The following is a 288,358-nucleotide window of genomic DNA, read 5'->3' as shown; positions in this document are numbered from 1 at the left end:
TCAAGTACTGGAGGCCAGACCCTGGGGACATTTACCAGTTGGAAACCGCCCACACGGCCCTCAACCCTGCAGCTGAGTGTCAAGACAGGTGCAAAGAAGATTGTAGCAAACCTCACAAGTCCTCGTCACCATACAAGGTGCTAAGGACAAAAATCCAGATGTGGGGACTGGTGCTCTACCATGTACTTGAGTGGTAGAAAGGCCCTAAGGATGCATAGGCACTGACTGAACTGTGGGATCTGGTCTGCAGGTAGCTATCCTGGAGTGAAGAATGAGACAGGAATAGCTGATGTCAAAGCTATGTTCACACAAGATGGACTAATCGGAAGGAACATCAGCGTCACGTGATCCAGGTAAAAACGGGCAAAGCAGAGGTTCTATCACAATAAGTAATGTGCATGTAGATGGAGAAAACCCTTGGGCCCGTAGGCTATGAGTGCTCTATGCATACAAGGGTGTGCATAGACACCTAATACCTTCAGAGTTGCAAGACGTTGTAGTTTACCACTCGCTGAATAACAGGACAAAGTGAAATTATGACATCCTGCCAGGGTACCCCTGCACCTGTCAACCAGAGAAGGAGAGTAAGGCTGGCATGAGATAGACGGTTCAAATGTGAACCTAGCAAGTTTCCTCTCCCAGTTTTAAATGGGATACCTGGCAGGGACTTGAACAGTGTGTTATTCCCCTTTTGTAGTGAAGGACTATGAGTAACATTCTTATGGTTTTAAATGCCGGCATGGAATGTGTTTTAGCTGACCAACGCGGCCCTAAACTTTGTACTTTCAATTTTATTGTCCATATATGCTTTTATGATCAATGTTCTTGGGCGAAATAAGACTTTATTTGATTTTTGATTGACTATGAGTTCCTAACAACAGCACTGCAAGCTAGAAAGGAGTGCTCAGAGTTGTGGGCCCACACGGAGATTCGGATAATTTTTTATTAGATGTGTCCTCCGGCAGGCTTACGGCTATGGACTTGGCCACACTGGCAGCAGAAGAAGCCAGAAGAGATATTCACCGGATGGTTTGGAAAGGCAGCCTCCTGTGTCACTGAAAAATCAAAAGCTTTTATTGGGATCATCTGCGTGACGCACTGTGAAAACCCTTCAAAAGTCAGCAGTACATGCAATATTTCAAAGACAGGTGTAGGGTTCTTGTCAAGGGATATCACAGGTATCAGACAAGGCATTATTGCGCGCTAGCCAAAACATGACAGTTCATGGTGTGTAACTTTAAAAAGAATTATGGGATCACTCCATTTGGCCGTTTATCACAGTAGTAGTCATGATTCTGTTGATTATATTGTCCTCCTGGCACATGGCTGCTATGAGGGGTAGGAGATGCTTGACCTCTGGTAGGCCTGGAAGGAATTGGTGGCAAATACCAGCAGTCTCGATATTACCAGCAACTTCTACCCAATACAATTTGAGGTTGCGGGAAATTGGGTTACTGATTGATGGGGGTGAGACCCTTCTTAAACAAAAACCACAAATCTCGCCAGGGTAAACCAGAAAAAGTCACTAAATTAACCTGTGCTTAACCCTCTGATAGCTTGGTACAAAAGCAGTCAGGCTTAACCTAGAGGCATTGTGTAAAGTGTTAATGCAGCACTCAAGCAGTAACACAATAAAAAACCCATAAGAAAAATCCCAACTAATTTAGAAAAATAAAGTACATTTTAATAAATAAAATGAATACCAGAACAACAAAAATCCAATCAGTAGAACCGGCGATATGCAATTTCAAGCTTTTATGTTGGAATAGCACCTAAAAGCACAAAGCACCATTTAATGTCACCAGGTCATGCAAGACCGGGGGAAAGTTAAAAGTTCAGGCCGACCGTAATGCTGCAGAAGGTACTAGGTTAGTCCAGTTGAAAAAGTTACCATCTCAAAGTCTGGCATGAAGAGTTTGGTTCGTAGTGGAGGAGGCCACGAATAGGAGGGAAAGTGTCACTGATGGTTGTCACTGTAGCTCGAACAGTAGGTGTGTCACCGCGGATGGTTGTTGCTGCAGTGCAAAGATTCAGTTGGGCCTCATGGACGGTCATTGCTTGAGCTCGGCGTTTGCGGTCACCACGGGCTGTTGTTGCTATAGCAGAAGTGCAAATCTTGCATTGTTAGCGGTCGCTGTAGCGCAAAAAGTAATGCTCACCACAGCTTTGCATTGGCGGGTTGTCAGTAGTGGCAGAGTTTCAGCGCAAATGGGCATGTTCGGGGTCGCGAAGAGCCCTAAACTTCAGGATTTCTCCCTTTCTTTAAGAGGAGTGCACTATGATGCCAGTGAAGGGTCCATGGCCTGGGGATGCACCTTTCAAAAATCAGGGACTCACTCTAGCAAAGGTCAGTAGGGCTGAGGCAGGTGCTGTTGCAGGTCCAGATGCAGCAGATCAGCTGGTCAGCTGTAGGTAGGACTCTGGAGCTTGTTGTGTCCCTATAGCTCAGAACAGGAGGCCAGCTAGCCCTTGCAATCACTCTGGTGGTAGTTGGTTCAAGGAACAGGTCGAGGCAGCAGGGCAGTTTTTCAGAGTCTTCGACAGGTCCAGAAGTGATCTGATGAGTGGAATTATACCTGGTGCCTGCCTTTAAAGTGGGGGTGACTCCCTATACTATGCCCATTTATGGTTCTGGAAAGTTTTCCCTTCCCCTGCCAAGGCTCCAAGTAGCCTAGGATGATAGAAGACTGGTATCAAGATACTTTGTATGTGTGCTGGAGGTAGCTCTTTCAAAAGTAAGTGAGGCAGAGAACAGCACTGCACCAACAATCCTGGCAGGGTAGTCCATCCTGCCCACAGCTACCCCCCCCTTGTCCTCCTCTGGGAGGAATACACAAAGGCCAACAGCTCAGATAATTCCAGTCATGTGACCTATGATACTGGCTGAAGAACAAGAAAATGCTGACTTTCTACAAGTAGCGTTTTCAGAATTGTGATTTAAAGTCGAACTTTACCATTAAAGGTGGTTATAACTTATTGAGTTTAATAAGGTAGCCCTATACTATCTTGTGTGGGAGATAAACCTTGCAATACTGAAAAACAACTTTAGCTGTTTTTAACTGCTATGGCATGTAAAATTTAAAACCACATATCCCACTTTTTAAATACAATCCAGCCTGTCCTACGATCCTTTAAAGCCTACCTTAGGTGTGGCTCATATGTATTAAACAGGATGGTTTAGGCCTGGCAAAGGTTTATTATGCCAGGTCGATTCTGCAGTTTAAAACTGCACTACAGGCTGCAGGGGCAGACATGTTTTAATAGGCTACTTTGGTGGGTGGCACAATGCTGCAGTCCCACTAGTAGCATTTAATTTACCGGCCCTGAGTACATGGAGTACAATTTACTAGGAAGCTACATGTAAATTAAATGTGCCAAATAGGTGTAGATCAATTGTACCATGTTTAAGCGAGAGAGCACAAGTGTTTTAACATTAATTAGCAGTGATAAAGTGCATAGAGTCGTAAAGCCCATCAAAAACAAATTCATCAACACAGTAGAGGTGAAGGCAAAAGGGTTGGGAGACTACCATCCACGAGTGTCAGGTCAAATAGAGGTGCTGTACCGGACTCAGGTTGGCTTAAAATACACTGCCCTCCCCAAGCCTTGCCAAGAACCTGTCTTTGTTGAAGGAGCTATTGGAGCTGGCCCACAAAGTGATAACCGTAGCCCCAGGGGAGCATAAGAGATTGGGAGATTTATTTGACAATATTCAAGCACAATAAACCACAATTTGTTCCTAATATTGAGCCAATACTTTGGGTGATTATTACCTCAACGTTAAGTTGGGCATCAACTGAAATGCCCCTAGGATATTAGAAATGACATCAAGACATTTTATGACCTCCATATTGCTGAATGATGCGTATTTCTGTGTTCCTGTCACATTTCTTTGGTACTGTGTTCCGGCTATGCATGACCACTTCTAAGTTCATTCCTCTGGTTTGAAAATATCCTTCAGAATATTTAACCACTTAATTGCAGAAGCTTTTTCATCCCTCTGCTGAGCCCTTTTTTGGCTATGTGGGGTACCTTACCCTATGCCTCCAAAACCTTTTTTCCACACAAGTTATCTATGCCAATTTGTTTCGTTTTTCCTCAACATTATGGGGATCCTAACAGTACCCAGAGTTTGTGGATTCCCACGGAGGGGACTGAGAAAATTGTCAAAATACAGCTCAATTTTGGGGGGTTTAGGAATCAATGGGAAAAGAGTGCTGCACAAGAAATTGTCTATTTGTTCCTAAAAATGGCATCAAAGAAAGGTTTCCTGTGCTAAATTCAATACCTTCCAAGCTTTCAGGGACAAGCAGAGCTGAATCAAAAAAGCAATTTTTGTTACCACAGTTTCAGCATTTTTTAAGACGTAGCTCTTTTTCCCTAATGTTTGTATTTCAAACTACTAATTTGTGGTTGGAACAAGTAACTATACATGTCTGTAAGCAAGCACCAGGAGTTTCTATAAACCTCTCCCAAGCATCGACCAATGGCCGTTGGACGAACTGAGGAGGAAGTGTGGTCCTCAACTGGTGGCCGACACTTGCACTTAAGAATTTAACAAGGTCTGGGCTCCACTGCTAAGTGTGTCTCACTAAAGGGATAGCCTACTGTCATCCTCCCTAGAGTGATAATACATGTTCCATCTAAACTAAAACAGCACCTGATCGGGCATTGGTCTGTTGGATTCTTACAACGCACACCTTAGTCTCTTCAAGTTCTATTGGCCAACCTGGTGTTGTCAATATGGTTAGTTCAAGATGCAAATGGACCAAGTGTTGCTTTTAGTCCATTTTATGTGTATTTGTAAAGCGCACTATCACCAGCGAGTATATCCTGGAGCTGAGCAGGTGTGTGTGCATAGCCCTTACTATGGTAGGCTGGTTATCAAAAGCCAGGTCTTCAGCTTCTTGTGGAATTCTACAAGAGAGGAGGTAGCTCTGATGTGAAGTGGGAGGCCATTTAATGCTTTAGGAGTGATATACATGCATGCCTGTCCTCCTAATCTGTGTACGAGTGGAATGTGTACGGAGCAAAAATGTCTGGGTGTTTGGTGTAAGAAGATGCAACCGTTCAGGTAAGTGGGGCCTAAGTTGTGTAGTGTCTTTAATTTGTAGGTGAGGCGGTTTAAAGGAGCTCATTAGTGCATTGGGAGCCAGTGGAGCTCCCTGAAGTGTGGTGTGATTTGCGTTCTGTGTGGGAAATTGAGGATGAGTCTGCCTGCTGATTTCGGGACAGTTTGTAGCCTTCTAGTGAGCTGCTTGGTGATTCCAGCATTGCTGGTGACTAGGGTACATGTGGCAGTATTTCTTGTGTTGATTGGGAGCCCTTTGAAGATTTTTCTCAACATATTCAGGGTGTGGAAGCAGGATGTAGTGGCAGTGCTGACTTGTGCGGTTATGTCCACTTTGCTGTCGATGATTATTCATAGATTCCTGGTGTGGGTGCTGGATGTGGGTCTGAGTTTGGCCTGCCACCAGTTGGAGTAGCCTGGCGAGGGATCATGTGTGCATTAAAGCACTTGTCGCTGAGCGATGAACCTTGAGGCACTCTGCGGATGAGGTAGTGGGCTTCTGAGGACCAAGCTAGCAGTCTGGATAGCTTGTGTTTTATCTGTCAGGAAGGACCAGATCCAGAGGAGAGTGGGTCTATGTATGCTAATCTCATGCACAAGGATGGGGTGTGAGACTGTGGCAAATGCTACAGAGAGGTCCTGGAGAATGGGAGGTGCCTTGTCTCCTCTGTCAAGGATCATGCGGATGTCATCTGTTGTGCCAATGAGTGTTGTTTTTGTACTGTGGTTGGACCTGAATCCGGACTGTGTGTGGTTTGTGAGAGGGTCGGTGCGGCCTCGGTTGATTGCGGGTATGGTAGGAGGGAGATGGGTCTGGAGTTAGAAAGTGTGGCTGGGTCAGTGGAAGGTTTCATCACAACAGCTTGACGGACGCATGTTTCCAGCTATTGGGGAATGTGGCTAAGTGGTTGGAGGTAATGTGGATGGGTGTTAGTGCTTCACTGATTGGTCAGAGTCCTTTGGTGAAGGTGTGGTGGGGACCTAGGGTCAGATGAGGCCCCCAAGCAGATGGTCGTCATTGTGACAGCAGTTTGGACAGAAGGTCACGAGGCCAGGTTCAGTCTTTGGCCATGATGGGAAGTTAAGTTGCTACAGAGACAAGGTTTGGTTGAGGTTGTTGAATATGGAGGTGATTTTGTTATAGAAGAATTTCAAGAGCTTGCTCTAAAGGTATTGTGAAGGGGTTGATGCAGCTGGCGTGGGTCAAGAGTGCGATAAAATCTTTGATGATGCAAAGATTTATTTGCTCCCATGGTGGCTTCGATGTAATCTGCAAGCGGTGCGCTTAGTGTTCTGTATTTGCTGGTGGTAGCAGGTTATGGCTGATTTGAAGATGTCTGCATCAGTGCTGTCCTGACATTCTCCATTTGTGCTTCGGTTGCTTGAAATGACATTTCGTCAGTTTTTGGTTTGAGGGACCAATAGCTAGAGAATGGATTTAGGTGCAAAGTGGTGGGATAAAGGAGAAATAGGGCCACATGCTGTATATACAAAAAGGGATTTGTCCTTCTTTTGTGAACATTCTCCTACTCTATAGTGATGTCACCAAGTAAGGTTCATTGGTTTTATTCCACTGCAGTTTGAAGGCAACCTTTTGGTACTATTAGTAGGGATCCACTTGGGGGGACACATGAGGCATATTCTATGTCACATGAGACTGGTTTCCAATAACTATGATGTGGTGATTATGGTGTCAAGGGAGTTTCAAGAGGCCATTTACCCCAAATATTACTGAATTGAGTTTCTCCGCCTCATGCAATTTTTAGATATTTATGAGATGCCAGTGGCCTTGGTATCTGTGTCCCAAATCTGCTCTAGGATGATAGTTTCTTGCACTGGTTTTCACATTGTTGAAATGGAAAGGAAATGGAGCCAGGCCACCATGCACTTTAGATATTCCATTTAGTGCCAAATAGTGGTGATATTAACAACATTACTGTCTGCACCCCGAAAAGAGTGGGGCACATGCAAAGCGCTCACATGCCCTAGAAGCATATGTGTGCTTTATTGCTAATTTTCAGGTGTTCTATTTAAATTGCACATGGTTACCATCAACTTGAAGTCAATATTAATTGCATTTCCTAAATGCTCATTTGGCATTTAGGAAATGCTTTGTACATGTGCCAAGAAATTGCAAATAGGAAATCCCAATTTGCAATTTCCTATTTAGGGTAGAAATCACATTTGGTGATTCCCTAAAGGCCTTTGTACATAGAAAAAGGCTGTTTTGCATTTCTTAATGGGCCGTAATTGTGATTCTGCCCGTTAAGAAATGCAAAAGGCCTTTGTACATTTGGCCCTAAGAACCAGCCTCTTTCTTGGGCTTCAAAAGGTTGTGAATGGTAAGACGCTTGCAGGCTAAATGTATTTATTTCATCTATTTGTAATTTCATGTAGTATAAAAAAGGCCCAGCTATCTAGCATTGCACTTTACAGGTAGCAACAATACACATAAGTACAAAATTAGAAAGTCAAGACTTTCAACCAGAGATGTGAGCCTCATACAAAAATCCAAGGTAATAATTTTTCTCAACCTCACGTTCCCTAATAGGAGAGGAGATCAGTTTCTGTCAGGTCCATGATTACAGCATCAAAGTGGTGCAATATATGAAATCACAAAGAATATGTCTAGATAACTCAAGTACGTTATCCTTCAGGATCAGCCTGGCGTGTCTTTGGAAGAGTAGTATTTTTAGACTTCTTTTGAAGATGATAAATGGAGGGATTGTCCTCCTAGAAGCAGGTACTGCGTTTCACGCTTTGTGTCCACTTCTTGAAAAAGCTTGATTTAGAGTTCTTGTTTTTTTAGAGGCTGGTGTCTGGGAGCCTTTCAGATTATCAATTTACCCGTTAGGAGTGTCCTTGCCTACAGCCTAATGTATAATGCAAGCTAGTTTAATTAGACTTCTCACCTCTATGGAAAGCCATTTGAGCAAGAGTAGTATTGGAATCAAATGGTAATATTTTCCGGCACAAGTAATCAGACCAGATGTGGTACCGAGTACTGCCTTTAGGAGACAAAGTGGTGCCAAGTAACTCTTTATCTAACAAAAGCAGAAGGAGCACAGGTCCCAACACCTTTTGTTTTTAAATCTGAAACTTTAAATGCTGGCTTCTGAGCTTGCGTGTGATGAATGGAAAATGCCCAAAGCCAGGTAAGTATTGCTTGATCTCCAAACCATGGCAGCTTCCTCAAAGATGATCACAGTTGCATTGCACACTAATGCAAGTGAGTAGAGTTGAAGGAGAGGACTTTGTACAGTTCCCCAAGTCATTGTTTTGATAAGGAACATCGGTTTGTAGGACATGTGCCTAACGGTCTCTTTGTGATGCAATGCTGGCAAAAACCCTTGTGTAGCTAGACATGGAGTGGAAAAACAGTCAGATGTCCATGCTCCCAGATTGTTGAAGACGTTCTACCATTGTCATCCAAGCAAACCAAATCTAGCTGACGAGCCACTGGAAAGGGATAATGTTAAGAATGTGAGTCTCAACCACCCTAGCCTGCCTGCTCCGAAGTCACATCTGGTCATGAAATGTGTCACTCCTTCTCTAGTTAGTCTATCGAGTTGACAAGATAGAAAAGTATTCCTCATACCATTTGGTGTCCACAATATATTGGACTTCATACTCTTCTTGGCTTGAGTGTATGTTGCCTTTAATCAGACTCAGCAGAATTATAATCCAGCTTGTGGAATGGGTGGAAGAGCGCAGAGTAACTGCCAAATTCCGCTAGTCATCACATGGAAGAATGCAAGACTTCACAAGGCGGGTTTGCGAGTCAGAGCGAGATTTATCAGCCCTGTTGCTGTGCCTTCCAGTCCTATTTTATAACTCTGGTGGAGGCAAACAGTCCATCAGTGGGTCAACGTGTGCTTGCGAATGTGAGCGAGATTTGTTAGCCCCTGGTGTGATTTCAGGTCGCCACAGCACCTTCCAGCACCATTTTGTAACGCTGGTGGATGCAAGCGGTCAGGGCTGCTTCTTGAGTAGGCTTTCTACAGAAGATAGTTTTTAGTGTGAAAAGCATTTTGTACTTTACTTTTTTTCCACAGAGACTTCAACTTCCTCTTAAGAAGACTCCTTCCAGTGCTATGTTCATTTTCTGGTCACTTTTCATTTGGATTTTGAGGTGAAAAAATCACTCTCTTTTTCTGCAATTCCTGCTGCCATTGGACTTTAGCACTTTCTTATGTGTCATCTCAATAAGTAAGTTAAAAAACCTTTGGTTTAAGGTATTGTTTGATAGAGGGCATGCACCAGTACACATCTGTACCTTTTATTCAATTTTAAAATTTGCTTGTGGTTGTGGTGGGTGATCTGGAGTTGCAGAAGGGACCTATTTTTTGCATTCAACTTTTTAGATTTTATAAGGAAAAAAGGTTCTACTGCTAAGTATATTTTCTAAAATAAATATATATTGATATATATTTATATATGTAAACTTTGCACTATTTATTTTACCATGTGGTCTAGTCTACCTGCAGGCGATCCAGCCAGTGATAGGCAGTGGGTACATGAAACAACTGTTTCTGTGGCTTATCTTGGTTTAAAACATCTATGATTTAGTCCAGGCATGGCATTGGAGGAAATGTGGAACGTGTTTTGTTTTTGTATTCCATGTGTTTTTCTGCAAAATGTGTCTTTTGGCGGGGTAATAATATTTTAATGCACTGGGAAGATCTGTGTTGTTGGAAATCTTTTATAGCTGACCTAATTTTCATTTTTGGCAATGCTGAATTAAGGGTAGTTTCTTCATTGTTTACTGTGCCTCTTTTGTCTGGCCAGTGTGTGAGTGTATTTGTCATCAGCCACTATTTTGTTTTTGTTCTCCATGCCATGTGGCCGACAACCATTTTGTGTAGTCAGTTTCCATAGGCCAGCATGTGTTCTTTGTTGTCCACGCCTTCTTGCTTGTTGTTTTTTTTTAACATGTGGCCAGTGGCCATTTTGTGTAGCCAGCCAGTGTGCTTTTGCCCCAGGCTTGCATGTGTTCTTTATTGTTTGTGTCTTCTTGCTGGTTGTTGTTTGAAAATGTGTCCAGTGGCCATTTTGTACAGCCAGCCAGTGTGCTTTTGCCACAGGCTTGCATGTATTCTGTATTGTCTGTGTCTTCTTGTTGGTTGTTGTTTGAAAATGTGTCCAGCGGCCATTTTTTATAGCTAGCCAGTGTGTTCAATCTTTTTTTTCCCATTTTTCAAATCCATTTTGTAGGGACATTGCTAGAAGTGGGCTATACTTTTTTGTTTTTTGTTCAATTTTTCCCTTTTTTTCCTGTTATCAGTTTAATGTGTTTGAGGAGAATTGTAGTCTGTATGTGCAGTACTTATATAATACTATATGCATTTTCCCAATTTCTCCAGCACCTCAGTGCCTCCCAAAGGGTATCTCTTATTGCCCCAGTGAAATATCATCAATTACTTTTTTTTTACAATATTTGTTTTTTTCCTGCACCCATGCTTCCCTAGGTTCTTAGGCCATAGGCGCAAACCAGCATTCACTTTTTTTAAGGATTATTCCATTTTGCCTGCACCTCATGTCTGCCATGGGTCTCTTAGGCCATAGGCGCATAGCAGCATTAATTTTTTTAGGATAATGCCATTTTCCCCCTACACCTCCTGCCTGCCAAAGGCACACACCTGCATTCATTATTTTAAGGATTATTCTGTTTCCCCCGCTTTGCCTGCCATAGATCTTTTAGGCCATAGGCACACACCAGCATTAATTTTATAAGGATTATGGGGCCAGAAGATCGCCCGCCGGCCCAGCGGGAAAGCCCCTGCAACGAGGAAGCCGGCTCCGAATGGAGCCGGCGGAGTTGCAGGGGTGCGACGGGTGCAGTAGCACCCGACGCGATTTTCACTGTCTGCATAGCAGACAGTGAAAATCTTTGTGGGGCCCTGTTAGGGGGTCCCTGCACTGCCCATGCCAGTGGCATGGGCAGTGCAGGGGCCCCCAGGGGCCCCATGACACCCGTTCCCGCCATCCTGTTCCTGGCAGGTTTTACCGCCAGGAACAGGATGGCGGGAAGGGGGTCGGAATCCCCATGCAGCGCCGCCATGGAGGATTTTCTGGCCCAGGGGAAATCCGGCGGGAAACCGCCTGATACCCTGTTCTGACCGCGGCTTTACTGCCGCGGTCAGAATGGGCGCTGAAGCACCGCCAGCCTGTTGGCGGTGCTTCCGTGGCCCGTGGCCCTGTCGGTTTAGGACCGCCAGGGTCAGAATGAGGGCCTATGTAATTTTCCCTAGCACCTCCTGCCTGCAATATGCACAGTCCAGAATTCAGTTTTTAAATGATTATTCCATTTCCTCCTACATCCCTTGCCTGACATAGGTCTCTTAGACTATAGGTGCACACCAGCATTCCTTTTTTAAAGATTATTAAATTTTTCTCTGCAACCGCCTGCCTGTCACAGATGTCTCACCTTAGAGGCACATAAAGAAAACTTCTAAAATATTATGTTATGGTTTGGATACACTATAGTTTTTAATTATTTGGGATTACTTCACTAAATTATGTTGTCTGTATGAATAATTCAAACTGAAAAAATGCCATATTTCATTGAATGTTTTTCTTGTTTGTTTGCTTTTAGGTCACAAGAGATATCACGTGCAGTACTGCTTGAAAGAAGACTAGTACAAAGTGACACCACACCACCTGAGTCCTCTTCTGCTTGTGCTGCTAAGTGCATACTGACAGAGCTTGAAGATGGCCCCAAAGAAAGAAGTTCTTGCCAGGAAAATGGCAAGTGAGAAGGAGGAAAAGAAGCAGATTGCCACCACTCGCATGCCACCCTCTGCCATTTTCAGGAACGATAGTGTGACAACTGTACTGTCCTCCAGGCAGCAAACTGGGAGTAGAACTCTCACATCAACAGCACCACCCCACCCTAAGCCCAAGGCCATGACTCTCAGCGAGACAGCCACTGCAAACATGGTGACGAGCAGTGAGCCTGAATTTGATTTTCATCAGCTGCAAAGTACCCAATCGTCGCAAGAAACTGAGCAAAGTGGGCAACAGGCGCTACAGCCAGCAACAGTTCCTCCTGAAGTAAGAGCAGAACAGGAGGTTGAGCTTCCTGCTGAGCAAGATGTAGCTCTTGAACCATTGCCTTCCCGATCTCCAGCAAGAAAAAGAAAGGGTACTCCACCATTTTCTCCAAGCCCCCCCTTCTGATGATCTGCACACGGAATGGACCCCATCTAAGGCTGAGACCTGCCACGAGAGACAAGGGGAAAAGGAAAGTTCCTGAAAGCCTTAGAATTATGGAAAGTGACAGTGAGGAGGATGAGCCAGTGATTCATAGTATAGAAGGTGGCTCAGAGTATACCGAGATTACCCCTCCCATCTACCCTGCTCAGAAGAATGTGACACTGGTTCTACCACCTCCAGCTTCCATATTTGTAAGGGTCCAGCTGAGACCTGCATCCACCATAACCTCAGTCGAAGTACGCACTGCAGAGAGGCAAATGACACACCCACCTACCTCCAGTTCTTCAGCCATTGGAAGAGGCACACTAAAAATGTTCTCCTGCCCAGTTTGGGACTTCTTTACAATTAGCAAGCAGGCGGATAACATTGCAATATGCTTCATTTACCACATAAGTGTTTTCTTCAAGGTAAGCCTGGTTCACAATATGGTACTGGAGGCCAAATGTCTAATATGAAAAAATATTACGCAATCTGGTAGGAGCTGCTCCTTAAAATGGTAGCTGGTGGTGGTGGTGGTGAGATAGGGGAAGCAGCTCCGATCACAATGGTAGAAGGAGGTGATGAGGAAGAAGAGGATGACAGCTTTATACCTGCATCTGCAACCTCCAAAGGGCACAAGACTGAGATGCAGACACCACTGTATACAGTGATTACCCAATATGCACAATGAGTCTAGCATCTCCTGGTTGTCTCTGAAAGTCCCTTGTGTCCCTTGAAACTCACCCAGTGTTTCAGTTACTTAATGCTGAGTGATCAAGGTTGCTGTGGGATGAGACCAGGTGTCCCTTATGTGATTTCGGTCTCTCAAATTGTGACTTGTTGAGGGAATGTACTTTTTCCCCCCCACAACAGAGATAAAAGTAGCGGATATGTGGCCTTGCATTGCTACGTATAATGTACATTTTGAAAGGCTGAGCAGACTGCAAGCTGTTTGGTTTCAAAAACACATGACTCTCACATCAGCCCGTGAAACCTATGACCTGTAAGTGATAAAGTTGTCCTCACAGATACGGTCCCTTTTAAACACTAACTTCCCAAAACATTTCGGTGAATTAATAAATCACATCTTTAATGTGTCCAACACCCCTGGGATTGTAGAGTTTTTTAAAGCTCTAGGTTCTGGTTTTGTCAGCACTTTCCAGACTGTGTTTGGAGTTATACCTTCAGCCATCCAGTCACTTTTTTCGAGTGTTTTTGTAGGATTGTCAATAACATTGGCATTAATTGGCGGTATCTTGCTGTTGCTATTTTTCATCCGCAATGGCTGCCCCATCTCAACAAAGAGAAATAATGGAGTTCCCGCCAGCCCAACTATGTCATGAACACATGATGCAGTACTTTGGAGTATCACTCTTTGAAGAAGTAAACTGGTCACTGTCATTCCGACTGGTCCTTAACTGTGTGCAGCCCGTCTTTCACTGCTTGGGGTGCCCCTTCGAAAGTGCACTAGAGGTGTGTCTTGCCTTACAACATGTACCTTCTTCGGATGTAAATCTGATGACGTTCTCAATTACGTTTTATTGCCAGACTTGTTCATTGAGATTGTGGTTGTTGTGGGATGTCTTCTATGAGCCGCCCTTCATGGATTTAGTGGCTCTTGGTGCATCAACATGTGGCACTGTGCAAAACGCTGCCCCGTCGGGCAGAACAGTGGCTAAAGCGACAGATTATGTCTGCTCCTTCCACCTTTTGACTGACAAGCTGGTGATTTTATCACCTGCCGAAGTGGGATGTACATGGATTCAATCTCCATTGATGTGCTTGGAGATTTCCTGTGGGATAATGATTATTGTTAATTTGCCATTTGGATATTTTTCAAAAGAATTCTTAAATTGTCCTGTTTTGAATTTGGCCACATAATTCAGCCTGGTCTTCTTGTCAACTTGGACATTTTTTATCTCCTTTATGTATATTTTCAGCCTCCTTATAGGTAGTTAGGATTAGTGAAGTACAGTTTAGGTTTTGGACCCTGCACTTCTGTACCGAAAATGGGTTGTACAGGAAATGTCTTGGGTTTCTTTTAGTACCTAGATTGAGCACCCTTATTTTAGCTCTAGGTCTGCAACCTGTGGCCTTTTACACACATAGACAATGTACTAGCTCTATTAATTTTATTACATTTTAGCACAGCTTTCCTTTTCATCTTGGCTGTAGTGTATTTTAATCAGCTGCTTCTAAGAAAGCATTTTTGTTTGTGTTTTAAGTTTATCGGTCCTTTGCATGCATTTTACTGTGTGCCCTGCTCAAGGCTGTCATGTTTGTACACTATAATTTACCCATTATTGTCACTCCAAGAGTTATGGAGTCAAACCTCAAACCCTAGACATATCATCATGCCAGGCCTGTTCTTAGAACACAACATGTTTTGTTAAATAAACACCGCATAGGGCAAAGAAGTGTAGAGGGCATTCCAGGCATCGCCGTTTGGGAATGTACATCAATCTATTGATAGCTCCGCTTATCCTGGCCTTGTCTTTCCAGCCATAGGCCACAGGAGGGTAGATGGCATCCTCGCCATCGCAGTTTGGCAATTTACATCCGTTTTTTGACAGCTCCACTGATTTTGGCCTTGTCTTTCCAGCCATCTGTGAGGATAGCCAGCAGACAACACTAAACCCCTTGCCCACCTTTCAGATATGGGGCCAGGGTTCCTTTCACAGACCGGGATGGGCAGAAGGGCTAACACCACTATGCTCTTAGGTTTAGACATTAGGGTTTAGGTAGGGAATACTACAGTCAGTTGGAAATACTATAGTACTAGATTTTATGATTAAATCAGGATGGTGGGACATTTTGCATATGTTTTACTCTGATGGTCACAATCACCACTGTATTATGTTTCATCTTCCTAATAATCATAGCTCATGCTTTTTATCATCGGATGCAATTGCTTCAAAGAATATTGAAACTTACTCTTCATCTCTTTGTCTGCCTTATCATGCGTGAGACTTTGTGCAATGAGAGAAAGGCGTGTTATCTGTTCCACCAAAACTTCCCAGAGGAGTTAGAGTGTCTTGTTTCTAGGCCTCCACATATAACCTTTACTTTCTAGGTTTGGGTTAGGTGCTACTAGCTAGCCGACCGAGTCAGGCTGACAGCTTCCAGTTGGTGTGGTGCCGCTACCCTAAACTTACCAGTCTTACCCCCATGGTAGGAGTCCTACGACAAAGGTATTTGGTTTGTTGCCGTGGGCAATAGCAGTTATATAGTCAAGGCTATGGCAGTTGGTGGATATTTGAAGGACTTGTGTTTGGTGCATTGCATCAACCTGATTTTGCAGGATCTCAAAAAAGAGGAGATAGTCAGCAACACACTGGCCACCTTCAGAAGAATCTGTACTAACTTCAGTCATTCGTATGAAGGCCAAAAGCAGTTGAGGATCATTCAGCATGCTAAAAGAGTATTGATTAAAGTCTTATACAGGAGATGTCAACACGCTGGAACTCAACCTACTACATGTTGCAACATCTGTTTGAGCAGTACAGACTGATCACCGACTATGCCCGTCAAGGAGGAGGGAATGCAACTGGGAAAAACATGACCATGGAGATGGACAAATGGGGGCTAGCCAAGTGCCTGACACAAATCGTACTTACTTTTGAGGTTTTCATATTGGAAGTCAGTAAGGAGGACAGTACGATGAGGGAAGCAATTCTGTTGCTGAATTTACCACAGGACAAGGTAAAGATGGTGTCCCAAAGGTTCACCGGTGTGAATAAATAAAGAAGCGTATGACTTGGTTCAGAGCATAATCCTTCACTTGGCTATTAATACAAGGCTGCAAAGAGAGATTGTGTCCTCCAAAGAGTACATCTGTACCACAGGAACTTTCATTCCTTTTTTCAGAAGGGGATATTTCACAATACAAGACGTGGATTGTTGAGCAAGCGAGAGACCTGGAAGAAGAACGGCTGGCAGTTAGAGTCCAGGCAGAGGTTCTAGAGTGATGCCTTCAACAGCCAGACAACGCAGGGATATTGTCTCGCAGCAGCCAACACCAGCAACAACACCAGCAACAGAAGAATTGGACCCAACATCTGCAGTGGTTTGGTTTCAAGTGACAGGGTTTAAGTCAAGTGCAGTGGTGAAGGCAACAGAGGGTGAGTAAGTAGCAGCACCTATGACCATTCAGAGGATAGTCCATGACTATCTGGATGACCCAAAAGAGGTCTACCAGGATCAAAACCCATTGGTCTATTAGTACGAGAAAATGTGCCAATGGCTAGAGTTCAGCAGCTGGCAATCAAGCTTGTTTGGTAGCCAGTGTGTCCACCTAGTGTGTGGTCAGCACAGCTGGTACAGTTGTCACATTCAAAAGAAAATGTGGAGAGATTGACCATGAGTAAAATGAACCAATACTTCAACCCACAAGATTACTCTGCTCCTGAAACAGCACAGGAGGAGGATCAGGGTGATTGGTTGGACTCAAGAGAGTTAACTTACCAACATCTTGACGAACCCCCTGAGTTTGAGGACTTTTAGACCTGATAGCCATAGGGTGGTCTTCCCCCAACCATTTTGCCGGTTTGCCTCATATTTTGCTGATTTCTTTTTCTTGGCCTTAGGACTCATAGCACTTTACCACTGCTGACCAGGGCTAAAGTACATAGGCTCTCCCCTAAACATGGTTTAATTGGCACATCCACAATTGGCATACTTAATTTAGTTATAGGTCCCTAGTAAAGTGCACCACATGTGCCCAGGGCCTGTAAATTAAGTGCTACTAGTGTAACTGCAGCACTGCTTGTGCCACCCACTCCAGAAGCCCTTAAGACATGTCTCAGGCCTGTCATTGCAGAGCCTGTATATGCAGTTACACTGCCATGTCAAATCGGCATTTAATACCTCTTTTCAAGCCTTAAACTTCCATTTTATTACACATAAGGCACCTCTAAGGTACACCCTAGGTAGCCCATAGAACAGGGTGCTATGTAATTAAAAAGCAGGACATATACTTTTAAGTTTTACATGTCCTGGTAGTTAAAAACTCCAAAATTCATTTTTCACTACTGTGAGGCCTACGCCTCTCATAGGTTAACATTGAGAATTCCTAATTACATTTAATAAGCTGTAATTCCGAACTGAGAAGGAGTAAATTAGTCATGTTTAGTACCTGTAGAATAAATACTATAATCCTAATATTAATAAGTACCTAATAATAAATCCTTGATAATGGTAATGTCAGATTTATTGTTCCAATTTTGAAAATGCCACTTTTAGGAAGTTGCCATTTTCCTGCTCTTAGATGTGTGTGCCTGTAGCCTGTCTCCAATACATATTTGGCATGGGGTGACAGATGAGCTCGGGCATTTCCCCTAGACAGCAACACACAAAGGGAGCTTGAGTGTGACTGATGGGGCATCAATATCCTGATGTACCGTCCTGGGAAGGATGGAGGGAGGAGATAGGAACCACCTCACACTTACACCTTCGTGGTCTAAGTCTCAAGGACATCAAAGACTTCTCATCATCCTGCAACAGCACTTGGACTTTACTTGCTACATGTCTTTCCCTGCCAAGTGGTGCCAATTCTGTCTTGTAAGTAGGCATAATGTGCTGCAACTACCAGAACCTTTGCATCAATTCCATTGTGTGGATCACAATCGGCATATCTCTCTTAACATTGATGCATTGACACTGCTATGACGATGTCAGCCACTGCATCGCTGACTGCCCCTCACAACGTCTTCAGTTTCTGACACACCTCCAACTTTGTGTGGCTCGGAACCTACAGATAGACTATTTCCTGTGATGTGAGGCAGTGTGCTCCCATAACCCTTCTATTTAAAAAGATACAGCACTACCTGAACCAACTCTGGTGAAAAAGTGAAGCTAATATTCAAGTAAGCGCAACCTTTGTACTGCATTTACCACAATGCAAAGGGGCGAACTGTGCTGTGATGTGAAGCAGTGTGCTCCCATCCCCCTTTTGTTTTAAAAGGCTCCCTTGAGCCAACAAGCTGATGGGCTTTTGGAGATGTACCTGTACACCAATGAGAGTTACTGAGACTTAAGGGGACTGCGGCAGCATTCCTTGCAACCCCTGATGAAATTTGTGTTTTGATCTCTACTGATGAAGGATAAAATCCACAAACACGTGTTTAGAGACACCAAGCACTATCTGCACCAACTCTGGTGAAAAACTACAGCTAATATTCAAGTAAGTGCAAACTTTGCACTGTATTTACTACAATGCAAAGGGGTGAACTGTGCTATGATGTGAGGCAGTGTACTGCCATCTCCCTTCTGTTTAAAATGGCTCCCTTGAGCCGACATGCTGACAAGCTTTTGGAGATGCACCTGTGCACCAGTGAGAGGTACTGAGACCTGAGAGGACTGTTGCAGCATTCTCAGCAACCAATGATGATATTTATTTTTTGACCTATGCTGATGGAGGATAAAATCCAGAGACATGCCTAGAGATGTACAGCACTATCTGCACTAACTCTATTGAAAAACTACAGCTAATATTTAAGCCAGCTCAAACTTTGTACTGCATTAACTACAATGCAAAGGGGCGAACCGTGCTGTGATGTTAGGCAGTGTGCTCCCATCTTCCTTCTGTTTAAAGAGGCTCAGTTGAGCTAACAGGCTGACGGGCCTTTGGAGATGCACCTGTGCACCTGTGAGAGGTACTGAGACCTGAGAGGACTGTGGCAGCATTCTCAGCAACCTCTCATGAAAATCATGTTTTGATCTCTTCTGATAAATAATAAAATCCAGAAACACATGTCTAGAGATGTACAGCACTATCTGAGAGGACTGTGGCAGCATTCTCAGCAAACCTGATGCACAAACTTTGCACTGCATTTACCACAATGCAAGGGGCAAACTTTGATGTGATGTGAGGGAGTGTGCTCCCTTCTTCCTTCTGTTTAAAAAGGCTCCCTAGAGCCAATAAGCCTGCAAATATTTGGAGATGGACTTGTGTGCCAGTGAGAGGTACAGAGACCTGAGAGGACTGTGGCGGCATTCTCAGCAAACCCTGATAAAATGTGTTTTTTGATCTCTACTGATGAAGGATATTATCCAGAATCACATGTCCAGAGATGTACAGCACTATCTGCACTAACTTTGGTGAAAACTATAGCTGATATTCAAGGAAGCGCAAACTTTTTATATGGATTTACCGTAATGCATAGGGGCCAACTGTGTTGTGATGTGAGGCATTGTGCTCCCATCCCCCTCCTATATCCGAAGGTTCGGCAATGTTGCATCACCTCCCTTGTTTCCCACATCTCAACTTTGACATAGACGTATCAAAGAACCAAGGTATTGGTTCAGTCTGCCAAGGCTGGTTCCTGTATCTGACCCGTGCTCCATCATGGTTGGCCTGAACCATAAGATTTACCCCAGTCTAGTGCAACCAGATAGCCCTGGTTGGCATTTTAAGCTTTTAAGTACTACAATTTCATTTAATCTTTAAAAGTTCATATCGGAAGTTCTACTTATTGGAATTTTGTTGTTTGGTCTTGTTTTGTTCATAACTATGTAATCTATTCTTCTAAACTGGAGTCTTGTGGTCTTTTCACTGTGTTACTATTTGAAGTGTTGCACAAATACTTTACACGTTGCCTCTTGAGTTAAGCATGCCTGATATGTGCCAAGCTACTTGAGGGTTAATTTATGGTGTGTATCTGATTTACCATGATTAGGATTGTGGTTCCTGCTGGGACAGGGAACCCAATTTCTAACAAGGACGAACTCTGCTTTCTTGATTGAGTAGACCACAATAGAACTTTGACATTATCGGTGAACTGTTTTGCAAAATAAAATGGATATAGATTAAGGAGCATTTGTATATTTGGTGTCTGACTTATGCAGCCCCACCATTTATTCACATTGATGGACTGGATTGGAGTTGGACAAGTATGAACAGAAAACGTTTCCCCATTCCCTTAAAGGACATGATGGCAATGCCTTCCATCCCTAACCTGTTTTTTTCATCCCCTACCTAGGCTGCACCTGTAAAGATTGTTAATTTACAAGACTGCCACTGTTTGTTGTTTCCAGAGGGAAAGAGGTGGTACAGTAGACAAATGTGTACCACCATGCTCGAAACAGGTAACTGTTGCACCAATGAGTGATACAGATTGAGTGGGTTTGAGTGATGATGATTCATGTGGTGACAGACAGTAGGAGTGTTCAACTAACTTCTAAACTTGATTTTGACAATTTGCAATGTTTGGAGCGTGATGGGTGATTCTTCCTGAATGTGATTGCCCCTTTCACACTTAGCTAGATTTACTTGCATGGTCTACCCCTTAGTATACTTTGTTTTGATGCTTCAGAGATCAGACCTGTCAGTTTAGTTAACAAATCCACACAAAAGGCTCAAATTAATTTGCTCTTCTAGTTCATCAACAGCAGTCTCCCAATCTCACTTGGGTCGGGACAGAGATGGGATTTGGAGTCAGAACTCAGGACAGGACTACCTCAACAGCCAGAAGAATGAAATATGAACAATGCCTATCTACTTCAAAGAGAAACCAACATGACTCAAATCGGCCTAGTTAGCCCTTTGGACTGGAGAGAGGCATGTTAATTTGGAAAATGCTGAGTTGTGTGATGGCTCAAATACCAAACTCCTCTAATTAAGTGGTTGCGGTTGAGGGTGTGGGGGCTGTAACTTGAGACATGTCACATGATTGATCCACTCAGCTAGATGTTATGACAGTTGTGAGATTGATCAGCCAGGTATATGCAGCTACTTGTCTGGGCATGGTTGTAAAACTGTTCAAAAGTCTCAGTCAATCACACGATCATGATTGCAGCAGTCTATCCCCTTGCTCTGCCTTTTCTTCCTCATGAAGATTACCTTCTCCTTGACTCTATGATATTGACATTTACTGTTTTGCAATTCACAGGCCTTCTCTTCTCCTGCATAAATGCTCCATAACGCTGCTCTTAACTTACTCGACTGGTTTAGCCATGCACCCAAGATGGACATTCCGAGAAAAAGAATGCATATGCACTGCCCAATTCGGAATTTATATACAGTATCATTTATCTTTTAAGAATCATCATTTTCAGAACTGCCAGGTTTACTCTTCCCTAATTTATATTTTTCAAACATGGGTGACAGAACAAGTAGATAATAACTTGGGTCTCTGGAGCTGAAGGACTATTTGCAATTCTTTTATTAGCTGAACTGTGTCATTCCTTCATTTCCATACACAACAGATTTGATGATGATGATGTGCTGCTCATTGACCTGATGAATATTGTTGTGCTTGTTTCCTTTGTCACACCTTTCCCCAACTCCCTGTTCCCATCCATTCATCAAACTCCTAGCCCTCTTCCACCAGGCTGTGAGTTATATTGAGGTGTGGCCTACAAATTTACACCATATATGGATCACACACTTGGTGCGGCGGATGTCATATAAAGCAACATCTACTGACTGCAAGATCTTCTTATCTGCAAAATATCAAACGCCAGCCACACTTACTCACCCAGAATATGTCTGTTTCACAATAGGTAGTACTACTGTGTACTATCTGCCCGTTTCACAAAGGTAAAGATGCATATTTGGTGTAAGTTCACTCTTTTCAGTTTAACTGAACTACCAAACTGTACCATTATGAGCAGTAACCTTATGAGTAGTAACTAACTAGTGGTAGGAACTCCTTTTAAAGTGATAGGGATTACTCACAAAGATCTCACTCATAAAGTTAGTGATGGAAAAGTTACTAGTCGTTAAACCTACCTTGCAAAACACAGTAAACCAACAACAAAAGTGTAACTTTACCTTTGTGAATCAGGAGTGTTACTTACAAAATCAATGCAACATGGAGTAACCAAACTTTCTCCTCCTGAGTCCTGATAGGGTGATTTTGTAAGTTTCGTTTTATTCTTTGTAATCAATTAGAGCCCGATTGCTTTGAAGTTACTACTGCTAGTTTTTGTAATATTGTTTTTTTGTGATGGTGGTCTTTTCTCTGTCTTTGATAACCCGCTAACTGTGTGTTTTCTTTCAGTGTAGTTGCCTGTGGTAATCTTTCTGAATAATCTTAGTGTTGGAATTCACCTCATTTGGAATAGGTGGGAGGGGTACCTCGTTTTATGATGTCTTCTCCGTTAGCCCAAGAACACTAAGACCACCACCATTAAGACGGCCCTTTTGTGAAACACAGCAATAAGGTTTTGGAAAATAGCGAGTGGAACAATTGTGTAATCTATTCAGGTAAGAATTTAAAGAACTAGTTAATAACTAAGTAGTGAAGTTGTCCTTTGGAAGGAGAGATAATATTACATTTTTATCTATGTTTTTGGCCAATCCCATTAGTGGTCAATAATAGCTACCATGTTTTTAGCCAATCCCATTAGTGATCAATAATATTAGAAGGGCAGTAACTATACTAACGAATATACCATACAGTATAAATGGTAGGAGCCCTGGTGCTGCAAATCCTCATCAAGTTAAACAGAAATAACCAGTTTTCTGTTCCCCACAGTGTGATTTTGGTGATGGGGTATAATTAATTACTTGACTGCAGGAAGAGGTAAATAAACTACTGAAAAATACATACATGGCAAGGAACTTCAGGTAGGGAAAGTCAAAGTTGATGAATAATGTGTGACAATTTCAGAGGACAGCTTCTTGTTGTATCTTGTGTCAAAATCACAATGCTATACTATGCCAACTAGCAATGGAAAGACAGATAATGACAAACAAAAAAAGTAAAGCCAGTTTATTTTCTTACACTTTTCAAACCCACCTTTTCCACCCACAACAGCCCCATACTTCTCTCCAAGCAAGAAATGTCCCTTCCATCCTTTCCCCAACTTCCCACCCTCTCAACCCACAACAGGCCCTCCCACCAAAACAAAACAAAATAAATCAATGAAAAAAGAGCTTTGAGGGCACCTAGTTCGGGAAGATGTTGGCCTCTCCTGGGCCAAGTACTGCTGTCTGTACTGGAGAAGTGCTGTCTCGTGCCTCAGATGTGCTAGCTCGCGAAGGAAACAGAGGAAGAGGCGTGATGATGAGTCCGACAAGGAGGGGAGGCTGGTGGTAGGGGCAGCAATGGACCCCGACTGTAGTTGGCAGCTGTGGTGGCATAGCCTGGTTGGAGGTGGGACTGGCTGGAGGTGCAAGAAACTTGAGGCCTGTGCCTCCTTGTCTTCTTCCTCCAAGGCCACCAGCCTTTCTACAGTCATGGCTTCCAAATTTTACTGCCGTAGCCGGGTGGCTATCTCCTGCCTTGATGGTGCTGGTGGTTACTGCTTGTTGCCCATTCCACCAGCAGGAGTAGGGATATCAAAACACAAATTGTGATGCTCAGCTCAAACACTTGTTTATACTGTCTATAGTGGCACAGTACAGTAGCAGAACATTGGTGGTCCCCTAAGGCCATTGGAATTCAATTTGGATGTGGTGATCGATGATTAGTCACACAGCCTGGGCCAAGTTTTTCCCGCCCATGCATCACATCATAGCACTGACTGAAAGGAATTAAGCCAGAACACCAACATAATCAAAATGTGATTTTTGTTTAAAGTATTTCATAGTAAACAAAAACAGTGTGTTAATAAACAAATTACCTTCCATTAATGAGCAAGGTATATATAGATCTCTCTCTCACTCTCTCTCTCTCTCTCTCTCTCTCTCTCTCTCTCTTATGCTGTATAATTAATACTTAACTATGCAACATTAATGGGACCATGCTGGTGGGTCTGCTTACTCTCCAGCATGTGTTTGGGGCAGCACAGCTGTAGCATGTTATGTTTTAACTCATAATTCCAATGGCCCTGCTCTTCTCCAACTCCCTCTTTAAATCTACTACCAAACCTAGGTTATAGGCTTAGGGTGATAGAGTCTGGCAGGTAGGACACACTTGGCAGATAATGGACAAACCATCTGCTGAATTACAGTAGACAGTGCACAGAATATCAATGATGAACTGTAGTATGAGATATATTATTTGTCACAATGTAAATCCCATCCACCAAACTCAAAATCAGGCCTTAGTCCCACATTACACCCAGGCCTCCAACACAGATTATTCTCAATAAATGCCTTAACTTGGCAGTGGGGAAAATTAGTCCACAGAGAGGTAAGGTATAGGGATTGGGATAGGTATAGGTTTAGCTATGGAATGGTTGGGTGTCACTGATCATATAGTACTCTTGTGTTTAGTCACATTGATTGATGGGAGGAAAAATATTGGAATTGTGCATCCACAATGGAGGCCATGAAATATACCTTCACTTGGGCAGAGAATTGTGGCACAGACATCACATGCCGAGATAGAATTTACTTTTTTAGGCAGTTTGGGACAGAAAGGCAGAATGATGAAATGAAGCACTAGTAAGCAACTTAGGGGGCCTGAGAAACACACCTTATCTTTGGTTTGTGCATTGTAGACTTAGTTATGTTGTGCCACTGTGCCTCAGCAGATGCTCCTGATTTTGTTGAGTACACTGCAGCACCAAGTTACAGAACGCTGCAGTTTTTCCTGCCACCACTGGGACTCCCTCTCCTTTGAAGGGCTGGGCCTCCTCGACATCCCTGCACTTTGGATGGCACTGCTCGTGGTCTGTGCACCAGGAGAAAAATATAATGCACCCATTTTAAATAACAGATAGCCACCTAAGTATTTACTTTGCACAAGTTACAAGAGCAATACCTCACTACAGTTAGGTTAGCTATCCATCAATTTCTTCTAGCGAAAGTAATCACTTTGGGAGGTTTGTGTTACGTTGTTTGTTGCTTGACAGCATTTTGAAAACCAGTTATTTATTGAGTCAACCAAACATTTTTTTCTCTACATGGAGGGATAATAAGGAAAGGGCACAAGGTAAGGCTACGAATGTATAAGGAGTAGAAGAGAATGCAACAGACATATGTTATTTGTTGTGGTATCTCATTCCTGCCATGCTGCACTGTCTTAGAAAGTGCTGGTATAAATAACTAAGATGACCACTCTATCTCTGTGCTTGTACATTTTGACTGCTTGATCAAGAAAATCACCATATGTGGTGACAAAAGTACTTATGCCTGGCTGTGCGAACCTCTTTATGTTACCAGAAATCTTTTCCCCACTTGGCACTACGCAAACAAGACATGTAGAAGAGGGGCAAGGGGAAGCTTACGAAAAGATGGGGGAAGAAAGGCACAGACAGGAGAAAGTCTCCGGAAACAGGAAATATAGAAAAAGCAGGGAAGTGCAGGGATAACAAACAACATCCCCTCAGAGTTGAAAAATATAGTAACTATGCACAAGGGTACAATTTTAGTAGTGGGGAATAGAAATGACTTGCCGGGGGCAGCTGAACCATCTACCACAGCTACGGTGCTGGTGGTGGTAATGCACTGGTCACACCCACCGCGGCGCTGGTGATGGTAGCAGCAGGCCCAGGTGCCCTTTTGCCTTTGGGTGCTTATCAAGGAAGATAAAAAACAATGATTGGTGGTATTCTGTACAAAAACATTTTGACAGGCAGAATATTGTACTTTTTAAATAGCCTATTTCTTGTTTCATAATACTAAACCTCACAAAAAATAACATTATGAACTATTCATGCATTCCAAAGAATTATATTTGCTTCTCTGCCCACTTTTGATGAGTCAAGTCGGTCCCCCTTTGTGTACTACACATCCAGGAGACTGAGATTATGAGCCACATAAAGCCACAAAGAAGAATGATAGCTATGCTGCACCCCTGATATACAATCATTGATATACTATCATTGTAAGAGTGAGTGGCATGATGAGTTGACAATCATGCCTTAAATCAGCCCAAGCGAGCATATGCCTAGCTCACACTGGATGAGAATCCTGTCAGTTACATTGAATTGACTTCCACTCTCCTCCTAAGTTCCTAACTTCCTACATCCTCCCCGTCATGCTCCAAAGCATTGTGTTGCACTACCTCTAAGAGTTGTTGTTGTGCACAAAGGTGTCCCTTCCTGCACTAAGAAATCCAGGGTCCTGTGCCATGCAACATGGCACTCCGCATCCTCATGGCATAAAGGTGCCTGCATTAGTGCGCTAGGCAGGAACTGTGAGGCAGCTCAGGGAGAGAGCATGAATGAGACATTCCTGTCCTCTCCTTTTGATGCAGCGCAGCAAGTTGTCTTGCTGCCCTACACAAAATATTGATAATTCTGGATCCTGACCTTTGATGCCCTCAGCCCCCTGTAAATAAAACCTGGCATATTATTATTATTACATCATTCCCACATTCCTTTTGAAACAATGACAGTAGACACAACAGCAAACACTCTCTGATGCTAAAAGTGATTTTATTTAAGTGAGTGGCACACACTGACATTTAAAAACTTCTTGCATGAACAAGGTACACCATTTATATAAAAAATATATTTTTGGGCTTTGCACCACAGAGCACATGTGGCACATGTATATATTCACTGAAAAAAACAAAGGTACCGGGACGTTATAGTTAGAAAATAGAATTTTAAAAAACAAATGTTAGAAGGACGTTATAGTTATGTTCAGATTTTACATGCACATAACTATAGAAATTCAACAGTTATAGTTAAACTTATTTCAAGAAACTATAACTCATGCCCTAAGGTAACTATAACTCGCTCCCCCATCATCCACAGTTTTCTCATCAAGAATTTTATTGTAAATGTTGTAGTTAAATTATAAATGAGTTCATAAAAGCTGTCATTACTGAAATAATGTGTGGGGTAAGTAGCAGTGCATGGCGAGAGCGCTAGTTATGGTTATCTTGGGCAAAGAGTTATAGTTTCTTGAGCTAAGTATAACTAGAACTGTTGAATTTCTATGGTTTCGTGCATGTTAAATCTGAACCTAACTATAATGTCTCTCTAGCCTTTGGTGTTTTAGTGAATTTCTGAGGTTTTTTAATTCTATTTCCTAATTATAACGTCACTGTGTCCTTTGGTTTTTCAGTGAACTTCTAGGTTTTTAAGAATTTTACGCTAATCCAACCTTGCGGGCTTTGGACGCAGGACCTGGCCTACGGCCAAGCCCTGCGGCCAACCCCCCCCGTAGGCACCCTCTGAGCCATGCATGGCCTTTGGCCCTGCGCAGAAGGCGTTAGCCTCAGACCCTGCGCTCAGTTCCTGCTATGAACACCCCACAGGCACCCATCCCTGCACCTCACATGGCCTTTGCCCATGTTCAGCACTGGGTCAGATGCAGGACCTGACCTGTGGCCAGGCCCTATGACCCACCCCCCATATGCAGGCAACACAGAGGGGGATCCCCAGGGAATAGGGTCAATTACAGCCTTGGGGACCCTATTCCCTGGTGTCCACCCAATTACTAAAGGGGAGGGGGACAACACGGCCATCGGACCGGGCTGATTTTGGTACCAGGGACCCCATCTACTTGGCCCGGCCAATTAGTAAAAGAAGAGGGGGACTGTGCGGCCCTCTCCCCCAGCCTGAATGCCCCGGGGTCCCTGGTGGCTCCGGCGCTCTCCAGCTTAAGCCAGAATTGCTCCCGCATGCAGGGAGCAGGAAACAATGCTGCTCTCTGCATGTGGGATTTTTGAAACTGTTTTAAGTTCCCTCCCAGCGTGTGGGAGCAATTTTCCTGCTCCCTCCGCTGGGAGCAGAATTACTGTTTGCTCTCACTAGGCAGGAGCTGTCAAAGCTCCTGCCAAGGGAAAGCAAACATCTAGGCCTGAGGGTGGGCTCCTTGGGACATAGGGACCCAGCCTTGGGGTTGGTGATCCCCAGGGCCATTAATGGCTCCAGGAGAGGTCCCCCTCCTTTAAAGTTACCTGGGCTGGCACCATGTGGGTGGGGGTCACTGGGGCCGACAACAGCCCAGGAGGTGGGGTTGCGAGGTTCCCCCACCAGTTGGCAACATAGGCCTACCCTTGGGAGGTGGGGGTCCCCAAGGCAGAAAAGGGCCTGGGACGGTGGGAGGTCTGCATGGCTCCCCTCCCTTCCTAAAGACACACCTTGTCCCAGGGAGGTGGTGGTCCCTGGAACTGTAAACAGTCTGGGGAGGGAGGCTGTGTGCACCTCCCCCCCCTAATATAGCTATTTCAATATACCCCTGGACCTGGGCCAGCCGGGGGCCGAGGTTTCAACAAGCACAGGAGAGCATACTTGGATTAATTTTTTTGCTGACATTTGCAGATCCTCTGCAATTATCTGAATCTGATTTTTTTTTTTTTTTTATGCTTTTGGGCCAAAGTGGAGTCCCTAGGGGACCCCACCACCAGGTTTAGGGAGTCAGGGTATTCCTACACTCCCCTCTCCCCTTCTCTTTTTAAAAAAAAGTTTTGGGGGAGTCGGCTGAGTCCGAGTCCCAAAATAGCTGGTAACACTTTCAGGTGTAGGTGTTGGCATCCAACAGATTTACATGAAATCGCAAAAAAGAGATCTTTCTGGGCCAGGGCCAACCTTTCTGCCAGATTTGGTGGAATTCCGTTGAACATTTCTGGCTGTAGTCATGTTCAAAATCCACATGGGAACTTGCATGAGGAAAACACATTTTGGGACCCCACTGTTTCTCCGCCCCAGCTTGATGGATCACCCCAACACTTTCAAGACAGCAGCTGAAGTGAGTGGCAAGCTACTGTGGAACATTTCGTGAAGATTCCTCAAATTGTGCTAACTACATTGGCAAAGTGAAAAGTGTTTCATCTATGGTAATTAGGTTCCAACTATAAATCCCAACTGGCGGTTGCCACAGAAATTCAGCAGTTATAGTTAGAGTTATTTCAAGTAACTATCACCTGCGCCCAATGTCCCCTGTAAGGTGCGTGCACGCGCGCACCCTTCCTTCTCCCATTGCGCTGGCCTCTTTGCCAAGCGAGCACATTTCTGCAACGTCACGTCGCTGCCTGCATCACGGGAGAGAGTGAAACCGTATGTCAGCGCTGCGTTTCAAAAAAGAAAGCGCAAAAACACGGTCACTCTCTTTGTGGCAGAGCAGGACAAGAAACGGCAGTGCAGCCACCCGAGGAGAAAACACTGCACAAGGAGAGCACCAGATGAAAGCAGGTACCTGTGCTTAGAGGGCATCAGGGGCGCACCAGTCGTCTCCTCTGCAGTGAGCGTGTTTTCTGCACTGCTCGATCTGCAAATAAAAACGTGCTGGTGCCCAAAGCCCTCGACTTAACCACGTATTTCTTCTGAATATTATTTAGCCAAGGAATATTTTCTTGCAGCGCACCTTATTTCACCTTATTTCACATTTCACGTGTAATATGTACAACCACCAACCTGGTTGGGTCCTTACATTTAAGGAAAATGACAGCTCGCTGCATTGTATTTCGGTAAGGCAATAAAATAACGCGAGCCTATTGTGGATAAATTGTCCGCTTCGCTTCATGCATGCTGATGTCTGTTGTGATTTCATTAGTAATTTCTCTCTAATTGAGGAGGATAAGTGCTATGAAATTCTCTACAATAAGCTGTTTCATTCAGCATTGTTCCTGCATTTGATGCAAACAAGGTATACGTTGTGCTGTATGTTATGTGCATCAGCTTGCGTGCAGTAATGGCTTAGAAGGGTGACGCCGCAGGCATATACCTCCCAAAAGGCACATTGCCCATGCTGTGTCTTTTGACAATGCAGGTATTGAGCACAAATAATCTGAGTGAATGTTTCCCATTCTATATCCCTGGAAAATTACTATTACATACACAGGTAACCTTCTTAAGTTGTGTTTGTCTGATCTGGAGGGTTACTGTTGTGAGTGCTAGGACAACCCCCCTCTTCTGTCCCCCCCCCCCCATATGAAGCAAGACTTGCAGTCCTCTAGCCCCAGACGGTGCTATTAATCTGATAAAATTTTGGTTTTTGGATTTTTCTTTTACTTAGCGCTACTTTGTCCTAATTCCTCTTAAGAGGACCCTGAAACTGTGCTTATCCAGAAATCAGTAATTGTCAGCAAGCCAACTCTCTGGCATCCACCATTGGTCTGCCTTATTAAGTAAAAATGTACCCCCATGCTAATTCTAGGTCTGCTTATATTTATTAACAAAGAAAAACGAATCTGTTAATCATAGAATCGGGCGACAAGTCATCCATTGACACACCAATAAGCGTGAAGCTATTCAAGCAGAGTAAAGACACACATTTACTCATTTGCATAGCTGGGGCTCCTTAGAATATTATGTGATGAAACTGAAACAAAGGTCTGTCACAGGTGCAGGACCTGAAGTCATGGAAGTGTGTGCAATCAAGCTTCAGATACAGAAATGTAAACACTCAGGGCTGAGCAATCTATTCAGAAGTGTCTCACCTGCAGTCCCAGACATGAGACGAGGCTTTGCACAACTTGAAGTCATGTTTAGTACTGAGCAGAGGTGGCTGTAGCAGTTCGGCAAGGCAATATTTTACAATTCCACAGCCTTCTGTAGCATGAGATATAGAAAATAAGTCCTCTGGCAATCAAAACTCCATGCTACTGTGTTCCAGTGGCCAAAATTCCTTGTACTCACTCAAGCACCACAAAGCTCACTTAGGGGTCTGGATAAGGATGCGGGTCCATTGTGTGAGTGCAGTGTCCCATATCTGGTTGCCAGCTCTTGTGTCCTGCCAGCATACTGTGTGGATGGTTGGGGCTTGATGAAGACTGGGACCATCTATGACCAATGCTGGGCTCCCCTGATAATCATTTTCACAGGATGTGCCATTCTACCTTCACTTTCTAGAGTGCAGTTGCATTCGGCTGCTAGAGAGGTTGAGGTTAGCAATGTTTGTCTGCCCCCGACCCCGTGTGCCGCCCCGCCCCTTCCGTGAGCCACTCCTGAATTAAATGTATCAGTTTACTGATAGATTTGTTTGAATTACCTCTCTGCCGTTTTGTAAGGAAGTGGTGAAGGGATGAGATGACACAATGTGAAGGGTGAGTACTCTTGGTCAAGGAAGGGGGGTTGCATACTGTACTGAACTGCCAAAAATGAAAGGAACACCACTTTTTAACATGTTCACGGTCAGTTTTGGAACAATATGAAAATTACATTTGTAGTGGCTTCAGTGCCACTGATACATGTGAGATATTTGGGTTAGTTGTAAAAATAACTGTGGGCTGTGGGGTTGAAAAGGTGGATCATCCCCCCCACTCTGCCACACCTACCAGGTGTGTAACTCAGGACCCTGCAGCCCCTGAAGTGCAGGGGGGCAACCTTCAAAGGGGTCCCTATTCAGCCAAAGGCCTTATGAATATCTGTGGGATATGGGAAATGGATGGGTCCCTCACTACATTATGTAGTTGATTTGAGACTATAGGGAGACAGGAGACACAGATCCAGTCCCTCAAGACGGGTCCCTCACCACATTCTTCAACGGGGCTGATCTTTTTGTGTTTCCGCACTGGCATCTACTCATTCCAAGTTTGTGGTCTGCTCCTTTGCTGGTACCATGATGAACAGATTTGAGACTAATGGGGGACAGGAGTCACAGATCCAGTCCCTCAGGCTCTACGCTGAACACCCATGGCCCATATAATTACCTTGCAAAGGATGCTTGGGAGATCTGTTTGTGTTCTGAAGGTAGAAGGCATGCATGATTGTGCTTTCATTTTGGCATTTCAAATAGTTAGAATGCATCCTCACATCTAATTCAGAGCACTACAGACTGCTGTATTCTTGCAGAAACACAAAACAAAGTAGGATTCAGGCAGTCACACTAAGTAAGGTGAACATTCCGCTTCAATGAGGATATGCATGGAGGTGTCAGATGAATAGTTTATGTTGGATTTCTCCATTGAATCATTTTGCAGAGTAACAATATTTAGCCTAAAAGCCCAATTAGCACAAAAATGTATATGTTAAACCCAACACTTGCCATTACCTTATAAAGCCTCATTACTTCCCGTCCCTCCCTCGCCTTCCTTAAGTAACCAATGAGGCCCCTTGCCTCCCCTAGACTCCTCCCATCCCCTTTTGTAAAGTCCCCCCCACCCTAGGCCCCTCCTGTTTCTTTTTGTCTCACTAAACTTACCTTTCTTTCTCCTCCATGGCGGGGCCTAGGAGAGCTTCGGTCTTTGTTGCAGCGAGTTGTGAGGCTCCTGACGGCGATTTTCTGGCTGGGCTGCATCTGGTGGAGGTGTGCGTGACCACCTCTGATGGTGCGGCTTCCGAGTCGTCTGATGAAGATGGACAGCTCTGTTGCAGCTGGGGCTGTGCTTCCGGGTCACCGCCTCACGGTGCAGGATGTGTTCCCGGCAATGTTCTCTGTAAAGTGCGTGCACGGGTGTGCGCACACCCTTCCTTCCCCCACCACTCAGGCCTCTGCCAAGTGTGCAGTGCTAAAGTTCATATGCTCTCTCCCTTAAACATGGTATCTTTGGTTCATTTCCAATTGGCATATTTGAATTACCTATAAGTCCTTAGTAAAGTGCACTACATGTTCCCAGGGTCTGAAAATTACATGCTACTAGTGGACCTGCAGCACTGATTGTGCCACCCACATAAGTAGCCCCTTAACAACGTCCCAGGCCCCCCACTGCAATGCCTGTGTGCGCAGTTTCACTGCATTTCAACTTGGCATTTAAAGGTACTTGCCAAGCCATAAACTCCCCCTTTTCTACACGTCACCCCTAAGGTAAGCCCTAGGTATCCCATAGGCTAGGGCGCTGTGTAGGTAAAAGGCAGGACTCTGTTTGCGCTGAATCAGTGTTTTTTTTTTTTACGCTAATACGTCGCAAACTTAACTCCACGGCACACTTTACTAAATCCTCTAACTTTGCAGTCAGAGCAGAAAAATAACCATTAATCTCCACGATAAAATAAACAGCAAATTGTAAGACTGTGACTTCTGCAGAGAGCAGTGTTTCACCACAAAGGACGGAATGCTGTCTTGTGTTCAAAGAAGAATGGCTGAAAGAAATGGTGGAGACTGAGACACAGAAGTCATGGAGCAAGGTTCGCGTCCAACTGGGAGAGCTATTTCTATACAATCCAGACGTAGGCCTGATTTGCAAAGTATGTGCAGAAGCAAAGATCGCAGGGGACTTTTCTACTGGGAAGAAATGGAGTGATGGCTGGAAGCTGGACTACTTGAAACACCATCTCCGTAGCAAAGTTCATGAATCTGCTTTGGTGACCCTAACAAAAAAAAAAGTGCTGCTGCCAGGCTGGGTTTTGGAATGCGCATCATGCTGACGGAAACCGGCAGTGACAGAGCAAACAGACTAGAAGTGGTTGAATGGCAAGGATCCCTGACTGAGGAGATAAAGATTCTCATCAACAATGTGTTGGTAACAGTCAAAATGAACACTTCCGTATTATCTTATCAAGACATCCATGACCACGTGCATTGTATGTAAAGATACCAGACAGCTGGAGGAGCAAGAACTATGCCTTTGAGTTTTTGGAGGCCATCAACAGCGTGATACGCTCTGACTTCATGGCAGAACTTTGCAGTGCTCGATATCACACACTGATAATTGAGAGCACAGATATTTCAGTTACAAAAATGGTCATCCTCTACTTCAAAATCCAATCTGTAACATCAACAGATCACAAAACAGTGTTTGGGGGAATTGTAACTCTGAGTCCATGCAATGCGGACCTATCACTATGGCTGTAAAAGGCTTCTACACTGCCAATAAACTGGACCTTATGAAAATGGTTATTTATACATCAGATGGTGTTTCAGTGATGTTGGGAAAGAACAATGGTGTTGCTACCCACCACAAACAATCAATTCCCCATCTAATTGAGCAGCACTGTGTTGCGCACAGAAAATATTTGAGACTTGATGATGCCTGGAAAAAAGTGCAGATGATCAGGGAAATGGAAACATTACTGAAGACTGTCTACACTGTGTTCTCCCACTCACCTGTAAGGAAGTCCAAGCTGGACGAACTTGCTTTGGTCACAGAATGTGAAGTGGTCTCCTTTCGGCCACTCAATTAAGTGCAATGGCTTTCAAGGCATTTTGCTATTGGTGCACTCTTGCAAAATTATGAGGTTGCTCTGAAATACTTCGATCATGAAAGAGTAGAGGAGAATGACCCAATTGCTAAATATTGCTACAAAAAAACTATCTGACTCAAACTACCCTATTTCCTTTTCAGCACTGAATGAAATTCTGGGTGAACTTGCATCTTTGTGCAAGTTGTTTCAGAAAAGCTCTTTGACCACTGTTGAAGCTGTATATTATGCAAGAGCAAAAATTGGCCAAATAAAGGAACAGTACTTAGGCGACACTGTCTTTTGGAGCAACACAGTAAGAGATCTGATGGATTTGTACAGAGAAGACAGAGTATGATAGTGAGCTGATGTTATCTTTCATTAAACCTCTTTGTGAGCACATGGAAAGAAGGCTCCCAGAAGATGAATTGAAGGAATGGACAAACTTTGATTTCCATGCAGTAACAACATAATCAAAGTTTGATTCTGGGACGGAGAATGTACAAAGACTTGTTGAAAAGTATAAGAAGGTCTTGATCCTGGGTGATTGTGACACCCCTGATGATGTTGTTCATCAGTACAGAGATTATAAATATGTGGTGGCAGAACATATAAAAAGCAGATTGTTTAGGACCTTTCAAGACATGGTGAATTTCACTTTGCGGAATGCTGCACAGTATAGCATGGTATCTCAGCTTGTTGATGCCTGTGCAACTTTTCAGGCTTCAAGTGCAGACTGCGTATGAGGATTCAGCCTCATGAACTCAATCAAGTTCAGATTAGGAAACAGGCTCGAGGAGAGTCACCTAGATACGCTGATGAGGACAAAGGCCTACCATTCAAATGGGAAAGTTGACTTAGACCGAGTTTATCAGCAATGGAAGAATGGCAAGGACTGGTGAGAAAAACAAACATGTCACACATCTAATGTTGGCACCTGACTTGTCTAAACTCTGATGCGGCTCCTCCTACAGTCCATGTGTGGGTTGGGTAACAACATTTCTCAACCTGTCTCTTGGCATGGGCATTATGGCATTTATCAGTAGTGTGTTCAACAAACTGTAAATGTTAACTAATTGTACAGCTTGCTCTATTTGATGTGCATGGCCCTCTGCAGCACTCTTAGAGTATTCATTAAAGTATCATAATGGTTCAACCTCCTGATTTCTGTCTTCTCTAACTGGGGTGTAAGTGGTACTTAACAGGTTATGTCCTTGGGGTGTGTCACTATGTCACAAAACTGCCTTAATGCCCTATTACATGTCGCAATGATTATAAAAATATCCCTTTTTTGCTTTAGTGGTAAAACTAAGCTATGGAGAGGCAAATGCCAAAGATCTTGGTAGTTATGTGCTCCGTTCGCGTGAATGGTCAACTTTTTGGTGCACATATTCTTGGCTGCAGCGCACAGAGACCTTACAATGTCGCACACAGTGGAAAGAAATTAGAGGGAACATTGCCTGCGCCCCTGCCAAGCACAGTCTTTTCCTCAATAATTTGACTTCTAATGTTTCATTGGTATTTTTATAGACGTTATAAAAGTTGTCATGAGTGTTGTAATATCTGGGGTAATTAGCAGTGGATGGCGAGGGAAAGAGTTATAGTTACCTTAGGCAGTGAGTTATAGTTACTTGAAATAACTCTAACTGCTGAATTTCAGTGGTTTAGTACGAGTGAAATCTGAGCCTAACTATAACGTCCCTTATTTACTGAGAAAAACAAAGTAAAAAAAAAAAATATATATATATATATATATATATATATATATATATATATATATATATATATATATTACATAAGACTATATAGATATATATCTTAGTTGCAATGATTGTGGCCAGTGGCCACATGTGCCCTCTGGTGCAGAGCCAAAAAGGACATTTTATTTATTAACATGGTAACGTGTTCATGGAGGAAGGAGAGTGTTGCAAAGTATATTGTCATATAGTGTAGTATTGAGATTGGACTACATTGGAGAAGAGTAGAGTGTAGTAGTGTATTGTACAGTGCAGTAAAGTGTTATATAGTGTACTGACATGGTGTCTCATATAGTGGAGTCAAGTATTATAGACTAGAGCAGCAAGTTGTACAGCGGAATGGCGTGTTAATTAGAAGAGTAGGGTGTTGTAGACTGTTATAGAGTGGGGTAGAATGTTTTAGAGTGGAGTACGGTGAAGTATAATGTCAGAGTGGAATATCGTACAGTGGAGTTTCATAGAGTACAGTGGAAAGTGTCACTGAGTGGAGTGCTGTGTCATGTAGTGGAGTGACGTATCGTAAAGAGAAGTTGAGTGGCATTTTGTCAAGTGTCATACAGTGTAGTACAGAGGCTTAGGGTTTATGGGTACAAAGTGGAGTAGAGTAGCATAGTGTTGTACAGTGTTGCAGAGTGAAGTTGAATACAGTGGAGTAAAGAGTTGGACAGTGAAGTGGCATAGAGAGGAATATAATACAGTGTCATAAAGTGTAGTACAGTGGAATATAATGGAGGGAAGTACACTGGAGGTGGGTAGTATAGAGTGGAGTAAAGTGTCACAGTGGAGTGGCATGTCGTAGACTGTAGTGGCATGGAGTGCAGTAGAGTGGATTGGCGTACCATACCGTCGAGTAAAGCATAAATTGGAGTGTTGTACAGTAGAGTGTAGTGCGGTGCTGTACAGAATTGTGAAGTGATGTAGAGTAGAGAAGAGTGGCATACAATCTAGTTGATTTTTTATAGAGTGTGTTGGAGTGGATTGGCATACGGTGTTATAGAGTAGAATGGCATAGAGTGGCGTAGAGTGGAGTGTGTAATAGTATAGAGTGGAGTAAAGTGGGGTGCAGAGGCATACAAAGAGCTCCATACACTGTTGTATGATGGAGTAGAGTATCATATAGTGAAGTACTGTAGTACAGTGGCATACAATATAGTACAGTGGATTTAAGGGGTATATAGAAAGGAGTGAAATGGCAGAACATGGCATACAGTGTAGTAGAGTTTTATAGAGCGAAGTTGCATAGAGTACAGTAGTGTGTGATACAGTGGAGCTGCATGTAGTGGATTGTTATATAATAGCATAGAGTGAGGTAAAAACTCCTACAATGGAGTAGTCTGGAGTGTGATGGCATAACGTGGTGTGGTACACTTTTTAAAGAGATGAGTTTAGTAGAGTGGAGTTTAGAAGAGTGGAGGAGTGTGTCATACAATGTAACAATGTAGAGTAGAGTGGCGTACACTGTAGTGGGATAGAGTGGATTACCATAAAGAGAACTAGCGAACAGTGGAATACTGTACAGTGGAGTATAGAAGAGTGGAGTGGCATAGGGTGGAATCGCGTAGAGAGGAGTGGTGTAGAGTGGATTAGAGTAAAGTGGATTCATTTAGAATGGGGTGACACATTTAAGTGGCATACCCTAGCGCTGAGGAAACTGTTTTAAACTGGGCTTGCATATCATACAGTAGAGTGGAGTGCTGTGTTGTACAGTGTTGGAAACTGTCAACTGTAGAGCGAAGTATAGTGTTGTACAGTAGAGTGTAGGGGCATAGAGTCATGTGCAAATTTGGACAGTGGAGTGTACAGGGATAGACTGGAGTAAAATCTAGTAGAGTGGCATAGAGTGTAGTAAAGTTTGTAGAGGTGAGTTATATAGAGTGCAAGAGAATACACTGGTGCGGTGGAGAGAAGAGTAGAATGGAGTGGCATAGAGTGGAGTAGGGTAGACTGGAGTGACACACAGTGGGGCGGCGTAGAGTGTACTAGCATATAGGGTAGTGGCATACAGTAGAGTGGCGTAAATATAATATCATATAGTATAGTAGAATACAGTGGAGTGACGTACAGTGAAGTGGTGTAAATTAGAGTGGTCTACTGTGTGGTGGGGTAGAGTGTAATAGCATACAGTGCAGTAGCATACAGTGAAGTCGGGTAGAGTGGAATACCATACAGTAGAGGGGCAAAGACTGAAGTTGCATGCAGTGTAATAGCGTAGAATGGAGTGGCCTACAGTGGAATAGCAAAGAGTGGAGTACAGTGAAGTGGCATAGAATAGAATAGCACAGAGTAGAATAGTGTAGAGTGGAGTGGCATACAGTGGGGTGGCACAAATTTAATATTATATAGTGTAGTAGAATACAGTAGAGTGGCGTGGAGCGGAGTCGGGTAGAGCTGAATTCCATACAGTACAGGGTCAAAGATTGAAGTTGCATACAGTGTAATAGCGTAGAGTGGAGTGGCGCACAGTGGAATCACATAGAGTGGAGTACAGTGAAGTGGCATAGATTAGAACAGCACAGAGTAGAATATTGTAAAGTAGAATAGTGTAGAGTGGAGTTGTGTACAGTGGAGTGGTGTACAGTGGAGTGGGGTAGAGTGAAATAGCATTTAGTGGAGTGGCCTAAAGTGGAGTGGTGTCCAACGGACTAGCACAGAATGGAGTAGCGTAGAGTGAAGTGGTATGTAGTGGAATAGAGTAGAGTGAAGAGGTGTACAGTAGAGTGGTGTAGACTGGATTAGCATATGGTGGAGAAGAGTACAGTGGAATGATATACAATAAAGTGGTGTAGACTAGAGAAGCACACACTGGAATGGGATAGTTCGTAATAGCGTGCAGTGCAGTGGTGTACGGTGGAGTTGCATGCAATGGAATAGCGTAGAATTGAGTGGCGTAGAGTGGAGTGGCATTAACTAGAGTGGAGTGGCATACAGTGGAATATCATAGAGTGGAGTGACATACAGTGGAATGATGTGGAGCAGTGGTTCTTAATGTTTGACTCCTGAGGACCCCAACTGAATCATTACTGGAAGCTGGAGACCCACAAACAATTTGTACGTTTTAAACATTAAAGCAGTAATTCGCCAAAAATTCATAAACAAATACACATCAAACACTTAAATTACTAAAGATTTATTATGTTTTATTGAAAAAATATACAAAAATCTAAGTTTGAATGGGAAGGTTGGTGCACCATCTCAGCGATTAACCTTTCCATTGTTTGGTTTTATTTCGGAAAGTTAAATCTTCTGGTCACATTTTAAATTTCTCAAGGGATTTCTGTATTTATTGTTTAGGAACATAAGATCTGAGAAAGATTTTTCACATAAATATGTGGTGGGGAAAGAAAGTAAAACCTTAAGTGATTTGTATGATAATTCAGGATAATCTGTTGAAACATGCAGCCAGAAATGTGCCAGAGAATTTTCCTTGAATTAAATTTTAAGTGCACTATCTGTATGGATTTCACGAAACCATTTTCTTCAGATGCTGCCAGCCCTGTCAGATTGTCAATATGTACATTAAAAGAATCTTTAATCTAGTTTTTGCTTTCATCTGCAAGTGGAAAGTACTAAAAAAAAAATACATTGCATGTCTTAGAGATGCTGGATAAAGAACAATTACAAGACTGTTTGATAATTCATCAGCAGCAGATTCCAAGACTGTCTTCAGGTTTTGGAAAGAATCAAAATTTATTTTTTGATAAGCGACGAGCCTACAAATCTATTTCTTTTCATTGTTACCTTAATCTTGTCTTCGAGATTAAAAATGATGATACGTACTCCTTGCATACTAATTAAGTACATTTAAATGAGTGAAGATGTCTGCCAGCATTGCTAACCAAGTAAAGTCATTTAAGTGCTCATCAAGTACAAATGAAGATTCCAGTTCAGTGAAGAATACTCTGATTTCATCTCACAGTTCAAAAGCTGAGACAAAACTTTACAACAAGACAGCCATCGGATCTCTGGATGCAGCAAAAGATTTTGATGATCACTATTCAAAGACTGACAAAGCTGCCCAAAATGGGTTGAATTTTGTGATCTAGTTTTGATAAAATTTACATTTTTTACTGACTCATTCAAGATCTTTTCTAATTTCTCTGGCATCTTCTTTGTGGCTAATGATTCTTGATGAATGCAACAATGATGCCAGGGAACTGAAGGTTTTTTTTTCTCTTAGTCGTGCACCAAGAGCAATTAGTCTTGTATACATGGCATGTGCTCCATCTGTGCTGATTCCTTTGCATTTGGACCACTGAATTCCATTTGATATCAGAAATTCATTCAGCAGTGGTTATGTATCAAATAGTGGCAGAACAGTAAATCTTCAAAAATGTTCCCCTCAAACTTGTATCTAACGTAACACAGGAGATGAGACTGTTTTACCATGTTCGTACTTTCATCTACTTGTAGGCTATATTGCTGATTTTTACAAATTCGTTCAATCAACTGCACTTTTATGTTTGACATTTTGTCAATTCACTTTTGTACAAAACTGTTACATAATGCCACCAAATTTAAATATCTTGCTGCTTTTTCTTCAACCATTGCACTCACCAGGACTTTAGCCGCAGTTCATATAAGTGCTAAGCAACTGTATGAGGTTTTCCAGTGTTTGCCATGAGCAGGGACACCTCACATGAAGCTTTAAGAGCATTTTCATTTCAAGATCCTGTTGCAGTTTTTTAAAATTATATTTCTACTTTGTTGGAGCTGTTGCGCTTTATTTTTGAAGAATTCTGTAGACTTGGTAGCATTTTCTTTATGCTTAGATTCCATGTGTTTTTGTAATTGAGAAGGTTTCTTGGCTTTGTTTGCCAAGACTTCCTAAAATAGCATGCATTCTGGTTGATGTTTATGTTCTGAACCTGAGAGACCCATTGATAAATATTTAACATCGTATTTGCGACACAGACATTTCTTTTGAGTTAAATCCCTTTTTTGGGGGCATGATGAACCATCATTGATGTCTTCAGTGGCTTTCTGCTTAAGTGTAATCCAGGGATCCATCATCCTTATGTTTTTTAGGGTACCCACAAATGACAAGTCTATTGAATCACAACATTAAGCTGTGATACCAACTACAAGTTTCCCTCATCAGATGCTTTCAGTCTACACATGCTCTGACATTTAGAGATGAAACAGCATTTGTAAGAAGATTTTAACACTGCATCAGCACTGGTTTTGTCAAAAAGATAGAGTACACTAGCAAATCATATGAATGGATATGACAATCTTAAGAACGCTGCATGCCGATGGCCATATAGGAATGTGCCAGAGCATCCACCCTCCAAAACACCCTAACTCTCCCTGACTGATGAAGCTCTGAATGTGTGCTGCAACACTGTAACTACAAATGATACATAGTAATTAGACTTCCTGGGACACTACACGGAGAGAGAACTGATCTACCTGTGAAAAGAAGCTAAGCTATTAGGGTGACACAAGATGCGTATGCCAAGATGGAAGCACCAGAAGATGAGTATGGCTATAATTTGACCCAGAGGAATAAATTGAGGCAAAGTACTAGGATGAACTCACATGAAAGAACTGGTTAAACACATCAGGGAATGGAGTGAGTTGGATAAGTTCAGGAAACGGTGGTCAGAGAAGGAGATGTCCAACATGAGACAAACAGAAGGAGGAATCAGATGGGGCCACAAGGGAGTACCTCCTAGAGGAAGTACAGGGAGGAGTTTTTGTGCCTGCTCCGTGGTCTTGAGACATTTTGTTCCACTTTAAAAATACTCTCCAAAAACCAAGAGACCTCCCAGATTAAAGGTATAGTAATATAGAAAGGATTGTGACCATCTCCAAGGTATTGTGTGAAGACCTTGATGTATTGATTGAAGTAGCAGTCCCAAAGGATTTATGGGCAGAATGCAAAGAGGCCGTAAAGTCAGACTCAGGAGCCCCCGAGAATAGCACACATGAACGCCCCAAGTAAAAGACAAATTGGCTCAAGATATTTAGAACTCCACAGGACCCCAAAGAGTCAGCCCGTGCCTCTTTACAGGGCCTGATACAGGTATATAGAGAACACAGTGGCATGAATGATCCCCTTGGTGAGATTCTTGGAGGATATATTACAACCGTTGTAATTAGGCTACAACCTGAGAGCAGTTCCCACAGTTTTCAGAATGTGATATGTTGGCAGTCAAACACTTTAGATGAGATTCCGTACTATTGAAAGTTCTCCAGTGACAGGTTAGAGGCCAAGCAGCAGAATCTGAAGGAACGATTCATGCTTACCCAAACTAAGCTGGCACCGAGTGGAGGAATGAGGTGTGTGAGCAGGACAAATATGGATTTTGACTTTGATCATTCAAGTGGATCGAACATATTAGGAGTTGCCATGTCCTATGTAGGAAACATGCCAGTACAAGGGAGAGGTCAAGGGAATGTAAATGCTGCAAACATTAATGCTTCAAAGAAAGTTATCCCTTGTCACATTTGTAACAAGGTTGGTCATTGGAAGAGGGAGTGCTGTTTTATTCCTGAACAGATGCAGGCTGATGCTCAGGTACCAAACCCTATGGCACCAGAGAGAATCCCTCAGATGCCAAGGCCCCCAGTGAACACCAAATTCCCCAAGTTGCCCCGACCTCCTATGATGCATGCAAGAGTGGAAACTCTTGCTTTCAGCCCAAACCACGAAAGCAATATGTCCCGTTTCAGAAGCTTCCCAGATTCCCCTCATGTTTGAGCACTCATACAAACTCGAATAGGCCAACTGACTAAGCCTGGTGGGGAAGGAAGACTGCATATTTGGCACAGTTCTGGAAGTGGATCAAAGTGGCCCTTATATTGAGGGAGAGGTCAATGGCCATCCATTGTCCTTCTTGATTGATACTGGTTTCACTTGTTCAAACGTACGAACGATTAAGGTCCGGAACCTAACACAAGAGGTCCAAGTTGCAAGCATTTCAAATCAGCAGTAAACTAATAACGTCTCATCCCTGGTGCCTGTGAAGGTAGTCTATTAGGGATCAACATCAATTTGTCATTTGCGACTCAAGCCTGGAATACCTCCTCAAACACAATTGTGTGATCGTTTGCACGCCTGAGGGTTTCTAATTGGAAACTCATGCAGTAGATGCTGATTTCAAACTAAAATTGCAAGGATCTGAAGTTCGATTATTTGCCCGTTTTCACTATAGAAGAATTACTTACTGGGCTAAAGAGAAGTCAAAGAGTAATTATGGGATTTCAAAGGCAGAAAGAAAGAGAGACTGGCCTGATCAAGAATGCTATACCATTAAAGATCACACTTGGGTCAGACTCTGTATGTTCCCCGACTTGCCCTTACAAATTGTCACCTGAAGCAATGGCAGGGATAATGCCCATTACTGAGGATATGACAGAACAGGGTGTTTTGAAGGAGATAATTGAGAGTCCATGTAGCTTTCCAATTACGGCCTTGCAAAAAAAAAAAAAGAACAATAGAGGATTGTCCAAGACCTTAGGAATATTAACCAAAAAGTTGTTCCATGCCATCCTGTGGTATTGAGCCCCGCCGTAATCCTGTTCCGAATTCCCCCAGAAGCTGAGTGGTTCACAGCATTGACTTATGTCAGGTTTACTTTTCCATTCCTCTGCACAGAATCACTATCTCTTCGAGTATTGGTTCCAAGAAAATAAATTGTGTGGTGTTGCCCTCCTTAAGGGTTTACTGAGAGGCCTTCCTATTTTAAACTGGTCCTGAAAAGGAACCTAGAGACAATGCAGCTACCATGCAGTTTTGCCCTAGTTCAGTACATCAATGACCTGCTTGCGGCATCAACAACAAAGGAAGCTTACAGACAGGACATGATCACCCTACTCAACCATCTCACTGAGAATGGGCTCAAGGTTTCCCTTGAGAAATTACAGTACTTCCGAAATGAAGTTAAATATTTGGGACACCAAATTGAGAAAAGATCAAGAAGAGTGTCTCATGAGGGTCTTGAGGTAGTCCTCAAAATGAAATACCCATCCACACAAAGAGAGGTGCGCATGTTTTTGGGCATGGTTAGCTAATGCAGACAATGGTTCCTCAACTTTTCTCTTTGGGCAAGGCCCTCCTAGCGGCCGATTCACACAGATGTCAATGACCAGGTACCAAAGGATGATGAAAGCGGAAGCTTTCCACGAGCTCAAAAGTTACTTTGTCATGCACTCACTCAGAATGCCGGACTACACCAAAGATTGTATGTTGTTCTGCATGAACAGCATGGATGTGCATCTTTCTATGTTGACATATATTTTACCTGTTTCCTACTTTCCTGCAACTCTTGACCCTGTAGCTGCAGCTTTACCAAGTTTTCTCAAAGCGGTTGCAGCAGTTAAAGTATCCAGCAAACTGAGGGCATTGTGTCTTAATTGCCCACACCATCGACATTCTCCTGACTCACACACATACAGTCAAACACAAGTAGCCCTCTACTTAGCTGAAAACAATGTGTTCTTACAACATTGCAATGTTCTCAACCCTGCCTCCCTGTTGCCAATGGTGTCGACGTTCAAGGGTTATTACTATAAACCTCATTTCCAAAACAAGGCTGAACGTTTATGCCAGAGATGTGCTGTGTGCCAGAAACAAAAGAGTTGTGGTGGACATGAGTCACATAAGCAAACCTAATGACCTTTCAATCAACTTCAAGTCGATTTCATTGAAAGGCCTCACTAATCAGCTGATGTACGTGTTAGTTCTTGCTCGTTTGTTCTGTTGCTGGGTAGAGGCATACCCCACCAGGAGATGTGACAGTCGCCAAGCTACAATTAAGGGAATTAATTCATCGATTGAGCATGCCAGTACAGCTTGAATCAGATCAAGGAAGTCAGTTCAAGAATGAAGTGATCCAGTTGTAAAGAGCTACACTTGGGATTGAACAGAGATTTCATTGCAGTTGCCTACCAGAAGCATCAGGGATTGTATAAAGGGTGAATGGGGCGATCCAAGCAAAACTGGCTAAGGCATATTCTTCAAAGTCTCTCAAACAGCCTGACATCATTCTTCTTGTACTCATAAGCATCAGAAGTACTCTGTGTAGGAGAACGGGACTCTCCCCCATGAGGTTCTGATGGGGAAAGCCATGAGAATTATTTTTGTTTCAGCGGCAGCCCTTGTGAACATCACAGATGACTCAGTACTTGAATATTGGAAAGGACTGGCTAATATTGTAGTGTTTATCACCAGGTCAACGTTGCCACCCCATTTGGGAGTGCTGCCCCATTCATGCTTTGAACCCTGGAGACTGAATTCCCATAAAGCAACATGTTTGGAAGTCATTTCTAAAAGAATATTGGACAGGACCATACCAGATCATCCTCACAACTAACAGTGCTGTGAAATGTGCCAGTCTGTTGAATGGGGTGAACGCTTCGCACCTCAAGAGACCACTACTCCCCCCACAACAACCTTGCTGTGAAGTACCCAACACCTCAAAGGAGGAAGAAGATGAGGGCCAATCAATAAATTCATGATCTCAAGAACAGCAACAATCCCACGAGCAGAGCGACAGCTCAAGTTCTACAGACAACAAAGGATGAGTCCCTGCTCGGAGACTACTTATCTGCAAAAAAAGTGGAGACTTGGATAACTGATACTGACCAGCCTGGAGTAAGTGGTTCAGAACCCGAGTTGAGCTGGAAAAACTGCCTGAAGAATGCAGTGTGGGAGTTGAGACCTAGGTATTGCATTGACCATTACCCCTCCCCCATGAAAGGGGGCTAGAGAGTGTAGGGCGGGAAGATCCTGTCAGGGTATGGTGAGGTTCATTGCGTAAGATTTGGTCATGTTAACTTTGAGGCGGATACTGCCTCAAAGGTTGTGAGCAGTGGACAACCGTGGGCAGGGAAGTAGCAGGTTGTGTGAGAGTATGTAGCAGGTCAACCACAAAGAGTGATTTTATTGGACCAAAAGGGATACCTATGAAGGCCACAGTATGTCGGATAGTGATGGCTAAGGGTTCGGCTGCAAAGATGAGGGGCAATAACAGGCAACCCTGGTGGGTACCCTTCGTGAGAACGATAGGGCTCCTATGTTGTCCATCAAGATGAATGGAAGCAGTCAGGGCAATGAAGGACGCCATGATTTTGGCAATGGTTCCTGGCCTATGTCTAATTTTGCCCAGGACAGCTCAGAGAAATGTCCAGCTTACCCTGTCAAAAGCCTTCTCCGCGTCTAGCAAGAGAAGGCAGGTTGGAATATTGTGGTGGTGGGACTTATCGACCAGGTAGACAATCATATGTATATTGTCCGACCTTGCCGACTGCAAATGAATCAAACCTGATCCAGGCCTATGAGTCCGGGAGATGCAGTTCAAGACTTTTAGCTAGGATCTTCTTGAAGATCTTGACAATAAACTTTAGGAGGTCTATGGAGCGATATTAGGAGCATAGTGTATGATCTTTGCCCGCTTGGGAATAAGGGTGATTTCAGCAGCGGCCCTGGTAGGAGTGAAGCCAGTGTCCTGGTTAAATGAATTAAACACTGTCAGCATGAGATTGTGGAAGCTGGAGAGAAATGTTCAATAGAAGATGGCAGGGAGCCCATCACGGCCTGGAGTTTTTGTATCGGGCAGCTCCCAGAGTGTCTGGTGGAGCACTACAAGAGTGATGGGGGCGTTTAGGAGTTTAGCATGACAAGGGTCAATGTGAGCCAGTAGCAGTCACGCAGATAAGTTTCAATCAGATCCTGAAGGATCTCATCCTGTGCATAAAGGGTTTGGCAGGTTGTGTCCCCCCATCCATATTTTAGAGATGTGGATCTTGGAGCATTGGCAGCGCAATTTACAGCACAAGGAGTGTGCCAACCTTGTCCCCTCCTCAGAGTTTCTGCATCAAGTCTAATGGGGAACTTTCTGCTTTGTTAGTCCTCAGGACTCATAGCTGCCCTGCAGGATTGCAAGCTGCCATTTTTTGTGTCCGGTAGGCGTGATCTGATCTAGTTGTTCAAGGGTTCTAATCTCTGCCGGGAGGCCAGTCTCTACCAATCAGGATTCCCATGCTCTTGCAATGGCCAAAATTTCACCGCTGATCGAAGACTTAAATCCAGGTCCTGTTGGAGGAGATATTGCTTACGCTTGTTAGACAAGTTCAGAGCCCGAACAATGAATGAGAGTAGTTTAGTGTATTGTGCAACTCCCATAGCTGGTGTGTGTGGATTTAGTTGCAACACAAATGGGGCAGCTAAATCTAGTATGCAGCAGGACATAAGCAGCACAGCCTGGGAAGAAGGTCCTGACACCCAAGAGGTGCTGGAGGCAACGAGTGATGGGAAAGCAGTCGGCAGGATAGCTAGGTGCATGTTGTCATAGCCCCTCATGTGTTAACCTGGTGCTCATATGGTGTCTCTTATGGGGACCAGCCCCCCCATGGGACACATGACTGAGACAAAACGTGAATATATTTTTTAACCAAAGAATGATAAAGTTGTTTTATTTGGATTATGAATGTCCCTTAGAAGATATACCTTTTGACAAAGAGGCTAACCTATTTCTGCGGGCCACAAGGCATGACAAAGCTTTCAAGCAAATGCATAGATGTGATTATATCATGAAATTCCTTATCCCTCTAACAAATGCCAACCTCACTAACTCTGATGCACATGAACAAATCTGCAAAATTAGCCCAGATACAAGGATCTGAACTGAATGCCAGGATTAGAAAGGAAAATTAGAAGGTAAGTGAGGGGAAAGAAGGCAAGACAACTGTGGGTAGATAGAAGGGTGAAATGAAGAATGCTGGTTCAAAGTTAAGTTTAGATATGGAGGAAAAAAGGAGCATTATGTCTATTTCTCAACCAGGAAGTGTTAGACCTGGCAGCTTTTTGGCATGTCTCCCCTGTCTTTTTGCTTCTGACCTCCTGTTTTTCTGATACACTGGACTCTGCACACTTTACCACTTCTAATCAGTGCTAAGGTGCAAGTGCTCCCTATGTAAATGGTATTGGTGATTAGGTTAGCCATGATTGGCATATTTAATTTACTGGTAAGTCCCTAGTAAAGTGCACCAGGGGTGCCCAGGGCCTGTAAATCAAAAGCTAGTAGTGGGCCTGCAGCACTGACTGCGCCACCCAAATGAGTAGCCTTGTGAACATGTCTCAGACCTGCCGAGGGAGAGTGTGTGTGAGTGGGGGGGGGGGGGGGTGGGAAAGAGAGAGAGAGAGAGAGAGAGAGAGAGAGAGAGAGAGAGAGAGAGAGAGAGAGAGAGAGAGAGAGAGAGAGAGAGAGAGAGAGAGAGAGAGAGTGTGTGTGTGTGTGTGTGTGTGTGTGAGGGAGGGAGAGGGAGTGGGAGTGTGTGTGAGAGAGAGAGACACAGAGGGAGTGACTGTGTGTGTGTGTAGTTTTAAACTGCCAATTCGACCTGGAAAGTATACCCACTTGCCAGTCCTAAACCATTTTTTTTACTACATGTAAGGCACCCCTATGGTAGGCCATAGGTAGCCCCATGGGTACGGTGCAGTGTATTTAGAAGGTAGGACATGTACTGGTGTGTTTTACATGTCTTAACAGTGAAATACTGCCAAATTCGTTTTTCACTGTTGCAAGGCCTATCTCTCTCATAGGTTAACATGGGGACTGCCTTTAAATAACCCTAAAGTGCAGTTTCTCTTTGAGAGCAGATGGAAATGTGGAGTTTGGGGTCTCTGAACTCACAATTTTAAAATACATCTTTTAGTGAAGTTGGTTTTTAGATTGTTAGTTTGAAAATGCCACTTTTAGAAAGTGGGCATTTTCCTGCTTAAACCATCCTGTGCCTCTGCCTGCTTGTGTATTCCACGTCTGGGTCAGACTGACGGTTGGGCTGGTGTGAATTCCCTCTAGACAGTGACACAAAGAGAGCTGGAGTGTAGCCTGCATATCCTGATGAGCCATCTGAGCTAGAGTGGTCACTTACAGACTGTGCCTGCCCTCACACAGTGTAGTCTTTAACCTCCTGGTGTGTGTCTGGGGCCTGGCCTGGGTAAGGCAGGATCCTGTAAACAAGAGACGTCTCTTTGAAGTTGGGCAACTTCAAAGGCAGAAAGGGGTATAAATAGTGGACCCAAAACCCCAGACTTTTAGAATCTTTCTGGTTCGAGAGGAACCTCTGCTAAGGAGGAAGATAGCTGAAGAGCTGGCGAAGTACTGCCCCTTTGCTGTGTTGCTTTGCTGGGCTAGCCTGCAGTTGCTGTTTCTGCCTTATAAGAGAGCAAAGGGTGAACTTTGCTGTGTATCCTGCTTGATAAAGTTCTCCAAGGGCTTGGAGTAGAGCTTGCCTCCTGTTGAAAGTCTCAGGGACACCAAAGACTTCAATTTCATCTGCCTACAGCACTGGGGACTGCATGTTTTGTGCTGTTCAGGAAGGAAAACTACTGCACTGCTGCCGACTCCTCCACTGGCCTGCACCGTGACCTGATGACGCCGCATGGCCCCGCTTCGCACCGCAACCCTGGTCTCACAGACGCCGCCATCTGACGCTGCCACTGAGCCGCTGCTTGCGCCGTGACCTGTGGGCCTCACACTCTGGCAGTGCCTTGCTCACACCGCAGCCTGCGCATCCCCGATGCTACCGCTCCTGCTGACACCGGCGCCGTTGCCTGCACTGTGGCCATCCACGCCAGCGCTCCTGACTTAATAAGCCCGAAGTTTGATCTGCAACACGTGTGACTTCAAGGGCAGACGACCCCTGCACCAACACTGGCAACGTCACTCTCCAGATCTCATTGTGAGGATCACAACGCCCTGCAATTCCAAGGTACTGTTTTGCTGGTCTTCCAGACACCATAGCTGGCCTGTGACGCCACAGCCGGCCTGAACTGTTGGTTTTGTTGATCACAACGCCATGATAGACCCAGGTGGAGCTATTGACATCAAGGAACTGTATTTGTAAGTTAATTCTTGCAAAATTCATATATTGATTACTGTATGTTCGATTTCTCTCGTTTTGGTCTTGTTTCATATAGATAAATATTGCCCTCTCGTTTTGGTATTGTTTTATATAGATACATTTTGCCCATTTTTCTAAAACTGGTGTGGTGTCCTTTTGTAGTGTTTTCACTGTATTACTTTATGCTATGTGCAAATGCTTTACACATTGCTTCTGAGATAAGCCCAACTGCTCGTGTGAAGCTGCCAATAGGGTGAGCAGGGGTTATCTTAGCGGGTATCTCCCTCATCTTGACTAAAGAGAGGGTCCCTACTTGGACAGGGTGCAAACCGACTGCCAATTAGAGAGCACATTTCTAACAAGAAGGAAATGAGACACAGGATGTGGGATGGAATGAGCATGACCATTGTTATTTAGTTGCAAATACAACCTTTGCTGAGTTAGAAGCAGGTTTTAAGGGTATACACTAATTGTGTGATAAGTCAGCTGATTTTCAGCTGCCTCACTATTTGGTGGATTATACTACTTTAGATTCTCAGGCATTTTTAACACTAGCAATCTAAATGTGAGACGTGTCACCTACCTGAAAGGAAGTAAGCCTAGTTTTGGACAGATAATGAGCAACAGTTTTGGTCCATTAGTACCTCTTATTGGAGTAGCTCAATGTAAAAATTTGAAAATTGTCCACTTTAGTACACTGATTGGCAAATAATTCAGCAGGTGCCCTCACCATAATTAACAAAAAAATGCTTGCAATGAGAGCGATGATCTTACAACATCTGCTTGACCTTGACATGATTTTAGCAAAGTAGGGTGGTGTGTGTAATGCCACTCATGTAAGGAAATGCTGCATGTATATCCCTAAAATAGATAGCAAGCGTCAAAGCTATATCACTAACATTACCAATGAGCTGCACAAATTGGAAGAGACTGGTGCTTGGGAAGGAGTAAGTTCAGTACTTAGCTCCACTGGAAAGGGATATGTTAAAGTAGGACAAAGGTTAGGTGGTGTAGGAGGAGAAATATTAACATTGTTTTGAAGCCTCTGCTAGTAATAATAGGCACTGAATATGTTCTTTTCTATAAACTTTGCGGAAGAATTTCATCAACTGGTAAACTAAGCTATGGGAGAAGGAGCCTCAGGTCAATGAATGCAAAAAACAGGAAAAGGACTGATATTGAATTTGAAGTGTTGCAAAGTGACTTCTAAGATTGAAGGAAGGAACCTGAAAGGTCTAAAGCAAATAGTCCGAGACTGATGACAGCAGTTCTGTGAGGACTAGAAGAACAGAAGTGTGATGATTTCAGACATCATTGGGTGTAGGTGGGATGTTGTGAACGTGAATCATCAATAATTTTTTGAAGTTTCATGAAATAACCTGTGTTTTGCTAGCTCAGAACACCTTAAGCCTTCACAGACATATTTATCATGACATTTCAGTCTAACACATGATCAGAGCTTCTGTTCATTCTGTGTCATTATAAAGACTCGCAGATCTCCCTAACTGATGAACTAAAGTGTGGTAGTTTTGTAAGCAGAATGTACCCATCAAAGTACGAGATAAACTGTCCCACACTGAGATTTACTATGAAACATTTCCTTCGTATAGAACAAATGCTGAGGACACCAGAGCGCCATGTATTTGAATCATGAGAATACCTTTTAATATATTTTGTTGCACCTGTTGCTTCTTGCTTAATTCCTATTGGTTATAAGCATGAGAACTGTTTATTAATGCAGTAGATGTGTTAAGTCTGTATAAAATGTGTAAGAGTGGGATCTCTCCACATGAGGAGAACCTTTCCCCATGAAGGCAAATCTATGCTACATTTATATTTGAATTTTACTAAGCCACATGCTTGATTTTAATGCTTACTGATGATAACATTAATGGTCCAGTTTTCTGTACTTTTTATTTGAATTTAATGAGTAAAGTTTTAAACTAAGATTTGTGTGTGCCACCCTTCAAGAAATCCTTTGCTCTCGCTTGTCAGTTATCCGAGAGGTACTGATGCAGCAGGGAGCACCAAAGTCAGATTGGTACTACACCGCTCTAAAATCGGTGCCAGCACGCCACTGAGAAACAATAAATGTATGGGTTTTTACACTGACAATGGTACCCTGAGGGATGCAAAGTACCTATTCTGAAGTGCTCAGATAAAGGGTGCTAAAACTGGGATGTAACCTGCGATCCCGCCTCTGCCCCATCAGAAATCCCTATTGTGGTTATGTCAAATTGACTTACTATTTACTGTAGGACTGCCTTTGCTGTTAGCAATAGGTAGTCCTTTCAGAATAATAAGATAATATGTAGTAAACATGTCTTCTACCAAAAAGATGCTTGAGTGTACATGGCTCGCAGGAAGGCAGACCTATAAAATCTGTGGTGACGATTGATTTTTGCTGCTCTTAGTGTTGTCAAATATAGAAACTGAGGAACAAAACTCATCAACTCTCACTTTCCATCATCCAGTGGTCAAGTTGCAATGCAAAGTCTATGAGATACGTCAATTCATTTGGTGGATTGGCAATCTGAGACCATGTGCTTCATTTCCTATCAAAACCCTCTATAAAATAATGAAGCTCTAATATACTATGTCCACGTGGCCTTTATTTTCAATTTTGTTGAACTGGGATGGATAACTAAAGAAAATCCTATTATCTTGCTTTAATTCCAAACGCTAAATAAATGGATCAAAAATGGTTGTAGGTACATAAGATATAGTTGTTTTGTAGAACCAAAGGATTAACTAGGCTTCTATAATGCCTGTCAAGAAAACTAAGACTGGGTATAAGGGACAATTGCAGGCTTGCATAAGAAATGCAATGCACATTGATTTAAAAAATAGTTGCATCTTCTGAGCGTTGCCTGACAACCTCTCTGGGTTGGAGACAAGAACTTAAGCATACTACAGTCTGGCTGTAAAATGGGGTTTATCTAAAGGCAACAGCGCAGCTCGATCCCCTACCCCTTCTACGCTGGATGCTAAGAAGGCGGTTTCTAACGCAGAGGCTGAAATTCCAAGCCTTATTTCTCCAGTTTCAATTGAGAGGCGAACAGAACATGCAACTTACACTCAGATTTCAGGGCAAGGAAGTGCCAGAAAAATAAAATATTCCTCACTTTGACCAACAACACACTACACAAGTGAGTAAAGAAATCAATCCCAAAGCTTTCTGGGAAGGTCCATTACAACTATTACCAATAGTAAAGTTTCCTTCTTCCTTTCTTTCCTTCTCTTTTTTTTTCCTTTTCACATTTTTCCTGTTCTTCCAATGCTTCCAACTTCTATCTGGTTTTCCTTTTTTCCACCCAGTTCTTCAATCCTTCTTTGCTCTCTTCTTTCTTTAGCACTTTAAATCCTCTGCCTCTCACATATTTTTTCTTTGCAATTGTTATTTCCTGTATTCTCGTAAGCTTGTTTGGTTCTTCACCACCCACCCCTTGATTACCCACCCAAAGCTGTACTATACTGTCTTCTTTATTTCAGCATTATTTATAAGGTGCTGCTTCTGTTGTATGAACTTAAGGATGGATCAGCAAAAAAAAAGAAAAAAAAAAAAAAAAAAAGACAAAAACCATAAAAATAATTTAATATATCTAGCGGTGCTGCCGCAGAAGCTGGAGCTTCGCTACACACTTGTTTCAGGGCACCAGTTCAGGATCCAGTTCTGGCCCAAAAACAAGTACCAGAACCCAAATACAGCTGGTTCCTTTTTATTTTACCATTGTACTAAACTTCTATTGCATCAGATGAACATCTGCAGCCTAGCATCCACTAAAATTTACTGAGACAAGAAGAAAATATTAGACCTGTTCAATTCATCTTCATTACCTTCAGAAACTCCAAATGACACGGAAAGGATAGTACACATTTGATCTGATGCACTCACCAACAGCATAAATAAATTTTGGAGACAAATAGAAACAAGCAGCAAACTGTCAAAAGTTTTATATTTTGTTGAAATAGTTGTCAGGTAACCAACATTATAATGGTTCATGCGATGTATAAGAAAACTATATTTAGTATTTGACTGTACAACTGTAAAAATAATACACTGCACAGTACTGTAGAAAACAAATATGATAGAGTGTCCCAATTTGCTTACTCAACTTACATCTTTGCTAATCAAATACTGGCAAATATAAATGATCATCTAACTATTTCACTAAGTCACAAACAAATGCAGACAGGTTAACTGTCACATATTACAGTAGGCTGATGGCTAAACAAATAGACTGTAGACAACATGTAATGACGAATATAAATATCAGTCCGAATTTCTCAGTCCATAGCCAGATACATCTAAACCTGTCACAGACCATATGTTACAAAAATATTTGTTCAAGTTTAAAATATAAACACCATTGAACTATGATAAACAAACAAGGACGAATCAACCATAAAAATATGATGAAAAAAAGCAATTCCATTTGGTATTATCAAACTGGCGCACAAGTGTAAAAGCAAAAAAAAAACAAAAAAAAAAATACACATATGCCATCAATAGAAAAAGAGAATAATTCTAGCCCTGGTTATATTTCAATTATAATATTTAACTGGCCCAATATCTGTCTTGGACAAACAATTAAAAATGTTTGCATTAAAAAAATGTCCTTACAATTTCTGTATGATTGGCACACTTGCACTGCAATGAACATGCAGTTATAGTTGGTTTTAAGTCAAGATCGCCCACATGATTCCTAATACTAAGGCAGACAATTCCAGGTTTAAGTCTATTTATAGTGTGTTTACCATTTTTATAGAACCACAACAATACTCTGTGCTTGTGCAGGCTGTAAGAGACGGTAGTAGCACGAATTATTAAAGTCCACTACTGTATGATTTTTAATAGGAAATTGAGATACTACAGTGCTTGTTCGAAACAGCAACATTTGTAAAACTATACATCATAATGAAAAGACTATACACACAGAAAGGCAGTGGGTGAAAAAAACACATTCTCTCTGAAAGGTATGTAGACATATGCTCCACCTATAATGGAAGGGTTCACCCACCATATGGGAAGGATTCCTTAAACTGCAGTTTCTTAAAATACAGTTTTTCTACAATATTTTGAATGAGAAAACCTACATTTTCGTACTGCAATGGTTTATAATATCCAATTTTCTTGTAGTGAACATATTTTAATTTGACTCCTGACACTTTGTTTTGTACAATAATAGACAACTGTCAGCATTCACGTTAGATCGTATTGAGGTGCTTCTTCCCCAAATGTCATCATGCTGTTTGATTCTTCTTCTTTATGCATAGTTTTTTTATGCGCTATACTTTCCATCTGCGAAATCCGAGGACCATACTGCAACCATAACATAAAGTAACCGCAAATGCAAAAATCTGAAAGAAAAAAAATGAAACTTCTAAGCAACTGATGTGTTTGAGTTATCAAGCATATTGAGTTGGTAATGCATTATTTTGTAGCACAAGATTTTTAAACACCAGCAAGAAAAAGATGCTTACTTTCAAAACTGGTTATCTAACGTTTGTACATGATGGAATTGCAAGTTTTCTGAATGGCTCACGTGTCAAACATGGAGTTTATATATCGCCCTGTACTACTATGACATCTGCTTTTTTTAATGGTGGTGCAGTAAAATAAATAAAAAGACGCTGTTATAGAATGAAACATTTTGGAACCAAGCATTTTATGTAAAACTCTTTGTGTAACTCACTGTATTTGCCCAACTAAAACAAGTCAACAACTTCTAAATGAATTAGAAGGTCCGAACATCCTCATCCCATAGTGTGGTGAGTTATTGTAAAGGACTCTATATCTAACAGAATGGATCTAACAGCCACAAAATAAAGTTTAAGACCCAAATACAGTAAAAGACTTTATGCAATATTCCTTTGCAGTGCAGATTGACCACAGACACACCCTGCATCCCATCTACACTAAAGGCCACTTTCTCATCTTTTACATGTTTCTTTATTTATAAAAGCATAGTTCAATTAAAAGTTATTGTATACATCTTTATATAAAATGATGTTTATGATTCTAAGACTATCCCTACATTAAATTTTTTCCAGAGGGCAAACCTAAATTTATAAGACTAACAAAAAAAATACAGCACAATATGCTCTTTTATAAATATCGGGTATAACCCAAATCATCCACAGCTTAACCTGAGGGTCTGTGTGAATAATTTAAACTACGGGAATCTTTTTTTGTTTTAATTTTGAGCCCAATATGAAGCTTTAAACTACATTTGCATGAGGCCAGATCCAACATATCAAAAGGTTATAGGTTTGGAAGGCAAATGTCAGAGCCTAAGTCATCATAATGCATATTTCGGAGTCCATTTTATTTAAACAAATGGCAGTCACTTGATTATGGTATGGGACAAAACCTACGAACTTTCTCTGTGATCTCAAATATCGGAGTCAAAAGATACTAACCAAACCTTCTTTGTTGTTTTAATGTGTGTATAAAATACAAGACTAACTAAGCTTCTCTGACATTAGTCTAGTGTGATGCAGCAGTACTTGTCAAACATTCTACTTTCAAGTCCTGTTAATGACCATGTAGTGTCCTGTTAAAGATTCTTCATAGGCAAGCAAGAATCTTCAACTCAATCTACCCACCCCCCACTCTTAAATTGAATCAAAGCATGAAAAAGTCCCTCTGTTCTCTGTAACACTTTCTAAATGTTCCTAAAATTAATTCAATACATTTCCTTTTTTTGAGGTAGGGATGGCCAAATAAATACCTCAGCTTCTGACATACAGATTTCAAGAGATGTTTAAAAAAGCACTGTTCTTGGGGGAGGGACAGGGATGGGATCAGGCTTCTGTGTCATGTAAACACTCTCCCCGGAAAAGCTGTTCACTTGTCACAATGCTCCCCAGCTTTCAACTCTGACTTCTTGCGTACGCTGGTACAGTCCTCCTTTTGTATGCCCATAAACAAAGTAGCTTTCAATAATTTAACATCAACTTTAAATCTAAACAATTTGGCATGTGTTACAGACAAAACGTGTAATCCCTTGAACTCAAGAAACTACTTCTGAAGTCGATGTCCAGCAATGCTGTGGGTTACTACGGGTTCAACATTCCAGGTCCGGCTATAGTAAAGACTTTTTGAAAATATGTTTTTTTTTTTTTAAAGGTTGTGCAAAAATGTGGTTGTGTTTTGTTAAAGTATGTGTGGGTTATTCAACCTACTGGCAGTTCACCACTTTCCTCTACATTATGCTTACTATCACTTAAAAGTCAGCACAATATTAAGATAGGTTTAGCATATGTATGCATACCACAATTAATGACAATTTGAGATTTAGTGTTAACATCTTAAAACTACCCAATTACAGAGTATATACACACAAAACAAATACTTACTGTGGCAGCTACATTTAGACCAATTTGGTTGTCACTTAAGTGTATAACAGAAGAATTCTCTCTTCTCGTAAGGCTGGCCAATGAGGAGGTCGCAGCTTCCAGTACAAAAGCTCCAAAGTAAAAAACGAAGGCAAAAAAATGGAAAGCAAAATCCTGAAAGAAGATTAGAAGTAGGTTACATTTTTGCATTTACATCAATTACCTTACCTTTACCCCCCCAGTCTCTCAAGCAATACCCATAAAACTGATTCAAAACAATATATAAAACATTAAAATGTAAATTAAACAACCAAGATACAACTGGACCTCTGGGCACACTGACATCATCAGTCCTAAAGCACTGTTTGAATGCCTTACACTACAATTGTTAGAACAGAAGGAGCTCACCAAATTGGCACACATCTGCAAATTTGGGATCCATTCAGTCCAGAATCTTCTTTCCTGTCTCCTTTAGCCTACACCCCTGAAGCTTACAATAGCTTCTAAGGGTATGCATACAATCCCCACATTCATCACCATCAGTAAGGGAATATCTGGAGAGCACCACTAAGTGGCTAAGTGTATGAAACAAGGGACAATGCTGTGCTGCCCTAGATAAGAAAGGTCTGGAGCATGGGTGCTGGAATGGCGTTGCCCATATCCAGGCCTAAGCAAAGTGTCCCCATCAAGCTCTTCCAAATCAACACAGGCTATTATACAAATACTGAGTAGAGTTAGTGGATGGGTAAGAGAGAAGTGTAGTGCCGTGAGAGTATAAATGAAGGAACCCATTTGGCTCCTGAAAGGCTCTGTACAGCTGTGGCATAAGTGTTCGAATGTGGTGGAGTGAATGTGGGTTTAGAATGCAGAGATTGCGGTTACAAGCAGACGAATAAAGACGTGTAAATCATAGCTCCATGTGTGGTGTATTCTTTAGCGGGTACCCAGCTTGACGAGGATGCTACAACTGACAACGTGATGGGGATAAGTAACCCAGGGATTGGCAGTGCTCTCCCAGAGAGTTTGCCGTGGTCCGAGCAAACTTCTCATGCGTGCCACTTGTGCCTTTGCCGAACTGCAGAACCGACATTTGGCATATGTGGAGTCAAAGCGCAACTCTAGCTCGTGTGAAGCGTTTGTAGATAAAATCAGCTTCACTAAACTAGGTACAGTGCGCTTCTACGCAATATACAGCTACACAGTACCCAGAGCACTACTGCTAAAGGTGACCACAAACAGATACAGACAAGAAGCTCTAAGAACTACCACGGTCAATTATAAGTAAAATACACAAAAGCGCTTGCTGATGGAATAATGATGATAAAGTATACTGTTGTTGCACTTACCAGAGCCTAGATAAGAAGAGCTCTGTGACCTCAGTGCAGGCGAAGAGACCCAAGAAAAAGCACAGGGTTGTACTTACTGAGAAGTCCAATACCTGAAGCGGCACACCACAAAAGCAGCTGGGTGGCGGCTCAGCACACTTCCAGAAGTCTCCAGAAAGTGAGGGACTTCAATGGAAACCAAGAAAGAGGTCAGAGTTCCACCATATGTCCAAGATGACCCAGAAGCCAGCACGTCACAGAGCCTCGGAAATGGTGTTCATGAACAAAATCACCAAAACTGCCAAGAGAAGTTGGAAGGAACTCCAGTTGCAGTGACAGCCAATCCTGTGAACAGTTATAATACTGCGGCCATCTTGAAACCATCACCACTATTTGATACCACCAAAAAGCAAAATATTGGCGATAGATGGACTGCTTGAATAGAGACATTTGATGATTTCATTGATGCACCAGAAGAAACAGATAACAAAATAATGATCAAGTACCTGAAGAATCTTGTTGGCGACGGTGTACAAAGTTACTAAGAACATGCCGCGAGCTGATGAAGTTACATACTGCCAAATTGAAGAAGCTTTGAATCTCAAATTCAATCCAATACCGAATGTAGATTACGGAAGGTATATTTTCGGTCAATAATGACAAAGTGTTGGTGAAACCATAGACAAATTTGTTGAGAGACTAGATAAGCTCAAACACTGTATATTCAATGAATTCAATGATGAAGAAACAGAATGTCTCAGAAGTATTGATAGATGCCTGTCATTCATTCAGATGCCAAATGCTGAGAGAAACTTAGTCTGGAGTGAATTCTCAAAGCTGCCAAAGTTGAAGAGCATGTCGATCAACAGGCTGCGGACAATGAGCTCAAAGTGAGTCAGTCATGAACATGAAAGGCAAGCAGGAACACAAAGCGGAAGGACACAAGGTGATGTCTCCAAAGAAAAAAGTTGTGCTTCTTGTGCCCATACACAAAGGTAAATGTCCTGCTATTGGGCAGATTTGCGAAGGCTGTAGATAGGAGAACCATTTTGTAATGGTTTGCAAGGTGAAGGAAAAAGCAAGTGTGTCATGATGAGACAACAAAATGGCTGACCAAATGTTCAAGAAGCGAAGTTCGACGTACGTCAAGCGACTTCACGTGAGGCAAATCAGTCGATCGCCATCTAAATTGTTGGAAAAACGTTTGTCGTGTCAAGCGAAAGTGAAGAAGAAGATTGTATAATGTCTATTTTTAGACTCAGAATAGTGCACATGTTGGACTGGCTGCATGTGAAGAAAAATACCAGTTAAAGAAAAATCGACATGACAAAGCACCAGTCATTCAAACATTGTTCAAAGACTACACTGAAAATAAACAATTGCTCCATGCCTTTCATCATCGACAGTGGTGTGCCTGAGGAGAAATATAATAATGAATTATCTCCATTGCCAAAACTGTCCCCATCGATGACTGACGTGCACACATGGGCTGCATCGACACCTTTGAAAAGTAAAGGTTCGTTCGTAGTAACTATGAAACATAAGAAAACAAATGTGCAAGCCCCATGCTTCATGGTATGGAGTCAAGTGCTTGCTTACTCAGTTTCAGCATGGTTGCTGAAATAGGACTATTCTCAGTGAACTACAAAATGAATGCTCATCATGCGATAGAAAGTCAGTTCCCTTTGTTGTTTCATGAGTTAGGAAAACCTAAAACTATGAAAGTACAATTGCAGATTAATGAAGATGCCCGTCCTGTTTCTCAAAGACACAGACAAATTGCATTTCATTTACAATAAGCTGTTGAAAAGGAACGTGAGTCGCTACTTAAGCATATCACATCAGTAAAAGTTCTACTGGTCCGACGCCATGGGTTTCTCTCATCGTTGTAGTGCCCAAAAAGGACAGTGAAGGATCTGTATGCATATGCGTGGATATGTGTTAAGTGAACAAGGTAAATGAAAGAGAACGACACCTAGGTCCGCATATTGCTGATATGGTAACGCAATTGAAAGGTGCAAAAACCTTCTCTTGCCTTGATCTAAATTAAGGATATAAACAGTTGGAACTCGAGGAGAATTGCAGTTACATTACAACCTTTTCTACACAGATTGTTCTGTTTTGATACAAAAAAAAAAAAAATTAGTTTTGGCGTTATATCAGTTGCAGAGATTTTTCAAAAGGTTATTAGACCTATCATGCAGCCCGTCATGATTACAGCAATTCTGCCAGCCATGGATAAAGGGAGCACAATCCACCTATTGATCTGCTTTGCAAGTTTGTCTATCTCAGGGCTGTAGTTCAACAGCACAACCTCAGCACTGTCTTTATGGAGAAAAATACCAAGGTATTTTGGTGGGTCCACACACCACCGGAGGGGATACTCCAAGGAGCAGGATGCTGTGGCATCAGTCAATGGGTGTAGCTCAGACGTGCTCCAGTTAATAGATAAACCAGAGTAGGCTCCAAAGTGCACAACCTCCTAAATGAGGGGAGGGAGGTTTATAGCAGAGTTCTGGGCGAATAGCAGGACATCATCTTCGTAGAGGGAGGCCAGCAGCGGGCCCCGAGAAAAACTCAGTCCTCTAGATGACGCCCACTAAAGGATCCATAGCTATTAGAAATAGCAGAGGGGACAGAGAGCGGCCCTGAGTGCCGCGGGTAAGGGGGGAAGGTCTCTGATAGTGTGCCATTCACCCGGACACTGGCGAGTGGCGACGCGTAAAGCTGGCGATCAGCTATCTGAAACCTTTGGGGAGCCCCAGCTTCACCAGAGTAGCATGAAGAAAGGACCATTCAAGAGAATCAAATGCCTTTTCGGGGTCCAGCAGCACTGCCACAGCTGGCAAAGTCAGAGATATTTGGTTGATCACAGCAAAAATTGTACGAAGGTTTATCGCTGTCAAGCGGTGCGGTACAAATGCGATTGCATAGGAAATGTAATTTGGTCCATCAGAAGAGCCAGCTGAGTGGCTACAACCTTTGCCAATATCTTGTTCTCACGGTTTAGCAATGGTAGCAGCCTATACGATGCACATGAATGTGGGGGCTTGCCGGGTTTCAAGAGTAATACTATCACCGCCTCCCTCAGAGTAGGGAGGAGGGTGCCCACCTGCAAAGACTCAGCATAAACCTCAAGTAAGTGTGGGGTTAGAATCTTTGTAAGTTTTATAAAAGTCCCCCGTAAAAACAGCGACTCCTGGGGTCTTTGAGCCACAGATAATCGATGGCCTGGGAGATCTCTTCACAGGTTATAGGGGCAGCAAGGTAGTACTGCTGACTGCTCTCAAACCACACTATGGCAACCTCTGATAAATGCTCTGCCAGAGCCTCGGGAGAGGCACGGCCACGTGAGGTGTATAATTCATGATAATAAGTAGTGAATTTGGAAACCATGTCAGAGGTGGACGTATGTTCTGTGCCATCTGAACAACTCAATCTAGTGATATATGCAGCCTGGTATTGGGAGCGCAGGAGGCAGGCCTCCATATTGGTGGGCTCTGGCATACTTACTAAGGTGGGCCACCTCACGCAATGCCAAGGTGTGAAATTCATGCAGCAGTTCCGCCCTTGCGTGCGCAGCCACATGGTCTCTATGCGCTAGGAGCTGGCTGTCAATGTTGACCAGCTGTTTCTCCAACCTGGCCAGGTCCCCCCTAATAGCGCAAAGGAGACCAGAGTGCTTTGCTATACAAACACCCCTTATGTAGGCCTTAAATGTTTCCCATAGCGTGGAATAATGTTGGACTGAGACAATATTCAAGGCAAAATATTCAGTAAAGGCTGCGCATATCTCAGACAAATACTTCATCATGCAGCGAGTTTACAGTTAGCTGTCATGTTCTAACCGTGGGGTTGGCACAGGGCATCTGTAAATGGGAAACCACAGGGGCATGGTCAGATAGAGTATGGGGAAAATGGGAAATATCCGCAAGGCATAACAGGACTGAAGGGGGGAAAAATACTAGTGATCGATACGTGTCCATGTGCCGTGCAGAGTAAAAAGTAAAGCCTGGCGTGTTAGGATGCCAGATACACCAAGCATCTGAAAGATTAAACATGTTTAATACGTCTGTAAAGATGTGTAAAGCATGAGGTTTGGTGGCTCCGGAGTGCCCTGTTGAGTAACAGTGGGTCATGGGTTATATTGAAGTCGCCACCTAGCAGGATCTGCTCAGCGGCCACAGAAGTCATTCGGGTACAGAGAATTTTAAAAATTTCAGGGATTCAACATCTGGAGCATAGACTTTAGCTAGCAGCACAGTAATCCCTGCCAACACCCCATGAAGCTGCAAGTACCACCCATCTGGGTCCCGTCCATAGCATGGCACACAAAGGGGACACTCTTATGAATGAATATGCAAACTCCGCGTGAGTAAGAACTGTTTATCGATTAGTGCCCCACTGTGCAGCATAGGAATGTTTGGTCCAAGGTGGTAGATAAGTCTCTTGAAGAAATGCCATTTTTATCTCATGTCTGCTGAGGTAAGATAGAACCTTTTTACCTTTCTTCGGATTGTTCAGGCCCCTCATTTTCTAAGTCATACACGCTATCCTAGTTATGTGCGCGGCACTAGCTTGTAGGGATGTATCAGAGCGTGGGTATATGAACCGATCAGCGGGTAAGAATACCAGTAAAACAAGAATTCAGAAAAAGCATCAGCCTCCGCGGTATTAAGCATGCAATACAACTGAACCCAACTTCCCCCTCCCACACAGATGGGTAGAAAACCCCCAGTGAATCCCAACACACAGTACAACTCATGAACATTGAATGTTCAGGTGTTCACCATTGGGGTGGAACAACGCTCTCGGAAAGGGAGAATGCCAGTGCCTGAAATAGTATGAAATGAAGCAGGTATTGTGCCATCAAATACAGTACGTAAGATAGGACAGTGTCAAATACGCTGTTAGCTCTTCCATGTCCGGATCATGGGCGTCCCCTCAGCGATTGTGCTGTATCCGGGATATTGGTGGGGATGACGAGCCCGAGCCACCTTCGCCACAAGGGTATTGTGGCTGCACTCCCAGTTGAAGTAGTTTGCAAAAGAATGTGGCCTCAGCAGGGGCGGAACAAGATGTGGTGCTTACCGTCAAAATCTATGCACAAACGTGCAGGATACAACATTGCATACTTCATATTACGGTTTTGGAGCAGTGACTTTGTATCTGCACATTTGCGCCATAACTCTTTCACCAGCTGGGTGGAGTCAGGGTAATAGAAATGGACATGTCTTGATACTTTAGTGGGCCCTTTACACACACCAGGAGCAGTGCAGGGTCTCGATCTCTGAAATTCAAAAAGCGACCAATAATAGGGTGCAGAAGGGGCCTGGGCGCGGGCCCAGCTATCTGTGCACCCTCTCCACAACAAAAGTGCCTGTAAAGTGCTCCTGCCAAATAGCTCATCCATTAGCTTCTCAACAAAGCTGTCAATGCACCCGGTGTTGGTAGACTCCGCCACTCCTGTGAGTGCCTCTAGATCTTCATTCTTGTATGTCACAGTTTTCAACAGGTGTTCCAACCTATCCAGACTTTTTTGAGTGCCAACACATCCATCTTCAATCTCAGATATGAGTCTTTCGGCCCCATCCATTCTGATGGCCCATGTGCTCAGTCATCCGACCCAGCAGCGTTGTGAGGGAATCGAAGAGAGAGTCTATAGACTGAAATCCAGCACGCAGCTCGGCCATCATCGCCACTGTACCATTTGGTGGGAGATTTACCACAGTGCAAGTTGCAGGGTTATCAGAGGTGTGCTGATCCATAATGGAAAGCCTGGGGGTTTTGTGTTATCAAACGTCAGCTGACGTTGTTGCGGGTCTCCATGGCCCATTTGGTCATCCAGCAATGGAGAAGCGTAGTAAGGGCGCAGAGGACAATTTCCACATGTAGTGTAGCAGATCAGGGACTTTGCCTAGGCTCGCTGAGCAGGGTGTGGCCAAGTTTGCCAGCAAAACCGGGGTTCCAAAAGGTAATTTTGTCAGGGGGTGAGCGCGCATCTGTATTCAGGCCTTTACTGAGGTATAGCGACGACCCGTGTTCCAAGTGTTAGCTCTTCGTGCTCAGCTTTATACTGGATTTATCTAGGATGGGGAGCATCTGTAGGGCATGCAGGACTCACCCTCCAGGCAAGCAAACCGGGGTGCTGTAGGTTGGATAAGCGGGCCGTCGCCGGGGTCCAATGCCACCAAGCCCAAGTGGTGCCAAATGTAGGCCCCCGCGGCCCAGGATAGTCCGGTCCCCCGACTCAGCCGCTGCAGATCAGAGCAGCCCGGCCTCCAGCGCCGCCGAAGAAAGCTGCATGGGTCGGCGACGCCATCACCCCCAGACACAAGGGCGTCTTGGCAGCAGGAGGAGGGGAGGTGGCCCGCCACTCTTCAGTCCTCCCGGGGCACACACCAGCAGGCGGCCCGGGCGTTCCCCCGGCAAGCCGCCAGGATCAGCACCAGCAGCAGGCCAGTGGGCCCAGACAGGACCCAGGAAGGGCCGGCCAGGACCCAGTACGGGCACGCAACGGAGCCCAGGCACACCGCTGGCCTGCCTTGGCCCCCGCCCTCAGGCTCTCCCTCAGCCCCTGTAGCTGTGGGGCTTCTGAGGGCCTGTCAGGCCTCAGCGGCCGGCTCGTAGCCGCACGGAACTCGAGGCGCAGGCATCAGGGTAAGTGGGCATCAGACCCCAGGCAGGTAAGTATTCACATGGGGTACGTCCCGGCCATCAGGGCAGGCATTTGAGGCAGCAAGTTCCAGGATTTGGGGCAATACTCCCCGGAGCTTCAGTGGCGAGCACCCATGTTGGTCGATGGCCAGGTGCCGCCCCCCCCCCACCCAAAAGAGGTGCAGGTTTTTAAAGAACAAAAACCTAGTGGTCGGAGACTGTAGCATGACTGACCACCAGAGATGTGACCTGGGAGAACACTACCCTTACCGCCTTCCACCTTGCACACAGACACAGCTATGAAGTTTTGATTAACGCTTTGTGATTAATTGGTTGGCCAGCGCTACACCAAACCATGAAGATGGAGCCAAAAACTGAACACACATTTTGAGGGTGTCAACTTCAGTTAGTGCTCCTCGACTACAGGAATATCACCCAACATGTTAAAAATCCCTAGTCATTTCCATTTAGCGCCATAAGGTCCCGGCCTATGTCAGTTTATGGCCTATGTCAGCTTATGGCAGAAAACACAATGAGTACGTTATTTACATTTAGATATTTTAGTAATAAGTAGGGCTACTGGAATTTTGCAAAACTGTGTCAGCATCCTTTTCCGTCTAATTATGCATCTGTCACATTTACCAGATAATTCATCATATGCTTCAAAATCTGCAAATTTTAACAAAATTCTAAACCAAAAGTTACAAAAGACATCGCAACATGTGCTTGTACACTGTGCACGACCCTTTGGAAAGGTTAACTGGTCATTTTTCTGCTGCTTATTTCTGCATTTGGTTGTTAAACTGTCACTAATAAGATGAAATCTTTTCCTAGACAGTGTTACCAAGGGTAAACAAAATTACAAAGTAATACTATGCCGCATTGCACCATACAGTTTGCGGTTTCTTGATGCAAAATTCAGTCAACACTGCTGCCTAATTTGGTCCTCCCGTGCAACATAACTCCAGTGTCCCTGGCAATAAGTAATCAGATTAAACCTAGAAACGTTTTGATAAATGTCCATTAAAAGGACACAGTCAATAACTCTGCTGGTGACATCCTCAAGAAGGGAGTCTTTGCCACTGTGGAGCTCCAAATGACTCCATCAGTTAAAGAGTATACTGGCTTCTAAGCAGTAGCCATTCACAACCATTAGTGTAGTAGGTGCTGGGGCTCTTGGGTTAGGGATGTAAGTGGCCACTGCACCACAATTATGGCAGTGATACTACAGAAAAAGGGAGCTGGGGTCTATTTGCTAGTATTAGGGCCTAAGTCACGAATGTTATGCAAGGAACAGGGCCCAAACAATTCAGGGGGTGGGGGGACTGATGTGGTTTATGATGGTCCAGTTAAGTGGACAGAGCAGACAGCCTGCTTCACAGACCTGTGGGTATGATTGGTGCTACAGGTGCAGTGGCATCAGGGCCCTGCACTATGAGGGGACAACTTAAAGCCAATTAGGACTTTCATACTATCCTCCATTAATTGGGTTGGGGCCCAGTGCACATTTGCAGTGACAGTCTGGTGGACAATGCTGCAATGGCGCCAGTGGAGGGGAAAATTAGAGCAGAGGAGACACCCTTGTTTTGGTGTCAGAGCAATAGTAGGGAAGGAGATGAGAACAATGGGAGTCCATGTTGTTAAAAGACACAGGAGTCAGCCTGCTTTGCAAGGCAGTAGCTATCACTAGTGAAGTGTGGTCTGAGAGGTCCATTGTATCAGAATTAGGACTGTTTTTCCTTTGGTATGGGGGTTCTTTTCCTTGCTAACATTAGAGCCAATGGTTCCTTTGCTACAAATAGGAAGAGTAACTTGTGGGAGCTCTTTTTTTCTTGAAAGAGAGGAGATGTGGCTTGATGGTGAGAGTTACGGACTTTGGAACTGGGGGGGAACCCTGTTCAAATCCCAGCATTGGACTTGACAAATCAAGTAATATCCCAGTGCCTAAAACAGAAAATTGAATCTGACCTTGTGTAATAAAACTAGTTCTTGTGTAAAGCCCTGGTTGTCATTGAGACTTTCCAAGTTAAGGTAAATGTTACAGGATAATATGGAAACTGGGAGTTGGGTATGGATTGAGAAGGACTTCAAGTGGATTTGTGGATTTACACACTACAGACAAAGTACAGTCTGAATTGTTTACGCTCACTTGAACATGCTTCACACGGATCACAGCAAATTACATGCAGACAGGAGTACACAAAGGGGCATCATTGTGGTGCAATCGAAGCATTCTTATTGAAAACAAGGAAACCAAGTGGTTGGATTTTGAAAACCAAGGCATTGCTAGTATAGATCATATTAATCACTGAAGGGCATCTTAAAATATTTCTAGAAATACAGCAAGAATAGGATTTTGAGAACTCACAATTTTGGGAATGCCACCAACTGATGCACTGCCTGAAGAAAGGGACACAATCTATTGATCTATCGGAATCCAACATTTTAAGTACCTACGATCTTAAGACATACACAAGGGGGAAATGTCTGGACTATACAAGGTTACTGCAGATCATGCTTTTGAATCCTAGAAGCCTAAGAAGTGAAAAGCTGGTGACCATGTATGTTGCAAATAAATTACTCTGAAGAGTGGTATGAATTAGTGCAGTCTCACTAGAAGCATCTACCAGAACTGAAGTTGAAAACGGTTATTATAAGATATTACAAAGGTGGTATTGGGCTCCCAAATGAATGAGAACAGCAAACCTGCGTCACACAGCAGTCTTCTAGGGGCGTAACCGCTGTGAAAGTGATACAATTCATGTGGTGTGAGAATGCCAAATAGAGCAATATAATGGTTGACTATATGGAATGTTTTGAATGACATCCCTCGAGGTAGTGTTTTATTACATAGCATATCCATGTTATCGCAAATTACCCATCAACAGAAAAGGTGTCTCTCAACCACACTGGCAGTAACAAAACTCAGCATGTGAGTTTACTGAGGTCAAACAGGACGCTGATGAGCGTGTCATGGCTCCAAGATAGGTTACAGATGGCAGCTTAAGAGAAAATCATCTGCCAACTAAATAACCAAATTTTTAAATCTGAAAACATTCAGGGCGATATCTTTAAAAAAATAAAAAAAAATAGACAATGACTTTGGGGTAGGGGCAAAACAAACTGACAGGGGTTTGCGTAAACAGGAATTTATTTAATGTGTTTAATACATAATAGAAGAAAAAAAAACATTGGGTGGGTCTTGCTCCAAAATTGAAAGATAAGGGTCTAAGACAAACCAGATAGAGTGTAGTTGAAGCCCTCATTTGTTTGAGGCCCATTTTTCTTCTCCCTTTATTTACCTTCTTTACCTCCCTTCTCCAGTTATCGCCCCTTCTTATAACACGGGTATACTGTGGGTACCAATATATGGAAAAATATGTCAATATTTAAATTAACACTCATGCGGGAATTTGAATGGATTTGCAAAATATGCCAATAACGAAATATTAAACCTAAGCCATGGCGTTCACCAGAGGTTTTTAAGTACAGACGAGTGTTGTGGTATCATCAGTGTATATCATCGTCATCCTGAACGGGTTGTATGTGATTTCAGAGAAAAACATCTGGAGAAACCAATAAATGGCATTCCCTACGTTTAGAAACCAATTAAATACATTTTTTATTATAAATAAAAATGCCTTTTTAAAACGTTTATTACTTGTTTTAATATTCAAAGCCACTACATTACACACACGCACACAAACTATAACCCGTGCCATAAAGTAACTAACACGTGCCCAAGCTATGCACAGTTTTCTCATTAATAATTTTATTGCAAATGTTGCAGTGATATCACTGATGTCACAGAGACGTTATGAGTACTGTAATATGTGAGTAATTAGCAGTGCATGGCAAGGGCACAGGTTACAGTTATTTTACGATAACTGTAACTGGTGAATATCTATGGTTTTGAGCGAGTAAATTCAGAACCTAACTATAATGTCCCTGTAACCGTTGTTTTTTATAAAGTACATTTTCAAGTTGAAAAAAATTTTTATTTCCCAACTATAACGTCCTTGTAACCTTAGTTTTTTTCAGTGATTTAATTTTTTTTCAATTTTTTTTTACGCTAGTTAATATTTAATTACCATACATTAATCCAACCTCCACCGTACATGGGCTTCGGCTGAGCACGGCAGAGGGTTGGCAGAGGGTTGGCCGAAGGCCCTGCAACCAACCCTCTGCATGCAGCTAAGCCCACACCGTGCACAGCTGAAGGCTGTGCATGGCGGATGGTTGGCCCCAGGGCTTGCAGCCACTCTCCGCATGCAGCCAATACCAGGCCGCACACTGCGGCTTCCAGCCAGGCCCTGAAGCCAACCACGCATGCAGCCAACCCTCACCCCTTCCTGGGCTGAATTCGGCCCTGGGCACTCCCTACACCGGGGCCTGGATAATTTCTTAAAGTGTAGTGGGGGGGGGTTGTGTCTCCCCCCACCTCTGCTTGCCAGGACTAATTTCAGCCTATGGGACCCTATCCCCCAGTGCCTGGCAAATAAAGAGGGGGTGCCCTGAAATCCACCCAGGGCACCCATTTTACCACTGTCTGGGTGGGTGGGTCAAAGGCTGGACGGGTATGTGAGTGGGTTTGTTAAAGGCTGGATGGGTGTGTGAGTGTCCATGGTTATGTGAGTGCTGGTGTCGGTATGTAATTGAGTTTGTGAGTGGCTGTATGGGTGTGTGAGTGGCTCTAGGACGGTCAACGTGTTTCGCTGCCTCAAGTGTCTTTGTCACAACTGTGGCTGTGACTGTGCTGTGGTTTCATTATTGAAGGTGCGGACATATATGTATATGATCAACAATGTACTCCGCACCTTCAGTAACGAAGCCACAGCACAGTCACAGCCACAGTTGTGACAAAGGCAATTGAGGTGCCAAAACGCGTTGACAGTCTTCTTGCTGAATAAAACGTTACTGCAACAAGACATGTGGAGTGCTGTGGCTTCATTACTGAAGGTGCGGAGTCAATTGGTGAACTGTAAGACGCTAAGGGTGCCTCGCTGCGGAAGGCACCGCCGGCAGTCTGCAGCTCGCTGACAAGTGCGCTATCAAAAGGAGATATATATATATATATATATATACATATATACACACACACATATATACTGGAAGATGCAGGATCACAAGAAAACAACAGGACGGCGGAAGCTGAAACGTTGTAGTAGAAATATATATTTTGTTCTTTAGTGAGATCATCTGTTTGAGTCACTTCTTTCTTGGATATAGATATATATGATCAAGACCTTGTTGGTTGAAACGCGTTAGTGGTGTTTGGGTTACTCGTTTTCTGATGAAAGATTAAAAATCAAACAAAAGGATTCCTGTGAGTGCCTGTATGACAGTCATTTGGTGGAGGATTGATTACAGGGTTGGCCCGTCCCTGACATGAACACCAACTTTATGGAGCGTGCCCAGACAGGGGCCATTTGGAGGAATATATATATCCGTGATCAAGGAAATTTCATTTTCCGAAAAGCATTGGGTTACCTCGCCTAAAAAATCCTATTTCAGCTTTCCAGAGTGACGGAGACTCTTCTTTTTACGCTCGGGCGAAGTATTTTCAGTCCCCGAGTGTTTTGGATGTTCGTTTTGTGAATTATTGGGGGTCGCGACCCCGTCTCCGTCTGCCGCGTGTCAGCTAAGACATTGTGATTTTTACTTATATATATATATACACACACACATACACACACACACACACACACACCATACACATACACACACACTCTTTACAAGGGTGTATAGACCCTCTAAATCTGTGAAATATATTGTTGATGATGGGTGTCTGGAAAAGGATCGGTTGGGTTCTGATTAGGAATAAGCTCACGTTATTAGTGTCAATGTCATGGCAGTTAGTGGACCTACAAAGAGTAAACCCATGGGTGATACTGTGGTGGGCAGAGTAAAAGTAAAATTGGTAGCAGAATTCGGTTCGCCCTATTCTATTGTTGGCAAAAGGGTCTGGTCGGAATTTTTTTGTCTCCAGGCTAGGAGCTTATATACCACAACTGATTTTCTTAATTAATTGAGCTACCTTACCCTGTACAGGTTTTGATTTTCACTTCCATCCTCTCCTACGACCATCTTTATATATATATATATATATATATATATATATATATATAAAAATAAATAAATAAATAAATAATCACAAGTGTACTTTTTTATTTTATTTTTATTTTTACTGTTTGTGTCAACTGAAAAAAGGACTTTGCAAAGCCTCATATTATCGTCTGGACCCTGGACCAGTCCTATTTCTTGTTGCGTTATAGAGTTGTTAACTATCATGAGATCTTAGAACTTTGGATGTAGAGAGTATGTGTGGGGTGGAATGTAGAGCCAATGAGATAGTTGGTGTTGGCATGAAAGGTTGTGACCTATACTGTTGGATGGCTTGGGTACTGTGAAAAAAAAAGTCAAGGAAGAAACTAAAGGTGAAGCCTAATTTTTGCTGTATTACAACATAACAAGATTGGCGACGGGTTACATAAGCCCTGAACCCACGCCGCAGTGCACACTAGCAGTTCGCTTAATTCAATGGTGGACGTTTTATGATATCTGGAGGATTTCTGGAGTTGGAGAAGGGAGAAATCACAGGCTAGTGAGTGTAAGTAGACACACATCTCTTAAGGCTGAACAAATTCATGTATGAGATGTCCTGCCTGTGAACCTTCAGCTCCGTTGCGCATCTGCCTACCAACAACTTACCAGGGTTGGGCTTTGAGTGATCACTGCATGCTTGAAACCTCTTACCTCTTTTTTAAGTGCACTGCATATCAGGGCGAAGAATACCTGTATTCTAGAGTTTGCATGAGCATCTGTAAGGAGTTCTGAGTGGATTGCATTTTTCTACCGCTGGCATTCGTGCACACGTGCCCGCTGGCCATGTCATATTTTCGGATTAGACTCAAGTGCCATGTCACTTCCAATTGGTTCACCGTTGATCTGAAGTAAGGGAACTGCTATATGTTGAAATTTAAACCTTTGGTTTACCATGGCTACACTGAACTTGCCATTTATGGTATCTGAGGTTGAACTGAAGCTCAAATGGGAAGAACAGAAGGAGTACTTTATTATCTATATTTTTACCTTTTACTGTGATGAATTCACACTGGAAAAGAAAACAAGTGCTTCTACATTGTTTATGTCCTTGGGGGAGGCGGTTTAAGGGTGTACAATTCTATACAAAAAGAAAACCCAGTTCAGGGGATGAGGGATATGTTTATATACTCACACTTGGGTACCTGGATGCATATTTTTCTTCTAATGTGTGTACAGCAATTGACAGCTATATTTCTTTCACAGGAAATAGGGTGATGCAGAGAAAACAGGTTGTATAGCAAACCTGCTACCTGTAGATCTGGTTTGTTACATGACAAACTAATTAGGAACCAGATCATACTGCACTGTAACAACTCTGGTCTACAAGATAGGTTGTGAATTCACAGAGAGTAATTTCAACAGAAGAGTGGATAATCTGAACGGCAGATGTTACTGATGTGTAAACTGTAATCAATTAGTGCATGCTATGGAGTGTGTGGTGGTAAACCAAACATGTTCAAAATGTGAATTTAATGGACATTTTGCAAGGGTGTGTCGAACCTATAAATCTGTAAAATGTGTGGTTGATGATGAGTGTCTGGAAAAGGATCAGTCAGTTTCTGATAAGGAATAACCAAGTTATTAGTATCAATGTCATGGCAGTTAGTGGGCCTACAAGGAGTATACCCATGGGTGATATTGTGGTGGGTTAGTAAATGTAAAATTGATTGCAGATTCAGGTTCGCCATCTGGTCATAATGTTTTGTCTGTAAGCTAGTAACTGAGTTGCATAAACCACATTTTGACCCACAACAGTTTTATTAACTTATTAGTGTTCTGGAAATTGAAAGTTGAGTTCAAAGGCAGGTTGGCAGAGTGCAAACTGTATGTTGCAGAAAGTGGTCCTCCTGTATGGAAGGGGGGGGGGGGGGGGCAGGAGTGCAAACAGCCCAGGTCCGGTGTTGATTGTGGATGATGAGATGCACGCTAGGAAGGTTTTTATTGATTAATTTCGTCTTTGTTTTCAGGTGAGCCTGGAAAATTGAAAGGGTTTCAGCATAAAATGTTTTTTTTTTTTAAAGATAACGCACATCCTTGCATCCAGAAAGGGAGGAATATTCCTCTTAGTATAAAGGAGGATGTAACTGGGGAATTAGGAGTTATTGAACAAAATTATTCTTCTGATTTGGTTACCCCTTGTCATGGAACTTAAGGCGAATGGATGTATCAGGCGTTGTGCGTACCTGAAGGAGCTAAACAAAAACACTTTTGTTGATCGGTTTCCTTTGCACCTTGTTAATATGTTATTGGCAGTGACTAAATGTATGAATGGGTTCTCCACCACAGATCTTACTTCTGCATGTAATCCGGTACCATTGCATCATGAGGCAAAACGCCTGATAATTTAGTACACCAGTGGGTTGTTATCAATTTAGAAGAGTACCACGTGGCTTGGCTTCAGCTGCTGCAATGTTCCAACGTCTTATGCATCAATTACTCAAGGGTAGAAACAGAGTTACTTTTTCTCTGGATGATTATCTGGTAATGGGTAAAAACAGGGATGAACATGACAAATTAAAAAATTTGGTAGGAATTTTGAATGACTATGAACTGACTGAAAAAGCAACCAAATCTAAGTTTGTGAGAAATGAGGTGTGATATTTAGGCCATGAAATTAGTTCCAGAGCTATTAATCAGAATGCAGAGCTAGTTGAGGTGATTAAGCTTGTTCCTGCACTACGAAATAAGGAAGAAGTGCGTGCTCTCTCATGTCTAACGGAATCCTATTCCAAATTTGTACTAATTCGTTCCAGAAAAATTTATTCTAGACAGTTATTGTAGAAGTGGTGTAAGTTTGTGTGGACAAGAAAGTGCCCGGAAGCTTTTGAAAATGTAAAGAGAAACATTTGCGAAGCTAGGGCTTTACAGGGGTTTGATCCTGGTTTCAAAAGTTTCATTACAACCAATTGGGGGCACTTTTGTCTCAGCTGGATAACAAGAGGATGGAACATGGCACTGCTTTCGCCTCATGTGTCTTGACACCCACTCTGTTATAGAAAGAGCAACTTTAGGGTGTGTATGGAGCCTCAAGCATTTTTGACAGTTTATTTGGGGGGCTAAAGTAATTTTAAGGTGTGATCACAAGCCTTTAACCAAAGTATTCACTTCACAAGGTCTCAGAGTTTCATCTAGAACAACCAGGCTTTCTATGCAACTTCTGGATTAGGTTTGAGGTCCAGTATGTTATTGGTGTTCATAATAAATTTGGAGATTTCATCAGCCAATGACCTTCACCTAATAATGAAGATACTGGAGGTGAGAGGGGTGACTGCTTAGTGACAGCTCTAGTTAGTGGAAATATACAAGACAAACAGATAGAGGTATGGAATACAGAGTTGGAACAAGGTTAAATGTTGCCCAAGGCGAAGGGCTGCGTCATTGATGGATGGCCAAAGAAAGGAAACCTCGAAAAAAAGCTATCTGCAGTATGTGAAGTAAGGAATGAATTGTCAGTGGGCAAAGGGTTTAAACTGAGGACTGGGAATTTAGTTCCACCAGGTGGTTTAAGGAGTAAGATTATAAATGTGTCATGAAAGCCATCTTGGCATGGTGAAGCTGAAAGGTAGGGTCAAACAAGCATACAGGTGCCCTTGTTTTGGCAAATAAATTGACAGTGTGTTGAGAGATTGTGTGAAGTGTGTCAATTCTGATACGTTGCTGGCAACATTCAGTCCCCCATTTTAAACCACTGAAACAATGCAGATGCCTTGGGAAAGAATTATTGTGGATATTTTTGTTTCTGTGCAAGGGAGAGGGGGTATGCCCAAGTTTGTTTTGGAGGTCACTGATCACTTCTCGAATGGCCAGAGGTTAAAGTTGCAAGTAACGTGAACGCTAAGAGTGTTGGGGGCTAAGCCACTGAAGATGGTGGTCGCCTTCTAGCCGAGCTACTGTGCTGCGGGCCTTGCAATCTGCCATGATCCTGAATATTAACAGGGATCTGCCCACTGAAGCTCGGAGACAGAGACTGCAACCCCCAGGGAGTGTGGCGTAAACTTGTGGACACACCCCGGCCCGCCTTGCTGATGGCAAAAACCATCTCTGCCTGCGGCAGTACAGACTGCGCGGGTATAGTTCCCGGATATAACTGAGCCCGGTGCTGGCAGTCGTCCCTCTCTTCCTATGGCCGGCGTTCACAACTCACAAAGAGGAGAACAGCTGACCGTGCCAGAGAGAAGACTAGGTGGCCGGCTTCCTGCAGCAGCGAACCCAGAGTCAATAGCCGATGGCCTAGAGGCCTGGCCGTTGCCCACTCCAGCTGCAAGAACAGTAAGGGGGCCCATTGGAGCCCAGACTCGCCCACCAAAGCCCCATCTATAGAGAACACTATGCATTGGGGTGAAACACCCCCAGAGCAGCAACGATCAGGCCCACACCAACAGTGAGTACCACTGGGTCCTACGGCCCACCAGCTCCACACTGCGCCAGGTGCCTAATCGGCATGCAGTCGGCACGCATCCAGCCTCTGGGCATAAAGTGGACCAACCGTGGCCCCACAAACCCCACCTGTTACGTGCCAGGGGGGCTAACTCAGCACCCTCTCTAAGAAGGACGCAACCGCTCTCCCTCCATCGCCTCACACACAACTTATTAAGACATAGACAGAGGGGCAGGGGAGACCCTCCTGCTGGCATCCCCTACCTGCAGAGGCTGCATTATGATAGGGAAGCACAGTGCCCCTGGACACGCTAAGCTGGCCCCGTCAATAGGCACCAACCAGCACTTCACTGGCCAGCTGGTGTGGTCATGCCGGTCAAACAGCAAAGCTACCCTCCGATACATGCGCACATTTTACGCAGCCCTGCACAGACGCACAACAGTAGAAGGCAGGTAGAAGACCACTGGTTTGCTGTGCACTTTTTCTGCCAGAGACCTGATGCCCCAGCTGTCACTCGCATCATACACCCTGGGGGGATAACCCACCAGCACACTAGACAAACAGTACCAAGGGGGAGAACACCGACCTGTCCTCTGCCCCACTCTGGACTCTTGTGGTGCCAACCTAGCAACACTAACTACACAGGCACAACTCCACCCACCCAGTATCAACAATAAACCTCAACCACCATAACCCCAACTGACAACCAAGAAGGTGCCTGGAGCAGCTCTTTGCTACTACAAAGGGGCAGCAGAAGACAATAGAGACCTCCCCCCACCATACGCCCTCCTTCATCAAGGCACTCATCACCCCAGGGTGGGAAACTTATGACTAGAGACCGCTAGCTCCCCCTGTTCCAATGCCCAAATTAGATGCCAACTTGCAAGCAATCGAATCCTTGAACACATCTGTCGAGGTGTATCACAGAAATTCATGACAAATTTGGACTCCTTTGGGATGACCACAGAAAGCTCACTATAAGGGTTTCAGAAACTGAACACATCAGTGCTGAGCTACAACCTCAAATCGCAACTCAGGAACGGACAATTTGAGTGTTATGTGTGCAACACAGAGCAGAGGATGTGGAGGGTTGAGCCCGCCATAACATCCACGTGGTGGGCTTGCCTGAAGGAGCTGAGGAGACTGGTTCCTTGATCGAATTCCTGGAGGAATTAGTGCACTTCTTCACACTGGCCCCTTCCCTTTCTCCCCACTTCACCATGGAATGTACCCACCGCGTCCCAGCCCGCAGACCGCCCTCGAGAGGCTCTCCATATCCCATTGTTGCAAAACTCTTAACATTATAAATACAGAGACGCTATCCTGCAAGCTGCACAAGCAGCCCCCTCATGCATGGCAACAGCTGGGTCTCAGTATTTCCAGACTTCACAATGCAAACAGCACTCCTCATTCCCATCAGTAAAGCAGCGTCTGCGAGAGATCAACATCCTGTGCACTCCACTATTCCCAGCTAAATTGAAGGGCATGCATGACTAATGAACCTATCTCTTTACCGAAACAGAAGCAGCCTGGGAATGGGTGGAAGCTCACTGTGAAGGAACCCGGCGACCACCTCCCTGGAATGGTGACACCCGACGCTCCAGGGAATGAGGGAACCCACAGGGCCCGTGGCGTGACCATCCCTTGGGGGAGCAACGCTATGCCATCTAATCCTCCATTAAAAGACAGAGGTCCCAAATCAGCTTCCTCCAAGAAACACATGTATCTCCTTGTGAGCTAGATCACCTTCATAGATGCTGGAGATTCACAATACATGATACACCCTACTCAGCCTATGCCCAAGGTGCATAGTTATAGATAAGTCATGATACCCACTTCCACACCCTCAATACAGTGATAGACAAAGATGGTTGATATGTCTTTGTGGAAAGGCGACTGAATGAAGACCCCCTACTACTGGGCTGCATTTATGCCCCAAACACTAACCAATCACCTTTCTGGGGCAACCCTTGCACAACTACTCTCCCGTTGGGTGGGCATCCCCGGCTCTTGGGAGGAGTCTACAACAACGTCCTAGATGCCCACCTGGACTGTTCCCATCCACCTCAACTACATCTACCAATACACCCGCACTCTCACCACTTGCCCAAATAGACTCAACATTCGTCCCTATAAGATATATGGCGGGCACGCAATCCATTCATCTGTCTGTACTCCCACTACTCCGCCCCCCACAAGTTATAAATCTGCCTGGATTGTTTCCTATGCTGCGCATTTTATTATCACAGTGGACCCATTCAGACTATCTGGGCTTGGTTCTCTCCGAACACGCTGCCCATATAGCAGACCTTTCCTGGGGTGCCCCTCACCCACCTGTCACCACCTGGCATCTCTCCAAGATACTCTAGATGACTCAGTATTTTGCGATGCTGAACGCACCCTGAGAGGCCAATACTTTGAGGTGAACCACGATATGGCTACCATGCCAGCTTTTCAATGAGACGCATTCAAAGTCACCCGAGGCATCCTGAACATCGCAAGGGTGCGGAAGGAGTTATCAGAAACCCTCAGAGCGGCCAATGACACGGTCACTTCTCAAGACAATCGTCTAATCGCAGACAACACAGCATGGCAGGCCCTCACAGATGCCACAAATCACCGAGCACAGACACTGTAAAGACTCCGATGTTTCAAATTTGCTGCCTATACAGCCCGTATACATGCCACTGGTGACAAACCAGGCCGCCTCATCACCTGGCTGGTCCGAAAAGAAATGCAGAGTACCACAATCACAGAAATTCGGACCACGACAGTCCTTATAGTACAGTCCCAATCCGCTATAGTACAAGCCTTTAGTTCCTATTACGTGGAATTATACAAAGCACTGTCCATCTCCACTCCTGAAGAGACCCAACAATTACTGTGCCCTTTACACTTGCCCGCCATAAGTGCACTCGAACAGGATGAGCTTGATGAACTAATCACTCCAGATGAAGTAAAACAGGCTATTCACATTCCTGTCAAATACTATGACCGATTCTCGACTCTCCTGGTACCACGCCTAATGGCTATGTTTAACGAGACCATCACTATTGGCACACTTCCGCCCTCTCTTAGGGAATCGTCATGGTCTTCCTTCTCAAACCAGACCACAATCACCACCCTACTTTTGTCATACTGACCAACAGCGATCTTGGGAGCGGTTTATAAAATATTAGGTAAACTTCTAGGTGAACGCTATTTGGGAGTCCTCCCCTCTCTGGTCCATCCTGACCAGAATGGGTTTATCTCCTAACGGAGCACCTCCAATAATAGATGCCTCTGTGACTGGGGGTGAGTGTTTGCATTGTCAGCACTCCATCCATCATCCTTTTGTGTTGGTAAAGTTGCCCCAGGTGGGAAGGGTATGCCCAGACGTGGGTCCCTTGCTCACTGTGCCACTGGAATCAAGCTCGCCTGGCTGAAGAAGGGTGATTCCCTGAAACCGGTCCCAGGATGCTTGTTTCCGGTCCAAGGAGGACCTGGCCTGGCAGTTCGGGCTGGACTGTTCCCATGAGGAACAGGGTCAAGACTGATTTGCATATGGCTGGGTCCAAACTGGGGTGGCATGGTGAGCAAAAGAACGATGGATTAAACCCAGATCTGGGACTGCGGGTGAGTGTTTGCATTGTCAGCACTCCATCCATTATCCTTTTGTCTTCCATATAATGGACCAGGCCTCTGTGGTACCCCCGGGTTCTTTCCTTAACTCCAGAATTAGAGAAAGCCTTTGATTCCCTGTCCTGGGATTACATCTTTGAAGTACTCAAGATAGTAGGCACAGGCCCCAGACTTCTTGCATACACCAGGTTACTATACATCTGTCCTGCCTCTAAGGCCCGCACAGCCCGCTTAATCTCACCCGCATTCCCAGTTGAGCCCGGAACCAGACAGGGTTGCCCACTCTCACCCATTTATTCACCATAGCCATGGAGCCTCTAGCTCCAAGGCCAAACCTCAGGTATTCACTTAGATGACACCACCCACGCCATGTCACTATATGGTAAGGAACAAGATAAAAAATGCACTGGAGAAGTATAAAGTTAGGTATAATTCCTAACATCAAATGACAAAAGTTGAACTCCAAGTAGGAGATTGTCAAAATGTAAAAAGTAATACTGGGAGCAAATTATTTAAACCACCTTGCGTTAGAAAGATTTTGTGCAATACTGCTTTGTTGAGTGATGGTAAGGTCTGGAATACTAGTAGGTCTATCTCCGGTTCACCACCCTTCCTTCCTTTGAACAGAGAAGTATGGTTGGTTGGATGAGGAAGATCTGGCAGGTAAGCAAGGTATCCATACAGACAGCACAACACAGTGTAGGATTCCGGAAATTCAACCTGGAAAAGTGGCTCAGTTTAATAAGAAAGTTGTGCAAGATGGTTCCATAGTTTAAGCGAGGGGGCAGTAGATTCTGCTATGAGGTCTTTTATTACGAAATCTGGAGGAACAGTTGTTGGGCCTAGTCGATACAATGATTTTGTAGCGTGCGTGTATGTTATTAACTTTGGTTATATTTTGTATGCTTATGGTTTTGTATAATATTTACTTGGGTAGTCTCCGTTAATGGTTTTGTATTTATTCAGGGTTACTATTTGCATTGTATGCATGGCTTACTTTATTCTGTTTATTTTCTTTATTGTTTACTCTCCCATAACTGGGCTGTTTCGTAAAAGTTTTTTCCTCACGCAATGTTCTTCTCTGTTATTCTGTCCCATTTTCTGTATTTTCATTCTTGTATTTTCTATTCAGTTACATATTCAACTTTGAATGTGACAGATTAATGCACCATTAAGGCTAAGGACTGCTTTCCAATCCAACATTTTTATATGCAGAGTGACGTGCTGAAACCTTCCCATAAAAAGAATGCAGGCAGGTCTCTGCAGTTAACTTTGCAATCAGTCATCAGAACAACCGGTTGTGAGGGATATGTGGCATCTTGGAAGGAAGGAACCCAATACCATTGAGAACCCCAAACTAACAACTAAGGGATCGAGCCGAGACTGAGCAATCTGGACAGGCTTGTACTGACTGTCCTACAGGGCTATGCTAGATGCAGCTGCAAGTATCACACATGCAGCCAATGCAAGGCCTTAGATTTCTGCCGCTAATCCTAACATTTCCTTCTCACACAATTTATGTCAGACTCTTTCCATTTTACCCTGAAGATGCATGGTTTGGAATGGTCCAAAGCACTATGCAAAATAGTAACACTCTTAAAATAGGTCAGTAATGCCTGTTCTCCAGCGATGAGGTGTATAAAGGCTGCAGCTAACCCACTCCCACTACCCATCTCCTATTTCTCTTTCGGATGAGCAGATAGCACTCACAAACTGAAATAAGAGGGATTCGGGGAAAACTACAGTATCGGATATTTCAACCAACATGTGACCAGCAAAGAGCCATCTCTAAACAAGTCATAAGGTGGCATCAGTCATGTGTGCTTACTTTTTTGAAGTATGGCTACATTTTTGCCCACTGTTTAGATTTTCTACTGAATGCACACATTAAATAAAGCATCAGGGTGCGTATTAGAGGTTAATGACAGGTATTTTTTATACAGTGCTACATTTAAAATGATAATACCTGGTGGCACAATTAATTGTCCATTTAATTTTGATTAAAGTTCCAAGGCTCGTTCCATGTCATGGACTGGTCACCAGCAGGTAGAGCTACATTACTTTGCATAGTCATGAGTGTACTGATAGGCACTCCTATTATTGGTTGGACTACTATTAAGTAATCTTCATTACTCAGACGGGCAGTAATCCTACAAAATGTTAAAAAGAAACGAGAGAAGCACAATCTCAGTGCAGAGTTGACCTACCCATGACCCAATCCAGAAGCAAGGAAGGTGAATTGGGCAGACATAAGCTAACAGAAAAAGGGACACAGAACATGACCCTATTCAGAAGGGAGATGGATTAGACCGGATTTAACTAATATATAGTACCGAAGCCAGAAACTCCAACTGATAAAAAAGGCCAAAAGGTGGCCCAGCAAACTTGCACTCGGGAGACCGCAGCATAACCCCCAGGTTCAATTTTGTCTAATCTTCGCCCCCAAAAGATCAAAATAATTGTTAAATAAAGACTTATAGCAGGCATTGTTGGCTTGTACACCTTTCCATACCTTGAATTTTAAGGACATCAAATTGTTAATCTTTACAAAGGATTCAATCATAGTTATTCACTGTACTAAAGTAATGCACTTCTCAGAAAAAAAGTTTTTTTTAATTTTAAAATCGTTTTTATTGGTTTTTGCAGAGGATGTGAGATCTTATGCCGGGGTTGGGTCACTGTGGCCCACTCCCAGGTCGCCTCAGGGATTTCAAAGAAAAAGGATTTGACTGCATAAATCACCCTGACCAGGCCTGTATAATCAGGACCTGGGATGACAAAGTGTGTAGGGCCCAGGTTGCATGCTGAGTGGCGGACCACATCTCTATTTTTGAAGTTCAGTATCTTAGCAATAATTAGACTAGGAGGAGTCATAGGGGGTTGGGTGGTTGGGTGCGGTCAACAACCTATGCGCCTGCTGAACCACAGAGTAAGTCGAAAGGCAACCCTCCGGGACCCAGGAAGTCCTCAGGCACTGCTACTTCGACCCCCTCATGGTAGCCCACAAAGTGGAGATTGTTCCCTCAGGGCGGGTTCTCCATTTCCTGGGCCCGGATCTGCAGGGGGAGGTGATCAGATGTACCCCACCAGAGTCACGAGGCAGAGCACCCACAGTGGCCATCCAGCACACTGAGGCCAGTCAACATGGCCACAAGAACTGTGATTGGCTGATAAGAGTCAATGCGAAGGGCCCTGGGGGAGGGGTGAACAAGGAAGGAGCCCTACCTGGCCCAGTATAGATATAGCCTCCAGGGCGTGGCTCGATGTGGCTCATGGCCTCCCAGGGCCAACCGAAACACCAGCAGAGACCGGCAAGGGTCCCTCAGGCCCACCCAATCAAGCTGCAGCCCCTCATGCTCCCCGTCAGCCATGTTATTGCCCAGTCAGAGGCCCCAAATTTGAATTCTCCAATCAGGCTCCAGGTGCACCCCAGCTACACCAATGCCTATTGCCTCTTATTGGGCATAGACAACCAGGTCTGTCAGCTCTGGAGCCCCCACGCCAACAACCAGAGTAGCAATGCGGGGTAGAGAGCAGTGTTCAAAGCCTCCAAGCCCCGCTGCAAGTCTCCTTCGCAAAGCAGGTGGGCAAGGGGGGCTCAGGTGCTGGGTGGGGAGGCCGCACTCGACAGCACCGAGACGGCAATCCAGGCCGCGGCTCCCCTACAGTGCCACTTGCTCAGGGGCCAGCAAAGACAGGATCCTCAGATCTCCTGGTGACCGCAAAGTCAAAGCGGTCTTACTTGGTGGGGTCACTTCGACAGTGCCAGCAGGATAGCTGAGGAGTATCCTTCGGAGAGCTGGGACTCACAGAGACATCCCCCATCTTGGCCAATAAGGCCATGCCTCTCAACTAGTGTTTTAATGCTGCAGAACAGGAACACCATTCAACTCTTTCAAATGCCTTATTCACATGACGTTATCCCTGCAGACCTTTTTCGTCTCTCTGTGCCCAGCGCATCAGTCTAGTAATAATCTAAATTTTTACTACTTTGTCTCCTCTGTATAAAACTAGCCTAACATTTAGGAACAACGCTCTTTATTACTATTTAATTTAGCTGTAACTGATGATTACCTCATTTATCAAATGGTTCTATAAATTTCATATAAAGACAAATCTATACACTTTTATGAAATTAATATGGTCAAGGTAAATTTCATTGACGCCAGAAGAGACTGAAAAAATATTTGAAAGAGCTCAATTAAGATAGGGAATATTTTGTGTATGATTGCCCAGGTTACCAATCGAGACAATTCTAATTTCAGATTCTTCACTAGGTCTATTCATTCTTGACAATTAATTTCGGAATCTAAGCAAGCAATCTAACATGGATGTTTGGTCATGTGTATGGGATGTCAGTGAAAAATTTAGCTTCCTGTATTACAGGACTACTGGAGGTTTGTGTAGGAGCATGCAGCAGAAATGATCATCCAACATACACACTCACGGATCTCTAACTCGCACACAAAAATGTATCTGCTGGGAGTCCATTCACTTGAGCATGCACATGTAGGCTACGTGTATGGAGAAGGACAGTTCTACAGAGCTATAGATTTGTCACTTCTAAATAAACAAACCCCTTTTTAAGGAAGGTGTCTCATGCTCTTCATTCTCTCTCCGATCAAATCCCTAGTCCTCCAGACACCAATGCATCTACTGTTCAATGCCATGCCATTTCCTGGCTCGCAACTATGCTTTGTGCATAGCTCGACCCCCAATGCATCTCCCACTACTTGCTATATTTATTCCCTGTCCACCCCTTCCACGATACACTGCCTCTACTATGCCCTCTGCTTCTACACCATGAGCCTGAGCCTTTCTTTGCAATTAACTGAGCTTTCCGTTCTCAGTCCTGCTTTTACTTTGCTCTTACTCACTCTTTAATTGCAGCCTTGCTCCCAGTTTAGTTCAATGCTCTCTGTTCTGTCCTCATCAGTCATTTATCGATTTCTTGCTCTCTGTTCGCTCCCAGACATCCCCTACTATACAGTCTACTCCCTGCTCAATCGCTTGGTTAATTAGTTCCCTTATCATGGAATTATTTGTGATCCTTCCCTTTGCTCCATAATTTTTTCTCCACTGTCCCAAATCTACTTCTCCTCCATACTGGAACTCTAATAAGTCCCAGGCTCTGCTCTGCGTTTCCTGCTCCTTATTTTGTTTTGGACTCTAGCCCAGATTTACGGGTCTCTCTGTTCTTCATCCTTTATCTATTACCAACTGGGTTGCTCGCACCAGCCCATTTTGTACCAGTTGTCCAGTAGCTCTGTCTCTTTCGCCCCGACTGCTATTCTCCCACTCTCTCGCTGCTCTTTTTGTGATTATATCTCATTACCAGGTCGCAATCAGCCTTCTGAGTCCTCCTCCGTTTTCCAATCCATTCCCTTTCTAAAGGTGTCACAGTTCTTCTGCTTACTTCTGTGCCCATGTTCTATTTAGATAGACCCCTGCTCAGTGATCCTGATTCTCTGAGACTGCAACCTATTAACAAGGTGTCCATGTCACACTAAGACTCACATGCCCATAGCAGGTTCCAAAACATGTGTATCACGAGATTAACACTGAAAATCTTCTCACACAATCCTCATACCTCTGTCAGAAACGTTGTCACCAGAGGCCTTGTTCAGATTGTTTTACTGCATTCACCATTAAATGCTTTCAGCATTACAAAAACGTAAAAGGCAGCAAAAGTAATATAGATACATTCGTTTTAAATTGATGCAAAATATCTTACCATAAAGTTCCAGTTGGCATTAATTTTACTGGCGAATCCACAAAGAAATACGGTAAGGTAGCAGGCAGAGATGAAAAATGAGGTCACTGATACAAACATCACCCATCCCTGTAAAACAGGAACTGGAACGTGCGAGGCAGCTACCAAGATCCACACAAGCCCTCCAAATATCTAAAAAGATAGTAAATGCAATCAATTTAAGGTATTGTTGGCACATAAATGTAAGTCCTAATATATTAGACAAATTGCACATACAAGTGACTGAACACCAGTTCCCTAGGGAAGGCTTGTGGAAAGGCGTGTGTGGTTCTGCATACATACCATGCTCATCACCTACTGGATGCGAAAGTATATTGTGTGTAACGAAAAGACCAATGTCTACATTTGACACCTTTGATTAAAATACGTGAAAATTAAAAAGCAACATTCATACAATGCAAAAGCTGCTACAAAGTCTCTTTAAGAGGCCAGTGTGAACTGGCTTTACAAAATGTAACACTAATTTCAATTAGTGCAATTTAAAAAATGCAGAGTAAATAATAAACAATATTTGGGTTTTTAAACGTATATGTAAAGAGGTTCTAATCTGGCCGTGCCTCGGTTGTACATACCGCCACTCCAAAAGCAGGCTATGGCTTTGGAGATCTGCATAAATACACCACGATGCACTTTAAAAGTCCTCAACATATTATCAACAACTAAAATGTTTGTTATATTATTGACAATATTCCAGTTTATGCAATCTCTTCCCTAGATGGTAGAGCTTCATTCAAAGTAATTTTTCACTTTGCAACCCATTTCCTTTAATCATCTCAGAACAGAAAGACATCAATGTTGTCTAACATATAGCAGAAAACACTTTATTTAAGAATCAGTTAAGTTGAATTAAACTGTTGCCAAACAAGGTAACAGAAAGCAATGACACTTGTGTGATGCAGGCTACCTTCTCATGTTGACAGTCTTTCTGCAATGCAAAAGAATGCGCAGTCTGCAAGAAATAAGTTTTTATATACAGACAATTTACTATGCTCACAGCGGCCTATTTGCTAAATCTTGAATTCCTACTCAACTTTGGACTATGCATTAAAGGCGAGGTGAACCCAACAATTTAATTACATAAACTAGTGGACAGTGCTGAAAAGGAGCAACCCGATGTGTTGAAATAGAAAGTGTATCTGGGTGTGATACTGTCATATAACCGCATTGCCAAAGGATGGTGTTTGCATGAAGTCTTAGAGAAATGTCTTCATATGTGCTTGACCGAGACATTAAAGTTCTTTAAAAAGTAAACAAGAGAACAGCATATATGGAGGTGAAAGGCCTTATGAAAGATAGATATGTTACAACTCCTTGAACAATTCCAGACCGAATAGTTTGGAGACCTGAGACATCACACTGGAGAAAGAAAGCCGTCAGGTTGAGGACTACTTGCGCCATTGTCAAAAACAAGAGCTTTCCCAGTAAGACGAAGAAGATCACTAGCAAGAGTAATCACCTCCTTTAACTGATTTTAAATTCAGGATCTTAGGAACAACAAGTGACTGTTTAAGCTTCTTGCTCAATTTCGGTGAGAGACACTTGGCTATTGCACCAGTATGTAGTAAGAAAGTTCAAAGTTCAAATTACATTGCGACATATGTTAAGATATTTAAATGGCTGGTCACTGCTCAATAACAATCAAAATCGTTCCCATTAGTTAATCTATAGAGCTGTACATCTTAGGAACTACGTAGGCACCTCACTGCGTTTAAAAAAAAAAATGTCTTTATCCGTTTTTTTAATCATATAGCAAGAGCTCTTCATTTCACATTAACACATTGTCCGAGGGATAGTATTGCACAAGCATCGAGTATTAATAAGCCACAAAGTAGACACACACAACTCCTCCCCTTACCCCTTGAGGTGAAGAGGCACTTTGTTCCAGCTCTTTGCTGCAAGGTAGGCAAAGGATCTTCCTTTAGCCGAAGTCTTCTGTATGTGGGGTACGGTGGCTAGTGTCTGTTGAGGGGAGAGTTCTGGCGAGGAGTAGAAGGTGATGCAGTGGTTGAGGTAGGTAGGTCCTAGGTCGTGAAGAGCCTTGTATGCATAAACGAGGAGATTGAAGTTGATCCTTTTCTCGATGGGGAGTCATTAGAGCTCTCTTAGGTGTTTTGGTGATGTGTTCACAGCGGGGGATATTCAGGACGAGTCTGGTGGAGGTTTTCTGGATGTGCTTTGTTTCTTTAGATTCTTCTGGGTGGGGTCGGCACAGAGAGCGTTGCCATATTTGAGCCTACTGGTGACCAGGGCACGGGTTACGGTCATGTGGCAGTCGTTTGGGATCCATTTGAAGATTTTCCGGAGAAATCGAAGTGTGTGGAAACAGGAGGATGTGACAGAGTAAGAATAAGAAGTTATTTTGTATAGTATACAATGAAGCGAAAGTAGATAGAAGCATCTTTTATGAGCACATTTGGTTTCCACTGTGAAAAATATTTAGCTTGGAGATTTAACATCTGCGTGCATAAGGCTGAAGGGAAATATGAAATTAAATGCTTGTGGTGGAGTGTACTAGGACAGACCAGACGGTGGAACCTGGAAAGTAAAGGCAAAAAATCAGTAGATGCCTAACGGACCTCATCATAAGGGTGCCATTTTCTATGGAAAAGATGCCAGGCACCATAGCTCGACAGCCATATGAGCTTCTCCTTTTTGCCTGCCAAATTGTATATTACTAGGTATTTAGCTAAATATGTGGTTATTTCTGAGCAATGTAAAACTTTAATAAAGAATTAATTATTGCAGTTTTCTTTTACCTTTGAAGATTGAGAAATAGCAATCGAAGCACTGACAACCCCTTCAGTTTTGGAATGCTTATGAGATATCAATAAATAGGAGTAGTTATCGGGGAATTGGACGGTACCTACCCACCCGCTATCCCTTGAAAGAAATACAGCAGCCACAGAAATTTCCTTTCCACAAGTCTTCTCTGTTCTCACCTGTTTGCACATAAACATCACATGAGCACTGTATTGTTGCTTATTAACTTTTATAGCACCCTTTTCAGAAGTAATATTAAATTAAATTATCCACTTCTAAATTACATATTGAGGATCTACTGTTGGTGTGTTTGTGTGCTATATGCTTTTAGGTTTGATTAATTCTTTTGGACAGGATTTTTTGAAGCAACGGACAGAGGTTGTAGTAGTGCAAAGCGCTTTACACTCAAGGCTCACAATATGGCTCCAGCTAGAGGATCAACCTGCTTCCCTACAGTATTTAAGGCCATTCTAGGCTTCATATTATAGAAGTTAATTATAAACCACCAGTTAATCTTCATATCACATTGGTATGACTGGAAAAGCACAAACAGCACATATGACACACATTAACCTCAAGAAAGCATTAATATTCTTCAAGAATCAATTATTTTCTAGTCAGCTCTACTTATGTGGAGTAAGTCAGGGACACAGCAGGTCAGCTGACATTTCTATGATCATGTGCACATTCTCCAGATTATAAAATTAAAAAAGGAGACATTCCAATATAGTAATTTGATGTGACCGATGTTGGATTCGTACTTACTTTACTAATTTAATATTTGTGAATTCATGAAAATAAATCAGAGGCGCAGGGACTAATTTAAGGTTTTTATTCATGTTTGGCATTACAAGTACATCAGGCAACAGAAAAAAAGCTAATTTGCTAAACAGGGTTACTCTGGGAAATGGTCTATGCGAATAAGTAGAGAAATAAGCTAAGTATCTAAAGAAAGGTCAGGGTTTGTGTAAAAAAATGCTAAAGTATGATCTAAGGGATCACCTTCAGAGTACAATCTCCACGAGTCTGAAAGCATTTAAATCATATTTCTTAAAATGTGGAACACACTGGCTCTATTGAAGCTTAATTTGAATAAGCAAGCCAATAGAAAATGCTATGTTCAACTTGCAGAAATCAAGAGATTTGTAAGTGAAAGAATTTGATGAGGTACAAGCAAAAAAAGGATTGAAGAATGTCTTTTCAATACAATACAAAGAACTTCAAAAGATAAGAGTTGGTATAGAGCAAGGGATATCTGAGGAACTGAAAACTGCTCGAATAATGTGATTAGTAATGCAAAGATAATCTGTATCAAACCTGGTAGACCTATTCCTGGGACTATTTCAAAGGTTCACTAAACAATGTTCACAAAAAATACAGAAAGTTGGCGAGGAGGCTTGATCATTGACATCTTAACAAAAGAGAGAGAATCCCGAGTATGTTTTACGTTCTGCTAAAAAGCCTCATTGACCTTTATCGAATCCAGCGGCTTGATCATGCTCAGTTTGGATTCAGAAGTCAGCACAGCACCGAGACAGCAGTGGAAGAACTGAGGGCCATATGAGATAAGGGGTGTGCTGCAGCACGATCATGCTGGATCTGTTGGCCACATTTGACACAGTCAATCGTAAGGTTTTGATAGACCATGCTCAATCCCTGGGTATCAGAGGTTCGGCTTTAGATCTGCGCAAGTCTTTTCTCTGGAAAAAAAAGCAATCTGTAGCCTTTACCTCTAGTTCCTTCCCCTTTCCGTGTGTCTCCTCTTTAAGCCCCATCCTTTTCAATTTATGACACTGCTGGCCTTTTTGATCAAAGCATACCAGTTTTCTGTAGTTAGTTACACGGACAACACCCTGTCTCTGTCTCAGGGAACCAGCGTTCAAACCATCAACAAGATTCAGCAGCTACGATTTTTAGTTGCATGAACCAGATCAGTCATTGGATGTCAAATAATTGTCTAAAATTGAATTCAAGCGGAAAAAAAAAAGTGTTGCTCCTAGGTAACACTTCCTTCTCGTTTCCAGATTGGTGGCCTTCAGACTTGGGTATCTCCCAGTCCCAGTTTCTGAAGTTAAAAATCTGGGCTTGGTTTGTCAGAGGAGAGCTGCTCAACCAAGACAAACTGATGCAGTTGCCTTCTCTTGCTTTCTTGCTCTGAAAATGTTGAGAATCACTGCACTTATTCTTGGAAAATTAGATTACCGCAATACCTTGTACAGGGAGTGCAGAATTATTAGGCAAATGAGTATTTTGACCACATCATCCTCTTTATGCATGTTGTCTTACTCCAAGCTGTATAGGCTCGAAAGCCTACTACCAATTAAGCATATTAGGTGATGTGCATCTCTGTAATGAGAAGGGGTGTGGTCTAATGACATCAACACCCTATATCAGGTGTGCATAATTATTAGGCAACTTCCTTTCCTTTGGCAAAATGGGTCAAAAGAAGGACTTGACAGGCTCAGAAAAGTCAAAAATAGTGAGATATCTTGCAGAGGGATGCAGCACTCTTAAAATTGCAAAGCTTCTGAAGCGTGATCATCGAACAATCAAGCGTTTCATTCAAAATAGTCAACAGGGTCGCAAGAAGCGTGTGGAAAAACCAAGGCGCAAATTAACTGCCCATGAACTGAGAAAAGTCAAGCGTGCAGCTGCCACGATGCCACTTGCCACCAGTTTGGCCATATTTCAGAGCTGCAACATCACTGGAGTGCCCAAAAGCACAAGGTGTGCAATACTCAGAGACATGGCCAAGGTAAGAAAGGCTGAAAGACGACCACCACTGAACAAGACACACAAGCTGAAACGTCAAGACTGGGCCAAGAAATATCTCAAGACTGATTTTCCTAAGGTTTTATGGACTGATGAAATGAGAGTGAGTCTTGATGGGCCAGATGGATGGGCCCGTGGCTGGATTGGTAAAGGGCAGAGAGCTCCAGTCCGACTCAGACGCCAGCAAGGTGGAGGTGGAGTACTGGTTTGGGCTGGTATCATCAAAGATGAGCTTGTGGGGCCTTTTCGGGTTGAGGATGGAGTCAAGCTCAACTCCCAGTCCTACTGCCAGTTCCTGGAAGACACCTTCTTCAAGCAGTGGTACAGGAAGAAGTCTGCATCCTTCAAGAAAAAGATGATTTTCATGCAGGACAATGCTCCATCACACGCGTCCAAGTACTCCACAGCGTGGCTGGCAAGAAAGGGTATAAAAGAAGGAAATCTAATGACATGGCCTCCTTGTTCACCTGATCTGAACCCCATTGAGAACCTGTGGTCCATCATCAAATGTGAGATTTACAAGGAGGGAAAACAGTACACCTCTCTGAACAGTGTCTGGGAGGCTGTGGTTGCTGCTGCACGCAATGTTGATGGTGAACAGATCAAAACACTGACAGAATCCATGGATGGCAGGCTTTTGAGTGTCCTTGCAAAGAAAGGTGGCTATATTGGTCACTGATTTGTTTTTGTTTTGTTTTTGAATGTCAGAAATGTATATTTGTGAATGTTGAGATGTTATATTGGTTTCACTGGTAATAATAAATAATTGAAATGGGTATATATATTTTTTTGTTAAGTTGCCTAATAATTATGCACAGTAATAGTCACCTGCACACACAGATATCCCCCTAACATAGCTAAAACTAAAAACAAACTAAAAACTACTTCCAAAAAGTTCAGCTTTGATATTAATGAGTTTTTTGGGTTCATTGAGAACATGGTTGTTGTTCAATAATAAAATTAATCCTCAAAAATACAACTTGCCTAATAATTCTGCACTCCCTGTATATGAATCTACCGAAGCAGCTACCGAACAAATGAAAGATTCTGTAAAACAGCTCGCTCCTTTTTGGAAACCCGAAATATCAGTCAGTCTGTAAGGCTCTGGTCCAACTGCACTGGCTTTCTGTGCACAAGCGCACTGATTTGCCACAATATCTGAGAGATACCTTTCTTTGGTATGTTCCTATTCTGAATAGGGCAGCTTTTGCTTTCTAGCAACCATTAAAGCACTAGATAAAGGGCTTAAACCAGCAGTCTTGGTGGATGGTCACAATTTTGTGAAAGATGAAAAAAAGGCACTAGGCAATGCTGTCCCTTTCACAGAAGATATTCAATCTATAGAAGGAACAAAACACAAACAGCTTCAGGCAAGATATCTAAATCTATGCTTTTAGGATTAAAGAGGGCATCATTAATATAACAATCCATGTTGGTGAACCCCTTATCTATATATCAGACCTAATTAAGTGGTATATACAAACACATTTATCTCCAACATATCTAGGTATTACTTCTAAGATAGTAGTCAGAATTGTGAGCATATAATGAATGCAGATATACATAAAGGGATCTACAGCTGGAAATATCAAAAGTACGAAACAATTATTATTGGAGTTCAAGCACCAACATTTCTCAACACTCTTGGTTGAACACTGAGTTGAATTCAGAGGGGCATATCCGATCACCTCACTTCAGGAAACTCCTCAAAACACAGTAGTACAGAGCAGCCTTTGAATTAGGACTGACCCAAACAGGGGTAGTGAGTGATGGATACTAGATAGGTGTCACTTTTCACATCCAGTTGGACTCTCACAAGCCCCTTCTCCTAGCCATGTGAACTTATGGTATAGACAATATCAATACTATCACTTTTTTATGTGTTGAAACTCTGCTACCCTTGGGGTGACGTGTGCAGTTTATAAGTACTTCACTAAACAAAATTTGGTTGTGTGTTTGGAGGAAACTCAGTGCACATATTCAAAAGTAAAAAATTACACTTTGCTCATCAGGAAATAGCAATGATACTAACAGGACACCCTTACACCTAAATGGATTCAACTTACATAAAATATTTAAAGCACTTTGTTTGTTAGGAGGGATTGGGTAACTAAATTTAAATAGTATACAACATTCATCATCTTTATTAAATTAAACAGTAAAGTAGGTGTGAAAACGTTACTGGTCTTTCACGAAGCAAATACGAAGCTTGACATAAAATATGTACACATGATTTAATCTTTCAGATGCTGTGAACTGGTTGACCAAGAAGGATAACCTTGATATCAAGACAGCTGAAAGGAAAAAAAAAAAAAAAAAAACAGCCAGAAAATTATAACAACCCCTTCACTTTGGTCTATACCTTCAATGGGAGCAAAACGATTGTCCCCACTTAGAAACCCTACTTCCATCCATTCCTGCCTGCATGCATTCAACCGTCAATCCATCTAAAATACAATCTATTCATCTTTTCACATTTACATTCACCCATTTTTAGTGAGTCAATCCTTTCACTCTCCCTTTCATCATTCCTTCTACTCAACCTTTCATCCATCTACTAATCAAGCATTAATTCATCACTCCTTCATATAGCTTTCCATCTCTTCATCCATCTATCTATCCATCCATCCATCCATCCATCCATCTTTCCCTCCACTAATCACCCCATCCATTTCAACCATTCAGTACCCATTTATTAACCAATCCACCCTTCTATCTATTAATTCATCCATCCATTACAGACCCAATCTAACTTTTTCATCCACCCATCTTTCTCCCTTCTACCCATCATTTCACACATTCACCCTTTTACTCTTCTATCCATCCAGCCTTTGACCCAATCATTTTACCCTCATATCAATCTTTTCACCCGTTTTTTTTAACATTCATTTCTAGTTTCTGTCCTTTCAAGCTACCTTTCCTTATTCTCTTTCTCCTTTCTATATACTTATAAATATTTTCATGAATTCCTCCTTTCTTTCCTTTCGCTCTCCTGATATCTTTTTGCATTTGGAATTCTGAGATTTTCACCCATTTTCATTATTTCTCTGTCTCTGGCACAGCACTTGGCAGTCCTCCAAGTATATTTACAGTCTTTTTCTGTATCTCTATGGACTACAAAAGCCCATGAGTAATTTAGTGGGGCCTAGCTTACCAGTTCAGAGAGCATAATAGCCCCCCCAACCCAAGGTCAGGCACGTGATCTATCTGTAACTTCAGTGCTCTACCAAAGGACATCAGTTAGGGGCCGCAACTGAAATCCCTGGTTTGCCCCCTGAGCTGCCTGGCCTCATTGATGGGAAAAGCAAGGCCAAAAACAGAAGTTAAACAGTGCCCAGAACACTGCTTACTTACTGCAACTCTCACAGGAACCTGAGGCATAACACTTTACGTTCTATAAAACAAATATGTTCAGAGATGCATCGAATCAGAAAAACAAACTAAAATAATACACATTTTAAACAACATGTGACTGGTCTTCATTATTGTTAAAGCAAGGTAAAGCATGTGTTTGAATTTGTTTGGATAAAAACCTCTATGACTTGCAGGAGTGATAATGCTTTACAAGTGATCACAATCAAACTGCATTAACAATGATAAGGAATACATTAATGCCATAGTATAAATTCAATATATGGCCAACATAAAGAAAAGCAGGTGGACGAAGCTATTATTGTTTTTAAAATGTCTTTGTGCACCTCCCTGTAATTTATCATACATTTTCATTCTTGAGTCAACACTAGGGGAGCCATTAATTCAATGTAATTTGTAGTATAAATAACTTGGGTTGCCTGTGTTCTTCTGAGTTTTTTGTGGCACTATACTCGAACACATAATTTTTGATGCAATAAAAACGTCTGATGTTCGTACCATGTCGGTACCCTATTTAAAATGCATGTGGTACATAAAATAGACATTTATCTGCGTTTTAACTGTTGTGTTATTAACGAATTGTTCACTTAAGGAGCTCTTATACTACTGCGAGGTCATCAGGGTCATGTGCATTCACTTCCTGGGATTATTCAGTGTCAAAGAACAGATGATATTATTTCCTCTGAGCTCAGTGAGTAGATAATGTAACTTTTACCACCCGTAGCATTTTGGATAATATATCCACTCCTCCAGCTTCTTAAATTACTGCAAATGTTTCTCTTGTATGCCACGACCTTCTCCGGTGCCTATATTACAGGTTCTTCTTCTATGGTTTACTTATCATAGTATGGCAGATGTCTTAAAGCTAATTTAAAAAGCTACCTCAGTCCTGTGTAACTGAAAGCATACGACATTCCTACTACTCATTTTGTGCAAGACGGTTTATTAAAAAAGATAAATACTACTCTGTCGATCTATTTCGACATGAGCATGTCTCTAGGGTATTTCCGGGTGAAAGTGATTAGTTAGACATTGAAAACGTACAGGCATCAAGTTTCCTGAAGAAATGGCTAGAACCGATGAGCAGTTACGAGGACAGCAGCAATGCAATATTCTGATGCAAGATGATTTTGCTTAGCTGTTCTTTGAAGTGGCTCAAGTAGTTCTTGAGCACAGGGTCTTGAACCCTTCCCTGAAATGAAGCATTGAGGGTCCAATCTTATTTAGAGAGCTCCTGTTCCACAGAAGCGAAATATAGACTGGTTTGTTTCCAAGAGTAGTTGCGGGTGGTGGTGAGGGTGTTGGCATGGATTGCAAAGGGGTGCGGCTTCTACTGTGAAGTAAGCTTTTGGATGACACACGCCACCTCTTTGCTGAGCTTTCCCTGGGGATGAAAGGACCCTGAATTGCCAGGGTTACTGCTGGAGCTGAATATATGAGTAAAAACATACTTCCAGGGGAGTTTGTAGAACTAAGGCTCCCCACACTAGGGTATACACAGGGAGGCCAGATGGGTGAGGAGGTGGTGGGGCACGTGGAGAGCAGCTTTGGGTAGGTATATGCAAGACCGAAGGATCACACTTGCCCCTAGAACCATCCATAACAAACAATGCACGAACATATAGAAACGTATGTTACCTGGAAAAAGTGCCACTCCGTAGAGGAGATAAAGAATGGCTATTTATTACACCACAAAGAAACAAAATTAGGTGTTCAAAATGCTATGCACAATACGTGAATATAAAGAAATATATAAGTTCTTGCATATCCATAAAAAGGAACCTTTTAAGAAATTAAGTGCAGTTCCTGCAATTTGTCCTAACGTTCCTAGTCCCCAGAATGTTCCCAGTATATACAGGGAGTGCAGAATTATTAGGCAAATTAGTATTTTGACCACATCATCCTCTTTATGCATGTTGTCTTACTCCAAGCTGTATAGGCTCGAAAGCCTACTACCAATTAAGCATATTAGGTGATGTGCATCTCAGTAATGAGAAGGGGTGTGGTCTAATGACATCAACACCCTATATCAGGTGTGCATAATTATTAGGCAACTTCCTTTCCTTTGGCAAAATGGGTCAAAAGAAGGACTTGACAGGCTCAGAAAAGTCAAAAATAGTGAGATATCTTGCAGAGGGATGCAGCACTCTTAAAATTGCAAAGCTTCTGAAGCGTGATCATCGAACAATCAAGCGTTTCATTCAAAATAGTCAACAGGGTCGCAAGAAGCGTGTGGAAAAACCAAGGCGCAAAATAACTGCCCATGAACTGAGAAAAGTCAAGCATGCAGCTGCCACGATGCCACTTGCCACCAGTTTGGCCATATTTCAGAGCTGCAACATCACTGGAGTGCCCAAAAGCACAAGGTGTGCAATACTCAGAGACATGGCCAAGGTAAGAAAGGCTGAAAGACGACCACCACTGAACAAGACACACAAGCTGAAACGTCAAGACTGGGCCAATAAATATCTCAAGACTGATTTTTCTAAGGTTTTATGGACTGATGAAATGAGAGTGAGTCTTGATGGGCCAGATGGATGGGCCCGTGGCTGGATTGGTAAAGGGCAGAGAGCTCCAGTCCGACTCAGACGCCAGCAAGGTGGAGGTGGAGTACTGGTTTGGGCTGGTATCATCAAAGATGAGCTTGTGGGGCCTTTTCGGGTTGAGGATGGAGTCAAGCTCAACTCCCAGTTCCTGGAAGACACCTTCTTCAAGCAGTGGTACAGGAAGAAGTCTGCATCCTTCAAGAAAAACATGATTTTCATGCAGGACAATGCTCCATCACACGCGTCCAAGTACTCCACAGCGTGGCTGGCAAGAAAGGGTATAAAAGAAGGAAATCTAATGACATGGCCTCCTTTTTCACCTGATCTGAACCCCATTGAGAACCTGTGGTCCATCACCAAATGTGAGATTTACAAGGAGGGAAAACAGTACACCTCTCTGAACAGTGTCTGGGAGGCTGTGGTTGCTGCTGCACACAATGTTGATGGTGAACAGATCAAAACACTGACAGAATCCATGGATGGCAGGCTTTTGAGTGTCCTTGCAAAGAAAGGTGGCTATTTTGGTCACTGATTTGGTTTTGTTTTGTTTTTGAATGTCAGAAATGTATATTTGTGAATGTTGAGATGTTCTATTGGTTTCACTGGTAATAATAAATAATTGAAATGGGTATATATTTTTTTTTGTTAAGTTGCCTAATAATTATGCACAGTAATAGTCACCTGCACACACAGATATCCCCCTAACATAGCTAAAACTAAAAACAAACTAAAAACTACTTCCAAAAATATTCAGCTTTGATATTAATGAGTTTTTTGGGTTCATTGAGAACATGGTTGTTGTTCAATAATAAAATGAATCCTCAAAAATACAACTTGCCTAATAATTCTGCACTCCCTGTATGTACCCTGAATGTTGTAGCACTAGTGGTGGTGTACACAGTATGTGGTCACAGGTTGCAGCAGGAGAGCTGTGTGCAATGCAAGGTGAGCTGATAAAAAAAGCAGCCATACAGTACTGACATATGTTTGATTTACAACAGGTGCCTTAGAGAGAGATGAGGTAATGTCACGGGCAGGAAATGGGCATACTAGTGGCAGCAAAGATATCCTGAGGTCAGCAGCCAATACGCCTTGGATGATGGCGACTTGGGATCTGAGATCCAGGATGATAAAAGGACAAAGTTCAATGAGCTGCTTGTAATAAACACAGTCTTGGGGCCATAAACAATAGCTAGCCTGCCTGTAAGCTTGGGTTGTTTGCTGGATATCAGTTCAGGGATTAAGAGGCAGTTTGCAGATCACAAAATATAACTCCTTCTTGCAACAAGTGACCCTCAAAAAGTTCCCAGCAAACAAAAGGTTAAACTAAAAAATCTATTATATATATATATATATATATCTTTAGTGGTCAGCTTCTCTGTAGGCCTAGTGCCTTATTTGAATTGTCAACCGACACACTTGTACCCCCAAAATCACCAAACATCTTCACCCATTGAGAGATCCCTTCAAACATGGTAAGTGGGGACTCTTTTGCCCTGAAAAAAAGAAAACACTTCTTGTTGATGTGTCAGGAGTAGATTTTAAGTCTTCTGAGACCGCCCAAGAGTCATCCACATCAGGTGAGTGGGTGATTAAAAAAAAAAATGGATGGTCCTAAAGTATCTAGGCAGTTGGATCAAAAGATGCAGCCTGGCAGTACAGATCCAGTAGACTGTCGGAGAGGCAGATCAGTCTGTAGCCTCTATAGATGCCCTAACAGGAAGAAGTGGCAAGCATCCAATTACAGGCTGTAGATGCACCAGTTCATGCTTGGGCCACCTCCAGTACAGTGGCAACAAGCTGAGATAACCTCTGCAGCTTCTCTCCTCATGAGACTCATCAGGAGGGGCTTCTAGTAGACCTTCTTTCTCAGAACTATAGAAAGGCCCACCCAGCCATCCCAGACAGCAAAATAAACATCCAATCAACAGCAGCCCTGCCTGTCATGATGAGGTCACTAACATTAATTGACTCGGGGTAACTAATGGGATATACCCTCTATGCCTATCCATAACAATGCTTAATTACACAACAAACTTAACACCTTGATTCAGCTTGCATTGAGCCAGGAACAAAATTAGCTAGGCTGCCTACACTAGTTTCTAGGTTCTTCTTCTCCCAAGACAACAAACTAAGCTCTCTGTAGTCATTAGCAACATTACTGGAGAAGCGCCTATAAACGTGCCACAGCAAGACACTGAGCCTCCTAGCCTGTAAGGGATGCCAAATAAATTAAATGCAGGCAAATGTCTGTCGTGTCTGGCTCTCACATACTCAAGCATAAATAAACACCTAAAGATGTACCCAGCATGCAATTCTAGGGGCCTCTGGTTTCAAGGCAGACTAGGCAGGTCTCGGTGACCAGGGGCAGACTCACAGCCAACTGGGATTATAGGAGAGTGCAGGGCTCGACCATCTGTATGTACTAAGGCCATGTTAGGGCCTAGTAAAAAAGAAAAAAGAAAAATCGACAGGTAGGCACTATTGTTCAGTGGTGCCAAAATCCATGTACAAAAACAAGCAGAGAATGCCATGGGTTGCTAGCTGCACTAAGCCCATTCCCTCTTCTTCAGCTAAAGTGGGCTGTTCTGCTCGCCTGTCTGAATGGAGCAGTAATGTGGGCAGCCTGGCACACCACTACCATTGCAGTCTTGGAGACTGATGAAGAGGAGGTAGAGGTTCCTGGCTGTACGACAGCAGGGATAAAGTAAGAGCTAACCTTTGGACACCCAACCATTGTAAGATGAAGCTGAATTGTCAATGCAAACCGTTTCACTACAATACAACAATGAATTCCCTAAATCAAAAAGACATACAATGAAACACAATGTTGTAACTACTCTTGGTAATTTCCCACCCATGGGGAATTCTCTACTGCTCCAAAAACCACTACATTTCTGCATCCCGGGGCACAGCTGTCAGGAAATAAATCAGATGCCACTGTTTCTACAGTCTCTGTTGGGTCAACGGATAGCATACCAGCATGATGTATAGTGCTCTGATGTTGGTCCACCGGCCAAACTGGTGGAGGCAGAGATGCAATAGGTGCAGGTCCACCTTTATGAAATACTACTCAACTATCATAGTAACAGATTGATTCAGACACTCCTTGAGTCAGATTACTCTTCCTACTTAGAAAGATCCATGTTCTGCTACGAGAAGTACGTTGCTTCCCTTGCAGTCACAATGATGGTTTGGGAAAATGAATTAGCTGTCGTACAGGCATTAGACTGTTCCTGTGGAGCACCTTGACAATCTAACACCCGATCCCTTGCAGATGTCATATACAAGGATGCTGTGTAATTTTCCCTTTGTGTCCAAAGCTGCCAAGTATTACTGTCTATTGGAAGGATTCCCTCTTCCATTGTTACAGCAAAACTTGTTATGTGCAGCATTCTTCTGAAGAGTTTATGTGACTTTTTAAGCTGCCACTGGACAACCACAATCATGGGAGGGTTACACAGCCAAACATGGCGGTTACTCTGTGATAGAGCTCCACCACCCGTGCAGGCCATCTGATTAATATTGGCGCTCCCCCAGTGCTCTGAGCCAGGTTGAGCACTGGCGATCGACATCCAAAGGCGGGTCCACCCATGGAGCCCAAATCGGTCAATGGTCAGTCGGCGGGCCAGACTGTACCGCTCTTTGTGCTGGCTGCGGCCACACAGAAAGGCCGCGCAGCAGTCAGTGAAGTGGAAAATCGGTTCTCAGAAAAAGAGGACACTGTCAAGACCCATACAGAGCGCCAGGTGACACTGCAACATATGGTGAACCAACTGGAAGCCAGGGCTGAAGATGTGAAGGAGAGGCCAAGGCAGCATTAACATGAAAGTGGTGGACATTCCTGAAGGAGCGGAGGGAGCTACACCTACCAAGTTCATTTGGGACTGGCGGGTGAGCTGGGTTTCCAAAGATGAGATATCAGCGTGTTTCATTATTGAACTGGCCCATTGGGCCCTGACTGCGAAGCAACTAGTGGGGGCCCAACCTAGACTATTCATCGTGCAGGTGCTTAATTACGCTGACAGGCACGGAAGATGAGTCATATGATCCCCGGTCTAACCAGTGCTGATTTTCCCTTGACTATACCTTGAAGGTGCAACAACAACATCGTTCTTTCCAGGAGGTCAAATGCAAGCTCAAGGACATGAGCCTCACATACATGCTTTTATTTCCAGCCTGCCTAAAGGTAATTTTTCAGGGTAAATCCTATTTTTCATAATCCTAATAATGGGTGATATAATAAGAGTAAATGGCGCTGCTTGTCATGTGTCCAATGTATTCCCAAAACACCTGATGGTGCACTTAGAAGAAGATCACCCTCTGCTTCTTTAGTTTCAGTGACAAGTCACTGATAATCACTTGTATATATATATATAAAGGCACACATCCAACATTCAGTCCATTAAATCAATGTCCATATTTTGATTCCAACCGCAACTACGCGTTTCTTTATTCTTTAGATCTTAATTTTTCAATCACATGGTATTCACTCATTGACCAAAATCCAAGCCAACACGTGTTTCGTCAGGGGTGTACCCCATGACTTCCTCAGGGCTGTAATCAATACATATATAGTACGTTTTTTGTATACAATATCATATAAACCACAACAACCATCAATACATTTCTTATTTGTGTTCATCCCTCATGCAAAGAGTGGGTACATATATATTTAAACAATCCATACCAGTCTTTCAAATTACAATTTACAGTGTGGTCCCCAACGTGCAAGCATACAGAAGTGTAAGTTGTAATTAATATTAACTGAATAATTAACTAAATAAACTAACGTGAAAATTAATTAAGAAATGATACAAGATAAAGAGCTATCTAAATAATAAAATACTAAATATAAATGAGAAGACAACCCTCCACCTTATAATTACAGATCAAGCAGGTATTGATTGTAACTCTCTTGAGTTTCTTGTAACTATCAAATCGATGGCTCCTAAAATAAAATCCATACAATTAAGTCATCCCATATATTTCCAAAATTAAGGAGTCACAGCCTTAATATATACAATATTAATATATAAAAGTCTCCATCCAAAAATGTGCCGCCTCCATTTATTCACAAACAGCCTTCTGTCACTGAAAATCCTTATATTATTCTGTCCTCATATCGTGCCTCCCATGTTCAGTAGATCAGAAAAGCGATGCGGCTCTCGTCGTAATACACTTTTCCGAGAGCCTACATCAAAACAACAGCGCGTGTAGGCTGTTAATTAAACCGAGCCACTTTTAAATTACTAAACTCCCCGCACGCATGTTTCACAGGATTTAGTAAAACTTGATTTGCCCAGTACCGATACCCGCAAAACCGCTCATGTATCTTTATTCTTAATAGCGCTGTCCTCCAAAGAATAAATTTAACTAGGAAAACATACAAACTTCAAGAAACCATAAATTGCTTATCACATTACCGCTATTGTTGCGATGTTATTATTTTCAGTAGTGTGGACTGTTAATTAAACCAGACAGCTTTCCAATTTCAGAGCTCCCCGCAACTATGTTGTACGGGAAACTGCAGAGCCCTTAAACTGCCTGATGCCGATAGTCGGGAACCTTTCGTATATCTTCATTGTTAGACGCGCTAACATAAGAAACAAAATAAAACTAGAGAAACATATATTTTCATGGAACCATAGATTACTTACCACATTGCCACTACCGTCGCGAGTACGCCAATGTTGTCATTTTCAGTCCATTGTCTAATCTCCCTTTTTATCTTCTAGTTCAGAGGTCTTCAAACTGTTTGATGCCGGGACCCCCTCTCAAAGATTTTTAGGTCTAAGGACCCCCTCCTGACAAAAATTTCTAGAACCTGGTACTCCTCATCATCGTCAATAATAAATGTCCCCATTTCCCACAGCAAATAATATTAATATTATTTCCTCACCGTAAAAATTAAGCAGTGTTTAGCAAACCAAAGGTCAGTGAGTGTGGGTGCGTAGCCAAAGGTGTAGCTAAAAACAAAGGTCCTCATTTATGAGGATTTGGTGTGGGACAGTGCCACAGGTCTTCTTGCTACACTGACATACACCAATACAAAAGGGCAGGAATTGACCGTATTCATGAAATACAATGCATTTCTGTCCTTTCCTCTTGCACTGGCACACAAATTGCCGCCTAGCACCACAGTGGCCAGGATTGTTTTTGTGCAGGAAGGGGCACCTTTCTGCACAAAAACAATCCAGAGAGGCATTGCACCTCTTTCTATATGTGCGGCAGATAGCAACACATGAAAAGAGGAAAAACAAGTAGACATTAAAACATGTCTCCTCATTATGCCTGCTCTGGAAAGGACTAAGTTTTTGGCACTGCTCCAGTTTACGTGATTTTGGAAATCTTGGGCAGCGTCAAAACCCATGGCAGTTGCGTGGGAACACCCACCACAAAGCCCACGGAACCTCTCCTTGACGCAAAGTAAGGCAATGCAGTGGCTTGCACTGCCTTGCCTTACTCCATATCTATGAGGCGATTCAAAGCCATGTAGGGTGGCTTTGTGTCACCTTATACGTATGATTTAGAGGCTTGTGCCGCTGGAACGTCAAAAAAATGATGCTCCAACAGCTCAAGCCTCTCATAAATAAACCCCAAAATATTCTAAGTTGTTTTTAAGTCTTTCACCATCAGGTAGCTACATATAGAATAAACAGCCAGCTTTAATGAAAAATAAATAAAACAAAGTTGTTACTTATTGGGAAATGCACTGTAGTGCATTAGGAAACTTCTATTAGTGAATGCACACGCAGTATAAGATTGGGGCTCTTGGGGCAAAGCTATTCTGGTCACGAGGCCTACTCTCCTGGTGATCTCCATGGTGTAGCAGGACTGGTTGGGTTGCTATGTGGCGATAACAGGGGCATTACAGGGTCTCCCATTGCCCTTAATATGTGTTCATGCCCTGCCTCCACTTACAGTAGGCTTTCTATCTACACTGGGAGACTTAGTGAGGCCCTGTGAATTCTGGGTGGTGACCTTAATTGGGTATGTGATTTTGGTCTAGATCGCTTTGTGGGCAAGTTGAAGGCTGGACAGATGGTATCTTTAACAAGATGACTTTAAAGATGAGTGTGAGAATCAGACTCAGCAGTTTTTCACTAAAAAAATCAGGGCTCAGTGTCCTCGTTGGGAATGTTATGGGAGGCCCAGAAAGAAACACTTTGGTGCCATAGTTTTAGTTACATTAAAGGCCATAAGGGAAAGGCTAGGCAGAAGATCAAGAATCTTGAGGAGTGTTATCTGAGATTTGGAGCTTCTGCTGGACTTGTTGCATGCACAGACCTTACTTAAGCAGGAGCTGACACAAGAGGCTCGAGAAGCGGGGACAGCCACCTGTAGCAGAATCCATCAGTGTGGAGATAAGGCCAGCAAGACTTTGCACAGGCTCTGCACTCCCAGATTGGTCACAGCCCCTGTGGTGTACTTACAAGTGAGTGATGAATAGAGGGTGGTGGGGAGAAAGCCAATAGCTATGGCCTTTGGCAACTACTAGAAGACCCGATGAGTCTGCAAGAGGATTTATACCAGTTTGAGCAGAACCTGCGATGCCCACCCTGTGTTTGGAAGATAGGGATGCCTTTGAAACTGAGGTAACTAGTGAAGAGCTGAGGGCGGCCTTGGCACAGCTGCAAATCAGGCAAGGGACCGAGGCCAGATGACTTCCCGTCCGAATATTGGCACTTAGTGTGGCCTCAGGCAGGTCAGTTAATGCTAGGAATGTTTCAGGAGGTGCTAGAGAGGGGCAAACTGCCTCCTGATCTCAGGACGGCTGCCATTGTGGTGTTACTGAAGCCCTATACTGAGGGCAAGCGATGTGAAGCCTTTCTGCCCATTTTGCTCTTAAATGAGGTGGTGAAAGTAAGGGCTAAAGTGTTGGCTAATCGGCTGGGGAAAGTCATCAAGCATCTGGTTCACCCTGATCAGTCAGGGTTTATGCGGCAGAGGGCCACGCATCATAATTAGAGTTGGGACCCACACGTCATAATTTGAGATGGGTGCATAACGCAATTGCCTTGAGTGGGTTGGTGGAGGAACATACAGTCTTAATATCAATTGATTTTCAGAAGGCATTTGACTGTTAGCTGAGCCTATATTTTTGCGCTCTTTGCCAGAGTGGGCTGTGGTCCTAAGTTCATCAGGTATATGTGTCTTTTGTACAGCAATCACCAAGCCAGGATGTGTGTCTGTGTAGGGGTGGGAGGGGTTGGTCTCAGACTGGTTTCCATTGATGAGGGGTTGCTGTCAGGAATGCCCTTTGTTCACCTTATTATTTGCAGTAGTAATTGAATCTTTGGCAGCTTGGGCACAATAGATGCATTGTATAGAAGCGTTGAGTTTGGAGACGTGTTGAGTGACCGAATCTCTTTGTATGCAGATGATGTGCTAGTGTATTTGGGGGACCTAGCCGGATGTAGATGATACATATCTTTGGCACATTCTCAGGCCTATATATTAAACCCAGGAAATCTGTGATCTAACCCATAGCTCCATGCCCAGCTGACATGCCATGGGCACAGGAGATGCTGATCTAATCCTAAGGGTTCTGTTATTTGGCAGTCTTCGTTACTAGGAGCGTGTAGTTCATTTGATGGCAACCTGGTACCACAGATGGAACAGCTGTTAGGGGTGTTAAGTTTTGGAATGCACTTCCATTGTCCTTGATGGGACGCTTGGCCATCTTTAGGACGGTTCTGCTGCTGCAGCTTTTATACCAGTTGCAGAATGACCCCTTCCCTCTTTGTGAAAATCAATGCAGTGCTGCGGATGCTGCTCTAGGGGGGTGGAATACCACGAATCCCATTAGAAAACTGTTGCAGGATGGTATTTGAGGCAGATGTGGCCACACCGTACGTTGGCTTGTATTACTGGGGAGCTCATCTTCTTATTATCAATAAATGGTGATTTGGGGGGGGGGGGGGCTTCGGGACCCAACCTATGCCCTTGAGTGGAGAGTTATGGGCATGCAGGACCTCCCACATCTGCTAAAAAGGGGGCGGTGTGTGCCAGAGTCTCTTCCACCGGCTACCAGGTTGGTGCTCGGGGTATGGGCGGCAGCTAAAAAGGCCACCAGCTGGTCTGGCAGGCGAACATTAGAAACGCAGCTATAAGGAGGGGCATAACTTCCACAGGTTGTGGCCTTGCGAGGCTTCATGGTGTGGGACAATATCGGAATCTCAACTTTGGGGGCTGTTCTACGCAATGGTGTGTTGAAATTTGTTCAAGAGTTACAGGAGGAATATTATCTACAACGCTTGCAGTTCTTCAGGTACCTGCAACTCCGGATTTGCGCTGCTGCTGGCAGGTTGAAGTGGCAGAGTTCTCATCTATTGAGGTTAAGCTCCTCCTCATCAACGTAAAAGAACATAACCTATCACAGGCATATGAGATGCTGTTGAGGAATGCCCCAGACCCTATGGTGGTGGTGGGTCGCAGGGCGTGGTAACAAGAGATAGGAGAACTTGATGATGATTGGAGAAATGCTCAAGACGCTCCCTGAGAGGAAGTTATAGTTTCACAGTTTAGACAGATACAGTTGAAACTGCTTCACTGGGTATACTACACTAGGGCCAGACTGGTAAATGGGATTGATATCCGATGGAGGGTGCTTAAGGTGCGGATGATCCCCGGGGATCTTGTCCCATATGTTTTGGCACTGCCCTCTCTTTTCTCCTCTCTGGGAGAGGGTTTTGGGGAAATTAGAGAGTGCTGGGCCTGAACATCCCGGGATATTCCAGATTGATATTACTTCATGTAACAGACAAGTTGGGTGGCACACAATACCAGAGGGCACTCCTATGGCTAGGCCTCATAGTAGCCAAAAGAGATTTTGCAAAGGCCTGGAAAGACGTGGCTGCTCCATCTGTTGAGTTTGGGCCAAAGGCATGAACTTTTGTATGGGCATGGAATGCCCCATATACAAGGCGAGAGGCTGTCCAAAGAAACACTACAAGATATGGAAGGAGTGGGCTGAAGCCAGGGGTATACATCTGGAACCCTGCCCTGACACCCCATGATCTAACAAAGGTAAAGGAAGTTGACAAATAAGGGAGAAGCTGCATGAGAGAGCGAGTGGGGAGGGGGCAACGTGGGCATGGACTGTACATATATTTTACGGATAATTATGGTCCAAATGTCAATATGCTGTGCTAATGTTATAAGTTATGCCTGTATTGAGTGCTATCGACTCACCTTGGTTAAAAATTCAATAAAATGTTTGTCAAAAAAACACAGAAAGCAACCGGATGGTTAACAGTTGACTCCAATATGACTTAAATTAGGCCTTAGGCTACCAAGCTGTCCTGCTGAGAACTGCTGAAGCGTTCATCTGTGCATCACACTTTGGGGTACTAGCTAGTGGAATGATTCTCTTCAAACTGACCGTTTACTTAATTAGCTCTCATTCAACATCTGTGCCCGGATCTGAACACATTCGTGCTTGTCAGACAGATTAAAAAATGTCTTTAAACAATGCCTTTTTACAAGGTCACACACTTTCTATTCCTGATTGGGGTAGGTATGGCAAGTGATCTCTGTGGAGCATGTTCTTGTGGTCTATGCTGATAGAAGCAAATGAGAAAATCCTCCTGTGCTCTGAAGATAGGGTGCATTCCTTGGTTGACCCTGGTAACGCAGAGTACACAACTCTTGCAAAGCATCTCATCATACGTTGCCAGAGAAACAGGAGAACCAACTTCGGAGCAACTACGTTTTTTTTTCTCCAAAACCCAGACACACAGAGTCAATGTATAACGGACACCATTTCATAGTATTTTCAGCAGAAAAACAGACATTAGTAGGTGTGGTAAAATGGCTGATCTAGGGTGTTTGAGTCATGTGCCTCCTCCCCATAGTGCGTGCCCATGGTGTCTGCCAAAAGAAAGAGTCATGTCAACGCCGAATTACATCAATGCAGTTATACCTTCCCGTCACTGGAAGCGTATTGCTCAATCTCACTAAGAAACTAGAACGCAATAAATTGATGTCTTTCATAATGAAAGGACGATCATCTTTAGGTAATGCTTCATGGTATACAGTGCCTTGAAGTAGAATATTAATCAGGAGTTAGCGAGTTTCCCGGAGCTGCGAAGAAATGTGGGCAAAATTTACAATTCACCGACAGCATCAAAGACTGACCAACATCCTTGTTAAAGGCCAAGTGTCCGACAACAGGAGGGGAGTCAATGCGAGAACGTATTCATCTATAAGACATAAAGGGTGCTTGATACTTCTGTCAATTAACAAAAGCTTGGGTTCCTTTCTGTTAAGTGTCGACCATTTAGAGCCATCCTGTTGGGACTGAGATTAGTAATCTGCTTTCTTTTCCATCCTGTCGAGCTACTGGTCAGGATAGAGTTGTTGACAGTGTTGAGTGATGCTGACAATGTTTTATGTAAGATACATCAGAACTGCGAGTCTGACAAGGGAAAGGTCTGAAGTAAAGGAAGTTGGGGAAAGATGCACCGAGGAGCGACTTGCATGCGGCAATTTGAAACTATACCCATTTGCAGAGGTCTTGGCACCTGTCACGTGCTATACTACAAGTCTTGCGCTAAACTGCAGTACAGTCCGCATTTATAGCAAAGATGATGAGAAGCAAAGATGACAGTGTTCTGCCATGGTACATGCAATCCACACCAGCACAGAAAGGTCCTATCTGCTGGTGAATCAAGGAGTGCTGGGCTACATTGCAAGTTGTGCTTGTAGAATTAAGTGTACTGCGGTTTAGAGGGATGGAGAAGCTCGATAGCGTGACGACAATTACAGCAAACTTTATACAGTACATGTTAGACGCTGTCTTTTCGGCAGACATTTTGCACACCTCGTTTTGAAAGAGGTCTGTGGGTGTGTGGGAAGAGTAGTGGCACTCCAGAGACCGTTCAACAGTTAAGCATGTAACACATATTTGCTTATACGACAAAAAAAAACCATGGTTAAAATATTACTTTAAACAAAGAAGTTGTGATCTACAACGTAATAGATTACAGTATTGACTCAACAGGGGTGCCATTTTGAGGACACTTTTTAGGTATGGCCTAGAGGCAGCTTTAACTAGATCACCAGTCATGTTTTACAAAACGTTCATAATGAATATATGTACATAGATACATTAACAGTGCTTGAAATGAAAAAATAGAAGTGCAATAGAGTACCTGCTTGTTTCGGAGAAGTGCCCGTACTCTACAATTAAAAGTCTTACGTTTTTTTTCTAGAGAAGCGCACGTACTCTCCCTCTCAAAATAAATAAGTACCGGTCCTCAGTACAGGACAGTACCGGCCCATTTAAAGCACTGTATACATACCTATCTACATAGAGGAGCTTTCTGTCAGCGCTCTTCATCCACTGGTCTGTTCAAGAGTCATTCACATTTTCCTTGCACACACCAGAACACAAACCATGGGGCACAAGGTCAACCCACTTCAGCCATTGGCTCTCTTCACGGGAAGCGACGGTGCTTTGCTTCTGCATATTGGCACATCTGCCTAAAAAGTATTCCACTTCAGTTCAAAGGCTGGTGAGCATATCTCTGCTTTAATTTGGCTGTGAATCATGTTTTTTTTAAAAATAGGATTAATTTTTTTACTTTATTTTGCAAAAATATGCAGATCACGTTTCAACGACTGCATTTTTACTTCTAACTACTTTTACAACGTTAACGGCTACTGCATATTATACGCTTGTCAAAAGGGGAGAAAAATATATGCTTTGAAATGGTTTATATACCTCCCTGCTCCAGTCACACATTCTGCAAACAAGGAGCGAGGGGGTGGTGTGAAAGTGGGTGAGTGCAGACAAGGGAATGGGCGAAAGGTAAGAGGGTGATGCGAGGAGGGGCAGGCCCAGAGTGCAGAATTTCCAAGCTTATGTAACTGCAACTTTTCACTAGACGAAATATTACACTCAATTGCATAAATAACGCATCCTAAATTTCAGATTAAATAGTAATGAATACTGAAACAAGTTCAGAACGATTTTTCCTAAATTCCAATAAATACGAACTATGTTATCTCTACTCCAATTCAAAATATATTGTATATTGGATGAGGATACAGCGAAGTAATTATTTTGAAATGTTTGTGGCAACATTTGAACCAAACATCCATCCTGAGCATGATCAGTTTGAACCTGTGGATGGAAATTTTGGAATGGAGATTGTTAAAGTTCTCATTGTTCAGTGCATGATTCTTTAGTCTCGAAAGTGGCGTTTCTGTGGGAGAGTTGGTATGCCATCGCCCTGACCTGCTGGAAAGGTGTCATATTTGCTGAGTGAACGGAGACGAAAACACTAACAACAAGCATTTGCAATGCAACGGGTCTAGCGTTTGCTCATGTTATAGCTGATAGCGGTGTAAACTCCGAACCCGACTTTTCACCTATCGGCAAAAGTGCATTTATGTACGTAATCCAGAAAAGTGCAATTAACTGTGTAAAGCGCTCGACTTCTGCCAAGCGAAATCGCACTAGGAAAATAGAGAAAAACTAGTCCACGAGCCGGACAGAAAACAGCGAGCCTCGCATGTTTTCTGTACTTGGTCGATGCGCTCGAGGAGGTCTAGCCACCGGAAAAGGCATGACATATGCATGCCTTCGACTAATGAAAGCAAGCAGATTTTAATAGGCAAGCCCACAAACCAATGAAAAACACTGACGTGACGTCGACAGGGCTCCGAGCCCTTTTCTAATACCTAAAGCGTCTCGCAGCGATACGAATGCGCGAGCGCATGCGTCGCACGCTCAACCCTTAAAAAACAAGTTGGGAATTAGTAACAGACGAGGGAATAGAAGAAATACTAGCAGATGCCTGGAAAGAAATCTTCTATTACAGTTCCCATTTCATTCCAAAACCTAATTTAACACAATGCATTGCATTTTCTGAGTTCAGATTTCTATCTCCGCGAGATACTGCAACCTGCGCGAGAACACCCTTTACCTAGCTATGGCGATCCTGACAAGGTAAACTTAAACATAGTATTTGCTTCCTGTATAATATTTGCCATCACAACCCTCAAATTAATCAGTTACAGAATATCTGTTTATTTATTTTACATTTTTCTACAGCACCACTGTACCCGAGGGAGCTGGTGTGCTTTGGAGAGAAACACCACCATAGAGCGCCCAGTCTCAGAATGACATTCACCAAACTGAAGGCAGTGAAGTCATTACAATGAGTGGAGCCCCATCAAAACCCAGAGCTGGTGTGGGGAGGAGGCGTGGCAGAGAAGGAAATGGTTGCACATAATTGGGACCAGAGAGCAAAACATTAGAAGCGGACACCAAATATCGCGTGGAAGGGAGGTGGAGGCTGGAAGGGGTGGAAAGGGAGACTAGGCTGATGGTGATTGGTACGGGGGAAGCAGTTTGAGGGGAAAAGGGAGGAAAGATGGAAGTTAGGGGAATGCCGGGAGCTTAAGACAGGGGAAGAGGCAGGTAACGATGGAAAGCAACGGAAGATCACAAGGCTCGTGAGGTTTAGGAAGGAGATGGAAAGGGTGTACCGGACGGGAGGGGCAAGAGGCAGAGAGTAGTAAAGAGACATTAAGGTAGAAAGAGGAGGGGGCAGAAAGGAGAGGGCAGGCGTGGGAGGCCTGGGTATTAAGGAGGAAGGGGAGGCTGACGTGAGAGGCAAGAAAAACAGTAAGGTGAGGGGGGTGTGGGGTGGAGGGAGGCAAGGGTGGTCAAATACAGTAGGGGGAAGGAGGAGATCGAGGGCCGGGCTCTCAGGTGGGTGGCTACCAGGGGTAAGAATGGAGAAAGAAGAGGGCGAGAGGAGCAGGTAATATAGGTGCTGAGGGGGTTGTAGGAAACGTTTAACTGCAGGGGTGCGTTTGAAGCCGGAGATAAAATTAGTGCAGGAATTGATCTGTCGTTCAGAAATAAATCTATTGTTTGTGACATTATTTGGTAATCCTAATGAAAATTATGCAGTATATGTGCCTAGTTTTCACGCTGCTAACCATTCGTGTATGGGTACGGTTATTTTGCGTTTGCTAAGCCAGTCAAGTCCTTTGCAGCACCTGATTTGAAAGGCGCCCGCATTAAAACGTAGTTAATAGTTAAACAGGACAAATACAGCTGCCATCACAACTATATTGATTTCTTACATTTACCCAACCATTTTAGGTTCTGAAAAAAATCAAGTACTGTAACGTCCACAGAAAAATAAAAGGCAACTGGATCACTGTGTGAGCTACAGATATGTTTGAGACGTCACGCCTATTTCGAAAAAAAATACATCAACAATAGATGAAAGACGTTAGTTGACAGTACGCTATGGAGGAAATAATAAAGCTGCATAGCTTTTTGTTTACTTAAAAAGCGTGACTGATAAAAAACGCAGCAGGATTTCGATAAATTCCAACCCGAGACAGTAACATGCAGAGGCCAAGAAGAAACTGTTGGAGTATTAAAATGTTTTGGTTAGACCTAGTGAGTAAAGTCAGGAGCATGATTTATAACTGAAGGACTTTTAAAGTTGGAAATTAGCACGTGTGGGAATAACCCAAACTAAACAACCTTGTCAATGATTCACAATGAAACCCTAGAAAGCTAAAACAGTCAAATATTTGCATAAGAACTCGAATAAATAAAATGTATGCATGGAAATCTTCAACTAAGAACAAAAATATAAATGAGATGCAAAGACGCAATTGGACATTTTCGTTCCAAAGAGAAAAATGTATTTTCCAGAGGACAAACATTTACCTATACTTCATTAAACATGAGTGTGCTCTACACATTCTAACCAAAGAAATGCACCTAAATTTGCTTGTGATACGAATAAACGCGGGTACAGTTTCCTGAAATAGGTATGTGACCACCCTAACCAGGAATGTCCACCTACCCCAACTTCCAATTTATGAATAGATAAATGTAACTATCCCGGTGAAATGTGCACATTTGCAAATGTACTTTGTGAACAGAGAATTCCATCAATCCCAATTATAATGTGTAAAACTAAGCCAAGGTGGTTAGGGCACGGGAACACGTGCAGCAACTTGACTGCCATCTTCTCCTTGACATGAATATGCATTGCCTGTGAACTTTTACTGTTTACATGACACTTCTGATAGTCTCGGAGAAAGATAAAAAAAATGAAATTTCAGCATTCTATTATATCAGCATGATTGTGAATTAAAACGCAACATTCTTCACCACCTACTGCTCAATCCACAATAAATTCAGATCATGAAGTACATGGCCTCAAATATTCAAGAATCTGAAAGTTGACACTATTTTACTGAACAGGCAAATATAATGTTTGCCACTGCTCTGCTTAAAAACACAATGCCTCCTTCTAACTGCTTCAAACAAGATTGTGCCGTATGAGCTTGGCATATGGCACAGCAAAGTATGTAGCATGACATAATAGCAGAGTAACTCATCATCATAGTCGATGCAGGCCATATTATCCCACACCACAACACACACTATGGAAGGAGTGTTCATATGCGCCTCCTGCAAGTTCCCATGCACTCTCCCACACTCCACACCAGCAACACCAAGTGCACTCACAAACCCGCCACCCACTTAGGCTCACACAGACCAAAAATCACTAAAACAACACGCCACACTCCCATGTATCCTCAACACCCACTCACTCACTAAATAAACAATAAGAGATATGGGACCTACTGTACAACCACTCTTTTTCACAGAAACATGGCTAAACCCAACCTTGGCACCTGACATCGCTACAGTCATCCTCGCTGGCTACAAGATCATTAGGCAAGATTAGCAGCACAAGCCCATCATATTCAAATATAACATCAGCTGCACTACCTACAGAGACACTCAGCCAGCTAAATGGAACACCTCCCTTTCAAGATATGCATCTTTTAAATGCTCCCTTTGTGGAACCCTAGTATACAGACCACCGGGACCTGCATCAATTTCGCCTGTGACATCAAGGACTTGATCATACACCTCATCAAAGCCAGCAATTTCATCCTCCCGAGACCTTAACTTTCACCTGGAAGATTGCACTGACAAAATCTATAGCCCTTCTAGAAAGCCTTGGCAATCTTGGCCTCACCCACCACGTTCTGGAAACCACTCACACCGCCAGACACTTATTGTACCCGATTTTCTTCTTAATCAGCAACATCAGTCGACAAGTCAGCAACTATGGCCCAGACAGAGCACTCACTTGTCAGTTTCAGGATACCCATCCCACACCATTACAGGTCTATCATCACTGAAACTGCCCACCGCAGCTAGAAAAGTATCTCAGAAGAAGGGTGAGCTTTCGCCCACTCCAAGCACCAGCCTCGGCACACCAGCAACTTGTTGAAAGCCATCAAGAATTTAAACAGCTGGATCACTGCATGCGCTGACAACCTGGCTCCCCTCAAGCATAGCCCAATGACAAGAGCCAGACCACAGGCCAACTGGTATACAGAGGAACTCAGGCTGAGGAAACATTACTGAAAGCAACTGAAGCGCAAATAGACAACAAGATACTGCAGATAAGGACATCTTCAAATCAGCCCAAAGATGCTACCAGCAGCAAATACAAAACACCAAGAGCACTGCTCTTGTAGATCACATTGACGCCAACATCAGCAATAAAATCTTTGCCAGCAGAGATTTCACTATGCCTCCTGCTGCCTCCAGCAACATTGACCCCTTATAAGACCTTTGCAACAAGCTCTCAGATTTCTTCTGTAACAAAATCACATCGATATACAGCACGTTTGACCCTCAACCAGACCTCAGCACAACTGTAACTCAACTTCCCAGTGAACCCTGACCTTGAGGCCTGCCGTTACCACTGTTGAAATTGCTGCCACCATGAAGACCATCCACTCTAGGGCTCCCTCCAACTCTTGACCCCACTACACCTTCACCAAAGTACTCCTACAGATCAACAAAGTGCTAACACCCATCCTCAATTCCTCCATTGACTCAGCCGCATTCCTGGACACATGCCACCATCATGTCCCTGCTCATGAAACCATCTGCTGACCCAGCCACGCTTTCAACTATAGATCTATCTAACTCCTAAAATACCAGGCAAAGGTTTTAGAGAACCTAATGAAATGACGTCTTACTGACCACCTCAACAACCACAAGCTCCTTGATGACACACAATTCGGATTCAGGCCCAACCACAGTACAGTTACAGCACTCATCGCTGCCACAGATGGCATCCGTATGATCCTTGGCAGAGGAGACACTGAAGCCCTCATTCTCCGGGACCTCTCTGCAGCATTTGACATGGTCTCACACTCCATCCTCATCAGTCGCCTCCCAAGATTTGCATACAAGGAACCGCTCTCCACTGGATCTGTTCATTAATAAATTCAACACAAGCTATCAGTCTGACACCTTCCTACTTGGAAGTCTGTAAACTCATCTGTGGCGTGCCTCAAGGGTCATCATTCACCCCACCTTCTTTAAAGCATACATGATCCCTTTGGCCAGCGCCATCTGTGCACAGAACATCAACATAATCTCCTATGCAGATGACACACAGTTCATACTCTCCCTCTCGGACAACACCCCCCAAAACAAGAAACAAGTTCACCGCCTGCATGACCGAAGTTGAATAATGGATGAAAGCCAACTGTCTCAAGCTCAACACCAACCAGACAAAAGTAATGATCTCTGGCAAGAACACCTCACCATGGGACCCAAACTAGTGGCCAACTGAACTCAAACCCATACATGAACCCAGAACTCAATAATAATCATCAACAGCAAACTGGACAAGAGTGCACAAGTAAACACCATCACCGCATCCTGCTTCCGCACCCTGAAGATGGTGAGGAAGATCTTCAAATGGCTCCCAAGCAACAGTGGAAAAAATGAAACTCCCGCTCTAGTCACCAGCAAGTTGGACTATTGGAACACCCTCTATGCCAGGATGACCAAGCAACTCACGAGAACACTAAAACCATCCAAAACTTGGCAGATAAACCAATCCTCGACTCCTCACACAGAACTACACTGGCTCTCGATACACAAATATGCTCAATTATTATTTGTTTCTCTCTTTCTCTCTCGTCTTTCTCTCTATAAATCACCCAGACACCTGCGCTCTGAAGGACTCCTGCACGCGCACATCCCATGCACACAGAGAAGGAGGGCGAGAGTTCTGTCACATCACTCCTAAACGAGTGAATTATCTCCCACTCAAGATCAGAGCCATCCCCTCCCATCTTGAATTCCGCAGGAAGCTGAAGACTTGGCTTTTCAATTAACCAAACTTCCACAGGCAGGGCTAGGCACACACTTCTGATCATCACCAGGATACCCTTGCGGGTGACAGTGCAATTTACAAATACACATAACTGTTCTAATGTAAGACTGTGGCTGGTGTATTCACTCACTCAGTGCTTTCCTAATGTTATCCCTACAACCATCCTTGCTTTTCTCCTAGGAGGCAGTGATTTGGGCTATTTAAAAGCCTTAGGTTACTAACTGCATATTACAAAGTGAGGTTGGGGTGGAGTACTATATAATCCAGTCTTAGGGCCTAATCTAGATATTGACAGACTAGTTACTCTGTCACAACGGTAACAGATATCCCATCCACCAAAATCTAAATCCCATTATATCTTATGGGACTTAGATCTTGGCATCTTTGTCATTTTTGTGATGAAATAACCCATCCGCCAACATCTAAATCAGGCCCCAAGTCTTACTATAGGACTAGTTGAACAGATACAGTGATGCGTGAAAGACACATCCGTTTATTCATAACAACCTGTAGTGAGAGAGCGTGACACATTGGGTATTTGCAACATTTTATAGAGGATAAACTATCAGTGTCCTTATGTGTACCATTACTGCTTATTATGGTACAAAAGGTATGGCATAGATCAAAATAACGAACACAAAGTTTAAAGATTCTTATAAGTCAGATATACTGAATTAAGGGGTGTTTTTTTCAGTAAGAGAAAGGAAATTACAACCACAACCAAGCATAAAACGAATGAGAAACATTTAAAAGATTACTTGCATTGTTGGTCATTTTAAAAATAGTTCAATAGTGTCTTTGTAAGGGGTAGTTTTCTATTTTTAATAAGGCTCTCTAGCCTCTATTAAACTAAAAAGGACACGTAGGACGTTGGTGGAATTGATTTTACTCCTGAAATCTACTGTGCCAAGAAGACCATCTTTAAGTGACAGCATCCACAATGCTATACTTCATTAAGGATAGCGCAACACAACATAATGTATCCAAGCGTGTGATGGCCTAGCTACAGTGTTGTACTTCTTAACACTATAACCTAAACGAACTGGAAGAGCTACTCGATTGTCAAGGTGCACAAATATGTCTATATTTATTATTGTTGGAAAATACCCATTGATGTTTGATCGAGATATTCTTTGTCCATGCCAAACAACAAAATAGATGGTATTAAGGAACCCTGGTACCATAGAACTATTTAGGTAGCCAGCTTTGGGCTATTTTCCTGTAAGGAAAGATTACAGGAGACCCTTATTCCAGCTGTCTCATTATAGAAGACCCTAAGTGTCAGTTTCTGCAGCATTTGCTTCTCCGAGCGTTATGGGTAAAGAGAACCATTAAAAACGTCTTATGAAACAAACAATCAAACTACAACTTCAGTCTAAACAGCGTGACAAAGTGAGGGCCTTGAAACTTCAGCCACACCAGAAACTTACCAACTGGGAAACGACATACTGTAGAGAAGCACTATATGTACCCAAAGAAATAGAATCCTCTGGGTTTGGCAGCACTCTTCCATTATTCGTAAGACATGAAATAACTCTTTGCCACGTTACTTTATACTCTGTCCATGTAACGATTAGAAATACCATTTAAGTAAGTGATGTGAAAAAAAACTAAAAAATGAACGTCCTTATTTTGCCTGCAAATCCAGCTCTCGAAGATCGATGACAGTTCAGCTGGCTAACCAAACTGCGATATACATTACAGGTACAATGGGGAGACACATGGGGTTTGGGAATAAAGCAACGACAATGTTGTTTTAAAATTAAACAAATGACGCAGATGTTATGTGCCTAAAGTTGCTATTCGAGCTGCTCATTTTCTATACAAGAGGGCCTGGGGTAGAGGCCTAGTGAAAGATGAGCCATTTATATATTTAATGATATTATACATTCCAAACAGCAGCGATAAACATCCAATTCGTTACTTTTTATGCCAATAGACAATGCTGCTGTTACCGCCACTTCAATGCAAAATTACCCACATCACAATTTTGAAGAGGAGAATCGAGCGTCGAATTAAATAAAAAATATTTTGACTTAAAAACAAACCAATACGACTGTGATTTAAAAGAACAGCACCTGCATGTTTTCACATAGTGTATCAATTGGGAGACTTACCACAATGCATCCAGCTCTACCTGTTCTCGCTGTGCATGGATATTTGAATGTGTGTAACAATACCAAGAACAGAATGCACCAGAGGTAAAGAGCGAGACAGTTAAAGATTGTCCATGGCTGTGGCGCCTTCTGCCACTCCCCAAGGAACCTGTTCCAGGACTACGACAGACTCACCAGCTCAAGGCAGATAAAAGCTCCCGAGTACGTTCTCAGCACCTCTGGTCCGTAGGGTAGGGTCACTGGGACGGTGCCATAATTGAGGGCAGCTGCAGGAATGGGAGTCGGGGGTGCTCCCAATTCAGCCATGCTCAATAGTTCTGCAGACCGGGCGCGTCCTGAGCCTACCTGGTACCTGGCTCGGATTGCAGCAACAACAGCTACAGGTGAGCGGGGGCGGGACCAGAGAATAGTGACAGCTACTCTACTATTGCCATCGACAGGGAGAAAGGACAAGTACTCGAGGTTGGCAGCAGAACGACCATCTTTAAATGGTGTATTTGTTTCTCATGTATATTACTAGATGTTTAACTGAACTAAATTTTGAAGAAACTCAATAAGGACATTCATATAGGCGTAAAGAACTGAGGTTTACTCACTAACGCGCCTTTAACGTTTTAAGAAATGTGTTAATTGAATTGACTGCTAGAACTTTGGGTAATATATATGCCTTACTACTCCAACTGAAACCTCAACAGCATAAAATGTGTTATTGTTAAAGGATGACGTTCAGGTGAAATGTATAGCGATATACTGAACTTTTGCTCCTTTCCAACATGGCCGCCTAATTCTGTTGCCGTTGGTGCAACGCTTTCATTCTCGTGCGGTTTTAGCATCTGTGACCTCGGCTCAGGTGGGTCTTGCCCAGGTGAGGAGTGCGACATGGTGCTTGGAGCACGGTTACATAGTGTGTACTAGGCGCACCCTTTAATCGAGAACAGCGTTGCCTGTTCCCAGTAGCAGGGTGGGGTGAGTTGGCAGCAGACAGCCGTAACCAACCGGTTCGCTGCACCTATTGCGAGGCGGGAGCGTCGTTGCTGCATAAAAAGCTTGAATTCCGGTGGTGCCTCTGCTGTTTCGTTTTAGTTTGTTTTTTTACATTGCCGTGCAGCACTCAAATTTGTGATTGTTCCCGCTCGAGTGTTGTGCAGTAATTCAAACACCCACACCGCTGCTCACGACACTAGCATGCTTAGACAAGGTGTACCGTGCTGTACCTGATTATCAGGTTGATTCCGACGGACAGGCTGAACCAGTGAAAGGGCATTTGGAGCTGGCATTCCCCAGATGCAATTGACTGTGTAAGCTGTTCATTAACTTCGAAGCTGGCTGGGAACGAAAGGCCCACGTTGCCTTTGGGTGTTTCCTAAGGGCGTAAAATGGAGAGCATCGTTTATATTAGGTATGTCACACAACAACAAAAAACCTTTATTCAAATATACAATATAGTCGTACAAGTACCTAGCTTATTATGCAATAAAGCCACAACAAATTCATACATTAAAAGAGCATTGATCGGGCGAAACAGTGCAAAGACCACAACGCTCTCTTTTAGGGGTAAAAGGCTGCTTTAATAGAACAGGTTTGGCAATAAACCATAACCTTGGCATAAAAGCCTCACAAAACGACATAAATCCTCACTAATACCAAAGTTGACCTCCTAGCCCCTCCCCCGCCGTCTAAACTTACCCCTCAGCACTACCCCTTATCCCATCCCCACCTTGACCCGACCAACCCATTACCCATCTGTCCTGCTGTCCACCTTCTGCAGTTACCCTTGCCTGTGAAAACTCCCTGCCCTCTCATCTTTTATCATCCATCCCCTTCCCCCCGAAAGGCTTTCTGTGAACAAACCCCCGCCACACAGAAAAACCCGCTAAGCGTTTTCCTGCCCCACCCAACCAGACCTGCCGATCCCAAAGTTTCTCACCAAACAACTGTGCAATCATCATCCGAAGCTCCAACAGATAATGCTCATTGCCCAGGAAAGATAAATGTACCCCATCCTGCCGAAATAACTCCACATCTGAACCAATGATGTTCTCATGAGTCAAAACCGAAAAACCCTGCAACCTACAAAAATTCCTCATCTCCCTATTCACCTTCCTACGCTGTTTCTCTATTCCCACAAAATAATTTGCACCCCTCCAAACTCTCCTAGGCACCAAACTAGTCCACACAATATGTGTACCTGCCCAACGTTCTTTAATCCTCCCCAAGTCCAATTTCATAGCCTTCAAGAGGCCAATACCCGATAGCGGCACCAAATCATTCTCTCCCAAATGAATAACCAACAAATCTGGGCAAACCCCTTGTTCTAGTCTTTTAGAAAGTACATATAATAATTCTCCCCACCTAATGGCACTCTTACCCACCCAACTCATTTTGATCCTTGCCCCATCCAAACCCAATTGCCAACCAAAATGCCGTGATGAAGTTTGTTTCTCAGCCCAACGAACTAATGAATGCCCAACAATCCACACAGAACAGGCTCTGTGCGGGCCCCCGACGCAACCTACAAGAGAACATATCTTAAGTAATGTGCATAACAAAATTATCAACAGCACAAAAAACGGGGAAAAGGGGGGAGGTGGGATGGGGAGAAAGTGGAAGGAGAAAATTAAAAGGACCTCATCCTTATTTATACAACCTCACCTAAAGCTGAAAACATTGTGATCTCCACCTCCCCAAATCCTTAATGGCTTCATCTGGTTTACCCAACCTTCTTGCCTCTGTGGCAGCGCCAATCCTAAATGAATGTGTGCCATAACAATTTGGATCCAAACCCAACCTTCAAATTGCCATCTTCAAAACTGCAAGCAATTGCGAAGCCGATAAACAGGAACCATCCTGGTGAACATATACCAACCTGGAAGATTCTGGCAACAATCCGGCGAAAGAAATCCAAAGCCTAAGGGGACAATCACAAGAGTCCTCACCTTTTAAAATGACCTCCTGGCCCCTTCCCAACTGATCCACCTTAGATGAACGCAACCAAATACAAATATCCCCACCTCTTACCTGAACTTCCACACGTGAAATGCCTTCTTTTCCCCTCACTCCCAGTAGCTCAGAAACCCGAAATGCACCATGAAATAACCAAAACATGCAAAGTGATATCAACCGAACTTCCCACACCGAAAAACAAACCTCCACCAGAGCTCCCAATAATGCCCTTAATAGCTGAGATGTAATCGGGCGCCTGCGATCCCCTCGCGCACCCCCCATCCTTGCCCAGCCCATAAAAATTCTCCTACAAATCCACCCTCCGCCGGATCATAACCCCCAAAATACTTATCGTGAAATGAAACCCCTGATAACTTACCCGCTATTGTCACTGCGGACAACCCAGTCTCAATCTGTTGCATAATAAAACAAACGGCATCATCTCGCCTTCTTGCACAAACGTCGAACCCACCCACCCGTTGTACAGCACCTGAATTCAGAAACTCCAACCAGGCCTGAAAATAACTCCTCTTCGTGGACGGAGCTATGGACTGTTGTACCAGCTATAACATCCTCACTCTCCTATCTCCCACAACTCCCCAGGTACTGCAGTATTCTGCACATCCGCTCCCGGTACCAAACCACAGAATCTCTGCCACTGAAAACGAGATAGTGCATCAGCAGTATCATTATTAATGCCAGGTACGTATGTAGCCTTGAACATTATATTGAATCTCAAACAATTGAAGAAGAACATTCTCAACAGCCTGAGCACCCTCTCATCCTTTGCTCTTTGCGAATTTACCAAATAAACCACAGTCTGATTGTCCACATTGAAAACCACATTCCTATTAGCCAAGTAGGGACCCCAAATAGCCAGAGCAACCACCGGGGGAAAAAATTCCAAAAAGGCAATACTATGCTGCACTTCCAACTCAATGGCCAGGCTTCTGCCGCCCAATGCCCGTCCAAAAAAAGGCCAAAACCATTAGCTCCCGATGCATCTGAAAAAATTTGAATTTGCCAAAACCAATCAGAGTCCTCCACCAACATTGTCACTCCGTTGAACTCCTGAAGAAACCCAATCCACATCCTCAAGTCGTCTTTGACACCAGCTCGAAGCCGAATATGATGATGCGGCAGAACCGCACCACGCATGGCAAAACCCAACCTTCTGCAAAACTCCCTGCCCACTCTCACCACTTTGCAGGCAAAATTCAAATGACCAAGCATGGACTGAGCATGTCGCAATTCCATCTTAGGTTTACTCACAGCCTCCTCCAACATCGAAATCAACTGTTGCACTTTATCCTGTGGTAATCTCACCTCCATTTCGAGAGAATCAAGCTCGATGCCCAAAAAATTGATACATGTTGACGGCCCTTCCGTCTTCTCCTGCGCCAATGGAACTCCAAAGTGGGACATCATTTGCTCGATCACCAACAGGGACCTACCGCACTCACCAGAATTAGTCCTTCCAACGAAGAAAAAATCGTCCAAGTAATGTGTCACTAACTTGAAGCCACAGTGAAACTGAAAAAACCACTGCAAAAAAGTGCTGAACATCTCAAACAGGGAACAAGACACCGAACAACCCATCGGTAACATCCGATCCACATATATTGCATCCTCAAACTGCATGCCCAACAAGGAAAAATCCTCTGGATTAACCGGCAAAAGTCTAAAAGCTGACTGTATATCAGATTCGCCATTTCTGCACCCCGACCACACCTCCGCACCAATGAAATCGCCTCATCCACCGAAGCATAATGCACAACCGTATCCTCAGGTGCAATGAAATCATTAACCGAAGCCCCAGCCAGCCATGACAAGTGATGAATCAAACAAAACTCTCCTGGCTGCTTCTTAGGCACCACACCTAGAGGTGAGATAGTCAAATTCGGCAAAGGCCACTCGGAAAATGGGCTCACAATTCTGCCTAACTCCAATTCCTTCCTCAATTTAGCCCTCACCACTTCAGGATATTCCTTCGCAGACTTCAAGTTATTGGCCCATCTATGCAGCCTAGGGCCCTGATAACACAACCTGAAACCTTCCAAAAACCATTAAACAGAATTTTCGCCTCATCCACACATGGATAAAACCGCAACCAATAAGAAACCACCTCCAACTTAATAGGTGTAGGGCCCTTTACTTGCCAACTGTTGCATCTGCCCCCTACCTCTGTCAACACCCCTTGCCCGTGGCCCATGCCAGCCCCATTGGAGCCCACCATAACATTAATATGCTGGGTGTCTGCCTCCACAGTTGGAGCAGTCATGTCGAAACTTACATTGCAGCCTGTTGCAAAGTCCACCATTGAACGACCAACACGCCCCATTATGCGGAAACTGTCTTTGATGTCCAAAACCCACCCCAAAGTGGGTGGGACGCCCCTGAAAGGGCTTATACTGCACGGGTAAACCACTCCCTGTATGCGTCGTAAGCGCATTCCTCGCCGTCCTTAACTATTGCATCCAAAGTTCGTTGTCAATTTCACCCCAAGCCTTATTTGGATCCATGGCCTTCCTTGCTCTAAATTCCTCATCGTACCTAAACCAACCATAACCTCCATAGTCCATCTGAGCCCGACGCACAATATCTATGTATTTAAACAGAGCCACACAAGAATCTTGATATCGCTCACAATAAACACTAGCATAAATTAAAAAGCTGACGTCCAATTTTCAATTGTAGTTGGAACTCTAGGTCTCCGCGCTAGCTCCCACTCTTCTTCCTTCGAACCCTCCTTCGCCTGGACCTCCCTGTGTAACAACTTAAAAACATCAACTCCCCTTTCCATATTTTCTCCTTTAAACTCTGAGTGAGATGTGCCCCAAAGGCATCGACACTCCCATATAGGGTAACTTCTTGGCTTTAGAAGTGCCCCCTGAACCCTCACTCCCTGCAGTACTTGGGGTAACCTGCACCTCACCTGCCTTAACCAAATCTGGTTTTCTTACAACCTCAGGACCTGCCCCCAAACTCACCTCCGACTTACCTGCCCCATTATCCGAGACCAGACCTACCTGGATGGAAGCATCTACACTACGCTTCCTTTGCTCCTTGGCCACCCCACATATGCCCTTACCAACCTTTTGTATGGCATCCCCAAAGCCCACCCTCCCACCCCCAAAATCAACCGAAAACAATTCCACCTCCTCACCTCTCGGCAAATTGCCGGCAACCAGCTCCTGACGATGACCCCCAAGGTGATTGCGCTGGACCACCTTCCGGACAACTCTGGGCGTCTCCATCCAATCACCCCTCGGCACTGACGCTACATGTTCTTCCACCTCTTCGTCATAGTCGAGCAATTCCTCCTCTACGCGTTCCAAACTGGCACTAGCGCCCCGGCTAGTAGATGGCCGCACATCAAAAACAGGATCATCACCCTAACCCAGAGCTCCATGCCCAGCTGCCTCCCGCGATGTCGGGTAAACCGCTCCGGATTTAACCCTCCCTTCAGCCCCGTGTCTGATAGGTGCCCTGACCTTCACCGGCAAACTCTACACCAGCCAGCCACCCAAACTCCTAATGCACCGTCTGATCCCCATGTCCACCCGAAACATGGGGGCTGTCACACCCAGCAAGACCCTCACCTTGGTCCGACTGCCAAAAATCCAGCATGACCTGAGTCCTACTTACCTTCCCATCACCACTAGCTTCCCCAGACACAGTACCTTTAAGCACTAAACCACTCCTGTCTACAAACTCCACCTGCTCACTTAACTTAAATACTGCCTGGTTATCCACCTCCCAAGCCAGTACCTTATACAGCATTGGGCTAACAGCTCTAGGTACCCACTGAATGATCTTACCTGCTTTATGTCTGAAAACACCTTCACTATTACCTTTACCTCTACACTCCACACTATTCTGGCCCCATTGCTCCTCCATCTCATCCTCAGAACTTATAACTACAGTGTCATCGGGATTAAACACGGGCGCAGCCATCTTGTGCGCCCCCCCCAACGATCTTTCCTCTTATGAGCTCCCTCTCTGCCTGGAAGAATCGGAGGTCGCCGCCCCCTCTTGGGCGCGCCTCCTGATGTACTTTCTTCTAAGGGGCATTCCATAAGCTCACCACCGCTTTCAAGCGGCGATCAAGCTTGTTTTTTAAATTTACGTGCGCGTCGGCTTGACAGCGCATGCTATCTACAGGCCTGCTCCCCCATGCGGCTGCCTACACTCACCGCACACGAGGAGCCAGACCCTCTCCCTCCAGCAGCCACACGCTGACTAATCAAAGCGCCGGAACGCCTCAAAAACCTACTACCGCCCGCCGCTGAAGCCTGGCAGCCGGTAAGCTCACAACATCAACCCCAACAACCTCTGATAACTTTTCAGTCGAGTGCGTCACCTTCCGACCCAGAACACTCTTAGTTTTGAATTTTTTATTTGCTCTCTCTGGTGACGTGCATGCAATAATTGTAGCCGTCATGCCCTCAGCTGAAAGAATTTTAGGCCTTCGAAGCCCCACGCAGGCTTCTTCCAACACTCCTTCTTTAATAAGGTCCTCCCTCCCCTCATCCTGAAACACTTTAAGAGCCTGCACCACCTTATTGGGCTCCATTATCCACCTACCAAAACTACAATCACAACCAAACACTATGAAAAAACTCCTCCCACACTTTAAAACCGCCTCTAAACCTGCTCTAAACGCCACTAAAACTCCTACCAACAAAATCAGTAACGCCTACTCGGTGTGACAACGGCCAAAGAGGCCGCCCACACCCTCCCCCTGCCTTATAAGCCCACACTATAATCACCGCCCCATCCGGACACCTCAACCAATCCCCCGCTCGCTATGTGGACCATTCCACCGCCGCCCGATAAGCCCGGGAGGAGACCGGGCAAGCCCTCTGCTCCCCCAAGCCCTCATTCTCGACGTTTGATAAAACCTTTAAAAAGGATGCAAGTGCCAAACAAAATACTTCTCCAGACAACTTCTGTAAAAGAAACAAGGCGGGGTATACAACATCGTGTAACGTCAACAGTTTTTAAAGTAGTTTTAATAAGTACTACAAAACCTACAGAAGAAGACAGTGTAGTAATGTTTGGTCCAAATGGCCATCGCAGGGACATATACAAATGCTGGTACAATGATATTGCCCCAAGGGAAAACAAATCTGAGAAGGTATAACCCCCAGGCTACATCGTGCCTAGAGAGCCCTAAGCCAGTGACCTACTACAAGCAAGGCTCAATACCACTGTTTGTTTGTAACGTATCATAATCCCTAAATGTATTTCTTCAATGCATCCCATTCCTTATCCGTACATCTTTTGTTCATAAACAAAAGCTTCACTCTTGTCAGTTTTGTGGATAGAAGGATTGCTAAAAAGGTGAGGCAACAGAAAGCTCTCAAGAGTGCCTTTAATATTTAAGAGCCATGATATGTTAAGGCCCTTATCACAAGCTAAACAGACTATGATAATAAATAGATTAAGATTTGCTTCAGGATTTAACCAGACAGAAAGCCAGAGAATGAGTGCTGTAAGTTTAATGCCATCCTCGATAAAAAATAAATAAAAAGATCGCAGTTCCGTGTGTCATGCAAAGCTAGGGCACTAGGTAGGCAAGCACAGACGATGGCCAAGACGTCTATTCTCCCATTGCAGAGCATGGTGTTGGCGTACCCCTAAGCTACAGCACCATACATAGCTACTGGCACACATTGTCTCATATATTTTAGTATGGGTGTGAGCGGCTTGCTAACTATCACGGAGGAAATATTGAATAAGGTACCCACTGGCTGTCTTAATTTTTGACTCCTAATGGAAGAATTTGTGGAATCAAAAACTATCCCAAGATAGGGAAACTGATGGACCTTCAGCAGTTTACTAACCTTACTGAAAGGGGCTCTCAAAGGGGATCTTTGCAGCCCACATGCCATAACGTGGGATTTTTTAAAGTTAGTCTCAAGATCTAACTCACCAATAGAGTCCAGGAATGCAGCCAGCAGCCACTCCAAGCTCCTCGGGGTGCTCACCAATAAAACAGCCTCACCCACGTATAAAAGGGCTGGGATCGATTTTGAATTGATTTTGGGCACGTCCAAATCTCACTGAATCAGTCGCTTGTTCAAATTGTTTATATAAAGACTAAACAAAATAGCACCAAGGCACAGCCATACCCTACACTGTGTTCAGGTTTGAAAGAAGGTGCGTACTTTCCATCTAGGCCAGTGATCACCCCTGTGTCCCTTGGTTTAAGTTTGAGGCCGCCCACAAGTGCCTACTGGCTAACGAACAGGGAGCATCAAACCATTTAGTACAGTGGCCCTCAAACTTTTTAACGCCCCCTGTGGAAGAAAAATTATTAGGGCCCCTGCGAATTTTTCATAATGATTCTATTAAATTGGCAATATTTAAATAATAATAGACCTATTTAAACATTACAGTTATGTTCCTTTTCTGTTTAAAAAATGCAGTCAAATACATGATGCCAAACATACTATTCTGGTCAGGCAGGCCTTACTAACTTTGAAAAGTATTCATAGTGTGATTATTAGAAAGGGAGGAGGGGGTTTGAAGAGTCTTTGGAGTCCCTTCCCTTTTGCCACACACTGCCTGCTTGGATACACATGACAGAACTTGTTAGTGATTGCTCATTACAGTGGTTTACTGCTGCTAATGTTTTTCATCTTAAAACAAGGCCCTGTTATCAGCATAATGCTTCTTTAGGCCAGAACCTGGCACCCCCTCCTGAAGGATCGCTTCAGGCCCCCGAGTCTCACTAGCTTCACCAGATAAACAAGAAGTAAAAAGACCAAGGTTCTTATAAGCGAGTAACTTTAAAAAAAGCATTGGGTCCTTTAACCTCTAAATCAGCCTAAACCCTGGAGGCTAGATTATAATTGTTCTCCGGTTGGTGCCATAAGTTAGATAAAGGAAGGAGAATTTCTGTGATAATGTGCTAGCGGTTGCTATGGAGATTCTTAACAACATTGCAAGAAGATAAATAATTTAAAAAGCCCTGGGAGAGAAAAATAAAGTCAATTTCCGAGTAGCTCCCATGACCAGAATAACTAGGGAAGAGAGTTACTTTCGCGGTGATAGAAAATATTAAATAAATCACGCTGACAGATGTAGTTATAGAGCTCCTGGCCCCTAGGGTCCTGTGAGTCCCCAAATCTGGCCTTCAACCCCATGTGCTCCATACCGGTTGAAAATGGAGGTCATAGCCTGGAGTCTGGTGATACGATCTCCCCACATGGCTAAATGCATCCTACTGTAATTTACCCACTGATATTTAAACAGTTTGTACACAAATTTAAACAAAAAAAAACAATTCAGTTGACCCAGATCCTTGGATAAAATGACAGTGGGTGTCTAAAGGTGTAACCATCACATTCAGTGATAACTTGCATCATGTAATTAGACCATCCTGTACCCTATCTGAGCAAGAGGGAAGAGGTGAAATAAAGTGACAGTTATAACCACAGCATGGCAAGTTTGTGACAGCACATTTTCTTGGAATAAGACAATGTCATACATGCCTATAACCAATAGTCACTTTTCAGAATTCATTTCGAATTTCAATCCTGCAGTGTTCCATCTAAGGATATTTAAAGCGAAGGGGGACTTCATCAGCCCATGGTGCATGTTTGAGAGCCCATTCTCCATTGCCTCAGTCAGAATCATTGTCTGATCTCACTGGTTCTGGATAGTCCTGGCTATCTAGACTCTGGAGACGAAGAAATCTATTTTGTGTGGCAATGGCGCACTCAAGTAAATTAATTCGCTCACTATTGGGAAACACTTCCCTCGCATAATGCAGGTCTCTTGAGGGGCCTGTAAATATACCAGTATATCACAGAAAAGAGGGTGTGAGAGGTTATATACGCCTTTTACATATCCCCCCTTACAACACAAACTGTTTCCCCTCAAAATGCGAAACCCCTGGAACTAATTGATGCCTGTGTGTGCTACCTGATCCTACAGAGACAATCATAATATTAAGAGCAAACACCTCACCCTCCAAATGGTGGCATGCATCATCATTGGTGTTGTCTCTCACCTGCTAAGTCAGTGCTAGCCGGGTGGGATCAACCAAGACCGAAGCTCTTATTTATTCACTTTTATGGACAATTACAGGGGTTCCAGTTAAGGGTAAACATGGCTATCGGTGTGCCATAAGTATCTTTGTTCAGTGGGGACCCGTACTGTGATTAAAAACCCAGAACCTGGATGCCACGTGGAAATCAAATGGTTCCAGCATCCTCATTCTTCCGAACATGTTTCAATCGATTTCAAAATGCCTGATCTGTCACCCTGCCTTTTTCAAGGCACCTAGATCTCCTTGTGTGCCCTTATCCAGTTCTAAAAGGGAAAGTGAGCAAGAGGAGGCGCATGCCTCTCCTATCTGAATACTCTACAGAACCTGTAGGATGCCAAAATAGTACTCTTTGCCTATATAATAACGTCATTATTTATTCAACCAACTAAGGAATCCCTGAGGTGGAGACGACTTACCAAATCATTCTGTGCTCTCAGCAAAGCATGCACACTCAGTGTGTATAAGTGAGACCCCACACCATGGTAACAGCACACTGCACTCAATGAAAGCCACTCACTGCTCATATATGCAGCAGCATGATTACATAGTTTTTTGTTTCTTAAGGTTTTTTATCCACGCGCAAATATTACTCAGAAAAAACGGTTCCAGCGAAACATCTTGACAATATGTTCTGCCCAGCCATTGGCTAGCTTTTGCTGCAACATAACAATACAACTACAAAAACAAAATCCCCAACTGTTCTCATCCCCCAATCCCCTGTAACCTCCTCCTCCATGCGGGACCCTTCTCTCCTGAAAGCACGATTACATAGTTGATGTGATATATGGCTTAAAATATATGTGTGGATTTCAATATAACTCACCTAATTTAGGTTTTTAAGTAGGCCTCAACAAGAGGGAGTTGACGCTTCCCTGTACTCACACTCTTGAGCGTTATAAAAACTGGTATTAGTCCTGTCATATTTACAGTGCCTCTATTTTTTATAAACGTTTAAAGTTTTTTTTGTTTTAAATGTACTCATATTCAACCTTTAATACAGCTTCATACTACTTGTAGTGGGGGTTTCCCCTAAACACGATATAATCATTACTGAGCTTTTTTGGTTTTGTTTAAACACGAAGTTACCATCAGATACTCAGACATTTCATAGAACACACAGATTGCAAATAACACGTATTGGCCACAATACACAGTCCTATTGTCATACATCATACCCTCTTGGTTATTCGAATAATGAGTGCTTCAGTTTAGCCAAAATTAAGGTACTACTCCTGGAACTGAAAATCAAGATAGTCAGTGCCGTTGCTGGATGAGGAAGTCTTGTGCCGCTTACTACTCCAAGGGTACAGTATCACTTGTCATAACCTATATTGTCCCGCCTCGGACGCGTCGGCTTACGACACATCATAGGTGGATGATTTATAGTTGTGTAACTTCCCGCATCTCCAGCGCTGGTTCTGTTCCTTTGCTTGTGGTCACATGACGTACTAACCTCCATGTAAGGGGATAACAGAAAAAGTAGTCCTGTTGTGTAATGGGAAATGTAGTCCCATTGTGTCGGTTATGTTTGCCTTACTGCGGATTCATGTCTTCTCAGGCTGTACCCGCCTCTCTTGAGATAGGTCAATAATCATCATAAGTGAGGGTTATGGTACCAATATCTTCATTGTGTGCATGCATTATTCTTTTTTCGGTAATTATATATTTTTTATTTGGAAGAATTTTCATAAACACCCTCAGTTCATCATATTAGACAATAGCAGCAATCCTTTACAGTACCAAGTTTTCAAGATTTTACAGACCAATTTAAAAACACTACATCAAGCTGTTACCCTTTCATAAAGTAGTAATAGTTGTGTGCAAAATCAAAGTTTTTCCAGTTTTACATGCAAATGTAGCTATTCTGCATAATGCAACAGCCCCATATAGGCCTTTTTACCCAGTTGTGCCATGTCTATTCATCTATAGCAGTAATGTTATGCAAAATAAAGCGTTTTGCAAATTATACATGCAAATCTTGCCACTTCAACATAATACTATAGTCTCATAAAGGTATTTTGCTCAGTTTATCTATACAAAGATTTCTGATAACTTCAAAAAATTACTATTTGAGCCTGACCTTAGCACATAGCATCTCTCTAATCTCTTTATTCTCAACATTTTAGTTCACCATTGCTCAAACATAAGTATTAACTTTGTTTTCCAGTTTTGCAGAGTTATACATTTCGCAATGAGAGTGACCAAAAATAGTTTTTTTCCTATATTGTGCAATGAAATTGACATACAATAGGTAAATCAATAGTATCAGCTGTGGGTCATTCGGCATTTGAGGATTCATTTTATTCAGAAATGCCAGTACGCTTTATAGCAGTCATTTGGTATAGAATTTCATACGATGAAGATTTGCACCTGTCAACACACCGAAATTATATATATTTATCCTATGCTATGACTTGCTGAAATGGGTAATTCTTTCTCTCGGCCTGCCATTTCTGTTTACCTGTAATACAAACATCAGTCTAATTATATTTAGAAAGCCTAGCTTTCCAGTATTTCATACATCTACGTGTACCTATTTCTATCAGATCCTCCACTAGATTCAATCTATTTGTAATGCTTTTAGGATCTACATCTTTTAAATAATGTGCAACTTGAATGAAGTGATGTTCCTCTGCGGACTGACTTCTTTTCGCAGCCTTGGAGTGTGGGAAAATAAGTGAGTCCAGGTTTTGACTGTCCTTGTCTGCCAAAGGTAGGGGGCAACCCCTTCTGGTAGCCACAATGCTGCAGACAATGGAACGTCCAAGTAGATAGTACCCTCTAGAAGGAGCCCACAAGAGGAAAAACCCCAAAGGGAAAAAACAAAACTCTACTTGGTGGTGACCCAGCACAGCGATGTGAGGAAAATGTGATTTCTTAGCTAAATTTGAGGTTTGCAGGGGATTCTGAGTGTGAAAACAGAGGTGGATCAAAGCAGGCCACATCTCCCTGGACTCCCTCAGGTGTCTAGTTTTCAGAAATGTCTGGGTTTGCTAGGTTTCCCTAGATGGTGGCCGAGCCCGGGACCAAAAATGCCCTATAATGAAATGACCTATTTTTGCAAAGGATTACCTGTGTTTTTTGTCCCAGGCTTGGTGACTATCTAAGGAAACCTACTAAATGTGGAAGTTTGTGAAAATTAGACAGCTAGGGGAGTCCAGGTAGATGTGGTTTGCGTGGATCCACCTTTGTTTTCATACTTAGAATCCCCTGCAAACCTCAAATGTAGCTAAGAAATCACATTTTCCTCACATTTCTGTGCGAAATCACCACGCCAGCACAAATTTCCTACCACCCAATATTCCCCTCTCTCTCCTGATAAAAATTATACTTTACTTGGGTGAGTCAGCCTAAAAACTTATGAAAAAAACTACGCCCATGAACATCGTTTGATGGCCCTTCAATCTCTACATGTTTTTGGCCCTTCCCTTTCGCAGGCACTTGGCCCACCCACACAAGTGAGGTGTCATTTTTATTGAGAGCCTGAGGGGAAATTTGTGCCGGCATGGTAATTCCACACAGAAATGTTAGGAAAATTTGATTTTTTTAGCTAAATACCAAGCCTGGGACCAAAAACACACAGTTGTTTGGTGATAGATAATTTTGATATCCCCACAATATGTTTTGGGCCACTTCCTGTTGCAAGCACTAGGTCTAAGGACACATGTGAGGTACCATTTTTATTGGGAGACTTGGGGGAATGCTGCGTGGAAGGATGTTTGTGGCTCCCTGCAGATTCCAGAACTTTCCATCACAGAAACGTGAGAAAAATGTTTTTTTAGATACATTTTGAGGTTTGCAAAGGATTCTGGGTAACAGAACCTGATGAGAACCACACAAACCACCCCATCCTGGATTCCCTTGGGTGGCTAGTTTTAAAAAAATGTACAGGTTTGCTAGATTTTCCTGGGTGCTGGCTCAGCTAGGGCCCAAACTCCACAGCTAGGCACATTGCAAATAAAGGGTCAGGTTTGGGTAGAAAAATGTGTTGTGTCCATGTTGCGTTTTGGGCCGTTTCTTGTCGGGGACACTAGGCCTACCCACTCAAGTTAGGTGCTATTTTTATTGCGAGACTCAAAGGAACACAGAATAGTAGAAGAAGTGTTATTGCCAATTGTCTTACTCTTCATTTGCGCCTTCCAAATGTGAGACAGTGTGTTAAAAAGAAGTCATTTTGAGAAATGCCTGCTAATTTACATGCTAGTATGGGTACCCACAAATTCAGAGATGTGCAAATAACCACTGCTTCTAAACTCCATAACTCGTGCCCATTTTGGAAATACATAGGTTTCCTTGACGCCTATTTTTCACTCTTTATATTTTACCAAATAAATTGCTGTATACCCGGGACATAATGAAAAACCTTTGCAAGATGCAGCTCAGTTATTGGCTCTGGGTACCTCGAGTTCTTGGTGAACCTACAAGCCATACATAGCCCCGCAACTAGAAGGGTTCGGCGGACGTAATGGTATATTGCTTTTAAAAATCTGCCATAGTTAGAAGAAGTTACAGATGAAAAAGTAGACACAAATTGCTGTTTTTTTCATCTCAATTTCTATATATATTCATTTCCACTGTTACTTTCTATAGGAAAATCTTAAAGGATCTACACAAATAACCCCTTGCTGAATTCAAAATTTTGTCTACTTTTCTGAAATGTATAGGTTTCCGGGATCCACCATAGTTTTTACAACCATTTCTACCACTAACTGTAAGGAGATTGAAATTTCAAAAAATAAGAACTAGCATTTGCAATGCAATAGGTCTCGTATTTTCTTGAGTTAGAGCTACTGGCATTGTAATTTCATAACCAGACTTTTCTTGCCACATAAATTGGTCAACCCTGCCTCATAATTTTGTCTTTTTCTGCATATGATTCCAGTGGTCTTGCATAAAACTAAAGCACTTCCATGAACCTTATTCCTCTATCTGCAGCAAAAAATTAAAATGTTGCTATTTAGCAGTGTTTAATTGGGCAAAGCTTAATTGAAGCATGCTAACGTTGTGTTTACTGAGGGCAAATATGCGCTTACAAAATACACAATTTTCACTTAAAAACTATGGTTGAACCACGGAACACATTGGCCACACGGAAAATAAATATTTTTTAAAAGCTAATGACTGCATATTAATACCAATTGTGTCTTTTAATATTTATGTTTACATGTTGTTTTACTGGTGTGTCTCATATGGTGTTTGGCTGCAATTTACACTGTTTGGATGTGAGTCACTCCACAAAGTTTTATAGCATCTGATAACATCGCTGCTGTCTACAGAGCAAGCCAGCCAGTCATCCATTTTCACGTTAATTTGCTGTATTTCACAGTGTTTAGGAGTAAAGAGTGATTCATGTCCTTGTGTTCAAAAATGTTTTCTACAACATGATAACATCTTGCTGTTTAAACTTCCAGCCTGGCAGCTTGTTTATAGTTTGGAGCGGAAGGACATTTTCATTTGTTAGAGTTTGCATTTCTAATAACTTATTCTTTATTTTGCCCACAGTAAATCAGTGAGGCAGAAAAATAACTGATGGCCCTGTAACAAAAATTGTTTGTGCCCTGCATTGAAACACACCAGCTCAAATTAAGGACTGCAAACATAATAAGTGTGCCTTCTTTAGATCTAGCTGTTACTGTACACAGAAGGCTGATTTATTTTTTCTTGATAGCGAAGCCATAAGCTTTATGTTTTTAGCTTACGAGACCCACAATTGCGTTGCTACCATACACAAAAAGTATGTTTTTTCTAGGTTCAGCTGTCACTTTACACAGCACGCTAATAACTGCTGTATATACTTTTATGAGTACTGAATACTAAAGAAGGCTAATTTGAAATTGCAAAGAAGCAAATTTTCCATTGTTTGTGTTAAACTTTCATTTTGGTTTTGTTATGACTTCCCCACATGTCTCTTCTGGTCATACTAAATGCAGTGCTCTAAGCAAGAGATGAAGCTTGGAATTATTTTAAGGCAGTGCAGAGGGTTAATGTGGCTGCTGCAAGGAACGTGTTGTAGGCAGGTCACAGACTGCATTCAGTCTTCAAATGTTAAAATAACTCTGGGGATTAATGTTATTTCTGGAGAGAGAACGTACTTTTCTCTAGTGGAAGATTGGACAAATTATAAGGTAGCGCAGAAGGTTAATATGCCTGCTGCGAGGAACATGAACTAGGCAGATCAGAACTAGAAACTAATATAACAAGCTCACACGAAAGGCGATATTTACGGGCTGCTGACAAGCAGCGGAAACTTCACTGGGAGGGCAGATGGGGATTGTTTTTGTTAAAGCTCTTTTCCCCTTCAGAGGTGTTTCTGAAAGCAATTGAAACCAGGGGCCAGCTCAGCCCCTTTGCTCCTGATAGCCGGGAAGGATTTTGGTTTGCGCGCTGTTTCTAGGCAGTACTGTAGTACCCCCATAGTGAAAAAAAAACATGAGCTGCTCAGAATGAAATATTCCAAAAATGCAGGCTGATAGGCCCGTGCCCTTAAAACCGAGACTGTTGTGAGAGGAATAAAGGGCATAATAGAGAAATAAGTACCAAACACACCGAATAAATAAGTACTACAGTTTCACATAAGTGAGCCAACAGTTGCCATGAGCATCAGTGAAGGAACACAAAAGGAAAAAGAAGTTTGCTCGCAGTATCAGCAAAAGTGCAATTAGCCATGTAACAAGGGCGATGGCCAAGGCGGTAACAAAACCGCCCTAAGGAGGGACAAACGTAAAGCATTTACCAACAAAAAGAAAGGATTTTTGAAAGGGAAGCCCATGAACGAGTGATAGTGATGGGTGTGAGGTGGCCTGGTTAAAAGCCCAGATACATGCCAACATGTTGTAAAAAAGCAGCGCTTGCGCGCTGCTATGCTCCACTTAAAAATGGGCTATGTCCCAGTAAAATGCCAAAACTATGTTGAAAAATTAGCTTTGTTTATTCAAGTCTGCCTGTTCCTGAAAGCTGGGAAGATGGTGATTTTACCAATGCAAACCCTTTGTTGATGACATTTGCAGGGAAAAAAACAGACACTTTCTTCTGCAGCACTTTTTTCCCATTTTACCCTGAAAAAAACAAAATTTTGCTGTATTTTGGCTAATTTCTTGGTCCCCTGCAATGGAATCCACAGACCCTGGGTACGTTTAAAATCCCCAGGATGTTGAGAAAAAAGGTCGCAAATTTGGCATGGATACCACATGTGGGCAAAAAGTAATGGAGGCCATGGCATGAACTACCCCATATAGCCAAAAAAAAGGCTTAGCTTGGTAGACGGGTGGAGGGAGAGAGGGGCACATAGCAGCGAAGGGGTTAAAATGAGTCTCTTGAATTAAGACTATGGGCCTGAATTAGATATTGGTGGATGAGTTACTCCATCACAACATTGATGGATATCCCATCTGCCGAAATCTAAATCCCATTTTATCCTATGGGATTTAGGTATTCACGGACGGGATATCCGTCACCGTTTTGACAGCGTAATTTGTTCACGAATATCTAAATCAAGCTCTATATCTGGAGAATGGCCTATTACCCAGTCTTCACCTGCTTTGGGTTTTTGTCTATTAATTTAAGCCATTAACGTTGAATGAGGTAACCTTCAGGTTTTCAGTCTGGATCTTCATCTCTCTTAATCTTTATGACTTTGCTTACCCTTCTAAGACGACCCTGCCTATCTAAATTATCTAGTGTTCTAAAAAGTAAAAACCCAAGAATACCAGCCAGTCCATAAACTACAACATTTTTTTCTTTAAAAAGAGTGGACATAGTTTCCTATCATTGCATAAATCAACAAAAGGACACCAAAACCAGTAGCAGCTGTTCTAAAGGTGGAAATAAAAAGTTCCCATTAGTGCAAAAAAGCTAAAGGGTCCTATACCATTTGTTATATATTGTACCGAAATGTGGTAAGTACCTGTTAAACCTGGCCCTTTTTGCAGGGTCATCCCCAAACTTTTTGTCTTCCTCCTCCTATTTTTCTGACCGCTTTGTGTGCGGGGGCCTTTTTGGGGGAGGGTGAACCCTTTGTTGTACCTTTTTGGCAGCACAGTTATATGGCTGGCAGGATGGGAAAGAAACACTTAACAGAGGTACCATGCCTGCCCAGTCTACTGGGGCTCTGCTGTGAACCTTATCAAGAAAACGCCAAGACGCTGTAATCTCCGTGGGGGAGGTGTCTTGGAGGAAATGCTTTAGGTGCAGCATATTTGTTTGTTTCTCTAACATGATGCCCGCCCTCTGTCATTATGCTGCAGTTTCTGCCCTGAATCCTTATATTGTTTTCGCCAGTCTGTGGTAATCAGTGTAATTTCAGGATGTTCATTTCCTGCAAAAGGAGGGACAGTAATGTTAGTTTATGACATATGCCCTAAGGAAATGTTTTAATGATATGTGCTTTTATCTTGGTGACAAAGCTGATCTGCCTTTGGGGAATGTTTCTTGCTATGTGCATTTATTCTAGTAATATTACTTACCTGACTACTGCTTGTGTTGCAGAATACCAGTAACCTATATGTTTACTTGACTACTGCTTGCTTTCGCAGAGTACTAGTAACCTGTGTGAAGTTCTGACAACTGCTTGTGTAGCAGGGTACTACTGATCCATGTTGTGTTTGGTCTAATAGTGTTTTTTTGCATTAAAGTATATTTTTATATAATTGTAGTGGAGTTTTCTTTGCGGTGTATTTATTATGTCACAGGTTGTGGTTGTTGGGCAGACGTTTTATACATTGCCTCTGGGGTAAACCTGACTGTGGCGTATACTCTAGCCACCTAGAGACCCCATTGCTTACATTGGTGATCAGCGGTGAGGATAGGACTTGCGCTTGCACAATACCATAGTGGCTTATTAGTGCACTACAAACTGTACTTAGACCATTACTTGTTCTTAATTTAGATTCTCCTGATTCTCTCATTTAGTCATTTTTTTCTGTGTCAGCTCTTACACCTGGGAATCTGTTGTTGCACTTGTATTTGTTTACCTTGTCGAAATGGAATCTACCTTTGCCCCTGACAACCCGTTATGCTAAGATTTGGGGAAGATAAAGGGGTTCTGCAGGGAAAGGGGCATTACTGTAAGTGAGGAAGCCCATATAGTGGACCTTCGTAGAGCCCTGCACTATTTTGAAAGAGACTGTGAAAGAATGTCAACAGAGAAATAGGGGGGTAGTGGTTTTGAGGAAGACCCTGAGGAGGACCCTGAGATTTGTGAGGACTCTGAGTGGGAGCAGGGGGGCAGTGACCCCAAAGAGTTTGAAGTGGAGGGAGAAGATGATTGGGAGGGACGCCAGTAGAGAGAGAGGACCCCATAGATGGGGAGTCCCTTGCTGGGCCCAGTCCTAGGAGCAATGTCATCTCTCATTCCTTGTCGCCTGAGGAGCTCCAAACTGGGCGGGAAGAGAGGGACCAAGGTTGCAGCTAGCGTGGCTGGCTGTGGAGGACAGAAGGGCTGAGGGAGAGAAGGCCTTAGTCCAGGAGAGGATGGCAGAGGCTGAAAGGGCATTTGCCAGGGAAAGGCTCGCCCTATAGCGCGGTCTGAACTCTCCAGCACTGCAGGTGGAGTCCAGTGGTGGCAGCAATTTTGAATGTAGTGTCAGGGACAATCCCTGCTTCCCACAGACTTGGTGCCTTTGTTCAAAAAGGGGGGCATACATCTGTGCTTGAGGGAATATGAGGAGGCCCTGGGAGCATGGAGGATACCTGAGAAGGATTGGGGAAATTACCTGGGGAGTTATATTCCTGAGAAGGGGAGGGATGCCCTACTGGCCCTTGAAGGGAGTGACAGACAGGAGTACCTCCCCCCCTCCATGAAGGAGGCACAGATAAAGAAGTAGGCTTCACCCCAGAAGAGTACAGGTTGAGGTTAAGGGGCAGTAGGAAACTGCAGAGTTTGTGGAGGATTGGTGCATTACACTGGAAGGATGGGTGAAGGGCAGCACAGCAAACAATTTTGAAGGGTTGTTCAATCTGATTGGCAGAGAGAACATGTTCCATTGTTGTTTTCCAGGGCTATGCCGACACCTGTTGGAGTGTAAGTTATCTGACCCCAGGAAACTTGCAAAGGAGGCAGACCTCTGGGTGAGTGCCAGAGGGTCTGATAAGGTACTTGGGAGTAATCCTAAAGAGAGTGGCTCAGCTTCCCCCCAACCAAGGGTGGGGGAGATTCAGAGTAGCCCAGACAGGTCCCGTTGTAGTGTGGGGAGGGTGCAGGTCCGAGATTACCCTTTACCCAGCCCCAGAGCTGGAAAGTACCCCGAGGGGAGCCCAGAAAGGGAGCTTATGGCCAGATGTACGTATTTACTGAATTGTGACTGGCAAATTGCGAGTCAGAGAGACTCACAATTTGCAAGTCGCAATTCAGTATGCAGGATGGTGTCCCTGACACCATCTGCGACTCGCAAAGGGGTCGCAAAGGTCCACCTCATTATTATTAATGAGGTGGGTCCCAATTTGCGACTCCCTTGCGACTCGCAGCACTGACAGGGATGGTGACCTGCTGGAGACAGCAGACCACCATGTCTGTGACTGCTTTTGAATAAAGCAGTTTTTTTTTTTTTGTAATGCAGCCCGGTTTCCTTAAAGGAAAAGGAGATGCATTACAAAATGAAAAAATGAAACGTTTCAGTTTCATTTTTTCAGAGCAGGCAGTGGTCAATAGGATCACTGCCTGCTCTGAAAAAATGTTTTCCAGGTCATTCACAAAGGGGAAGGGGTCCCATGGGGACCCCTTCCCTTTTGCGAATGGGTTACCACCAGTGTGACACTGGTGGTAACTGCGATTGCTTTGCGACCGCGTTCACGGTCACAAAGCAATGCAGCATTGCGCTGCGACTCGCAAATAGGAGGGGGAACACCCCTTCCTATTTGCGACTTGCAGTCCCGTTGAATGACTTGTGATGTGCTGACCTGGGGTCGCTAAGCCCAGAGGGACTGCCACATAGTCATCAAGGACCCTGATGAGCTGGTCTGCTGTCTGCCATGTGTTCCCCCAGTAAAATCCAGCAGCTGGGTGGAGTGCCCCCCTGCATCTCTGTGGCTGGGTGTTGCTTCCTCTAGTTGGGTACGAGTGGAGTCCCCTGTGTCCATGGGAAGCATATGGACAGCGCCCTGGGGCATCAACGCGTGAAGAGTGCTTGCATCTTTGCCCTGATCGCCCCCTCCTTTACACCAAGCACGGAGAGAGTGCTTTGTTTTATTTGCAGCACACAAAGAGCGCTGTATTTTTTCAATAGTTGCAGCCGGCGTGAGGGGCGCCTACATTTTACATTTGGTTGGGGTGGCAGCGCAAAACGGGAGTTGGGCATCGCAATGTGGGTTTTGCATGTTGCAAACAGCGAAATTCGCTGTTTGCGACGTTCAAAACCTTTGCTACATCTGGCCCTTAGTCTGTATAGGGAGACTATCGACTGAGGGGGACCCCATAGTGTCAGGAGAACTTAGGGGTGTGGTGGGGGCGGACTGAAACCAGCATCCAACCAGTTCGGTGTCTGGCAGTACCACTCTGCAGAGGGGGTGCAGAAGCACAGATTGAGGGGTTTGAGAGAGAGAGAGAGGACTCTCCCCTAAACCCCTGTCCAGCAAAGGGTTGGGGTTACCAGGTCCAAGGTATTCCCCTTGACCTGCGGAGTAGAGACAGCAGTCACCAGCGTCCCTATCATTTTGTCTTCTAGGGGTACCACTCCTGGTGGGAGGGTGTGAAACTCTAGAAGGAGGAGTTTGAGGGAGAGGGAGGACACTCTTCCCAATCTCCTCCAGCCTAAGGGTATAGTCCCTGGGTTGGGGAACCAGTCCAGGGCATCCCCCTTGACCTTGGTGTAGAGACAGCTGTCACCAGCATCACTTCCGTTTTGTCTTCTAGGGGTACCACTCCTGGTAGGAGGGTGCCGAACTCTAGAAGGAGGGGCTGGGGGAGAAATGACTCTCCCCTGACCCCAGTTCAGCCCCAGGGTGCAAATCCTGGGTTGGGAGACCAGTTACAGGGTAGCTCCCTTGATCTGGTAGGAGAGCTTAGCAGGACGACTGACTCCAGTGCCCTGACAGGTCTGGATTCTGGGGGTACCACTCCCAAAAGGAGGATACTGAACCCCAGAAGGAGGGGTAGGGTGAGGAAAGTCTCACCACTACCCCTTGTCCAGTCTATAGGTGCAGACCCTTGGTTGGAAGACCAGTGGCAAGGTAGAACCCCTGAGCTGGTCGTGTTAGACCTGGCCCTTTTTGCAGGGTCATCCCCAAACCTTTTGCCTTCCTCCTCCTATTTTTCTTAACTCTTTTTGTTGTCTCTAGGCCTCTGAACACTTTATCAATGCTGATCCGTGCTAAAGTGCATGTGCTCTCCCTTCTAAACTTGGTATGATTGGCTTGCACCTCATTGGAACATTTAATTACCTGTAATTCCCTTGTAAAGAGGTATCCCCTATATCTAGGGCCTGTAAAGTAAATGCTAATAGTGGGCCTGTAATGCAGCTTGTGCCAGCAACTGAAGTAGCCTTTCAAACCTGTGTCAGGCCTGCCGCTGCAGAGCCTGCGAGCACAGTTTACTGCCACATTGACTTGGCAAGTCCAACTAATTGCCAAGGCTGAACTCCCTTTTTACTACACCTAAGTCACTCCTAAGGTAGGCCCTAGATAGCCCTATGGTCAGAGTGTTGTGTATGTAAAAGGTAGGACATGTACTACATGTCCAAGTTGTGACAAACAGCCTATTTAGTTTCTCACTACTGTGGGCACTGCACCTCTCATAGGATTGCATTGGAAATACCCTAACATATGTCTAAGGGTATTGTCTGATCTATGAGGGGTGGCGTAGGCATGTTTAGAATTATTGGAATGGTAGTGCAAAATGCTGCTTACTAGTGTAGGTAGATGTTTTTTTACCATTGTGGAAATACCACTTTTAGAAAGTGGGCATTTCTCTGTGCTTATAACTCTGGTGCTTTTGCAGCTTGACTCCAATCAACGTCTGGGACAAAGTGGCAGCTAGACTTTGTGAATACTTTTCAGACAGCCAGTACACAAGGATGGTAGATGTGTAACAGGAGTACATCTGCATACTGAATGGTCTTCCTGGGCTGGAAGAGGCAGGGCACACTTACATTTGTATAGGATGTGCCTTGGCCTCACGCAAATGGCTTGTTTACCCCCTACTCATGACTGGAGCCAGTGCTGGAGGAGAAGGGGGACATTCCTTGTACCGGTTAGTACTGGTTGGACCCGCTCTCCCCCTTTGTTGAGGCCGTGCAAAATGAGTTTAAGTACAGGGGGTTGTCCCCTACATTTTCAGACACTGATGGACACTGTATGGACTTGGAACCAGATGCTGCTGGAGGGGGAATGTGACGCTGCAAGGAACCGCCACTTGGGATGTGCTGACGTGGGGTCGCTAAGCCCCAGAGGGACTGCCACATAGTCATCAAGGACCCTGATGAGCTGGTCTGCTGTCTGCCCTGAGTTCCCCCAGTAAAATCCAGCAGTTGGGTGGAGTGCCCCTCTGCATCTCTGTGGCTGGGTGTTGCTTCCTCTAGTTGGGCAAGAGTGGAGTGCCCCATGTCCATGGGAAGCATGTGGACAGCGGCCCTGGGGCATCAACGCGTGAAGAGTGCTTGCATCTTTGCCCTGATCACCCCCTCGTTTACACCAAGCACGGAGAGAGTGCTTTGTTATATTTGCAGCACACAAAGAGCGCTGTATTTTTTCAATAGTTGCATCCGGCGTGAGGGGCGCCTACATTTTACATTTGGTTGGGGTGGCAGCGCAAGTGAAGAGCACCCGACCCCCCTTTGTGCTGATGTGGCCCCCTGGCACAGGAGAAGTGAAGAGGAGCCCATCGGCAGCCTCTTGGGATTGCAGACGAAGCACCGTTTGGTTGGTGCTCCCGGGGCACCCGAGGGCACTTACTTTTGTGTGGAGTCACCGCTGCGGCCCGAGTTGCAAGATAGAGACTGCAGGGGCCGAGGAGAGCAGCTGGTCCTTCCAGCCAGGCAGGTGAGGAGTCCTCCTGGCCCCTGAGAGGTCTAGGAACCCTGGCTCCGTGTGAGGTGGGGTCATGAGCCAAGAGGCTTGACCCTCCTGTCTGCATTGTTGGGGTTGGAGATACGTGGCCTCCAAGGGTGCGGGAAGCCACATGCACCTCTGTGCCTCGCCGCAGGGGAGGAAAGCCTTGATGGAGGCCCGCCCAGTTGAGGGTTGCTTGTTGGAGGCTGCCCCCGTGTGAGGAGTGGGGTCGCCTCCCGCCAAGGAAGGCTGCCTTCCTTTCTGTTCCGCCTGCCCCCGCAGTGGAAGTACCAGCGGCCCCAGGGGCTTTGCTGGGTGAGGGTAAGCCCCTCGTTGTACCTTTTTGGCAGCACAATGCTGTTATGTGCAATACAGTATATTTTTATATAACTTGTTGTTGAGTTTTGTTTGTGGTGTATTTATTGTATCACTTGTGTTGTGGGTGCTGTGCAAATGCTTTATACATTGCCTGTGGGATAACTCTGACTGTTCATGCCAAACTACCAAGGGGGTGAGCAGGGGTCATCTTGAGTATGTAGCTTCCTTGTCCTGACTAGAGTGGTGGGTTCTGTCCAGCTAAGGTGCATACCATAGCCAGCCAGAGACCCCATTGTTAACCATACCAAAGTGTCCAACAATACTACAATTGTTACAAATTATCCCATAGTCCTGGGCACTACTGTACCAGATACCTCTTGCTCCTAGTAAACCACCAGGCCTGAAATTATAAATAAGGATAAGCGAAAGAATCTAAAAGAAAAAATAGTAACCCCTAGAATGTATTGTGCTAATTTCACGGCAGGATTTTCAATACCTATAAAACTAATTGTATAATTCAGCAAAGACACCACTTAATGAACCAACAACCCATTATCTTATCTATAATACATATACTTTCCAACAATAATTAAAAATCATTAGAAATAAACCTGTACCAAATCTAAAGTGCATGATATTTATAATAGCAACCTATAGTGCAGAGCACTGCCGTGCCTTGTGCTTTCTAAAATTTGTGGACCATGATCACTAACGGCTTTCAAATACATGAACATTTGTGGTGTGTCTGATACGTATCCATACTTGTAATATTGATAAAGTCATCTATGATGGTGGTTATTAACCTCATACTGCAAACACCATTTTATATCTGCTGTTTCCCCCACAGCACCCCTGACCCCCCCACCCAAAGCTTCCAGGGTCCAATCCGGTGTGACTTCAGAATTCCTAGTTTGATTTAACAATTGGCACTATGGTTTTGGGCTCTCCACCTCACCCTCCGTGGTGCCTCCTTTCTCAGTTAGAATGTTTTTCTTCTGCACCTCAAGGCCTTGTGTCTCCTTCAGGAAGCCTTGTGCTTCATCCCTTATTGTGAATACATTGAACCAACATTTATGCAGAACTTTAAGCCATTCCGGCTGGATAATGGTTGCCCTTGCCCCGCTCAAGCAAAAGGTTGAAAGCACAGTCTCCTCCTTCTGCCGGCGAGTGGTGTCAACTGTCATATCAGAGAAAATTTTGATAGAAACTTTCTTATTGACTTTAAAAGTTTTTTAATGAATTGCTATTCCTAACTTTAATTTTGATGCAGAAATCTGCAAAAGTAACTAAAATGGTCCGAAGAAATTTTGCATTTGTGGGGGCATGGAAAGGCACTCTGTTCCCATGAGTAATAGTTAAATCATGCGTGTGCTCTGGGAGGATGAATTTTTTAATCAGATCACTCACGTAGGCGATAGGTTCCTCTGCATCTTTGTTATGTTCAAAAATTCCTATTATTCTTAGATTGGATTTACTGGAATGATTTTTTAGCTCCTCCTTGTTATTCCGTAATGTCCTCAGTTCCTTTTCCAAGTAGTCTGGGAAAGTTTGGCCTCACAGTCTGATATTCGTTGCTCCATTTCTTCCATTTTATCAAGTGCCACGCTACTTTTCTCCTCAAGACTGGATAGACAGTCTGACATCTTCTTTGCTATTTCTTGTTGTGTATTTTAAACTGCTTTTTAATCTGCTTCATCTCCCCAATAACAAAAATGGTTTTGGTCTCAAAACCTTTTTCCTTACCCTGTGGGGTGCGTCTGGGTTCGCCATTGTCCCTCACATTATACAACATTTACCTCACCCCTCTGTCTAAACTTATCAGATCTTACAGCTTTGTTGCTGTGGCCTATGCAGACAACACACAAATAGTGTTGTCTATTTCATCTGAAGTTGATGTTGTCACCAGTAAATTTTGAAATTGCCTGGCGAACATTGTTCTATGGATGCAAGAGAATTGCTTAAAGTTAAACTCTAAAAAGACAGAGTTTATCTTATTTGGATAACGTCTTTGAGGACCTCTAACATTGGACCTCTTCCATGTCCAGTTCAGAAAGTCAAAAATCTGGGGTGTTGTTTGATGGACAGCTTTGCTTCTCCAATAAAAAAAAAGCAGATTACATGCGCCTGCTTCCATCTTCCAAGAGGGCTAAGTATTTCCATTAATCCCTCAGGTAATGTAAAAAAAGGTCAGTGTTGCATTACTACTATCTAGGAGAGACTATTGCAACATGCTCTATTTGGGGATCCGGGAATTACTACAATTGAAGCTCCAATCAATTCAAAATGCAGCTGCTCATCTGTTGCTTAAAATACCTAAATATAATTCTATCTCCAAAAGTATTCAGGACTTACATTGGCTGCCAACAAGTGAAATTCAAGGCCCTTTGCATGCCCATAAGGCGCCTGTCTTACTGCCAGAAAGTCTTTTCTTGGAATGTACCCTCTCGTAAACTGAGATCAAGCAGTGGTTGTTCCCAAAATAAAGAGAGTTAGATGGGGAGGGAGAAATTTTTCATTCTTAGCATGTAGACTCTGGAACACCATGCCCCTGGCCCTCAGATCTCAATGTAACAGAGCATCCTTCAGAACAATGCTTAAAACATGGCTCTTTTCTATTCATATCAACTAGTTAAACTGCTCTTTACTTAGAGACACCTCGGCAATTGTTCACTTTACAGAAGTTTTGCTTACTTAATATCTTGCACGGTGTTTACTGCAAGACACCAGAGATTTCATTTCTTAATGGGTTCCTTTGCTTATTCGCCTTCTTCAACTTATTAACTAACTCATTAGCTACTTCATAGTTTTTCTCGACTTCCAAGGTTTTACTTGCCGAGGCTGTGTTTCTCAGCGTAGTGTCAAGGCCCATTTTCATAACTGGCGTTTCTTCAGGTCTGAAGTCTTCCACACTGTAAATAGTACTTAGCTTATTCACAAAGAGGGGGAATCATTCTGTGAATTTAGTATTTTCCAGTCCACCCAATGCCCCTTGAGGCATATTTTGCACTGCCATGAACTCACTAGCATTGAGAGATTGAGGGGGAACCCCTTGCACTTCCTTCTTCTTCAGGCGTTTACAGCCACTTCTTCAGGGGGGTTCTTCACCCTTCTTTCCCGATATTACCACTTTTACCGCCGTGCATGCTGCACTGCTCATGGTCTCTTCCTGTGCTACATAGTCTTGGGTTGCAAAACTTCTCTTTCTGCACAGCCCTGTATTGTAAGTGAGAGAATGATCCCACATCTGGCCCTTACATATTTTCTTGTGCAGTCTCTTGCAAACTTTCCGTACACCTCTCTTTTAGGTAGCTTTGGCACCACCGTCGCTTAAATTAATCATAGATACATGGGATTTCATTCCAGCTAAACCAGCCTTACATATCTTGATACCCCCTTTAAACCACTTTGTAGGCGTGGTTCATCTCTGTTTTGAATGTGAATCAGCACATTATTTGTATATATTTGATGGCTGCAGTGTCTATTGCCGTGCTTTTCACTTCTTTCCCCCGGTTGAAGTGCGGCTTGAAGAGGCACTAACAGTCGAATGCCATTAGGTCAAACTGCAATCTGGTTATCAGTGAGCACTCGATGCATTCATTAGTTCAGCCCACTCGTCTCCCGTTTACTGTCCTAAGTACCGCTGTCTCCGTGATACGACCTGCGAGGGGTACTTCAATCTGGAGTAAAAGCAGAGGCTGGGCTGCTTAATGGAACTGAGGGGCAAGTTTGAGCGTCCAATCTTCTGTGCCGAGTCCCACTGAATCAACCTCAGCTTTCTGCTTCTATACGGAATCTTTCCGACTTCAACTGAGAGTCAGAGCAGTGGCTGTGATACTTAATAAAGTCAGACTGGGGGGCAGTTTGCGTGTTCAATCTGCCGCCCTGATGTTACCGCGTCTTCCTGGCATGCCAGCGTGCCGCGCCTCAGCGGCCTCCTCTCTAAGACGCAGGAGACATCAGGGCGGGGGCTAAGGAAACTAATTGCGATACGTTATGGGAGCGTCCCCCCATCTAGCCCTGTGCAGGCATTATTCTGTCTAAAATTGTGCCTGCTAATAATGAGATTTGTAGTCTCACCTTAATGTTTGTGATTCATTTTGCACTTGCCCTTCAAAAAATCACATGGTGTCTGGAACATTTTGGGGATTATAGTTTTATTATGTCAGGCGCCCTTTCATTGCTGATCTTCTACTAAGGTCAGACCTCCCCTTTTATCACATGGATCAAGGACACTTATGGACAAGATGCCCTTGTTTTTAAATCCACTCTGTTATACAGTTTTTTTTATGCAAGCAGTTTTGGTAGTAGTGTCCAACAGCAGAACTTTGTATTTTTGTTTGTACACTATCTTGTTTTATCAGTAAAACGTCAGGTATTTGCAAATTTTGGGGCCATTTCAATGGAAATTGTGCTGCCTGTAAGTGGCAGTGCAGTATTACACCATGTTTTAGTAATATAATTGCAACACTGTACTCCAAAAGAGGCCACTGGTTACTTGCCTCATCCTTATGACTCTCCTGCTGAATAGACTGGATCTTTTGCTGTATTTGTACTTTGTGAAATTCTTGGATTTTTCCCACCCCCTATGTCTTCAGTGACATAACACTGATAGAACCAACCCCACAATGAAAATTGTTTTAGCACCACTGGATTTTGAACCTTGTCATATGAAGCATTCCATTGTCTTCTGAGGGTGCTCTGTATTCGGAATTGAATGTAATACTTGAGTGCATTTGTGTGTTTTAAATCAAGGTTACAGTGAAGCTGCACTTTACATTTAACAAGCGCTTTTTGGATCACTAATATTTGGCCCTGTTTGATGAATGCAAACAAAACTTGCCCAAGAAAATATTCACCCACTAGATTGGTTGGGGAGAGTTTTTGCCCTTCGCTCCCAAAAAAGAAAATCACTGTACAGAGTGACACAAAGCTTGGCATGGAGATAGAGCCTGAATAATTTAATGAGTTTGGTATAAATCAGTTTACCCCTTTTTCTAAAACTAGGACACTAATGAAAACACATTTTAGGAAAGGCAGTCAGAATTTATGAATATATGTAAAGCTACAAGTTCACTGACTGGTTCTCAAACCACTTTTTGAACAAAATATTAAATGTATTAGTTGATTAGTCAGTCATAAAACTTTATTCGATTTTGCTAAATCATAAAAGCATAACATCAATACACAAACATTGGAGTAGCAAAACGTGTGTTATCCCGTGCACAATAAATAACAGAAACACATCTTAAAAAGCATTGTGCTACTCACATAACTAAAATTCTTTTAGAATTAAAACCCTAAACCAATTGCGGGTTTACGTGCAACATAAATAGTCTTAGAAAACTCACTATTTACAGATTTTAAAAAATAAATGCATTATACCATTTTACGAAAGTGCATTCACAGCAGCACAATGATTAATTCCCTCATCAATCTCAAAAACAGCAATGATCCATAGCGCTTCCTAATAGAAAGAGCCCCCCTTATAAAATTAGGAACAGTTTCAGAAAGTTGGTGAGAGCTGTGGGATCCCCGGTTTCCTTCCTTGGCTGAAAACCGCAGACTGCATTCTGCTAGGTTTGCGGCTAGGCTGTACCGGTTGGTCGGTCCTGGGTTTCCACCGGTCCTGACTTTCCACTCGCTCCAGGATTTTTTCTATTTGGGCCAGTTCTTTCCATGGCTGATTAAGAAGTATTGATGAGGATATATTATAGGAAATGAAACGATAGCAGATACATTTGGACACGTTATTTATCACTTTGATGGAGGATACAGGCAGCTGGTATAGGATATTAATTGCTGAGAAAAATAAGGCACTGATTCCGGGACACCTTCAATCTATAGTGTAAAGAAATGGCTCCCTGTTGCAGTTACCCCCCACTTTTTGCCTGATACTGATGCTGACTTGACTGAGAAGTGTGCTGGGACCCTGCTAACCAGGCCCCAGCACCAGTGTTCTTTCACCTAAAATGTGCTTTTGATTCCACAATTGGCACACCCTGGCATCCAGGTAAGTCCCTTGTAACTGGTACCCATGGTACCAAGGGCCCTCATGCCAGGGAAGTTCTCTAAGGGCTGCAGCATATCTTATGCCACCCTGGGGACCCCTCACTCAGCACAGACACACTGCTTGCCAGCTTGTGTGTGCTGATGAGAACAAAACGAGTAAGTCGACATGGCACTCCCCTCAGGGTGCCATGCCAACCTCACACTGCCTATGCAGTATAGATAAGTCACCCCTCTAGTAGGCCTTACAGCCCTAAGGCAGGGTGCACTATACCATAGGTGAGGGCATATGTGCATGAGCACTATGCCCCTACAGTGTCTAAGCAAAACCTTAGACATTGTAAGTGCAGGGTAGCCATAAGAGTATATGGTCTGGGAGTCTGTCAAAAACGAACTCCACAGCTCCATAATGGCTACACTGAATACTGGGAAGTTTAGTATCAAACTTCTCAGAATAATAAACCCACACTGATGCCAGTGTTGGATTTATTAAAAAATGCACACAGAGAGCATCTTAGAGATGCCCCCTGTATTTTACCCAATTGTTCAGTGTAGGCTGACTGGTTCCAGCAGCCTGCCACAACCGAGACATGTTGCTGGCCCCATGGGGAGAGTGCCTTTGTCACTCTGAGGCCAGTAACAAAGCCTGCACTGGGTGGAGATGCTAACACCTCCCCCAGGCAGGAGCTGTAACACCTGGCGGTGAGCCTCAAAGGCTCACCCCTTTGTTCCAGCACCGCAGGACACTCCAGCTAGTGGAGTTGCCCGCCCCCTCCGGCCACGGCCCCCACTTTTGGCGGCAAGGCCGGGGGAAATAATGAGAAAAACAAGGAGGAGTCACTGGCCAGTCAGGACAGCCCCTAAGGTGTCCTGAGCTGAGGTGACTCTAACTTTTAGAAATCCTCCATCTTGTAGAAGGAGGATTCCCCCAATAGGGATAGGAATGTGACCCCCTCCCCTTGGGAGGAGGCACAAAGAGGGTGTACCCACCCTCAGGGCTAGTAGCCATTGGCTACTAACCCCCAGACCTAAACACGCCCTTAAATTTAGTATTTAAGGGCTCCCCTGAACCTAAGAATTTAGATTCCTGCAACTTACCGAAGAAGAAGACTGCTGAGCTGAAAACCCCTGCAGAAGAAGAAAGAAGACACCAACTGCTTTGGCCCCAGTCCTACCGGCCTGTCTCCTGCCTTCTAAAGAACCCTGCTCCAGCGACGCTTTCTCCAGGACCAGCGACCTCTGAATCCTCAGAGGACTGCCCTACTTCCAAGAGACCAAGAAACTCCCGAGGACAGCGGCACTGTTCCAAAAGAACTGCAACTTTGTTTCAAGGAGCAGCTTTAAAGACCCCTGCAACTCCCCGCAAGAAGCGTGAGACTTGCAACACTGCACCCGGCGACCCCGACTCGACTGGTGGAGAAACAACGCTTCAGGGAGGACCCTCCGGCGACTCTACGACTGTGAGTAACCAAAGTTGTCCCCCCTGAGCCCCCACAGCGACGCCTGCAGAGGGAATCCCGAGGCTCCCCCTAACCGCGACTGCCTGAACTCCATTTCCCGACAGCTGGAAAAGACTCTGCACCCGCAGCCCCCAGCACCTAAAGAAACGGAACTCCTGTGCAGGAGTGACCCCCAGGAGGCCCTCTCCCTTGCCCAGGTGGTGGCTACCTCGAGGAGCCCCCCCCTTGCCTGCGACGCTGAAGAGATCCCTTGATCTCTCATTGATTTACATTGCAAACCCGACGCTCGTTTCTACACTGCACCCAGCCGCCCCAGTGCCGCTGAGGGTGTACTTTTTGTGTGAACTCGTGTCCCCCCCGGTGCCCTACAAAACCCCCCTGGTCTGCCCTCCGAAGATGCGGGTACTTACCTGCAGGCAGACCGGAACCGGGGCACCCCCTTCTCTCCATTGCAGCCTATGCGTTTTGGGCACCTCTTTGACCTCTGCACCTGACCGGCCCTGAGCTGCTGGTGTGGTAACTTTGGGGTTGCTCTGAACCCCCAACGGTGGGCTACCTTGGACCAAAAACTGAAACCTGTAAGTGACTTACTTACCTGTGAAAACTAACATTACTTTACCTCCCCCAGGAACTGTGAAAATTGCACTGTGTCCACTTTTAAAACAGCTTATTGTGTTTTATGTCAAAAGTATACATGCTAATGTAATGATTCAAAGTTCCTAAAATACTTACCTGCAATACCTTTCAAATGAGATATTACATGTAAAATTTGAACCTGTGGTTCTTAAAATAAACTAAGAAAATATATTTTTCTATAACAAACCTATTGGCTGGATTTGTCTCTGAGTGTGTGTTCCTCATTTATTGCCTGTGTGTATGTACAACAAATGCTTAACACTACTCCTTTGATAAGCCTACTGCTCGACCACACTACCACAAAATAGAGCATTAGTATTATCTCTTTTTGCCACTATCTTACCTCTAAGGGGAACCCTTGGACTCTGTGCATACTATTCCTTACTTTGAAATAGTGCATACAGAGCCAACTTCCTACATTGGTGGATCAGCGGTGGGGTACAAGACTTTGCATTTGCTGGACTACTCAGCCAATACCTGATCACACGACAAATTCCAAAAATTGTCATTAGAAATTGATTTTTGCAAATTGAAATTTTTCTAAATTCTTAAAAGTCCTGCTAGGGCCTTGTGTTAGTCCCTGTTAGAATTTCTTTTAGAGTTTAAAAGTTTGGTAAAAGTTTGAATTAGATTCTAGAACTAGTTTAAGTTTCTTAAAAAGTATTCCAACTTTTAGAAGCATAATGTCTAGTACAGAGATGAATGTGGTGGAACTCGACACCACACCTTACCTCCATCTTAAGATGAGGGAGCTAAGGTCACTCTGTAAAATAAAGAAAATAGTAATGGGCCCCAGACCTTCCAAACTACAGCTCCAGGAGCTGTTGGCAGAGTTTGAAAAGGCCAACCCCTCTGAGGATGGCAACACAGAGGATGATGATAGTGACTTGGAGGGTGATTCCCCCCTACCAGTCCTATCTAGGGAAGACAGGGCCTCTCAAGCCCTGACTCCACAAATCATAGTCAGAGATGCTGGTTCCCTCACAGGAGGGACCAACCTCTCTGAAATCACTGAGGATAACTCCAGTGAAGAGGACATCCAGTTAGCCAGGATGGCCAAAAGATTGGCTTTGGAAAGACAGATCCTAGCCATAGAAAGGGAAAGACAAGAGATGGGCCTAGGACCCATCAATGGTGGCAGCAACATAAATAGGGTCAGAGACTCTCCTGACATGTTGAAAATCCCTAAAGGGATTGTAACTAATTATGAAGATGGTGATGACATCACCAAATGGTTCACAGCTTTTGAGAGGGCTTGTGCAACCAGAAAAGTAAACAGATCTCACTGGGGTGCTCTCCTTTGGGAAATGTTCACTGGAAAGTGTAGGGATAGACTCCTCACACTCTCTGGAAAAGATGCAGAATCCTATGACCTCATGAAGGGTACCCTGATTGAGGGCTTTGGATTCTCCACTGAGGAGTATAGAATTAGATTCAGGGGGGCTCAAAAATCCTCGAGCCAGACCTGGGTTGATTTTGTAGACTACTCAGTGAAAACACTGGATGGTTGGGTAACTGGAAATGAAGTGCATGACTATGTTGGGCTTTATAATTTGTTTATGAAAGAACACATTTTAAGTAACTGCTTCAATGTGAAAATAAATTCAGTTGCACACGTGACAATAAAATAAGAAGAAACCTAGTTTCAAAGCAGTAAACAGATTATATTATATATACAAGTTAAATAAATCAAATTATACAAATTAAATGTCCATCAGATGATGTCCTATTATCTAAGTTTCCCGAAGTCCAAAACAAATATATAGTTCCCTTGTTGTCCTATCCACAGTCTCAAAGTCCATCAATCCAAATTATATATCTTTATTTGGTTTGGTTCCAAAGTTGCCGATTTATATCCTTGTGTGAATTGTTTCAAAATTACCAGTTCCATCCAACAGCTTCCTCTTTTCTCCCTTAGTCTTTTAGTCTCTTTGTCTTGTCTTTAGTCCCTTTGTCAACACGTGTTTCATCCAGGGAGTACCCCCAGGACTTCGTCAGGACTTCCTATAATGGTATTATGTAAGTGATTTTATATAATGAAATATTTAAATAATTAAAATATTTCACAAATTATTTTATATGGAGCGCTCATTACTCATCATTCACCCTCCTATTTTATGTATTTTGTTTGGAGAGGGCTGATCCGTACTCTATAGTAATAATATATGGATGAAAGATTGAAGGAAGCGGAAGAACTGTTCAGCAATTTAGATAAAGGTAATACGGTACGACAGGCCGTAGGTGGTGGGAGTCATAGGATGAAAGAAGGACTTAGAGATAAATTTATTAGGTTGGAGAAATTAAAAAGGAGTGAAATGTCGAGGTGGTGGGATGCAACAACACTGAAACAATATAGAAAATTGGACAGGATACCAAGGGGCTTACGCTCACACATATTCCCTACATATGATGATTTAGAGATTGACTTATTGAAAAGATGGGAGGAAGAGCTAAAGATGAATTCCATGAAGTTGATGGATATTTTGATTGAGAATGCAGAAAGAAGGGTTGGGAAATTACAATTAGAGATAGATATATTAGAGAAAGATATAAAAGAAATGGGACTAAAAGAAGCCACAGATAAAAATTATGCCATTTTAAATGATGTGATCATGAAATTTCAAAATGAAATTAAACAGAGGAAAGCCAGGAAACTTAAAAGAGATGAACTAGACTATAAGAATGGGAGAGTCTTTACTTTCTCTCGAAAATATGATCATTTGATACAAATGGGTATGACAACAGGGGAATCTAGTATTTCAACAGAATCTCCATGTACGTCTAGGAGTAGCTCAGCTACAAACATGAGTGACATAGGATTGAGTGAAATACAGGTAGAATCAATTTCACAAGGAGTAGGTTTTTTACAAGAAATAAAGAGGATAAAACAGGGAAATTGGGAACTGAATCAAAAAAGAAATCGAGTCGGAAGACTAGAAGAGGGAAAAGAGGAGGAAAAAAGCAAAATTTACTCAGGGGTGAGAACAAGATCACGGAACAAAATGACATAGGCTCATGTTTGGAGGTTGAAAACAATATAATTAATTTGTCTAATAAAAAGCTATCTTCAGATATGTTATCTCTTTTAAACAAAGGTCTTGGTTTCTGTCCATCATCAAAGGGAGATATTTGTAACTCCAAAATAGATTTATATAAATTTATAAGAAAATTGAAATTGAAGAGATATTTTTATTCAAGAATGAGAGATGAGGATATAACCCAACAAGTGGAAACATTACATGAGGGTTTATCTATTCAGGACATTTACGATACAGCTACACTAATGTCTATTACAGACTATGAAGAATATCCGATTACCGTTGCTACTATTTTACAAGATTTAAATGTAGCGTCGAACAGACATGTCACAAGTGGTCTTAAACAAAGATCTACCTGGGTACCTAGATCCCAAATGGAAGGTAATTTAGAATTTTTTTTTAGAATGGTTTGGACTGATCTTAATAAAGAGATGAAGAAAAATAGGATCATAAGAAACCCAAATCTGACAGGTCGGGAATTCAATGCACTAAAAGCTCTTAGAATAGATAAAGACATAGTCATAAAAAGAGCGGATAAAGGTGGGAATATAGTGATTATGAATCGTGAGGATTATGAGCATGAAATATACACACAACTAAATGACACAAATTGTTATGAAAAGGTGGACTGTAACCCCATTATGACTCTAACTAGAGAAATCAATGATTTGTTGAAATGGTACAGAGAAAGAGAGTTATTGGATGAAAATGAATTTCTATATTTACGTGTACATCGTTCGAAGTTTCCATGTATATACACACTACCCAAAATACATAAACAGTCACCTTTTCCTCCTGGGAGACCCATTGTCTCTGGAATAGGGGGTCCTACAGAGAGACTCTCTGAATTCGTTGATATTTTTCTACAACCCTTTGTTTTTAATTTACCGTCTTTTATTAAAGATACGAAACACATACTTAGTATATTATCAGATATACAATGGGAACCAGGCATGCTTATGGTCACTCTGGATGTAGTGGCGTTATACACTTCTATAAAACATGATATTGGATTAAGAGCGGTAGAACACTTTCTGAATAAAAGAGCAGCACAGTATTTGGAACACACTAAGATGATTCTTAACATGATTGAATTTATACTACATAATAACTACTTTCTATTTAAGAATGATTGGTTCAAACAAAAACAGGGAGTAGCAATGGGATCCAAATGTTCCCCCTCGTTTGCTAACCTGTTTATGGGGTGGCTAGAGGAAACATGGCTATGGGGTCCGGGTGCAGCAAAATGGCATACATATATCTTATACTGGGGACGGTATATTGATGATTGTTTTATGTTATGGACAGGTGATGAGTTAACATTACGAGAGTTTTGCGAGTATTTAAATGCAAATGAAGTGAACATTAAGTTTACATATAAGTTTAGTGAGACTCACTTGGATTTTCTAGATGTAGAATTGTTCATAGAGGGTGATAAAATTGAGAGCAGATTATATCGCAAACCAACCGCTTGCAATACTTTGTTGCACGCCACCAGTGCTCACCCTCGACATCAGATTGAGGCTATACCTCTCGGAGAGATGATAAGAGCGAGGAGGAACTGTAGCAAGAATGTGGAGTTCAATGAGCAAATTAAAGATATGGGACAAAGATTTTTAGCTAGAGGGTATTCAGAGACACTTATACGTAAATCGCTTCATAAGGTGCGGAATATACCCCGTAGACAGACACTGGATCAAGACATATGCCGTAAAAATGCAAAATACAATAAGGATCATAAGATTAGAATTATTTTAGACTATACAGAAAATTCTCTAAAATTAATTCAAATTATGAACAAGCATTGGTCCCTATTAAGACAGGATGAGTTACTTCGGAAACATATTGGAAAGAGACCAGATGTGGTATATAGAAGGGGGAATACCCTCAATAATATTCTTTGTCCAAGCTATTTGGCAGATACAACCACAAAAGACTGGCTTACTAAACGAAATTTGGGTTTTTTCAAATGTGGATCATGCACAGCATGTAAGTGGGCATGGCAACCCAAAAAGGATTTGGAGGATTTTAGAGGTGAGAAAATATTAATAAAATCACACATAGACTGCAATACAAAATATGTTATTTATATGCTTATATGTGCTTGTAAAAAAATATACATAGGTAGTACGATACGGTCATTAAAAATTAGAATTTTAGAACATTTAAGGGCAATAAATCAAGGGGATGAACGCTATCCCATAGCATCTCATATGAAAATTTGTAATGCACAGGGCACTCATAAGACGTTTAAATTCATAGGTTTTGATTACTGTGAAATAAATCCACGGGGAGGTAATAGAGAATTGGAGTTACGTAGGAGAGAATCAAAATGGATCATGAGAATGGGAGCAGTAGAATATGGTCTCAATACGGACCATGAAATGGAATATTTTCTGGGGAATTAGTATTGTAGCAGAGACTTGGGTGGTAAATCCATCCTCAAAACTACTTTTTGGATTTATGAGATAGATTTTGTGTATCATAAACTTCAAAATATAAACAGTTAGTTCTAGAATATTAGATTTTGATATTTTTGATATTAAATAGGGACATATATTTATGAGATTATGTAAATTTGACTATAAACCAACAATATTTATTTATATTAGTATGTATTATATCTAACATGTCATTATGAAACAACTCATAACAATGGATTTATTGAGTAGACTTAAAAATGCTCAGTGTAAGAAATAAATCACTCGTTTTGTAACATCAAGGGAGGCCAAATAGTTTAGAATATGGCATAGGATATATTGAACCAAAAGTGGAGAGAAGGGGCATAATTAATATAATTCTGATGAATAATAATAAACTCTAAGAAGTCTAGAACGTTTGGAGCATGACAGCTCCACCTATTACTTGTTATTTAAAATCGTAACACTGTAGAAAGAAAGAAAGTCCTTCGTCAGTTTCTAATATTTTGAGGTCGGAGTATTAGAGTGTGTATAGTCCGTCTTTTATCTTTACTATGTTAGAGAGACGTACAAATAACTGTGAGTCATGGCGGCTTCGGTTTAAAATACTGGAGCGGCAAAACACGTGCGATCGGCGTCCAAGCGTACTCGCATCCTAAATAGAATATAATTAATCGGTAAGGATTCTTTACAAACAGTATGGAGATAGTCATCGTCTGAACTGCACTAGTTGTTTATATCATGTTCGAAGTTTCTAAACACTGTACTGTTAATACGAATTTACAGGGTCTCATGCCGCAGATATACCAATTACTGACATATGAGATATAGAATTACATTAGGTGAGTGTCATGTACCTTTACATTATAATTAGATGGGTAAAATTTGGAATTGGTTTTTGATATAAATTATTTATCTTCACTAATAACTTATGAGCACTAGGTGATATTTGTACAGGATGTATATTTCCCCGACATATTATATCAGGGGATGCATTTATAGTATGGGAGACTAATCACTGCCTGCACATATTTGAATTGGGAATTTGATGTGCAACAAGAAATTACTAACATGTCACAAGTAGTGTTATGGTGCACAAAAGGACTCTCACCACCAAGCACACTATGTTACTTGAATATAAAATAATTTGTGAAATATTTTAATTATTTAAATATTTCATTATATAAAATCACTTACATAATACCATTATAGGAAGTCCTGACGAAGTCCTGGGGGTACTCCCTGGATGAAACACGTGTTGACAAAGGGACTAAAGACAAGACAAAGAGACTAAAAGACTAAGGGAGAAAAGAGGAAGCTGTTGGATGGAACTGGTAATTTTGAAACAATTCACACAAGGATATAAATCGGCAACTTTGGAACCAAACCAAATAAAGATATATAATTTGGATTGATGGACTTTGAGACTGTGGTTAGGACAACAAGGGAACTATATATTTGTTTTGGACTTCGGGAAACTTAGATAATAGGACATCATCTGATGGACATTTAATTTGTATAATTTGATTTATTTAACTTGTATATATAATATAATCTGTTTACTGCTTTGAAACTAGGTTTCTTCTTATTTTATTGTCACGTGTGCAACTGAATTTATTTTCATGTTTTGACAATAGGCATTTGTCGTTTAGGGTTTTTTGAGGGTGTGACCCTAGTCAGCTGCACCGTGAGACATAGTAGGATTTTTGAGTATAGCAATAGAGTAGGGAGCGCTCATTACTCATCATTCACCCTCCTATTTTATGTAACTGCTTCAATGAAAAGTTGCATCAGTATCTGGTGGACCTAGGTCCAATTTCTCCCCAAGAATTGGGAAAGAAGGCAGACCACTGGGTCAAGACTAGGGTAACCAAAACTTCCACTGGGGGTGACCAAAAGAAAGGGGTTACAAAACCTCCTCAGGAGAAAGTAGGTGACACTAGAAACAAAGAAAAAGAGTCCTCTGTAGGCCCCCAAAAACCAGACCAGGTGGGTGGGCCCCAAGACACAAACCAAAGGTGGGTACCAGGGTAAGAACTGGGATGCCACTAAAGTATGGTGCCATAACTGTAAACAGACAGGGCACCACACCAAGGACACTTCTTGTCCCAAAAACAAACCCCCTAGCAAAATCCCAGGGGTGACCAGTGTAGCCATTGGAGATGACTCCTCAGATGAGGAGGTCTTCATAGCCTTCAACTGGAAAAAGGGCCCAACAGGTGAGTTGGAGATTCCAGAGGGAAGTAGACACTTCCACCACCTACTGGTGAATGGAATCCCAGCCACTGCCCTGAGAGACACTTGTGCCAGTCACACTATTGTGCATGACAAGCTGGTGTTCTCAAACCAGTACATCCCAGGTGAGATGACCAGAGTAAGAGTTAGCCCAGACAGGGTCACTGATAGGCCTGTGGCTTTGGTGCCCATAGAAGTGGGTGGGACTTTTAGCTGGAGAAGGGTGGTAGTCAGTACAGACCTCCCCCTTGATTGTCTCCTTGGAAATGACTACCCAGAGGTTAGTCAGAGCCCAAGAGAGGAACTGGTCCAGTGCCAGTCCTCTCCCAAGGATTCTGGAGTTCCTGCCTCTGCAGTAAATGCAAGTAGGCCCCAGAAGAAAAAGAAAAGGAAACAGAGTAGGAAAGGTGGACAACCTTTAGCCAAGGTTCCAGCAAGCCAAGGAGATTCTGCTCCAGTAGGGGAGAACTCCAAAAGTGGCTCTGATAAAGTCCAACCTGACCCACAAGAAGTCCTGGCTAGGCAGGCAACTGTTAAGTCTGAGTGGGTGGCCCCTCAGCTAACAGAAGAAAGAGTGGAAGAAGGGTGTTTACTACAAGATGTGGTAACCCCCCACTCTAATACAGCAGACAGGCACCCTGAACCCAAAGAAGCCTGTAACTTAGCCCCTTCCCTTGTAGGTGAAGAGCTTAAGGTGTGGTTCTGGGCACTGACAGCTGTCAGTGGCCTCTGCTGGGTGTTAGCCTTTATGGCTGCACTATCCTTGGCATGGTGGTCTGACCCCATGCCAAATAGCAAGTTAGGCCCCCTGACCCTGTTGGTCATGGTGGGGTTACTCCAGCTCTGGGTAACCTCTTTGGGTAAGCTAGGGGTGACCCTGGCTAAGATAAGATTAGCAGAGGTGGATACCTCTAACCCCAAAATAGAGAGAATGGGTGAAGACATAAAAAGCACAGACAAGAGGCAGTTCAGATTAGGTCCTATCACTGTGGAAGTGGGTCAGTTCCCCAGAGGGAATGGCCTGGACAGGAGGATATAAGGCAGAGTAGGCCCTGCAACAAACCAGCCTATTTCCTCTACTCTTCCTCGCCTGACAGACTAGGAAGACTCTCCCAGCTTTGGCTGAGTCTCCTGGCCTGTGGGCGGGCTTGTGTAAAGAAATGGCTCCCTGTTGCAGTTACCCCCCACTTTTTGCCTGATACTGATGCTGACTTGACTGAGAAGTGTGCTGGGACCCTGCTAACCAGGCCCCAGCACCAGTGTTCTTTCACCTAAAATGTGCTTTTGATTCCACAATTGGCACACCCTGGCATCCAGGTAAGTCCCTTGTAACTGGTACCCCTGGTACCAAGGGCCCTGATGCCAGGGAAGGTCTCTAAGGGCTGCAGCATATCTTATGCCACCCTGGGGACCCCTCACTCAGCACAGACACACTGCTTGCCAGCTTGTGTGTGCTGATGAGAACAAAACAAGTAAGTCGACATGGCACTCCCCTCAGGGTGCCATGCCAACCTCACACTGCCTATGCAGTATAGATAAGTCACCCCTCTAGTAGGCCTTACAGCCCTAAGGCAGGGTGCACTATACCATAGGTGAGGGCATATGTGCATGAGCACTATGCCCCTACAGTGTCTAAGCAAAACCTTAGACATTTTAAGTGCAGGGTAGCCTTAAGAGTATATGGTCTGGGAGTCTGTCAAAAACGAACTCCACAGCTCCATAATGGCTACACTGAATACTGGGAAGTTTAGTATCAAACTTCTCAGAATAATAAACCCACACTGATGCCAGTGTTGGATTTATTAAAAAATGCACACAGAGAGCATCTTAGAGATGCCCCCTGTATTTTACCCAATTGTTCAGTGTAGGCTGACTGGTTCCAGCAGCCTGCCACAACCGAGACAAGTTGCTGGCCCCATGGGGAGAGTGCCTTTGTCACTCTGAGGCCAGTAACAAAGCCTGCACTGGGTGGAGATGCTAACACCTCCCCCAGGCAGGAGCTGTAACACCTGGCGGTGAGCCTCAAAGGCTCACCCCTTTGTTCCAGCACCGCAGGACACTCCAGCTAGTGGAGTTGTCCGCCCCCTCCGGCCACGGCCCCCACTTTTGGCGGCAAGGCCGGGGGAAATAATGAGAAAAACAAGGAGGAGTCACTGGCCAGTCAGGACAGCCCCTAAGGTGTCCTGAGCTGAGGTGACTCTAACTTTAAGAAATCCTCCATCTTGTAGAAGGAGGATTCCCCCAATAGGGATAGGAATGTGACCCCCTCCCCTTGGGAGGAGGCACAAAGAGGGTGTACCCACCCTCAGGGCTAGTAGCCATTGGCTACTAACCCCCCAGACCTAAACACGCCCTTAAATTTAGTATTTAAGGGCTCCCCTGAGCCTAAGAATTTAGATTCCTGCAACTTACCGAAGAAGAAGACTGCTGAGCTGAAAACCCCTGCAGAAGAAGAAAGAAGACACCAACTGCTTTGGCCCCAGTCCTACCGGCCTGTCTCCTGCCTTCTAAAGAACCCTGCTCCAGCGACGCTTTCTCCAGGACCAGCGACCTCTGAATCCTCAGAGGACTGCCCTACTTCCAAGAGACCAAGAAACTCCCGAGGACAGCGGCACTGTTCCAAAAGAACTGCAACTTTGTTTCAAGGAGCAGCTTTAAAGACCCCTGCAACTCCCCGCAAGAAGCGTGAGACTTGCAACACTGCACCCGGCGACCCCGACTCGACTGGTGGAGAAACAACGCTTCAGGGAGGACCCTCCGGCAACTCTACGACTGTGAGTAACCAAAGTTGTCCCCCCTGAGCCCCCACAGCGACGCCTGCAGAGGGAATCCCGAGGCTCCCCCTGACCGCGACTGCCTGAACTCCATTTCCCGACGGCTGGAAAAGACTCTGCACCCGCAGCCCCCAGCACCTAAAGAAACGGAACTCCTGTGCAGGAGTGACCCCCAGGAGGCCCTCTCCCTTGCCCAGGTGGTGGCTACCCCGAGGAGCCCCCCCCTTGCCTGCCTGCGACGCTGAAGAGATCCCTTGATCTCTCATTGATTTACATTGCAAACCCGACGCTCGTTTCTACACTGCACCCGGCCGCCCCAGTGTCGCTGAGGGTGTACTTTTTGTGTGAACTCGTGTCCCCCCCGGTGCCCTACAAAACCCCCCTGGTCTGCCCTCCGAAGACGCGGGTACTTACCTGCAGGCAGACCGGAACCGGGGCACCCCCTTCTCTCCATTGCAGCCTATGCGTTTTGGGCACCTCTTTGACCTCTGCACCTGACCGGCCCTGAGCTGCTGGTGTGGTAACTTTGGGGTTGCTCTGAACCCCCAACGGTGGGCTACCTTGGACCAAAAACTGAAACCTGTAAGTGACTTACTTACCTGTGAAAACTAACATTACTTTACCTCCCCCAGGAACTGTGAAAATTGCACTGTGTCCACTTTTAAAACAGCTTATTGTGTTTTATGTCAAAAGTATACATGCTAATGTAATGATTCAAAGTTCCTAAAATACTTACCTGCAATACCTTTCAAATGAGATATTACATGTAAAATTTGAACCTGTGGTTCTTAAAATAAACTAAGAAAAGATATTTTTCTATAACAAACCTATTGGCTGGATTTGTCTCTGAGTGTGTGTTCCTCATTTATTGCCTGTGTGTATGTACAACAAATGCTTAACACTACTCCTTTGATAAGCCTACTGCTCGACCACACTACCACAAAATAGAGCATTAGTATTATCTCTTTTTGCCACTATCTTACCTCTAAGGGGAACCCTTGGACTCTGTGCATACTATTCCTTACTTTGAAATAGTGCATACAGAGCCAACTTCCTACATATAGCTAACTCTACAGGGTGGCATTTAGATGTCAAGTAGTGGCAATTTTATAATCAAATCAGCCAAAAGGATGTCAAAGCCGCTAATTTGAGGAGGATGGCCCTTTTTAGTAAATGGATGTTATATCATACTCCAGCTAAACTAGACAGAATGTATCCCAGAGTTTCATCTGGTTGCTTTAAGTGCAAACAGGTCAACAGGGAATATCTGCATACAATTTTTACATGTCCATACTTGAAAAAGTTTTGGCTAGGTGTTTGTTGGGGATGGGTCAAAAACTGCACCTTCATCTTTTTCCCAATGCACAGATTGCATTATTTGGTTCTACGGAGGTATTGTTTGAGCTTACTATTGGGCAACAACAACTGCTATTTATTTGTGCATTAATAGCTAGATCTCTAATTTTAGTGAACTGGAGGGTGGCAAAAATTTCATTAGTATCAGAATGAGCTTACCAAATGAATAGAGTTTTTTCTTGGGAAACATTATATGCAAAAATATTGGGTTCCACAATCAAACTAAAAAGAATTTGGAAAGATTGGGAGAAGTAGACTAGTTCTCGGCTGTGTAAATGGAGGGGTGTACTCATTATTAATTTTGTATTTTAGGTGTGTACGTAAGGGTCAATAGTGGCATATGAATTCACACCTCGACTTATCGGTGTATTGTTAGTGGATGTAAACACATTTTCTGACATCTTAATTTGCTTCTGTTACATCATGAAAAAGAAAAAGAAAAAAGAAATTAAGAACAGCATAGCTAATTTCATGCAATTCCAATGAATACAAAAATCTGAGTCCATCTTGATATGAACTATGCCTAAATGATCTTAATAGGGGTAGCAAAAAGTTGATCTGAGAGAATGATAAAGTGAACAGAAAAGTAAAAAGTGTGCAGTAGATTGCTTCCATATATTGTCACAAGGGCAGGGAGGAAGATATTCCAGCCATCCTCCTTGTGTAGGAAATGCCACTGAAAAATGCATTGTACCCAGACGAAATCTGGTTACATAAAATCTATGCTGCAAATTTAAAATAAGCGACAGGAATTACAGGGCAGCATCACTTAAGTGGTAAGTGTCAGTAGAATTATTCAGGGGTTATTGCCAGGGAGATAATCGCCAGTGGATGATCGATTCCCTTTCCACATACGCTACCTTTAATTGGGCTTTGGCGAGAGGTGAACTAAGTGTTGGGTCATCAAAGAAATCAGTAAGGCCCAATTCGCCAAAAGCACATTTGATATAACTTAGCCACAGGCCTTTCTCATAATTGCACAAAGACATGCAGTCAGATACATTTTGTCAGGAGAATTGTAATTCAGATGTGGACCATATCTTATCCCATAACAATAAGGCGGTGACTCCTATGGAGTCTTCCAGATAGTTCAAGCCCACTTTAGTGTGGCAAAAAGAGGTTGAGGACCAATAGCCTCCTAAGAAAGGCATTCTCTACAACCTGGAGTTTAGAAGAATCACAGTACCCTCACACACCGGCCCCATAGATGGCAATAGACATACATTTCGCTTTACGCAAAGTCAGCATTTCTCTGACTGGCTTCTGACCAAGCTCAGCTGCAAAGCGAAAAAGTGCTTCCACTGTTCTGTTAACTTGCTGCACCCATAGGGTTAAAAGGGGATCCCGCTTCAATTGATTATTGAAAAGCATCCCTAAATAGCAGAAGTCTGAGACTTTGTCCACATGGTTTCCTTGAAGATAAAAAGTTTTAGTTTTAGCTGTTTTCAGTCTCAAACCATTATATATGATTTTTTACGATTCACCTTCAAGTCCAAGGAGGGCATAAACTGAACAAAAGCATCAATAACTTTCAGTAGACTATTTGCTGTCCTTGCTAGGAGGGCAGCATTGTCTGCAGAGGGAAGCCACAAGATGAAATAATTACCAACCCTTGGTAATCTAATTTTTTCTACAACAAGAAAGTCTCCAAGCCATTTATGTAAACAAGGAACAAAAAAAGGGGCCAGGATGCACCCCTGGCGATAACCCTCAGTTGAAATTAAGGGATCAGTACTATAACCTCCAGGGCCATAACATATTTTCACTGTAGTATTCCAATGAAGCCTCTGGAGGAGGATAACCAGGGGTTCCTCCAAGCCCATATCCCCCATGATACTCCAAACTTTATCACAGTTTACAGTGTGAAAAGTGCTCAACAGGTCCATGAATGCCAGGTGTGATGAGCTCTTAATGAACTTAGGGGGTCATTCTGACCGCTCCGTGGTCAAATGACCGCTGGCGGCATTCCAACCTTCCCGCTGGGCCGGCGGGCGCTAACAATGTTAGCGCCCGCCGGCCCAGCGGGAAGGGGGCCTGCAACATTGAAGCCGGCTCCGAATGGAGTGCGACGGGTGCAGTTGCTAGGCAGACAGTGAAAAGCAGGCTGGGGCCCTGTTAGGTGCATGGGCAGTGCAGGGGCCCCCAGGGGCCCCAGGACACCCGTTCCCGCCAGCCTCTTCCTGGCGGTGTAAACCGCCAGAAACAGGCTGGCGGGAAGGGGGTCAGAATCCCCTGGGCAGCGCTGCTTGCAGCGCTGCCCTTGCGGATTTGCCCAGCCGGGGGAAATCCGGCGGGAAACCACCGGACCCGGTTTTCTGACCGCGGCTTTACCGCCGCGGTCAGAATGGGCAGGGAAGCACCGCCAGCCTGTTGGCGGTGCTTCCTCCATTCGCGGCCCTGGCGGTCTTTGACCGCCAGGGTCGGAATGACCCCCTTAGTGTACTTGCTGACAATTAGTGCTAAATTAAGACACTGCTCAACTGTCCCACTTCCTTGTGTAAAGCCATTACTGGGTGTTAGAAATGGGGTTTTTGGTTGGCAGTCAGGTAAGGCAAGAACCCTTACTCTAGTCAGGGTAAGTTACACACAATCCAAATTATCCTGTGCCCACCCTCTGGTAGCTTGGCACTGAGCAGTCAGGCTTAACTGAGAAGGCAATGTGTAAAGTATTTGTGCAATAAATCATACAATAACACAATATAGCACCACAAAAATACACCACACAGTGTTTAGAAAAATATATAATATTTATCTGGATATTTTCAGGTCAAAACAATAAAAGATGCAATATGAATTCGTACAGATATCACTGAAAAGTGATATAAAGTGTCTTAAGTCTTTAAAAAGCAAACAAAGTCTCTTTCAAGCACAAAGTACCTGGTTTGGAGTGGAAAATCTCCGCAGAGGCCCGCTGAGGAGGAGATGCGTGGAAAAATGGGGTGTGCGTCGGTTTCGCCCCTTCACACTTGGACTTGCGTCGTTATTTTCCACGCGGGGAGACGTGCGTTGTTCTCTGGTAAGAAAAATGGTGTGTGCGTCGGTTTCGCCCCTTCACACACGGACTTGCGTCGTTATTTTTCACTCGGGGAAGACGTGCGTCGTTTTCCGGCTCGCGAACCGTCTACTTCTGTGGGTTGCGGGATTACCAGATGTCCCAGGGTCTGTGCGTGGAATCCTCGGCTTGTTATCCGGCTGCGCGTCGTTCCGATGGGTTGTGCATGGAATTTTCTTCCTCACGGCAGGCGTCGCATCGATTTCCTCTCTGGAAGTCGGGCGGCGTTGTCCAGGCGGGCCGTGCGGCGAAGTTCCGGTCACACCGAAGGCGTCGCGTCGAGCGGCGTCTTTCTGGATCTGCGTGCAGTGAATTTTTCACTGCGGAGCAAGCTGTATGTCTAATTTTTCGGCGCGCAAGGAGTCCAGTTGAAAAAGAGAAGTTTTTTTGGTCCTGAGACTTCAGGGAACAGGAGGCAAGCTCTATCCAAGCCCTTGGAGAGCACTTTTGCAGCAAGACAAGAGTTCAGCAAGGCAGCAGGCCAACAGCAAGGCAGCAGTCCTTTGTAGAAAGCAGTCAGGTGAGTCCTTTGAGCAACCAGGCAGTTTGTCTTGGCAGGATGCAGGTTCAGGTTCAGGTTTCTTCTCCAGCAAGTGTCTGATGTGGTAGGGCAGAGGCCCTGTTTTATACCCAAATGTGCCTTTGAATTGGGGGAGACTTCAAAGAGTGGCTTAGAAGTGCACCAGGTCCCCTTTCAGTTCAATCCTGTCTGCCAGGGTCCCAGTAGGGGGTGTGGCAGTCCTTTGTGTCAGAGCAGGCCCTCCACCCTCCTAGCCCAGGAAGACCCATTCAAAATGCAGATGTATGCAATTGAGGCTGAGTACCCTGTGTTTGGGGTGTGTTTGAGTGAATGCACAAGGAGATGTCAACTAAACCCAGACAGACGTGGATTGTAAGGCACAGAGAGATTTAAGTGCAAAGAAATGCTCACTTTCTAAAAGTGGCATTTCTAGAATAGTAATATTAAATCCAACTTCACCAGTCAGCAGGATTTTGTATTACCATTCTGGCCATACTAAATATGACCTTCCTGCTCCTTTCTGATCAGCAGCTACCACTTCAATAATGTATGAGGACAGCCCCAATGTTAGCCTATGAAGGGAGCAGGCCTCACAGTAGTGTAAAAACGAATTTAGGAGTTTTACACTACCAGGACATGTAGACTACACAGGTACATGTCCTGCCTTTTACCCACACAGCACCCTGCTCTAGGGGTTACCTAGGGCACACATTAGAGGTGACTTATGTGTAGAAAAAGGGGAGTTTTAGGCTTGGCAAGTACTTTTAAATGCCGAATTGGCAGTGAAACTGCACACACAGGCCTTGCAATGGCAGGTCTGGGCCAAGGTAGAGGGGCTACTTGAGTGGGTGGCACAACCAGTGCTGCAGGTCCACTAGTAGCATTTAATCTACAGGCCATAGGCACATACAGTGCACATTACTAGGGACTTATAAGTAGATTAAATAGTCCAATTGGGTATAATCCAAAATTACCATGTTTAAAGGGAGAGAGCATATGCACTTTAGCACTGGTTAGCAGTGGTAAAGTGCGCAGAGCCTAAAAGCCAGCAAAAACAGAGTCCAAAAAGTTAGGGGTGACCACCCTAAGGCATGTCAGGTCTAACACTGGGTCTTTGAGATTATATTATTTTCACTGGCTCACACTTCCAGAGGAGCTAAGAGCTCCCTGCCCAAAACCTTGGCCGTTGTGCCAACCAAGGAAATTGGCCTACAGCACACCGGGTTATTTATATCCCCTTTATTGAAAATTGGGACAACGGTGGCCTCTTTCCAAGAAGCTGTAAGTGGACTGAGGACAGCAGCCCTAAAAATATTAGTGAGGACTGGACCCCAAAGGGCAGGGTTATTTTTCAAAAGATGAAGGGGGCCCCCAACTGGGTCTGGCACTTTTCTACAGATGCCCTGGTTAATGGCTGACGCCACCTCCTTCACAGAGAATGATTGGCTAAAATATCTGACCTGTTCCAACTCTTTGATTGCAGTGGTACTCTTTCCCTCGTTAACCATCACCTTATCCATGGGATTAAAATGCAAGAAAAATGCTCGACCCACTCTGTTCCGGTAATCAAACAGTCAATTTTAGATTCAGGTCCCTCAGCGATTAATGATGTCCCAAAACGTCTGTGAGTCCTTAAGATGACCAGCGGCCAGTAAGCCAGACCAGGCTTTACTTCTAAGCTCTTCCTTTCTCGCTTTCAGTACAGCCTTGTAATTCTTTCTGTGCTGCACTAACTGTATTCTTATTTCTTGGGACCGTATGAAGAACCTCCTTTAACTGATTATGGGCTTTTGTGCATGCAAACCAACGACAAGGCTGATCAGATAGGGTAGAATGTCTAACTATTAACTCAGATGATATGGCTCGACACTGTGACTCAAAAACAACTAATCAGAACACCAGGTTTAGCCTCAACTGAGAGATAACTATTTATTAAACACAAATTTTCCCTGATTATTTTAATTTCAAAAGCTTATGGATCTATCAGCTCCCATTTTAATCTAAGGGCCTGGTTTGAGCTATACTTAATGGCGATTGAGGGGGTTACCTGGACCCTTCGCCCATATTTTATGTTTTAACTGGCTACTAAAGGGTTGTGATCGCTGGTGCAATCCGGAATGACTCTAAAAGCCATAACCAAGCAGCTATGGATGCTAGATATTAACATCAAATCAATTGTGCTTGATTTAATCCCTCCCGAAAAGGTAGGGTTAGGTGTAGAATTTTCTTTTACACAGTCAGTCAAAAGATTAAATCATTAGTTATAACAGTGTTATTTAAATAATCTCCATATTGAGAGTGTCTAAAATGAGTTAGTGCCTGACTGACCTTATAGTCCACGCCACACACCATTGTGTTACTAAAATCGCAAACAAAACAATTAAAATCACCTACCCACAAAGTGCACAATGGGCGACTTGAAAAATTGACCCTCACAATTGCCTCATTTAACATTTCTGCAACATGGGTGTTTCATTTTTCAAATACATTATGATAAGAATTAACCACCAGGATAGCCAGAGCGCCCAATCCCATTATCAGTAACAGTTGAAACCAGGGTGAGGAATTTAGGGACTTAACATTCACACTCTTACATTTATGGGAAATCAAAACGGCCAAACCACCTCTCGCTCTCCCTGAGGAAGCGGATATGGCAGGATTACAAAAAGGGCGATACCCGTTAATGTAAAAATCTGTTAGAGACCATGTCTCCTGTAAACAAATCAACTCATAACCTATAACAGAGCCCAACCAGTCCTCATTTCCCAATTTTGTATGTATCTCTGCACTATTTCAAGACAGCACATCAAGGAGAGAATCACTGTCACAAGAGTGTAAGGCAGCTCCTTTCCTTGATCCTGGGATCACTGGAACATCAAAGATTGTAGAGTGTGGTAAGGCATTGCCCAAAACAGGATCATGGTCCAAGGGTAAATAAACTCTGTACTATAGGGCCTGGAGACACATGAGGCAATGGCAGTCAGTCAATCTCCTCAAAGTTAGCTAAAACAGAAAAGCGATTGTTGAAACAAAACTGAAGAGAAGGTGAAAGGGTTACCGGGTAAACAGGAGCTCTATGGTTAGGAGGTGGGCCTCCATGTGAGCCCCTTCATGGCGGATAAAAATATCCCAATGGCAACGCTTTCATTTGACTATGAGAATCTGCCAGGCAGCTTAGTGTGAATAAAAGCTTCCTCACCAGCCTAGGTTATCTAAAGCTGACAACCACACAGTCACTGTCCGGTAATGCTGAGCGATGATCAATGCTTGACACTCGCCTGACTGTAAAAATCTCATATGGAAGATCCATTATCCTCCTCACATTGGATCTGAGCAAGGTGTGAAACTTTGTGTTTCTGGGCTTCTTCCGATTCAATCTCCACTCTAGGTAAAGTAGGAACACAGTCCAAAATAATAACATAAGGGGTTGAATCAGAAGGAAGATGTAAATGTGAATGAGGTGAATGATTAATCATTGGCCTTACAGAAGACACCTTTGCACTTGCGGAATGAACTGCGCTTGACTGGGACACTGTGTGATTTAAATTGGCATTTCAGAATCAGCCACGGACCATGTCTCGGCCTTCCCATTTTGCTGCGTTTAGCTACATGTGGGTTTGGGGTGAATAGACCCTGGTGTTGTTAAGGCTCTAGAATTGATCTCAGCACAGCGCTCCCCCTGAAGATTAGGCGGCTGTTGGCCATTCAGAGCTGCTATTTTTTTCAAACCTTGTTCTGATTTGGCAAACAGATCCTTTCTGAGAGCATGGACTAATATTTCTATTCTATTGAAAAGGTCATCGTGACAGGACTTTACTAGAGCACCTAAATGGGAAAGAATTCCTCCTTGGCAACCAGCATTTAAAGAAGGATCACATCAATCGCCCAAGTTCAAAGGCTGATGGCAAGACTTCCTCTTCGTAGTCGGCTGCTTGTTACGTCTGCTTCATTTAGATGGCGTGAACCAGAACAGAAATGGGGGGCAACAGCAGCAGCTTTGGACGAAATACCACTAGGGTTAACAGCTTATTCAGGTCTGCCCACCAAATTGCCAGCGCTAGGGTCGCCTCCACTAATATGCATAACAAGCCTAGCACCATGATTTGGGCTTATACAAATGATATCCTGCTAATACTCGGCGGCGGATCACTAAACAGTGGTGTCACACCTTCATTAGGTGCTATTTGGACATAAGGTTCTTGCGAGATGGTCAGGGGCAAAGAACGCCTCCTTACGGCATTAACTCTTTCTTCAACCTGTCCAGTTTCAGTATTCAAAGCACCCATAACTGTCGGCAAATAATTAGTGATGGGAGGTGTATTAGATCAAGTGGATGCTACCGTCGAAGTCACCTTCAAGGGCCCTGAGCCTTGCAATTTCCTTTTACCCACGATCTTGGTTCTTGTAGATGAAAATAATCCAAGCTAACCAATGGACTTTAAAACTAATTCAGATTTCTCAGATTAGTTGTCGCATGAGGCTTGCCTCCAGTGCACGTTGATGAGCCAGATGAAAGGGGGCGGCACAGCCCAGCATTGTCCGGGCACAGATGCACCCAATCTTGGCCCTGGCGCGTCCTGTGCTGCGGGAACCAGCAACACGCTTTATAGCACTGTAGCCCTTCCGGGTGCGGTGAACAGAAAGGTCCGCCTCCAGGGGCTTGTTGGATGTATTAGTCCTCTCCACAACAGTGACACAACCAAACAGACAGCAACCAGCGCAGCGGAAACTCGTGCATGCTTTATAGCGCTGTAGCCTCTCCAGGTGCATTGAATTCAAAGAGCCGCCTCCAGGTCCCAGGGGCTTGTTGGATGTTGTAGTCCTCCCCAAGACAGGGGCATGAGCAAACAGACAGCAACCCGCGCAGCGGGAACTCTCAACGTGCATTGCAGCACTGTAGCCCCTCCAGGTGCAGTGAATTCAAAGGGCTGCCTCCAGGGGCATGTTGGATGTTATAGTCCTCCCCACAGCAGTGGCATGGGCAAACAGACAGCAAGTCTGTTTGCCCGTGCCACTGCTGTGGGGCATCTACTTCTGATTAACTGAAAAAGTATGAAGATTACACTGTTTGTGAACCTAGTTTTTTTTTTTTTTTAAACGTCTCTATGTAGGTGCAAGGGAGGAGATACAACTCATGTGGAGTAGCGGTCACACCCTACACCAGTGGTTCCCAACCTGTGGTCCAGGGCCCCCTGCGGTTCCGCGAAGCCTCCTCAGGATGTCCGTGACTGCTTAGAAAATTAACTAATAGTAACAGAGTAATAAGGTGTATATAAACAAAGTGGCTAAATGCACAATTGAAAATTGTAAAACATACTGTAAATGTCAAGGAATTTGAAATTGGGGGATGAAAATGGAATTAGTATCCTCAGATTGATTTGTGGGAGCAGTGCAGGTGCATCAAATAGAATATAGTATTAATGTTGTATGGCTTCAACTGAATTTAGAAGAGCTCCAACCTTCCTATTGATTTTTTTTTTTATTGTATTTGTTTTCAAATTAAAATATAATGGGTTATCATTTGTGTGTTTGATGAATGCTTGTTTCAATATTTTTTGTGTATTGTTTTGTGGTTCAAATCATCAACAGTGTTTAGGCAGGTGTCTTCTGCTTCCGGTAATGACTCAGTGAGGGTTCTTGCATTCCAGTAATGATTCAGTGGGGGTCTCTGGGTTCCAATAATGATAGAGTGGGGGTCCACTGAAGTCAAAATCTTAAGAACCACTGCCCTAGACAGTTGGAAAATACTCTTATTTAATTCTTTCCAAAGAAGGGCCACTTGGGCCACAGAACAGTGGTATAACAAATGCCCCCGCAGGCCCCATGCTACTGAGAGTCCCCTGAGCTCCAAGGCCCCCCCTCAGCACAGCACCTGGCCCCCCTCCAAGTTCCTTGCAGGGTATGCCACTGCCACAGAGTCAAGATATCAAGAAGAAGCACTAAATGTTCAAAAACCAGAAACAACCTAAAAGTTCTTGAATAAGTAAAAAAACAATTATATAAGGGACATTATGGTTAGTTTATAAAAAAAATGAAACAACCTTTGAACTTGGTCATTTCCAGTAAAAACACAACTTTATAACACCACATGTTTTAGTTGCCTCCCAGTTGACAACTGAGGCATGATGAAAAGGAGCATTTTGGTTGCATTCGTAACTGACCAATTTCAAAAGTTTTTATTTATATACTGTATATACCACAATGGTACATAATATATTTTAGTGACAGAGCATATTTACGTTTGCGTATTCGTTTTTTTCTCCTGAAAATGGACATTAATTGAGTGCACCGAATACTAGCAGTTTCCTTGTCGAGCTCCTCCATCTTCTGCACTCATTAAATGACTGTTTCAGGGTTCTATCATTCTATTTAGCTGGAAGCATTAAAATTGATGGTTAGACTTACCTAAATAGCATCCCTCATTTATATTGCTCATACCAGCTACTGAACAGCCATTTGGCACTTAGATTACGAATTTCAGCACCCATTTAATGGTTCTTGTTTTATGGGCCTTGGGCTGATGAATGGCTGAGAAGAACGTGTTAGGATAGGAATCTGTTGCGTAGGACGTGTTAGGATAGGAATCTTTTGCAAAGGGTAGCTACCCAGAAATTTGCTGCGAGAGCTTGACCTGCTCTTTTATCTAATCGGAAACTAATTTTAAACATGTTTGTAATGCCTTTCAAATAATAGGATGTAAAATGAACAAATTTCTCGAAATGTTTAGTCAGGACCGCAAGTTTTCAAAATTTTCAAATGGGATCTTATTTCCACATTTTATATTGCTGTTTTGAAAATGTGTCTGTTTCATTTTAATAAAGAAAACAAACATTAAAATAGTGAATATGGGGAGGCGTGGCCAAGATGGCCGCCGAGTAGGAGCGTTTTTCCGGAGCTCTGCCACCAGAAAGCGCAGCAGACAGGATCGGACACCCAAACATGCCATCCGAGGGTGTCGCGGCAATGTCAGTGTCCCCTGAAGGCCCCTGAGCTCGGCTGAGGGCGGCGGGCCCTGCGCTGGGATGCGCAGTGACAGGAGGTGCGGGCCGTGCGGAGCAGCTGCTGGAGCGGTGGACAGATGGCGGTCATGCCATGCGGAGGCGGTGAGTGCAGCAGCCCGGAGTGCAGACCCCACTAAACTGTGGGCCTGGACGTCTCCAGGTGGACAGCAAAGCAGAGTAGAGCAGAGACTGGGCCGACAGAGGCCGGCGGTGAGGCCCGGGCAGACCCTGGAGGGGCGTGCAGAGAAAGGGCCTGTAGCGTCATACGTAGAGAAACACCAATGGCTTGAGGCGGTTGTTAAGATATATGTTCTTTCAATATTCGTATGCAGGACAGCACACAGTGTACACACCGTACGTCGTCCGGTCCGGCAATAACTGCCGTCACTCGAACGTCGTCGGTGAAACGCTGTGCGCATTCTATAAACAATAAAACGTTCGACATAACACATTTCCCCCCCCCAATAAAAACGAAACAAAGCATACTGTAAGAGAAATAAAGGCAAAACATAAATAGAAGAACCTAAACTATTAATTAACAGAATACAAAACAACTAAAACTAAAAACTAAAATACTTTCAACCATGCTTCAAACACGTACAAATATGTTAATTAATCATATAATCATTGAAACGTTTTGGCAACCTGATGTTTCTTCTACTTGATAATTTGCAATCATCATGAAGTGAAATTTTGTCATTCTTAGTTTGTGACAATTGTGCAGAGTCTGATCTTTCAAAAACTCTGCTGCATGTTTCATTATCAAGATTACCATCAACAACATCTAGATTCTCGGAGTCATTCACAACATTCCCTGAACCATTTTCCAAACCACCCTCACCCAACCACCAATTGAAAACCTGATGAGACTGACACAGAGACAACGTGTTATCCCTGCTGTTCTTGATCATGTCTGGAGCATTAACTAGTGCTGCGCTCCTTTTGCTCCACCATTTTCCGTTTTCTACCATAACAGCATGTCTGGAAACCTTAACAACTCTAGTGGTAGGGACAAAATTAGAATTACCTTTCTTCACATCTCTGGGCCTTTTTATCTTCCCTAGATCGCCAATTTTGAATGAGATATCTTTTGTTTTATGCTCCGCATCATAACTGATCTTACTCTTAATTTGATGCTGCAATACCGCGTTCCTTATTACACTTGCATCAGGTAACCTGCTAACAGCTCCAGTTTTGTCTAATACCCACTTAGGAGAAAGATCACAAGATGAATGCCTGCCCCTCAACAAAATAAATGGAGGTGCGCCTGTGGTGGTATGTGGATTGTTATGGTAACACTATAATCTATCATCTACCATTTCCACAATTCCTTTTTTAGCAGCAGTCACCAGCTGAATGGTCTCTTTGATCATTCTATTCACTCTCTCAACCATGCCATTCCCTTGTGGACTGTATAATGCCACAGTAAGATGTTTGATTCCATGCAAATTCAGAAATTTCTGCATATCACCCGATTTAAATTGTACACCGTTGTCAGTGACTATCGTTTGAGGATAACCTTCCCTATAAAACAAAGATGAGAGCAATTTAATGACAACCTCCGTATTAGGTTCTCGCAGGAATTTGCACTCCACCCATTTAGAATAATAGTCAACCACAACAAGGGCATATCTCATCGTTTCAGGTAGCTCCAACATGGACCCCGACAAAATCCCATCCTAACTTCTCCCAAGGACCCTTTGGCAACTCAACCAGACATAAAGGAGTGTTAAAGACCCTAAGAGATTTGTCAGCCTGATTACAATCTGGACAGGCACCAACCCACACATTGATTTCATCATCCATCCCTGGCCACCAATCCTTTTCCTCGTTCTTGTCATACCTGTATGACCTTGGTGAGCAATGTTGATTAACCTGTTTCTGAGACCACTTGGAGGAATTAACATGCAACCACGTAACACTAAGCCATCCTCTAAGGACAACTCATCTTTAACTTTGTGAAACAACTTGACATCCCCAGCAACATGCCTTTCTTGTGGCCACCCCTTAACAATATATGTCTTTAATTTGTTTAAAACAGTGTCCATGTCCATACTCTTTTGCCACTCAAGTAAGGAAATCATTTTGTTAGTTACCACAACTCTGTCCACCATCCTGACCACACATTCAAACTCCTCCGTCAAAACATTTTCAATACCATTTAAAGGACATCTGGATAAAAAAATCTGCCCTGGTGTTCCTCGTTCCTGAGACGTGTTTCACCTCAAAATTGTAGTCATACATTCTGGCTAATAGTCTGACTAATCTAGGGCTAGCTTTTCCCAAGTCGTTATCTGTAAGTAAGGATGCCAAAGGTTTATGATCTGTTATCAGAGTAAACTTACGACCCCATAAATAAGTGAAAAAATGCCTAGTTGCCCACACACACGCCAAAGCTTCACGCTCAATCGTACTATAATTACGTTCATTCTCAGACAAACACGTAGAAGCAAATGCTATAGTCCATTCTCCTCCATCAATCACCTGTGATAACACAGCCCCCAACCCAATTCCACTCGCATCCACTGTGACAATAGGCATAACACCGTCCATAAATGAATGTAACCCAGGCGTCTCAACAATGAGATGTTTCATGGTAACAAATGCCTCACTTTCCTCATCCCCCCCAGACAAACTCAGCACCTTTTCTCAGCAGTTTTCTAAGTGGTTCAGTTTGTAATGCAAAATGCGGAATAAACCTAGAATAATATTCACACATGCCAAGAAACAACCTGAGTTGATCTTTATCACGGGGTTCAGGTCTTAACTAGATTGCATCGACCAGTTGTAACTTTTGTCTGATACCAGTTACAGACAGCACATGGCCTAGATATTCTACTTCAGACTTCATGAAACTGCATTTTTCCCTCTTAATCGTCATACCATGACTCTCCAACACACCCAAAAATCCAATTCTTCTGTATGTCTTTGTTCATCTTTTGTAAAAACAAGAATGCCATCCTGATATGCCAGAACATGCTTATTCTCTCCAAACAATTGAAATATAAGTCTCTGAAATACTGATGCAGCCAAAGCTAGACCAAACGGTAATCGTAAAAATTCAAACGCCCCAAACGGAGTATTGAATGTGCACAATTCTATTTGATGGTATGCTGCACGTAAGTCTAGAATGGAAAAAACTTTTGCATCACCTAACTGTGCCAACATCCTGTATTTTTGGAAGGGGAAAACAATCCACCAAAATATTCTTATTCAATGACCTCAAGTCCACACAAAGTCTTAACTCTCCATCGTTCTTCTTGGCCACGACTATAGGAGAGACCCACTATGCAGAATTAACATGCTCAATAACCTTCTCCAAACACAATTTGTCCAAATGTTCCTTTATCTGATCCCTCAGACTCAAGGGTATGTTCCTCACTTTATGAACTACGGGAACAAAAAAATCTCATGTTTGAATCCCTTCACTAAGCCCAACCTATTTTTGAAAAGACTCTTGTGCTTGTCCAACAGTGCACCCGAAGTGCTTGGAGTGGAATGTGACTCCACTGAAACAGATTCCACGGAAATTGGGTGATCAGTACCAGGTCTTAAAATCATTCCTAGAGCACCTTGGTCTCTCCAACCCAAAATGTTGTATCCTTTCCTTGTACATAAATCTTTGTAGAGACTGATTTTGTCTGAAATTGAATCACATTATTGAAAAATCCAACTAAATCAATATTGTGACCCCCAAACGCCACAGTGCGAATGTCTGGTGGTAGAAGTGGGTTATTAACCCATTCAGAATCATACAAAGTCTTCTTCACAACTGAAATAGGTGACTCAGAGTCAACTTTAATCGCAACCTTGACATTGTCAATAAGAATATGACATATTGGGCCACCAATATGACTTTGATCTATCTCCACCATGTTGACTGACAACACCACGCGGCTGTCCTCATCATTGGAAAAGTTAAGGGTGCTAATTGAGTTCTCTTCTTTTTGCAAATTTGACTTCCGGTTACTCCTGCACACTTTCGCAAAATGACCAATTCTTTTACATTTAAGGCAGGTTTGTTCAGTGCAGGACAATTTCTAGAATTGGCCATGTGATTCTGTGACCCACACAGAAAAAAAAACCCAAAGGAACTTATTTTCCCATCTTTCTTTGAACCTTTTACAGCCGAACCAGACTGTTTATTTCTAAGTGTAAGGGCATTAATATGCTCTGCTGTAGACGAGTCTTGCTCTGCATGTAGCTACTTCGATGCACGGATAGACCTTTCAATTCCTCTTGCAGTTTCCAGCATCTCTTGTAAATCTGGATCTCGACAACATAAGAGGTTCTCCTGAATACGTCTGTCACAACAGTTTACCACAATCTGATCTCTAAAATAGTTATTCAAATCACCATCAAATCTGCAAGTTGCTGCTAGTACTCGGAGTTCTGCTAGAAATGTATCTATAGACTTGTGTGGTAATTGTTTCCTTGTAAAAAAATCTATGTCGATTCACTATAATTCTCGTTTCATCTTTGAAGTGATTCTCCAATCTAGTGACTGCTTCCATGTATATGTCCCATTTTGTATTAGGGAGTTTGTAAAACAGTAGGTAAATGATCAAAAATGCGTTGACCCTCCGCTCCTAAGCAATTGTAAAGTAAAGCAAATTTTCTTTTGGTTGTAAATTTCTCACCATCAATAGCTGCTAAATAACTGTCAAAGTTTTTGAACCATTGTAACCATTTATATTTCCTCATGCCTGGTTCTGATAAAAATGGTGGTGGTAAATTAGCGTTTTGCCTGCTGAATGGGTTGGGGATAAATTAAAACGAAAATTGCAAGGAGGAGTAGAAGAGAAAAAAAAAATATGTATGTATTTTTTTTTTTAATATGGCCACCAAATAGGTTATAATGTATTTGCAGGCAATTGGGCTTGTTTATACTGTTTTCTTCCCAAAATATGGCCTCCTAAAACCTTTCATCCATTTACTAGAGGAATTTGAGCTTGTTGTTTGCAAAGTTCCCAAAATATGGCTGCCAAAACAAAATCCATAATTATCTGAGGGAATTTGGGCTTGTAGTGAAGCAATTACCTCGTTGATGTCACTGCATCTAAAACAAGGCTTCCATCGCAGAGCAGCAGAAAATCTCCAAGGAAAATCAACAAATATTGATACTTCACCGCTGTCTGACCATGAGACTTGCTTAAAGTCTAATCTTCCGAAGAATTAATGAGGCGTCTTCCTGGTGCTGTTCCTGCTAGCGCGGTAAGTCCAACCGTCGCCAAAAATAGGTGCAGCGTCATACGTAGAGAAACACTGATGGCTTGAGGCAGTTGTTAAGATATATGTTCTTTTAATATTCATATGCAGGAAAGAACACGGTGTACACACCGTATGTCGTCCGGTCCGGCAATGTCTGCTGTCAATCGAACGTTGTCGGTGAAACGCCGTGCGCATTCTATAAACAATAAAACGTTCAACATAACAGGGCTCCAACAGTGAAGACCTTCGTGGGGAAGAGAAGGAGAGGACCCACACTGTGCACGCGCGTAAAACACCAGCATCGGATGGGGCGAGGTGCGCTGTGAGCCCGGGCAGTGGAGCAGGATGAGCGCGGAAGAAAGGGGACAGGTGCTTACAACATGGAGGCCCCTGAGGGGTAGCGGTCCCCGCCGGAGCGCGTGTAACGTGGACAATCAGGAACAGGTGAGGAACCGCAGCAGAGGTCTTGGAGTGCGGCTGCCCGCCACGGTTAAACAAAATGGAGATGCTTGGGGCCCGCTGAACCAGGGCGCAGGACCACCTTAGGAAGGAAGACGAGGTCATTACGGGAGCAGGACTCCGGGTGGAACGAGACTGGAGCCGGCTGGAGGGGACCGCTGCAAACTTGAAAGAGCACGTTTATTCGCGGGATTGCAAAGCCCTCAGTGATATCAGCTTAAACGGGGTCACCGGAGCAGGCAAATGGGCTGAGACAGCAACAGGAGGACAGTGGACTGGATAGAGGCCTCGATAAGACACGGGCAGCAAAGAATGACATCTCAGAGGCACAGCAAAAAGGAGGTCTCTCTTAAAGACCTCTTCAATAAAACCCCTGCCAAAAAAGCGGCACAGTCTGGGACCTCGGAGTTGGAGGGCAGAGAGGCGGCTGGGCCGGGCCCTCTGAAGACGATGGAGCACCACTGACGAGAGCATTCATGGAACAACTCTTCAGGTTCCTACGTGAAGACTTTGCAACACTAAAGCAGGAAATAGCGGCTGACATTAAAGACCTTAAGAGAGAAATAGTTGATCTGGGACAGCGTGTGGACATGATAGAACAGATGCATGACACACGAGAGGAAGAACTGGAGAGAACTCCTCGCCTTACAAGACAAGAACCAAGAATTGCAGTACCAAATAGAGGACTTAGAGAACAGATCATGTTGCTCTAACATTCGAATAAAAGGAGTACCTGCGCAGGCAGTGACGGGGGCCTTGGAGGATTTTGTGGTGCGTCTTTTTCACCACGTGGCACCGGCCTTGAAGGAACAGAACATTGTGCTTGACAGAACGCATAGAGCTGGCCGTCCTGCTCGCATCCCGGGCCAGGCTCAGGACATACTAACCTGTCTGCATCCCTATAAACAGCGAGAGGTCATAATGGTAGCGGTCCTTGACACAGCATCTATTGAGTTTGAGGGCCATCGGATCGGCCTGTATCAGGACTTATTGATGATAACACTGCAGAGGCGTAGATCGCTCCGGCCTGTGACAGACCTCCTCAGGGAGGAAGGTATCAGATACAAATGAGGCCACCCCTTTTGGCTACACTTCACCTGGCAAAATGAACTTCGTAGCATCCGTACACTAGAGGAGATGCAAGGACTGGATGGGATGCCACCGAACCTCAGAGATCAGGCCCAGAAAGCAGCATTACAGGCACAACTGCTGGGCGCAGTCAGGGGACCCCCGAAGACACACAACCGGCGACATAAAGCCCCGCAAACCTTCAATGGTTGAGAGCCAAAAGGAGATGGCAGCACTGATCAGAAGTGTACGCAGTCAGGATAGCATATCAGAAGCGGACTCCCATCACTGAGACAAACTGACTTGCTATGTGAGATCTCCCCCGGTAACCAAGCTGATGGCTCCTGGATAATTTCAGCGGGTAGTCCGTGCAACAATTCAGGCAAGGAGACAATAGACTGGGACATCTGGCTGACGGAGCTCTGGTCTACTGGAGTAGTGGTTGAACTCCCGACTGACTGATGAACAGGCACGGATCCCCAGCTTTGCTGACGACTGTTCCCAGGCGGGGAACGCTGTTAATAGTTTATCCCATGTTGAATGTTCATTTCTTATTACCTCTCCACACTATCCCAGAGGGTGCGGAACCCTCTTACCATATCACTCCTGAGCATATGCATGGGGACACTCACACACTGCGCCAACCATACGATGTACAGCACAACACCACTTATCAACCTTCCCACTGATAACCATACTTAGTCTTAATGTAAGAGACCTTAAGGCCCCAGTGAAGAGGCAGGCCCTTCTGCTGCAGCTTAGAGACCTGAAGAGCACTATATGTCTACTACAGGAGACACACCTACTCCACCAGGACTAGAAAAAAATGAGGACGCGCTGGTTTGACCGTCAGTTTCATTCATCAGGTCCTGGACGGCGGGCGGGGCTGGCGATCTTGCTGGCCACAGATTTCCAAGGGAAAGTGTTTCGGGTGCAGGCTGAGATCCCGGGGAGGCTTCTTTCACTACAAATTGACATGCAAGGGCTCAGACTGACGATAGCTAACATCTACGGACCAAATGAGCACCAAGAATGCTTCCTAAAAGATGCATTGGGTAGAGTCCTAGCGACGTCCGACGAAGATATTGTAGTGGGCGTAGACTTTTATATAGCCCCAGATCCTCACCTAGACAGGTCCATCCAGAGATATGGCCAGACAGGCGCCTTCTCACAGGGTTTTCAGGAATAGCTTGAGAGGGCTGTATTGACTGACATCTGGCGTCGACACCACCCAGCAGATAGAACGTACTCCTTGTTCTCGGCCGCCCATCAGACCTATGCCCATATTGACCTCTTCCTCACCTCTCTACATGTTACCACCCTGTCCAGCAGTTCTGCCATTGGAATGGCCTCAATCTCAGACCATTCCCCGCTCACGCTGTCCCTTACTCTACCCGCCTACACACCAAATAGACAACACCGGTGCCTTAACACAAGACTTCTAGCATATGAGGACATTCTGGCTGAAATCAGGGCCACAGTAAGCCACTTTCTGGCTGTAAATGATACTCCCACAACAAACATCACAACCCTCTGGGAAACCTTGAAAGCAGTCGTTAGAGGTCAATTCATAGCGATAGATAGAATGCCGCGCGTCGTAACAAGTGTCAACAGCTAGAAGACGACATAAGGGCCCTGGAGGTGACACATAGGCAGACTGGGTCCCTGGCTGTAAGGAGGCAACTCATCACACAACGAAAGCAGCTACGGGCCTTGGATGAGGATAAGGCGGAGTATGCCCTACTCCGAACCAAGCAAAAGTTCTACACTAGGGGGAACAAGGCGGGTTGTCTATTGGCCCACAGACTCCGTATGCAGGCCACGGAGCAACGGATGGCAGAATTAAGGTTACCCGATGGTACACTGATATGTCAGGAAGAACTTATCCGTCAACAGTTCGAAAGGTTCTATTTGAACCTATACTCCATGGAGGGGATTGACTATAAGGGTGTGGAGGACTATTTGGTTTCCGCACCAGTGGCCCAACTTCCACCCGTAGATAGTGCCATTTTGGAGAGCGATATTGCACCCACAGAAGTCCTCGCGAGCATACACCGGCTGCAGCCGGGTAAAGCTCCAGGCACGGCTGGATATGGAGCGGAATTTTATAAATCTTTTGGCATTCAGCCAACCCCGGTGCTGGCCAGGCTTTACAACACACTGGGCTCATCTCACCCCCTTCCGCCTACGATGAAACTGGGTATAGTGACGGTCATCCCTAAACCAGGGAAACATCCACAGCTCTGCTCCTCCTACCGACCCATCACGCTACTAAATGTGGACGCGAAGATCTTCACGGGTTTCCTAGCACACAGGTTGAACCCGTACATGCAGCATATTGTATACTCTGAACAAACTGGGTTCGTACCTGAATGGTCCTGTAGCGATAACACTAAGAGACACTGCCAATTGCTAGACAAGGTCCATCGTTCTAAAATTCCCGCTTTTCTTCTCTCCATTGATGCAGAAAAGGCCTTTGACCGAGTACACTGGCAGTATCTCCACACAGTCTTAAGGAAGATTGGGCTTGGCCCCAGGTTCTGTGAGTGGATCCGATACAATTATGACAAACCTAGAGCCATGGTCGCTGTGAATGGGGGACTATCCCAGCAATTCCCCATTTTGAGGGGAGTTAGACAAGGATGTCCCCTCTCGCCTCTGTTATTTTCTATATATATAGAGCCTTTTGCTGAGCACATACAGCAACATCCGGATATTTCTGGAGTGCCATGGGTGATAGATCGCATAAATTGGCTCTCTACGCAGACGATATGCTCCTCCACCTGACCCGGCCTTGGACCTCTCTCCCCAGGGTCATGGCGGAGCTGACAGCCTTTGGTAGGGTATCAGGTTTTAAAACCAACCTTGCTAAATCGTCCATATTGAATCTCACCACTTGACAGGACATCCCTGGAGGTAACTCTGCCCTTTTCATGGGCTGCACAGGGGATTACATACTTGGGACTACGGATACACCCCACAATAGAGGCCACAATAGACAGTAACTACAGCAAGATACTCAACATTACATGCTCAGACTTAGCAAAGTTAAAGACACATGGCCTCTCCTGGCTGGGACGCCTAGCCACGGTCAAGATGACACTCCTGCCTAAGATACTCTATCTTATGCAGACCCTGCAATTGCAACTGCCCCTTAACCTCTTAGACAAAATGCAAATGCTCATTTGGGCATTCATTTGGGGTGGACAGAAGGCCAGAATGTCCAGAGCCCAGGCATACCTTCCTCAGACTGTGGGAGGGTTGGGAGTCCCACACCTATTGAGCTGCTACCATGCAGAGCAGCTGCGCTACATGGTTGAATGGAACTGACCCCTGACGGAGAAATACTGGTGTTTTATTGACCAGGCAGTGGCAGGAGTCCACATATGAAATGTATCATGGTTGCCCAAGAAACACCGACCACCAGGGATGTATGTTTCACCGATTCTGAGGGCCACGATGAGTGCATGGGACAAAGTACAGGTTCTGAAAGGGCTCTCCACACCGGTCTCCCCACAGACACCGATTATTGAGAACCCAGACTTCCCATGGCACTTGACGACCCTGCCTTCATACCCTGGCAGGAAGCAAACTGCAAGAGGATAGGCGACCTTTTTGACGAAGATGGGGTCATGGACTTCCACAGCCTCCAAGCGGGGTACGGTCTACCGACATCTACCTATTGGCAATTCATGGCCGTTCATCACTGGGCGACCTCGCCCGAGATACGTCCGCATGCGAGTCGACCTCTTACGAGATTTGAACAATGGTTACTGACCAAAAATACAGACAAACAACTCTTGTCTGACATTTGTACCCTACTGACCACACCAACTACTCTCTCTATAACCCCAGCAAGACGCAGATGGGAGAGGGAATGTGAGCGTACATTTACAGACAGAAAAGGGCGCGATGTTCTTCACCGGGCGCGGGTCACAGCGCAAGCCAAGAACACCAAAGAAATGTTCTTGAAAATAGCCCACTACATGTACTATACACCTGCACGGGTGGCCAAGTGGAGGTCGCACGGCTACGGCAAATGCTGGCGTCAGGGCGGACTGGAAGGTACACTTACATATTATGGCACTGTCCAAAGATCGCCTCTTTCTGGCAGTCCACCTTCCAAGCAATAGAGGACATATATGAAACAACCATACTGCCCTTCCCAATCTACGTGCCACTAGGCCTCCCCAACCCTTAAACATATCCTCTCCGCACACCTAAGGGTAGGGCTTTTACCTTGGCGCTGGGGGCTGTTAAACTACTGCTGCTTTCACATTGGTATACCAAAACCATTCCCACCCACAATGACTGGCTGCATAGGTTATGGGCTCTTATGGGTATGGAAAAATTGACTGCGGCAGCAACTGGCTCCCTGCCCCTCTTCGATAAAACATGGGGACCATGTATCCAATACTTGTCGGATGAATTTAGGGAACCAACTTGCCCATCCTACTTACGCATCCTTCGACTGACGAGTCCTGCCCAGACTTTCCTTTGAACAGGCTGACCGATGGGATCCTAAGGTTTTCCCGCTTGTAATGTACACTCTGAGTATGCATGTTGAGTGTGGTAATTACTACACTGTGGGTGCTGCGCCCCCCTCTCCTCCTTCCCCCACCCCACCTTCCCCTTCTTCTATGTTACCTGTCTCCCCACCGGCCGGTGGTTGTAGGTCGGACAAACTGTATCGTTCTTGCCTTTACTAAATCAATAAAAGGGATTTTAAAACAATAAAACAGTGAATATGGTCCACTTTGGAATGTCACTCTTCCTGACTGGTAAAATAATAATTGGGACCATCTGTAATTCCAGCACATTAATAATGGTTTGTATGTGAAAATATATATTTTTCGTTTTTCTTGAGTTCAATTAATAAGGCCACTCACCTGGCGTGAAGGGATGTGTTAACGTCTGCTTGCAAAGTGGTGTTCGCAATGTAATTTCAGTGTGTATTTTAACGTAACAGATACATTACCACTCCACACGCAGAGACCAGGTTTCAGACTTCATCTTGGATCTGGTAAAGCTCCATTATACCAATTAAGTTATACAGCCCCTCTGCTACATTTGGCAAGGGCTACTACCTTGCATCTCACAAAAAAATCGGATTCTTAAGTGGTAGCGGGGTCTGACGAGTGTTGACCCAGGGAGTGGGCAAATGTGCGATTCGGACCCTTTCAATGAACGTTCCCTGGAATTGTTTCTTCAATGAAAGATTCCTTCCTTCTTTCTTCCTTTCTTTCTATTTTCTCCTTTCCTTTTTCTTCCATGCTTTTCATTTTCTTTTGTTCCTGACAACCTACTTTCTCTCCTGATTTCCTTTTTTCCTTCCATCATTCTTTTCTTCTTTAATTTTTTTATCTCTTCTTTTGTACTCTCACTCCATTTGCCGCTTACATTTTTGTTGTGATTTTCATGTTTCCTCTTTCTCTCTGTCACCTTGTCTGGTTCTTTAGCAACCTTTCGGCCACCACCCCACAACTGTGTCTTCGTATTTTCCTTCTGTTATTTATTAGTGTCTGCTTCTGTCTTGTGACCTGGGAGTCAAAGTTAAGAGCCACAAAAACATTTTACTCTCTCCACTGACACCCTCACTCAAGCTGGTACAGCAAGTGAGTCCCTAGACTCTTGTTTGGCTCCCTGGATCAGAAGGTCTGTGTGGGCTTAAAGCTGCACCTTTTGTTTACTTTTCAGTAAAATGGAAATGTTGATTGGCAATTCCTGTAAAGGTAAGTCCTAAGTACATAAAAGATTTGAAATGCAATTGCAAAACAACATGTTCAGTGCATGATTTTTCGAAGGACCCTTGTTTTACCGATCTCGCACGTCAATATTTTGGTCTTAGTTCCATTTATTTTTTTAGACGGTGCAGGCATAAGTATTCCAACAGTGGCAATGAATGGCATTGTTAATGTCTCAGACGTATGTAACACATTCAGCAAAGCAACAGGCAGAGTTGCTTCAGTAGGCCTACATGTTAATGTATCCTCTGTCTCCAAGTATCTAGACATACCTGCCAAGAATAGAGTGACAAGACTAGTGGCCTGATTTAGAGTTTGGCAGATGGGTTACTCCATCACAAACGTGTCGGATATCTCATCCGCCCTGTTATGATCTCCATAGGCTATTATGGGATCGTAATACGGTGAACAGGCTCTCCATCTTGTTTGTGACGGAGTAACCCCCTTTGCCAAACTCTAAATCAGGCCCTTAGCACTAATATATAACCTCCCTGCAGCTAGGGCAAATTATCATAGTTTGCGTAATGCAGTAATGAACTTATCAGATCACATTGGCCACCAGGATGAAGTCATGCTAAATGTATGCAGGAGTATGTAGTATGGAGGTTACAGGACAGATCCTTTGTCACATCTGTCTGACACTTAACAGTTCCTTACCCGGTATCCAGTTTGTAAGAGAAAATGCAGGAGCAAACCTAGCCTGGGCCACACTGCAATTCAAAGTACCACTGGAAGAGCAACAGAGATGATACATCTGAGTGTGGTTTATCTCTGATCTGAGCTAGTAGCACGCATGGATTGCTTGTTGCCCAAAAAGTAAACAATTCTACAACAAGTTTGTAGTTCAAAAGAAGAAAAATGTATTAGGCCAAATACAGAACCCACAGGCAGTGCAACCATCACTGTCAAGCCAGGCACACCAGTTGCTGAGGCACTGGTGTGTCGAAAGTCGCTTCATAGGAGGACTCACGCTCAGAATGGTCGAAGCCAATCTGTATGAGAAGAGAAGGAAAGCTTAAGGGCTTGTCACCAGGAGGCGAGCACATGCCAAGGGAAATGCTATACACGTCTTGAAGGAGCCATCCATGCATATCTTGAGGGAGCCATCCAAAAAGAACACAACAAAGAGAAAAACGATCTCAGGGATGCTCAATGAAAAAATGCCTATCCAAAGACAAATAGGTGAAAAGAATTAACACTATACAGACAGGTCCAGATGATTTTGAATAAATATCAATAGCTCACCTAAACTCTACCCATCAATTGTGATGTTGCCTTTCCAGAGCATTTATCTTCAACCTAAAACTTGTCTGTTCTAAAGATAAGTCATTGACAGCTAAAATCTCACTTTCTGACAACTACATCAGACTCTGTGATGCTTGGAACTCTCAGTAAGTTCTAAGCTTAATGTCTACGGTAGTGCTGATGGCATTTCTGTAGCATTTTCAGTCAATGCAGCCTTTACACTTGATGATCTGTGCTTGGACCTGGTAGCTCTTCATTTGGAGTGGGTTCCGACTGGGTCATATTTTGCAACAATTGCACAGTCTGCAGTGGTTTCAGAGGCCGACTGGTCAGCTGTACACGATGGGCCACATGGTATGGTTTCACTGAATAAATGGACACCTGTCACTTCTTTTTCGTAACCGATAACAATAGTAGGATCACTGTCCTTGTTCCCTTCATTGCTATCACTGCTCAGGAACAAGCCAATTACAGTAGAGGATGACAGAGGGTGGCAGCCTCACTCAGACTTCTTCAGGGGAACTGTACTGTATGAGATCAAGATGCAACTGATTGTGAGGATTTTTCCCCTCAGAAGACTCAGTATGTATATCCTTGCTCCGAACATGATTTCATAAGGTGTACAATTCGACAATACATTCTTTGGCTATCATTCTAAGCTCTGTGCTCTGTATAGGTTGTTCAGCCAGGGTGCACCATGAGACCCTTGCTGTCAAGGCTTGCTGAAGCATACTGTTGGCTGTCTCAAACACCGCGCTCATCCTAGGCTAAATTGGCATGAGAATTGAAGACATAGGGCCAGATGTATCATCAATGCCCTTTGCGATTCGGAAAGAGTGATTTTTAAGAAATCGCTATTTCCGACTCGCAAAGTGCCATGTATCACATTTGCGAATCGGTAATAGCGATTTCGTAAAAATCGCAAATGCTATTACCGAATCGCAAATTGCGATACCGGCCCCATTCGCACCTCTGGGCCTGTTGGCCCATATCTGCGAATTTTTTGCATTTCCAAAATTGCAATTTCTGAACCAGAAATCACAATTTTGGAAATGCAAAACCCCAGGGTGCTGGGGGACTAAGGCCCCCTCTGCTGCACCCCAAAATCTTTTTGGGGGACATGTAAGGTGCACACATGCCAAAAGGTCATGTGTGCTTTACATGTACAATTTAAAAATGCATTTTAAATTCATTTTTAAATTTTGCACATGGTTACCACCAAGTTCAACTTGCTGGTAATTAGCGATTCCTAAATGCCAAAATCGCATTTAGGAATTGCTTCATACATGTGCTAAGAAATCGCAAATAAGGAATCCTTATTTGCGATTTCTAATTTAGAGAGTCGCAATTTGCGACTCTCTAAACAGGGTCGCAATTTTAAGGAATCGCTATTTTAGCGATTCCTTAAAATTGCGTTCAGAATGTATTTCATACATTCTGAAATGGCATTTTGCATTCGCAAATGGGCATTTGCACCGTTTGCGAATGCAAAATGCCTTCCTACATCTGGCCCATACTTTCTAATCTGTGAGCACTTCTGTAAATAGTTTTGCAGTAAAGTTAAATATTGATCTGATTGGAAACTGTGAATGCATCTATCACTACTAACTACATGTCTTGTGCGACTGCGCAAACCATGACCTTCTGCTACAGTCACCCCCATGTAAGGCATGTACAAACATCTAGCATCTTTTATACATATTTATATTTATCGCTTTTAGTGGACCAACGTGATCCAGGTAAATGACCTGAAAGGGTTGTACTGCTTTCTCTAAAGGAGCTTTAGGTGCTTTAACTATGAAGGAATGTTTAATTTGCTGGCACATCTCATATTAAAGGGCCTATTGCTCACTTTATTTAGGCATTCACAACCACTAATAATGCCCCTGTAAGATACGCAGTATAGCTGAACCCCTTGCAGCTGCTGAGCCTATTGCATTATAGCTTGTTTTAATTATGCTGTCAGTTTAATTGGTTGGTATTTCTCAATCGGATATTTTGGGAATAGCAACTGTAGACTATCCATCTTGTCCCAGGAAGTAGATGTAAGTCTCCTGGAAGCAGAACTTCCAGATTAGACTGCATAGAGAATTCCTGGATTGATCTTGGTTTGCTACCAGGTATAGGCTGCTACTATATGTGTCTCCACCTGTACAACAGACTTTGTAGCCTGACCAGTGGCAGAGATTCCCTCACTCTGGTTGGTCAGCGTGTGCTGACCATCTACATTAGGAAGCTGTCTTTTGAAAGCAGCTGTCCATACCTATAGCTGCTTAGCTGTCCTCCTCTTCCCTTGTGAGATGTTCTAACCAGTGGATTCCCAGTGTTTTAAATTTACTTTGTGCCCTTGAATGCAAAATTAAGAATTGAATATTATTGATGAAGGTACTCAAACATCAGCTTTTTGCAAAGCTAGACAGGCAATTAGTTCTGATTTTTTTTGTGGACAAATAAGCTAAATCATGAATCCTCAAATACCCTTTGCACAGCCGCACAAGCCGTGATGTACTGCTGTATAGTGCCTAATGCAAAATGTGCTGACCCATCCATGTGAAATACATCATGGTAATTATGTAATGGTTTTACTGACAATGTGTCAGGAGTTGCTTGTTGATGTTGAAGAAACTCCTGTGTTGTTACTGTCACATCTAGTTGTACCACCAAATTAGTCCGTCTTACAGTCCATCACATCCAGCACACATGTAAAATATGAATATTTGATATGCTTGATTAATTGGCAGTCTCTAGTAATGTTATAGGTGTTATGATGGTTATTTTCGTACCCTGTGTGCTAAACCCATATTTAATGATTGTTGTCTTGACTGCTGTGAGGGCTTTATTGGAGCAGAGTGAGAGACACCCTGCCAATTCTCCTTTTCTACAAAAATGGTATGTTTCCTTTTGGGGCTAAGGATATGACCTGGAACTGTTGGGGTAAACTCACTTGTAGTACTTATTTAACACAATCAAAAGGGAGGGAGGGTCCGGGAGATTAAAGGTCCAGTGTACGGTCTCCCAAAATAATCATAAACACATAAAGAGTACACTGTTCCTAAAAAACATAAAGGTCTAGGGGACCTGAATGTTCAGGAGCAAAAGCCCTCACGCATCACATTGGATGACAGGCATCATCATCGGGAATTGCTCCACGTCAGGCCGGCGCTGCAATGCCTGACGTGCTCCCAAAAAGGGAGCTGTCAGCCGTAATTGCTAATGTGATGACTGGTGGAAGGAAGGAACAAACCACCAATCCAAAGTCAGGAGAGCGAAAAGGATAGTTAAAATTGATTATTCATTTCAAGCTCACATCATGAATTTAATCAGTAAAGGGAAATGAAGACCAAGGTTAAAAACACAAAGGAAAGTAAGAAATTAGTGCAATGCTCAACAACTTTCAAAACACTACTAGAGGATCCCAAAAGTTGTTGAGCATTGCACTCATTTCTTACTTTCCTTTGTGTTTTTAACCTTGGTCTTCTTTTCCCTTACTTTACTCTACATCTTTGAGGTGTCAGCAAAAAATGAATGTTTTGCAACTCTAATTCGGTCACAAATCAGTCATACATTCCACTGTGGTTCAGTATTAGAAAAGGACACCCTAAGCATGCCCCTTCCAAATACCAAATCACTAAACACAAATTGAGATTAATCGCAATTTGTGTTTTGTGCACATAAAAAAAAAGAATTTGCGGTCAGTAACAGCCTGATTCTGGGAACTGAACCTTTTATGACCTCAAAAATGCTTTTGTAATTATGCTCCTTTGTTCTGCATGTTGCACATATTCTTTCTTCTAATTTAAAGGAATACATTGTTTCCTGATCCCAGTTTTTTGTATTTAGTTGGTAGACCATCTTCAGGTAGGAAATTAAAACCGCCAGGTATGTAAAGTCATTATTAGTGGTGTTGTATTAAATTCTATACAGGCACCTGAAACAGTGACTCATTGGGGGTAAAAACAGTGTCCCAATAAGATTTCAAACCTGGACACAGGACAAACATGTGAATCCGGTCAGCCGAGGGTAATATCACTTTACAAATATACTTGCAGCCCAGGAATATTCATACATTTTAGATATTTTATCTGGTGTAACATAAAAATCATATAGACATGCTGGTGGTGACTGCTCCAGTGTAGTTAGGGTAAGGTCATATTTTCCATGGGAACTTTGCTTCGTTCAACAAATCTTCATGAAAGTAAAAAAAAAAAAAAAAAAAACACTACATCCCCTTTTAGTTCCTCATGGCAGGTTTTGTGCAGGTCCGTTAAGAACGTCACAAAAGAGGGGGGCTCCTAAAAGTGCCATTTCCCATTTTAATATTCATAGGAGTTTTTACTCTTAGATGCACAAAGCGTGGCTAAATGGAATTACACCACATTTGGCATGAAGGTAGAACTTTGCACAGAAAGTATGTGTTTGTTGGTTCCATTCGTTTAAAAAGGTGCTTGAATTTGGCATGAAAAGGTTGAATTTTAGAGGCATCTGGACCATTAATTTGTTGATACTCCCTGGATTTGTAAGTGCACCAAGGAGTTGCAACTACAGTCCAAAACATAAAGGCACCTCCTTGGACTAGGGTCCTTTTCGTTCCCCCTGTTGTCCATCTCAGGCTTACGATTCTGGCAGTGAATTTGAAAATCCATGCCCTCCAACCAACCGTGCTGCACATGGCCAAAGGCCATGCACAGCTAAGGATAGCTACCAGCAGAGGGTCAGGTGTAGGGAACTCTTGAATGTGGTATGTGATGAAAAAATCACTGAACAATCCAGAGGTTAAAGTAAAGTTATAGATACATTTGATTATCACATCTCAATGTATATTTTAAAAAAAACGCAGAAATTTAGAAAAAAACACAGTTAAAGCACAATTATGGTTACAGATTAAAATTAAAAACATGATCCATACCTGAAATAACTGTGAAGCAAATCATAACTTGCACATCAAATGTAAATTTTAGCTCACAATAATTGTACCAATGAATACCACACATAAAAGCTATATGTAATTGAAAAACAACACATAATCGAACCAATAAACTAAACTACATTCATAGTAGTCACTGTGAGAATAGTAAGGGTAATGTGATATGTAATATCATCTGTAACGTGAATTACATTTGTAATTGCATACGTTTTATTGAGAACAAGGTCATGAGGACTGCGTTTAGTGTACAAACTATGTATTTTACTCCTAATCTTGGAAATGTCAGTGTTTTTTCGGTTTTAATCTGTACCTGCACTTTAACTGTGGGTTTAAATATCTATCTATCTATCTATCTATCTATCTATCTATCTATCTATCTATCTATCTATCTATTCAGTGAAAAAAAAATAAGGTTAAACATTTGTATAGTTATGAAATCTTTACTTATTCTTTCTATAAGAAACAAACATTACAAATTTTAAAGTTATAGTGCTACCATACATTTATAAATTACTCAGCACCTTTAAATTAATATAACTTATTCCTTAACTGCAAACTTAAACTACACAAAAAATTTAAATTGTGAACTTGCACTTATACTTTTAATTTATAATTTAACACCCTGAAATGATTTTAACTTGCGCACTTCCATATACAATATTGGTAACATGGTTCAACAACACTGCCTTCTTTACACTAGGAATTAACCCACACTTCAAGGCCACTTCTTAAAATAATCATTAGTAGAGACAAAGTACACAAATTTGTGCTGAATTAAAACCAGCAAAATATATATAAACCCAAGAGAAATAATAATCACATTGTATATCATTCATTTAGGAGGCACTTTGTTGCCAATAGCAGTGTTGCACCCCTCTCTTTGGGATTCAAAGCTAATGGCATTGCCAATGCACTATATTGTCATTATTATAATAATTAGTATGCATTGAAAGCAATTAATTCTTCATCAAAACCAAGTGGATAATGATAACGATCTATATCATTAGCATGAATATATATTTGTCAATACAGACTCAATAAACATGTAAGTCAAAATCATAAATTCCATGTGGAAAAATGTTAATGTCCATTTAGTGATCCATGTTACACAGAAATCAAACCTAATATCTAGCCCAAATGGGCATGTAATTAATATATAAAGTATAATGCAAACCACATCTCATGACCCTGGAATAACCAATAACCAATGACACCTGGAAGTAGAAGAGGAGAAAAGTAATCAAACAATTCCTCTACTGGTTAAACAACATTAATAAATCTCACATTATAAATTCATGGAAGCAGTAGTCCTAGAGGCCATTTATTTCAGGTGGACGGCCAATTCCTCATCTGCATGGAAACAATTATTACCACATGTACCAAGGCTAATAATATATCTTGATGTAAGTTGATGCAATAGTATCTCTATCTGTTACTGCCGCTTGATTTTCTAGTGACTGTATCAATGCCAAAGTATGCCTTAGTTAAAATCACCTCAATTTTTGGTGCTGAAAATGTGTGGCAACAGGGTAAGAATGGTCGTTGTTACTTGTTGCTCTATGGTGTTCCAATGTACAATTAGTGACAGAGAAAATCATACTTCCCACTAATCATTTGCTACAAGGGGATTCCAACACATACACTGTATATGGAGTGCTACATGTGATAAACATGCTTATCCTTCTCAGTTCCTTGATGTCTGGGATTTTATAAGTGGTTCTGTCTGACCCATTCTGAAAGCCGTACATTTCCAAAAGGCATTGTTTCATCAACGAGTAAATAGCTACAAATGAGCCTGTCGGAGACGTTGCCTTTCCATAGGGCAAGGGGGTTAATTCCCAGCTGTGCATGTTAACTTGATGTCAGCGAATGTGTTAATGCAGTATCCTGGTCTGAGCTGCTCAAGTTGTCAGAAAGCATGTAGTACCCTTCTTATCTGAGCTCCTTCTAGGATTCAATATTTTCCCTATTGACCTTATCCATCTTCTTTGTGGCTTCCAGCACATCATATTTAGGATACCCTTTCCCTAAAGCGAGACAGGAACACTTTCACTTCCATAAGGAAATGCACATCACTGCTGCAATTTCTACAGGCCTGAATTAGTTTCCCCAAAGAGGATACTGAATTTCAGTCTAGAAGGATGGCAACTACAAGCATGGAGTAAACTGTTGCCTGCTGCAGGCTTACGATACATACTTGTAACCAGTCTGTCATGCATGGCAACTAGGGGCTGATTACGAGTTCGGTGGAATGTTGTAACCCGACGGGGAGGTTGCCGCCATACTGACTACCTCCCCGCCGGCCCCATTAAGAGTTTCCCTCTGGGTCAAACCTGGGTTTCCGCCCACTGGCCTAGTGGAAAACGGCATTGAGCCAGCAGCAGTGCTGTAGAGCGCAGGGTGCACCAGTACCCTCGCAATGTTCACTGTCTGCAAAGCAAGGGTGCTGGCCAGGGGGGCCCTGCACTGCACATGCCAAGTGCATGGGCCCTCCTGGGGCCCCCTGCACCATTTCTCCGCCAGCATTTTCATGGCAGTGATACCGCCATGAAACCGCTGATGTAGAAGGGGGTCGTAATCCCCAGGGCAGAGCTGCCCTGGCGGATTAAAACTGCTGCCTCCTTCAGACCACCGGGATCTCCGATCCTGGTGGAGCTGGTGGTTCCCTTGTGGCCCAACCGCGAGGGTTGTAATGTGGCGGTCTGACCGCTGCATTGGCGGCGGTACAACCGCCATCCGTGAGTCCCGCCAGACTCGTAATGAGGCCCTTAGTATTATGTCTAAATATGAAATTTATTAAACAAAACCTGTATCTTCAAATTAAAAGAAAATTCCATTCAAATGCATCACAAATTATTTGGCTGTGTTCAGCTCACCATTCCAGATCACAAAAAGATTGTCAATGTATCTTAGCCATACACGTTGTCAGTGTATCTATAAATGTTCACAGACCAAACCACCTGCTCCTCCCAATAGTGCGTGAACAAGTTTGCATAGTTGGGAGTGATGATTTAATTTCACTTGGGAGCATGTAATAAACACAAATCTATTTCTGTTTTGCAGATGGGCTAATATTTAAGAGATCAGTCTCCTCCCTCAATGTAAATTTTCTACAAGGTACAATACATGGATTTCTTTTACATAAAATCTGTAAATCAAGGTATGAGGCAATAAAATCTTGGGCGACCTCAACATCCATTTTGACACTGTGACTGTTAGCATTGTCTGTGTTAGATGCTCTTGCTGCTCTTAACATCCAGCTTATTACAACTTCTCCCACTCATGTAGCTAGTCACATGCTCGATCCTATATTTACTAACCTTAGTAGTATTCAGACTGACAAGCCTATTCCCCTGCCATGATCAGACCACTTCACAATCCATTTCTTTCTCCATGCTCTGTCATGGGCTCACTTGAACACAAGACAACCAGACGATATCCACTGGCAGGAACTGGTTGAATCTTGACCTCCCTCCCCCTAATTCTCAACTCAAAGCTAATTGCCCTCTACTGAATCACTCTTAGAATCGGACACATGTATCATAGATGCCTGGCTAAGATCTTCATTGGTTTTTTAGTCCCTACCACAAGTAGGAAACACCATAGAATCTTTTCCCCGCCCTGTGCTATTGCACAAACGTAAAAAAATATGTAAGGGCCTCGAAAGAAAATGGTGGAAAACTTACAATAACGAAGACAAACAAAGATACAGGCTGGCTTTAAAAAAAACATCAGTACTGCTAGAGCTAACTTTTATTCCGATTAAATTGCTGTAGTAAATAATTGCCCTCAAACTCTTTTTAGGGTAGTAAAGAATCTTTCTTCTCATGCTATTACCACTCCAACGACTCCACACTCATAAGCCCAATGTGATGAAATTGCAGATTTTTTCTTAAAAAGAAATAGCTGACATTCAAAGCACCTTTTCTGGGACATCGATGGCTAGTCCTTCTGCAAGCTCTCCCTGCCCTTGAATACCTTTCTTCTGTTAGACATATTGTCATTTATCTCACTGCTTATATCCACCAGATCAGGCTCTCTACTTGACCCCTGGTCCCCTTCAGTATTAGGCAAGCTTGCTATGCCAATCATGGAACCACTCACTCAACTCTTGTATGTTTCAATTAGTGTGGAAGCATGATCAAACTATAGGCTCATCTCCCTCTTGTCTACCCTGGCCAAGGTGTTGGGGAAACACATCAATCTACAGTTCACATCAGACACCGAATTAAATGGGCTACTGCATCTCTTACAATCAGGCTTCGGGATTGGCCACAGCACTAAATCTGCCCTTCTCGGTGTCACAGGATTTCTTTTGAGGTCAGCTAGATGTGGATAGTGCTGTGTCACTAATCCTTCTGGATCTTAGTGCTGCATTCAACACAGTGAATCACTCCACTAGAAGGAATGGGAGTGCAGGATACTGCCTTCTCCTGGCTGAAATCCTTTCTGCACAATCGCATTTTCAGGTGCACACACACATAACAGGTCTAAATCATACTGTCTAGCCTTGTGGGTACCAGAGAGTTCTACCCTAAGCCTAATCCTTTTCAATCTCTATGTAAGACCTCTTGTAGAGATTGTGAAATTTCATGGGCTCACACTATTCTCATATGCTGATGATACCCAAATTGTGGTATCCTTATCCTCCAAGGATAACCACACTGCAGAAGCCGTCAACACCTGTCTTCAGCCCAAGTTTCAGCATAGATGAATACCAACTCGCTGAAACCTAATGGGGACAAGATGGACGTTCTACTGGTGGGTAGTTACCCCAACCTTTGGAGTCCCCATCTGTTGCAATCAACTATGGACATGACCCCCTCCCTATTCAGGTGGTAAAAATATGGGAGTATGGCTAGATGACAAGCTGTCTGTGAGTCACCAAATCAACAAAGTGACTGCCACCTGCTTCGGCATCCTTAACTGGCTAAGAAAAATTCTGGTACCCCTCCGGGTCCTTGCTTTAAAAACTGTGGCCAGGCTCTGGTGATCTTCAGACTGGACTACGGCAATGTTTTGTATCTGAGTGCTGCAAAATCTTTGCTCAAATGGCTCCAGGCTGTACAAAATGTGGCAGCTCGTCTTCTTCTTCACCCACCCAGATTCACCTCCTCAGCCTGTATGTTACATACTCTGCACTGCTCACTGAACCACACATCCAATTTAAGGGCTTATTTTACATGCACAAGTGCCTTTCTAACACATGGCCCATTTATCTGAGACCTTTGGTGTCTAGATACATTTCAAAGTGCTCACCCTGCTCTAGCCATCGGGTTCTGACAGTAGTTCCCAGAGTTAAGAAAACCCACCAAGGTGGCTGGGCATTTGTGTATCTGGGCCCTAAGCTCCGGAACAACTTGCCACAAATGCTGAGAGTGTGTAAGTCACTCTCAGCCTTTCGCAAGCAGCTTAAAACTTGGATGGCTCCATCTCTTTAATTGCAGCTAACTCCGGTACCTCTGTAAATGTCTGGTTGACTCTGGCTTAGTGAGGAGGCTCGCGCTGGGAAACCTTTTTTAGGTAGCCACACGCTCTACAAATCACACATAATAATAATAATGGTAATAATATTAAGACGAAGAAGACTCTTGTCTCCACAGAATTTTTGCTTATCAAATACCCAAGCAAATGAAAGGCAAAAATATACGTACCCATCTCCATTGGTGTGCAGTCTGCAGGCAGACAATTAAAACCACCAGACATGTAGTCATCATTATCAGTGTTATCTTATAATTTATGTAGGAGTCTGAAACAGTGGCTATTGGGATAAAACCACTGACTCAATAAGATTTTAAAACTGGACATGGTGAACAGGTGAATCCGGTCAGCCAAGGGTAAATGGCATCTAGTACATATACCTATAGCCCCAGAATATTGTTATGTATACAGTTTAGACATTTATCTGGCAAAATATAAAAACCAAGCAGTACCCAGTACTTGATCTTGATCTCAATCTTATGTATGTGAGAAACAGAATCTATTTTGGACCCATTGTAAATGTTGATCATCTAAGCAGTTGTTTAGAACCTCGTAGATTTTAGATCAGGCTTAAGTGAAAAACATAGCTATGACTTCAGGGAGAATTTCCTGGTTTATCTCGCGAATACTAAAAAGGAAGGCCAGAATTTGAAGATACCTACAAATTCCTGATGGGGCATTGTAAGCTCTGAAGATAGCCTTATTACTGATATATGTATTCCATTAGAGTATAACTGATATAAAAACTGAAGCTTAATTCTGTACCATAGGGATTCTTTGGAAACATTGAACAGATTTACAAGCACTGGGTTATTCCAAGTTCCAGGTGTCACTTTAAGTATGTGAGATATATAAAGTAGCCCTAAATCTGACATGTTCGCTACATCAAAGAGGGCTATCAAAGCTTAATATAAAGAAAGCTGTGGGTTGTGTGAAATAAACATTAATAAATGTAGGACTATCACCTACATGGGGACTAGTTTAATTGGATGTTTAAGGATGTCCGCTATTATGCCTAAAAATAAGGGGGGGCCCTCATTCACTAATGATGGTCACAGAAAGGGCAGTGCATGATGGGCCTTTTTATCTGACCATCTAATTTTCTGAGGAAACTCTGGAGGATATACATTGGTAATGCTCACAAGAGATAAGGAATCCTTGGTAGAATAGTCTTCTTTACTGGATTATTTTGTTTTACCAATGTAAGATGAAGTTGACCCAATCTCTTAAGTGCACAATTGTGAACTCCTCCAAAAAAATGAAGGACCAGTGCTATCAAGTGTACTTTCCACAGTAAAGACAGAAAAGGATCCACAAATGCAGCAAAACGTGATGAGGATATTGGGCAGCTTTGTTGGATGCCCTGAGAGATATCAAATTGTATGAAGAGATTGTGTGGTGTTCTGTATTTAGGGGTGATGGAGCATGATTCCGTATCCAAGCTATGATATAGAACCCTAGTTACCATGCTGTGATGTAACTTGTTGAGAATGCGTGATTGTTACTCTGGGAGACTGAGAAGCAGTTGATCTGTTGTTGGCTGTGGATGAGGTCTCTCCTACGGATGTACTTCAATAAAGAATTCCCGCCTGCCTTCTATACCTAATTTACAGATGGTCATTGACTATGACAGTGGCCTGTGATGCTGGGTAAAGCCTGAATGCATTGGATACATTGTTCTGGAAATCTCATAATGCAGATAGCTGCTCATAGTAATTTCCATTGTACAAGTTCAAATGCCTTATCAGCATCCAAAGTAATAAGAGTAGTGTGTTGCTTTAATGTTTCTGCTCCATCTAGAAATGCAACCACAAAATTGGTGTGGGAATGTTTCATAGCAGGGGATAAAGCAATGTTGCCACAGGAACACAAGAGATATTATTACTTTGGCAAGCTGATTGGCCATTAAGCATACATTTTGCTATCAGCTCACAACCATGATACTGGTTTATTAGAACCAAGTGGTTGACTTTCTAGTCAATCTTGTTGTTGATGCCACTGAAGTTAAATGTCCTGCAACTGATTTCCTACAAACATGAGCACAGTAAATACCCCTTGCTAAAGTCAATATGAAAGCATCCATAGGAAAGTATTCAAACATCATTGTGATAGAAGTGAATCAGCTGATTTACGGGGCAATATGTAGTCTCTTGATCGCCCGGCTAACACCAGTTTGTGGTTTATGTGCATCTCTTGTTGACTACGTGTTCGTTGGAGCATAATTATGAAACACAAATCCTGGTTTTAAAACTACAGCTAAGTGACTATTTTCGCAAATACTGAAATTGTTTGAAAAACCTAATCTGTACCCCTGCAAAAGCCTTGTTACTTCTGTCAAGAGTTTTAGAAGTTAGGGCTAGAAGTGATTTATTGCAAAGTGCACCACAATTTCAAGGTTTAATTTAACAGCTCATTGTGTTGTTAGACTCTGACTATAGGAAAAGAATGATGTATTATGCCACAGTTAACCTTAATGCAACATGGACACAGGATAGTTGACTCTCCTGTCAGATAAACCTGATTTTAGGTAGGAGGTGGATTATGAAGGTACACTTGTGCCAAGTTTAGTATTCTTAAAGAAGAAGGATTTAGCAGGTTATTAGGAGAGTCCAGGAAGTTTTTTAGGACCACCATGTGGGGAGATCAGCGATAACACTCACAGTTTGCCTCCCACCGTGGGAAGCTGAAGTACGCTGGTGAGTAAAGGTCACAGAGAGATAGTCTTGTAGCAGGAAGCCTGGTTCCCCTCTCTAGTTCTCTTTTTATGTTTCACCAAAATATGTCCAGTATGTGGGGGACATTTTAGTTTCTCCAAAGTGAACAGCAGATCAGAGGTAAACTTTCCATGTTCTCCCCCTTAGGAGCTAAAATCCAGAAGGTGGGCAAACCGTGTTCCAGATAGCCACGCTCTCGCTTGTTCCATTTCATAAAACATAATCCTTCATGTCTAGAGGCATTTGTGGTCCAAAGGAACCTAGATATATGGACATAGGTGCCACTCCCAAAAACAATCCAGGTTCAGTGATGGGCCTGCCGTAGCCTCCGAACATGAATCTTTTTATATGGGGGACTGTTGGAACGAGGCAAATCTCTGCCTCTAGCTCTAGGCCTGTTTTGAAGCCCTACATTCTCTGTTCTCAAGACCTGGTAAGTAACTGCTTGCTCTTTGGGGATTTCTTAAGATTTTAGAGACTTGCAAATTGTCAGACACCCCTAAATTCTAGCAGAGTCTTATACCTCACTAAGGCAACAGCCTGAAACTGCCTTTCCACTCAAATGGAAGCAGATCGTGGCATCACTCTCCAAACAGCTCCCCTTGACCCCGTAGTGGAGAGGAAAGCCCCTTAGTCAGTATGTCTGAGCTTTGGATGCAGTATTTATGGTCTCTTTCCGTGTCACAAAGAAGCAGCAAACATATCCCATTGCTTAGTGCACTTCCTACTCCTAGGGAGTGGTGATTTACTTATTCACTTAATTAGGAATTCTATAAGCCAAGACATTTTACCTTCTGGTTTCTTCACATCTCTAAAATTGGTGATTGGTAATTAGTGACTAACAGACTGATATGCCTGTTCTGGATAGGGAAAACACGGCTTTTGATGTGAGGATTCTGGGCATTTGAAAGGAGGGGATGTATGCTGATCACTGAGAGTCTTTGGATTGTGTACGAAACTTTACTGACTGGGGATTACAACAGGAGTGCAAAACCATAACCTCAGTTACCCTTCCGAATAGATTTCAGAGACCTGCATTGGAAAGTAGTATCACCCCCAGTGTCTCATAAGGTGGCAGGTTCTCACTCCTCGCCATCACAACAGTCTTAAACTACCTTTCCATTGCTCCAGAGGCACACTGGGGTGTTACTCCTCAAATGTTGTGGTAGGTTAGAGGACAGTCCCCAGCAGCCTGTTTCTTTCTTCTTTTCACACCAAAGAAAGGGCTTTAAATAGTGCCACAGCGGGCAGAGGATAGCACCAGACCCACCATCTCTGAACAGTGGTGGTACTAGGAGTGTATTTGTGCATGACCTGAAATGTTTGCTGCTCAAAGATTTGTGGTCCTGTGTTAATCTCTAAAGAGGAATTGTATTGGTAAGGCCACCTATGAAAAGGGGAGAGTCATCCTTTTCCAGTAGAACAGTCTCCCCTGTCCACTGGCTCCTCTCCTGCCTGCCTGCTTCATCTTGGGAGAGAGTTAAAGGCTCACTGTTACTGTGGAAAGGGAGAAGTCAGGCTATGTGGTGGTTAGTGAGGCTTATTCATTATTCTTCATCTTTTGGTGCTGGTTGACGTTTTCCTAATTGGGCAGGGCTAATTGGGGAAGTAAACTCCCAAACTGTCCCAAACTAAGGAGAGGCAAGGCAGCTGAGTTCTAATGCAGAGGGGAGAAGGTCCCTTTGCCAGATGTGGTCCCAGCTTCCAGCTCTGTGTCTCTGGAGTAGTGGACTTTCCACTTCCTTTGGTGGGAAGGCTGAGCATTATTGTGGCAAAAGGACTCCAACCCAAGTGGCAGGCACCCAATCCCCCATTTCATCTGCACTGCTACTAAAGGGCTATTTCCCTGATCTTTGGCCTAATTACGAGTGTGGCGGTCTCATGACCGCCAGACTTGCGGTGGCGGTCAGACCGCTGTACTCCAGGTGGTCCGACCACCGAAATACGACCCTGGCGATCTGACCGCTAGGGGACCACCGTCACTGCCAAGAACGTAGTTCCTGATGGGATGACGGCAGTCGGAGTCGTGCTCAGCCACAGCGGTGTTCAAAGCAGCACTGCTGTGCTGATCACTACTCTACTTTCCACTAGCCTTTTCATGGTGGGTACCCCGCTATGAAAAGCCTGGCGGAATGCCAGTGCTGGAGGCCACAGAGGGGGTCCTGCACTGCCTCAACCATGTTGTGGGTAGTGAAGGGGGGCCACCTTTCCAGCACCCTCAGAATACACACCAGCAGATAGTGTGTATTTCGAGGATGCTGGAAGGACCCTCTGTGGGACTGCATTGGCCTTGGCTCCATGACCCCAATGCTGCCACATGGTTTCCACTGGGCTTACTGGTGGAAACCTCAGATTTGTAACCATGTAATGGGGCCAGGGGGAAGACCGCCAGCTCCGTGGCGGTCTCCTCTTCATGGGGCTATCTGGCCAGTGGTTGACCCGCCAGCCTCAAAATGAGGCCCTTAGTCTTTAGGGGGAGTCAGACCCTATACCAGTTCTTAGTTTCTGGCATTTAGTGAGCTTTGCCTTACCTTCGGGGCTGATCTGAAGGGACAAATGCCCTGGATCAGTACCACAGAGAAGAGAATAGAGGCTGCTCCCCTCATTTCCTGGCTAAGTGTGCTTTTCCTGCTCCTGGTAAGCTGGCTGGGGTTTAGCCCAGGTCGGCCAAAGGACAGGGAAAGCCATGGGGATATTTCGCCCACATAGGGAGTCAGCCCTAATGTGGGGATCCAGTTCAAACCATGTTCCATGGTCCGAGCACGCTTGAACCACAATTGGCACATAATGAAAGGTACTCCCGATCACCCTCCTGAGGTTGTAAAAGGCTTGGATTATTTCTGACCTTTGGGGAAGCCTTTTTCAGTACCATGAGACTGACAAAAACACACATGCCGAACCCCCATTTCAAGTTCACACTGTCCATTGGATTGGTGCATCATACTCCTCCTCTCATCCCTGAGCTGTATCCATTCAGAGAGCCACCCTGCAAACATTCAACACCCATATCATGGACAAGCAAGGGAGACTACTCACAACAGAAAAAGAGCAGGAAGCACACTGGTCTAAGCACTTCAAAGACGTCTTGAACTGAGTAGTACCAATAAGCAAAGCAAGCAGACATCCAAGAAGCAGACAGTCTTGGATGTTAACACCGCCCCACTGCAGAAAGAAGAAATCATCACTGCTATCCGATCCTTCAAGAATGAAAAAGTTCCTGGTCAAGACAACCTTAATGCAGAAATTGTCAAGGTAGACCCTAAAACGTCAGCCATGATCCCCCAAGCACTGTTTACATTGATTTAATGTAGAAAGAAAGTAGATAATGACTGGTACAAGGGGGGCATTGTCAAGATTCCAAAAAAAGAGCGCATTTACCAAATGTAACAACTGGCGTGGAATCACCCTTCTATAAATACAGAGCAAAGCCCTGGTGAAAACCATTATACAGTACCTTTCTGATGCTGTGGAGAAGCAACTAAGCAAATAATAAACTGGGTTCAGTAAGGGCAGAGGGTGAGTTTATCAGATCCTTACTCTGTGCAACATCATAGAGCAGTGCACGAAGTGGCAGAGACAATTACACATCAACTTCATTGATTCTGAGAAAGCCTTTGACAGTATCCACTATAACAGCATCCACTATAACAGCTTCTGTCATATACTGAGAGCCTATGGCATACTACAACAGATAGTTCTTCTCATTAAGAGCTTTTATGATAATTTTACTTGCAAGGTGGGAGATAGTGATTATAGCTTCAAAGTCAAGACTGGTGTGAAACAGTGTTGCCTGATATCAGCATTACTCATCATCCTAGTCATTGATTGGGTGATGCAACACACAACAGAACAGCAAGCCAAAGCCATCTGATGGTCCTTATTTTCCACACTGGAGGACCTTGACTGTGCAGATGACCTAGGCCTTGATGTCTCACACACACCAGCATGTGCAGGAAAAGAAGATGTAAAAATTGAATTGTTGGCTGACTGGGGTGTGAGCCCTGGTCAACCAGCAACCACTACACTGATCAGGGTGAAGTCACAAGCAAACCCTAAATTAATCTATGATTAACCCCTCGGGTAGCTTGACACACAGCTGTCAGAATTAACTCAGAGGCAATGTGTAAAATATTTGTGGAACACTTTAAAAAGTAATAAAGTGAAAACACACCACAAAATGATCTGACACCAGCTTAGAAAAATAGAGAATTGTTTAATAAATAAAACAAGCCCAAAATGGCAAAAATATGATCAATAAAACAAGAGAATTCATTAGACATAGCGCCAGAAAGCTCAAAGTGCCCACTGCAGATATATGGTTGCCCCAGACCACGACAAAGCCACAAGTTCAAACTAAATGCGATGGAGCTTGAGCTGGCTACAGGGACCTAGTTAGGCCTGCTGAACAGGCTACCTTCAATCCTGGTTTCTGGAGCGTTGCAAGCATTTGCGTCGAAGATGTGTCGTGCAGTCAAAGCGATGCGTCAGTTCCGGGATGTGGCGCGGCTGCGATGAGAGCTCCTGCGTCATCATCAAGGATCCTGTTGACGAGGTCTTCCAATGGGAAACTTGACATCGAGCATGTGTTGCGCAGTCAGGGATATGCGCCGGATTGAGGATCAGCAAGGCTGCGATGCGGAGTCTGGTGTCATGGATGTCATCGATGAGGAATGCGAGGGCCTGCACCGATGATGCATCACGCAGCTGTGGTTCCAAAGTGGAGGCAGGCTTCAAATGCGATGCAGGTCTTTGCAATGGGTCTGGTCCACTCAGCAGTGGTGATGGCTCAGTTCTGCTTGAGGTTGCGCTGGACAGCTGAGAGAAGGTATCGGTTCTAAGGGGTCCACAAAGGCTGGCGAAGCACCTTAGGCCCACTTCAAAGGGTATAGGACTGGACTGGCACCACTTAGCAGGGTAGACTCACAGATAACAGAGTCCAGGTGCTGGAGTCACTGTGGTTTGAGCCTTCTCTCCTTGAGGTTCAAGTCAGGAGGCCAGCCAGCTAGCCCTTGAAGTCACTCTGGGGTCCTAGGTTCAACAGATGCAGATCCAGTCCTTTTTACCCAGGCAAGAGGGCAACAGGGCAACAGGCAACAAGTCAGCACAGCAAGGCAGCAGTACTTCAGAGCAGCAGTCGAGCAATGTAGCAGTCCTTTGAGCAGCACAGCAGGCCTTCCTGGAAGAATATCCACAGGTTCAGAAGTGTACTGAATAGTTGGTGTCTGAGGTCCAGCGTTTATACCCATTTCTGCCTTTGGAGTGGGAGAAGCTCCAGAGAGATCCCTTTAAAATGCATAGGTGTCCTGCCATCCTGGCTCCAGACCAACTACAGGGGATATGTAGCCCTTTGTGTGGCGCAGAAAACAGCCTATTGCAGTATAAGTAGGTCTGTGCACAGCCCCTCCCTCCCATTCTGCCAGTGGTGGCTCATCCAGGCACACCTACGCTCCCTATTGTGTGCGGCTATCTAGGAGGAATACACAAAGCCCAACTGTCATCTACACCCAGTCATGTGACCGAGATAATGGCTGCAGGCACTAAATGGCTAAGACAGGAAAATTATAATCTTCTATAAGTGGCATTTTCAAAATTGTAATTAAAAATCAAAGTTTACCATGAGATAGGGTTTTTCATTATAAACCCAAATACACCAAACATGAACTGCTTACCTGTTGCCATTTAGAAGTTACAGATTATTAAATGTAATAAGGTAACTCCATTGGTATCCTATGTCCACAACTAGGACATATAAACTTAAAGGTATGTGTCCTTCATGTTAAATAAACTGCACCACGCCGTCTTGACAGTCCAGGGCCCACCATAGGGGTGACCTATATGTATTAAAAAAAGAAGGTTTGGACCTGGCAAAAACTTTATGTTGCCAGGTCGAAATGACAATTGAAACTTGTCACACTGGCTGCAATGGCAGGCATGAGACATAGTTGAAAGGGCTACTCAAGTGGGTGGCACAATCAGTGCTGCAGGCCCACTAGTAGCATTTAATTTACAGGCCCTGGGTACATGGAGTCTCACTTTACTTTGGTCTTATAAGTAAATTAAATATGTTAATTGGGTATAATCCAAAGTTACCATGCTTTAAGGAAGGAGCACATACACTATAGCACTGATTAGCAGTGCAAAGTGTGCCGAGTCCTAAGGCCAGCAAACCGAGATAAGCAAAAAGTGGAGAAGTAAGGCAAAAAGCCTGGTGGAGTGATCACCCTATGGCTGACAGGTCTAATGTTGCTCCCCCAGCTGAAAGTGGGAAGAACTACCCAACCCCATTGGAGTTCTCATCACTAAGGCAGAAGAATCTGGATAGGCCATCAGCAATGGCGTGGTCTGACCCAGGACGGTATTCCACCATATAGTCCATTCCCTCTAGGGAGATAGACCATGTCAATAGTTTGGAATGTTCACCCCTCATTTGTATAAGCCATCTGAGGGGTCTGAACCCAGAAGTGATTCCCAAACAGGTAGGGACTCCTCTTCTTTGGTGCCCAGACCACAGCAGACGCCTCCTTTTCAATCGCACTCTACCTTCCTTCCCAGGCAAGTAACCTCCTGCTAATGAAGGCTACTGGCTGGTTCAGGCCTTGCTCTTTTAACTGTGCTAAGACAGCCCTATGCCATGCTCTGAAGTGTCTGTCTGAACTATAAACTCCTTAGAGAAGTCAGAAGCATTGAGCACATGTGCTGTACACATGGCATCCTTGAAAGTGTCAAAGGCTTTCTTTCAGGCCTCTGTCTCGATCACCTTTCTGGGCTTCTTCTTTGAAGTCAGCTCTGTTGAGTGAGCATATCCCTTAACAAACCTCCTATAGTATCCTGTGAGGGCCAGCAAGTACCTCGTCCCAGTCTGTGTTGCCAGGCCAGGATAGTACACTATGGAACCCTGCCTTATCAAGCACTTCCTGGACTTGATAGTCAGACCCACCTGCTGCAGGGCCTGAAGCACCTCCTGGCAGCTGGAGCTGTAGACAGCTGTGGCGTCCATGTAGACGGCACAGAATGTCTTCTTCTCAGTCGGTCCCTGTTGACCAACCTCTGAAAGGTGGAATGGACATTCTTTAAGCCAAAGGGCACAGCCTGTCAATAAACTCATCAGCTCAGGCGATGGGTTGTGCATCAGTCTTTGTGACAGTATTGAGTCCCCTGTGTCTACATAGAACCTACGTTTTTGTAGTGGTGCCTGGTGGGGCAGCCATGGGTACCAGCACCACAGGGCTGGAGCAGAAACTGTTCGAGGGCTCAGCCACCCCTAACACCAGCATCCTGGATACCTCCTCCTTGATACACCTTGTCTGACAGTCTGTAAAATGTATTTTTAAGAAGTATCTATGTCATAGGTACACAAATGTGTGAAACCAGGGGTGGGGGAGAACAGACAGGAAAGCTGCCGCAGCAACTGGTGACAGTCACTCTGCTGCTCTGGGTTCAGAGTAGGGGAGAGGCTGGCACCCTCCACTGACCCATCATGCTCGTAGGTAGACAAAAGGTGAGGAAGAGGCTTGCTCTCATCTTCTAACCCTTCAGCTGTCACCAGGAGCATGTTAACTTCAGACCTCTCAAAGTGGGGTTTGAGGCGGTTTATGTGGAGCACCCTTTAAGGGTTCTAGGGGACTTGAGATCCACCAGCTAAGTGAACCCTCCCTTCTGCTCCTCTACCTCATATTGCCCTGTCCAGCGATCCTGGAGAGCTCTGGGCTCCACAGCCTCCACAACCCGCACCTTCTGGCCAGGGTGAAACTCTATGTTACTTCCTGGCTGGCCTCAAGATTGCTTTTCACCTTTTTCCAGAAGTGCTGTATCTGGTTGCGGAGTGACGGCATGTAGCTGACCACATCCTGAGGAGGTATCCTGGGTGCTTGATCCTACTCCTCTCGGACGTGGCTGAGAGGTCCCCTAACAGCACTGAAGGTGCTAAACCCAACTCCCTTCTGTGGCACCTCCCTGTAGGCGAGCGGGAGACATGGCAGGAGGACGTCCTATTTACACCTCATGGGCTCAGGTAGGCCCATTATCATTCCTTTAAGGGTTTTGTTGAATCTCTCCACAAGCCCATTGGTTTGGGGGTGATAGGGTGTGGAGACTTTATAAGTCACTCCACACTCATCCAAAATGGACTTCAAGTACGGGAACATGAAATTAGTGTCTGTGTCAGATACTACGTCTTTGAGAAACCCCACATGGTTAAAAGTCCCCATTAGAGCTCTGGCCACCACAGGTCCCAGGCGTGTCCACCAAGACCAGGATTAATCTGTTGGCCAAAGCTGTCTTGGGGTCCAAGGGATGCCCACCCTCTCAAAGGGAGTATCAATGACAGGTAATGAAGTCAATGGAGCCTTGAGCTTTTTTCCTGGCTTCTCACTGGCTTGGCAGACGAGGCAGGAACTACAGAATGCGTCTGAGGCTGTTTTCATCCAGGGCCAATAGAAGTGAACAATAAGCCTGGTGAAGGTCTTGTCTTGCCTCAGATCTCCTGCCAGGGGATATTGTATGCCAACCCCAGTAGGAAGGCCCTGTAACACTGAGGACCACCAGCACAAGGGGTGCCCCAGTCCCAGAAACCTTAGGCTAACTATATAGGAGGTAATTCTCCCAATGGATAAGGTGATCTCCAGATGTATCACCTACTGCCTGAGCCTCAGCTTGCCCCTTCTAGCTCTCTAGTGATGTATTCTTTCTGCTCTCTGCAGAATCCCTCCCTAGAGGGCACATTCTAAACTTGCCATCCCACAAGCTCAGGTGGGTCTCCTAGGGGAGCTATATTCTCTCCGGTAGGCCTTCTCAGGTGCCCCATCAACCTGGAAGAGGGGAATTTCAGGGGCTGGTATCCCATGCTCCTTGCCCTTGCTGTTCTTGGCAACTGCCTGTGCCATTGTTTCTGGTGCCCTTAACTCCCTTCCCGGGGAGCTGTATACCTTGTGGTCACAAAGACCCAATCAGGCATACCAACATTTCTAAGTGTGACCTGAACTCTACCTCCTTCCAGATAGTTTGCTTCAGGTTGTTGCCTAAAAAGACATTCTACAGGCATGGCAGGGCTCACAGCTACTTTTAGAGAGCCAGAGAGCCCTCCCTTCCACCCCCCCCCACACACAAAGGGAAGCAGAGCCACCGGTAGAAGGCTCACAGTTGTGTGCAGCTGTGACTTGGTAGAATGTGTTAGGGAGGACCTGCTGTGAGGACACCAGCTGACACCTCACAGTTGTTATGCTGGTTCCTGTGTTCCTCAGAGCCATCACCTGTTGCCCATTGATGGTGACCCACTGCCTAGACGTATTTGCAGGCATATTGTCTGTTTGCACCATCTCCTTATCCCCCTTGGACACTAGGATAACCTCTGTCTTCTCCCCAAAGCTAACCGGGACTACCTCCTCTCCAAGTGCTACACTCATCAAACCAGGTGACTGCCCACCAATGGGGGAGGGGGCTGTGCCTTCTTGGGGCATTTAGTGTCTGCCTTGTAGTCCCCATATTTGTAACACCCATTGCATAGGGGGACAAACCTCCCTGTCTGCTTATCAAAGATTCCCTTCTTCTTGGGTTAGGATTGGGACTGGTTATCATTGTTCCCATGAGAATTATTTTAGGGGCCTTTTGAGAACCTCTTCCTTTTAAGATCCTCCCCTCTTTCTTCTGGTGGGACCCCTGACCACCCTTTTGGGAGTCCCCCCAGATACCTTTTTGGACACTCTGGTGCTGACCTGGAGGTCTGTCACCTCAGCAAGCTTCCTGGGGTCAGTCATGTGCTCCTTGAGGTTCAAGTTGTACAGCCCATCATAATCATTGACATTACTGCCCCTCACCCAGCCATTCAGTGCCTTGCTAGCGTAGTCCAGGAAATCCACCCAAGACTGATTTTGGAGCTTGTGGTTGTCCCTGAAACTCTGGCAGTAATTATCGGGGGTCAGACAGACTTTGGCTACAAGAATAGCTTTTATCGGAATGTACTGGAGTTGGTCCTGTGCTTCCAGGGTCAGAAGAGTTTCAGCGGCAATGAGTGCCTCCCCACTAGAGGCATATGTTTCAACAGACGACCCTTCAAGTTAAGTGCTCCTCTGGGAACTTGTGCATCCTCAGAGTCACCTTATACCCTGAAAAGCATCTGTCAATGTCATCTCGCACCACGTAACTGGGTACCAGGTTTTCAGGTGTACGGACCTTCCTGTCCTCTTCAAACACTGATTGTATGCTGCTTTCATTGCTGCTGGAGTCTGATTGCTTTGTCTTAAGCTCCAGCTGTCCGAGATTGTGCATATGGGCTATCCTCCTTCCCTCCATGAGCAACAAGGCAATTCGTTCTCCAATTTTAATTTGGTCACCTGCAGTTGAAACTCCCTTTCTGTCTGCCAGCTCTTCTTGGGACAGGCCATGCGAGGATACATTGCTTCCTGATCTTGCCGGGAGCTCCAATTCAGGAGAGGGGTCATCCTCTTCTACTGAAGGCTGCATTTCAGGATTGATGTCCAGCTCCTGATCCTGCTCATCCTCATCATTCTGCTCCTCTGTGGCTGTTAGTGACTGGTGAAGCACCCACCAAGCCCTCAGAGCTTTCTGTAGCTCTAACATCTTGGTGGGGAGACCCCTTTCCTTGTAGAATTGCTTGAACTCAGCCCCGGTGTAATTTTTTAAATTGACCAGCTCGAATTCCATCACTGCAGATATGGTCATAGGCAGTCAAGCAGCAAAGGGAGTAGATTTGGAAAAACAAAAGAAGGCAATCAAGGAGAATTTAAAAGACTCGAATTGATCTTAAAATGTTTATGTGGGGTGGTAGTGTAACACACCATTATTGTATGGCACTGCGCAAACACAAGTCCATATCCTCACCTCTGAACACCAGTGTAAGAAATGGAGTTGTTGGTTGACTGGGATGTGAACCCCGTTGAAGCAACAACCACATTCTTTGTCAGGGTGAAGTCACAAGCAAACCTCGGGTAGCTTGGCACAGAGCAGTCAGGCTTAACTCAGAGGCAATGTGTAAAGTATTGGTGCAACACTCAAGTAACACAGTAAAAACACACCACAAAAGAATCCCACACCAGTTTAGAAAAACAGAGTATTTTTTTATAAATAAATCAAGAATAACGTGACAAAAATCCAATCAGTAGAACCAGAGATATTCAGTTTTAAAGAATGGAGTAAAAATAGCCCCAAAGAACCCAAAGTGCCAACTGTAGACATCTAGTCATGCTGGACTGGGACAAAGTCACAAGTTGAGGTCGACCATGCTGGTGCGTGGGCCAGCTAAAGGACACAGTTAGGACTGCTGAACAGAGTACCTTAAATCCTTGTTTGGGGAGTGTTGCGAGGATCCATGTTGAAGATATGCAGAAGTGATGCGTTGGTTCCAAGATGCAGCAAGGTCTTACGTTGTTATCAAAGATTCCATCAGCCAGGGCTTCCGATGTAAAGTCCAGCGTCGAGGATGCGTTGTGCAGTCTGGCCAACGCATCAGTTCTTAGGATTGGCGAGGCTGCGATGCAGAGTCCTGCATCATCGTTGAGACTGCCATCGACGAGAAATGTGAGGGCCTTCACAAATTATGTGTTGCGCGGCAGCGGCGGGCTGTGAAGGTGATGCAGGACTTTGCGATGGGTCCGATCCACGCAACAGCAGCAATGCAGCAGTTTTTCTCAGGTTTGCACTGCATGGCAGAGAGGATGAATCCATGCCACTGGGTCCACAGAGGCTGGCAGAACACCTTAGGCCCACTTCCAAAGGTCCAGTACTCGGATGGCACCAGTTGGCTGGGTAGACTCACAGATGGTAGAGTCCAGTTGTTGGAATCACAATGGTTGGAGCCTTCTGTCCCTGAGGTTCAAGTCAGGAGGCCAGCCAGCTAGCCCTTGGAGTCACTCTGGTTTCCTGGGTTCAACAAATGCAGATCCAGTCCTTCTTACCCAGGGAAGGTTGCAGCATGTCAGCAGGGCAGCTGTCCAGCACAGTGGCAGTACTTTCAGCAACAGAGCAGTCCTTCTACCTGGAATCCACAGGTCTAGTAGTATACTGAAGGGCTAATGTCTGAGGTCCAGCATTTATACCTAGTCCTGCTTTTGAAGTGGGAGAAGCTTTCAGAGGTTCCCCTTTGAAATACACAGATGTCCTACCCTCCTATCCCTCACTTTGGACTAACTACAGAGGGTATGCAGCCCTTTGTGTGGTGACAGGACACAGCCTGTTTAAGTGCAAATAGGGCTGTGACCTGCTCTGCTCTCCCATCCTGCCATTAATGGCCTATCCTGGCACACCTAAGCTCCCTATTGTGTGTGGCTGTCTCGAATAACTACACAAAGCTCAAACGTCAACTACACCTAGTCATGGAACCCAGAGACAGGCTGCAGGCACCAAATGGCAAAGTTGGGAAAGGCTAACTTCATCAAAGTGGCATTTTCAAAATTGTAATTAAAAGTCTGACTTTACCATAAGAGGGTTTTTCGTTACAATCCCAAAGACACAAAACATGAACTGGATACCTGTCCCCATTTGGAAGTTACAGGTTACTAAATGTAATAAGGTACCTCCAATGGAAAGGTAACCCTTGCAGTTGAGAAAAACATATTTAAGTGTTTTCACTACCAGGGCATATAAACTTAAAAGTATATGTCATACTTATTAAATACACAACATCCTGCCCTCTGGATATAGGGCCTATCCTAGGGGTGACTTATATTTATTAAAATGGAAAGTTTGGGCCAGGCAAAAGGTTTGCTCTGCCAGGTTGAAATAGCAGTTTAAACTGCACACACAGGCTACAATGGCAGGCCTCAGAAGTGTTTGAAAAGACTACTTAAGTGGGTGGCACAATCAGTGCTGGAGGCCCACAAGTAGCATTTAGTTTACAGGCCATGGCTACTGAAGTACCACTTTACTAGGGACTTATAAGGAAATTGAATATGTCAGTTAGGTTTAACCTAATGTTACCATGTTTTAAGGAGGGGCACATGCCCTTTAGTACTGGTTAGCAATGGTAAAGTGTGCAGCGTCCCAAGGCCAGCAAAAACAAGATCAGCTAAATGTTTGGGGAGGGGGTGACTACCCTGTGGCTGACAGGTCTAACAGATGCCTCGCTTCAACATCTTTAGAGAACAAGTGGGCCTAAAGATCAACACGAAGAAATCAGAAGTCATGCCAATCAACATCCCAAACCCTCCAACAATCAAGGTGCATGGAGAGGACCTAGCCATGACTGAGGAGTTCACCTACCTAGGCAGTACTATCCGACATGATGGAGGGGCAGGCATTGACATCAAAAGCACACTGAACAAAGCCAGGAATTCCATCAGGATGCTGATTAATGTGTGGAGGTCATCTTAGTACAGCACCAACGCTAAGCTGGGGCTTTACTAGGGCTGCATTGTGTCCACACTCTTGTATGGATCAGAATGCTGTTAGATGATGAAAAGCAACATCACTAACCTGTCGACCTTCAACACTAGTAACCTGAGAAGAATCTTATGCATTATCTGGCTGCAAACCTTCTCGAACCAGGAAGTGCTCACCAGATGCAAGCAAATGATCATGGACATCATCATTGTAAGAAAACAATGAAGTTGGTTAGGACAGACCATCTGAAGAGAACAAGACTCCATCACAAGAACAGCTCTCCATTGGGCCCCAGAAGGTAAACAGAAGAGAAGTAAGCCAAAGAACACCTGGAGGTGAACTGTGGAAACGTAAATGAAGACCCTGAACCACAGTGGGGCTTTGTTCAGAAACTGGACAAGACAGACAGAAGTGGAGGCCCTTCTTTGCTTCCCTACGTGCCAGTTAACATAATGGTAAGTAAGTACCCCTGCAAAGCGGAGAGCCTCTTACCATATTGACTCTCCCTTGGAAAGTGGGCCATAGGAAGGAAAGTTGTCGCCCCTGAAGCCACCTGGTGTCTTTCCATGCTTCACCATGTTTTCACAATCAGCAGCAGCATTACCTGATTTCCTGATCCTATCTGAAAGTGCACTAGGAACATCAATCAGATGTATTAGTCAGTTCTTTTGCGGATTGTAGTGGAAGCACTTCTGTTCCTGTCCCGGATAGGGAGACCGAGTGGTGGAGCCAATGGTGTAAGCACTGCAGATTTTCCAATTCCAGGGTAGGGACGTGAAGGCCACATCCTCGACATTTTCACTCCCTCTAGTGCAAATAGTCTAAAACATGAATTCCACATCGTTTTTCAGAGATAAAAAAGCAGCATCTATAGTAACAGATTTAACTGTATAAGTAGAACACAAAAATCTTACCGTGATGGGTGGCATTTTCATACTGGTATATTTGATCTTTTTCACACATATTTCTGTGTATCCATTCTTCACTCTTAGCATTTTGCACATAGTATTAGAGTAGTTAATTGTGCAGTCCTTTGTACCTCAATTGAAATTAAAGTACTAGCTATGAAAACTTTTCAGACTTTTCAGTAAATGAAAATAGGTGAAATTATTCCTCAAGACATGCTATTTTCAGAAATATGGAGAACACTTTAAGGTCTAAAGCAAAATCCATTTGTAAATGGAGTTGGAATATTGCCCATGTACTCACCTAATATTAAGTACTTGGCATGCTGAGATTTTGCGCCACATGTACAAAGCATTTTTCTTGTCACAACAAGAAAAAAGCATTTGGTGATGCACAAACCCATGTTGTGATTCAATAATCTCTTTACCTAATCGCAAATTGCGAGTCGCAGTGCGATGTATGATTGTTTTGTGACAGTGAATTCGGTCACAAAACAATGGGAGTTAGCACCAGTTTCAAATTGGTGCTAACCCATTCGCAAACGGGAAGGGATCAACTTGGGACCCATTCCCCTTGGTGAATGGTAACCAAAATATTTTTTCAGAGCAGGCAGTGGTCCCAAGGACCCCCGCCTGCTTTGAAAAAATAAAAATAAAACTCCTTTAAAGAAAACAGACTCCATTTAAAAAAAAATGCTTTATTTAAAAGCAGTCACAGGCATGGTGGTCTGCGGTCCCCAGTAGGCCACCATCCCTGTGAGCGCAGCCATTCCCAATAGGGTCGCAAATTGCGACCTACCTCATGAATATTAATGAGGTAGGTCATTTGCAACCCAATTGGGAATCACAAACAGTGTGAGGTACACTATTGTACATATGGTTTTGCGATTTGCAAATGAGTCGCAAATTGCGAGTCGCAAAACTCTGGGTCGTACATCTGGCTCTATGCTGTTTGGCTTTTTACCAATATAAGCGTAGGGTTAAACATTGCAGCCTGCTAAATCCTGCTGTCAAGAAACCCAAGATTACTCCAAAGTCTTTTGAAGTTATGCACGTGTGCATGTATGCAAAACGTATGTGTCTGCACACTGTGGCCCTGTGACTTGTCTTTGTGCACTTACCTTTCTGTAATAACAGAAATTTTAAACAATTTAAATGTGATCTACCTTCAAATCTCTTTCTTGTGTGCGAAAAAACACCCACATTTATTAGAAAGAAAACTGAAAAAATATTGTTGTCTTCCAAAATATTAGACTTGAATAGTTACTCTGGCTGCTGTCTTTTCTCTTTGCTTTCTGGCACTTGTAGTCCTGCATTAATAATGAGATAAATGCTGCAAGTATCAGAGTACAAAGGGAAACCTGACCTAGATAATCTGCTCACACCTGACATCGAACAGTTTATGGCCTTTCTGGGATGACTTTTTGTCAACATAATCTACATCACCGTGTCCCCCTATTTTATATTACCCTGCTGTCCCTGCAACACATCACTCACTGCCCCATAATGTATACAGTCCGGCGCCTTTGAACTGTGATACAGCCAAATGATTGTCTCCTCTAGAAGCCCAGTTTTCCTCTGATGCCTCGTTCCCAGCGCTCCTTTGAGGCACAGCACTCAGTGCTCACATGACCCAGTGTTCCCCTCGCGCTTCCCCGCGGCACATCACCTAGTGTCCCCTTGGGCCATTAGTTCCTTGTGCTGCACAGCACCCTGGGGTACCCGGGTGCACATCACTCTGTACGTCTCTTCAGTAGGTCAGCCTTTGCCTTTGATGAAGATCGCCCGGTGCCTCCTGCTGCACAGGGTTAGGTATAACTCCTGGTCTTGATATGTTTGTCGGTTATGTACCTGAGTGCCTGCTTGTCTGCAGCATCTTGTGAGCATGGATTTCCGTAGGTGAGTTGTCTGATTGCATATGTGAATGATTTGTGCTGCATATGTGCATTGGTAGTGAGTCGCTGCGTGTCTTTCACTGTTCAAAAATCAAATCTATTGGCTTTGTCAACACTTGTTATGTTTAGATGAGTAATGTGGGTTTTGGATTGCTCATAGCCAAAAGGCTGTTCACGCGATCCGGTAGGGCTGAACGATTCCTTCAGTGCCTGTGCTCACATGCTTGCACTATGATAAACATGCTTCTATAAACAAGCACCTGATAAGGTCCTTTTCTTTATAGGCGGCTTGGCACACCTATGTGAGCTATCAATAGACCGTTGTTTGAAGACTGTCTCAATAAAGGTATTGTTAGAAGAATGAGTTATAGAAGCACTTGTCTGTATATTTGAACCTGATTTCTTGCTGAAAGGAAGGGTATGTGAAGGCCTTCTCTTGTTATTTTATTTGACGGAAACAGGATATGGGTCGCATGTCAGAATATAAAGCACACACATATTGTCTACAAAAATACAGTGGTGGAATATCGACTACCGAAGTATTGTGAAGTTAAATAAGCATTTCTAGGTAAATATGTTGTAGGAGATGTATATTGTCAATCTATATAGATGTGCAGTTATGAATATAGGAAATCTATAGACACCTATACACAGTTACCTTCGATATATTTTGGTAGGCAATATTCTGGCTACAAAAATTGTGTAGAACGATATTGATAACTCGAAATTCAGGTATACTGGTCTGTAAGACCCGCTCATCTCTCATCATTAATATTTAACGCTCAGCATATTTCATAAGGCGCTTGAATTTACATATATCACATTTTAAGATTAACGTTAATCTACTGAATTTTTTAAAAAATATTGTATGCAAATAGACACACATGCACAGAAACATATGCAAAATGTGTCATGTATAACCAGCTGTTATATTTTAATGAAGTAATGAGAGAAATTAAGTAACAAGTGAACAAATTAAGAAACACTTATTTTGAAAATAATCACCCGGACAGTCTGCAGTCATAATTCCACACATTGAATGCCAGCATTTTATGTTGAATGCTTTTGGTTTCTTTTAGCAGTTCTGCTCGGGAGATGTTCTCTTCTAGCTGAAGAAACCTTTTATTGGTGTTAATTCATAGAGTGTCTGATGAGGACAAATAAGTGCTTATCTCCAAAAATGAAACCACCGGTTCAAATCAAGCACTGTCACTGAATCTCCAACACATTGTTCGTCCTCGGATACATCCAGACGTTGATGATTGACATATCCATCGCACGTCTGCTTATGTGTCCAGCGTGGAGCGGATTGGATGGTTGCTCACACTAACTTCTGTCAAGGGTTTACCGAAATCAAAATTTGACGTGTTTCTGTTTCACTTACAAATAAATCCCTGCCTGTTAAATTGGCTTACTCACATCCTCTGTACTGTAGTAATTCAAATTCAAGAAGTTTTCATTCGTGCGCATCATGTGCATTTTATGAAAGGTTTTGTGCCGTAGGCTGTGCTGATTCACGCAGCAGTAAAGGCAGCGCGGCTCTGCTTGCCAGCACTGGTAGAGTCAAGGGTTGGGCGCTACCCACTCAGCCTCACCCTTCCCTCTAAACATCTTCACAACAAAAGAACGCTGTGGTCTGGCCTAGTCACCAACTCTCGTTTCTAGTGATCGCGCCTTCGTTGGCGCTCATTGAACGTTCTCTTTCTTCAGCACGAATTTAAGAAGCACGGAACAATAACATGCTTCACTTCTGTATTTGTTACCGGTATTTCTTTTTTTTTTTAGCGTCCCCACGACGGAACTCCATGGCAGTACAGAAATAATAACAATAAAAACATAAACAGATCAACTGCTCTTAAAGATGACTATTTCAAAGTTTATGTCAAGGGAGTAGCAGTGAAGAGACCACAGGTCAATAGGAAGCCGCGGCCAACCAGAGCTCCCTTTCTCCAAAGGTTTTGGTCTGAGCTTTGGGAATATTAAGTACATAGAGTCCTCGAGAGCTTAGCGACTGGTAAATGATGCATGTAGAAGAGAGGAACAGAGGAGCTGTGCTACAGGCCATTCAATGTAGAATTACAATGGACTTGAAGAGCATCCTTTCCTTGATGGACAGCCAATGAACTTGATTAGGAACAGGAGGGATGCGGTGGGGACAGGAGTACCTCTGATAAACCGGGCACCCACATTTTGAATTAATTGAAAGCGTTTCAATGATTTGTCTGGTATTCCTAGGTAACAGGCAGTAACATAATGAAAGCATAATCGCACCAAAATTTATACAACAGGAACATGATAGTTTTTATCCATGTATGGCAGAATCTATTTCACCAGTTTTAATTGCCAAAAACAGATGCTGGAAAACCTGGAGACTTGTTGCTCCAAGGAGACATCAGCGTCCAGATGCGTGCAGGGCCACTGGGATTATGTGATTCTTCAGCATTATCCACAAAATTATGGATCTACTGCATAATCCATCATCTGCTGCATAATCTGCAGATTTTGTCAAAAAAACAAGTTTCTAGCTTAAACAGAGTGAACATTACTAAAAGTATGGCAACACATGTTCCTCTGCAGTGGAAGGCCTTTCGCAAAGGACTGGTCAGCTTTCAATTACTTCGTGGTGTATTTGGATAGTCAACTGGTACTAATAAGGTGAACTAATTTCCCAGACAGTGTTGACATGTGTACAAATGACAAAATAATGAAGTAATACTGTCATAAAATGTGCTGCATTAGGCCACAAAAGTAGCCTTTTGTTTCGCATAATTTAGTCAACACTACTGCATATTTTCGTCCTTCTCTGCTGCAAAATTCTAGTGGCCTTAAATGTACACCTAGATTATACTTAGATTATGAACTACGTCAGAGGGCTAGAGGCAATGGCCTACTATGTTCGGCCAGGTGGAAGGCTGCATTTTCTGTACATCATTACTAGTACTCAAGACAGGGGGGCGTGGCCTGATGCCATGGCGGTTGCAGCCTCTTAGTGAGGCTCCCGCTCTAATCTCCCCGTCCTCGGGATTATTGTGCCAACATAGCCCCAAAACAAAGTGGCTGGAGAGCGGAAAGTGCGGGGACCCTTCCGATCGCATCGACAGGCAACTCAGTGCCCGGTAATTCTTTCTGTGGGCACCGAATAGGAGAGACGCAGATCCGCGGAGGGGCATAAAATGACGGCCGCCATCTTGCTTTCGAGACCGACGCCCGCTTAGAGACGAGTGGGAGAGCTTTCCGGACCTCGCGCAGTGCTAAGTCCCCGGTGTGTACCCAGTCTCCGGAGCCGACACCCGGGGGCTACGGAGCCCGAAGAACAGCTGAGTCTCCGGTGAAGACCCGACTCGGCTGATCCTACCTCGCTGAGGAGAGCCACGCTCGCCTCCGGCCCCCGAGACCACGGGGGTGGGAAATCGGAGCGCCGGCAGCTGGTCAAGTGGCTGGGAACAAAATTGGTGGGGCCCCATGACCTGAGGCCCCTGGAAATTGGTCCTGGAGATCCCCGCACAGAGAGTAGAAAGTGAACCTCCGGGGGCACCTGAAGAAGCGGCTGACTCAACACAGCACTATGGTGAGAGGCCCCGGGACAATAAATAAACACCCCCAGCCCTGGGAAACAACAAGGGGAGATGAATCTGACCCGATCCCAGTAGGGACCATTGCCAAGATCCTGCACCGAGTGGTGGGAACCAAGGCCGAAGCGAGAGGTCCTGAGAACTATGGTGTGACCCACTCAGTTTTGTGATCCCAACTTTGGACTGTGGGCTCTGATTGTAGCTCCCCATTTTGTCCCAGTGCCTGAGCAGATCACAGGGAATTTAAGAGAAGCCATTCACAACAGACACACATTTAAAATTTCACAAAACGGGCCGACGCCGCGACACAGACTACAGCTCTGGCCCCCCACTAAAGAGATGGCCGAACAGGGGAACACGACGAGTTCCACCCCAGATGGGGGGGGGGAAGAAAAGGAAGATCCCACCCTCCAAGATGTGCTGCTGGCTATTACAGCCTCCCGAATAGCCCTGGAGGGGAAAACAGATGCACTGGCTACTGACTTAATGGTGCTCAGGGATGACCATCGTCGGCTAGCGGAAAAAGTGAACACCACGGACAAGCAATTAGAGGAACTGCGGTCCGAAATAAAAGACAATACTAAGCTGACAAACCAAATGGAGAAGCGGATCAGAGAACTAGAACTACAAGCTGAAGACACCGAAAATAGATCGTGGCAAAATAATATCTGCGTGATAGGCCTACCTGAACGAACTGAAAGATCCAATCTGGTGGAATTTCTTGAGAGTAGACAAAGAGAGAACGTAGCGGATGACGGCCTGTCCCCGTTCTTTGCTATTGAATGAGCCCATAGGGTCCCGTCTCGCTCCCCCTTGCCGGGAGCCCCCACAAGACCAGTAATATCCAGGCTGCTTCATTATAGAGACAAGGACTACCTACTAAGCCAAAGCAGGAAGAAAGGAGACTGCATGCTTGATAACCACGTAATCCGTATCTTCCCCGATTTCTCTAAAGAAGTGCAGAAGCAGAGAGCTTCCTTTAGGGATGCCAAACAAAAACTTCGCAAGATGGGGGTCCAATACGGGATGATGTTCCCGGCCAGGTTAAGAGTAGTGACCAAATCTGGCACACAATTCTTTGGCACAGCAGAGGAGACCTGGCATTGGATCGATACGCAGCCAACAGGAGAGAGAGAAAACGCAGTCCTGAGAATCTTCAACCAGACCGAAAAGGGATAAACAGACAGAACACAACCGGTAGATTGGGCAGTCCGTCTCCGCTGGAAATTTTGAAAGAGAGACAAAAAGCAATGCAGGCGGCTGCCTCCCTGAGCGGCACGGATCATGGATCCGCTAAACAATCCCAAGAAGAACTAGAACATTCTGAGTCAGAACAAGAATCTGAATTTTCACACTCATCCGACAAACAAGGTCCTGACGTGACACCGGGTACCTCGGACAATATCATCTGATGGAACATCATATGGTCACACCCATGGGATTCACGGGAGCCCGGGGAGGGAGACCTGCCAAGCCCGCAGTTACGTTAATGAATGGTGACGGGACCGCTGTATAACCCAGCATCTTGAATCCGGCTGAGTGTATGTCAGATCTGGGGCTACGAAATCACTGTGTGATATTTTCCCGAGAGGGGGGGAGATGGTGCCACGATATGCTCTCAGATCCACCTCAGAGCACCCCCTACATCGATGGACTGATTACATTTTTTTTTACTAGATTGGGATGAGAGACGTTTCTACTTTTGTCCTGGGGTTGGGGAGTTGGGTAATTACAGGTTGGGTAACTGATATGGGTTTAGTTAAGTTCCAGAGAACCCTTATTGAGAAAAAGGAGTTACCCCTTGAAACTATTAACATGACGGGAAGATGTGAGAGCTTCTACCTTCCGGGGCTTACCCAAAACCGGGGGGGGGAAATTTCCAACATGGCAATGCTAAAATCCTATAAGTTCCTCACATGGAATATCAGGGGCATGCACTCGATGGTTAAAAGATATAAGGTTTTTTCATACCTACAGAGAAGGGGAATTCAGATAGATATGCTCCAAGAAACCCATTTAACGCAGACAGAGGGTAGGGCTCTTCAAAAATGATGGAGAGGCCAGGCATATTTCACCTCCTATTCCGCATACTCGAGGGGCGCCCTGATATGGATCCAAGCTGGAGTCCCTTTCCAGATGGTGGACAACTTTATTGATCCTGAGGGTCGATTCGTAGCAGTCCGGGGCAGATTAGACCGCAGAGATTTAGCATTGATTAATATATATGCACCCAACACCGACCAGGGAGAGTTTTTTACACAAATAAATAATTTACTAGCCCCTTAACTACAATCTTCAGTGGTACTGGGAGGTGACTTCAATTGTGTGGGAGACCCCAGTATGGACAGATCACATCCACCACTGCATAACTCCCCCCTTGTGAGAGTGGCTCGACAATTCTCTGCATGGCAAACGAATTGGGGCCTAGTCGATGCCTGGCGTAGATTGCATCCCTGTTAGGGATTTCTCTTTCTTCTCCCACCTACATGAATTACATGTTAGATTAGACGCATTCCTCTGCTCGGCAGATGTATACTCACAAATACCCGACGCAGAATATTTGTCCTGCACAATTTCAGACCACAACCCCCTTTTGCTGAGCTTGAGATGGGGGTCCACGGTTCCTCGCATCCCCGCCTGGAGGCTCAAACCCGAACTTCTGGAGGATGCACCCTTCCGAACCGAGCTGCGTCAAAGCGTAGTGCATTACTTTGAGGACAATGAAGCATCCACCGCTAGCCCCTTTGTTGAATGGGATGCCTTCAAGGTGGTGATGCGAGGGAGATGTATAGCGGGGACGGTGGGGGTGCATAGGACCCTGCTGGGAGACACGGAACAGGCCGAGGACAAGCTGCGGGAGGCTGAGAAAAGCAGACCTGGGAATCCACAATTACAAAACACGGTGCAAGACCTTAGGACAGAGGTGACCCACTGCATTGAACGCCTTCGATGCTTTGATTATAAAAATTACCTCACCCGGGTGCATGGAGAGAGGGACAAAGCAGGCCGATTACTCGCTTGGGTGGTATCTCAATTCATCAGGTCCCCCCCCATTATGAACTTAACCACTGACCAAGGGAACCATTTATACGAACAAGAACAGATTAACTCTCATTTCATGTCATTCTATGAGGGTTTATACAAGAAAAGACCCAATTACGTTGGAGAATCCACTGAAGTCTACTTAACTGAACTACATCTGAAACCATTGGTGCCTGAGCTTACAGAGCCATTAGAAGGGAGCATCACACTAGCCGAAATTGGGGAGGCCATGAAGGGTCTAGCTAGGGGGAAATCACCAGGAACAGATGGGTTCCCCATCGAATTTTATGCCACCTTTACAGACATACTTTCCCTGAGGTTAGAAAATATATATAAAATCTCCAAGGAACAGGGCATGTTACCGGAATCCACTCGTGAGGCAGTCATAGTTCCTCTTCTCAAACCGGGAAAAGACCCAACAAATGTGGGGGCTTATAGACCTTTATCCATGCTGAACCTCGATTAAAAAATCCTCAGTAAGATCCTGGCAACCAGACGCCTCCTGCTGATGCCCTCCTTAATACATCCAGATCAGGCAGGTTTTATACATGGGTGGAACACAGCCGGAAACATCTGTAGACTAACAGCCATCATGAGAGACCAGACCTCCACTGCCACATTTTCTGGAGTCCTAGCAGTAGACATAGAGAAAGCTTTTGATAGCCTAGATTGGGAATTCTTATACACGGTAATGTCCAAACTCGGACTTGGACCCAATTACATCTCATGAGTAAAATTACTATACACCAAACCCACGGTCAGAATGCGCACAGGACACACAATATCCAATAGCTATGGGGTTGAACGCAGAACGAGGCAGGGTTGTCCATTGTCTCCTCTCCTGTTTGCCCTGGCAATAGAACCATTAGCGGCTGCAGCTATGGCAGGAATGGGGGGCCCAGGAATACTGTCAGGAGGCGAGAGACATTGTATAGCCCTCTATGCAGGCGATCTTTTAATATTCCTGGAAGATATCCAGAGAGATTTACCCCGAGTGCAGCAAATGCTTTCCCGGTTTGAGGGCCATTCAGGCTTAAAAGTGAATTGGGACAAGACCGGCCTGTTCCCATTGAGGGGACAGCGGGCACCACCTCCGAACCTGGGATTGGTCAGGTGGGTGCCGAAAGGACTCCCCTATTTAGGGCTGAAAATTTATCACGATTCCCTAGATGTCCTTGAGGGTAATATTGGAAGTACTATACGCTCAATAAAAACCTGTATGACATTCTGGCAGACACTGCCACTATCGGTGGCTGGGCGGATAGCGATCCTCAAAATGATTGTACTGCCGAGACTACTGTACCATTTCACAGTGCTGCCGATTTGGATTCCTAAGGCCATCTTTAAAGAACTAGACACCATGGTAATTTCATTCATATGGGGGGGGACGGAGCAGGGTGGCTCTGGCTAAACTCCAACGACAGTCCACAGATGGAGGCATGGCGGTCCCTGACTTCGAGACCTACTACTTAGCGGCACAACTTCAGTGGTTGGCGCATTGGTTATCAGATAGATTAAATGCAAAAATGAACACAAGGGCGTCCACCCCACAGGAAAGTAGACTGTTTGAGATCATTTTGAGAACCCCAGGAGACTGGAAATAAGATCCCCCCAAGTTAAAGATCCTGACTCAGTATTGGAAGACCTTTCTATGTAGGATCAAAGTGGAGACACCCTATTCCTCAGAACTACCCCTTTCTTCTTTACAGGCTATACCGCATGGGGGCACTCGGATTGATCTTGGGGACTGGGTGGAGGCTGGGATCAGCACGGTGGGCACCCTATTTAGAGATATCAAATTGATGTCCTTCGAGACCCTTAGGACGGAATTTGGCCTACCAGCGGGACACTTTTTAATATATGGGGCATTAACGGCCCGCATACGTAGACACTGGCGGGGGAAAGGGATGGAACCTCCCTCTCAGGCAGTTTGCACCTGTTTGACTTCCTCAAATGATAAATCTAAAGTAGTCTCAACCTTATATGGACTGATGCGAACGGACAGTATAATGCCTCTGGCCTCCCTTAAACAAACATGGGAGAAAGATCTCAACCGAGATATCCCAGAGGAAGAATGGGGGCGCATACTGAGGAGCCTCCCCAAGGCGACTCAAAATGCTAGATTTAAACTCATAAATTTATATGTGCTGCACAAATCTTACCTGACCTCAGCATGCATAAACAAATACTTTGGGAAGGTAACAGAGTGCTGCCCGAGATGTGGGTGGATTGGTACGGAGTTCAGTCACATGTTCTGGGGATGCCCCCTGCTAGAGCCCTTCTGGTCGGAGGTGTGCCGGATCCTGGCGCGTCTTCTGAGTAGGGATGTGCCCTGCTCCATGGCCAACTGCCTCTTAAACGCTTTTACTCACTCGGCCAAACACAAAGTCACGGATAGATTTCGGGACTTGGCCTTATCACAGGCTAGAAGGGAGATCGCATCTAATTGGAAAAATCCTAGGGGACCCAGAACACCTCAATGAAAAGTGAATCACTTAAATGGGCAAACACTGAAGGAACAATCCTCCAGCGTGAGGGCAAAAGCGGGATTAGACCTCCCGAAGTGACGGAGGGCTGAGAGGTCATAATGGACACACTTAGAGTCGACACCATACCCTGAGGCCCCCACGGATGTTTATTCTACTTGGGAGGTGTAGGAAGTTGGCTCTGTATATACTACTTCAAAGTAAGAAATAGTGTGCACAGAGTCCAAGGGTTCCGCTTAGAGGTAAGATAGTGGCAAAAAGAGATAATTCTAATGCTCTATTTTGTGGTAGTGTGGTCGAGCAGTAGGCTTATAAGAGGGTAGTGTTAAGCATTTGTTGTACACACACAGGCAATAAATGAGGAACACACACTCAAAGACAAATTCCTGGCCAATAGGTTTTTATATAGAAAAATATATTTTCTTTGTTTATTTTAAGAACCACAGGTTCAAGATTTACAAACAATACTTTAAATGAAAGGTATTTCACTCAGGTATTCTAGGAACTTTGAATAATCACAATAGCATGTACTGTTTTGACAAAAATGGCAATAAGCTATTTTAAAAGTAGACCCAGTGCAAAAATCAACAGTTCCTGGGGGGGGGTAAGTAAATGTTAAGTTCACAGGTAAGTAAAACACTTACAGGGTTCAAAGTTGGGTCCTAGGTAGCCCACCGTTGGGGCTTCAAGGCAACCCCAAAGTTACCACACCAGCAGCTCAGGGCCGGTCAGGTGCAGAGGTCAAAGTGGTGCCCAAAACACATAGGCTTCAATGGAAATAGGGGTGCCCCGGTTCCAGTCTGCCAGCAGGCAAGTACCCGTGTCTTCGAAGGGCAGACCAGGGGGGTTTTGTAGGGCACCGGGGGGGGACACAAGCAGGCACAGAAAGTACACCCTCAGCTGCACAGGGGCGGCCGGGTGAGGAGTGCACACAGGCGTCGGGTTTCCAATAGGAATCAATGGGGAGACCCGGGGGTCTCTTCAACGATGCAGGCAGGCACAGGGGGTGCTCCTCGGGGTAGCCACCACCTGGGCTAGGCAGAGAGTCGCTTGGGGGTCGCTCCTGCACTGGAGTTTGGTTCCTTCAGGTCCTGGGGGCTGCGGGTGCAGTGTGGTTTCCAGGCGTCGGGTTCCTTGAAGCAGGCAGTCGCGGTCAGGGGGAGCCTCTGGATTTCCTCTGCAGTCGTCGCTGTGAGGCCTCAGGGGGGTCAAGTCTGGCTACTCACAGGCTCGCAGTCGCCGGGGAGTCCTCCCTGTAGAGTAAGTTTTCTGCAGGTCGAGCCGGGGGCGTCGGGTCCAGAGTGAAAAGTCTCACGCTTCCGGCGGGAAACGTGTGGTCTTTAAAAGTTGCTTCTTTGTTTCAAAAAGTTGCAGTTTCTTGAACAGGCCTGCTGTTCTCGGGAGCTTCTTGGTCCTTTAGATGCAGGGTAGTCCTCTGAGGCTTCAGAGGTTGCTGGACCCTGTTGGATGCGTCGCTGTTGCAGTTTTCTTCGAAGTAGGGAGAAAGGCCGGTGGGGCTGGGGCCAAATCAATTGTCATCTCCATCTTCACTGAAGGGCTTCAGGTCAGCAGTCCTTCTTCTTCTTTAGGTTGCAGGAATCTATCTTCCTTGGTTCTGGGAGCCCCTAAATACTCATTTTAGGGGTGTTTTTAGGTCTGGGAGGGCAGTAACCAATGGCTACTGGCCCTGAGGGTGGCTACACCCTCTTTGTGCCTCCTCCCTGTGGGGAGGGGGCACATCCCTAATCCTATTGGGGGAATCCTCCTTCTACATGATGGAGGATTTCTAAAAGTAAGAGTCACCTCAGCTCAGGACACCTTAGGGGCTGTCCTGACTGGGGGGTGACTCCTCCTTGTTTTTCTCATTATCTCCTCCAGCCTGGCCGCCAAAAGTAGGGGCAGTGGCTGGAGGGGTGGGCATCTCCACTAGCTGGGATGCCCTGTGGCGCTGTAACAAAGGGGGTGAGCCTTTGAGGCTCACCCCCAGGTGTTACAGTTCCTGCAGGGGAGGTGAGAAGCTCCTCCACCCAGTACAGGCTTTGTTCCTGGCCACAGAGTGACAAAGGCACTCTCCCCATGGGGCCAGCAACATGTCTCGGTTGTGGCAGGCTGGCAAAAACTAGTCAGCCCACACTGGAAGTCGGGTATGTTTTCAGGGGGCATCTCTAAGATGCCCTCTGGGTGTATTTTTACAATAAAGTGCACACTGGCATCAGTAAGCATTTATTGTGCTGAGAAGTTTGATACCAAACTTCCCAGTTTTCAATGTAGCCATTATGGTGCTGTGGAGTTCGTTTTTGACAGACTCCCAGACCATATACTCTTATGGCTACCCTGCACTTACAATGTCTAAGGTTTTGCTTAGACACTGTAGGGGCATAGTGCTCATGCACATATGCCCTCACCTGTGGTATAGTGCACCCTGCCTTAGGGCTGTAAGGCCTGCTAGAGGGGTGACTTACCTATGCCACAGGCAGTATGAGGTTGGCATGGCACTCTGAGGGGAGTGCCATGTCGACTTAGTCATTTTCTCCCCACCAGCACACACAAGCTGGCAAGCAGTGTGTATGTGCTGAGTGAGGGGTCCCTAGGGTGGCATAAGACATGCTGCAGCCCTTAGAGACCTTCCCTGGCATCAGGGCCCTTGGTACCAGGGGTACCAGTTACAAGGGACTTACCTGGATGCCAATGGTGTGCCATTTGTGGAGACAAAGATACAGTTTAGGGAAAGAACACTGGTGCTGGGGCCTGGTTAGCAGGGTCCCAGCACACTTTGAAATCATAACTTGGCATCAGCAAAGGCAAAAAGTCAGGGGGTAACCATGCCAAGGAGGCATTTCCTTACAGGAGGTATACATGGCGCAAGTTCCCATGGCTATTGAACCACCAACCCGAGGCCGGAACTTGGACTTAGGAACTAAAAATGAGAAGAAATAGGTCACAACTAACCCAAACTACCAAACTACACTTAATCATCACACGGGTTACTCCAAGATCACTATCAACATTTGAACAAGAGTTCTCCGGGGGGAGGGTTGGGGAGGGACCTCGAAGAGGGAAATGTTAATTGAATATTTAGTAATTTGTAAACCAGAGTACTTGACATGCTTCGTCTCCTTATAAGATGTTATTGAGAACAACCCTAGAAGGGTCTACAATGTAGATGTGTGATATGACTACTTGAAAACCTTAATAAAATCTGGTTTAAAAAAAAAATCATTACTAGTACTCAATAACTCAGTTTTTGAGGGATTTAACTTGAAGAAATTGTTAGACATCCAGTAATGAACTGTACCAAGAGTATAAACCAATAAGGGGTTTTACTGAAAAAAAAGCACACTTACTGAGTTTTGGCTACAAACGTTTGATAAGTATATCATCGGCATATGTGAAGAACTGTACATCCATTGTAGAAGGGATGCTGGAGGGCCATGTATATATTGAAAAGTAATAGCTACAGGATAGACTCCATGTGGAACTACAAAAGATGACGATGAAGAGTCAGATTTGAAAGGCTGAAGAAAAATGGTTTGTGACCATAACGTAAAAAATAACTCAAACCAGCATAATGGGCACAGCCAGAGTTCTTCAGTCAGTAGAGGAGAATGGTGTGGTCAACAGTGATGAACCCTTCAAATAAATCTAAAAAAATGTACAGCACTCAAATCTCCCACATCTTAGGTCATCTAGAACAGTGGTTCCCAACCTTTGACTTCTGTGGACCCCCACTTTATCAATAATGGAACCAGGGGAACCCCCCAGTGAATCATTACTGGAATCAGGGGACCTCCCCACTGAGTCATTTCTGAAAGCTTGGTACCTAATCTCTTTATATTATTGAATTTTCTAAGCAGTTGTGGACCCCCTGAGGAGGCTTCGTAGACCCCCAGGGGTCCCCGGACCACAGGTTGGGGACCACTGATCTAGAACACACAGCCACCAATTCCTTGCTGTGACCTGCTGTGAACCAGCAGGCAAAGGATAGAAAATATTAGTGGATTCAACATAGGCTTGGAATTGCTTAAATAGCAGATTTTGTAATACCTTTACTAAAAAAGTGAGGGTTTCTGCAAAAGAAGTTATCATAGCAGCCGTGTACTTGCACTCTTCAGGAACCTTGCCCTATCTAAACGAAAGGTTTAGTAATTATGTTGTATATGTTAAGAGTGTAGAGGCAGGTTGTTTCATAACGGGTTGGGGACAGGGGTCCTGAGGGGTCCAGAGGGTTTAAGATTGTTTATAGTCTATAGAACCTCCAAAGCTGAAATTTCTTTGAAAGCAAATTTATTTTCAGAGCCTGTCTGGTGGTTCTCTAAAGAAGTGTTTGCAGAGATGGGGTGTCGTCATTGTATTCCTGATGTTGTATCTATTTTCTTGATAATACATTTCGAGTAAGCCTCCCAAAGCTCTTGCTGGGAACGGAAGTCACCATGCTTGTTCTGAGCAGCAGCAAGCTGTTTGACTAGTCTGAGCAGTACTCAGGTCGATTTGGAAGCTTGAGCAATCCAGCATGAGTAATATTTACACCTTGATGTAGGAATCTCTTGTCTGAACATGGCTAGCGATTGGGTGTAAGATTTCCTCGCTTCATGAGAAGGGCTACTGTGCCTACCGCACTCAGCATGTCGTGCACTAAGTTTAAGCACATGCAAGTTGAATGTACAGATAACATTTGTAGACTGCCTTTTGAATTGGATGGGAAGACTTTATCAAAAGTTGGAATATGGAATTAAATAAAGCTGGGCAAGTATTTATATCTCCTTTAAACGTTGAGTGAAAACGAATATGAGCAGAGCATGAGAATGCCTCTTTGAAACTTTCTGCTGACAGAGATTTGCAGCGTTTTCCGTGATTTACATTTTGCTGGCCCAAGCCATGATGTAATTTGGGAATCCGCGTTAGAAACTGGACGATCAGATTGCCTGTCCAGTCCAACGATAAATAGGCACTGGTTATACATTGTGCATTAAGGTAAGTACAGATGGCATCAAGAAAATATCCCTTGGAGTTGTGTAACAATTGAGGAGAAAAAAATTACAAGCCCCTAAGTCTTCTTAAAATGCCATGCGTTGCTGACGGTGGACCCAAGAAAGTGGCCACATACCACCTTTTTAGTTATCCATGGTAAGGGAGTTGCAATAGTATGAGCTTTAATACTGAAATGTCATTGGAGCGTCCAAAACACGCGAGAGTTACACTCTGAATATCAAATAGAACCAAATGTTAAAATCAGGCACATATACAAATGTGTCTGCAGCTAATAAAAAGGTCTGTCCTCAAAGTGCACTGCATCTGCCCAACGTCATCGTATGCTGCCCGTGGCTGGTAATACTATGGTTCAGGAGGAAGGTAAGTATAGTTTGTCAGTCCACCTTCTCTTTGTATTTATCTAATCTCGTTTCCCACATCTTACAGTAAGTGCTGTTATGTATGATAATGTGTTACTTGGCCGAAACAGGTCTGTGGGCTACATCTAGACCGAAGCCTAAATAGCGTAAGCAGTGCTTAGCATTAGCTAGCGCTTCTTCTCTTATTAACACAGCCTGTTTGTTTGTATGCAGGGTAGAGCAGTTCGAACAGTACCTCTACTGTGGAAATATCAGTGTAGTAGTTAAAAATAAATCAGAAGGTTGAATTAGAAGGCAAGGGAAGGATGTGTCTGGCATCATGGCAGATTCCTTCATTGGAGTATTTGTATTCATTTCTTTGAACACAGGGGGTACAGTGAGTCCTTATTAGCTTTTGTCAACCTAAAGAATAATTTTACTATTTTATAACAAGAGCTCTGTAGAGTCTCATACTACAGGAAGTACTTGGGAAATGTAAGGAGGAAAACACAAATCAGTTAGATCACTTTATGAAGTAATTGCGTACAAAGGGCCTGATTTAGAGATGGCCGACAGGTGCTCCATCACACGTGATGAATATCCCACCCACCTTATTCTAAGTGCATTAGAATATGATGCAGGTGTAATAAAGACTCATCTTCTGAATTCATATTCAGGTCTAAGTCTTAATACACAAGGCCCTAAAGCTAAGGCTAGCTACAGCGATTATTCTAGTGCATTCTACACAGTAGGGCATGTTGATTAGTCAAGCAAATGTAATGGAAAAGACTGGAGTACAATCTGACACCCACCCTTCCATCCCAAATGACCCCAGGTTATGTCCGCAAATCACCAGTATGAAACCTAATTACATTTGCTTGCACTTCATTACATGTTTCCAAAGCACATCCAAATATTATTATAGCTTGTGTTACAAAACAGGTTTTTACTGTGCCATTTGAATTTCCAGTCTGATATAATTGTGGTAGAAAGTGCAGTGCCAATGATTAATGCTGCATCAAATTTGAAAGCCGATCCCAACACGTATTTCGGCCTTCGATTAAAATTATCACTGCTGTGAATATATAAATTGTCTGTGGTTAATGTGAGCTATTCTGCACAAATATTCTACAAAGTTAAAACCCTTTTGTAATCACTACCAGAAATTCGTGAAACATCAGACATGGATATGAAGAATGAGGCCAAATATGAATGTTAACTGGATTAACAAAATGGGGCAAGTCTGAGGGAAGACACCATTGATATGGGCCGATCTTACTACAAAAGGTGAAAAGAAAACGTAGCAAAGAAATCTAGGGCCTGATTTAAGAGGCCGTAGTGCCACCTTAGCGGCACCATAGCGTCATTTTTTTACGCTAAGGCAGCGCTAAAGTTTGGTTTAGTTTAGTTTAATAGATTTATAAAGCGCATGGCTACCCGAAGACCTCCCAGCGCTGAAAGAGGACAAAGGCATCACAGTGAGAATTTATGCTGGAAAGAGTAGAGCCTTCAATTTACCTCAAAAAGAGAGTTCGGAATTGTCTATATAAAGTTGCTTTTTACACGTGCTATATTTAGAAAGTGCTGCAATGCACGCATTGCACCTCTTTGTAAACCCTTGCTCCACATTATGCCTGCGCCAGGCATAATGTATGCAAGGGGGGGCATTCCCCCGTTAGAGGGGCCGAAAAAATGGTGCAAGGAAATCTAAGAGATCAGCCCGAGTATGTTACTTGTACGAGCCAATAGTGTGCACTCCAGTGTTATTCATAGCAGGTGATCTAATTATTTTGTATGTAACCAATATCACCAAAACCATGCAAAAGGGGTGCAATGAAGCTTAAGCACATGCACCCACATGCAAAAGTCAGTCTAGTAGTGAACAAAATACCCAATACATATATAAGCAAATTTTGTTGGGCTCAACAAGTAGCTCTTCCTAGTACTCTCATCGCATATATTTTAGCATTTGTTAATAGTTCATTTTTTATCATTGTGGCTAAGAAGTTTCGATGAATAGTTTGAATACTTCTCTTAAAATCCCTCAGTAAGCCTACTTCGTTAGTGGTGCTAAGTCAAGTGCTATATATTTACTAGCATGACCATATACATTTCGGACTGACATTAAATAAGCCATAGTGCTCTGCACTTACAATCTCACTTACTCCATTGCATAAACAATAAGCTAAATTGTCTGTAAAATCTTTGAATCTGAATTTAATAAAGAAATATAGTGATAAGACCAACATTCAACATTATTGTTACTATTTTTTTTAGAAAAACATAAACATTTGCATCCTTCCGCATCCAGCTTCTTGAATTTACAGAACTACAGCTAAGATGCATTTGTATAATCAGTTTGAATAATTCTTTGCCAATTCCTTCCAATCTGGCTGTTTAGTCATTAATTAACCTTTCATTGCTATTTCTAATTTCCTGAATAGTAATTCTTTGCTTAATTATTTCATGGTCCTCTGGTGAGATTATCTCTAAATGAATCGGCATGAGAGGCTTAAAAAATTCTGTTTTTCTATAACATCGTTTTTGGCATATAAATCTTAATAAAAGTTCTCCAGACCCTTTTGCGATTTGGTCTGCATCTCAAATATTAAATCAAAGTGTTGAAATCTTATTTTTTATTTTTGTGCTTTTTCTGATGTCTGCACTGTTGTGCTAAAAACGTACCAATTTTCAATCCATATCGTATGTGAGTTGGCAAACCTTCTTTTGTGTTAGGTCCTATTGTTGCCAATTGATTTTCTCAATCGTATTTTACAAGATTGTACGTTTTGGCCACAGAAGTTCCACTTATCCACTGCTGAGCAGGAAGTAGCAGAATCCATCACTTAAGGTGCTTTTGGTTGAAAGAGGCTTGCATTGCCCCTTGCTTTAAGCTGGACAAAAAATATTTCAACCTGCTAATTTAAGCTTCCACCAAAGTAGGTGAAGCCTGAGAACCCCTATACTACCATGCCTTGAGGCTAGGGGCGTTGTAGACTTCACAGTTTGTGGCTATAACCGAGCAAGATAGGATGGGGAGTTCAAGGAAACCCTCAAGTTAGTATTCACCACATTTGCTCCCAACTAAGCCAGCCACTGGAATGTAAGGAGCTGGAGGCAAATAGCTTTCATCATTTAAAGTCCTGTCTGAGGGAGTGATCCTGCCTTCAATGCATTATTCCCATTCTGGTACATGGGACAGTTTAGGAGATTAAAACATCTTGAGGCCTTGATGCTTTGCACTAGGGACCTGTATGCCAGCTGCATATTGCCGCGCTCCAACCATCAACTGATCAAATGCCATTTTCTCCAATCATGAAGAAGAGGTTCTGTATACACTACCACTCTACTGTGCAACCTTGTCACCAGCTTCACCTCTAGAACTGAAGAGGTGACTCTTGCAAGCTGTGTACATCCAGGAGATAAAGATACAGATCAATTTCTCTTTCTCTAGCTGTCAACTAATATATAGGTCAGTGTGAGACCTTCTGCCAGTGTAACTTTCTGGCTAACATCACTTTGCATGTTGGAATTTTAAAGCTCATTCAATGTTAGGAGAAACAACAAGGCCCAGAACGCACTGTGTTGTGGATTTTAAAGCCAGAACTGGCTGAAAGTGGTATACTCAACATATATTTAATTGGTATCTGTAAGAAATTGGGTTACTGGTTGGGAGGGAGGGGTAAAACCCGACTGAAGCAGCAACCACAATTCTTGCCAGGGTAAAACATAAGCAATCCCCAAATTAACTTGTGCTTAACTCTCTGGTAGCTTGGTACAAAAGCAGTCAAGTGGGACACAAACAGCAATAAAGTGAAAAGACAACACAAGAAAGAATTCCACACCAATTTAGAAACATGGTGCTATGTATATGCACATTAGTAGTAACAATAACCAAATAGTGATTTTTTTGCAAATCGATATTTGTTAATTGCTATTACTAATGTATTAAAGCCAAATCTGGCCCTGATTTCCAAATTAGCGATTACTAATATATAAATATTTAGGAGGTGGGTCTCAATTTGTGACCCACTAGGATTTGCTGCCATCAGTGGATGCTCGCCTGCTGGGGTCAGCAGAACACCATGTCTGTGATTGATTTTAAAGTAAGCAATCTTTTTTAAGTACAGCCCGTTTTCCTTAAAGAAGGTGATGCATTTCAAAAGGAAAATAAAACGTTCCATTTTTTTTTTTAAGAGTATGCAGTTGTCCGTGGGACCACTGCCTGCTTTTAATAAAAAACATTTTCAGACATTCACCACCAACTTTTAATTGGTGGTAAAGTGTGGATGTTTTGCAACCACATTGTGGACACAAAACATTAGTACATCCATTCAAATTCCCTATTTGGAAGGGATGCGATTTGGTAACTTATTACCGAATGACAGTTTGGGTTTGCGAACTAAAACAGAAATCGATATTTGGAAGGTGCATGTTCAGGGCATATGTACCACTTATGTAAACAGATGTAGATGAAAAGTGTAATGATGTCAATACCTAACACTTACACAGTGTTTATAGAGACTGCAGACATTGGGAGGAGCAGCCCACTGTCACATGGACCACTGCATGCCCTTCTCAATGTCTCATTACTAATGTGCCACATTTTGTGACATTGCAACCCTTGCAGCTTAAGGGATGGATTCGCAATGCTGGCACATTGTGAATGCAAAGTCTGTTGTCTCGTGCAGACCTCTATTCTAGCATTTACTGCTCTTCGCAATCAGGTACTAAGCTAGTTCTTGCACAAATGAATATTAATGAGGTTAATTGAGCCTTGCACTGTAAAAGATTAGAGAATCCCTTAGAGTGTAATGAGTGAGAATGCTTGAATTGCACACAAAGCACTGTGATGCAAAGCTAGTGAAAGAAATTGGTTTATTATTTGAGGTGGGTGACTACCCACTTCAAGGAATGATCACATTCCTTGTCTGGATGAACCCTTAAAATCATCAAAATAACCTGAGCTCAACCTCCTGGTAGCTATGGCACATAGCGCACAGCCTTAGTTTAGGACAATGTGTAAAGTATTTATGCACTACCAAAACAGTTGTAGTAAAGTTGAAATGCAATACAATAAAAATCCCAATGTGAATTAGAAAAATAAAGTTACATTTATTAAGCAAAATGGCACAAGAAAACAAAAAACCAATAAGAGGAACCGAAGATATGAAGTTTGAAGGTTTTAAGTAGGAATATCACCAAGAAGCACAAAGTGCCAATAATTGTTAATGGTCTTTGTAGAACAGGACCTAGGTACAAATTGATGCTGAAAAGGATGGATCATGGTTCGGTTTCACCAACCTGTTTTTTCCTGGTCAAAGATTTTACTTTCTGACTATAGTACTTTAAATACACTTCTAAAGTCCCCTACAATCTCAAGGGAGGTCCTTAAAGACATTCAGGTTGTCCAGCAGAGGCAAAACAACAGGGCCCAGTCCAGGTCCAGTGGCCACTGGTGAGTTTGGCAGTGGCTGAAAAAGGCCTTGTAGCTAATTGTGTCCTGTAGCATTAACAGGAGGTCAGTCTTATGACCCATGGAGTCCACTTCTTTGTCCTGGGTAAAAGATGGCACGGGTCTGTGTAGGAAGCTGACTCTTTATATAGTGGACCAAAATAAGGTACACTGTGCAAAGAGCCCAGACAAACCCCAGAGGTATCACAGAGGCACAAATTACATTCTAACTGCTCTCTTCTGTAGTAGTGTGGTTGAGCAGTTAGGCATATCAGAGGGTAGAGCTAAGCATGTAGGGCTCACACTCACACAGTAAGTGAGTCACACATTCAGTAAAGAAGTCCAACACTAGTTTATAAAAATAACACATTGTTTTATATAAATTTAGACACTAAAATCACAGGACTCAGTTGAATACTTTTCGCGTTATGACTTTTTAGAGTTTTGAAAAGTTGATAGAGCATTTTTCAGATGTGGTAATGCTATCCTATGAAGGAAGAACACACACTGCAGTGACTTACGGAACCAATCTCTGGGATTTAGGGTTAGTATGGGGCAAGGTCAAGGCCACACCAGCAGTCTACCTCTGGCGGCACTGGGACGGCCGGGTGCAGGGGTGCAGTTCAGTGTTGGGTGTCCCATGTATGTTTATTGGGATCGGTCCAGTCACAAAGTTGCTGCAGCAATGGTCTGGAAGGTCAGTCCAGGGGAACCCATGGGAGTTCAACCCTTGAGGTCTTCGGGCACGTGGGGACACACTCGGTCCACTTCTCTCTGGGCTGTAGGGCATGGGTGCAGTGGTGTGCTCTGGCGTCGGGTCAGGGGCTGGAGTTCCTCGCAGTTGCAGAGGAGCCCATTGGAACAGTCTGCAGGCATGGACTGGGGGTGCAGTTCGACCAAGCCAACAAGTGGGCTCAGGAGACTGGGAGATGTGGGGACACCCTTGGTTCCCTTCTTCTCTGTCAACGCGGAAGGGTGCAGAGATGTCCTGAGGCGTCGGGTCTTTGTCTCCTGGTCCCTCGCGGTTGCAAGGGGGTCTGCAGAAACAAGTGCAGACACCATTGTGAAGCCCACAGTGGGTGCACACAAGGTGGGCTTTGTTTCCGGAGGGCCTGGGGACCATACTGACACCATTGGCCCACTTCAGCATGGGCTAGTTGGCTCAGGTGCAATGGTGAAGTCCAGCTTTGGGTTTCTGCCGATCTTGGTTCTCACTGTTCCATCTTGGGTGCCTGCAGATACAGCAGGGCAGCTCTTTTACTCCAAGGGAGTTCCTGGTGATTTGCGAAGCACTGGTATCCCTCCCAGTTTCTTGGAGGCTGCAGTCAGTGGCAGGGCAGGTCAGTTGCTGCTCGAGGGTCAGGTGCAGCAGGCAGGCTTGCAGGGATGGCACCAATTCAGTCATGCTCCTCGGTTCACGGGTTCAGCAGGCTTCTTGTCCACTCCTTCTTTTTGTGTCCAGCGAAGATTTGTTTTCCTGTTATCAGGAGGTCCCCTAAATACTCAGTGTAAGAGGTGTTAAATGCGGGAGTGAAGGGTAGCAGCCAGTATGCGCCTTACCCTTGGGTTCACTACACCCCCTAGATGACTCATTCCTGTGGGGGGTGGGCATCACCCTGTCCAGGGCTCCTAAATTCCACCACAGACAAGTTGGCGGAATTTCCTAGGTTGTGTCTGCTTCAGGCTGGTCACCCTAGGGGTGTGTCCAGTTCAGTCTCAGTATGCAGGAACACACTTCCTTCATAGCTAATTTTCCAGCCCGCCTAGGTGCCAGATGGACCCTTGGGCAGGGGGAGACAGCATTCTCCTCTGAGGAAAGCCAGTTTTGCATACTAATGCCTTAGAATGCAGATCTGCAGGTCATTCTGTTGGGAGAGGTGTGTTATCACGCCTTCCAGAGCAGGCTTTGTTTCTGACCTCCAGAGAGTGGAGACTCTCACCCTTGGAGGTCAGATTCTTGTCTGTTGGTGGAAAACTGGCTAGAACTGATGAGTAAGCTTACCAGCAGTTGGTAGGATTTTAGGGGACACCTCTAAGGTGCCCTCTGTTTGCATTTATTAATAACTCCAGTACTGGAATCAGTGAGGATTTATTAATACGAGATGTTTGATACCAAACATCCTTAGTTTCAGTGAAGGCATCATGTAGCTGGGAAACTCGTATTGACCAGTGTCCAGCACATGTATTTAAAATGACTTCCCTGTTCACTTACTATGTCTAAGAATCAACAAAGACATAGCAGGAGCACATCTGCTCTTGCAGATATGCCCACACATGTATTACAATGCACCCTTTCCTTAGGGCTGTCAGGTCTGCTGTAGGGGTGACTTACACATCATTACTGGTGAAATCACTCATTCGTGGTGAAATCACTCCTGTGTTGCGTCCTAGTATTGACCCTACTTATAACTCACCAGTGATATCCCCACAGTTCAGTTTGTTCTTACTCTATGTAGCCCATCATTGCCAACAATACCTATAGGAAATTTGCCTTTTCTGCATGGTTAACCCAGATATTTTATTTGTGCTGAATTTGCTCCCATAAAACATGTAGAAATTGGTTAATCCCTGTCTGGTCTACTTTTCAGGCCTCAGTATTTGTGTTGGAAATTATGTTACTGGTTCGAGGGGAAGTGGGGTGAAACCCTATTGAGACAGCAACTACAATATAAGGTGAAGCATAAATAAACCCCAAATCAAACTGCGCTAAACTCTCTGGTAGGTTGGCACAAAAACAGTCAGGCTTACTTTAGAGGCAATTCGTGAAGTATTTATGCAGCCCTTCAAAGAGTAATAAAGTGAAAACATAACACAAGAGAAAACCAGCACCCATTTTGAAAAATGGAGTAAAATGTACATACATTTGAGACCAAAAAAGTCAGTAGAACCAGAAATATGCAATTTTAAGATTTAAGTGAAAATAGTGCCTAGAACCACAAAGTGCTAACTGTGCTTATCTGGTCGTGCCAGACCGGGACAAAGTCACAAGTTCTGATCAACTGCGATTAAATACAGGCTGAATTCAGGGAACAAGTTAAGTCTGCACAACAAAGTACCATAAATCCTAGTTTATGGAGCGTTGCGAGATCCTGTGTCAAGGATACGGCATGGAGCAGCAGTTTTAAGGAGCTGCAGGGCTGTAATGCGGAGTCCTGCATCGTCGACAAGGATGCCAACGATGAGGGGCTTACACTGCAATGCATTGTGCAGTGGCAGTTCCGAAGAAGCTGTGGGGCTGCAGTGTGAAGTCCTGCATGGTTGTTCAGACTGTCGTTGACGAGGGGCTTGCGATGCAAAGGCCTGCATTGAGGTTGCGTCATGCAGCAGTGGTTCTGAATAAACTGCGGGCTGTGATACCAGGTACGGCATACGGGATGTCTCACGCTGCAGTGATCCAAAGTGGGGCTGCACAGAAATGCCTCGTACTACCTTGGTTCTACCCACAGGACTAGAGCTGGGCTGGCAGAACACATTCAGGCCCACTTACAAGGGTCCAGGACTGGGGTGGCACCACTTGGGGTGGGGGAGAGAATAGGACTCACAGCAGACAGAGTACAGGTGCTGGGTTCAAGGTGGTTGGAGCCTTTCCTGTCCCCGAGGCTCTGGTCAGGAGGCCAGCCAACTAGCCCTGGAGTCACTCTGATGGTTCTGGTTTCAAGATGCAGGTTCAATCCTTCTCACTTAGGCAGCAGGGCAACAGAGCAGCAGTGAAGAGCAGCACATCAGTCCTGCGTCTTCCACAGGGCTAGTGATGTACTGAAGAGTTTGGGTTGAGGCTCCAATATTTGTACCTGGTGCCCGGTTTGAAGTAGGATAAGGTTCTGGAGGTTCCTGCCTTCAGAGGTATGTGGAATTTTCTGCCTCCCTGCTCTGGCTCCAGCTTGCCCGAGGGTCACAAAATACTAGTGTCAAACCCTTTGTGAGTGTGCTCAGGCAGAGCCTTTGTGATGTGCAAGTGTGGGAGGTGACAGCTCCTCCCCCTCATCGAGTCAGAGATGACCCATCCTGCCAACACCTATTTTCTCTTTGTCTCACTGTCTGCGAGCAGTACACAAAGACCAACTGCCAGCTATACCTAGTCATGTGACCTAGGTTACAGGCTACAGGCACCAAATGGCTAGGACAAGATAATGACAACTTTCCAAAAGTTATATTTTCAGAATTGTTACTTAAGATCCAGCATTACCATTAAAAAGGGTTTTACATTTCCATTCCATACACACCAAACTCAACATTCCTATATACTCTAAAATGAAAGTTGCCACTTAATGAATGCAATAAGGGAACCCAACGTTATCCTATGGGAGAGATAGGCCTCACACTAGTGAAAAATGAATCCAGAAGTTGTTCACTACCACGACACGTAAAACTTAAAAGTACATGTCCGACTTTTTAAATAAATGGCACCCTGCCCTTTGGGATGTTTAGGACCGACCCTCGGGGTGACTTATATGCATTAAAAAGGGAGGTTTGGGCTTAGCAGGAGCTTTATTTTGCCAGGTTGAAATGCCAGTTTAAAATTATACACACAGGCTTCAAGGGCAGACCTGAGCTGTTTGAAGGCTACTTAGGGGGGTGGCACAATAAATGCTGCAGGCCCACTAGTAGCATTTAATTTATAGGCACTGGGTACATGTAATACCACTTTACTAGGGCTTATAAGTAAATTAAATATGGCAATTGGTGTAAGGCAATTTTACCATGTCCATGTTTAAAGGATAGAGCACAGGCACTTTAGCACTAGTTAGCAGGGTAGAGTCCTAAGGCCAGCAAAAACGAAGTTAGCAAAAACAGGAGTATGGAAGGGGAAAAAAAGGGAAAAACACAATAAGGATGTCAGGTCCAACAATATGGTTCAGAAAATACACCTGTGGCACAGAAAGTTAAATGCCACTTGTGGACTGCAGCACTTATTATGCCATCCGCTTGTGTGACAAAGAAACATCACTTCAGGCCTACCCTCTGTAGTCTGACAGCACTAGCTTAAACCCTGCTGCAGATACTTGTCAAAATCACCCTTTTGATAGGCAGGAAGACCTCATTTAATTTGTTTTTAAGTGACTGTTAAGCACACCTTGCTAGCTACCGGGTAGAGTGCATAATATTTCAGTGGAATTTACTTTATATTAGAAATGACAGGTTGTCCCAGTGACTAGACCCAAAACAGGCTGTGCCTAGCACACTGAAAAAGTCAAAGTATATGTATAACTTTTGACCTCTACCAGCTTCAGACTCCATTTAATGGTAAAGTCAGATTTTTATGAAATATACTGGAAATGTAACTTTTAGAGAACTACCTTTACCATGCCTGAAGCTACTGAAGGCTAATTTTGCATTAGCTTTCCATCTACTGCCCAACCTGTACTTGACCTGAATGAGGTATGAAAAATGTGTGAAAACTGTATCCAGAGCAGAGACAATGGCCTGGGTGTGAGGAGGTGTTTTCTTCTCCTTGTGGGAAGACCAATGAGCGTTAACCCAAGAACTTCATTAACTTCAAGAGGGCCTGCCCTATCATAAATAAATGTTAGGAAACATCTGGAAAGGCCTACACTTTGTTCCTATAGTTAGGCTGGCACCAAATCCAGTGGGAGGAAAGCTACTCCCAAAACTGGTTTTGAGTGACCACAGAGGAGGGCACTGCTCATTACCCTGACCACACGGCTAGGTGAGGGGCACTGGGGGATTGTTTGAAGTAGGCCAAACAAGAACTGCTGAAAACATGGATAGGGTTGTCCCCAGGTACTTTTACCTCATTGGTAAGAAGTGCCCAGGAATCACCTCCACCTGTAGCTGTGTCACTTGGCAGAAATCCTCATACGTATTGTTGTTGGTCTCAGGGATAAAGATTTACTAACATATTCCTTAAAGAGTTGTTCACAAAAACACAGGATTATCTTTGTTCCAAATGTATCTGTAGCAGTAAAATTGACATCTTGTTCTTCTATCTTCTAGGTTCGGCTTAAGATAGTCCCGCCGGCAGACTGTGAAAACCACGCTTCTCCTGGAGTGTGGCGAATTAATGGGTCTTGCTGGTTGGGGATTTGTCTCTCCTGCACACTCGAATATGCCTTCTTCCGCCTGGTATCACTGCCTTCCTCAGCTGCCTTGCGTTGTTCCGCTTGACAGTAGGTGAACTCCACTATGACTCTCCTTCTCCTCCTTGCATCTTCGCCTTCCTCCTCCAGACGTTTACTACTCCTGTAGACTTCCTGCTCCACCTTCCTTTGGTGCTCCATTCCACCCTCTCTGTCACTGGCCTCTGCTTTTATCGACCCCTTTGGCATAGTACCTTCTTCTATTTCTGTGTTTTTAGTTAGCATGTCCTGCAAAAACAGTAGTGTTTTGTCTTATTCTATTGTAGGCAAGTTGGTTGGAGCAGCCCAGCAACAGATCCCCAGTAAGCCCTCCCTGTTGTTCCACTCATCTTCTTGACAAGCTGGTATCAGGCAAAAATGTAGCACCCCAGGAACCCTCCTCAGAACTTAAACTGGGCCTGCAGAAGATCAGAAGAGAATTGGGCCTGCAGTCTGTGACCTGAGAATGTCACTGAAGGACTGGAACTATTCCCTCTGGTGCCCAGGACAAAGAGGTGGACTGCAACGGTCAGTTGGCTGACCACCTGTGTGGCTAGAGGGTCATAAAAAGCTGCAAAATCCTTTTCCTTGAAGTGCCCGCTTGACCAATAGCCTCTTTCTGACACCCTAAGAGTCTCTACGTGCTTTCCTCCAATGCCCTGGTAGCCTTAGCAGTGTACTTCTTTGGTTGTTTGGGCACCAGATGAAAGTTTGGAAAATTCTAAAAACATTTGGTCTTGAGATCCAGAGGTACCTGCCGAAAAAATTATCCAACTACCAGTTACACAGCAATTGATTGAATTTGAGCTTTGTCCCGCTGAATGCTCCAAGCACCTCTGAAAAACAACTAAGTCACATTCTGTGTTGGAGCTTAGAACATTTTCAGATAGAAATCTCCATATCTTGAGAGCTCCAGCAAGACCATCCCACTTTAGGTATTCAGCTTTTGGTTCCACTGCAGGAGCTACAATTTCAGCAGCAGCCCGCGCAGGGAGGATTTTTTTCTCTAAAAAGTTATAAAGTCCCATTCTGCCATAGAAGAAATTTCAACAGCTTTCTTGAAAATATTGATAAAGTCCCTTTCTGAAGAGGGATTTAATAACTTTTTTTAACTTTTTGACTTCCAGAATTTTACTGGGACCAATCCACTTGTTTTAATTCAACCGCGTCCCCATCATGGCCAGCTGTAAATTGCACTAAAGCCCCAGTTTATCACTTTCATTGACTTATATTGGCGCTTTATGCTTTTTGCCACTATTTCCACATAAAACTTTTAAATTAAGATCTCCGGATGCCCTTATTGGATTTTTGTTGATTTAGTATCATCTGTTTATTAAATTGTACTCTAATTTCTAATTTGGTTTGGGTTTTATTTTTTGTTGTTTTTACTTTATTACTGTGTTGGTACTGTGTAAACTGTTTAAACACTTTACTCATTGCCCTAAGTTAAAATAATAATCCACTTAACCTTTTCAGTTTTTTCAAGATGCCGCTATGCACCAGAGGACACCAACAATGTTTGTGCTTCCCATTCCCATTTTTCATTTAAACTATCACAAGGTTGAGGCACAAAATGGCACCTGAACATTGTGCAGGCTGAGCGGTTTGCTGAATGACTTGTTCGCCAGTCACTAAACAACTCTCTTGACAGTCCCATTATGCATTGGGGTTCCCGGTAGGGGCTTATTTTTGTCTTTTTTAATAAGTATTATTGAAGGCTATTTTGTCACACTTTTGGTTATAATGAGAACACAGGTGGATTATTGTCAGCATTTCATTGTTCGCATGTTTCTTGCTTTCACAGAAAGCTTTGTTTGCTTTTTGTTTGCTTGTTTTGCTCTATGTTTGTTGATCTAAAATGGCACCCACGTGGCACTGTCGGTTTATCTTGGATGTCCTGGTTACACACTGTACAAAGACTTAGATGTTTTTTAATTCACAGCCACACAATAACTATTAAGAATGATGCAATTTCATAAATGTTACTTTCAGATATGTATGTTAATTTTTCCAAGATGGGTGCCGAGGAGGCACCCTGTTCTTAATGTGCCTCAGATATGAACAAGTGCAAAGGGGAAGTTCTAGATCTTTCAGTCTATAGACATTCGTATTCAGTGGTGACAAATTACTAACAAATATGTTATTTTTGAGTGAAAATGGAAGAATTTAGTTATTTGCTTTGTATTTTTATGAGTTATTCATTGCATAGCTATCATGAAAGCTCCTTTATGAATAGGACTACCCTTAAACGCACTGGTTCATCACGCTTCAATTGATTGGAAAGTAAAGTTGCATTGATGGGTTTGAAATAAACAGATTATTCCTAAAGATACAATAATACCTGGTCAGATGTATTGATATCTCAATATCGCACCCAGTGTTGAGTTACTTACAAGTCACATTGAAAAACATTGTTGAAGCATATCTGTGCTTTGTACACTGTACCCAGGAGTCCAAATTTTAATTTAGGCAGATATTAAAGAGGTGCCTCTGATCAATTGTTTGGAAGCACCAAGATGCTCAAAGTTTGTGAACTACTACAGGACAGATATCTAGTTAAAGTTGAAAACAATATCCTTCACATTGAATCCAAGTTTTTGTCTTTTTGTGTCTCAGAATGGTTTATCTCAATACATATTGGAAAACATGTTCTGACATAATGTGGAATTGTTGAGGTTAGGGCTTCCAGGACGAAGCTCCTTGAGGTTGATTTCAAAATCCTGCTTGCTCCTAAGTTCCAGATCCACTTCCTAGAGTTTAGTGACACAACTGTCCATCCGAGTCTGCTCTTTCATCCCCAGTGGTACCACTATTATTCAGGCATTCTTATTGTGGGCTTGGTTTTGCGGTCAAAGTGTTCTGCTAGGCTATACTTTACTTTTAAAGTTTGCTGTTAGTCTTATCTGCATTATGTTCCATATAAGAAAAAAAGCAGCTTTACATTTTCTCAAATAATCATTCGATGTAGGACCTGATGTTATCAGGTAGTTACAGGTATGTACTAATTGACTTGATCTTAGTGTCAGCTATGTTATTCATGATAATTTGTAGGATGGACAAGATTGACTGCATATCAGAGCCAGAAAATCCCTCTCTCGCACCTCAAATCAGTTGCCATTAGAGTAGGTACTGGTTCTAATATTCCTGTAGCCCCAGCATGGTTAGTTATCAGTTATAGCCCAGAGCCAGGACACTATTTAATGGTAACAACGTGCTTTTCATTAATTAATCTAAAGACCAGGTGGTTTATCTGGTTGAAATGGAAGGTAGGCCTACATTTCTATAGAAAACAGCTGATTCCAGGCTTCCCCTTTATTCTAACTTTTGGGCTTAGAGATGCTTGAAGCTTACCTGTTTCTGCTTTTTATCAGTCTATGATGTGCCTTAAAACTGCCACTTTCCTTGAAGGATTCTTTAGAAATAGACCTTAGATCATACCTTACATTTCGGAAGTTTCTTCTACACGGCCTCAGAAGAATTTTATAGGCTTTTGACACTCATCGTTTCTCAGTTTAATGTGCTTATTTGTTTCCTTTGTTAGTATGGCATGACAGCATTAGCTGTCAACTCTCCTTTTATTAGTGATACACAGAGTTGGCGTTTGGGTGAGCCCACTTCAGCTATTGATGGTTGAAAGTGTAATTTACATTTTGAAACAGTCCACAGCAATTGATACGCCCCATTCAGACATTGTTGTGTTGGCAGTATCATTAACATTTTGAATCATCCCACATGACAACCACGCAGTAACTGGATCGCCAGTCATCCTGAGTGACAACATTTTCCCACTTTACATATGAATTCACATTGGGAAGACGTGAACACCTGAGAGGTGAAAGATTCCATCTCTGCAGTTTCAGTCATTACAGACGCATTGGAAATTAGAGATGTCCATATCCCACATTGTTGCACTTTATAGAGCTGGCCTGATCGTATCTTTCAAAGCCCCCATATGGCTAGCATGTCCACACCTGGAGGTGGGGTAATAATTGTATGTCCTTTACAGAGTACGGATGATGAGCCTAATGCTACACCCTCCAGGAGCAAACTTTTAAACTGTTTCCTTTTTGTCCCCCTTCCTCCTGTGGCTGACTTCTCCTGGTGCAGACAGGTCCATGTTTTGGACTGTTACTATATTTTTTAGCCGTGTTTATATCTCTTCACTCTCATATGTGGTGCAACACAGCAGAGTATGTGTCAGCACTTGTCTTCTCAGAGTCACTAGGGTGTGGTCTACTTCTTTTCCTGCTTCAAGCACTGGGCTGCTGGCGGGTTGAGCGTAGTTATGTGTAATTCCTTAGCTGTGCATACTCACTTGACAATACGTCCGACAACCAATTGTGCTTTTATTTCAGATATTCCACAGGGATAAACACATTTTGGTATTGACTGCCACCTTGTGAAAACTGCCCTTCTGCCAACATCTTTGACCTGTAGGCAACATTATCAGCAGGTGGTGATTTGAACGCTGGGGGATTTTAATTTTGTACTGATTGTGTATAGTGTATGATGAGAGGCCAAATAATATAAACATTTACGCAACAGAAGGATATTAAATCTTATATAGAGTATATCTGATATGATTACGATGGGGACATTTATCAGCCAATGGGGAACAAATACAAGGAAGGTTTAGAGGATTATATGCATGTGGTTAGGAAACGAGAAAACAATGCAGATTAGGGGGATTGCTGGAGGAAACCACTCGGAGCCATCTAGTATTTTCAGGCTAGTTGGCTTCCGAGGTACTTGTCTAAGGCTTAAACTTCAATATAATGTCTTTACCGGCACTTGCGTTTACCTCTATCGCCTTACGAAGAACCGATCCCACAGGTAACACAGTCATGATTGTACTTAGCACACATCAACATTTATTTAAGAAAGAAATACCTGTGGCACAAGCGTGGCAACTACTTGCCAAAGACCTGGCTGCGAATCACATATTCAAATTTGGATTATTTGGATCCTCCAAACACTTGCATTTCCTTGCTTTAGTTTTCTCTGTTCTGTGGTAACACAATAAGGTTTCAGTGGGAAAGTCATTAAACTCCAGAGAGGCCTGAGATTCTCTGACACGCCTCTGTTCGGGCATAAATGGAATTCCTAACGTATGATGTCATATTCCACAGAACAACTGCAGCACCAGAGCGTGTTTAGCTACGTGTTTGCCAAAGCAAAATGAGAACATTTCTTCCGGTCGGGTACAAAGTGTGAGCTCTGACTCACACTCTGAGTGAGCTTTTTGAATGGTTTGTGTGGTGGGGGTACAAGGCGAACTATAAGATTAATGCAGGAGATTAGTCCTTACACAAACTAAAAGCAGTCCTTAGGTTGGTAAAAAGACATAAGTAAATTTTTTCGTAGGAGTCCATTGCTGGCCCTGTCGACTGCCAGAGTTGCCAAATATCAAGCTCTCTTCACATCATAAACATTAAGTCCTCTGATTTGTCATATACATTCTACAGTTTAAACTTAAGATTTCACCACCCCACTAATGATTTTATGATTTCGTTTTTAGAGTGCATGATTACCTGTGGGTGTCTTGGCGCTAAGAATCCCTGAACTACAGCCAGAGCCGGAAATAGCAGGGGAACAGGCACAGCATATAAACTAATCTTAAATTATCAGGAAAAAGCCATGTTTTCAGCAGTTTACAAAAAAGTAGGAAATTGGATTGTTATTTAGGATATAGAGGCAGTTTGTTCCACTACAAACAGGTGGTATGTACAAAGCTACGGCCACCCCAAGAGGTTGTGTGTATCCTGGGTACAGCAACCAGCATCAATGAACCTGATCTAAGATGTCTATTAGATCGGTACCACCTTATTTTTTCTGCCAGACCAGTAGCCTTTGTGCTATACAGGGTCTTGTGGGAAATACACAAAGCTTTAAAAGTCACTGTTTCCTTCACTGGGAACCAGTGAAGTTCCTTTAATGCACTGTATGCCGAAGAATGTTTGGGAAGATTCTTTAACCCCTACAGTGTGGGCGTAGGCCACACTAACTCCCTGGTGTGGGTCACGACCAGTGGCCGACACCAGCGATGGGGTTAAAAAAATCCTCAGGTGCATTGCATCCGAGGATTTTTTTCTTTTCAAAAACACCCCGGGAGACATGGAAGATCTTCTGTGTCTCCCCCCGCCCCCCTACCCGCCCCTTTGTGACGTCAGCGTGCCACAAGGCATGCTGATGTCACTGTTTTGTTTCCCCCATCGGAGTGGGAAGTGGCCTTGCAGCCGCTTCCTGCTTCAATGAGGAAAACTGCCCTAAACAGCCTTCCCGATGTTCGGGAAGGCCTTATTTGAAAGGGGAGAATCTCCCCTTTCAAATGAGGCCTTCCTGAACAGGCTTCCTGGCCCTCGATCGCAGCGCAGCTGGATCGAGGGCCAGGAAACCCCACTAGACACTAGGGATTTCACGTGGGGGGGACGGCCCCCTCGGCAAACCGGCCGCCCCCACGTGGGCATATTTTTTTTTTAAAAGGTAGGTGTCCCTAAAGTGGACGCGATCATATCCGATCGCGCCCCCCCCACCCCCGGGGCTAAATAAAAAAAATATATATAATAATTGACAGGGGGTCGCCCGCGGGCAGGGTGACCTCCTGTAGGGCCAATATGTTTTTGGGTAGTTGTATGGTTTCCCTGAGGGCCATTATGGCCCCCAGGGAAACCATACAACTACTAATATATCTATATATATATATATATATAGATATAGATATAGATATTTATCTATATATATAGATATTTCTATCTACGTAGCTAGATATAGATCTATATACATATATATATATATCTATATGTAGATCATTTTGCCAATGCATGTCCTTCGCAGATGTATGAGAAAACATTGGAACATACTCAAGGCGGATATAACTCTCAAGGATCTAATATCGGACTCACCTATCTTTACTTATCGGAGGGGTAGAACCCTTAAAAACATTTTATGTCCCAGCTATCCACTGACAACTCAACAGAATGATTGGCTCACTACCCGTGGTAAAGGTTTTTTCAAGTGTGGTCGCTGCGGGATGTGTAAATGGAGTAGATCAGGGATTTCCGCTTTTGATAGTTTGATGGGAGACAAATTTCACATCACCTCCCATATCACGTGTGATAGCTGCTTTATCATCTACATGATTGTATGTAAATGTGGCTTATACTATATTGGTAGCACTATAAGATCCCTGAAAGTAAGAATTAGTGAACATTACAGAGCTCTTATACAGCGGGATGAACGTTATCCCATTGTCATACACATGAGTCATTGCCCCAAACAGAAGGACACATGGAATTTTGAATTTTTTGGTTTTGAGATGGTACAGGCCAGCCCTCTTGGGGGGAACAGAGAGTTAGAGTTGAGGAAGAGAGAATGTCTTTGGATTCTTAAACTTAGAGCGGTGGAGATGGGACTCAATTCGAACTATGAGATGGAATATTTTTTGGACTGACTTAATACTAATATATGTTCTGATGTTTCTATTACATACACTACCTTAGTGTCTTTAAACTTATACATTACTCAAGTTTTACTTATGTATGGTCCCTTCTGACTATGGTTATAATGATAAATTCTGAAGTCATAATAAACTGACAAGGATGTTACAATTTATTTAATAACATTAGAGCCTCTAGATATGTTGTGTCTTACTTGCTCTAAGTCACTATGTATGATATCTGATGGCCTTCTCCATCTGTGCATGCTTGCTATAAAAGTAATTTACATCTAATGTTAATGGAGGATATTTTTTTCTATTTTTTTCTATTTTTTGTCTTGTTTGTTCATTTTTAACTAACATGCCACCATCCAGTCTGATTTGTGGGGCAGGAACCGTGGCACAAACGTGACTTGACTTTGGGTATGAGTTGCATTATTAATTAGGGGGTATATAAACTTTTTTATGTATATATGAGGGTAAACAATAGCTGCTTATTGAGGCTTTCTTATAACTCTACTGTAAATGAAGATAGTGACTCTTTTTCTTCTTTCCCGTTTTTCTTTCTTGTCTCTTTTTCCCTTTATTATTTTTATCTTACCTCTGAAGAAATCTCTTCTCTCACTATACACATATGGAGAGGAGTGGCTTTCATTTTCCTCAACAAATCGGCTTTACTATGGGATAACGCTCGATATAGGCGTTTCTCCTTTAAAGATGGCGCTCGTAATCTGCCGTTTTTTCTTTCACTGACGCTCAACGTGTAGCGGTCGCGTTTCTGTATGCAACGCGCGCCGGGGACTTCATAATTTAAACAATGGCGTACGAATGGAACGCCTTGTTTGTTTGGTCTTCGGAGCTGGTAACTCGAGCTCCGAGCGTGTGCTTTTCAATGGAATTTTAGATTGAGGTGAGTGGGGTTGACACATTACTTTTTATGTTGTAATTGCAGTGAATATTACTGGATGGCAATAGTAGATCCATAGACCTGTCGATCTAACTTTGGCAAATTACTTTATTTTAGATGTCAAGGATACATTTCAATTCTGTATGATAGTCACATATAGATGGCCATCGGCGGGTAGGTGTTTCATGTTAGATTTGTATGGACTCCACGGGGTGTCTATTATTTCATCCGTCACTTCTTATATATTTTGCATTGTTCATTTACAGATTTGTTTCTTTCTTTTGGTTAAGAACTTGGAGATACTGATGTCTTTAGTATCTCACCTAGTTGAGGTAGGTTTTACTTTGTTTTGGATCACTGTAGATATATCATGTAGGTCCTAGCACATAATGGGCTTACCTTTTGGGTGTGCACTGCCTTGTTTTTTCTAATCCTTTGTATTGTCTTGGTTATGAAATACTCATGATTGTAGTTGCTTTGATTGTATCTCAAATAGTGCCACTTTTTATGGGTTTCGCGGGTGTACCTTGGTTCCTCCCTTTCCTTTTTCACACTGGATGGGGCTAATTTATGGGCTCATTTGAGTATTAAATTGCTGTAAATGGATGTCAACAATAGGATTCTGGGTTTGATTTTGAATATGTGAACTTAACAAATATATTTTTCTTAATTGTGGTATGTCAATTTAAAGTAGTGCGGTATGTTATGTACAGTGTATACAGCGAGCAATGTTAAACTATACATGCTTTTTATGTTTGATATGTTTTTGCAGCCTTGAAAAAGTCATAGGGAGGAATAACTCCCACGACAAAACACGTGTTGGCTGTTTCTATGTCACATTAAAGGATGGATTCTTCACTCAAAATGAATTACACTGGATTCTTTGCTCATCTTTATGTATAACTGGGTTTCGGAGTATTGCAATAGGAGGTCACATACTTTGTAACATAGAATTGTATATATATTTACCTACTTGTGTGCCTAGGTCTCTGTTATGTAGTTGTGTATATCTGTGTTATCACAGTGTTGGAGGTTGGGGAGAGTCCTCCGAGGCCGGGAGCACCATTTCTCCGATTGATATATATATGAAAATACTTTTTTCTTACTTTTATGAGGGGAATGTTGGGAGCGCTGTCTTTCCCTTAATGTCTCTTCCCTTTGGTATATCACATAGATCTATATACATATATATATATCTATATGTAGATCACTTTTGCCAATGCATGTGTGGTTTCCCTGGGGGCTGCGATCGGCCGCCAGGAAAACCGGACCCTCATATAAAAGTGATCTATATATATATGGCCCAGTCGAAGGCTTCTGCCGAAACGCGTAGGCCATTTTTTCTGGTGGCACCTCGCACTTTGCACTTTCATTGTTATGAAACAATAAATTCTTTATCAAAAAGCAGTAAGTCATACCGGATTTGTACCCTTTCCTGGGATTGCTTGAAGAACAAATTGCAGAGTTAAGCAGGCTCCCTGGGTAAAGACAGCACACATATATACATGTATATATATATTTGCCACCAGTTGTCTTGCAGTTGCAGCTTGTGTCTTCAAAGCCATGCACATGCTTCAACTGATGCGTTTCAACTGTAGCTTTTAGGCAGCAATAAAAAAGTCAAGTAAGCCTTGTGATTATGTTTCTGCTACAAAAGGATCAGACTTTTGTCCAGTGGCAGTTTTGATGCCATAAAGTAGCACAGAAGGTCTATATGCTTACGGCAAAGAGCAAATCTATATGTTATGTAAATAGCTGAGTACATTAGTAAAGTCAGACATTACCTGCGCTATAATACAAATTAAATGTGTGTGTGGGGGGTGGCTATGGAGAGATGAAGGGCACTTTTGCTAGGTGGTAGTGAGGGAATCCGAGGAGGAGGTCATGGGAGTGGGAGCACCAATAATGATTGCTGGACTGGGCAGCTAGAGGTGCTAAAGACTGTGACAATTGGTATATGACAAGGTGTTTTTTGAGTGTCTTGAAAGACGTGCTGATTAAGGGAAAAATCAAAGGTAAGGTGACCTCTACTGTTGCACATATCACACACACACCAGCAATTATGTGACTATCTACGTAAGCCAGTGTTTTAGAGCAACAGTTTAGCAAGTAGCCAAGATGGCATCTCATTGGAAGACTACTGCTCAAGCCCTCATTCGAGTTATAGAGGACAGCTCTGACATAGGATCAGAGACTGAGACAGCAGATACTGAGGCAGCATCTGAGGGTTAGGACAATGGCACCGTTTCTAGGAGTGATTTTTCAGTTGAAGGAGTCCCATTCGATAACTCCTCTTCCAGTAATTATGAGGGAGGTGATGAGGACAGTCATGCTGTCCCTGCGCAAGCACAGTCTGTGCAACGGGACAATAGCGGGTTAGCCCATCCCAGAGAGCAGGTGCATGCGGCGGCAAGCACAGAGAGAGAGTGCTCTCTTGGGAGCTCCCCAATTTAGTTCAGCCCCAAATTCCACTGCCCAAATCGTATTGTGGAGGCATCAAAATGATCTATCACAAACAACTGGTTTTGTAAGGCAGGCACCTGTGTTTTTGGTCCTGGGCTCGGCGGCCATATAGGGAAACATACTAAACGCAGACATTTCTGGAAACTAGACATCCGGGGGAGTCCACAGAGGTGTGACGTGTGGATTCCTCAAAGTTTTCTTACCCAGAATACCCTGCAAAGCTGAATCAAAACTCTATTTTTTCTTGCATTTCTGTCACACAAACTACAGGAGTATGCCGGGATCCACAAAATTCCTACCACCCAGTGTTTCCCCACATGTCCTGATAAAAACACTACCCCACTTGAGTGCCCTTACCTAGTGCCTGCGTCAGGAGTGGATCACCCCAGGGTCAACAGTTGCCCTCATGTAAGGACCAACATTGACCGTTGTATGATCTATTCCTGCCGCGGGCACGAGGCATTTTTATCGGGAGACTTGGGGGAACGCTGGGTGGAAGGACATTTGTGGCTCCTCTCAGATTCCAGAACTTTCTGTCACCGAAATGTGAGGAAAAAGTGTTTTTTTGGCCAAATTTTGAGGTTTACAAATTATTCTGGGTAACAGAACCTGCTGTGAGTCCCACAAGTCACCCCATCTTGGATTCCCCTAGGCGTCTAGTTTTAAAAAATGCGCAGGTTTGGTAGGTTTCCCTAGGTGCCAGCTGAGGTAGAGGCCAAAATCTACAGCTAGGCACTTTGCAAAAAAACACGTCAGATTTCAATGTAAAAATGTGATGTGTCCATGTTGCGTTTCCTGTCGCGAGCATTAGGCCTACCCGCCAAGTGAGGTATCATTTTTATCGAGAGACTTGGGAGACACAGAATAGCAAAACAAGTGTTATTGCCCCTTGTCTTTCTCTACATTTGTTCCTTCCAAATGTAAGACAGTGTGTAAAAAAGATGTCCATTTGAGAAATGCCCTATAATTCACATGCTAGTATGGGCACCCTGGAATTCAGAGATGAGCAAATAACCACTGCTTCTCAACACCTTATCTTATGCCCATTTTGGAAATACAAAGGTTTTCTTGATACCTATTTTTACCTCTTTATATTTCAGCAAATGAATTGCTGTATACCCGGTATAGAATGAAAATCCATTGCAAGGTGCACCTCATTTATTGGCTCTGGGTACCTACGGATCTTGATGAACCTACAAGTGGAGGAGGCAGGAGGGGCAGCCAATCGCGTCAGGGCAGGAGCCCTTTAAAACTTTCTTCGGCGCTCCCGCAGCGCGTTGTGGAGGAGGCAGGAGGGGCAGCCAATCGCGTCAGGGCAGGAGCCCTTTAAAACTTTCTTCGGCGCTCGACGCGCGTTGTGGAGGAGGCAGGAGGGGCAGCCAATCGCGTCAGGGCAGGAGCCCTTTAAAACTTTCTTCGGCGCTCCCGCAGCGCGTTGTGGAGGAGGCAGGAGGGGCAGCCAATCGCGTCAGGGCAGGAGCCCTTTAAAACTTTCTTCGGCGCTCGACGCGCGTTGTGGAGGAGGCAGGAGGGGCAGGCAATCGCGTCAGGGCAGGAGCCCTTTAAAACTTTCTTCGGCGCTCCCGCAGCGCGTTGTGGAGGAGGCAGGAGGGGCAGCCAATCGCGTCAGGGCAGGAGCCCTTTAAAACTTTCTTCGGCACTCGACGCGCGTTGTGGAGGAGGCAGGAGGGGCAGCCAATCGCGTCAGGGCAGGAGCCCTTTAAAACTTTCTTCGGCGCTCCCGCAGTGCGGGACGCACGCGGGCGGCGCCCGGGCAAAGCCCGGGCCAAGGGCAGGCCCGTCCTGCGCCCGTCATCGTCCGGAAGAGGCTGGGCTGGGCCACCCCTCTTTCGCTTATAGTAAGGGGTGACTGCCCAAATCCTTTTCATTTACCTTATACATTTCTTTGGTGTTTTTATTGTGTTGCTAGTGGACTTTTAATGGCCTATCTAGTTTCATCCTGATTTTTCTGTCGTGGACACCTCTCACCCCCCCGTGCGCTTCCTTCACCTGACATCGCGACCGCTGTGTAGGGGGAGCGTTTGACGGGACAGGACGGGACTATATTACCCAGGTCCCCTTCCACCCCGGAAGCAGAACCAACGCAATTTGCGCACCCGAAGGCACTATTAAACTGATCCTGCCCCTGGCTGAGCGGGACCGCGCGCGGGCCGCGCCGGGCTAAGCCCGGGCAAAGGGCGGGCCGTTGTGTGGCCGTTAGGGGGCCAGAAGGGGTCGGGTTGGGCCAACTCGCCAAGCTGTTAATTGCTTCTATTTATTCTGATAACGCTTTTGTAAGCTGTATACTTGGGCTCCATTTAATTGAGTTATTGTGCCTTCTGGGAAATACACACCTGTTGTTCCGTGTTATTGTTGATATATGTAGGTGCCCTATACTTTGTTACGATATAAAAGCTCTGTGTAGGGGAGAGCTATAAATACCAAATACTAGATAGCCCATCGAGTATTTTATCAATACTAGTAGTGGTTGTTATATACGTGAGGGTGGTGTAGAATGTCTAAAAATATTTCCACCCTGGATAATTACTTGGTTAAAATGGTGAGCAAGATAAACATAGATAGAAGGAAATCCTTAGGGAAGGAGCCCACCTCAGAAATTTTTTCTTCTGTAGACGATGGTAGCGGCTTCATTATGGTGGATCCCCCTAATATTGAAGCTTTGCCTTTGGAAAACTCAGCCATTTTACCCTTAGTTTTAGAACCACCAATTAAAGACCCATTGGAGCCCCCGAGTGAGCCTGCATTGTCTCACTCTCCTCCTAAGAGAGCTGTTAGAAAATGCAGAAAAACGCAAATTAAGCGGGGAAACATACATCCTAAACCAACGATAGAACATGGTCATAGAAGTAATGTAGCTAATAACGAGATTACAATTAATAAGGACAATGTGAATTGTGATCTCTTGGGTCACATCGCTAAGCTATTTGAGGAAAAACTAGACCATATGACTAAACCTCTTATGGAAAAAATTGAATTGTTATCTACGGAGGTATCTAGGTTGGGTGGTCTTTTAGATAAGATGAGTAAGGAACAGACTATGAAACAGTCTGAGCTACCCGCCCAATCCGGTAACTCTGCACAATTGGCTGTAGCACAGAGGTCATGTTTACCAGAATCTAGGGAGCCACCATGTATGGTGGATAGTACCTCTCATATGAAAGCAGCTGCATCTAATATCGTGAGGTACACTCCCCCCGTGAACAGACCAAATCATATTGATCTCCCACCTGATTGTGAACCATATGTCATAGTCCTTTCGAATGTCCCTCCCTTAGACCCTACAGCAATGAATTTCCGTGAGGAATCACATGATTCTCTCAAACGGAAATCAGTTGCTTGGTTAAACAAAAATTGTGGTTTCCCCCCACATCTATCCGACCATATACTGTCTACCAGACGGGTACCATGGATCGGAAACGCGAGGAAAAAATGTAAGGGGGATTGTGTAATTGTTAATTTTAGGCACCCTCAACATGTTGCGACTGTTCTTCTTAGAGCAGCTTCTTTGGATATAGAGGAGTCTGATGTGGGTGTGCTCCCTCTGGGTTATTTTTATAGACATTTAGCCAGTACATCAGAATTTTCTAAAAAACGCAGACTCTTGACTAATAGATGTAACACTAATTTTTATATTCCAATTGAAAACAGATTTTCGGTACTGAGTACTTTGGATGAAAACGATTGACTCCCACGAGCAGGGGATTCTATCACAGAAATGTTAGTATATACCCAGACGTGGGAACAAAAACAGAGTATAGAAAACATAGAACCGAAACTTACAGTACCTTTGAGCCCCAGAAATTCAGGGATAGGTAAATTGGCAAACAGCGTTAAATCCCCTTATTCTATTTTGAGTGAGGTAATCAGTTTGGGCGTACCTGATAAGTGCCCCACAGTGACTATGGAGGTTAATGACGTTAGTATAGACTATAACCAAGATAAAGAGCTAAATCCTTTGGTTGAACTAGAGGAGGTTAAGGAAAAAGACAACCTACCTATAGTATTAGATCCACCCTGTGTAAAAGGGAAAACAAATATTAGACTGATATCTTGGAATATAGCTGGCTTAGCCAGAAACCTTGAGGATGTGGTATGGTGTTCCTATATTGAGAATTACGATATCATATTCCTACAGGAAACTTGGATGGTAGAAACCCCCCATAGGCTAGCATATAAAACATACTGTTCTTATGCTATTCCTTCAACTAGAGGTAGAGCCTCAGGAGGGCTGGTTATCTGGGTTAAAGTGACTCTAGAAATAGATGTCACCCAGTTATCCATCCCCTCTCCGGACCTACTAGGCCTTAAAATTGATACAAGAGGGAAATAAACTATACATTTAATAAATATATATAATAGACCAGCCCCATCTAACAAGGAATCAGAGGTGGTAGAACTCTTGGATTCCTTTTTAGATTCATTAGGAGATAATGTAAAGGTGTTAGTTGGTGGGGATTTTAACTGTAAATATGAGCCTGTCTTGGGGTTGGAAAAATTATTTGATGAACAAGATGCCGCTAATGATATTCTGCCCTTAGAATCTGCTAGTTCAGCTAAAAGCACAAAAGCCGCCTTACAGATTTTACAGTTGACTGTGGTACATGATCTAAGGGCTTGTAATGGTCGATTTCGATCAGACAGACCAGCAGCTCCAACCTATTTTAAGGGAAATTCCAGGTCACATATAGATTTTGTAATGGCTACCCGGAATATATGGGACCAAATAACTGATTTCAAGATAGACCATAGGACGGAGAGTGATCATTTCCCCCTCCAACTATGGCTAGACTCTCAATCATTTATTATGAGATCCGAAGAAGAGACCCTATTAAATTCCACGGTCGCGGAGCTAGAGGTAACCAATAACAGGCGTGCTCTAAGATGGCCATATATCTTGGGAACAGAAAAGACGCTGATAAATATTTACAATGTATTTACTGAAACGGTAGGTGACTTACAGTCAGCATTAGTGGGAACACAAGGTGTTCTTGATCTACATCTTAAGCTGGTAGATGCACTAACTCCACTATTGAGTAAAATTTACAAAAAAGATGGTATTAGGATAAGGAACCATCTTGAGACAGCGAACCCATGGTATAATAAAGATTGTCGAATAGCAAAATCAAGACTGATCCAGGCAGTAAAATCCGGGAACTGTTTGAATATAAAAAGCGGTAGACCAGCCTACAAAAACACTATGGCCCAAGCTAAAAAAGCATGGGATGAAAATTTTTGGGAGGATCTCTTGATTGCAGCTAAATTACGGGATCAGAGCACGTTCTGGAATTTAATCGCTAAGGGAAATAAGCAGGGTAGATCAACAAAGGATATTTTCCGAGATGAAAATACTTGGTGTGATCACTTCACTAAGCTCTATGCTAACAAAAAGGAGAGTTTGCCCCCCGGGGACTATGAGACAAACTTAGAAACGAGTATTGCTCCATTAACTTTTAGTTTAGAAGAAACTAATAAGGCTTTATTAGCTGTGAAATTGGGCAAAGCCCCAGGCCCTGATAAAATTCCCGGCGATCTACTAAAATATGATGTGGATGTGTGGGGGCCTTATATAAATTACCTGAGTAATTCCATTGCGGCAGGCACACCGATCCCCGATTCATGGAAAGGGGCAGAAATCATAACAATTTTTAAAAAAGGTGATCGCTATGATCCAAGTAATTACCGCCCAATAAGTTTAATAGACATTTTTCAAAAGACATATGCCAGACACATTTTAAATAGGCTTTTAGATTGGATTGAAGAGACTAAAATATTAACCAAATATCAGGCTGGCTTTAGAATAAAAATCAGTAGGGTTGACCAGGTGTTTAGGTTTATGTGCATCTGTTGGAAGTATATAAACATAAGGAAGGGTAGTCTCTATGTGGCATTTGTGGATCTAAGGGCCGCCTTTGATCTTGTTCCGCGCAATTTGTTGTGGATTACATTAAGGAACATGGCGGTCCCTGGGGAACTACTTAAAGAACTTATCAAGCTTCACACAGGGAACTATGCAAAAATTAGATGGGGAAAAGAAGGTGAAACCTCAAGGGCCATACCTGTAGATCGTGGTGTGCGCCAAGGTTGCGTGTTAGCACCCACACTCTTCTCATTATATGTTAATGATATTCCGAGCTATTTAAGGAATTGTGTACATGACTCCCCGAAGCTAGGTGGTGAGCCGGTTACGGCATTATTATTTGCCGATGATACCATCCTTATTTCTCAAACTCCGAGAGGTTTGCAAAATTTGGTGGATTCTTTCCAGAAGTATTGTGTGGGGAAGGGGCTAGAAATAAATCCTACCAAAACTAAGTATATGTCCATAAACCCCAAGAAATCCTTCAGGATTAATCTGTCCTTGGAAAATCAAAAACTGGAACAGGTAGGGAGTTTTAATTATTTGGGGTTAATGCTGGATAGTAACCTGTCCTGGAAAGGACAGATGGATAAAAGCATCTTATCCCTTAAACAAAACTCAATGCCTATTTTAAAAGTACACGGAGCTAGTTATTCTAAAGCAATCTCACCGGCACTTGAAGTATATAAAGCGAAGGCCCAATCGGCCGCCCTTTATGGTGCTGAACTCTGGGGCTACTATTGTAACAATAATTTTGGAAAAACTGAAAACCACTTTGTACGAAGGCTACTTAAAATACCGACAAGAACTCCTCTAGTCCCTGTCTTCCTTGATATTAACCTTAAAAGAGCAGACTATCAAGCATTATTAAGACCACTGCTGTACTGGGTCAGGTTATGGGTAACCCCGGAGTTGAGTGATTACAAGAGTGGATTGACTGAATTAACTCAGATAGATGGTCATATGAATACCCCTTGGTTAAAATATGTATCTAAGTGGTATGAGAGATTAGGTTTATCACATCTATGGGAAGTTCCTCAGAATATGACAACATGTACAAGGAAATATGTAAAGGACACCTTTTGGTCTTATGTCAACGGAGAGCTATTGCATAGTTCATCGATTGGTATTCTGACTTCGAATTTTTTGAACATAAAAGATACACCTAAATTCGAACAATTTTTGGATGAGATCGGTCCTCCACTGGCAAAAACACTATATCTACAGTTTAGGTATGGGGTCTTACAGATTAATGCTTACACATGCAATTGGGGAGGGGTTAAAGGTTGTGAATTGTGCACTCTCTGTACTTTAGGGGCTAAAGAAGATGTTGTTCATCTACTCTTCTTTTGCCCAGTATACAAGAAACCAAGGGATTGCTGGATCAAACCCGTTTGTAAATATGTGGGGGTTAGATCCTACAAAGAAGCAGAGCGCATATTTCAGTCTAATACTTCACAATTAGTGGTGTTTGGCACGAGTAGATTTTTATTTAATGTGTACCTTATTAGAAAACGACTTGGTCACAAGCTGTAATATTTTGTCAGGTGACCCGCTCTTTCCCTTCCTTGTAAAGGTATATGATGCACTGTTTCTTCGATCCAAGTTAATTAATTTTTTAGTTCTGGCTTTTAATTAATTTATAAACTGTTATTTATACCTTTATATGCGTTACTGCTTAATCTTGGAGACTTCCATATATTTCTTGTCAACTGTATGTACTGTATTTTATATTTAATAGTGAAATGTATACATGTATGTTGTATTTATCTCTTGTCTTGACTTTTATGGCAATATTTGCCGAAATAAAGTTTTAACGAACGAACTAGCCCTATATATCCCCACAACCAGAAGAGTCCAGCAGACATAACAGTGTATTGCTTTAAAAGATCTGACATTGCAGGAAAAAGTTACAGAGTAAAACGTGGAGAAAAATGGCTGTTTTTTTCAGCTCAATTTCAATATTTTTTTATTTCAGCTGTTATTTTCTGTAGGAAAACCTTGTAGGATCTACACAAATGACCACTTGCTGAATTCAGAATTTTGTCTACTTTTCAGAAGTGTTTAGCTTTCCAGGATCCAGCATTGGTTTCACACCCATTCCTGTCACTAACTGGAAGGAGGTCTGAAAGCACATAAAATAGTAAAAATGGGGTATGTCCCAGTAAAATGCCAAAATTGTTTTGAAAAATGTGGTTTTCTGCCTGTTCCTGAAAGCTGCAAAGATGGTGATTTTAGCACCGCAAACCCTTTGTTGATGCCATTTTCAGGAAAAAAACACAAGCCTTCTTCGGCAGCCCTTTTTTCCCATTTTGTTTAAAAAAACGAAATTTTCACTGTATTTTGGCTAATTTCTTGGTCTCCTCCAGGGGAACCCACAAACCCTGGGTGCCTCTTGAATCCCTTGGATGTTAGAAAAAAAGGACACAAATTTGGCGTGGATAGCTTATGTGGACAAAAAGCTATGAAGGCATAAGCGCAAACTACCCCATATAGCCAAAAAAGGGCTCAGCACTGAGGGGGGAACGACCCAGCAACTGAGGGGTTAAGATTTGCGCGGGCAGCATTTAAAACCACGTGAAATTTCTTGAGCACAAATTGCCGCTAGCTCATGTACAAGGCATTACAGCAATCAGTGCTGGAGAGGATAAGAGTAACATTCACAGGACATATGGGAGCACTTTCCTTACAGACCTAAGGAGCAGGAAACATGAGGACACGACCTTGTTCACCTGATCTCTAAAAGAGAGATCGACATCGAAAATGACACCTAGATTTATCACATTGGGCACTGGTACAAAATGTAACCCCAAAAAGTAGTGACGTTACCAAAAATGAGTACTTCAGTCTTGTCTGAATTCAGTTTTAGACAATTAGAGGTCATCCATGTCATTATGGCATTCATGGAGCTACTGAACCTAACAGCCACCTCATTGATATTGCCTGGAACTGATACGGATACCACTATCTTGGTATCATTGGCATATGCAAAGGTATCAAAGCCATAAGAATGTATCAGTTCAGTCAGGGGTACTACATAGCTATTGAACAACGTGGGACTTAATGATGACCCTTGGGGGACTTCACAAGAAAGGGAGAAGGATTTCGAACAAAAATTCCCTAGGGCCACTTTCTGGTCTCTGTTATTTGAGAAGGTGGCGATAAGGTTAGAAGCTACTCCTTGGAGCCCAATTTCTGAGAAACCCTGCAATGTTTTTGTACCTCATGTTTGACGACAAAAGACATCGATATATATTTAGGTACTGAGTCCACAGACCCATTTAAGGGAAGACTCTGGGGTTATATGAAAGCATTCCATACAAATTCAAAGTACCCCACAGTGGTGATGTGTTTAGGTCTGACCCACAGCCACCATTTAGCTGTCTTTTGACGAAAGACATCTTGTGGACCAGACCAAAAACTTACAAGTGGGCTTACATCCTGTGCATTGCTTACGATTTGTTGGTTTTCTTGACATTCTCATTTACTTACTTCTTATTCAATGGCTTTCCTTCCTCGTCTTGAGTTTGTCCCTCTCCTGGAGCATAGTCTCTTTGCCACACTTTTGTTTGGATTACCTGTATCCTCACATTGATGGGACTGCTTTTTTCTTTTTCATGTGAGTGCTTGTTTTCTAGCACTCACACTCATGTGCAACATCCCTCAATAAATACTCCCACGCTGTCAGTGTTGCTCTCTACCCCTCCCAGCTTATTTACAAAACCACAGTCACAGCTTTATTTTTGACATGGTGTTACTAAACAGCAACCTTTAAGGGTTGTGTTTGTTTTGTGTCCTGCATTGGCATTGTACTCAGTGGCTTTTATGGTGCTGGGGAGGGGCCATCTGCTGCACTCACTCAGCTGGCGTGAGGCAGAAGGTGCAAGTAGCACGACTGCTAAGGCGATGTCTCTTTTCACGGAGGCCCAAACATCTGCTCCCTGTGCTACTGCAAGTGCTTTCCTTTACATTCTGACGCTATCCTTTTCTTTTTAAATCGTTCTCTCAGTTTCTTGAGTGAAAAGTATTTGAAAAATAAGTAGACCACTTATGAAGATCGAAAATATTGAATTCAGTTTAGTTTTGAAATGCCTTAAGATGTGTTTACCTTTACGTCTAACATTCTGAAATGTGTTTTAAACTTGTTTTAAAAACAATGTTTTACAAACAAGCATTAGCAAAGCCAATTGCTTGGCACTCACATTATAAAGGCGAGACGTATTGATTGCCCCTGTGCTTGTTTTTCATATTTCTATTTCCTTAGCTTAAAGAGCCATCTTTGTTTGTTCTCTCAGGGGCTGACAGAGTGCGAGTTATTCCAGAGTCTTCTCATAACAAAGTCAGCAGCAGAAATATATAAGCTGAAACATAACAAACAAAGACTGCACTGTTATACTTTTACAATTGAGGACCATAATAAATAAACCTTTACTGCACCTTCTTGGCAACGAGTGCTTATGTGACCGGTTATGGCCCCACTCTGTGCTTTTTGGCTTCAGCAAGATCCTGAATTAATTGTATGGGATAAGTGGGACAATAGTCAGCCACACCATACTGACTTGCCATGCAGGAGTATTTTGAATTCTACCATTTCTTCTGTGTCCCTCCTTAAAATGGCTAATGAGGGTACTCCACAAAATTCTGCTTCTGCTGCCAATGCACCTGTGCCCACTTGTGATGCAAAGTATCATCTTAATTAGACTGGATTATGGGGACCCCTTATACAACGCCGCCATAGCATACAAGCAGCAGCTGAAGAACAAGACTTATCCCAGCCACGCTTTTCCTCTACTCCAGCAGCTCTAGATTCTCTTCACTGCCTCCCGGTGGCCGAGCACATCAACTTTAAAGCACTAGGCATAGCACATAGAGCTTTTCATCACACTCGTCCGCTTCGACACAAACTGCAACAATATCTTCCAACTAGATCAGTACACTCTGCGAGTGCCAATGTACTCAAAGTTCCTAAATTCAAGAAAGCTCACCTTGGAAATAAATAGATTCCTGTACAGGCGGCTTGCCTATGGAATAGTATGTCGAAATATCTTCTTTCTGGTAGCAATCTCTATTCTTTCAGGAAAGCTTTGAAGACCTGGCTGTATAGGCTTTAACGTTCATTCATGTTTGGATGGGTCTATGTTTAGTCAGCGCCAAGAGGCCTTTTGCAGGTGACAGTTTTGCGCTTTATAAATAATAGTAATCATAATAATAATTTGTGTAAAAGTAAAACTGTGACAAAGTACTACAATGCATCTGACTCAGGATCCATCATAGTCCACAGAAAAAGACACTTCACCCTTATAGTTCCAGTGGCACTTTGATGATTCATTGCACTTTTTGACTTTTAAACTTTTAAAATTAATATCTCCTGATCTATTTATGCAACTTTGACAGTTTTTGTGCCATTTTATTTAATACATTTTTACCCTCCTGCACTCCTCCTGATGGAAACCTCCCTTTATCTAACTAGGCATTAGATTTCTTATTGGATGGATCTTCTCTCCCAAATTAAAAATAAAGGTCCTGATGATAAAAAAATACCAATCCATTAATTGGTCCTACATGGTTTGCGAAAGGTATTAAACTGAAGTGTGTGTTAAATAAGTAACTTGCAAAAATGCATAATGGTCCAACTCTCATTCTCGCACCTCACCACCAAGACGTGGAACACTCTTCCCACCCACCTGCGTCAGACCAAGGACCTCCTTACCTTCAGGAGACTTCTCAAGACTTATCTGTTTGAGCAGAAGCAGCGCCTCCCCCCCAGCACCTTGAGACCCTCACGGGTGAATAGTGCGCTTTACAAATTCCTTGATTGATTGAACAAAATATGAAATTGCAAAATGTGACTCTTTGTTATTCAAATATGCTGAAGTGTCACAAATTTCAGCTATTTGCAAAATAGCCACATTACATGTACAAATTACCATCAGGTGGAAGCAAGTGGTAACCAGTTGAAAGGTATACAAGTGCACCTCAAATGTAGCTCAAGTATACACAATGCCCAAACTGTATGAAGTGGCAGTGAGGAGGTGTGACCTGGCATCTAGGCAGTGCAGAAGGAGTAGAAAGGATACGGGCAGATTTTTAGGTAGAGGTTTACTGTACTTCATTAGACTGAGGAAGTGGATTATGCTACATCCAGGCTGAGTAAGGCTGTCATACTTAACCAAATTAATGAGGTGCAGCCTATGCTATTGAAGCAGATTGAACACAGACAAGCTACTGTAGCACATGTTCACAAACTGTTTCAGAGTGCACCTTCAAGGGTATTCAAACAATATCTGGATGCAATGCTGGCCAGAATAAATGTTCAATGTATCAATGTTCCACATACCCCAGGGGAATTAAAAAGTATAACATTGAAAATGTATCAAATTGCACATTTTCCTAACGTAATAGGATGTGTAGTTGTGAGTCTTGTGACCCACATGCTTCTCTGTCCATAAAAAAAACTGCTGTAGAAAAATCCTCTAGGCACACAATCCAGTCAAATAATCCACAAAAAATATAAGTTTGTATCCTTTAATTGCAGTGCTTGTCTTCAAACCTCTAGCAAACATGTGTTTCATCGTACTAGTGTTATGCCTTTGGCTTCATTAGGGCTAAAGTCAAACAAAACACAATGATTTTAAGTATCCTACTCACATATCAAATATACGTCCCTAAGATCAATTTGTGATGAAAACATACATCAAAATACTTGTTTATGAATGTACATTCCAAATGAATAATATGTGGAAATCCAAATATATAAATAGCTTAAATCAGATCTAAGCCTAATACATCCTTATAATATACCTATTGCATCAAAGCAAATAAGAGTCACATTAGTAATTATTCAACATAATTACATGAAAGGTTTCCTCATTACACCCATTTGTGGCACATTCCAGATTGCCGCTCCATCACCAAATGTGTGATATGAATAAGTAATGAGATTCAAGAAGAAACCCCCAAGGGTGGTCAGAGGAGAGTGAGATCTGGGGTCCCGGTGGTTGGATTAACCATATCTACTAATGGGGAAGATTCATAAATTAATGTTTTATGCTTTGAGCAGGTGGTGAAACTGTACTGTTTAAGTTTTTTTTACATCTTAATAAGAATGATTATAATATGGCTTATACATTTCAATACAGATGTTAAAACGTAGGCCCGGTCTTACCGCCACAAGACCGGCGATGAAGACTGCCACATTACGACCACAGCGGTTTGGCCACTGCCAAACAGCCCCTTCCCGTCCCGTCCCGCGGCTTTACCACGGCCCGCCGGGCTGGAGGCTTCCACCTCCAGCCCGGCAGAAGTCAAATAACTGCTGAGGTTATTTCGACTCGGGACACTGCCAACATCTTCCTGGCAGTCTCACCGTCAAGAAAATGCTGGCAAAAATGTATCCTGATGACAGGAACTTGCGTTCTTGTCGCCGGGATAGCCCCCAAACACCTCCGCACAAACAAGCACGCATGCACCCACACACACACACAATCACTCACAGACACACCTCTACTCACACACGCACTCACAACATTCACCCCTATAGACACGCATACATACTCATACACATCACACACGCATGCATACACTCTCCATCCCCCACCCTTTCCCTTCAACTACATGCATACATACCCCCACCCCAATCGTACCTCACCACACGGACACACACATTCCGTATACACATACAAACATATACGCACCTGCACACAAACACTCATTCATTCAGACCCCATTCCCCCTTACTCATTCATCCATGTACACACACCCATCCTCTTTCACATGCATACACACACACACCCCGACCCACCATACACATTCACCCACACACGTATCACCATCACCACATCTACACACAGACACACACGGACGCATGCACAAACACTCCTCCTCTCTCCTCCCCACATTCATGACATGCAAACACACACTCACATACACCCATTCACACCCCCACCCTTTCCCCTTGTGGATGACACTTACCTCATCCGACGAGGTGCTCCTCTGAGGAGATGGGACCCGGCGCTCCCACCGCTGGCAGCGCCCCGCCACCAGAAGACCGCCACACGGAATTAGGGGTTGTGATTCTGTGGGCGATCTTTTTCTGGCATGGCAGTGCCGGTGATGGAACCGCCTAAGCACTGCCAAACACCGTCACAAATGCCGCCGGATATCCGACCGCCAGCATTGCGGATATCCGGTGGCAGTCATAATATGGCAGAAAGTGCCGCCAAAGTTATAATGAGAGCCGTAGTGTTTTGGATATACAATTGTACATAAAGGATAACAAGATTCATAGCAGAATGTACAGGATACAAAAATCATGGAATACTCTATTTCATGTTACTGGCTCGCACCTGAAGTTCCAAATAAGTACTATATCGTATGTTGAAATGGTTAGAGCTAGGAGAAATTGTTGTGAGGAAAGTGAATTTTGGGAACCCTTTGGAATATGGAACAGAGATGATGAGAACACAAATAGTACAGCTAGTACTAAGTTTAGGAGACTTGATCATAGCTTACCATTTTTGTACCGATAAAAAGAAGATGAAATGTCACATCAATAAAGACAGAATATCTTACAAAAGCATTGACATTTGCTCACCACTGATAAGATGCTAAAATAACTTATATTGCCATGAACAAGCATTACCTATTGGAAATTGAGACCCCTTAAGAGTATTTATTAGTCCTAGTTATCCTAGAGCTATTAGATAGAGTTCATGGTTGACTTCCTTATCTAGAAGCTTTTTTTCAAATGCAGTCACAGCCGTAGGTTGTCAATAGGATTAGGGGGGTGTGAGCTTCAGATTTTCAAACCATCACACGGACATATAATTTAAAAATGTATTATATGACAGGGAAGGTGCATGAGAGGGGCTTAAGGGTCAGTGAAAAGGGTGAGGAATGAGGATAGGTAGGGGTACTAAGTAAGAGAAAACACAACATTTTGTAAAATAACCAACATTTTTTAAGACTTTCAAACCAGAGGTAGGGAGAGTGTTTTTGTCCGTGTATATGTAAAAATGAGGAACCCAGGCCACCCAGACAGTGTGCATAACAACTTGCTTGCCTCAAATTTCACTATTGCCATTTTTTCAGGATGGGGAAACATTTATGTTTGAAAACTATCACTATAAAAAAATACTTCTCAATGCACTGATATAATCTGATGTGCTAACGTGAAATGGTTCTCATGTTAATAAAATACACCTTTTGAATTTTGAGGCACCTTTACAATATTTTTACACTTTGATGCACGATGTCTTAAAACATTAAGGTGTTCCTAAAGCTAAGTAGTGCAGGACTCGCTAGTTACTTCCTTTCTTTAACATTAACCTTTAAATAAATGCTTGCCTGTATATATTTTTTTTTTAAACATTTAGTACTGAGCCGAGTAAACACCAGCCCAGTGCTGCTGTTAACCAGAGGGCTTTATGTAAAGGTCAGGAGGGCTACATGTGGCCCCCCGCTGCACCTTGGGTATCCACCCTGTAGAACTTGCATCAATAGTGATACTAAGATGGCTGTCAATTGGATCATAGTATTGAAAACATTTTATGGTTGAGTTATGTTAATATGTATCCGAAAATATATACGTTAATTTTGATTTTAGATACTGTTAAAATATTATTTATAGTAGTGTACACATTTCATTATGTTTATAACAATCTGATACTGTGTAGTTGATGATTACGTTGTATTTGATATGGTCATTATAGGACTGGTACTATACAGTGACAATAGGATGGCTCCATGAGGAGCATAGTACATGAAGAATTGGGAATTGTTCATTGTTTGGATCACTAACTGAGGAATTATGGATTTGCACGAATTAGCTTGATATTTCTCTGACTGAAGGCATAGCTTGTAAGCAGTCCTAAGATAACTTGACACTATTGGATAGACAACATTTAGTAGTCACTATAAGGATTGGGTTACTGTCAGAACGGTTAGTACATTAAAACTGAACACTAACCTGGCATGACCTCGGGGACAATGGCGTGAAGATAGTCCTACCATTCCCCTTGGTGCCCCAGTCGGAGAACAGATAGCACTGCTCCCCGAAATGGTTGTGTGTCGGAACAACTCAGGCATTTACCATGCCTGCCGTGAGAACGAGGCTCGAACCACGAATGCTTCTCTACAGCGCATTCCTTTACCATGCAAGTCATTACAACAGCTTGCCTTGGGGAGAGCGCTGGACTTTGGAATAGTATAATTTACTATTCCAACTCCAGTCTGCACCACAATAGGGAAAGTGTTGGAGGTAAAGTCCAACATCAGTCCAACAACACTTTCCCTAAGGCAAGTTTTTGTAATGACTTGCGTGGTAAAGGAATGCATTGTAAATACGCATTCATTGTTCGGGCCTCGTTGTAAAGGCACAGTGTGGTTCGAGCCATGTTGTTATTAAGGCCGTTCCCCCCAACCCCCAAAACTTGCCCTGAAGGGAATGGGGGAGTGGATAAAATAATAGACTTGTAGCCCTCTGCAACCAGAAGGAACCTTCCTTGCTGTCTCTTCAGGGTTCTGTCCTAGGAACAGTGCATGCCAGGAGCCAACACCACGGTGATACTTACAGTTAATAGAAAGAAGAGAGGATGGATTAACTAAATGTTCCCCCGGCCACTCACTCTGTGTAAAACATACAGTCACTCATAAATAAGGAATCACTCACATGCACTGTAGAGACTTGTTAACAGAAATGCAGAGTCATGAAGGAGTTAATAATCGTCACTCCAGGTTCATAGCATAAATTATTGAAGCGATACATCTCATTGCTCTCTTTGACTTAAACTTTGTCTCGCAAGCCTTGGAAATCCTTGAGGCAATTGTGAAATATCAATATGGTATAAAATACAGAGATAAGCATTCTCTCTGCACAGAAAATGTCACAAAATGAATACAGGATAGTTGTAAGGCTAAGCACCAGGGTTACACCCTCTCCAGCAGTGGCAGCTGCAAAATCTTTAAAAAAAAACAATAATAAACTAGGTTTATTATCATTTTCTTTGAAAGGGGCGGGGCCACGGAATGACGTACACTGAGGTAGAGTGCACAGCACTCGCCCTCCCCGCGCATGTATGTTTGGCCGGCAATGTCAGGCCGGCCAAACATACATGCGCACAGGGCTCTCTCCAGCCCGGCAGAGCTGAAGAGAGCCTGCACAGGCTCCCAGTCTGACTGGGAGCGCCCTGGCTGGGTGCTCCTAGACAATTGTGACGCTACTCTGAGCAGCGTCAGGATTGGCCTAAGGGCAGGCCCGGAGCCTGTGCCTCCGTACAGCAGAGGAGGAGAAGTGTGGCATGGTGCGACGCGACGGAGGAGGTACGTTTTTTTTTTCTCTTAATTTCATTTTTATTTCTTCTACCCCTCCACTCGCCACCCCGCCCCTTCTGCGCCCTGCGAATCTCCACTGCTAAACTCATGCATACATTTGCCAGAACACTTACCTTTTGCCCCCACAGAGGTTTGTAGGCTTTCCAAGTCTCCTTTAGCTGTCCAGAATAACACGCCGTCTTCTCCATGCAGCACTAAATAGGCCCAGCAGGGCCCAAGGAACAAACATGCAGCCACAAACGAACATTGTGTGTAGAGCGTCATAACAGTTACGAGATATAAGATGGCCGCTGAATTTTAGAGATGGCTAAGTTCTCTGTGATGCTTACATGTTTTTTTAATGTGTAGCAATGTGGAGCATTGTACATGTAGAACTGGGGCCTGTTGTTTTTTTGGATCACCGGATACAGATTAGCTATTGGATTGACATGTAATAGTCATTTAAAAGCTTGCGTTAAAAGTTACATCAAGATGACCGCCATAGTTTAGAGATCTTTGTACTATCTGTTTTTAATGTTCACGTGACTATTTAATGTATGGCAACATGGCAGTCGAGTAGAACGCTATATTCGGACACAAGTTGACACAAAGAATACTCTCTTTGAGGTAAGGTAGATTATGCTATAGAATGTTCATGTTAGAATAAATGTTACTATGTGGTTAGCATGTGATATTAAGCAGTATGAGTTAGAATTGTATTTGCCCATGTATAATCACTTTGCAGTATTTTATTAATTACTATTTGATGTACTTATATCGTAATTTTGGAGCTGTCGCCTGAATATGAATGCTATACCTTTTTGGGAAGGTGGTGAATTATCTTGTACTTTTTTGTGTGTAGATGTGAATGATTATGAATAATTGTTTTGGTTAGTGTGGCATGAATTTTGAAAAGGTCTGAACTTTTGTATATGATTTTAGGTTCGAAGGGAGACACTTCCTAATACATTTTTGTGAATGCACTTCAAATGTAGTAAGTGTGAACGTTTAACATTTAGGATCCTCTACTCTTTCCTAGTGTAATTGATTAGGTTTTTTTTGCCCCCTTTTTACTGGTCTATATGGATTACATCTAGATCTTTGGCAATACATATGGCAGAGTGGTGACGAGATCTTTGTTGTTTATCGATCTTTATTTTTCTCTTACATAGGCTTGACTGGTTGTCACTTGGGAGTTTCTTCTTATATCACATTACTTATTTAGTACTTGTAATGGAGTGGCAATCGGGAATCTGCCACAATTGGGTGTAATGGAGAATCCCGTCCTGTATTTGTGGGGAAAAATTACTAATGTGACCATTATTTGCTATTATTTGCTTTGAATGATCGTTTGATCTATTATAAGATTGTATTAGTCTACGATCTGATTTGAGCTAATGTTTTTTGATTCCCACATATTAATAAAACTGGATTATTTTGTTGTGGATTATTTGATGGGATTGTATGTTCAAATTATTTTTCTATAGTAGAACTATTTTCTCCTTCTTGAGCACCGGGGTTGGATGATATATGTCTTACTTTTTGATCATAGCAGTAAGTGTCCGATTAAATTGGACCAAGCCTCCTTGTGCTGTGTAATCTACTTAAATGTCCGTCCTCCGCTACAGAGTACATTTATAGGACTAGAAAAGGCAGCATTTCGTTAACATTCAGGTGGTGTTTAATACTAAACATATGATTACAGACAATTTCACCCTTTACCCAGGGAGTACTCATCGCTCTTTAATTTTTTGGCACTATGGATTTAACAGTAGCCTGGCAATGGAAAACACTGAGAATGGATTGTTGCTTAGTGAGTGTCACAGGGCATGCTATTTCATATATTAAAAACTTTAGAACATTTCATTAATACTTATGTTTGTATGTTACAGGTGACTGACAGTGCACATGCCATTCACCCCTGAATTATCCGCCTGTGCTTTAATCTACAAAATCAGAGTGAGCAGTGCTATAATGCATCAGACTAACAGACCATAGGAGTAATAAAAGAACTGTTGGAAATTTTAAGGGCAGATTTAACTGTTTGCTCGAAAGTGAAGGGACCTTAGAATACAGGTTTGGCACTTGCTGTAAACGTACAGTAGTATACTCAGCATTTCATAACATTGCAATGCCCAGTGCACTCCCAGGGGAAACAGCGGACAGTGACTCTGATGAAGAAGAGCATCCACATCCAACTCATACAATTTACTGTAAATCCTTTGGTTTCTTCACACAGGAACCTTAGAAGGTCTTCAATAAATCATATTTCTTATAAGAATGAAGACAAAAATGGTTGTGTTTCACATTTCAAGACAAAATATTTCAGGCTGAATCATGCATCATTTAGTTCTTTTTCTGTCTAGCACTAGCTGACCTGGTAATGGCACGTCTTGAAGGACCTTGACTGGACCACCTCTGATCCTGCTGTATTTACCCATCACTACACCCTTGTACTGAGACACTACACACACTGGAATCTTCCTCACTCACAGGTATTGGCAATGGAGACGTAACCCCAGCATCAGTGGCTTTAAGTTCGTGCAAGACAGTGATCTATTACAATGGTAGCAAGTGGGATTGAGTTTCATATCTGAAAAGAACGACTATAATTGAAAAGCTCAAAAGATTTGTTAAGCAAATTGTTGTTTACTGTAGGGACTTGTTTGGTGCTCTGCCATCAAACATACTGCTACCCATAGGTGAAGAACAGATTACACAAGAAGCGTCATTCACAAAGTTATACTTTGCGAATGGAGTTAACATGCAATGGTTTAAAGAATGTGATGCAGTTCACAGAATTCTGGTGATTTGTCTTTCATTAATAGAAGCTTGATTCATCCCAAAACTGATTCATAAAAGAATTGCCAACGTGTTTGCTCTGTAGGACTTTATCAAGCTATAAGAAGAGTTCTGAATTGAGTATTTTTCCAAATGTAGAAAGGTAGCATGTTAAGGAAGCGTGTACCATACAAATTTAGATGAGATGTGTTTGTAGTTTGTATAAGCCAGTATGTGCTTTTTGTCATAGCAGTAACTTCACTTTAGCAGAAAAACGAAGGTAAGTTCTTGAGGCCATGGTATGGTATTGGTCCTTGACAATTTGAAAACATTAAGGCCCTCATTACAACCCTGGCAGTCTGTGATAAAGCGGCGGTAATACCGCCAACAGGCCGGCGGTAAAAAAATATGAAATTATGACCACGTCGGAAACCGCTCAGACAGCCACTTTAACACACCGACTGCCAGGGAGAAATCAACAGGCACCATGGTGGTAACCGCCAACAGCCAGGTGGAAGGCAATGTACCGCCCACAGTAATATGACACACCTATCCACCAACTTTTCTGGAGCGGTACCAACGACATCAAAAGCCTGGCGGAAACACTGCACAGAAGGGGAAACGACTCACCTCTGGACACTCAAGGAAGAACCATGCCGCCATGGAGCCCGAGTTGCATGTCTTCCCCATGCTCTTCTATCTTCTGCTCCATTACGAACACCAACGCCGGCGAAGACAACCACCGTGAGTACTGCTGCCGAGCACACAGGGGAGGGCGGGAGGAAAAAGAGAGTAACACACACACGCAACACCCCCACCCCCAACACCACACACACAACTAGATGCAATAACATAATATATACACCCCATAACCCTCAGGAATAATGCAAGGACAACTACTATAGAAATAGTTTAAAAATGCTGTAATAAGATAAATATAGGTGAAATTCGTGCATCCAAATCAAAAAGTATGTACATATTTACAACGCAAGGGACACTGCCCAGTCCTCAATGTCCGTGGGCCACAGGGCCACATCACAAAGTCCAAGGCCCAACCTCACTCCTACAACAACACAGAGAGAACACTGCAGGGGCATCAGGTCAAAAATAGACAGGCATCCCAAGGGGACGGGGAATTAGTGGGCACCTCAGCCGGAAGATGGTACAACACCACTGGTCCTGGAGGGGGCAACATGCCCATCACTCTGTCCTGGGGAGTGCAAGGCCACAGTTTCTCAAGTGGGTGACTTGCCCACATGCTCTGGAGGGGGCAACATGCCCTGTGCTTGGTCCAGGGGAGTTTAAGGCCACAGTCTCTCAAGTGGGTGACTTGCTCACATGCTCTGGAGAGGGCAACATGCCCTGTGCTTGGTCCTGGGGAGTGCAAGGCCACAGTCTCTCAAGTGGGTGACTTGCCCACATGCACTGGAGGGGGCAACATGCCCTGTTCTTGGTCCTGGGGAGTGCAAGGCCACAGTCTCTCAAGTGGGTGATTTACCCACTGACTTGTCCTAGGGAGTGCAAGGCCACGGTCTCTCTAGTGGGTGACTACTTCCACTGGTTCTGTAGGGGGCATTGTGCCCAGTGTGCTTCTTTCTGGGACGGATGGGGTGAGTGGATGGCTTCTACACTGGTTCTGGAGGGGCCATTGTGCCCAGTGTGCTTCTTCCTGGGAAGGATGGGGTGAGTGGATCGCTTCTCCACTGGTTCTGGAGGGGGCATCGTGCCCTGTGATGCAGGTCTTGTAAAGGCAAGGTCACAATATCTCAGCTGGGTGTCAGACCCACAGGATTTGCAGGTGCCATGCCGCACAACAGGCCATGCACTCAGGACTACACACTGTCTGCCTGCGGTGGCGGCTGCTCAGTGGTGGCAGTGGCGGTGCAGGTGTCGGTGCTGACAATGGTGGGGGGAGGCTCCAGCCCTTCCCCTGCAGCCTTGGACGGCTGCCCACTGGGGCTGCTGCTGCTGGCAGTGGTGCTGGTGGCGGTGCTATCAGTGGTGGAGGGAGTATCCAGCCCATCCCCTGCAGCCTCGGACAGCTGCCCACTGGGGCTGCTACTGTTGGCAGTGGTGCTTGTTGTGGTGCTGGCAGTGGTGGGGGGAGGCTCCAGTCCTTCCCCTGCAGCCTCGGATGGCTGAACCACAATGGTTGGTGGTGGGGGCTCCAACTGAGTCCCAGCACCAGGCCTCTTGTCCTTTTTGACTGCTGGTGCAGGCCCCTTGCCCCTCCTGCCAACAGCTGGGAATGGCTCCTTCCTCCTTTTGGCAGCAGCTGGGGACTGCTACTTGCCCTTTCTCTCAGCAGCCAGGGATTGCTCCTTGCCCTTCCTTTTACCAGCTGGGGTTGCCTATTTACCCTTCTTTGCAGCAGCTGGGGGTGCCTCCTTGCCCTTCCTTGCAGCACTTGGTGCAGGCACTGTATCAGTGTGGCTGCCTGGTGCCTGGGATCCTCTCCCACCTGGTGTGCCTGTGGACACTACTGTGCCCCTGGACTGGGTGGTTGAGGTACTCGGCTGGATTCTGACCACCCTGGCCTGACGTGAGGGCCGGGGGAGGGCTAGGGAAGAGGTCAATGTTGACGAGGAAAAGCTTCTTAGGGACATTGGGGAGGGAAGAGGGAGATGGTTTGGGAGTGGATGAAGAGGGAGTGGTGGTAGGAGGTTCAGTCTGCTGTGTTTGGGTGCAGGTGCATGTGCTGGATGCTGTTGTGAGGTGGATGGCTGTTGGGTGTCTGAGTGCTTGCGTTTGTGTACTTTGGGAGGAGGGAGCACAGTGGGAGAAGACACAGGGGACATGTGCATGGAAGTGGGGGTGGTGACTGCCAGTGAGGGGCATGTGCTGGTAGATGTGCTGGTGATGGGTTTATTGGACGAGGATGTAGTGCATGCAGGTGTGAGTGTAGATGCAACTGGGAGGGAGGTGGACAACAAGGAGGGGGGCTACAGTGGAGGCAGTGGATGTTGGTGTGTCTTTATCTGGAGGGTGTTTGTGTGAGTGCCTGTGGGATGAAGTGTGGTTCTTGTGTTTGCCATGTCCACTCTTGTGTGTTGTCCTGAGTGCCTGCTCATCTGACTGTGTGCTTGGAATAGGTTGGGGTTGAGGGGAATGGGATTGGGTAGAGGAAGTTGAAGGGGGAGGCTAGAAACAGGGACAATGGCTGCCATCAGAGAGGAGGCCAGAGCCTGTATTGGTCTCTGTTGGGCTACCATGCCAGTGTGAATGCCCTCCAGGAATGCATTTGTCTGTTGCATTTGGGCTGCCAGCCCCTGGATGGCATTCACAATGGTTGACTGCCCAACAGAGATGGATTTCAGGAGGTCAATAGCCTCCTCACTCAGGGCAGCAGGGCTCACTGGGGCAGGGCCTGAGGTGCCTGGGGCGAAGGAGATGCCCACCCTCCTGGGTGAGCAGGCATGGGAAACACGCTGAGTGGCTGCTGGGAGGACGGTGCTGGTACGGGGTGGCAGATGTACCTGTAGGCGGAGTGGGCACAGAGGTTTTCGCCACCCCCAGGGAGCTTCCATCGGAGGAGGAATCCGTGTCCGAACTATACGCGTCTGCCTCCGCCATTGTGCTCCCCTCGCCCTCTGTACCACTGGTGCCCTCACCGTCAGGGGATTTGGCCTCCTGGGCCCTATGGGATGCAGCTTCCTCCGTCACCGGTGCCTCAGCTCCTCTGCCAGATTATGCTAATGCACATAAGGACAGGGTGGCAAAACAAAAAGGGGGGAGAGACAAAGGATACACTTAGTCAATGGCGGCAACAACACCACTGTTGGCGTACACGACACATACACACACACAGGGAACAGCCCTATGCACTAGGCAGTGCACTACCAGTCACAATACTAGTCACCAGCCAATGGATAGGGACACCTAACGCCAATTGCAGCATACCTGAGACCCACAGATCTCTGCCCAGTAGTGGATGCCTACTAGCTTGGATGGAGGTATTTAACATGAGAACCCTATCCAACATGGGACCTACTCTGCAGTGTCAGGCCTGGCCTAGGGGCACCCACAGGCCTACATCCTCCACCCGGATACCACCCCACCAGGTGCAAGTTTTATATTGGGGCACTGTACTCACCCCCTTGTGGCTGCTGTGATGCCCCCAAGCGCCCATCCAGCTCCGGATAGGCCACCACCAGTATGCAGGCTATCAGGGGGGTCAGGGTTTGACGGGCACCCCTTCCTCGTTGGGAGGCCATCCCCAGCTGGGCCTCTGCCGTCTTCCGTGCCCAGTGTCTCAGGTCCTTCCATTGTTTGCAACAGTGGGTGCTCCGCCTGCCGTAGACCCCCAGGGTCAGCACGTCCTTGGCGATGGCATGCTCTATACCCTTTTTCTGATGGGCACTGACCTGCAGGAAAATGGACACAGGGAAAGATATTAGTCCGACCGTCCTGCCTGTTACACTTATGGCCCACCATGCCCCTTCCCATCCCCATTAGCACAGACATGGCCACCATACATGCAGCACGCTGCCCAGGGCCCATCCACCAACCCCCCCACATGAGGCCCTCACACACAGCACTCCATGCATTCACGACCCATGCATCGTACTCACGGTGTACTCACCTGTTGGTCTGGAGGCCCATACAGCATTCGGTACTGGGGTAGGACCCCATCCACCAGTCGCTCCAACTCTCCCGAGGTGAAGGCAGGGGCCCTTTCCCCAGTGACACGAGCCATGGTCAATTCCAGACACAGGTCACAGCAGCACTTGCAGTGTAGGTCCTCTCCTGTTGAAGGTCAGGTAGCATGTGAGTGAACAGATTGAAAATGGCGGTGACGTCCACGGCGGTGCATACCGTCACCGCCGGCGTACATCACCATTGGCCACTGTAACCGATAGGGCACAATGTTAACCTATGAGGAGTTGCACGGCAGTTTTCGACCGCCTCCCGAAATGGCGCACAACGTCAGCCGAATTACCTAATTTCCACCTGTCGCTCCAAACAGGACAGGCGGACGCCATTTCAGGGTGGGGGTTGCAGGCCATTGCTCCTAACTGCATCACAGTACACATATGCACCATTTGGACCTCTCCAACAAAATACTGTTACGATCACGACATGCATTTAAGTGTAGAGGTTTGAAATAAGAGATACTGACCAGCTGCTCACCATTTTGCCCCATAGATTGCAACCGCTGCGGAAGAATAGGAGATGGAGACATACCCCCTTGTACAGACCCCTGGTGGACTTGGCAACAACGGAGGACAGGCATGTTATTCTCGCCTATAGACTGGACAGGGCCACAATCACAGAGCTGTGTGCCCAATTGGAGCCTGACCTAATATCTGCTATCTGTCACCCCACCTGGATCCCCCCTTTCCTGGCAACTGGCTCCTTCCAAGTGACAGTGGGCTTGGCAGCAGAAAGTCAATCTTCTCAACAGTGCTGACCAGAGTGTTGTCTGCCCTGATTAAACACATGCACAGATACATTATTTTCCCACAGTTGGAGGATTTGGCCACAGTGAAAGCTGATTTCTATGCAATGGGACATATCCCCAACATTATTGGGGCAATTGATGGTACACATATAGCATTTGTCTCCTCCTGGCGAAATGAACAGGCGTTCAGAAATCAAGAGCTTTCACTCGATGAATGCGCAGATGGTGTGCCTGGCGGACCAGTACATCTCCCACGTCAATGCAAAATATCCTGGGTCTGTGCATTATGTGCATTATGCCTTTATCCTGAGGAATAGCAGCATCCCGTATGTGATGGCTCAACTCCAGAGGCACAGGGTGTGGCCAATAGGTGAGCCCTGGTTCCCACCCAGTGGATGTTGGTGTATGAGTATGGTGTGGGCCCTAAGGGTTGGTGTGTGGCTAACAGTTGTCCCTCGATATTTGCAGGTGACTCAGGTTACCCCAACCTCTCATGGTTATTGACCCCTGTGAGGAATCCCAGGACAAGGGCAGAGGAACATTACAATGAGACACATGGGCGAACAAGAAGAATTATAGAGAGGACCTTTGGCCTCCTGAAGGCCAGGTTTCGTTGCCTCATCTAACAGGTGGATCCCTGTACTACTCATCCAAGAAGGTCTGACAGATCACTGTGGGGTGCTGTATGTTGCACAACCTTGCCTTACGTCGCCAGATGCATTTTCTGCAGGAGGATGAGGCTGGACATGGCCGTATGGAAGCAGTGGAACCTGTAGAGAGTGGAGATGAGGAGGCAGAGGATGAGGACAACAGAAGTGCAATAATTCACCAATACTTCCAATGACACACAGGTAAGAAAGTGTAACTTCACATTTAATTGACAGTTTTGTGTTTGACATTGTCAGTGGCACCCTGATTTTCCCACTTCTATGGCCACTCACTGTAGTCTTTGGCATCTCTATTTGCAGATATTTGTGCCCCACTATCACTCCTGGTGTGTTGACTGCAGCCAACTACAGGTCATTCCTGTGTATACATTTCTGTACAGTTGATTTTCAATGTTTAAACCTTGTTTAACGAATACATACTTAAATCATTTGACATACTCAATACTTGTATTTTTTCAAAGGGTGTTTAAGTGGTAAGAGGTAGCGGGGGATGTGCAATGGGCTGGGGGGATGATAGGGGAAAGTCCAGGTGGAGTCCAGTCTATTTGTGTCACAGGTGCATTTTCCAAGGGGGCATAGGAAGGGGAGCAATGGCAGTTCAAGTTGGACAGGGTGACAGAGTGGGACACAAGGGTAACAATCAGGAGAGTCTTATTTCCTGGCAGGGGTCTTGGCAATAGTCTCTGGCTTCTGCATGGATTGCAGATAACGTTTGCAGGGTGGTTCACCTTCTGCAGGGTGTGAGGTGCTGGTGGCCTGTTGTTCCTGTGGTGGGCCTCCTGTCCACTAGTGGCAGTGGAGGTGGATGGCTGTTCATCGGTTTGGCTAGTGGCAGAGGCCCGCTGGTGTGCCACTGCCTCCCTCATAGTGTTGATGATGTCTGCCAGCACCCCTGCAATGGAGACCAGGGTGGTGTTGATGTCCTTCAAGTCTTCCCTGATCCCCAGGTACTGTCCCTCCTGCAGCCGCTTGTTCTCCTGCAACTTGTCCAGCATCTGGCCCACCGTCTCCTGGGAATGTTGGTATGCTCCCAGGATCGTAGTGAGTGCCTCCTGGAGAGTCGGTTCCCTGGGTCTGTCCTCCCCCTGTTGCACAGAAGTCCTCACAGCTTCCCTGTTGTCCCGTGCCTCTGTCCCCTGAAGCGTGTGCCCACTGCCACTGACCCCAGGTCCCTGATCATCCTGTGTTTGTGGGGTGGCCTGGGGTCCCTGTAGTGGTGGACACACTGCTGATTGACATGTCCTGGGACAGAGGTATGGGCCCGCTGGGGGGGTGCTGTGGTGGTGTTTCCTGAGGGGTGAGGCTCTGTGGTGGTGTGAGAGTGTGCCTGGGAAACCGACTGTCCGGAGGTCCCTGATGGGCCAGATTGGTCGTCCAGATCCAGGCGAGCAGAGCTGCTGTCATCACTGTGGGCATCTTCTGTGGTGGGACTGGATGTTGCTGGCACCTCTTCTCCGGTGACATTGGCTGGGGGGCCTGTGGGGATGTAAATGCAGTGTTATTGTTTCTGCGTGTGCCACTGAAGTACATAAGCTGCACCAGTCTTTCTAGGTACTGTGATCATTCCATGAAGCTGCGGGTAGGTCCTTGATCCATCCAGATCCATATTGTACACCAGGGTTTTTGCAGACCACCTCAATGACTCCTTGTACAGTGGGCCTGGGCTGTGAAGCTGACATGATCCTGAGACAGGAGGTGGCCGAAAGGTTCAAGAATGAGAGGACTGCACCAGGAACCACAGAGCACCGCGATGGGCAGAAACTTTCATCACTTCCAGCTCCACACCACCTATGTTACTAGTTAATTTATTCACTCTGGGACTCGTTTTAGGTCAATGAATCTTTTGACTCTGACTGAAGACACCTTAGGACGAGATAACTGATCAGCATGTCAATCAATAAGTCAATAACGTTGACTATAAAACTCGGAAACCACCATGACCTTTCAGTCATGAATAACCACACCAGTTTAGTACGATTTTGTGATGTTTATTCCCTATTGATTACAATTCTACTAGCAAGTTTATTAGTCTCAAAACCATGAAACACATCAGCATTGTCATAATATGGCAACTCAAATAAGATTTCATCAAAGCAAAGATCACGAACATTAGAACATAGCACGACATCAACATAGGTTAACCTTAGCAGAGTATCATTAGTGCATCATTCAACAAAACATTGATCCAGTTATTTGTCTATTTGCGTCCGTTTAGTGAACCCCTTAACTAACCTCGAATTAGCATTGGCATGTTGGGCTTCATGCAAAACAATTTGTAACACGAATTTGGAAAAACATCTATCTATGGTCTCTGTCAAAAGAAGCAGTTGGTACCTAGAAAGGAAAGGCAAAAAGACAATTACAATTTCATCATCATATAGTTACCCTCCGTAATGGGTCAGCATACAATACAGAGTCAGTCTTCGTCCTCAGGACATCAGTTGATTCGCCATCAGCCAGGGAATTCAGCAAGACGGGGTAAGTAGGGACACTTCCCTCATAAGGAGGAGAAGTATAGGATGGGCAAGATAAGGACGAGGATGGTTTGAAGAACCAAACAACCAAGTCTCTAGGCAGAGTGACAAAGTGTCTGGGTCATAGCAAAAGTTTGCAGTGGCATCTCCTAATGGCTCCTCGTGTCAAAGGTTTTTATCCCTTTTCTGTTGTACAGTCCTCTAATTTCTAATTGGGTAGGGTTGGCACCCCACTATCTCCATCCAATGGGTTTCCAGTGATACTATCAAAATTGTCATCCCATAACAGTTCTCACGTAGTTTATTGGTTCTTGTGATTGACGTCTCCAACGGGTAGAATGTCCGGTATGATTTCATACTCTTGTGGTCCTCTCGCATCTTCAGTCAGTAGGTCCATTGTCTGTACCGGTTTAGGTGACCTTGTACCTGTAACCAGTCTACACTGTTGCATTCAGCAAAAATGTTTCCTTGAGCAAGTCGAATTTCGTGAGAAGGGATCTACTATGGTTACACTCATCTTTTAGCTTTGGAAAAATACGAGTACATGTCCGTCAGCAAGTCAGCACACTGCACGTTAGAAAAACACATTTAATATGAAACCAGTCAGCTAGGCCTCGGCTCATGCTAACTAAGGCCTATTGATTTATTAGCAAAACCTTAACATATAACTCTTAATATTAGTGCAAGATCATATATTAACGTATCATTATTTTATTATTAGTCAGCTTCATTAATCATAGTATACATTGGTGGCCACTCCCCGTGGGCACATTTCAAGCGCGTGTTTAGCAATAACACATTAATACATTTTCTATGCGGCATTTTTATGCATTAGTTCATAAACATTTCATGTTAGTTTTGAGTATAAGAGCTACGCTCTCTCAGTCCCTCCTCTGATGACACTTGTCATCACACGAAACCTTTCCCTTCACAACCTTTCACCTCTTAGTTCGCGCATTTCATATTCTTCTCCCCTTCTTTATTTTTCCCAAATTTCTTTGAACATTTTCTCCTTTTTCTTTTCCTCTTTCCTTTTATTGCGTTTTGCCAATTTTCTTTTAATTATTTTACTAATTTTGCATGATAACCATAGTCCGAATGAACAAGCTAGAACAAACAATATACCCCCTATTATTTTTGCAAGTATCCCATTCGACATACTACTAAACCAATTCCCCACTTTAGCAATTCCCTTTCCAACTTTTTCCCAAACTCCAAGTTCCTTCAGCTCCTTCAAATCTGTACTATCCCTTGTTAGGTTAGTAAGCATACCCCTAATCTTATTACTATTGTCTGGAATGAATGCACAACAGTGGCGCTCATTAAGCATCTTACAGACTTCGCCACTCTTTGCTAAAAGAATGTCTAAAGCAAGCCGGTTTTGAAGAGTCATAGCCCTCTTCGCAGCAAGTTTAGTATCCATCAGGAGTATAGCCCCAGTGAAGTTTGTCAACATGTTATCCACAATAGTAGACAACTTTCAAATCTCTATGGAGTTTAAGATAACCCCACTGAAGGAGTTATGGCTCCAAATATATCACCTACGACAGCAGCCGCCGTCTCTCTCTTTTGTCTAGTATGATGTAATTTAGACATTTTAGGAAGTTGCTTTAAGTCATCAATTTGGTAGATCTTTGAGAAAACTATTCCCAAATAACATGTCCCATACCATCCCTTTGGGAGACGGTAAAAAGCATTAAGTTCACATATTTAATAGATCACGGGGATTGCTAGATCCTGTCCATTTAACATGAACGTCCATTTACTCTGAAACAAAAACACATGCCTGCACTCACTCGTTCCCACAAATAAAGTGTCATGCTCAGATTTTGGCCTATATATACAAAGCTTTCCTACGTGCAATGCATCTATAGCTAATTTGCCCTGTGTCTTTATTGCACTATAAGCATAATCATTTGCAAACGTTCGTTTTTCTGTTCCATTTTCCAGCCTTTCCTTTAATGCTTTTCTGCTATCATCAGTGTGATCTAAGAAGCTCTTCTCTACCGGCGTTAGTAAGCAGGTTAGATTATTGCGCTGCGCATAAGCTGTCCCAAATTTGTCAGTGTCGGCTCAAAGAAACCGCTAACTATTTTTATGTTATGTTCCTTAGCTAATTTATTTAGAAACTCAATTACAGGCACAAAGGAAAACACTGCATCTAGATTAGAATAGAAGTATTGGACATGTTCTTGATCATAGAATCTTGTTAATAGCAAACTACAGCTTATTCCGTAAGTAAGCGGCAAACTATGGTAAGAAACCCCTTCTTGTACTGATGAAGGAATCTTTGTGCACACATAGAAATTTTTTGCATCCATTGTGTCAACATACTCATTCAACAAGCGATAGAAGACATTAGTAGATAGTTCCCTTTTCTAATTAGTTCCCTCATGCAAGTACTTCGGATCCTGCTCAAACCTCTCCCATGGTGTTAGTGTAGCAGTCTCAGGAGTTGGAGCATTGTTAGTGGCATTCTTATCCACCAATGGCATTCCCACAATCACACCTATAATTATTATTGCACATACAATACCCAAAATAACACTCAACCAACCAAGCATCCTACCCCTATCTTTATTTCTAATGTTACTCATTATCTGTAAAGAATCAGAGAGTAGAATAAGATAAAGCAAACAATCAACTTTGAGGAAGATTTAAAACTTCTCTTTTTTTTTTTCTCTTCTTGTGCAGAGTCTCTCTCTCTCAGCAAGTATTTACAGCGTTTCACTCACTCCCAGGACCCTTTGTCAAATCAGGTTTGCAGCTTGTTATAATCGTTTTTTCAGAGTCAATTCAGGTTTACAGTGTCACATCCGGTGATTTATCAGTCTCTTTTCTCAGGTTCTTTTCTCTGTTTATTTAATTTCAACTTTACCACAGTCTTGTTCTATGGTTGAATTCAGGTACCGTAGTATTGACCTGGAATTTCTTGATCAAAACAGAATGCCAAGAATTCTTGTTGCCATTCAGCTGATGTTGCATACGCCCATTTAGGACCTGCGTACCTCCTATTTGCAACTCTCTTTCTTTTCAGTTTGCGATCACCCTGCAACTCTCCTTCACTGAGATCTTCTTTCCTGGTTGTATCGACTTCTTCCTTTATTGTTTCGTTAGGGATCACTTTCTCCCTTGCAGCTTGTGGCTCTGGCCAGTTATCTCCTTTAAGTGTTTTCTTTCCACTCAGCCTTTCAGGATATTGAACAGTGCCCTCCTCTTGTGCTATGGTGTTTTCTCTTAATGGACCTGCAAGCGGCTCAGGAGGAGTCGGAACACTTTGACCTCCTTCTGCCTCACCTCCTTCGCCTTCAGGGTCAGTCAAGGGCTCAACTTCGAACCCGTATCCGTCTGCTTCTGGGAGAACCTCTCTTTGCGTCGGTTACCCTGATGCCTCAGCTGAGATAGGCTCACTGTCACCCCTCTGGATCTCGTTTGCTGTTTGAGTGACTAAGCCTTCCTCAACAGGCGCTCCTTCAGTTTCAGTTCCCCTTTGATTACTCTCCGGCCCTGAGACTTCCTTTTCTGCAGTTGTTGTTTTTGACAATTCAAGTTCCTCATCAGTTGGACATATCACCTTCTTTGTGTGACTGGCATGGATCCAGTTTGGAAGTCCTGCACATTTCACAGCAGTAGTAGTTGTCAGTATTACTTGATACAGCCCCTTCCAAAGTGGCTCCAAACACAACTTCCTCATGTGTTTCTTGACAACAACCCAGTCACCGGCTTTCAGGGTGTGACCTGGATCACTTATCAGTGGCAATGTGGTAGTTTCCACCTTGTGAGAGAAAGAGCGGACCACGTCAGACAGACCCTTGCAGTAGTCCAACACCATATCATCCGTGATATTCACAAGAACATTTGCAGGCACTGCGGGCAATCTCATAGCTCGGCCCATAAGAATCTCATGAGGAGACAGTCCTGTTTTCTTGTCAGGTGTGTTTCTCATTGACATCAACACTAAGGGCAATGCATCTGGCCATTCCAAATTGGTAGCTGCGCACATTTTCGCCATTCTCGATTTCAAGGTACCATTCATCTGCTCCACTAGTCCTGATGCTTCTGGACGATAGCTACAGTGCAACTTCTGTTCTTCTGTTCTGTTCAATGTTCAATGCAGCATACAAGAGCTTAATCACCTCATTGTTGAAGTGTCTTCCCCTATCTGATTTTAAAGAGATCGGAAACCCGAAACGTGGTATTAACTCCCTAAGCAGCAGCGTCGCTACTGTGAGACTGACATTTCTACGTGTAGGGTAAGCTTCAATCCAGTGACTGAAAATGCACACAAATACCAACATGTACCTCAGACCTCCACACACAGGCATCTCAATGAAATCCATCTGCATTCTGCTAAATGGACCTCTTGCTCTCCCAATGTGGCTCAAATTCACCACTGTCCCTTTCCCTGCATTCATCTGCTGACAGATGATGCACCTGTGACAGATGACTTCTGCAGATTGTCTGAATTTTGGATTGAACCAGTCGACTTTGAATAACCTGATCATTGCGTCTCTCCCACCATGTGCTTGACCATGGTAAAACCTCGCAAACTGTGAGAAAAGACTGTTTGGCAAAACCATTTTCCCTTCTTTTGAAACCCATAAATCATCAGATCTCTGTAGGCATTGCATTTTGAGCCAAGAGCGTTTTCCTCTTTCTTGGCACGTCCCTGCGACGATTTTAACTCATCTAGTGTGTCAACCACCCTTAATGCATACCCTGAGCATGTTTCATTTTCAGTTTCAGGTAACAATTCCCATTGGTCTTGAAACGATATACAGTTCAATGCACAAAACCTTGCGACTTGATCTGCATATCAGTCTTCCCCCGACAAAATACCGCTCCGCGGTCGCAAGACCGCTGAGGGTATTTTGAGATTTGCCCTGGGCTGGCAGGCGGCCGCCAAAAGGCCGCCCGCCAGCCCAGGGCAAATCTACCTTCCCACGAGGACGCCGGCTCCGAATGGAGCCTGCGTAGTGGGAAGGTGCGACGGGTGCAGTTGCACCCGTCGCGTATTTCAGTGTCTGCTTTGCAGACACTGAAATACTTTGTGGGGCCCTCTTACGGGGGCCCCGCGGCACCCCCTACCGCCATCCTGTTCCTGGCGGGTGGATGGCGGTAGGGGGTGTCAGAATCCCCATGGCGGCGGAGCGCGCTCCGCCGCCATGGAGGATTCTCCCGAGCAGCGGAAAGTCGGCGGGAGACCGCTGACTTTCCGTTTCTGACCGCGGCTGAACCGCCGCGGTCAGAATGCTCGACGGAGCACCGCCAGCCTGTTGGCGGTGCTCCCGTGGTCGGTGACCCTGGCGGTCACCGACCGCCAGGGTCAAAATGACCCCCAAAGTCCTGTGATTTAACATGAGCACTGCATTTCACCACTGCAATTTCAAGAGGTAACTGAATCACATGCAACAAATCCTTAATTTTCTCGCCATTTTTCACTGGAGAACCAGAAGAGGTCCGGAAACCCCTCTCTGACCACAGTTGGCCAAAATCATGTACAATTCCAAATCCGTATCTGCGGTCAGTATAGATAGTGACTTTCAGGTTCTCAGCTGCGTGGCATGCCCTAGTAAGAGCAATTAATTCAGCCACTTGAGCAGAGTATACTCTTTCGAGCCAGGATGCTTCTAGGATACCAGTGATTGTACATACAGCATATCCAGCCCTTAGTATTCCTACTGAGTCTCTCAGGCATGAACCATCAACAAAGATAATGTAATCATTTTCTTCCAACTGGGTATCTTTAATGTCGGGTCGCGGTTTGGTGCACATATCTGTTACCTCAAGACAATCATGTTCTACCTCCTCAGCATCATCAATGTTTGCATTTTCAATAAGAAGCAAATTTGCTCGGTTCAACACAGTACATCTTTTCATGGATACGTTCGGTGACCCCAGTATAATTGTTTCATACTTAGTTAGTCTCGCATTTGTCATATGCTCCGTCTTTGTTCGGGTCAATGGGATTTCAACGGAATGTGGGACCATTACTGTTAGAGGATGTCCTATCACTATACCTTCATACTGAGTGAGGCTTTGACCAACTGCTGCAACTGCATGCAAACAACCCGGTAAGGCTGCTGCGACTGGGTCCAAAGTAGCTGAAAAATATGCTACTGGGTGGTTTGCACCTCCATGGACCTGTGTCAGGACAGACAGAGAACAAGCATCACGTTCATGACAAAACAGTACCAAAGTGCCTTGTGTAATCAGGTTATACCTAAAGCTGGTGCACTGCACATGCTTTCCCTCAGTTCCATGAATGCCTTCATTTCTTTCTCGGACATGGTTATGGCACCCGGGCCATCCTGAATTTCCTTGACAGTCAATCTCACCAAAGGTTTAGAGATAATCAAGAAGTTGGGAATCCACTGACGACAGTAGCCTACCATTCCCAAAAACATCCTGATGTCTCTTTTGGTTGTCGGGGGAGTCATCCTTTCTTTGGATATTTTCCTTGACCCTTTTTCAATCAAATGACCTAAGTACTTGACCTCTTTCTGACAATACTGCAGCTTCTTTGGGGACACTTTATGTCCGTTCTTTCCCAAATGATTCAGTAAGGCAATAGTATCGTACCTGCAGTCATCTTTTGTTTTGGACGCAATC

At 43.8% G+C, this 288,358-nt stretch overlaps 1 protein-coding gene and 1 long non-coding RNA gene across 2 annotated transcripts; one reads left to right on the top strand and one right to left on the bottom strand.

Moving 5' to 3' along the window:
* Positions 1–53,658: 53,658 nt before the first annotated feature.
* Positions 53,659–118,090, bottom strand: MAL2 (mal, T cell differentiation protein 2). Its single transcript, XM_069220656.1, has 4 exons — positions 117,869–118,090; positions 84,881–85,051; positions 57,082–57,234; positions 53,659–55,080 (listed from the first exon to the last, which is right to left on the bottom strand). The coding sequence occupies exons 1-4, from the start codon at positions 117,998–118,000 to the stop codon at positions 55,009–55,011; spliced, it is 528 nt and encodes a 175-aa protein (XP_069076757.1). The 5' UTR covers positions 118,001–118,090; the 3' UTR covers positions 53,659–55,008.
* On the top strand, positions 117,945–244,677 carry LOC138282779 (uncharacterized). The gene is made up of 3 exons (XR_011201001.1): positions 117,945–118,077; positions 242,308–242,480; positions 242,717–244,677. It is a non-coding gene; the product is annotated as an uncharacterized lncRNA (long non-coding RNA).
* The last annotated feature ends 43,681 nt before the right edge of the window (positions 244,678–288,358 follow it).

This window comes from Pleurodeles waltl, chromosome 2_2, assembly GCF_031143425.1.
Source record: "Pleurodeles waltl isolate 20211129_DDA chromosome 2_2, aPleWal1.hap1.20221129, whole genome shotgun sequence".
NCBI classification, from domain to species: domain Eukaryota; kingdom Metazoa; phylum Chordata; class Amphibia; order Caudata; family Salamandridae; genus Pleurodeles; species Pleurodeles waltl.
This window is presented reverse-complemented; position numbering and strand designations above follow the sequence as displayed.

Bases quoted from the DNA above. Each gene is read 5' to 3' on its own strand.
- MAL2 (XM_069220656.1), bottom strand. From the start codon at position 118,000: ATGGCTGAATTGGGAGCACCCCCGACTCCCATTCCTGCAGCTGCCCTC. The intron at 57,235-84,880 runs GTAAGATATTTT...ATCTTCTTTCAG, and splicing joins ATGCCAACTGGAACTTTATG to GATTTTGCTTTCCATTTTTT. The intron at 55,081-57,081 runs GTAAGTATTTGT...TTTTTCTTTCAG, and splicing joins GTCTAAATGTAGCTGCCACA to ATTTTTGCATTTGCGGTTAC.